Below are 226299 nucleotides of genomic sequence, written 5' to 3' on the forward strand. Positions count from 1 at the left end.
GGAATTCTACAAAATCTATACGATCGATTATTCAAAGTGAAAACGAACAAATATCGGCTATCAGGATGAATAGGAATCGAGAAGAAAGCGTTCTTCAGGTCAATCACAGTAAATGTAGTTGCTGTTGGAAGAACTAAGGTAAGAAGTGTTGTTATGTCAGAAACCACAGGGTATTGTGATACTACAATCTTGTTAACTTCTCACAAATCAATGATTTTCAAAATGGGAAGAATAGGACTGTTGCAAATGTTATAAGGAACTTCTTCCACAACCCCCACTTCAATTAAATCATGGGCAATGCGTACCAGTGCTTCCTCGCCTTCTTGAGAAATTTTGTATTGAGGCAAGCATGGCAATGAAGCGCCCTCCTTGACACTAATATGTACTGGTGGAATAACCATTTGCCCTACACCGGTGTCTAAAGTAGCCCACAAAGTACTTGGGAGTGAAGCTGATGCAATGTCCTCTTTAACAAGACAGGATCTCTCAAACACAGGGTAGTTGTCATTCAAAATAACACGTACACTTTCTGGAGAGCATCATAGCCCTGAAATATTTGAGCATGTCAAGACCCACAATATTGTCTGGAGTGTTGGGAGAAAGCAAAAATGGACATGGAGCAGTAAATTTATCAACATGAAGCGCAAGTGGTTGTGACAGTGGGCTAAGGGAAGGTGTTCCATCGAAACCCATCGATATAATGGTTAAGCGAGACAGGGAAGCCCTTGGAACCAATTGTTTAGATAAGGCGCTACGAGTAGCTCCTGTATCAACCAGAAACCAATCAGTAGAACCCAAAACATGTGCTGTAACATAGGGAACCTTCTGATCTACGAGAACGTCAACTGTTTCCTTACCCCATCCTAGGCAGTCCTATTCATAAGCAGAATCTTTCGCATCAGAGGGCAAATAATCAGACATTTGATTCCGTCTATCGAAAGTATTGAAACCATCCTGTCCACGCATATTAGTATCAAACCTAGCACGATCACCGTGCTCCCTCTCAATCCTGAATATCCCGAACGATTTCTCATTTGTCCCAGTCCACGTGGATACTGCTGACCATGCAGTGCCGCACAATTGGCAGCCCACTGTCCAAATTTCTTGCAGTACGCACACTGGTCAGAAGACAAAGTCGGAGTATAAGGAGAAAAAGACGGACCATAAGCAATGTTTCCTCTAATATTTTTCCTCTGTGTGCGGCAGTGTAAGGTCTATGTGCGCTGCAACCAAGGCTATGTGCGCCAGTAACCAGACCACACCGGGTGCAGCGCCAAATATCACTCCAAACTTGCTTAAAAAAGTGAAAAGACAGTGCATTTTCTCACAAACAGATCCAAGTGAATGTTGTTAAGGCAGGTTTGAAACCGTCCCATATGTCAATTTGAAACCTTGGCAGCTATGTTGCTGCATTTCTTTTCTTAATAGAGCTGGGCTGTGGGTTGATTGTGTGCATTTGTTCAAGTTTTCATGGTAATTTCAGCTCATGATGGGCGCTGCGATTAACATGAAAACTTTAACAAATGCAGTTTCAGGGCTGGGTTAGGGTAGTGCCGCATCAGGCTTTCGACTAATGGATTTTAATGCTAGTGTCTACATCACAGCATTAAAATGCATTAGTCCCGTATTCTAGCGCCCCTCTGACAATACTGCAATTGAGGCACACTGCCAATGAGGCAGCACCAGTACGCTAAAATTGTCTAACATATATGAGCATGCAACTGCGTCTTCAAATTCAAAATTCTATGCGTCAGATAGAATATTCATGAACAGTGCTGAGCAGGCCTGTCCGGTAACAATTTTAGGCAACAATAAAAATGTCATTAACTCCGGTGATTAATGTTCTTCCTAGAGATAGATGGAGTTTTGTCAAGTGGAAGTTTTGACTCATGGAAAGGGGGCGCAGTGGGCTAATTTGCCTGCTGCAAATAACATGCCCAATCCAGATCACAAAGTGCACATAATGTAAATGGGTCAGTGGGTTACTGCTTTTGTCAGTGAGATCCTTTTGATACTTGCAGTTTATAAGTCAAAAATCCTAAAATAGAACAGTGAGCTATTAACTTTAATGTTTTCCCCAGTCTGATTACCCTATTGTTGCAAAAAGGGTTCATTTGAATAGAAATCATTTCTGGTTATTAAAGAGAACCCCCAATCATGATATTACATTCTAATTTCAGTGTGTTTCTCCAAACCAATCACTATTAAACTAAACTGCGTACTAGTATGGATGTCATGTCACTCCTACACCTTGTAGTCCTTTGTCTTATGTAACATTTCTTATACAAAGATTTACACACATATGAGTAATTGTCTTCATGTAAGAAGTGTGATGTAAATGCTCTGCCACCCTACACTGGTATGAGCAGCGCGGTAAATTCATCCGAGCAAGAGTATGGTTATAGAGACTTGAGCGGCACTGTTAAAGGGTGGTAGTGAGGGAATCAGTGGCGGAGGGAGTCATTGAGAGGGCACCAACAAACATTGTTGCACAGGGCTCCACCAGCGGTCATGTCGCCATTGCCCCTGAGGCCAGTCCGCCTCACCCATTGGTCCCTCCGTTGGTCTTGTTTGAGCAGTAGTAGCTGTAACTCACCAGGGGTCGACAATGCATGATTTGCAAGCACACCAAACTAAGTTCACAATCTTCACAGTCTCTCTGCTTCATGCACAAGCACTTTTAACATGTGCTGCCTGCTTTGCCTGCTTTGGGAACTGGAATTATGCACCAATGGAGGACAGAATTATGCCACAGTGTTGACTAAATTATGCAGCAAAAAAAAGAGGCAGGAATTTAATGCAGTATATTTTCTGATACTTTATTATTTTTACATTTTTACCAACACTAACAGTCTCTGGAAAAATGTTGCCTTATTAGTAGTAGTGCAAGTGTAACATACAAATCCAGCAGTGACAAAGGTGATCAGTCAACCTATGCAAAGGGCTGTCCACTGCTCTTGTGGAAAAAGGGAGAAGTGCTGATGACAGAAACTGCATGGCTCGGAGACAAATGGCTTTAGTCCTGCCAAGTACCACGCATCAGGCGTGAGAGTAACACATTTCAGTGTGGTGCTCCGCATTACCGCACTGAAATGAATTGTCAGGCATATGCAGCGTGTCCGCATCTGTCACTGAACTGAAGGCTGCCTAAAATTGTGGCAGCTCGCAGCGCGCCTACCGTGGTGGGCGCAGGCAGGCTTGGAGCTCGCCTGAAGGCTAACACTCACGGCAACAATGTAGCAGAAATAATTCATTATACTGTGTCTTGGCGCCGCAGGGAGGATGTTACATCCTGCTGCCAGCAGGAGTTGAGTTTGTTGAAAACATTGCGCTGCCTACTGCAGCTCACACCAGCCCGAGCCACAGACTGTGTACTGTCACCTCCCCGTCAAATTTAATTATTCATCGCCGCAGCCAAGGAAGACCGAGAGGAGTGATAGACACTTGTGCAGTGGCAGCCTCAACAGTCCCACCGCTAAGCAGCCCTTTAGCCCTGCTACGTGCCACGTCGTCGGCAATGCTCATCTACCGTCGCCTATACAGTCCTGCATTACATTCAGGAGCTGCACTGGAGACCGAATACTGCAGCGCCGTGGGAGAAGGAGCCACGGAGCCTGCTGTCTGAGGTACATCACACACGTTTGTCTAATGTCCCCCTTCGTCCCCCTGATATTCCCCCTTTGTGTGCCCCCCCTTCTTACCTCAGGCGCTTGCCAGTCTGCCGGCTTGTATTATGGTGCTCATTGGGTGCTGGCAGGAGGTGTACATTCAAGCTTGTGTGCAAATATGGCAAAACAGGCATGAGGCTACTGCAGGGTGTCCCGCTAATTGCACAGTGTGATATGGCTAATGATTTGGAGATCGCGGCATGGTTATGACTGCCTGTGAGTTGTGGGACTCACTGTCCATCCTCAAAGAAACTGGTGGAGGGCTGGGGACCGGCGATAAACCTGAATTGCTGTGGCTGCAGTGGCTGCAGTGGCTGCAGTGGCTCAGGCCTGAGCCTGGTAGAACCTCCAGCCTCCTGGCCAGCCTTGGCAGAGTCTGCATCACTGCCTCAAATGGAGCGGCACCACCACCGCAGCCTGAATTGACTCCCATCTGCGGCCTAATTAAACTAAAGTGTCTAGCCTGTAAGTGGCCGAGCGCGATCAGGCAGCTGCAGCCTGGGATGCCTCCTGGTGTTAATGCTCAGAAGGTGACAAAGGTGGCTCAACTGGCACCCTGTAGGCACCCTGTAATGTGTGTAACTAACTGAGTGTCTTTATGTTGTTGGCGCCTCAGACATTGGTTCCCTGTTGGCAGGTAACTCACATAACGTCAGAGAGGCCCAGATCCTAAGCTCTACTGATTTTGCTGGGAAGGAGGGACCCACCACAAAGGCTGAAAGGTGACTCAAGAGGAGGGTGATTTAGGACAATGGTAAATCCGGCGGTACAAGGTGCTGACAAGCGGGGTGAAATCAGTCTGGGAGGTTTTCAGCAACCGCAAAATGGAGGATCCAGGACATGGACCCCAAATACCTCGCCACAAAATGGCGGGACTGCAGGCAAACATAAAATCCAGTCAAAAAGGCCAACAAGAGAAACATACCCCAGGAGCAAGTCTGAGTGGGTCTGATCAGCATTGGTCAAAGATAGTGGGGTATGGGACAGTGGCCTGGTGTGTCGCAAACTGGAGTAGGGTGGAGTGTTCTGGAGTGGCGTGCATTAGTGTTGAGTGGAGGAGGGTGAAGTGGAGTGTCATCATATAGCATACAGTGTTGTTGAGGGAATAGAGTGTCGTAGAGTGGAAGGACGTAGAGTTGAGTGGCGTCAAGAGGAGTAGAGTGTCAGAGTTGAGTGGAGTGGCATAGTATGTTGTGGAGTGGTGTACAGCAGAGTGGAGTGGCATAGAGGGTTTTGGGTAGAGTGGAGTAGAGTGTTGTTGAGTAAAGTGGAGTAGAGTGTTGTAGAGTAAAGTGGGGTAGAGTGGATTGTCAGAGTAAAGTGGAGTAGAGTTGAGTAACATCAATTGGAGTGGCACAGTGTCACAGAGCAGAGTGGCATTGAGCGTCTGAGTGGAGTGGCATTGAGTAATGAAATAGTGTATTATAGAATAGAGTGAAGTAAAGTGGAATAGAGTGGCATATAGCCATCCACAAATTGTCTGTGGGCACATACACACAAAATATTGTGAAACAACCTGCTCACACATATAACAGTAAGACATGCATAAGCCAACTGCCCACAAACACTGGTGACTGCCGCTCATACTCAACTGCACATTTTGCAATTATACACCACTAGCTGTAGAAAGATTTAAGGCACACAACAATAGTACAAATCTTCCATGAACAAAATTGCACACTGCCACACTCAATGTGCTCTCTTATACAGATTTCTGTTACACTCAGCCATGCACTGATTTGTTACAAATGTGCCCTACACATTGACACATACACACACTTTACTAGAGACATACAAAGGGAACCGCTCCCCCCTACTTGGGTGATGTGGACTGGAGCTACTGCTGTGTCTTAAGAAGGGCACTACTGACATCTTAATGAGCACATTTACTTCATACATATTTTTGAGTGCGTGATTTTGCAGCCATGTTTCAGAGCAGGTGCATCAGGATTTTTCAGAGTATCCTCACCTCAAGCATATGTTTTAGGTAGATGAGTTGTTACCATGTTTTTGAGCATGCACACTGCAAGTATGTCTTGGAGGTCATGCAATGAGGGCATAATATTTATCACTTCTGCTATGACTGTGTTTTAAAATAGTAACTAATCAGGATGGTTCATTAAACTAGGAATAACTGACAAAATGTTATTGTGCTAATACATGGTCTACATTTTTATAAAGTTGCATTAATGGCAGGTGTCAGTAAGTCTCTAAAATAAGTAAAGATGCACAACCATATCACTTAAGTTGTTTTCTTAGTGACAAAACTCACAAAAAGGTGAAAGCTGAAGTTCCCCGCTTCGCAAGGCACTATCACAGTGATGCATAATGAAAATTAATTGAGTCTGTAATGGCTCCAATAAAAGTCCTAACTTGCTATTGACTTCTTTAAAGATGAAAGTGCTTGCAGCCATGATATGGTAGCAGGTACAGCTTTTGTAGGTAGAAGTTGCCCCAATTAAATATGGTATTGGCGCTAGGCACAGTATGAGCCATGGACTTTGCGCACAAATGAGTGTTCTCATAACAGATTGTACTGTGCCAGTTAGATGCCGCCTTTGTAGGCTTCCTGCATTTCTGATCTTAAAAGAGCGCAGCTGTGGGGTGATTGTGCGCTTTGGTTAAAGTTTTCATGTTAATGGCAGCGTCCATGAGCTGCAATGAACATGAAAACTTTTTTTTAAAAAGTCACAGAATCACCCCACAGCCCAGCTCTATTAAGACAAGAAATGTAGCAAGTCTACAAACACAGTGTTTGCTTTTAGATGATTCTAAAAGCACACGCTCTGTTTGGTGCTGCATTTCTTTTGTTCTCCAGAATGTGGCTGCAAAGCATATCGTGTGCTTTTGTTTAAAGCATTCATGTTAATCACAGCTCGTGATGGGCTCTGTAATTAACACAAATGCTTTAAACAAAAAACACACTGAGCCACACTCTGAAAACAAAAAGAGGCAGCACTTGCTAAATGCCTCTTCCTCGGCATGTTAGAAATGCCGGTTTTTCGCGCTGCTTCGGTGGCGCCAATGCTCTTGGAGATGTGTGTGCGCACAACACACACAGCAGTGAGTGGGCGCCCAGCCGTTCAGCTTCCTGGGAACACTGACCATAAGACACACGTCCACCCCTATCGCTACCTCTAGAAGGCGGACCATAAGCCTGAGCTAACATAACCTTTGTTTTAACTCCTTAGTCTTCTTATCCTCATTACCCTTCACTTCTAATTCCTGCCACTCATAATACTGAGCCATAGTTAAAAAGAGAAACAGGAGAAGAGGTAGTCCATGAACTCTCACTGGCCTTTAGGCAAATAGCTATTACTTGCAACAGGTTGGCGACATATTTATCGACAAACAAATGCTTGCCCGTGTCATCTGTCAATGACTGGCCACTAAAATGGTGGAATGCCTCCTCAAAGCATGTAAAGAAGTCAGAAACCGATGTATCCGTTTTTTGCTTACAAGATGCTAATATAGTCTAGTCTATCTTTTTAGGAGGAATAATCGTCTTTAATTTAACTAATGTAGCTGCAGGAAGATCTAAAATTAGCTGACATAGTTTCTGTGCGGGTTCCTTTTCTACATCCATTTGTTCTAAATCTTTCCATGTCGCCCCAAAAGTTGCACGATCATCAACTTTAGGAACAGTTCTCCACATATCAGGGGGTAATATCAATCCGAAAAATATATCAATGTCGGGCAAAGTCATGGTACAAGAACTAATTTATTTATTTATTTATTTATTTTTGTGATTTTTAAAGCGCAGCAATTACCCGTGGGTGTCTCGGCGCTGGGAGCTAGGTCTATTACCAGTGTTTCAGAGAACAGATGCAGAGCTCTATATCTGAAGTTGCTAGTTAGTTTATTGAGAAAACAGCCATGTTTTAAGTAGCTTTCTAAAAATAAGCAGTGTGGGGCTAGATTTAATGTTAAGAGGGAGAGAGTTCCACAATCTTGCTGCTGCAATGCCAAAACGTCTGTCACCCCAATTGACTTTCCTTGCTCTAGAGATTTGAAGCAGGTGGGCGGTGTTGGAACGAAGCGTTCTGGGGGTTGGTAGAGACTTAAGGGAATTTCTAAGAAATTTGGGTCCCATGTTGTTTATTGCCTTGTAAACAATACACAAGGACTTAAACTTAATGCGGCTCCTCACCGGGAGCCAATGCAATTGAGCTAATTGTGTTGAAACAGAGGTAAATTTTGGGATACCAAGTAGAACTCTGGCGGAGGCGTTCTGAATCATTTGCAGTTTTGCGATTACTTTTTCCTGAGCGTTGAGGAAAAGGGCATTGCAATGGCACCCTCAACTTCCTCATAAAAAGCAGCCGGATTTTTCCGTGGATCAGGCAATGCATTTTTAAGAGCCATAACATCTGCTCTATTCCAAGGAGTGTAGACCCAATTATAAATAAAATAACCCTTTGGATCAGTGGAATCCCTATTATCATCTGTGCCCGTACCTCTAGGAGAAACATACAAAAGTGCGGGTTCCCGCATAGGTTTTGCATGAACTATCATAGTCTTATCTGTTTCGGAAGCAGAAGCCTGTGCCATGCTGATCTGGGATGTTTGTGCAGCTGGCTCTGCTGCCTTTTTTTCGTCTCGCAAATGGACTGCTTCAGCACACAGTTTAACCAAACCTCTGATTGAATTAGCCACCTGAGAGAAGACAAAAAGACCATCACGCATTAGCTTACAATCATTTGGTATATCGTCAGGTTCTAATTCATCTGAATGTTTCCTAAACCACTCAATGACCTCTGTGGCATATTCCTTGGTAAAATATATTTGCTCCCTTTCCTGCCAACCTTTCATATTTTCTATAAGTTCAGGAGCAATACTACGAACGGCTTTGCGAGCTGCGGATCTAAGATCAGACGCACGTTCAGCAGTCAACATAGAACGAGTTTCCCGTGCTTTCTCTTGCTCTGAAGCAGAGTCCTCATCTGAATAATGAGGAGCAGAGAGAAAAGTATACGGAGGCAGAGAACATTCTAACAGAAGAGAATCATCTTGTGGCTTATTAAGGATAGGGTAGAGGGGTCGTCGAACAGCATATTGGCCAGTTACCCGCAAATGACGCTGCCCGTCTTCCCTCTCTTTTATTTCTTTCATTTCTTTATTTTTCATTTCTATTGCCTTCGCATGAATACTTTTTTGCTGTTCTTTTTCGATCAAGGCTTGCTCACGCTTCAGTCGTACACGGACTTCTTTCTCCCACATTCGTACACAGTCAAACATATCTTGCCTAGCCTTTCGCTTAAACATACATTGTTCCATATACTGATTCTTTCGCAAATAAAATGACCCATGCATAGGCCAACGCAACTCAGGATCCTTACTAGTATATTTATTCCATAATGTGCTGTACATTATAGAAGAAATACCATACTTAATATACATATCCCTATTAGGCGTCCCCTCCGGGGGCGGTTATCTTTCATCGATTCGTAAACTGGTACCGCTACAAAAGCAACACATTCTACGAAGTTTGCTAGAAACAGGCTTGCCGAAAATAGTGCAGAATATGCAGTATTATAAGCAAAGTAGCACTTTAAGTACGTTGTACGTTGTGCCGTTCAAATCTTATTCAAAGCAGAGAAAATTCTCATTATCTGCCTATATAAATTGCAATTTATATATTCCCAAATCAAAATCCCAAATTGGCCAATACAAATTCCAAACCAACAGCAAGTGTCGCATCAACGACCTTACCAATCCCAGGTGTCCAGATTCCAACTGCCAAGTTCTTGAATTGACCAAATGGTCAATGCACGGCGAATCAACAGAAGAGATCTCAGTCGAGGACCGGCACCACCAGGAGGGTCAGATCAGAAAGAGAGGAAAAACGCCATGGTTGCCAAGACGCGGGTCTCCTCGGGCAGTGATCGTCCGTAGCGAGATTCCAATCCTTCGTGTCGACCACTCCTTCGGGCATCTGAGTTACCGATGAGCCCCTCTGGTTGGGCGCCAATTTGCCGTGGTGAGCCTCAGCTAGGCCTACCAGTGCTAGGGGTTCGCCCTTCTCTGCACAAGTCCTCAGACTAATAGGAAAGAAGTTGGCATGGAAACTGAATTACAAAACAGGGAGCTTCTTTAACCTACATTCACTCAACACCCTTCGGTAGTGTATGAAGTAGCACACTGAACAGAAGTAACATGCTTCTTTTATACCCACACAGGGGCTCAGAAGAAGGCAGTACAAGTACAGAATAGAAGGTCTACATACAGAAAAGGTCATACAGAAATGCACAGTCAACAGTAGGGTGGAGCTTAGCAGTTTACTAATTAGGGTAAAAATACCCAGACAGTTACAAACTAGGACATGTGTGAACAGTTAGTTTCCTCCGCGCAGAGTAGCAGAGCCTAAATATAGTCTGTCTATAAGCAGAGTATAAGAGCAAACGACAGAAATGAAGGACGGAGCACATGGCGGACAAGATGGTTGCCGAATACAAGATGGCTTCAGCTAAATGCTAACCCCAATCGCTGCCAAATTACAACAAGAGAGTCTTTTTAACTGTGCCGGTTTTCAGTACAAAAAAAATTAATTGAGCAACCTCATCATTTGTATCTGCATAGACATGCTGCAGCGGTGTTGGAAGCACTCAAGTAAAGGCTGGATCAGGTGGAACTTCACCCTGAGGCGGAAGCCGGGGATCTTAGCGCTCTCTTGCGCATTCAGTTGACAGCTAAATGTTATTGATTACGAATAATATTACAGACAGATCACTCTGAGATCTTGTATATCTTCGCTGTGAGTGCCCGTTATTTTAGGAGCAAGAACTATTTTAGAAAGTGTAAATATTTTAGATTGCAGTTTTTTAATACGCTTGTTCCTTACCTGGTGCGAGACTGCTTCACCCCAGGTAGCGTCACGACCGGCCCTGACAGCGCGGTTCGTGCTAGACGCTGTTCACTCACCCCACCTACCGGAGCTGCCATCTTAGGTAGGGAAGGTCGACGGTCCAGTTGATCGTCCCTCCCGCCCTCACAGGATATTTAAGGGTTGTTCCCTACCTTCGTAGCAGTATTGTTGAACTTCACCCTGAGCCGGAAGCCGGGGATCTTAGCGCTCTCTTGCGCATTCTGTTGACAGCTAAATGTTATTGATTACGAATAATATTACGGACAGATCACTCTGAGATCTTGTATATCTTCGCTGTGAGTACCCGTTATTTTAGGAGCAAGAACTATTTTAGAAAGTGTAAATATTTTAGATTGCAGTTTTTAAATACGCTTGTTCCTTACCTGGTGTGAGACTGCTTCGCCCCATGTAGCGTCACGACCGGCCCTGACAGCGCGGTTCGTGCTAGACGCTGTTCACTCACCCCACCTACCGGAGCCGCCATCTTAGGTAGGGAAGGTCGACGGTCCAGTTGATCGTCCCTCCCGCCCTCCCAGGATATTTAAGGGTTGTTCCCTACCTTCGTAGCAGTATTGTTGAACTTCACCCTGAGGCGGAAGCCGGGGATCTTAGCGCTCTCTTGCGCATTCTGTTGACAGCTAAATGTTATTGATTACGAATATTATTACGGACAGATCACTCTGAGATCTTGTATATCTTCGCTGTGAGTACCCGTTATTCTAGGAGCAAGAACTATTTTAGAAAGTGTAAATATTTTAGATTGCAGTTTTTAAATACGCTTGTTCCTTACCTGGTGCGAGACTGCTTCGCCCCAGGTAGCGTCACGACCGGCCCTGACAGCGCGGTTCGTGCTAGACGCTGTTCACTCACCCCACCTACCGGAGCCGCCATCTTAGGTAGGGAAGGTCGACGGTCCAGTTGATTGTCCCTCCCGCCCTCCCAGGATATTTAAGGGTTGTTCCCTACCTTCGTAGCAGTATTGTTGAACTTCACCCTGAGGCGGAAGCCGGGGATCTTAGCGCTCTCTTGCGCATTCTGTTGACAGCTAAATGTTATTGATTATGAATAATGTTACGCACAGATCACTCTGAGATCTTGTATATCTTCGCTGTGAGTACCCGTTATTTTAGGAGCAAGAACTATTTTAGAAAGTGTAAATATTTTAGATTGCAGTTTTTAAATACGCTTGTTCCTTACCTGGTGCGAGACTGCTTCGCCCCAGGTAGCGTCACGACCGGCCCTGACAGCGCGGTTCGTGCTAGACGCTGTTCACTCACCCCACCTACCGGAGCCGCCATCTTAGGTAGGGATGGTCGACTGTCCAGTTGATCGTCCCTCCCACCCTCCTCCCGCCCACTACAACTATGGATATAAACAACAGACATGCCCGTCCGCGCAGCGGGCGGGCGCGCCGAAGGCAAGCCCGTCTGCGCCCGTCCGCGACCTGACGGGACCAGGGGCCACCCACCCTGCTCAAAATAGAGTAGATGGCGTTATACCGATATGCTATGATCTCCACACCCTAAAAAATCTAATGCCGCCCATGAAGGATCTCTGTCGGCACTCTGTTAATTGTAGTACAACCAGTGGCACTTGCTCTCACTGCAACTTTTTACTTTCCAGCTATAGGGGCAATTCACACACTGCTAAACCTTATACAATGTTTCTTTTAAACTGTCGTTCCCTTACTAAAGACGCTGTTCAAATGTCACTCCTCTTAGAAGAATTCAGTCCTGATGCCATATTTTTGACAGAGACGAGGCTTAAAGACACATCTTATCCGGATATCACATCCCTTATGCATTTGGGATACAGATTTCAGAGGGTGGATAGACCGGAGGGCAGGGCAGGAGGCCTGGGCATCCTTTTTAAAAACCATTATCACTGTAGGACCAGCCCGGCCACAATATCTAATTGTGAGAGCATGCATTTTGCTCTGGATTTTGCACCCACCCTTACCTTTTCCGGTATCCTTATTTATCGTCCCCCTAATCAAATGGGAGAATTTCTCGATTCACTTCAATCCAAAGTTGCAGAGGCAGTGGTCATCAGACCTAATTTTTCCCTATTAGGAGACATCAACATCCATTTGGATGATCTAAATAACCCAGTGACCAAGTCTCTGCTGGACAATCTGGCGGCCCTACAAATCACACAGAAGGGTTTTAAACCTACTCACAAAAAAGGCCACCTCCTAGACGGGGTATTCAGTAACAATCAAAGACTTGAGGTAGGGACTCCTCTGCCTCTTACATGGACAGATCACCATCTGATTCCCATACAGTGGCTGCCAGTCACCTCGGCCCTGGTACTCCCTCGTACTATTCTACAAGGGAGAGAATGGACAAAACTGTCCACTGATCGGTGGATCAAGTCTCTGTCCCCTGCCCCTTCCCAAGTTGAGGCTGATCCTACATCTCTTTACGACAACTATACCAACTGGCTGTGTACGGCCTTGGACGCTATCATACCCCAGAAAGCCCTTAAAGAGAAGACCAAATCAAGGGACTCACCCTGGTACACCTCCCAACTCAAGGAATTGGAGAGTTTGTAGGAAAGTTGAAAGAATGTGGAGGGAATCCCGCAGCAATCTAGATAAAGCTAACCATCACGAAGCAATAAAAAAATACAAAGCTGAAATCCGATGCACGAAAGCCTCCTACTTTGAAGAAAAAAATCACGCTTCCAACTCCCCGAGAGAAATTTTTAAAATTGCAAAATTCCTTATTGACACTCCTCCTATTCCCCTCGACCCCAGTAAAGCTCAGATGCGCTGTGATAAACAGGCTGAATACTTCTAAAAGAAAATACAGAATATCTCCTCTACTTTTGACCTACCCAATCTGGCCTATGATGAAGGAACGATCCCACCGCACACTAGGTCCCACCAACTGGAGGAGTTCCCTCTGCTTAATGAGGATTCTCTCGACATCCTTATGCGGAAAGTCAAATCTGGGTCTCCCACTGATCCCGTTCCCCCGTGCCACCTAGTAAAGATCTTAGATACTATTAGACCTGTTATCCTCAATACAATAAACACCTCCATTACCACTGGCCTAGTCCTTTCTACGTGGAAATGTGCCCAAGTCAGAGCACTGTTGAAGAAATCCACCTTGGTTCCTGAAAATATGGCCAATTACCGACCTATCTCATTACTTCCCTGGATTAGTAAATTACTAGAAAAACATATTAATGCCTCCATTACACAATTTTTGGAAAATAATCATCTGCTTCACGACTCCCAGGCAGGTTTTCGTCCTAAGTTAGGAACTGAGGCCGCCCTTCTGAAGGTGACTGAATTGGCTAGGAAACAGATGGACGAAGGCGGCACCACAGCAATTATGTTGCTTGATCTCAGTGCCGCCTTTGACACTGTTAACACCAGCATCCTCCTTCACCGCCTACATCAAATAGGAATTTCAGGGAAGGCCATTCACTGGCTTCAGTCCTTTCTGGAGAACCGTTCCTTTGTGGTAGTAGAGGGCACCACCCACTCAAAAATGTGGCCTCTCGACCAAGGTGTGCCCCAGGGCTCTGCCTTGAGCCCTACCCTTTTTAATATTTATATGCAACCTCTTGCTGACATAGTGCATTCGTTCGGTCTAGACATAGTGACCTATGCTGACGATACGCAACTGGTTGTATCTATGAACCAGCCCAATGCCTCCCCTCACAATCTTAGTAATTGCTTGATAGCGGTTACCCAGTGGATGACCACCTCGCATCTGAAGCTCAACGGCGAGAAAACGGAGCTAATGATTCTGGGCAATCCTACTATCTCTAGCCCTCTGCCGGATTGGCCCACATGCATGGGCACCCCATCCCAATCGAAAACCCATATAAAGAGCTTGGGCATTTGGCTGGACGCTAATCTAAACTTCACACAACAAGCAACTATTCTGTCCGCCACTTGCTTTGGTCTTATGCGCATGCTCAGGAAAGTGTTGCCACTCCTTCCCTCCCAAGCCCGTAGAATAATGGTGCAAGCCATCATCTTGTCCCGCCTGGACTACGGGAATTCCTTATACCTTGGGGCCCCTGCATCTACAACAAGGAAGCTCCAGGTTACTCAAAATGCGGCAGCCCGCCTTTTGCTGGGCCTTAATCGGCGAGAATCAGGCACAGCGGCTCTCAAAAAACTTCACTGGCTCCCTATCAAGGCCAGAGTACTGTTCAAATCTATGTGCATTATGCACAAGGCCATGTGGAAGACCGCACCAGCAATGATCTGTTCTCTAGCAACTCCTTACCTCCCCCATAGAACATTGCGATCTAGCACTGCTTTTCTGGCCACTATCAATAAAATCAAACGAACCAGATGGGGCGGAATGCCGCTAAGGCTTGGAACACCCTGCCCACTACCCTTCGCAGCGAACCTAACCTTCTGGAATTTCGGAAGAAACTGAAAACTCTTCTCTTCATCTAATTTCGGCCTTCCAGTTTTTTTTCTTTTTCTAATCTGACAATACTTAGCGCTACGAGGCCCCCGGGTTGTCTGCGCTTAACAAAACACAATTAATAATAATAATAATAATAACTGTTTATTCAAGCACCACAGAACCATTCCTATTTTATATATAATAATGTATGCTTCAAAGTTAAAAAACCTATTCAACCTTATGCAGCTGTACAATTGCAGCTGTGTGTTTCTAAACAGCAAATGCATGCTATTATCAAGCAGGTTCACAATTTTGTATCTTAGGTCAAGTACACATTTTTTTTTTATTCTTTTAAATTGACATTTTCAAAGATAGAACACATCAATAGTAAACAAGGTTACGGACTATTGCACTACAGCATCCTTCATCCAGGTATAATAAGTCTACACCAACAGAGAGCACACAGATTACCACATTTTGCGAAACCAGGTTGATGGACATATACAGTGGATACAGTTAAGTAATTGAGTTCGTAATAGATATGCAGTCAAATACTTCCAGTAGTCCCTTGGTTGTGATCCAGTGGGGAGTTCTTCTTAATAGAGGTTAAGTACACATTTGACATGGATCGTTTCCTGGGGCCAAAAGATGGTAGGTTTCTCAAATGAAAGGCTGAAGCAGAAGGCAATAGAAAAGCCGGAAAAGTAAGGAACTATAATGCTTCCTACTTAGACTTCAGTTTCCCCTGCACCGTTGTTTCTAGAGAAATTAGGTAACAGTGTGTGATTTGTGGTGTCACCTTAGCTTACAACAGTTTGAAACCAACCAAACCAGGAGTCAGTTGGACACAAAGCATGAGTCTCTAGCAGGGAAAAGTAGAGATTTCTTTGCCACGAAGTTGCGCTAGATGACCCAACAGAAAGAGACGGTGAAAAATGTGGCATCCACCCCATCTAATGCCTTGAAAGCTTCATACCAAGTGGCATACCACATAGGCAACAACAAGAAACCATTTACAAATGGAGAAAATGTGATTTTGCCAGCAACTGTTGATGTGGCTAAGACAATGCTTAGCAAAAAAGCAGTAGAGCAGTTAAGAACAATACCCATCTCAGACAAGTCAGAAGGCATCCAAAAACAACTCATAGCCATGTTGAAACTGCTTTGCAGTTGAATGAAGCCACTGACTGGACAAAGGACGCACATTTAATTGCTTATATGCGATATTGTTATGAAACTGCAATCCTGGAAGATTTTCTAATCTGCAAGATAATCAAGGGGCAAGCAACAGCATCCGACCTGTTTGACAGGGTCAATGATTTCCTTGGTCTCCATGGCTGAAAGTAGGAAAACTGTGTTGGGGTCTGCATGGTTGGTGCTCCTTCCATGTGTGATGATAGGGCTGGCCTAAAAGCTAAAGTATTGAAAGTGACTCCACATATTCTGTGGACCCACTGTATGATACACTGGGAAGCCCTTGCTGGACCAAACCGGAGGATGTGCTGCATTCTGGTGTAGAAATAGTTAAATTAATTAAGATCCACCCCACAGGAGCACGCCTGTTTGCAATTTTATGTGCGGAAATGGGAGCTGAACACAATGAACAACAATGACAAACAGGTGGGTGGAGGTTCCTAGGGAATATTTAACGACCACACAGTTACTACCCCCTACACGTAATATGAAATACAAAAAGAGTACCTGTGGGTCTACAAAAAATCTGTGTGTCAAAGATGACTTGGTGTCTACTAGAGATGTATTAGTAGAGCACACAATAGGATATCGCACTGTATGGGAAGATATCCATCAGTTACTCTTCCTATGCCGCCCTATCATCATTTGAACCACTTCCCAAAGTGGAGAATCTTTGTTGTTGCCACCTCAGTTGTTGTGAATGGGAGTGGTTGAAACTATAAAGTGTGGGGCAAAAAGGAATGATGTTAGTAACTGAAAGCAGTGCATGAAAAAGATGTGAAAAAGAAAAAGTGCTCTATTAAAATTAGAGAGTGAACGCAAACAACTTTATTCTGGTGCCGTCCACTTCCAATGTTAAAAACAATTCAGTGCAAAAAAAGTCAGTAGGTTTAGCAAATAGCTACTGACCAGATGTATTGGTCGACATGTTTCTGCAGATGTTTATAGATCCATAAGGTATATACCGATTCATCAGGACCTATATATCTTGCTACTGCTTAGAAAGAAAATACAATAAAGTTGATACAGATATCACCTGTTCACTCCCGGTAGTCCTCCTATATGTGCAGGGGATGTCCAGGTCCGCAAGTCATCAGACAACATAGACAAAAACATATACACAGAGAAAAATAGAATAACAGTACTATAATTAGTATAAGTCATCTATTCTCATGAGCTTCATTCAAGTTAATGGCTCATAGTACGGGGTTGATTCACCCTTTTACCATGTCCTCTAGCTCACCTTAGGTTCAAGAGGAACGTGCTTCTCCTCACCTGGCAACAGCTCAGGAAGATAGTGCACCGCTCTAAAATGTAGAACAGATAAGTATATAGAGTCATAATTTCAACCCTCGCGAGAGCCAGACAGGAAAGCACTCCACTTTATACACAAGTATGTTGGTCTATGGGTCTTCCATTAATGGCTTTTTGCAAGCTAGCCCTCCTGCAATCCATCATCATATCGTATTAGTATATAGTTTCATTAGTTTCATCACTTTAGTGATCTCATCATTTATCATGAGGTGTTCATTTTTGCCTGTTTAATCTATTTGAACTATCGACAATGTTTGTGCCTCGTCGATAGTTATACAATCAAACGTGGGCCTTCCTGTTTGAAGTTGACATTGTTAGCTCTTGTAGTATTTCCCAAATATTTATTTTGTTGATTAATCCTCATTGTTTAACTCGCGGTCCACATTGATACTAATATATGCCTTGCTCAGTATTACGAAACCAGACAGGTTATGAAGTCCCTGGTCTGTTTTTTGCAGCGAACACGATCGCGAAATATCAATCTATTTAGTCACCCGTTTCCATTCTCCTGAAATATGAGAGGCCAAACACCACATGAGCTGAACACAATGGCCTGCTGCTTCCCACAGAAGTCTACTGGTTGTCCCGGGGGAAAGTACTGATCACATTTTTGAATTATGTTATGGAGTTGAGCAATTTCTTCTGGATTTGGACCCCTGCAAAGCAGAACTACTATGTAATCCCTGGTGGCTTGTGCTTTTAGCATACCTTGCTGACATCTTTGAGAAGTTAAATTCTCAGAATCTTTCTTTGTAAGGACCTGAAATCACTTCTGTTATGATGAATACAAAAATATCTGCATTCAAGAAGAAGCTAGAGTTATGGAAAAATTATAATTGAAGCTGGCCTCTTTGAGTCATTCCCATGTTTAGCAGCTGTTCTTGAGGAAACCGAATGGCATTTCAAGTATTCCTGAGTTAATAAAAAATTCAGACATCTCTTAGGGACAATTTACAAAAGTCTTTTCCTAAGGACAATGACCACATGAATGATTGGGTCTTTCAGCCATTTTTGGCTGCGGTGGGGATCCATTTCCTGATACATATGCAGGAAGAATTAATTGAGCTCCAGAGTAACTGTACACTGCAGATGCAATTCACCAGACTCACTGGGGGTGTTTTGGCTGAAAATGCCTGCAGAACACTCAGCTTTGACAGAAATTGCTGTCAAAACTCTCCTGCCTTTAGGTTCGTCATATTTATGCGAAACAGGGCTCTCAGTTCTTGCGGTATTGAAAACTAAGTACCGCTCAAGATTGAAAGTAGAGCACAACCTGAAACTAGCAGTATCAAGAATACAGGTACACCCATCACATTAGTTTAGAAAGGGTTTGTTTTTATCTATATCCTGTGAAATTATGTTTTACGTTGAAAACAAAGAAAAAGTGTACATTTTTGGACCAGGGTTTCTTGAAAACTTCAACTGTGTAATAACCCTCTGTCATCTAACAACAGGCACTAAGAAATTTTCAGTTTGGTAAACAGTCATGTTTCATTCTATTTGCCAAGTATAACCAGATGTGACCTGGGATATGAAGGTGGGGATGGCTGTTGATGCAGAGTACCAGCGTCCACAAATTTTCCTCAGGTGGTAGTGAGGGAAGGAGGCCCAACACCCCCCCCCCCCCCCCTCCCCAAAATAAAATTGCCAGAAGAGGCTCGGCCCAAAAAAGGTTTGAAGACCACTGTCCTAGAGTAATCCACACTCATCCTGAAGTTGTCATTGGATCATTCCGGAGTAATCAACAGTCATTGTGAAGCGGTAATAAGATCAACATGGAATAAGACAGTCATCCTGAAATGGTTGTAGAATCATCCTAGAGGAATCCACAGTCATCCGTAAATTGTCTAGAGCCCATCCTGGAGCAATTCACACTCATCTTGAAGTAATCCACAGTCATACGTAATTTGTCTAGAGCCCATCCTGGAGTAATTCACACTCATCTTGAAGTTGACAATTAGTATTCGTGGAGTTGTAAAAGGTCATCACTCCCTGCCAGTAGAGGTCATCAGAATACCATTCTAGAGTAGTTTTAGTGATCCCTCTTGAGTCATCATTTAAATATTTCGCCCTATACACAATTTAAGATGGTTTGGGGAGACTTCCCCAGATAATTACAGGAATAGCTCAGCTAAAGTCATCAGATGACTTCAGAATGACTAAAGGAGGATTTTCCCTTTTGACTTTGGGAATCACCCAGACAGTATTGCCCAGAGTAAACCAAAAGACAAATGTTCAATATACACTCCAAAGTCTATACTATTCTTGCCAAGAATACTAATGCTGAATTATAAAGCCAAAACTGACTTCTCACAAGAAAAGTACTCTTTAATTCAATTCAACTGGATAATTAAAGCCACTAATCTTTATTTTAAATTCTCCCTTGTAAGCTGCCAAAACTTGTGCATACGTGATAGCGCCAATTTATACATGAGTTTACATTATAGTTCTTAAAATGTTTATGAGTCACTATTTTGTAGGACACGTGTTCTGAAGTTCATAGAGCGGTACATAATATTAACTTAAGATTACGCATTCTAGTCTAGTGGAAAACTGTGGTTTCATCCGGTGTTTCCTGGCCACAAATTCAGCCGATTCAACCAACCCTGCCAAGTAGCACATATCAGGTGTTAAACTAACGCATTTTAATGCTGGTGTCTGCATCATCACATTAGGGGATAGCAGACATCTTGGGAGGACGGTAGGGTGCGGATTAGCTGTTTTGCACTCCCCGCCCCTAGCACTACATAAAACGCGCTGCTTCTCGGCGCAGGCTGACTACCAAGGTAATCTCGTGTCCCTGAGGCAGAAAGACAGGGAATTAGCACAGGCCGCTTCAACTTTTAACTTTTTAAACTGCTCTTTTATAGCACGATTTGCATTTTACTTTTGCCACATCCACACTTACCATCTCCTCCTCTCCACCCTTGAACCCTGGTCCCCGCAGACGACTAGGTGCTGCGGCGGGACGCTCCGGGGGATAGCGGACCTCTTGGGAGGACGGTAGGGTGCGGACTAGCTGTTTTGCATTCCCCCGCCCCTCAGGGTGTAAATGTCATCAGTCAATCGACCGCGCAGTGGGCGCGCCAGCGGTGCACCAAAGGCAAGCCCGTCTGTGCCCGTCTGCTACCAGGCAATATACCAGGGTCCCCATTAGTGAGGCCTCTAACTTCACGGCTAATGTGAAAATCACCTACTCGAGGCAAGAGCTTCTAAATCTAGCCAGCCATGGTGACAGCCAGGAGGGCTCTAACATCTTGCCCATCCATTGTAAACATCAGTTCCCCTCTAATCTTGAAGGACCTATTTCCTGTCGCTACTGTAAATTCTATAGTCTTCACGAAGGCACCAGTGCTCCCCCCTCTGTTACCCCAGCCACGGAGGAATCCCAAGCCGATCATGGATGGACAGCATTTTTGGCTAACGTGCGCTCCCTTCCTAAGCATGCGACTCACATCTGGGACCTTTTGACTTCCTTGAAACCAGATCTTGGATTTCTTACAGAAACATGGATTAAAACTACCTCCGCCCCGGCCATAGCTATAGCCCTGTCGGATGGATATAGAATCCTGAAACTAGATAGACCCAAGAAAAGGGGGGGTGGGATAGCCATCGTATATAAGGACCCCATCAAGGCAACCATACCAGACCAACTTATGAACACAGATCTAGAAGTTATCGTATTTAGGCTAGATTTACATCTTCAACTCAGCTGGAAAGGCGCACTTGTATATCATCCCCCCAGTCCTACTGCCACATCGCTTAATACCCTCTCTGAGCTTATTGCACCCCATGTCATGTCCTCTAATAAATTCATCCAATTGGGAGATTCCAACATCCACAGTGTAAATAGCCTGGATTCAGAGACCATGCACTTCGTCGAAGAAATATGCCCCCTTGGCCTCATCAAGAAAAATAATGGGCCTTCACATAATGCAGGGCATACCCTTGACCAAATACTATTAAACTCCTCCGACCTAATACATAAACAAACTCTACCACTAACTTGGTCGGACCATCATTGGATTACTTTCGACCTAGTAGGGCCCAGAGCGAACGTACCAAATAAAAAACCTGGAGTACGCAGCTATAGGCAATGGCATAAACTTTCTCCAGTGTCCTTTGCAGAAGCATTCCATGCCTTCTCACAACCCGCTGATAGAACAGTTGAGGAGCACCTTAAACTCCTTCATGAGGCCACCACCGCTACCCTAGTCGCCACCATACCTACAAAAAAGGCTGCCACCTTGACACACCAGCCCCAAGCTTCCTGGTTTACACAAGAATTGAAGGCAGAAAAAAGCACTTGTAAAGCATTGGAACGGACTTGGCGCCGATCTAAAGCAATTTCAGACAGTGACGGCTTCAAAGAAAGACAGAGGATATATCACAAGAATCTTAGAAACACTCGGAAGAAATATATCGCTTCTCAATTGGAGCAAGCTGACAACACTTCTAAAACACTTTTCCAGATCCTCAATTCCTTAGTTAACCCTAAAGCCTGCAATCCTGAAGACAAGCTGTTGCAACTACTTTGTGAGAACATCGCCAGCTTCCTAACGCAAAAGATTGAAGATGTCTATGCCAAATTTTCCCCTTGTAGTCCCTGAGAGCCAGATATAGTTACCCCTCTACCGAGTTCCCTGGCGCATGCCCAGTTCTCCCTAAAATAGTTTCCCCTCTTTACTTCAGGAGAAACCGAAACGCTGCTTAAATCTGCCAAGTCAGAGTACTCAAAAGACCTTATTCTGGCAAAAATTGCTAAAACTCTTGCGTCTGAACTGGCCGGACCCCTGGGGGTAGTTTTTAAACAGCTCAATTAGTTAGGGCAAACTTCGAAAGCAATGGAAAGATGCATAAGTCATGCCTATTAGGAAGAACCCAAAATTACCACCGGACGTGATCACAAACTACCGTCCTATCTCCCTGCTCCCGCTCTATAGTAAACTGTTGGAGAAACATATTAACAAGCATCTCTCCTCCTTCGTGGAGATCTCAAACTGCCTGGACCATTCCCAGTCAGGATTTCGACCTAGGTACATTACGGAAACTGCCCTGATCAAGGTCTTAGATGACATTAGATTGCAAGCGGACGGGGGTCGAGCAGTTATTTTGTTACTGCTCGACCTATCCGCCGCCTTTGATACCATCTCGCATCAGATTCTTTTTGACATACTGTGCAATATAGGCATCCAGGACACAGCCTTGGAATGGCTGACTGACTTTCTCAGGGATCGGACACAAACAGTCAACCTGGGCCCCTTTAAAGCAAAAACCACCCTGGTCACGAAGGGAGTCTCTAAGGGAACTTGTCTTAGCCCCACCCTTTTTAATATTTATATTGCCCCTTTGGCTGTCCTACTTAGGAAGATCTGGTTTATCCCGGTCTCCTACGTAGATGACACACAGATGCTTCTTGCCTACGATACTAACGCCCCCAACATTCATAAAATATTCTCTGAAGGAATGCTCAAAATGAAGGCATGGATGAACCTAAATTTCCTCCAGCTTAATACAAGCAAAACTGAAATCATGCTGTTTACGGAGGCAGTCACCAGCTGGTCCCCGAGCTGGTGGCCAGAAGAACTAGGTGCGGCTCCAACCCCTAAACCAGTTGTAAAAAACCTAGGGGTTCTTGTTGACAATAAGTTAAACATGGAGGAACATATAGCATCCACGAAATGGTCCTGCTTCCATGCCCTCAGCCTCTTACGGAAAGTCTTTCACTTCCTCCCCCTCAATACCCGTATGACACTGGTACTAAGTCGGCTGGACTTCAGTAATGTGCTTCTCATCTCAGCGAAAGACTCCGCCTTACAGGCCTTGCAGGTAATCCAGAATACAAGAGCCCGATTGATCACCAATTCCCCCTGCCGCACTCCGTCCCTTCCCCTTCTCCACAAACTGCACTGGATCCCGGTTCGCAAAAGAATTCACTTTAAAATCTGATGCTTAGTCTTCAAAGGTCTCCACCAGCTTGGTCCATCATACTTATCAAATAAATCGACAGTATCCTCGTGCAAGCTTTGTTCGGAAGGCAAAGGCCTACTAGTTATCCCCTGCTTCGACAAAACCAAATGGGGAGGTAAAGCCTTCTCCCACCTTGAGCCCAAATTGTGGAACCAACTCCCGAGACGCTGCGATTAACCCACAATTACCTCAGTTTCAGGAAGAAGTTGAAGACATTCCTGTTCTGAGCTAGTCGACTTTACCTATATAGTCTTTAGCGCAGAGATACCCCATGTGGGGAAAATTCATGCGCTTTATAAATGAGCCAAATAAATAAAAATTAGAATGCTTTGGCAACGCATATATAGCACCTTGACATGCTTTGGGGGTCATGAGGCACACTAAAATTACCTTGTGTGCAGTACCATATCTCTGTACTACCCGCTCTGCCTGGGAAGGCATTAGGCCTGCCTGTGCCGGGCCAATAGTCGCTGCCATGGTGAGGCAGAACACAGGGATACATTGTATTTTTCTAATTAACAAAAAATTGACTGCCAGCCCAACCGGCATCTCGTAGACCCATGTGGGGCTTCTGGATTTTCCCGAGTGGGCAGGGCTGCTGATTGGGGTGTTAGGCTACAACCTTCACACCTTGTCCTCATGCGGACTTCAGTGGCACTTTGAACAGGGCCCTCAATATCTGTAAGTGCTTTTCGTTTGCTGACAAAAGCAACGTCTTTGCCTAAAGCACAGATTAATTCCCACCTCTGTGTGTGTGTGTATATATATATATATATATATATATATATATATATATATATATATATATACATACATACATACATACATACATACATACATACATATATGTGTGTTTAACACACCAGCATCTTAAAAGCAGTTCCCTGGCATTCATCTGCTACATAATTGTTCTCTTTGCAAGGTCTAACAGCATCTGTATACATTTATAAAAACTACTAACAAGGAGTGCAATAACAGGTACCCAGCCACTATATAATTTTCAGCCCCAAACCGAGACAGTCATGTTAGCTCTTTCGTGTGCATTCTTGCCCACTCTGTCTTATCCAAAAACGCGGTCTCATCCTTGGCAGCTGCCGCTGAACAACTCGGCAAGGAGCAACCCGAGGTGAGAGCCTCATGAGACCAAGGAATCTGGGAGAATGTGAGAAATACCTTTCTTGGACCTTGCTGCTGGCCTAATTGGATTTTAGCGCTACAACTTGCGGGTCCCGCTGCGATGTGACAGCCGTCTATGTGCTTGGGACTGCATCTGTGAGGGTTCGGGTGAGTGCAGGGCTGCGAGCGTCGGGACAGGACTACATCTCCCAGGAGTCCTGGTAACCCGAGCCACCTGTGACCTGGCCGCTCTCCCTGCTCGCCCCGCCCCACCTACAGCCTGAAAAGCCCCTGCCTGCTACGCTGCTTTGGGATACTTTCTTGGACCTTGCTGCTGGCCTAATTGGATTTTAGTGCTACAACTAACTATGCCACTAAGAAATTATGGCCCACCGCCTACCAAAAAAAGGAGAAAAAGGGGGGAACCGCAACAACAGAAGCTGAGTCATACTGATTTCGGTAAAAAGACCAAGTCCACAATTGGGAGTGATAAGGCCCCAATAGCTACACCTGAAGTAATTAACCCTATTCCATCACTTCTACCCCCTATTCAGATAGATAGTGAGGTTAATACTGACATCCCCCAGCTGATACTGTGCCTCAGGTAACCCATAATTCAGTTACACTGGAAAGCATCGAGTGTTTGATTAGGAATTACTCCCTAGCAATTATTGAAAAGTTGACTAAGGTGGAAGAAAGACTAGCGAAATTAGAGCGGGAACTGGGAAAAAAGGAAACCCCTACAAAGTCAGTTGTAAGTAATGCCATGCCAAATATTACACCGCCTACCCAATCTATTACACCTGCCCCAATCCCCTGTCTTGAATTTGACTTTGAAACCCCCACATAATAATAATAATAATAAGCAACACAACCCACCCCATATATTACCAACTAATAAACCCGACCCGATCCCGGCTATATCAGCTAATAGACCACCTAAGGGTCCGGGTAACACATCTATGGGGATACCAACTAGGGAGGGAGAAAATTCCAGGTATACTCGGGGGAGATTAAATAGGGCCCCCCTCCCAGAACTTCCACCGGAAGCAGTGCCTTTCGTGGTAGTCCTTACAGGGGTACCCGAGCTGGAAAAGAATAAGCGGGAAGGATTTGCCCAATTAAAGAATAAGATAATGCATTGGCTGAGTTTATACAGGCCAATCGCAAGTAATATCAGCGGCGAAATTGTACATGTCCACCGCCTCCAGAGGTTGGGGGGGAAGACCCAAGGATACTGAAGGTGATATAGTGGTGGTGAATTTTAGAGACCAACAAGCTGTCCAGTTTATATTAAACTGGCCACCTGGAAATGCCAATAATCGTATTATTCCCCGACCACTGACATATTTCTACCAGAGATCAGTGGTATTTCCACCCCAGCATCAATTCCCTCAATATCCGCAAATACAGGCTCATTCTAATACCTACCCTTCGACCCTACAAAATGTCAGGAACCATCCATATGTGCCTTACTCTGTACCGGCACCTGATCCCTATGGATGGAATTTTGTACCTACTAGGATCAATACAACCACCAATGGGAGAATGAACCATTTAAAACCATTCACGCCATTGGAGACTACAAATAGGTTTGATATATTTAATGGGTTAGATGACTGTGACTGATGTTTTTTGAGTCCAGGGGATGAGGGAAGCGGAATACATTCTCCCAGTATGGAGGGCATTGACAATGGAGCTGATGTAACGAGGAACGTAATATGTATGTCTCCAGTTGAACAACTGAATGGGCAAACGCCCCTTCCTGTCAGGAGTATACATACTGTTGGGAAAGTAAGTACCCCAGGAAAAGGGTATAAGCTAATAAGTTGGAACATTGCAGGGTGGTGTAACAAGACGGACAGCCTGGGCTGGTCTGAATTTGTCACCAAATTTGATATTCTTTGTCTCCAAGAGACGTGGTGCACTGCAGATATCCTAGAAGGCTATGCCGCCTATAACTGTCCGGCCCTGAGTTCCAGTATGGGTAGAGCTAGAGGTGGGCTGGTGATACTGTTGTCTGTGAGTGTGCCGGCACGAGTCAAAATACACATGACAGTTGGCTCACACTCACAGATACTATGGCTGCAGCACAATGGCGGTCGGAATGTCTTAATAATTAACCACTATAATAATGTATTTAACCATTCCAGTTCTGAAGTATTTGATGAACTTGAGGAGGCAGTAGAAAATCTGTGTGGGCAAACTGGTATTTCTTTTGAAATTCTGTGGGCTGGTGACTTTAATATTCATATGTGCCCCTTCTCTTTCTCAAGGGTATGTGGTATTGGAGGGGAGGATGGGGAGGATCAGGCCCATTTTATACACACGACCTATGGGAACTCACTCAACACACTCTTACTTAAACTGGATCTGATGATATTGTCACCAAGGAAAGATAACGAGATCAATCCGTTACCAACCTTTGTGGGAAGGAATTCTGCCACTATCATAGACTATCTTATAGCCTCCGTAAGTATAAACTCCTTGTGTACTGTACCAGAAGAATTAGACTTGGCTCTTAGTGACCATAATTGTCTTACAATACATTTGCTTATGTGGGGGGAGAAGGCTGTGGTATCCCATGGAATAATGGCGGATGTAATCCCGCATAGACCAAATGGTCCTAGGATTAAATGGGGGAGACACAATGAGGAACAGCTATTGGCCAAAATTGTGTCTGCATGCCTACCAGAGGTGGAAAACTGTCTTGAGCTCAATACATGCCCGACAAGTATATTATCTGGGTTCGAACTGATTAATGCGATTACAAAACAGATATTGACTAAGAATAAGGCAAAGGGACAAGGGGCTCCCAGAGGGTGGTTTAATAGGGCTTGTACAAAATCCCTACAAAAATTAAAAAACGCCCTTGCTAGTAAGCCCAGGGATAGGGCAGTGGTCAGATCCCTAAGAAGCACTTATAAAATGCACTTGAACTTTGAGGAAGCAGGAGTTAAGAGAGGAAGCATGGGACAATATGTCCAAGGCCGTAGATCTCCGAGATACTAAGCTATTTTGGAATACTGTTAATAGCCCCTTCCTTCACGATGAGGTATACCCAGTGCTCTCGGCCCAAGTAAGTGAGGAAAACTGGGTATCCCACCTCTCTAGCATATTTAACCCAGGAGGGATATTTACAGAGAGTGACGCGGTTGCGTTCCCTAGACCACCTACATCGCTTAACATTACAATTGCTGAGGTGGACAGTGCCATCCGGTGTAGCAAGGGAGGGAAGGCCCCCGGCCCTGATGGGGTCCCTGTGGACCTATACAAAGCTGATGTAACATTATGGAGCCCCCTGCTGACTAAAGTATTTAACGCGGTAGCTTTGGCCTCTGCACCACAGTCCTGGGGAGAGTCGATTATTATTCCCATTTACAAAAAGGGAGATAGGGCGATAGTTCTTGGCCTCGCTCCTATCTTCCTCCTCGACTCCTCCATGAAAATAATGAGTAGGGTGTTTATTGATCTGATTGGAGGAATGGGTTGAAGAGAACGAGGTCCTTGCGGACTCCCAGTTTGGTTTCCGCAAGGGGTTAGGCACTATAGAACAGTGCATCAACCTAGACCTTATTATAGGCAAATATACGCGTGCAAAACAGGGTTCGCTGTTCCTCTGCTTTGCGGACCTATCAAGCGCATTCGATTTGGTTGACCATGGTCTCCTATGGAAAACCTTATTGAATATGGGGGCCCCACCTCAAATCATTTATTTTTTGGCTCATTTGTATGGCAACCTGTCCGCTAATATCCGATTTGGGCCAATGGGCGAATGTACCTCAAGCATTCGAGTAAGGTCCGGAATAAGGAAAGGATGTGTTCTTGCCCCTCTTCTTTTCTCCCTTTTTATCAACGCTATTGAGTTAAAATTGCGTTCAGTTAATGCCAATGTTCCGTCCGCTGAGGGTATATCAATTCCAGTTCTGCTCTACGCGGACAACACGGTCCTTTTATCCAGAACCCCTGTTGGGCTGCAGAAATTAATGGATAAGTTTCAGGATTTTATTAATGGGAGAAAACTCAAGATTAACAATTCAAAAACTTTCATTTAGACTTGTGGAAAGAAAGTTAATAAACTAAGACCCTTTTCATTCAAGGACCAAATGATCCAAGTGGTTGAAAGCTTTTGTTATCTAGGCATTACTTTTAATAGCGGGGGTATTTGGTCTCATGAGATGACCAATGTTAGGGCAAAAATGGGTAAAAGTGCATTTGGTATTTTTAAATTTGCTTCTAAACTGGGCTCAAGGCGCATTTCTGATATGTTACACATATACCGTCACAGATGTGTCGCGCTGGCCCTTTATGGGTCAGGGTTATGGGGACATTGTAATCATCATCTACTCCAGGTCGAAGAAAACAAATTCATTAAGAAACTCCTCTGTTTACCATCTTCCGCCTCTACCAGACTGATACACCAGGAGGTTGGTTTGGAACATCTTACAGATCTTATTGGTCTTAGACCCCTACTGGTATGGAGGTCTATCTGGCTAAAAGAAAAGACCAGTTTCACGAGAAAAATTATTAATGACCGTCTCCGCCTTGATAAGTACAACCTGATTCCCAGGCTCAATTATATATGTTCCACATTTGTGGATGTTTTTAAGCTAAATGTTCGTGAACACCCCCTTTGTGCCTTGGATATCCCTAAAAATGAGTTAAAACACGTGTATCTGAGGGCTAAGGCACAAAAGCGTTGTTCTGCCACCAGTCAGTACTCTACTCATTGTTTTTATAATACATATAATTTGGCTGAACCTGGTTTCGCAGAATATTTAAAAATGGTAACCATACGATCACATCAATATGTCCTTACCAGACTACGTATGGGGTCTGTTCATCTGCTTGTTGCCTGTCCGCACATCCAACTTCACACTGTAGCTCCTTGCCCGTGTGACGGATCATCTAAACAGAGCACTGTGCACTTTTTACTGATTTGCCCTTACTACTTACAACTCCGGATTATTTATCTGAAACCACTTTTAAAAAAGTATAAGGTATCCTCTGTGAAAACAGACGAGTCTTTTATTCGCACTTGCCAAACCTGATGTGTGCTTTTTTACAGCTGTATATATTTTAAAATCTGTATCTCTTAGGAAAAGTATGTCTTTTGTAACTGAAAGCTTATAAAATGCAATTGTAAATTGTAAGCGTTGTGATGTACTGTTGCACTTTTACGATTATTTTACAATGATCGAATAAAGTTTTTGAAAGAAAAGAAAGAACTCGCATGAGTTCAGTGGCAGATTACAGAGGGTAAAACAGTGCGTTGGGGTCAGTATGAAGGACAGACTAGGTAGGGGCTCAGGCCAGTGTCTGACAGGTGAGGTAATCGTTTCACAGGTTTTATTTTTATGATAATTACTTCGTATCGTTTTCAGTGTGTAAAAGCTAAGGAGCACTACATATAGCAATGGAAGAGAAAAACACAGGCAATCTACCTACACGCAGTAGGATAACTTAAGAGCTTCACCTTTAACGGAGGCATCTTTACAGTGGCCACTTGTATTCTATGAAGGACACCTGGATGCGGCTAAGAAGGAAGAGTTAATAAATAGGTCCCAACTCCTCGTGTTGGAGAACACACACTAGGTGCTTTTCAGTGTAGGCATGGATGAGCCTAAAGTGCGGATTTGTTACTGTCATAAATGGCTAAATATGTCTTTATGTTTGCATTTTACCTCCAGTGTCCCTAAATTGTAGTAGTCTGATCTTGTACATTCATATGTAAAGCGGTGTGTGCATATGCAAACAAGTTTGCATTTTAGAAACAAACATTATAGATGGATACAGATGAGCTTATATTGTGTGGACCAGAGGACGTGTTTCAGACATGTGCATGTAAATTAAGAGTATCACACAGCATGTGCAGATGTGCTTCTCTGCCTTTTTGAAAAGCGGTTTTCTGCATGTCAATGGGGCAGACACTGAAGAGTGCATCCGTTGTCCCCTACTGCAGAATTTGATTGCTACTGCTCTCTATTGAGTATCCTTTAGGGCATGCCTCTTCGCAGACACAGGGCATCGGGGGTAGAAAAAGCCTGTACTGTATAGCGAGCATATACAAGTGGGGTGCAGGTCTTCATTGGTTAGAGTGGGACACTAGAGGTTTCGTTAGGGGTACAAAAAGTATAGTACAAAAAGCATGGTGTGCATCAGTCTCTGCAGATCACACATGTGCAGAACAATCTAATCTGCCCCACCAACAGAATAAATATGAGGTATTGTGAGAGTGAAACATACTGGCATAATAGGATTAGGTCTACAAATAACAGGGAGCGCATTTATCCAAAAAGGGCTGCCAAGGATCACATCTACAGTTCACCCCGAAGGCAAGCACGTTCATAATTAATTCAATTGGTTAATACAATCACTATAGAGATTTTTTGGGTAACCTGAGTGAAACAGAATGGAGTCATGCTTGGTGTACAGTAAAATTGGGACTTCTGTATTATAGTGCTGCAAGGTCACACTGCGACTGAAAACAGTGAATTCTCACGTTGTTAAAAATTGTATTACACACAATATAAAACAGGCTGCTGCAAACCGTGCTGACATTTAGCGCTCAATAAAAAGCAAGTCTTAACCTTCCATTTCAGAGGTTTTGCAGCAGTTTCAATATATTTTTAGAACTCATCATTGCTCATATGGGTATTATTTCTGATATTTGGCACGTTCCATTCACTCTATTGCTTCGTTTTACTCGCAAGAAAGTGGCACTTTAATTGTTACACATTTGGTCACTGAGTGTCACTCAATCCAAGGAAATATCACACAAGCAATCTGAAAATTTGGCAGCTATGTTCAACAGATCTCGCCATTGCCTTCTTCCTAAACGAAGGTTACTCTGTGGTTATTAACCAGGAGTTAAATTAACGCAGTTAAATAAAGCAGAATGTTAAACCATTTTAAGGATACTCTGAAATTTTTAATTACGTTCAGAAACAAGTACACATGAAGGCTGAACTGATCCATGGGTTTTATAGGAAAAAGAGGCCTAGACTTCGAAATGGTAACTAAGAATAATAATCACTAGTGTTACTTTAACACGACGACGGAAGTAAGTGGAGAAAGTTTTAAATTTACAACATGCAGATTCACCTGAAATAGATTTTCTTATTTCTTTTTTATTCACTCAAGGTACACTTTTTTTTTAACTGAAAAAAATTACACATTAACACGCCAAATTAAAAAAAAGCGTTTCGAGCGTAAAAACAGTAACCTTGCAAAAAAAAATCGCACGCCCCTTTCAGAACAGTTAGCGTTACATACGTTTTCAAATCAGCATAAATTCGCACTAAAACAAAAAAAGGAGCCCCTCATACAAAACGGAACAAAATATCTCCGAGAGAGAGATAAAAAAAATGTCATACGCTGCAGCACCACGCTACTTATCAATGATTACACCAATGGCACGCCCACTCACTTCCGTTCAGTGTCTAGTTGGACACTGGAAGAATAAAATGGGAAGACATGTTATAGTCAGGCTATATGCCAGTAGGTTCTTACCTTCTTCCAACATTGGCTCCTCCTCCACTGTGAGACAGGCGTGTCTGTGACGTAAGGAGGAGGTAGACGTAAGGAGTTTGTAGGCACCACCCTGATCTCCATAGTTACCGATACTAAACAGAATCAGTCGGCGGCATGGAGGAGGGCCTAGGTGAGCTATTTATTTATTTATTTATTGCAGTTTTATATAGCGCGAACTTTACCCTAAGGTGTCAGAGCGTTTTACAATAGAATAAAGTAATTTACACGAGGTACACGTGATGGAATTCACACACTAACAAGTTACATATACAATCAGCATTATTAAAAGATTAAAGGTGGCAAAAGTAGGTTAAATCAGGTATAGAATGCATATTTACAAAGTTGAGCTCATGTGAATGGAAAGCGGCCGTGAGGGTGATGAAATGAGTTGAATTATTCCTTAAAGCGTCTTTGGAAGAGAAGTTTTTTAAAATCTGTTATGAAAAATCGGATAGAGGCGGATTGTTGTGGAGTCAAACTGAGATTTTTAGTGGGTTTTAGGTATCCGTCTGTCTTCTATTTTATTAATCAGACAGTCATCCTGTCTTCTACATCATTAACATGGAAAATTAAACGGTAGTCTCAAGTGTTAAGCGGCTTATGGTTTTCGTTCTTTTCAGTTTTTAACAGATATTTAGAAGATTGAACGCTTGTAGTACTGCCACTAAAGACAAGTTGATTGAGTAGATGCCAAAGTGTCCTGCTGCTGGTGGGGGAGTAAGCCGTGCCGTGTTTCACCACACCGCTGGGGACTATGTATCCCGTGCTGCTCCTGGATCCTGAACGCGCTAAATAGCACAATGCAGTCCCTCTGCCAGTGTAGCTGCCAACGTTTGCTGCTGCTGGTGGGGGAGTTTTTATTTTTTTAAATTTTTATTTAATGCAAATTTATTTAGCGCAAACTTTACCCGAAGGGGTCAGAGTGCTTTACATAAGAAGCAGTTGCAAAACATAAGGATTTAGGATTACATGTGTTACATAAAAGATACAAACAGAAAAAAATTGCAAATATACAAGATGTAAAGTCACACAAGGAAGAGATACAAACAAAAAAGAAAAATTGCAAATGTACAAGTTATAAAGTCACTCAAGAAAGAGATACAAATGGATTTACTCTAAGAGTCACATAGAAATGGTATAGAGTGCAAAGGTCTACTGCATATACTAGTGATTAGAGTTATCTCTATATACATATATATACACATATTAGGTTTTCTCAGGTCAAGACCCAAAAAAAACAAAATAAAACAGGAGAGCAGAGTGGGGTCGGAGAGGGGATGCAGTCCCAACACCCAGGGAGGGTGGGAGGTGTCGCGCTTCCCCCACATTAAGACACAGGAGCCAAGAGGTGGTGTGAAGCACGTCTTTACTTCTCTATGCTCACATCCTAACTAACCCATAATCCCTTAACTTCCTTTCCTCCTCATGCCCCTTCCTCCACTGCCTGTCCTGTTGCAGACAGGGGTCAGGCAGTCACGTCATGACATCTCCCCCTTTTGTACAAAGTCTTACTGTGTCTTAAATCACTTCAATGAGGCGCTCCGGCCGTCTGGTTTGCCGTCTGGGTCGATCAGCTTGTTCCGGTGTCCTGATTTGGTGGTGTGTGGGGTGATCCCGTCTTGTCGGACTGGAATGACTGTGGTCACTACCCCTGCTTCTACCATCTGAGTCCGTGGAGGACTCCCAGTATTGACTTCCATGCTGTCCCTGAGGGCTGCATCTCTTAAAATGTGAAATGTTACGGGTAATCCGCTTGTGATCGCCTTCCGCCGTAATCATGGTTCCTTTTCGGCGACTGACTCTTAAGGGATGTGTGAGGTAGCGGCTGTCTGCTTTTGTCCTTCGATCACGCCGGACACAGACATCCAAGAGGGAGACTGCTCCCTCTTGGATGTCTGCGGTTCTTGCATGTCTACGTTGATCCGCGTATGTCTTCATCTTCAGTTTCTTTCCATAGTCTATGTTGACCAGTGTTTCGTGATCAATGTTTGGAGCTTGGGGTTGGAGCATGTTGTCCAGAGTGGGCAGTCTAGTGCGAGGAACTCTTCCCAACATTAGAGTGGCTGGACATTGATTGGTAGTGTTGTGGGGCGTGGTGCGATATGCCCTCAACACTTCATTCAGTGCTGAATGTCTCGGTGAGTCAGTTCCGCTTGCTGTACTGCTTTCTTCAGAGTTCCCATAAATCGTTCCACCATGCCATTTGCTTGGGGCCATAATGGTGTGATCTTTTGATGTTTAAAGTCAAGGTGTTTTGCAAATTCTGCAAATTCGTGGCCATTAAATGGGGTCCGTTGTCTGACTTGACTCGCAGTGGGATGCCCCATGCTGCAAAGGTTTTGTCGAGTACTGGAATTACTGCGGTTGCTTTGGTAGATGGTATCAGGTGTGCAAAAGGAAATCGTGAGTATTCATCCATGATGACAATGATGTATTGACTTGATTTGAGGGGCCCGAAGAAATCAATGGCGACTTGTTGCCACACTCCTTCAGGTAATTCCGACATTTGTAAGGGGGCTGGTGGTTCGTCACGGCTGACCAGCTGACATGATATACAGTCTTTGAGCGTGTTTTCTACCATCAGGTCTAGTGTCGGAAACCAGACACGCTCCCGTAGAGCTTTCTTGGTGGCACTTATCCCTCGGTGACCTTCATGAGCAAGGTTGATCACTCCTTGTCTCAATCTTTGAGGAATGACGATCCTCCCCCCTCTCAGGATTAGGCCGTCTTCGCTGATGGATAGTTCATCATGGATGTGTTTGAACGCCATGAGTTCCTGAGACTTCTGACTTGGGTCTGTTTTCACATGTTGCCATGAGTTGGTGCGAATGTGTTCTGTGACGTCTTGGATAATTGGGTCTTGAATGGATGCTTCTTGAATAGCTTCAAGAGGAACTGTTGGAGGACACGCCGTGTCAATGACAAAGTGTAGATATTCTTCAGCCACAGAACGTACCTCCTTGGTGGTGAGATTGGGGTGTCGGGACATGAAGTCTGCTGGGTTTTCCGACTTCCCGGGCTTGTGGACGATGGTGAAAATGTAGTCCTGGAGGCGTAGGCCCCAACGCTCAATGCGCGGAGGCATCTTGGCCTTAGGATTGCCAAAGATAGTAACAAGTGCTTGGTGGTCAGTGATGATGGTAAATTGCTTAGGTATCAAGAAGTAAGGAGTAGAGGGCGATTACTATTCTATAGAGAACAGAAGGTCCAGTCACTACGTGCCCTAGAAGTACGCCTATGCAAAGAATTGTCATGCTGTTCCTAACAAAAGGACGGATTGGTACAGTCAGTGATGTGAATGGATTATGGGAGGGTGGTTAGAAGTTCACCCTGGGGATCCATATTGTTGGATTTAATGCCCTCACACACCCTTTCAGGTGTCATGCTTCATCATTTGGGCTTGCTCCTCGTTGGGTCGGCGGTGCAATACCCAACGGGCGACACCTCAAAGAGGGGCTCTTTGGCGGAGATCTTTTTCCAACTGCCGTATAGATGAAGTGTGGGTATGGGGCCAGATGTAGGTGGTAGACGTGGGTATTGTGGGTTAAAATAAAGCTAGTGGTACCAAGAGTACTTTTATTCGGAGGGCCACTGCTTTGGTTTAAAAATGATTACCTTGGAGGAGAGTAAAGGAAAATAATGTTTCCAACTCTGATCCAGAGGTTGTTGTAGTCAGGTCAACATGTTTCACGCTATAGAGAGAATATCAAGCGATTCTTCAGGACCACGTTTGACTATGTTAGCAGGTATCTAAGTGTGAGGAAAACTGTCTACTCTAATTTATATATGGTGTGGTGTATCTATGCTCCTATGGCTACCACAGAATATGTATTTCAGGGAGGATAACACTATTATATTACCCTTCTTGCGTTGCGATTGTCAATACCTGTTGAGAGAAGGGCACCGACATATCACAACAAGCTGTTGATCAAGAGATACATCAATTATGGCCATAATCCTTGCGGTAACTGCGCAGCATGCCCATTCACCAAAAAGTACAAATGCATTACTTTATCTGAATCATTCAAATGGGAAATGAGAAACCACACAAATTGCAATAGTACTAATTGCATCTATCTGATCATATGCCCATGCAATTTATACTATATTGGCATGACGACACGCAATGTTAAAATCAGAATTTCTGAACACCGCAGCAATTTTAGATGCAAAAAGGACAACACAAAAATGTGTAAACACTTCCTGGAAAGGAACCACTGCCCAGACTCAATTCAATGGCTACTCCTGGAAAACTGCCCATATACCTCCAAAGATGGGCTTTTCCACAAGGAACAGCGGTGGATCCATAGGTTGTCTTGTGACCGTAATGGTCTGAACGAAGACATACCTTGGACCACCCTATGATTGTCTAATTGTTTTTCTGGACGCGACCGTACTCCGGTATTCAAAGCCAATAAGAGACCTTAACCATAAATGAGAGAATACACAAAAATTTTTACTGGAGTGGTCATCTGCATCTGCAATTCACAATGTGCGAACCCTCTCTATACTAACTACACCATTCCAATATGGCCGACACGTTTACATCATTTACACTAGCCGTGGGATTAAAAACATAAATGTTTTACATTTTTTGTATCACCCAAGAGCTTTGAACAAATAAACATAATTGCGCTATTGTGGTTATACACATATACAAAATAAGATCCGTCGCAATTACGATGACGGTATAAAACGGTTAATTAAATGTTTCTTGTCCTCCTTCTATTTACTTAAACCACCTTATATACGGTGATTCAAGATAGCCTCCTAAACACATTTATCACGAACTCTATGCCGGTTTACACATGCAAAGAGACCCAATGAGAGGCTTCCTGATTTGAACATATAAACAGGAAGTCAGTACACACCACCCATCCACCCGGTTCTAGCGGCGATGGGTAGGTGTGATACGTGCAGCTCAGGATACTACCAAGTAAGTGATAAGAAATACGAGAACTCCCCAAGCATAGCCCAACATGTAATATAAACATGCAGAAATAGGATAGCGCTTTCAACCAGCCTAACCCTAAACGCACAGGCACGCTGGCAGTACTGGGTTTAATGGGGCGAGGTAAAAACAATCACGCACGGGAAACATCCCTGATATTATGCCTCCCTCCAATATATCCATTGATACCACGGGCACCCCAGTAAACAAGCCGAGATGGCCACATAAACACAACTCATTTCTCTGATATACCGCTCGAGCAACATGCGGTACACAGACTCGAAAATTAAACGGCTTCGGCAGCGCGATATATACGCATGGCTAACCGCTGCGGTATCACGCTTATGCGTTACAACGAGGAGCCTTCGTGTCATACAGACTAGCTTTAGCTTACTCCCGCTTTACAGACAAGCGTTCCGATATACGGGGAATGCACATTTACATCAAGGCATTCTTTCTAACACACTTTCCCATTACAGTAATAGAGGTATGGACCAATGCACTGCACCGAGGAGCCTCTCTCTCTCGTTTTACACAGACCAGCCCTAGCCCACTCCCGCTCTTCTGACAAGCGTTCTGATATATGGGGAATGCACATGAACACCAATGCATCCCTCCTGACACACTTTGCCATTAGGTGTACAGAGATATTTACTAATCTACTGACAAGAGATCCTTTATGCCAATTTTGACTAATTTTGTTGTAACAAATACAGTTGATCAAAATCAAGGATTAATTAAACACAGAAACCTTTCCTTTTACCAGTAAACCCCGCTAGTATTAGGCCTAGCGAAATTCAACCAGAAAACCTAGATACTTAAAGTTACCATGTTGCCTTATGAATATGTGTTTACAAAATTGTGATTCTCACCAACGAATCTGTATAAAACCAGCAGCTTTTTAAGACTTTCCTCCTACACATACAGCCTTATGGTGGAAGATCTCCCTGAAGCTTTACCCGCTGGACACTGTCGTTGTTTGTTTGTTTATAATACTAGGTGAGTTTTGAATAGTTGTAGGATACCACACCGGTATTCTTTAACCTTCGAGTATGATTGTATTTTCACAAGTCACTCCCACAGAACTATCACCTTTTTGAGAGTGCCTGCTACACTTAGACAATGGTGTTTCGACATACACCGACTATCACTGGCATGTAAATGCACAAGTATGACAGTCATTGATGTATCTCTTGATCAACAGCTTGTTGTGATATGTCTGTGCCCTTCTCTCAACAGGTATTGACAATCGCAACGCAAGAAGGGTAATATAATAGTGTTATCCTCCCTGAAAAACATATTCTGTGGTAGCCATAGGAGCATAGATACACCACACCATATATAAATTAGAGTAGACAGTTTTCCTCACACTTAGATACCTGCTAACATAGTCAAACGTGGTCCTGAAGAATCGCTTGATATTCTCTCTATAGCGTGAAACATGTTGACCTGACTACAACAACCTCTGGATCAGAGTTGGAAACATTATTTTCCTTTACTCTCCTCCAAGGTAATCATTTTTAAACCAAAGCAGTGGCCCTCGGAATAAAAGTACTCTTGGTACCACTAGCTTTATTTTAACCCACAATACCCACGTCTACCACCTACATCTGGCCCCATACCCACACTTCATCTATACGGCAGTTGGAAAAAGATCTCCGCCAAAGAGCCCCTCTTTGAGGTGTCGCCCGTTGGGTATTGCACCGCCGACCCAACGAGGAGCAAGCCCAAATGATGAAGCATGACACCTGAAAGGGTGTGTGAGGGCATTAAATCCAACAATATGGATTCCCAGGGTGAACTTCTAACCACCCTCCCATAATCCATTCACATCACTGACTGTACCAATCCGTCCTTTTGTTAGGAACAGCACGACAATTCTTTGCATAGATGGTAAATTGCTTGCCATAAACAAATAGATGGAAATGTTCGCAGGCCCAGATCACTGCCAGGCCCTCCTTCTCAGGTTGAGAGTATCGTTTTTCAGTATCGGTGAGGCTGCGACTGGCATAGGCGATGATGTGGCGCTGATCCGAGTCGTCTTGATATTGTGCCAGGATGGCCCCAAGGCCCACCGGGCTGGCGTCAACAGTAATTTCAGTCCGTTTTTTTTGCGTCAAATTAGGCAAGGTTAATGGCAGTGCTGACAGCATGTTTGATTTTGTGAAACGAGCGGTCGCAGGCATCTGTCCATGTGAAGGACTGAGCTTGGTGAGTGAGCTCTCTCAAGGGGTGGCTGATGGTGGCGAAGTCCTGAATGTATAGAGCACAGTAGCTCGCCATGCCAAGAAATGAGCGAAGGTCACTTACATCTTGCGGCGTTGGTGTGTCTGCAAGGGCTGAGACTTTGTCAGGGTCTGGTGTCATGCCATCCTTTGAAAATATGTGGCCTTAGAATTTCAAAGTCGATTTGTGAAACTCGCATTTGGCTGCATTCAGAGTCAGATTTGCATTTAGCAGGGCATGGCACACTCTGTCCAAGGCCGTATCATGTTCGGTTTGATCTTGTCCGAATACTAGAAGGTCATCGCTATAATTGAATGCGTTTGGAATTCCTTGGATGACGCGCCTGATGGCTTCTTGGAAAATTTCGGCTGCTGATGATATGCCGAAATTCAGGCGCTTGTAACGGAAGAGTCCTTGATGGGTTGTGAATGTGGTAATATAGCGTGACTTGTCATGAAGTTCAAGTTGGTGATAACCCTTATTAAGGTCAAGTTTTGAGAATACTGTGGCTCCGTTGAGACGAGCAATCATGTCACTGATATGTGGCCCAGGGTGACGTTCTCGTTCAATTGCTACGTTGGGTGCGCGCATGTCTACGCATAGATGCACTTTGTTGTCCTGTCCCTTTTTTGGTACGACCACCACAGGCGATACCCATGGAGTTGGGCCGGACGTGCGCTCAATGATGTCTGTCTTGAGCAGCTCTTGAAGTTCGTCGTCCACAGCCTGTTGTAGATGAAACAGTACCTTCCTGTGGTGTTGTGCCACTGGTGTAACGCGCTCGTCAATATGAAGTTTGACCTTGAAGTGGTTAAACTTTCCCAGTCCTTTGAAAAGATTGGGGAATTTCGCAACGATGTCCGGGGCATCTTCTGTCATATAAAGAAGTTCCACGAGCCTCAGTCTTTCTGCCGTCGTCAAACTGAACAGGCAGTCAGCCACGTCCGGGCCCTCAACAACGTGGATATATGTTGGGATTTGTCGGTCTTTGTATGTCAAAGTAGTGCTGAAACAGCCTAGACATGGTAGTGGCTTTCTGGACATCCACGTGAATATTCGAACAGCTGCCGGTTCTAATTTGGGACGTGGTTTAATGCTCTGGTATTCTAGCGCGCAGATGTAATTTAGTGAGGCTCCCGAGTCCAAAACAAATTTCGCTGGATGTTCCCCTATTCGGATGTCTATTTTTGGGTATTTCTTCAGACGGTCTGGATCTGAGACCATACAAATATATTCATCACTGTCTTGTGATACTGGTGTGCGTGACGGTGACTCACTGGATGTTGACTTTCGTGATCGATATGAGCTTATGGACCGGACACTTGACCGGGAAGAGCTGGAGGAGTGTCCTTCTCGCCCCTTTACTGCACAGGCGTGATGTCGTGTAGACGGGCGAGTTTTTGATGATCTTCGTCCTGAGCGTTGGGTTTGACAGACAGACTCAAAATGGTTTTCCCTGCCACAGCGGTGGCACTTTTGTCCGATGGCTGGGCATTGTCCTGAGTGAGGGTATTCTTGACCACATCTGTAACATGCGGGCGCCGTTCTGCTGGATTTGTTGTGTCGCAATTCACGCGATTCATAGCGTGCAATCGGCCTCCGGGATGATGTGGAACGCGTTTTCCGGGATGATATGGAATGCGTTGACCTGCTTGATTTGTGTCGATCTGTCTGATGTTTCTTATCTTTGTGTACTTGCATCCTGAAGGCTTGCTCCTTCCTATCTGTCTTGTTAACCTCCATTTTCTTTGCGTGGTCTTCCGCCTGGTCGCTTATGCGTGTCATTTCCTCGATTTCTTCAAGGGTGTAGTGTTTCTTCAATAGCCGCCGGCGTAGCGACTCAGAGTGACACCCTTCAATTATGCGAAGCCGTAATGCATCCTCTGTGTTGAAATCATCAAAGTCACAGTGGCGGGCTAGTCGCCTGATACGCACAATGAAGTCGCACATGCGTTCATCTTTCTCCTGATTGGCTAGGTTAAAAGTGAAGCGTTCATAGTCCAAGTTGTACTTGTGTAGGAATCGTCGGTCAAGAGCTCCCTTGACATCTTCGTATGGGGCGGTGGCTGCATTTGGCAGTTCATTAATGATCTGTGCGATGTCTTTTCCCACCATATTCCGTAGAGCTATCAGCTTCTGTTTGGGGTCTTGTACTTGTGACCCGGTCATGTAGTCTTCAAAATCTTCGGACCAGCTTTTCCACTTGGGTCCCATGCTGCTGCCGGAGGTCAGTTCCAGGGGTTCTGGTGGTCTTAAGTATGGCACTCCCATGACTGTGGGGTGTGTTGGGGCCACCACTAGTGGGTTACCCGGTGCTGCCTGTGCTGCTGGTGCTCCTCCTGACCCACTGGATGAGCTGGTGACTGACATTTCTGTTTATATGGCTTTCACAGTGTTTTTTGATTGATATTTGTATCTTTTATGCAAGGGTGCCTGACCTCAAAATGGCCGACACAAATTTTCAATGAGAGGCTATGAGGGGTGCCTGGCCTCAAGATGGCCGCCGCTCGGGACACATGGTTTTTCAAAAAGTCTATGCTTGCAGCCCTTAATGCTTTCTCCCAGGTGTCTGACAATATTTACTATTGCTGTTGAGTCATATGAGCCAATATCTTGTTTCCCCGGACTCACCCTCTCCTTCTCGATCGTGGCAGTCGATCGGTGGCGTTTCTGGGTGTTCGCGCTGTTTTCGCGCTGATTTCTTTACTTTCGGCCGTTTCTCTGGCCGCTTGTGGCGTCGCACGCCAGGTGTTTCTTTCTGTCAGGCGGCAGCTTACACAATCCGCCAGCTATTTCTTGCGGCAGCAATCAGGGGCAGCGTGCGAGCGTTTCGCTTCACTCGCTTCACACGCGCTGCCCCGACACAGGCTGCAGGCTCCGTTCTCGGCCGCTCACAGGCGGCAGGGGTTTCAAGCGATGTGGGATTCGAGTGACATCCCACCCTCGTTGCCAGTGTCATGCTTCCCCCACATTAAGACACAGGAGCCAGGAGGTGGTGTGAAGCACGTCTTTACTTCTCTATGCGCACATCCTAACTAACCCATAATCCCTTAACTTCCTTTCCTCCCCACGCCCCTTCCTCCACTGCCTGTCCTGTCGCAGACAGGGGTCAGGCAGTCACGTCATGACAGGAGGGATACAAGGGTATGGAGAAAAGGCAAAACAGAAAAGGGAAGAAACATTTGAGGATCGTCAAGGAGGAAACGAGGGAAAAGGCTAAAGGACGAGGGAATGGACAAGATGGCGGGGCAGGGTCCAGAGAAAAGCGGCAGGGAACAGCAGCAAAATGGCGGCCAGAACAAAAGAAAAAGTAAAGAAGTCCATGAGAGTCCATGGCGGGATAGACCCCTCCGATGAAGAGTGTTCTCTGGGGGCCTGGGGTGGGTATGTTCCAGAAGGGGCTGCGGGGTGCCATGCAATATAGGTCTGGACTGGAGGGTAGACATGTCCAGGGTTAAATCGCAGGACCGCCATCACTTACTGTAGGCTCTGGTTTCCACAGGCTCTGGTTTCCAGCCATGGATTACACTGGAGTGGTTCCTCGCAGGCTACTCGCCGCAATCACCACTCCTCCCGGTCGGAGGGGGGAGAACCGCCAGCTCATACTCCACAGCAGCGAGGCATCTCTGCCGAACCAGCGGCCATATTGGTAAAGGCTCCGTGGGCGCTCCTTCCAGAAACTCAGAGGGTGTAAGCAGGCCATCCGGATCGTTCCTGCGGTCCGCAATGCATGGATGAATGGGCAAAATCCTTGAGTAGGATCGCAGTCGGATGGGGAGAGCCACCATCAGGCGCCCTTGAGGTGTATCTCTCAACGATCCCCTTGGGGGGCCAGCACCTCTCCCAGGTACATGGCAACACCGTCCCCTATCTGCCCAGCAAAGCTCATAAACTGGTGTCCACAGTAGCAGTGAGCGGGGGCTCGGCACCGGGCGGCAGGCGGCATCCGCTAAGGTACAGGGCAGGGTGTTCTGCTTATGGTCACCTTTGTGACCCAGTAACAGGAAGGTTGCAGGATTATTAAACGGTGTGGATGGTACGGCATGTTTCAGTCTAATTTCAGACGCACTGGCCTGCACAGGGTCAATGGGAGGAAGTTGGGGTCGTGAGAGAGGGCTCATTTCACGCCTCTCCCACGAGACAGAGAAACAGAAGAACAGCTAACTGCTTCTAGGATAACAAGAAAAGGAAGCATTAACGACTGAAAAGGCTGAAGGTGGTCTCACTGCAACACTGGAGACTACATATCCCGTGCTCCTCCTGGCTCCTGAATGCGATAAATAGTGCAACACTTTCCCGGAGCCGGTGTAGCCGCCAACGTTTCTTGCTGCTGGTTAGTGGAGTGAGCCGTGCCGCGTTTCACCGCTCCGCTGGGGACTACGTTTCCATGCTCCTCCTGGCACCTGAGCGCCGTAAATAACCCGACACAGTCCTGCGGCCCGTGTAGCTGCTAATGTTTGCTGCTGCTTATGTGGGAGTGAGCCATGCCGGGTTTCACCGCAACGCTAGTGGCTACGTATCCCGTGCTCCTCTTGGCTCCTGAACGTGCTAAATAGCGCAACACAGACCCGCAGTGTGGGATGACCCCTCTAGGAAAAAGACGACAAAGGATGGGCAAAAAGAAGATAATCGACCCGCCTTCAGAGGAGATAACACTAACTTATTTAAATTAATTTCTTGCAAAAGCCACCACAGCTATAGCCAATGAGATTGCTCACACTGAAAGAAGAATCTTGATGGGTACAGTGGACACTGATAGGGAGCTATCATTAGTTGTTGGTACTGAGGTGCAGACTGACAACCCAAGATGTAATTCCTAATCCCCCCTGTCCAATTTGCCCGTTTATCCCAACTCAACGTCCTTGCCTTAAAAGGTCGCAGTTTATTCAACATCACATGTTTATATATTTTGCAATGTTCATGGTCATATCGACTGTTCATTCAATGTCCATGCTACACATTTACAATTACTGGTATTTCCCCTTGCTTGCAGTATAGACCCAGCCTCCTCAATTTTCCGGGAGGGTAGGGACCCCTTGTCTGGGCCTCTGATTCACAGGTCTAGGCTTCAACTTGCTACCAACTTGGAGGGTGTCCGTCTGGACCTGGCCTATGGGTGGTTGCGTTTGCTTGCGGCCTGCTGGCCCTCTTTATCCCCCCTCATCCTAGCTTGCTTGCCCCCTGTTTGGGGGGGCTGCGCTCACCCTTGGGGGACCAATCCTGGCTGCCCCTTCCCTAGCCCTGATGTAAATGGGGCAAGGGAAGGGCTTTCCGCCTCTGGTGGGCGTTTGACCCGGTCCCCCATCGGGTCCGGCTTCACCTTCCTGGCCCAGGTTACGTTTTACAACACCTTCTGCCTCAGTATCGGATTATGCTTGTAAAAGTAAAAGAAAAAGAAGCGCTGTTAAAGCCTTTCTCCCTAGTGATGCTAAGAGACCAAGAAAGTCCAAGATAACCCCACCAACCATGACAACCGCCCCTACATCAGTCACCCAAGCCCAGGCCCAGATTAATGACATGCCACCAAAGAACTCGAATTGGAACGACCTTTATGACAAACTTTCAGTGTTATTACTTCCAATTCTTCAACGCTTAGAGTCCATTGAGAATGCAATCAAGGTGCTAGTAGCCAAAAGACCCTCGCCAACCTCGATATTTCCCAAGGCCCAACTCCAGCCTTGCATACAGCCGTTGCTGAGTGGGCAGACAATATGTCAACCTCAACGGCCCTAACCCTTCTGCCTCCGTGAACCAGGATCCCCAAACTGCCTCAACTGCTTTTACATTAAACCCTCCGACTACTTGCACTTGTTCACATTCTGCAATGGCCTCAATTCCATCAGCAGATCTGGTGGCAAAACCAACAAGACAGAGTCCATCTTGGGACCTGAGCTGGCCCAATCTAACCCTAGGGTCAGAGGGAACTTGCTTCAACATGCAAAGAGTTTGTGAAGGAACAAGAATAGACCTTCCGCCAGCTGCGTGCCCGTATCTAGTTATTCTGGTCAACACCCCTTAATTAAAAAGTACACAAAAAGAAACAACTACCCAACTAATTCACAAAGCATGCCACTGGATCTATAAGCATATAGATGAACGAGCAGATGGGCAGATTAACATCCTAATGGCAAGAAGAGTGGCTTGAATGGGGAGTTCTGATAAATCAATCGGGGGGCTGTGTAGTTTTAACCCTTAGGATTTTTCTCATGGCCCAGAACCTCCTATATTTATTGCCCAAAACCCTGTCAACAGAATAACAGATGTTTGTTCTTTCACTCTGCTTCTTTTATAAACCTGCACCCCAACTGCCTAGATCAAGTGGACCTTTGGACTATTTTACTGTCCCTCACACATCGGCCATTCAAAACCACATGAGACAAAGAGTCACCACACTGCTAACCTCCAATTGATTAACCGTATTGTCAGATTTGGAAGCCTGTGACTGACAAAGAAGTAAGGAGGTGTCCCCCAAAGTAATGACCGCCATTGCACGTGAGGAGCTCAACCTTCTATCCCAATCTCCCAAGAGTAAAAAAAGGATCTCAGCCATTACATGGATATCACAGGTTCAAAACATAAACTGACTGACCAAGAGTGGGTTCAATTATATTACTTCTTTTGATCTAATTTGCCTACAGGAGACTTGGGAAACAGGTCCTACATATATAGACTGCTACAGAACATTCCATACTCCGGCCATTGCTTTAAACTCAGGCCGTGCGAGGGGCAGCATATTGACACTATTAAAAAATACCTTAAGATTTTAAGCCGTATCCTCCTATAATGATTTCCAATACTACAATATATTATATCTTAAAGGTCCAGATGATAATATCGCACTAATAATACATTATAATAATTATCATTTTGGGGCTTAGATGTATAAGGTCGCTGACCTACATGAATAAAAAATGAATGACTTATTTAACAATCGTAAGAATATATGGATGGGTGTTTTTAATGATGAGTTTTAACTGGGTGGACCCCCAAAAAACACTATCCGCCCTGGGTCAGTAATACAGTACATGGAAGAAAATGGTTGTGGTAATTCTTTATCCTAACTCGTGTATAATGAAACATATAAAATACAGAAAACAAGAAAACAATTTACCACTCAAGATTTGAATTAAATTAAAAAATCTTAAATGTAATTTTCATAAGTAACACCGGCATTAAATGCGATTATACATCAAAGCATTAATGGGTTGCAATGCAGTAGCTCAAAACATTGGCAGTGCATATAGTATTACAGTGCTCTCAGTGTGAGAAGGAAAAAAGGAGAATGGGGTAATGGTAGTGAATTGGTGAGTGAGGGACAGGGTAAAGGTGTAGTGACAAGAACACAATTACAGTTATGTACAAGAAGACCGTTCCAGCCTATTACAGGTCAGTTTGTTCCCATATATACATTGCTCATAGATACATTTTAATTAAATTATTTCATTCTATGAGCTTGTAGATGTTTGGTAAACGGTCATCGTTTCGACCCCAGGAAGATGGAGGGTGAGTGGTTTCCTCACGTTGGGGTCTTCGTCAGGACAGGTTTTAAAGTTGAGCACCTAAGAATAAATAATAATAGTTCAGTACAGTGGCAAAGTTGTATCAGTGGTGAAAGATCAGGGAGGTGATTCAAATTTCACCTACTTGTTGAGGGAAGGACGGACAGTGTACAATCCCTAATGGGCTCTCAAAAGGCTCCTAAAAATCTAAAAAAAGACATGTTGTTTAAGTAAATTACAAAGGCGGTATTCTTCCAGCACAAATTAGAAACAGAAGGGTGGCACACTCACAGCTGCAGCTATGCTTGCATACGTGGTTGTGAATCTCCCAATGCGAAAGAAGAGTAGATCGAGACCAGGGTCTGTGAGAAAAAGAAAGGGGGGGGCGTAGTCATGGGCATGTCATCTCTCAATATTCTGGTATCAATTATGCGCATGCTTGTAGAAGGAAGATGAAGAGAGGTGGAACTTCATTAATCTGCCAAGTTCTCTCCAGCAAGCACATTAAAAGAAAGATCGGTGTGATGTTAAAAAGTCTCATAATGGACGTGACATTAAACGCGGGCAGACTAACAAACCTGCGTTTGCAAACGCGGCTGAGAACAGTCACGTACAAGAGTTACCATTAGTGAAAACATCCATGTTTAAACTAGATGCTGACATAGTTGGAGTTAAGCATGAGGATAAGTTTGCCAAGTTCTCTCCAAAAGACACATTAGCAGAAAGATTGGTGTGATGTTAAAAGACTCATAAGTAATGTTGATGTGACATTAATCGTGGGCAAATAAACCCGCATTTTGCAAAAGTGGCTGGCAACAGTCACTTATAGGAGTTCACATTAGCGGCTTCTTCCACATTTAAAATAGTTGCGGACAGAGTCTGAAATACGCACAGGGATTAGGGGTTGGGAGCAAATCTTATCTAAGCCATTACTTCCTCACAGCGGCTGGTCAGCTCAGACAGTGAGCCGACTCGATGTGCTCACCCTTAATGTAGGCAAATCCACGGCATACGTGCACTGTGAGGTGCAGCCGCTCGATGGTTCCCGAGGGCTCGCCCTGCGTACAGCCAATGATGGATGGGGAGTGACGAAGCTTGTTGCCATGGTGATCATTCTGAAGAAACCAAAACCTTCATTCTCAGGGAATACTTACTAATAGAAAGAAAAACTTGGCACAGAAGCTGAAATATAAAAAGACATCTTTATTAAATTTAACAAGTGAGGCCACATCACACAGAAGCTGTAGCAACTGAATGAGGTAGTCTGAGGAATACAGAGAACAGAGGCCTTTTATATGCTTAGGGTTACAAAACTCAGCACAAAAGTAAGGGTCAGTCCTAGCTTTTGCAAGCTTGCGAAAAAGCCCAACATTCCTTCTTACACAAGCCGGACAAAACCATAATAAAAGGCCACAACCCATATCGTAAACAAGCCATAAAAGAAGGAACAGAAACAGATGAGAAGTAGGATAAGGGGTGTGTATGTGCATACTAAACTTTACAATCTCCTGTGCTCTGATCGTTAATCTTGATCAGCTACTGGGCAAGGAACTGGTCTAACAAGGTCAGCTTCAGGCAATAGGGTCAGTTCACTCAGGTCATCCAGGAGTCAGCTAAAGTCATCGGCCTATGTGAGGGCAACCACAAAATGGCTGCCATGCACAAAATGGAACCCAAGGGTTCAGAATTCACGGAACCTCAGACCCTCCTTTTGCCCTTACATAGGCAATAACCTAACCTCACGTCAATCTGAATCCAAGTCTATATTCATCAGATCATCAAGATGTTGCTGGAGCATAATCCTATTACTTAGTAACCCTCTCGGGACAGGTCTCCTTACACACATAGTAGCACAAAGGCCACATATGGCAGGACCAAATAGGGAATACCTCTATCTGTAGTATGTGGCATAAGACCACACACCCAACAATTAGTGATGTTCACTACTAACTGGTGTTGGTGCAGAAGCTGTACAAAGGAATTATTAGTGAACTCTGACCTGCTAACCAGTTCATGTTCATGTAAAGTACGGAAACAATGCAAAGAAGTAGTAGTAGGAAGAGACATACATTGGGATGTGGGTATAGATGTCAATTGGGTAGCAAAAAACAATCCCACCCATAAAAGACGTCATGTTTTTTAAAAAAAACTAGAAAAAACGTTATTAAGAACATATAGACAACAGGAGAAAGTAATGACCTCTATTAGAAACAAAATTATAATTGTTCACAACACTAAGCAGAAAGCAAATCCTAAAATTATCTAGTAACATTTTTATGGCTCCTATGCATTTCAGTAACCCATCACATGTTCAGGTGAAACAGTGGTGATCCTCATCAATGCTCTGAGGTGAAAAAGGGGATATTCTTCCACAGAAAATGGACTTTATTCTGCTTTTACTAAACAGAATACTACTTTAAAATAATGCCAGCAAAACAATAAGAATCAGTCTCCTAACACCTAGTCTATATAATCACACGGAAACCTCTTGTGAAACCAACTATGCCCAGAGTCCATTCAAAAGCCTCTCTGGCAGGCTTCTATTGTCCATCAAACCTGCTCCCTTTGTTGCATCGGTCTCTTGATTCAGGCCTCCCATGAAAAAATAAATTGCTTCTCAGTATCCGTTGGAGTGCCCTCCTGGCAAACACTCAATGCTCACTTAAAAGTCTCAATGTCTCAATGCAGTGCACCAGTATCTCTCCTCTGCTGCAGACACTACAGATATTGTGCTCTTCATTGGTCATGGGCACAGATAATCTCGTGCAGACCCGGGACCATTCTCAGGCTCCAACACTCATCATTCAGTGTCAGAGGACGCTCAGGCTGCTCTTTCATGGGCACCAGAATGTAGTGCCTTTTTCCCAATCTTGGATCCTCCGGTGCACTGCACTTCCGTTGGAGCAAAGGAAAAAAGGGGGGTGCGTGTGGCCAAAACTCAGGCCAAAGGACTGCACACTGTCAGAGGTTACCAGCACATGACAGGCTCTCTTTTGCACTGAAATTCTGGTTCTGTGATGTCCAATGCCGTCTGATGAAGCAAGTGCGATGCTTTAAACAGTTCATTGTATAACAAGGGGACTGCAAACAGGTGGCCTGCGATCTTCAAAGGAGTGGCCACACGCCATGGGACAATTCTGGTCTAGAATACACTGTCATTTTCAAAAAGCAATACAAATAAAAAGGCAGTAGACAAAACAGTGCCTCTAGGCTTTTCAATTGGGTTTCCGTATGAGACCATATCCTCCATCATCTAAGGGTAGATAGCGACATGATTAAGTCTAAAGAAAATTCTTAAAAACCAGTCTGGTAATACAAAAGGGAATTATACATAATATGGGGGTTTCTGGTACATTACTGCAGTCTGGAAGTGTGAACCTGAACAATACACTAATAATAATAAAAGCTGACTGGTGAAAGGAATACGGAAAAGAGAAATGGGACTAGGACACAGCTAAAATCCCCAATAACTAGGTACAATGCCACATCGGTCAGGGGAGAAGCGACAAAAGAAAAATCTATAGGAAGAACAAGAAATTACTTGGGTGATAGTCAAGCATGTGACACAATACCAAGAGTATGAGTGATACACAAAAATTCACAATAGTTCCCAAAGGTTAGCTCTACCGCTGGCCGCTAAACCATATACGGTAACCTCAGCTAATGTTCCAGTTCCTTCTTCAGGGAAAAAAATGAAACCTGGTGTCCTTTATGGTACTAAGCCATACACTACTTAGGAAGCAGAACAAAACTGAGTAATGTAATATAGAAATTAGGTCACCATGTACAAGAGTCACAGATCTATAATTTTATCCTTACGTCCAATCAGGATACATAAATGTAGGGCTGCCTGTTCCTTTAAGGGAAGGGGCAGTAAATGACTGTGACACACTTTGATCCTGTATATCTTTTTATTTTTCTTGAATACTATTCATAGCCAAATTGATATACACTGGTGAAGTGTTGTCTGTGTCGTGCACAGTATGAAAATATAATTATCTGTGAAATGTAGCAAATCAACCCAACTGTTGTGCAGCGATACACATCGTCATGTACATCCCTTCACAACACAGGTAAACGTGTAATAGTATCAAAAGCAGCAACATAAAACAAAAACATGCATAAAATAAAAAAAACACAAAAACGTACATGCCAAGCCATCAGATATACTTGCTGTATTTCAAGCACAAAAAGCATAGACAAAACAATAACATATGTGAATGAGCGGTGACACACAACACCATGTCATGTACTTTATGTTACTGTGAAATTCGGGCCTGCTTAATTTCTCAGGTTTAAAATACTTACCCTTCTTTTGACACTAGATCACCAGTTAGTGGATATCTGCTGTCAAATACAACTTTCTAACATACAGGACCAGGAAGAACAATTCATGATAGGACCAAATACACACAAAAAAACACATGAACATTTCTTTCGAAAGGAGTTACGCAAAAAAACACATCTCCTTTCAACCAACCAAACTCACGTGTCTTAAACCACCCAGAACAATCCATGAATGATCTGTAGGCAGAAGCAAAAAAAACATACACAACACACAAAAGAGAGACATTTGTCATAACAAACAAATATCAATTATAACTTTTAATCAGAAGACAAAACATGATACATATTAACAAACACAAAAATAAATTTCCATTACTTAACTGTTACCATCTTGTCAGTCAGCTTGCAACATCAAGCCACCTTAGTTTTGCCTTTCTAAAAGTAAAATTGTTACACTGACACTCCATATTAATTTGGCACCTAAATGTAAAAATATAAATGTATTGCGACTTATATAGCGCACGTATCACCCGAAGGCATCAAGGCGCTTGCCTTGGGTACCCGTCCTGGCTTTTCCCTGTGAGATAACCCCTACTGGGCAGCCCCAATGTGAAAGCCAGGCATCCCGCAGCGGGTGGGCCGCCGTAGTGGAGATTAAGCAAGCTATTGCCCAGAGTTGCAGCGTGGGACCCCATGATTAGAGTAGGCACGAGGCGAGAATTATTGAGTCCGTGGACATTTTTGGGCTCAGGACCCTGCCGCGTCGGGAATTGAACCCTGGTCCCGAGCCAGACCTCTGCATCAGGGTCTGCCGCTCTAATCAGTGAGCCACACACCTATCATTCTCACTTAGGCATGTAGCCTTCAAAATTTTAGAAAAGGGGCTGCATCTTATTTTCTGTCTACGACTTAATGCAACACTTCGTTTTCTGTCAAATAAAAGCAACTAGCAGCCATTTATTTTTTCAGAGCTGAGACACAAATGTATCAGTTCTGCAGAGCATTTAACATGATGTTGGGACTTTCAAAGAAACCCTTTTTATATTTTCCCTTTGGAATTAAGTTCTTTAATTGTATTGATGTTCTTGTGGAGAAACCAGAAATCCCACCTTTCAGAGGCCTGTTTAGCAAGGTCATTCTGCATTCCACAGAGACAAGGCCCTAATTTAAAAGGTCACAAATATCAACATGACAGCCTCTTCCATTGTTTACAGGGAAACTAAAGTTAGCATCTCAGCGCAACTTGAGCCTCTGCAGCTTTCCTAGCCCCCAGCTTCTGCTCACTGTGAGGCTGACAAAAGACAGAAGGCTTTCGTGATTCCTCCTAACCTGCAATAATTCACTCTATTTTGAAAAATAATGTCTCCTTTTAAGGCGCTAAAAAAATTATCTCTATTCCCAGATTATTAAACTACATTTACTGTGAATAATTCACAAAACCTAATAACACACATACCAGTTTTTAGAACAAATGCTTGTTGCAATGGTACTCATTTCAGCAACCTTAATTGGATCTCACTGGGCCATTTAAAAGTAAACCCAAATGGGGACAACCTGCAAATTTGTATTGTACCTAAATGTATGCATTTACTGAAGCCTAAAGCTCTTTAAAGCTATTAAAAATGGCAAGAATGCTGTTTTAAATGGTCTATTTTACCCAAATTCGACTTTGATATTAGGGGCACTTAAAAATAAATATCCTATAATTGTGTTACATATTAATAATCCTCAGAATGTTCTTTACAAATTGCAGAGATTGGACATTAGACATATCCCATGTAAATCTTTTAGATTAAAGCCATGTCCTTCCCAGAACGGAATCAAGCATCCGAGGACCGGACCATAAGTGCGCTGGGGATGCTCAGACGTGGGTCCCAGGCACTCCACACCACTGGAGTCAAGCTAGCCGGGCTGATGAAAGGTGTTACCTCGAAACCGGTCCGGTCCTCGGATGCTTGATTCCGTTCTGGGAAGGACATGGCTTTTGTAGTTCGGACTGGACTGTTCCCATGGGGCACAGGGTCAGAGCTGATTTGCATATCGCCATTGTCTAACCCAGGGTGGTGTGGAGTGCAAAAAAACTATGGATTTGGGCCCAGATCTTTGGACTGGGGTGAATGTGTGACATTGATCCACATTCTGTCCATCACCTGTTTTGTTTGCAATTGCCGCCATAAGTGCGCTGGGGATGCTCAGACGTGGGTCCCAGGCACTCCACACCACTGGAGTCAAGCTAGCCGGGCTGATGAGAGGTGTTACCTCGAAATCGGTCCGGTCCTCGGATGCTTGATTCCGTTCTGGGAAGGACATGGCTTTTGTAGTTCGGACTGGACTGTTCCCATGGGGCACAGGGTCAGAGCTGATTTGCATATCACCATTGTCTAACCCAGGGTGGTGTGGAGTGCAAAAAAACGATGGATTTGGGCCCAGATCTTTGGACTGGGGTGAATGTGTGACATTGATCCACATTCTGTCCATCACCTGTTTTGTTCTCAGTCAGGAGTGACATCATGTGGAGGATCAAAATCAGGAAGATCCGAAATATACTGGGCTGCAGAAACAAAGAATCTCCAAAATCCCTGTGCACAGAGTACCTTCTTAGTAGAATCCTGTTCTGTCCTCCTCAGTAGATTTCAGTCTCCTGACAAGATCACTCCCACAGAAAGTCACTTCTCTGATGAAGCCCGCGTTGCCCACGCCATTTGAAGAAACCAAAATCTTCATTCTCAGGGAATACTTACTAATAGAAAGAAGAACTTGGCACAGAAGCTGAAATATAAACAGACATCTTTATTAAATTTAATAAGTGAGGCCACGTCACACAGAAGCCATAGCAACTGAATGAGGTAATCTGAGGAATACAGAGAACAGAGGCCTTTTATATGCTTAGGGTTACAAAACTCAGCACAAAAGTAAGAAGCAGTCCTAGCTTTTGCAAGCATGCAAAAAGCCCAACATTCCTTCTTACACAAGCCGGACATAATAAAAGACCACAACCCATATCGTAAACAAGCCATAAATGAAGGAACAGAAACAGATGAGAAGTAGGATAAGGGGTGTGTATGTGCATACCAAACTTTACAATCTCCTGTGCTTTGATCCTTAATCTTGATCAGCTACTGGGCAAGGAACTGGTCTAACAAGGTCAGCTTCAGGCAACAGGGTCAGTTCACTCAGGTCATCCAGGAGTCAGCTAAAGTCATCGGCCTATGTGAGGGCAACCACAAAATGGCTGCCATGCACAAAATGGAACCCAAGGGTTCAGAATTCACGGAACCTCAATTCCGATACAGAGAGCGGGGTCTATTGTAGATTTGTGCGGCATTGAGAAGCATTTCCTTGACCCGACGGGGGCCCCGTCAAAATGCGGTCTTCACTCAGGTAATTGATATCGTGGCGGTTGAAAAAATCAATCAATCAAGGAAACCTCTGAGTGAAAGCCCAAAGCCGGCAAAGTTACTGATACAAAACGTTTTGAGGTCTCAGAGTGTGTAAAATTATTGTTCCTACCCAACAGTGAAATAAACATGGTGACCATGTTGTATTAACCCTTATACAAGGCGGATTAGTTGAAGATATATTCAATATGCACACATGCAGAGCAACATCCCCAAACGCATTGTGTGTTAAAAAAATGCTTAACATTGCTAATTGCAGTTTTGGCAAAGGTAAACAATGAAAAATAGATATTCATTAGTTGAAGACGTATTATGTATACAGTTAGCACACATGGCGAGCACTCTCCAAAACCGCATTATGTATTCAAACAATACGTTACATACTCAACATCGTAAATTGCAGTGTTGGCAAACATGAAAAATACATATTCATATCAAGGGGCTCTGAATGCATAAGAAGGCAATAAGGTGCAATTAGTACATTGTTTCACACTATATATACTATGAATTGGGATGATATTTTTTCTAATTCGCAAAGGAAGAAACTGAAGGTACATCGTGTTACAAAGGACCCCATCTACTGGCACGGACCTACATGCACAAATTGACATATATCTGATATTCTGGAGTAATATCTAAGAAGTAGTAGTGGAATAAATGCCCTGTGTTTGAGGTCCTATATGTACTTGTCTCTTATGGTAGTATAGAGGTCAGTGTGGTCAGCTTTATTCTGCATGTAGACCAGCCATTTGGGCATAGGTGGCATCTTGTTCGTTGAGACCATTCATCACTGTGTCCAATAGGTGCATCCACTTGCATTCTCTAATGTTAAGTATAGGGCATAGGTCACCTCCTCGTTGGCCAAGAGACACCTTCTCCAGCACTAGCCATTTTATAGATTCTGGAGTGTACATATGGTTAGAAAAATGTTCCACAAGGGGGGCTTCCACTGTCTTGCATCTAATCCTGCTGCAATGCTGTAGGATTCATGTCTTTACCTTCTGCCGGGTTTGACCCACATACAGTAGTTTGTAGGGGCACAGAATGGCATAGATTACGTTTGAGGTATTACAATTTGTATGTGCTTTCAGGTTGATGGTATGATTTTTTAAATTAAAAGTTTTGGTTTCTATACACATTGAGCATGCCTTACATTTTGTACACTTGTAGTGGCCCACCACTTCTGCTAAATTTCCCATTGTTTGAATGGTAGGATTAGGTGGCATGTCTAGCAGTGAACGGAAGACCTGGTCCTTGATATTTTTGGCTTTTTATTTAAGCATTCATGGGTGGCTCTTGTCTTTCTATGGTGTCTGCGATCAATCCCCAATGGCCGTTAGTTATCCTTTTGATGTCATTGCTCCTGGTACAATAGGTAGTTACACATATCATTATGTTGAGGCCTGTGGTGCGTTGCTTGGGCGTTAGAAGGGTATCTCTGTCATTGCACCACCCTCTCTCCCTAGCTCTCTTAACCAGTCTCCTATGATATCCTCTTTACAAGAGGCGGGTGATTCCTTGAAAAAGTCTTCTTTGAGGGAACAGTTTCTCCAGATCCTGAGAAACTGGCCAAATGGGAGGTTATCTCGATGTCCTCTAGTGTGGTGGCTTGTGTATCTCAATAGCGTATTCCGTTCCGCCGGTTTCCTGTAGAGGGTAGTGTAGAGGTGGTTGTCTTTAGCTTTTATGCTAATATCCAGGAAGTCAATAGTTTTTATTCTTATTTATTTATTTAGGAAGTTTTGTATAGCGCTAGCCAGACCGCAAGGTATCGGAGCGCTTCACATAATTACAAGGGGGTTCAAAAGAAAGCAAACAGAGCATAGCAAAGTACAATACAGTGCAAAGAGACATTCAAGGTTTGAGTCACAGTAGGAGGAAGAGGGAGAAAACCATTACATGGTTTTTGGCCATCCCCGTCCGGGCGGGGATCAGAATCTCTTAGGACACTCCCGGGAGATCCTATCTGGTAGTTATAGAGGGTTCAAGGAACAGGATTTTGAGCGGACTTTTGAATTTAGGGAAAGAAGGAATAGTTCTGATGTCGAGAAGGGATAGAGTTCCAAATTTTGGGTGCATTCCCGGCAAAGGACCGGTCCTTGGTTTTTTGTTTTCGAGTTTTTAGTGGGATCAGGAGTAAGGTGTTAGAGCTTCTGAGGTTCCTGTTCTGACCCGCTTTTTTAAGTTTGGCCGCCAGATATTCAGGTTTGCCAATGTGAAGGGCTTTGTGGGTGAGGCAGGCTGTTCTAAAGTTCGCCAGCAAATACTATTGGTAACCATTTGAGTTCTTTTAGTGCCGGAGAGATGTGGTCAAATTTCTTTATTCCAGTGACCATTCTGGCAGCCGCGTTGAGGGTTGTTTTCATAGGAGCAAGATGTATTTTGGGTATTCCGGAGAGGATTGCATTCCCATAGTCAAGTCTTGATAACACCAATGCTTGGGGGGCTTGTTTGAGATCATTGGGTGGAATGAAAGGTTTTATTTTGCTTAGTAGCTTCAGAGTAAGGAAGGCGCTCTTAGCCGAGATCTTGATGTGTTTGGTCAGATCTAGTTTGGAGTCAAGTGTGATGCCTAGTGATTTGACGGAGTCCGCTAGGGAGAGATTCTTATTGAGCGCGTCTATATCTTTTAGCCATTCGAACAATAGTATGTCTGTCATACTGCATGGTGAACTTGATGTTGTCAGACCGGGAGTTCAGCCAGATGAAGAAACTTGTGAGTTCATTCACCTCTCCCGTCCAAATGAGGAGAACGTCCTCTATATATCTTCTCCATTCAATGATGTTGTTCCTGAATGGGTTATCTGATGATAGTATATGATTTTCCTCAAAATTGTCCATGAAGAGGATCGTTAGATCTGGGGAGAAGGCTGGCCCCATTACCACACCTTTGCCCTGTATAAAAAATTCATTTTGAAAGACAAAAAAGTTTTTGGTCATTGCCACTTCCAGTAGTTCCACTATGAATTCAGTGGGGATGTTAGCGGATTGTGATCTTTCTTCAAGAGCTCTTGTCATAGACTCCAAAGCTTTGTGTTTGGGGGATGCTGGTGTAGAGTGAGACGATGTCCATGGTTACCAATAGTTGTTTATTCTCGTCAAATACCTTGTCATCCACCAGATTGATGACTTGCATAGTGTCTCGCAAATATGTTTTAGTTGTTTCAGCGAGTGGTTTGAGGAAGAAGTCCACGTATTTACAGACTCGCTCAAGGAGCGATACACAGCCGGAAATGAATGGTCGTCCCGGTGGCTTGAGTGGATCCTTGTGTACTTTCGGTAAGGTATAGATGGTGGGAATACGGGGCTGGTTCACGTTTAGAAACCCATACTCATTTTGCGAGAGGAATCCCGCTTCTTTACCTTTTTCAGTAATGTTTTTAATAGTCATCCCGATTTTTTTGGTTGAATAGCCGCTAATTGATGTGTAGCTGATCCCATCTCTCAATTGCCAATAGATCTCCCCTTTATAGTCCTCGACATTTTGCATGACAATTGCTTCCCCCTTGTCAGCAGGCTTAATAGCAATAGTTCTATTGTTCTTCATGGTATTAAGGGCTTCTCGTTCTCCTTTGGTGATTGTGCTTCACATATGGTCTCTTAGTGCAGATCTTCATAATATCACGTAGTATCGCGCTTTCATACGTCAGAATCTTGTGGGATACGGAGTGTGCTGGAGGCATGAACGTTGAAGGTGGACGCATCCCAGTGTATGATGACGATGATATGGGTAATGAATATTTGAAAAAATGTCTTAGTCGAATCTTACGGAAGAACCGGTGCAATTCCGCCTTTATATTGAAGCGGTTCACATGAAAGGTGGGCACAAAAGACATACCCTTATTGAGAACGCTGGTTTCTTCAGTAGAGAGCTCATGGGTGGATAGGTTTAATGATCGGGTTCTTTTGATTCACCATCTGTAGGTTCTTCTTCTGGTGTTGATATCCCCTTGGTTCTCGGACTGAAATCTCACTTGTTTGGGGTTCTGTCCCTGTTGGCGTCCCGTGTCCCAGTTCTGTTGGTTCTGTCCACGGCGTGGTTGTCTGTTTCAGGATCCACCTCGGCCTCTTGGCGGGTGCCAGTCGGTTTCCTCTAAAAAAGGTGGTGGCCAGTATGCCGATCTTGAGGTGGTTGGAACCATGGATCCTGATATTGGTAGCCGCTACTGGGACCCGCTTGTTCATGTCACTTCCGGTGCTGTAAGACGAATCTGAAAAATTGGTGAACTTCCTCTTCCTCTGTTGAAAAAACGTCCCTGGTTATCCTGCTTAAAGCAGTCTTCCTCCAGATACGGGTATGTTTTCTTTTTATCATAATAGTGTACGTCCTTTGCCAATTTGTCTAATTTCTTGGCCTGTGTATCCACATCAAAATCCTTCAGTGTCTTCTCCAGTCTTTCTAACGTCTCCTTCGCATTAGCAATTGCGGAGTCTCCACTTATCTCTTGCTTGAGATCACTAAATTTCTTGATTAGCTTCTCAACTTGTTCCAGTGCTGTTTCAACCCCTAACACCATCCAGTGGCGTGAACAGTTTTTAGCTACAAAGCTAAATCCTTCTTTAAATTTATGTTTATCTACAAATATCGTAAGTTCGTTGCGGACTTCTAGACCAGTTGGTATGATATTTGCTTGGAGATACTTTGTTAATAACGGGGTGGACCCTCAAAAAAACACTATCTGGCCTGGGTCAGTAATACAGTACGTGGAAGAAAATGGTTGTGGTAGTTCTTTATCCTGACTTGTCTATAATGAACAGATATAAAATACAGAAAACAAAACAATTCACCACTCAAGATTTGAATTAAATTAAAAAAACGGAAATTTAATTTCCATAAGTAACACCGGCTTTAAAGGCGATTATAAATACAAGCATTAATGTGTTGCAATGCTCCAAATATTGGTAGTGCATATAGTATTTACAGTGCTCTCAGTGTGTGAAGGAAAAAAGGAGAATGGGGTAATGGTAGTGAATTGGTGAGTGAGGGACAGGGTAAAGGTGTAGTGACAAGAACACAATTACAGTTATGTACAAGATGACCTTTCCAGACAGTTACAGGTGTTTGTTCCCATATATACATTGCTCATAGATACATTTTAAATAAAATTTATTTCATTCTATGAGCTTGTAGATGTTTGGTAAATTGTCTACGTTTCAACCCCAGGAGGATGGAGGGTGAGTGGTTTCCTCACGTCGGGGTGTTCGTCAAGACAGGTTTTAAAGTTGAGCACCTAAGACTAATTAATAATGATTCAGTACAGTGGCAAAGTTGGTATCAGTGGTGAAAGATCAGGGAGGTGATTCAAATTTCACCTACTTGTTGAGGGAAGGACGGACAGCGTATGATCCCTAATGGGCTCTCAAAAGGCTCCTAAAAATCTAAAAAGAGACATGTTGTTTAAGTAAATTACATGTTGAAGGCGGAATTCTTCTAGCACAAATTAGAAACAGAAGGGTGGCACACTCACTTCTGCAGCTTTGCTTGCATTTGAGGTAGTGAATCTGCTGATGCGAAAGAAGAGTAGATCGAGACCAGGGTCTGTGAGAAAAAGAAAGGGGCGTAGTCTGGGGCATGTCGTCTCTCAATATTCTGATATCAATTATGCGCATGCTTGTAGAAGGAAGATGAAGAGAGTTGGCACTTCATTAATCTGCCAAGTTCTCTCCAGCAAGCACAATAAAAGAAAGATCGGTGTGATGTTAAAAAGTCTCATAATGGTTTAAACTAGATGCGGACAGAGTTGGATTTAAGCATGAGGATACGTTTGCCAAGTTCTCTTCAAAAGACACATTAGCAGAAAGATCAGTGTGATGTTAGAAGACACATAAGTAATGTTGATGTGACATTAATCGCGGGCAGATAGACCCGCATTTTGCAAAAGTGGCTGGCAACAGTCACGTAAAGGAGTTCACATTAGCTCCATCTTCCACATTTAAAATAGTTGTGGACAGAGTCTGAAATACGCACAGGGATTAGGGATTGGTAGCAATTCTTATCTAAGCGCTTACCTGCTCACAGCGGCCGGTCACCTCTGACAGTGAGCCGACTCGATGTGCTCACACATAATGTAGGCAAATCCACGGCGTGCGTGTAACACGAGGTGCAGCCGCTCGATGGTTCCCAGTGGCTCACCCTGCTTACGGCCAATGGGGGATGGAGGGCGGGCTTCGGTACTGGTGTGACGAAGCTCGTTTCCATGGTTATCATTCTGATACAGAGAGCGGGGTCTATTGTAGATTCGTGCGGCATCAAGAGGCATTTCCTTGACCCGACGGGGGCCCCATCAAAATTAGGTCTTCACTTCGGTAATTGATATTGTGGCGGTTAAAAAAATCAATCAATCAAGGAAACCTCAGAGTGAAAGCCCAAAGCCGGCAAAGTTACTGATACAAAACGTTATGAGGATCCGGAGAAACTGTTTGCTCAAAGAAGACTTTTTCAAAGAATCAGGTGACTTGATCAACCGCCTTTTGGAAAGAGGATATCCCAGTAGATTGGTTAAAAGAGCTAAGAAGAGAGCGTGGTACAATGACAGAGATGCCCTTCTAACGCCCAAGCAACGCACCACAGGCCTCAACTGAATGATATGTGTAACTACTTATTGTACCAGGAGCAATTACATCAAAAGGATAATTAACTGCCATTGGGGATTGATCGCAGATACCATAGAAATGCAAGAGCCACTCATGTGTGATTTTAAAAAAGCCAATAATATCAAGGACCAAGTCGTCCGTTCACTACTAGACATGCCATCTAATCCGACCATTCAGACAATGTGGAATTTAGCAGAAGTGGTGGGCCTCTACAAGTGTACACAATGAAAGGCATGCTCAATGTGTATAGAAACCAAAACTTTTAATTTAAAAAATCATACCATCAACCTGAAAGCACATACAAATTGTAATACCTCAAATGTAATCTACGCGATTCTATGCTGCTGTGACCTACTGTATGTTGGTCAAACCCGACAGAAGGTAAATACACGAATCCTACAGCATTGCGGCAGGATTAGGTGCAAGACAGTGGGAGCCTTGTGGAACATTTTTCTAACCATATGCACACCCCAGAATCTATTAAATGGCTAATGCTGCAGATGGTGTCTCTTGGCCAAGGAGGAGGTGACCTATGCCCTATCTTTAACATTAGAGAATGCAAGTGGATTCACCCACTGGACACAGTGATGAATGGTCTCAACGAGCAAGATGCCACCTATGCCCAAATGGCTGGTCTACATGCAGAATAAAGCTGACCACACTGACCTCTGTACTACCATAAGAGACAAGTACATATAGGACCTCAAACACAGGGCATTATTCCACTACTACTTCTTAGATATTACTCCAGCATATCAGATATATGCCAATTTGTGCATGTGGGTCCCTGCCAGTAGATGGGGTCCGTTGTAACACGATGTACCTTCAGTTTCTTCCTTTGCGAATTAGAAGAAACATCATCCCAATTCAGAGTATATATAGTGTGAAACAATGTACTAATTGCACCTTTTTGCCTTCTTATGCATTCAGAGCCCCCTGATATGAATATGTGTTTTTCATGTTTGCCAACACTTCAATTTACGATGTTGAGTACGTAACATAGTGTTTAAATACATGATGTGGTTTGGGAGAGTGCTCGCCATGTGTGCTAACTGTACACTTAATATGTCTTCAACTAATGAATATCTATTTTTCATTGTTTACCTTTGCCAAAACTGCAATCAGCAATGTTAAGCATTTTTTGAACACACAATTCGTTTGGGGATATTTCTCGGCATGTGTGCCTATTGAATATATCTTCAACTAATCCGCCTTGTATAAGGGTCAATACAACATGTTCACTATGTTTATTTCACTGTTGGGTAGGAACAATGATTTTACACCGCCTGAGACCTCAAAACGTTTTGTATCAGTAACTTTGCCGGCTTTGGGTTTTCACTCAGAGGTTTCCTTGATTGATTGATTTTTTTTAACCGCCGCGATATCAATTACCAGAGTCAAGACCCCATTTTGACGGGGCCCCCGTCGGGTCAAGGAAATACCTCTCGATGCCGCACGAATCTACAATAGACCCCGCTCTCTCTATTGGAATGATCACCATGGCAACGAGCTTCGTCACTCCAGAAGTGAGTGTGCCACCCTTCTGTTTCAAATTTGTGCTGGAAGAATTCCGCCTTTGTAATTTACAACATGTCTCTTTTTAGAATTTTAGGAGCCTTTTCAGAGCCCATTAGGGATCGTACGCTGTCCGTCCTTCCCTCAACAAGTAGGTGAAATTTGAAGCACCTCCCTGATCTTTCACCACTGATACCAACTTTGCCACTGTACTGAACCATTATTTATTATTATTTGGTGCTCATCTTTAAAACCTGTCTTAACGAAGACTCCGGCATGAGGAAACCACTCACCCTCCATCCCCCTGGGGTCGAAACGTAGACCGTTTACCGAACATCTACAAGCTCATAGAATTAAATAATTTAATTAAAATGTATCTATGAGCAATGTATATATAGGAACAAACTGACCTGTAATAGGCTGAAAAGATCTTCTTGTACATAACTGTAATTGTGTTCTTGTCACTACACCTTTACCCTGTCCCTCACTCACCAATTCACTACCATTACCCCATTCTCCTTTTTTCCTTCTCACACCAAGAGCACTGTAAATACTATATGCACTACCAATGTTTGGAGCTACTGCATTGCAACCCATTAATGCTTTGATTTATAATCGCATTTATTGCCGGTGTTACTTATGGAAATTAAATTTCAGTTTTTTTAATTGAATTCAAATCTTGAGTGGTGAATTGTTTTCTGTATTTTATATGTGTTCATTATACACGAGTTAGGCTAAAGAACTACCACAACTATTTTCTTCCACGTAGGGTGTTTTTAATGTGCGTAGTTTTTTTTTTTTTTCTAATTCGATTTGTGGCCTCTTGGATGAGGATGGAACAGGTATCCCGCACTTTATGCACGACCAGTATGGCAAAATAATAAATAGACTAATCATTACCAAAGATTTAGAGATAATGAACCCCTTCTGCGAAATCACAGGCCAGCTAGAAATACCTTTCGTTCTACTCCTAAGGGCTCCGCCATTGATTTTTTTAATCGTATCAGCATCCATCAAAGGTGCTCTGACCAACATTAAAATACATTTTTCTAGTTTTAGCGATCATGCAGACATATCTTATCATTTGTACATGGAGGGGATCGTCGGCCTCAGATTACACATATAAGACCTTATATGTTGAGGAAAAATAGGATCACCCTAAAGTGGGAAAAAATTAATTGGGAAGAATTTATCCCTCAGGTTGTAGCAAGTAGGCACAAATAAGTTACGATCTGGCTTGAGATGAATTGTGAACCAACCAGAAATATGACTTCCTTTGAATTAATTTTGCAGGAGGTAAAAAACAATTTATCAAAAAGTGGTACAGCCCCAAACCATAAGGGTGGGAAATGGTTTCATCAAGACTATACAAAAGCACTTTTAAACCTTTACCAAACCCTTAAGATGGATTCAAGAAACGATGCCCAGTTCAGCCTTGCCCGCAACAGTATAAAATTGCTAGGAAGACTAGATTAAATTCATTGAAGTAGGAAGCCTGGGAAAAACTCTACCTCTTCTCCGCTTCAAATAATTCCAGAGATTTATGGGCAGTAATTAATGCCCCCTTTTGGAAACCATTCACAGATCCTAATTTAGACTACTATGTGGATGAGGAATTTTGCTTGGGTGGTTCACTTCACAAAAACATTTGAAGGTAATCGAGAAGGGACCCTGTTATTTTCGAAAGATACCACGCTGTCCCCAACCCTGCCCTTATTTTTAATCATCTGGAGATTAGTGAAGTTCTTGGGCCAGTAATAAGGCCCTGGGTCCGGATGGAACCCCAGGAGCTATCTTTTCGGAGCTGCCTGAACTTTGGGACCCAGTTCTTACCAACTTTTTTAATGTGATAGCCAATGTGGGCCCACCGGAGTCATGGCAAAAATCTATGTTAGTTCCCATCTTCAAAAAGGGCAACAAATCAGACCCCAAAAATTATAGGTCCATTTAGCTTATGGACAGCACTGCGAAACTTATTGACAGAATCCTATTGAATAGACCAGAGGATTGGGATATGACCAACAAAGTCATGATCCCATCCCAATACGGCTTTTAGAAAGAGTAAAGGCACCCAGGACCAATGTCTCAATCTGAGTTAGCTCACTGTCGAGTACACCCAAGTTAAACAAGGAAAGCTTTACTTGGCTTTTATGGACCTATCTGCAGCCTCTGATTGTGTTACCCATTCTCACTTATGGGGGATTATGAAGGAGATGGGCGTTGACCAGGTAGTAATTTTATTCATCAGACAACTGTATACGAGGGCTGAAGCCTGTGTTCGATACTGGCAACAGGGGGGGTGTACTAGATGCTTTTCCATTAATAGGGGGGTTTGTCAGGGGTGTGTCCATTCCCCTTTTCTGTTCTCTTTATATACCAATGGAGTAGAGGCCCCCCTGTTAGAATCAACCCTGGACGTCCTTATAATGAATTTTATTTATATAATTATTTTTTATACGTTTTATATAGTGCTTGCCAGACCGAGGTGTCAAAGCGCTTCACATGATCGTGATAGAATACAGTAAAACAATCACGCAATCAACATATGAGGCGAGAGTTCAATAGATAATGGTACACATCAAAGGTGATAGTAGAGTAACCAACAACTAGAGACACAATTTGAGAGGATCTAATCAGCATAAGCAAATAAATAGCCGCTAAAGACAGCGGGTCTAGATCTGATCAGGCGATAATTAACCAAGTTCCGTAAACTAGGAGTTAAAGTATTTGTTTAGGAGGAGGAGGAGGAGAAGTTTCAGGTTTCTCTTGAAGTAAGGAAAGGAAGGGTTTTATATAGTGCTTGCTGGATCCGGAGGTGTCAAAGCGCTTCACATGATCGTGATAGAATACAGTAAAACAATCACGCAATCAACATATGAGGCGAGAGTTCAATAGATAATGGTACACATCAAAGGTGATAGTAGAGTAACCAACAACTAGAGACACAATTTGAGAGGATCTAATCGACAGCATAAGCAAATAAATAGCCGCTTAAGACAGCGGGTCTAGAACTGATCAGGCGATAATTAACCAAGTTCCATAAACTAGGAGTTAAAGTATTTGTTGAGGAGGAGGAGGAGAAGTTTCAGGTTTCTCTTGAAGTAAGGGAAGGAAGGGTTGCAACAAAGGTCACCCGGTAGTGAGTTCCATATACATGGATTATTTCTGGAAAAAGAGCGCAACTTGGTTGCTGACTGTTTTTGATTGGGAGGTAGGAGCAGAAGTGCATTGGAGCTTTTCAATGAACTAGTCGACCTTGCATTTGCCAGCTTGTTTTCTAAGTAGTTGAGTGTATGAGTGTGAAGGGCTTTCTGGATGATACATGCAGTCTTGCAGGTACACCTTCCTTCAATAGGAAGCCAGCTGAGGCTCTTGAGTACAGGAGTGATGTGTTCAAACCATTTAACGTCCGAGATGAGCCGGGCTGCCATGTTAAGTACTGTTCTCAGGGGGGTGAGGTGAGTTTTCGGCATCCCATTGAGAATGGCATCACCATAGTCTAGTTTGGAGAGGACCAAAGATTACACCACAATCTTTAAATCATCGGCTGGAATAAATGGTTTCAGTTTCTTGATGTTTTTCAGTGAGTACAGCGCTCCTTTTCCAGTATTCATGATTTGCTCTTTTATTGACATGTTTTTGATTTTGCGGAGTTGGATAGTGTAAGAAAGCAATTTAAAGCATTGAGGTCATTGAGTCATTTGTGGATAAGAAGGTGGTTACTTTTGGGGGAGAAAATAATTACTTCTGTTTTGATGGGGTGTAGCTTTAAGTGATTAGTGTAAAACCAGGATTGTAACTTGTCCAGTGTGTCATTAAGATGTAGAATGTCATTGGGTGATTTGATTTTGTAGTAAAGTTGAGTTTCATTAGCATAGATGATACTTGATCCCTTCCTGTTTCAAGATGACCATCAGGGGTTTCATGAAGAGATTGAAAAGGGAGGGGGAAAGAATTGAGCTCTGAGGCACGCCAAGATTTATCCGAGTGGGTTTTTACAAGCATGAATTGATTTTGATTTGTTGTAAGCGGTGCTGAAGGAAGGATGTGAACCATTTTAGTATGGTGCCATTCATACCGAAACGCAACTTCAAAGATTTAAGAAGGGCTGGGTGATTAACAATATTGAACGCCTTCGATAGGTCAACTAGGAGAAGTAGGCAAGCGTCAACCTCTTTTAAGGATCTGTGAATGTCATCAGATATATTCAGCATGGCCTTTCAGTACTGCAGCCTCCTAAACCCAGATTGGAAGGTGTCAAAGAGGGAGAATTTTCATATATGATGATTAAGTTGTTGTAAGACACATTTTTTCAAGGTCTTGGCAAGGAACGGGAGGTTGGAGATAGGTCTGAGGCTGTTGAGATCCTTAGGGTCAGCCCTGGGATTTTTGGGAATGGAAGTGATTTGTCCTAATTGGAGAGAGATCGGTACACAACGAGTGGTGAGAGATGTGTTGATGATTTGAGTCCAGAACGGGGCGATGTGGTTGAGATTGTTCGCCATCGTGGATGGACGGGGAGCCTTGGTGTGGGCCAATGGCTTTAGATTCATGATTATATCGAAGACTTCCTTTTCAGATAGGGGTTTGAGATTCGAATAATTGGCGTTGCTTTTCAGTTTGGAAAGACTCAAGGAGCTGTTAGTACCTTTCATGGTTGTTGGTCAGCAATATGGTCTGGAGGTGAATCTGCCGCAAGGGGAGGTGGGATGGTGAGGGTGGTAAGGACGGAGGGAAGAGAGGAGACTTGGAAGAAGGATTGCTCAACTTTGTTAGTGAAAAAGCTAGCGATTTCTTAACTTAATTTGTTTGTGGTGATTATAACAAGAGGGGGTCATGACGTAGTTCATTGTTTAACAATGTTAAAAAGCTCCCTTGGTCTGTTTTTTGCAGGGTCCAGTTAGTTACGGAAGAAGGAGGCTTTTTCTCTAAAGATGTATTTTTTTGTATGACAGCATTGTAGTTCTAAAGAGTACTAGGTGAAGTTGAGGGGTTTTGTCTCCATGTCCTTTCTGCTGGTCTGAGTTTTCTTCTTTCGCTGTTGAGATCGGAATTAAACCATGCTTTTGATTTTGAAGATCTTAGTTGTTTTTTAGGCAGGGTCATTTGATCGAGAACATCCAAGATCAATGAGTTGTAGTGTGAAGTGAGCTCTTCAGCTGTAGACAAGAGGGGCAGGCACTGTAGTGGATCACGGATCTTGGATTCAAGTTCAAGAATTGGGACTTGTTTGATGTTTCTGGATAACTGTTTAGGTTTCTTAATAACATATGGGAGGGGCTCTGGCAGAAGAATTGATATTGAAAACAATTAGATGGTGGTCAGACCCATCAATAGGTGAGATGGAGATGAGGTCATTTTTAGATATAATCACATAAAGGGTGGAGCCTTTGATGCGAGTTGGTTCATTGCAGAGTTGATTTAGGTCATTAATTTCCAGGAGGTTCTTCAGTAGTCGGACTGAGGGGTCTTCTGTGTTGGTCCAAAGGGTGTTTAAATTGCCCAAGAACACATCCTTCATGTCAGTTAATGTGAACTGAGTAATAAGGTCTGAGAACTCTTCAGCAAAGAGGGCTCGCTCACCTGGAGGATGGTAGATGGTGTGAAATTTGCTAGGATGGGAATTCGAAGTTTGAGTATTCTGCCTTACTTAAGTCGAAAGTTATATTCCCATTTTGTGACTTATGGCTAGACCACCACCCGATCTTTTAGGTCTTTCCTGTCTAATGATAGTGTACTGGGGAGGGATTAGCAGATCACTATAGGGGTAGTGTGGTCATTTAGCCAGGATTTTGTGAGGAAAGCAACATCTATTTCTTCCCTGAGAATAGATTCAGCAAAATCATTAGCTGCTTTGCTGCTGATCTACAGTTGAGGAGCATGCAAGAGAGAGGTCAAGGCTTATCGTTAGCACAAACCCCATTGTTTCAATTTACTCCGCCTACAGCAGATCAAATCCTGCAAGAGGTGATTTCCACTAGTTCAGGTAGCCCAATGGACCCCTGTCCGACTAAAGTGATGCAGCTCTTCCCAGAGCAGTTGAGCTCGTTATTGGAAAAACTATTTTCACAAATCCTAAAAACCGGTACTTTCCCAGATGCCTGGAAAATTATATAGGTGATGCCACTCTTAAAAAAATTGAATCTAGATTGCGAGGAACAAGGCAACTATAGACCCATAGCCAGGATTCCTTTTGCAGCTAAAATTCTCGAGAAACTTCTAAATAAACAGCTGTCTAGCTATCTGGCTGGATCATTCTCAATTTGGTTTTCGTGAGGGACACAGAACGGAAACGGCACTGCTCACGGCGGTGGAAGAACTCAGGAGTGTGCTGGATGATGGAGGGAAGGCCGCCTTGGTTCTATTAGACCTGTTGGCGGCCTTCGATACGGTCAGCCATGAGACTCTCCTGAACTGTCTGAGAGAAGCAAGGGTCCATGACTCAGCCTGTGCCCTGACATCCTACTTAGGGAACAGAACTTTCTCGCTAGAACTAGGAGAGGCAAAATCCAAATTATTTAGTTCACTATGTGGGGTTCCTCAGGGGTCCTCTTTGAGCCCCACCCTTTTTAATTTATATGTTGCACCACTGGCAGAAATTATAAGGGGTTGTGGCTTTACTCCAGTATCCTACGCCGACGACACCCAGATAGCGGTGTCTAGCAGCAAGGATGTGAATGAGACGGCAGAAAAATGTTAATTGTGTATGTCACAGGTTAGCCAGTGGATGCTGAATAATTGCCTAAACCTTAATGGGGACAAGAGCGAGGTGATGCTACTGGGGGGTGACGCATCTGGTCCCCGGCCTGGTGGCCTGATAACCTGGGCATCTGTCCAGATCCGTCAGAAAAAGTGACAAATCTGGGCGTTACTCTTGACACCAAACTTTCATTTGATGCCCAAGCCAGCAAACTGGCCTAAACAGTCTGGTTCATCTTAAAGATGATAAAAAAAATACTGCCATACTTACCAGAGGATTCACAAAAGACAGTGGTGACAGCTCTACCCTTGTCGAGGTTGGATTATGGGAATGGTCTGTACGCCGGGGCTAGAGTACAGATCCTAGCCAAACTACAACGTCTGCAGAATGCAGCCGCAAGGCTGGTGCTTGGCATCCCTAAATATGAGCCAATTGCCCACAAACTAAAAATCATATACTGGCTCCCAATAGTAAAAAGGTTGCAGTTCAAATCGTTGTGCCTGGCCTAAAAGGCGCTTCAGGGATCAGGCTCACAATTCCTGAAGACCCACTTGAAACTGTACAAACCGGCCAGACTTCCTAGATCCAGCCAACTGAAACTAATCAGAGTCCCAAAATTTAGACGGGTCACTTGGGGCGGAAGAAGTTTCTTGGTGCACACAGCACGGGCCTGGAACCGGCTGCCGCCTATCTATAAAAAATAGCCCATCTCTGGGGTCCTTCAGAAAAGCAGTCAAAACTTGGCAATTCACTGCGGTTATCTAGGTTGCCCGTCTCAGAAGTTTGCAGTCTGTCATAGCGCCAAGACGCCTCCTGGCATTCGCACGCTTTACAAATGGATAAATCAAATCAAATCAAATCAAGAATTTGAATGGTGGTGAGTTGAACTGGCGGTCTGAGCTCATTGATAGTTAAGGGCATTCTATTTGTGCTCACAATAACTTGGATAATGGAGGGGAGTTGGGGAGGTCCAGTTTGGGGCTTCGTAAGGTAGGATTCACTGACCGATGCAGCTGCTTGATCAGAAAGGGTGCGTTGAGAATGATGGGGTCTGTGGGCCAGATGACAAAGAGGAAAGAAGGGCCAGGAGATATGTTTAGATGCTGAGGAGGGTGAGCCAGTGAGTGGGGGTACTTTAGACCTTTCGGGGTGCGATAGCTGGAAATCTTTGTCTGGTGTCAAGTTTCTGTTCCAAATGGGACAAGATCTCAGTGAAAGTGATCTATACACATTCAGAAATGCACGAGCGGGGATGTGAGTCAAGTGCTTGGTAACGTGGAGCAGGCCGTGGTTTGATATGTGTGAGTTCCTTATCATTAGGACTAGGCTAGTGGCTAGCCCCTGAGGGCTGAATAGGGTAATCAATAATAGGGAGGGGTGTGTTGGCTAAGGGTTAAGGTGCAGCAGGCCTTGTGATAAGGTTCGAGCTGGTAGCTTTGAGGTGCCCAACAATGTGATTAGAAACCAAAAGATTGCTGGTTAGGGTAGGCAAAGGTGTCGACCCTCGGGAAGACGTATGCGTGCTATGTGTGTTGGAAGGGGTGGTAAGGATGCTAGTCAGGTCCCTGGGACGGAAGGTGAATTAAAGGGTAGAGGTAGTCGGGGTGGTTCAGGGGAGCGTGTCAGAGGTCATGGGAATGATGGCAAATGATACAGATTTCCCTGAGGAGGGAGAGGTTTGAAAAATGACAGAAAGTGATGCTTGAGTAAGAAAAGGTGAGGGTCGGTCGCTTGGATAAGAATATTACCTGTCTTGAAAATGGATATATCAGTGTCACCTCTAAAAGAAAAAGAGGGGAATGTCGTCGGTTTTATTCCGTAGGGTATCTTGATGGTCATGGCAGGAGGAGTAGGAAGATGTTTTTCCATTTTGCCAGGCGTTTGGAATAGAAGTCGAAGTTAATGTTGTTGATGCCATTGGACAAATTATGGTAGGTATCATTCTTTGAGATATTTGTAGGATAACCAATAGTCCATGAGTTTGGACCTTTTCTAACCAGTGTTGTGTCTAGAGGTTTATGGGGGAGCATAGTAATCGGCATATTTGCGGTGGTTTCCAGTTGACGGCGCAACATACAGGAGTGCGACCGAGGTTAGAGTCCGATGAGGAGAAGGAGTAGCGAAGAGTGTAGAGACATAGGGAGGTGAGTAGTACAATTGAGCCCAGACAGTAAGGTACCATCACAGGGAGCAAGTAAAATGCTGTAGAATGTGCATAAAAACCATAGACAAACAGGCAATGTAGTTCCAAGGTCATGCAGCCAAAGCCAGGAGTTAGCAAGTAAAATGCAGTAGAATGTATATACAAACTATAGACTAGTGGTTCCCAAACTATGCACCGTTGCTCCCTGGGGAGGCGACAAACCTAGCCAGGGAAGCCACGCACCAAGCACTTCATTGCATTTAATGTTGAAGGGTCTATTGGCTTCAAATAACTAATTAGACTTAAACGCATGATGTTGATGATTTGTAAGTGTAGAAAAAAGAGAGAGGGGGCTCAACTGTCCTAGGGGACCGAGCACTATATATCAGTAAAAGTAGAGTTGACCCCTAGGATCTGTTTGACCACTTACCAATAACATACATTAACACACCTACAATCTTTCAAAACCTCATGTGCACAACCACTGGGGTGATCTCCCACTCTATGAATCCCCCACAACTTGTTTACCCAAATCAACTCGCTGGAGTTGAGTTATAGCGCATGAAACAATTACAAAATTATTAGAATTTATTTTTTTAAAACAATATTTAATCTTAAAAACATGGGATCAGTCTTCCAACTGCTGAGAAACTGGAAGATACAATTTCATCAACCATTAAAACAACAAATAATGCAAATACATGTCATAATATTACCATCTTAACACAAAAACAACATCATTGAAGTAGCTAAAAAAGGAGGAAACCCTAACAACACAAGGAAAATTCCATTGTTAAACGAAGGTCCATGTTTGGCATAGTGGGGAAAAGCCAGGTGAGAGCCTTGCTCTTATCCATAAGCTATTCCCTGATGGAATCCTTCTGTATACAACTGGCGTTGACGCGTTTCGGTGGTGACTACGGATTGTTATTGACCACCTTCTTCAGGAAAAAGGAAATTTCCGGGTGATTATTCCTCCATCAAACTCTTTGATTTCAAAAGATTCAATGCTCTTTGTGTCTGTTACTCTTTCTTAAATGGCTTTTCCTCAAGTCTGGCCAAATAGCATTTGTTTGTGGTTGAGGGCGGGCCCCTGTATGGTAATGTTGGGGCTAGGCTCTTTTCTTATCTTGTCCTTAAACCCCCATCTCGTGTGTGTGCACCTCCTGATGGTTAAGCTCTCTTGTTTGCTCTATTTTTGAGGTGTGACGATTCTCCAATGTTATATTAAAATCATACGGGAGAAGACGTGGAAATAATCACGTTGTGGTTATGCAGCAAGGAATCCTGAATTGATCCTAATATGCCGCTCTTCCGCCTCTTAAAGGTCAGACTTCAGTCCGCCACTTCTTTCTCACCGTGTTACCGTCTCTGCATTGCACCTCACGGATGATTTGTAAGTAACATGCCTAAACCTGTAAATGTAGTGCTTAATTGATGGCATGTCGAGTGAGATAACCTTAATATTTCACTGGATCCCCACATTCCAACACTCCCTAAGTACGCGGAAAATGTCTGATTTATTTTGTTAGACTGGTTAATAGTTTTGTTTATTTCCAAATGCATTTTACACCAATGCGAGTTATCAAGAAAGTACAGTTGTCCTGTCTATTAAACACAATCAGTATTATTAAGTATTGACATTTGTACTTGAACCATAGGTACTTCTAGTACACATTTCTTTTAGTACACACATTTCCAGACAGGCCTGTTCTCTCCTTGAGCACAGGGAACTAAACCACCATATATGGCATAATGCTAACATTTGGAAGTAAGAAAGAGGGACGTTTAAAAAAAAATCACAGCAAAAATAAAGCTGCGTGTGGATTAAAATATCATGAGTCACCCTGCTGAGACAGGTGTGTTGGCACGTATGACATGGGTAGAAATTGAAGTGCATGTAAACATTCTTCAAGCGCAGAAACACTTTGGCAATGAGACCTACATAGGGATGCTATCTAGCACTGTAAATGGGATAAAAAGTTTTCGAGGGTACTCTAAAAAAGTCGTAGGCAAAGAAGTGTAACTAGGAATATTTTATTAGAGGCTCCGCCTTATTAATACGAAACGGCCTGCATATTTGATTATAATACCTTCATCAGCTTCATCCCAGTTATTTTCAGGGAGAGAATTGCGAGAGCTCCAGAGGCCGGGCTTACATCCCTCCCACTCTCCAAAAAAATAGCAGTGGTGAGCCACTGGCAATGGCCATTGGGTTAAGGGCGCTGCGGGCAGGCCCGGACTGGTCATTCCGGGCACCGGGCAATCCCCTGGTCGGCTGGATGGGGTGGGGGCCGGTTTTGTGACAGGGGGCCGGTTCTGTTGTTGGGGCCGATTTGGACCGAGCGTGAGTCACGGTCGGTCCAAATCGGCCCCAACAATAGAACACAGTGCTTACATTAAGCACACCTGTCTGACTGAGCCCTGTGAGCACGATTCATCATTCTCATGCTGGCAGTGGTGCTCCGACGCGCCGATTTCAAATCAATGATTTCATTATTTAAGGCAGGCTAGGCTAATACTATGATCAGGCGGCAGGCCGGCGCCGCCCTATTCATCATAATTCATGAAACTCACACCCCTACACCACCTGACCTGTCTGTCACCGGCCCATGACGCTGATGATGTCGTTGGAGACATGCGGCGCACAGAGGTCCCCGCCTCCGCGACTGCACACCGCTCTCTTTTTTTAGGGTGGGGTGGTCTGCTGGCTGCCTGGTAGTGATCAGGGCTCATGCGCATGATTGGGAAAAAGTGCGCGTGATTCTGAGGGGAGGCCGAGGCAGGCATTCAGAGGCCGAGCCAGAGAGGCTGACCGGGACCGCCAGGAAAGAGAGCTGTACCCCACAATTTAATTTCCCCTGTCCGCCGCCCGCAGGAGGGTACACCAAATGCAAAGGAATGTGGGCCAGATAATCTCTGCAGTGTTGCGCCAGATATCGGGGTGCGAGGATGGTTGTGCTGCCACTCACTCACGCCTGAGCTTGTGGCGTTGTGGACTATCTGCGCCTGCCAGGACTCTCCTTGCTCGTAAGTACAGGTTGTTTGTTCAGTGTCACGCTGTTCGTTCACTTCCGCTAGTGACTGTTGCATGCACAAAACCGGAAGAGCAGCATGGACTTTGTCCGGCACTTCTCGGGTGAGGTTTGTAATTCGCGGCCGATTTTAGCAGAGTGAATGGAGACTCACGCGGCAACACAGATTGTCAGCAGAGGAGCCGGGAATAGGGTTCCGGAATCCGTTAATCTTGAGACCTTTTGAGCTCTCAGTTACACATCTCTCTCATCATTTTTCTCACAGGGGGCAATTTAAGCACAGCACGACTCCTGTCCCAGGCTTTCCCTATCAGGTGCATTTGTTCACATGAAGCAAACACTACATCACCCAGAGGCCCTTTGGTGTGTTACATGGACTCCTTGGTCGTGATGTCAAGGTGTGATCTGTCAGCTCGGCGGAGCTCAAGCTGATATCAAGGTTTACATTTTAAAATGGAATAGTCTGTGGTCAGGTGTGAGACAAGGGACTGGTACGTTAGCAGCATGGTGGTCTAATGAACCCACTGCGTATGTCTCTTTTCTCCTGAATGCCGAGGCTGGAATTTACTACCGGGCAACTCAGTCTGCACTACACATCTATGGCCCAAAATAAAAACTTTAACATATACGGCTTCTGAAGCACCTGCGCAAAATCAAATAGATGTGTCCTTAGAGTGCAGATGGTGACAGGCACTGTTACAATACGAACACATATTAATCATCAGAGAGGCCAAAGATGGAATGGGCATAGATTGTGCAGTGGCAGTTCTGCCACAACACGGTTAAGGGGATGTTGTAGGCAGTGCGAAGGAGCTGACATGTGCACACCATGGCGAGAAATTGGGGGTTCAACCTTGGCTTGCTCAACTGTTCTTTCTTGTGGCCTCGGGTGTCATGAAAGCAGTGACCAGACAGGCAGTAGTTTCCATTTCTTGTCATCTGCTTGACCTCACAGCAGAGGGCAAAGGTTGGCACAAGGGGACAACCCTGTGTAGTCACTAGGGGTCAAAGGGCGAGTGTTGCCACTTCAGCACCCTCTGGCATTTTGGCTGGGTAGAGGGGCTTGCTTTTCCAGTTTCTCACACAGTTTCCCTAGAGGAGTGAGCCCCAAATAACATAACAAGCACTGGCGTTGCCAATAGGTCTCGCAGTAGGAAAGTTGGAGCTATTACAATTGCAAATAACAGTGCCTTTTTTTTTATTTTGCATGTTAAAAACATAAAGGGCTTTGTGATTTACAAAACCAATATCTCCAACTTTCCTACTGCGAGACCTATTGTGCACTGCACAGTGTGTGTGAAAGTGGCACTGCGTGGGTGTGAGTGGCTTTGAGTGAGTGTCGTTGCGTGGGTGAGTGGTGTTGCATGTGTGAGTGTTGTTGCATGGGTGAGCGGCATTGCGTGTGTGAGTGGCGTTGCGTGTGTGAGTGGCGTTGCGTGTGTGAGTTGCGTTGCGTGTGTGATTGGCTTTGCATGGGTGAGTGTGGCGTTGCGTGTGTGAGAGTGGGCTTGCGTGGGTGTGAGTGGCGTTGTGTGTCTGAAAGTGGTGCTGTGTGGGTAAAAGTGGCACTGCGTGGGTGTGAGTGGCGTTGCATGTGCGAGTGGCGTTGCGTGTGCGAGTGGTGTTGCGTGTGTGAGTGGTGTTGCGTGCGTGACTGGCGTTGCCTGCGTGACTGGCATTGCGTGTGTGAAAGGCGTTGCATGTGTGAGTGGTGTTGCATATGTGAGTGGCGTTGAATGTGTGAGTGGCGTTGCATGTGTGAGTGGCGTTGCATGTGTGAGTGGCGTTGCATGTGTGAGCGGCGTTGCATGTGTGAGTGGCGTTGCGTGGTTGAGTGGCGTTGCGTTGTTGAGTGACGTTGTGTGGTTGGCGTTGCATGTGTGAGTGGCGTTGCATGTGTGAGTGGCGTTGCATGTGTGAGTGGCGTTGCGTGGTTGAGTGGCGTTGCATGTGTGAGTGGCGTTGCATATGTGAGTGGCGTTGCGTGGTTGAGTGGCGTTGCGTGGTTGAGTGGCGTTGCATGTGTGAGTGGCGTTGCATGTGTGAGTGTTTTTGTGTGGTTGAGTGGCGTTGCATTGAGTGGCGTTGCGTGTGTGAGTGGCATTGCGTGTGTGAGTGGCATTGCGTGTGTGAGTGGCGTTGCGTGTATGATTTGCGTTGCGTGTATGATTTGCGTTGCATGTGTGATTTGCGTTGCATGTGTGATTGGTGTTGCATGTGTGAGTGCCGTTGCATGTGTGAGTGGCGTTGCATGTGTGAGTGCCGTTGCGTTGTTAAGTGGCGTTGTGTGGTTGAGTGGCATTGCATGTGTGAGTGGCGTTGCATGTGTGAGTGGCGTTGCATGTGTGAGTGGCGTTGCGTGGTTGAGTGGCGTTGCATGTGTGATTGGCGTTGCATGTGTGAGTGGCGTTGCATGTGTGACTGGTGTTGCATGTGTGAGTGGTGTTGTGTGGTTGAGTGTCGTTGCATTGTTGAGTGGCGTTGCGTGTTAGAGTGGCGTTGCGTGTGTGAGTGGCATTGCATGTGTATTTTGCGTTGCATGTGTAAGTGGCGTTGCACGTGTGAGTGGCGTTGCGTAGTTGAGTGGAGTTGCATGTGTGAGTTGCGTTGCGTTGTTGAGTGGCGTTGCGTCGTTGAGTGGCATTGGGTTGTTGAGTGGCGTTGCATTGTTGAGTGGCGTTGCATCGTTCAGTGGCGTTGCATGTGTGATTGGCGTTGCATGTGTGAGTGGCGTTGCATAGTTGAGTGGCGTTGCGTAGCTGAGTGGCGTTGCGTAGTTAAGTGGCATTGCGTGGTGGAGTGTCGTTGCATGTGTGAGTGGCGTTGCATGTGTGAGTGACATTGCATGTGTGAGTGGCGTTGCATGTGTGAGTGGCGTTGCATGTGTGAGTGGCGTTGCATGTGTGAGTGGCGTTGCGTGGTTGAGTGGCGTTGCGTGGTTGAGTGGCGTTGCGTGGTTGAGTGGCATTGCGTGGTTGAGTGGCGTTGCTTTGTTGAGTGGCCTTGCATGTGTGATTGGCGTTGCATGTGTGGGTGGCGTTGCATGTGTGATTGGTGTTGCATGTGTGAGTGGCATTGCGTTGTTGAGTGGTGTTGCGTTGTTGAGTGGCGTTGCATGTGTGAGTGGCGTTGCGTGTGTAATTTGCGTTGCATGTGTAAGTGGCGTTGCATGTGTGAGTGGCGTTGCGTAGTTGAGTGGAGTTGCATGTGTGAGTGGCGTTGCATGTGTGAGTGGCATTGCATGTGTGAGTGGCGTTGCATGTGTGAGTGGCGTTGCATGTGTGAGTGGCGTTGCGTGGTTGAGTGGCGTTGCATGGTTGAGTGGCGTTGCGTGGTTGAGTTGCGTTGCGTGGTTGAGTGGCGTTGCTTTGTTGAGTGGCGTTGCATGTGTGATTGGCGTTGCATGTGTGAGTGGCGTTGCATGTGTGATTCGTGTTGCATGTGTGAGTGGCGTTGCGTTGTTGAGTGGTGTTGCGTTGTTGAGTGGCGTTGCATGTGTGAGTGGCGTTGTGTAGTTGAGTGGAGTTGCATGTGTGAGTTGCGTTGCGTTGTTGAGTGGCGTTGCGTCGTTGAGTGGCGTTGGGTTGTTGAGTGGCGTTGCATTGTTGAGTGGCGTTCCATCGTTCAGTGGCGTTGCATGTGTGATTGGCGGTGCATGTGTGAGTGGCGTTGCGTAGTTGAGTGGCGTTGCGTAGTTGAGTGGCGTTGCGTAGTTGAGTGGTGTTGCGTGGTGGAGTGTCGTTGCATGTGTGAGTGGCGTTGCATGTGTGAGTGACAATGCATGTGTGAGTGGCGTTGCATGTGTGAGTGGCATTGCATGTGTGAGTGGCGTTGCATGTGTGAGTGGCGTTGCATGTGTGAGTGGCGTTGCATGTGTGAGTGGCGTTGCGTGGTTGAGTGGCGTTGCATGTGTGAGTGGCGTTGCATGTGTGAGTGGCGTTGCATGTGTGAGTGGCGTTGCGTTGTTGAGTGGCGTTGCGTGGTTGAGTGGCGTTGCGTGGTTGAGTGGCGTTGCATGTGTGAGTGGCGTTGCATGTGTGAGTGGCGTTGCATGTGTGAGTGGCGTTGCGTGGTTGAGTGGCGTTGCGTGGTTGAGTGGCGTTGCGTGGTTGAGTGGCATTGCGTGGTTGAGTGGCGTTGCATGTGTGAGTGGCGTTGCATGTGTGAGTGGCGTTGCATGTGTGATTGGTGTTGCATGTGTGAGTGGCATTGCGTTGTTGAGTGGTGTTGCGTTGTTGAGTGGCGTTGCATGTGTGAGTGGCGTTGCGCTGTTGATTGGCATTGCGTAGTTGAGTGGCGTTGCGTGGTTGAGTGGCGTTGCGTGTTTGAGTGTCGTTGCATGCGTGAGTGGCGTTGCATGCGTGTGTGGCGTTGCATGTGTGTGTGGCGTTGCATGTGTGTGTGGCGTTGCATGTGTGAGTGGCATTGCATGTGTGTGTGGCGTTGCATGTGTGTGTGGCATTGCATGTGTGAGTGGCGTTGCATGTGTGAGTGGCGTTGCATGTGTGATTTGCATATGTGAGTGTCTTGCATGTGTTAATTTATATTTTTAATGTAATGTGTGTGTGTATTTGTGTATTTCTATTGGGATTATAAGTGTTTAGTGAATGTTTTTAAACTGTGTTTTTTTTTGTTATGTAAAAATGTCGTACGCTATGTATTTCCTTTACGTTTGTTACGTAAGGGAGATTAGCGTTCTAGTTTTTTTTTTATTGTGATGTGATGTAATGTTTAGTGTGACGTAATTTCTAGCCAATCGCAGCTCTACGTTTTGTGACGTAGCGTTGCGTTTGACGTGCGTCACGGGGAATTTTCCAGATTGGTGTGAATGTTCGTGCAGGAAAGGCGTGTTCTTCTTCCGTTCTTGTTGCTGCGTCGTTTGACAGGTAAGATGTAATTTTTATAACATTTAGTACATGAAGCTGAATGTATTATTACTTGTGTTTATATACTTATTAAAGAAATTATTTATTAGGATGTATTATTGATGTTTTTGTATTGCGACTTGTGTATTTTATACCGTCTGTACTTAGACTATATTTTTGTACTGTTCTAAACGATAGATCTTCTAATAATTGTAATGTTATATATAGCAATGTATATTTTCTTATGTGTCATGTTTTTTAAATTTTGAACGTTGTTATATTTTTGTATGTACTTGCTGATTATCTTTGGAAATAGTAGAAGTTCTTGAATGGCAAACTTTTGATTATGTATTTATGTAGTATATGGTTATGTTTATTCCTTTTATTATGTATTTTGGTTATGTATTGGTATTCCTCCCTTAGCGTATGTGCGAGTTGGGGCAACATAGTGTTATTTTCAAATATCCATTTTTATAAAGATGTTGAATGTGTTGTGTTTTGCTTGGTATTTTCCTTTATATCTTTTATTTTAATTATTATACTTTTTTTATGAATTTATTAAATGTTCTCTTTGTGTGTTGTTTCTATGATCTCTACATTTCACTGAGTGAGCTGCTACGATTGACATGTAATTGTAATATTTTCGGTCGTCTCTTCGCCCTGCATTGACTTCTGTTTGCGCGTGTCCTTCTGGTATGCGGGTCCTGAAGTCTAGTTTGTCCTGAGCTCGCACCGTGTTTTTTTGTAATTCTCAACAGCCTTGTATTTGGCTCGTGTCTGTCTCGTATCAGGCTATTTTTGGCGCTAAGTATTGTGCTAATTTTTGTGCTGTTTTTATTTTTTGGTTCAACGTATTATGTATGCACTGTGTCTGTTTGTGTGTAGTTTGTCTGATCTGTATACTTCAGTGACTGAGCTGCTACGATCGACAGGTAATTGCCTTTTTAAAAAAAAATATTTAAAGAGTGCCTTTGTTATTTGTTACTCAAAATTGTGTAAGTTTTCATTGCTGTGAATGTAATGTAATTCTGGAGTTAGCAATTTTTTAGGTCGCACTTGCCTTGTGTGTCTCTTTTCTTCTTATTTATGCTATCACTGCCTCGTATCTAAGTTGTCTGTTCGCCATGCATTGACTCATGTTTGCTAGTGTCGTCCTGGTATGCAGTTCCTGTATTTTAGTTTCGCCTGAGCTCACACTCTGTTTTTTATTTTATGTCGCGCTTGGCTTGTCTTTGGGTGGTGTTTGACCCGTATGTGGCTTGTCTCGCCGCTATGCTTTGGCGTTTTTTTGTTGCTGTTTTTTATTGGTTTAGTTAAACGTATTATGTATGCACTGTTTATGTTCTCTTAGTGTGTTAGTTTTGTAATCTCTACATTTCACTGACTGAGCTGCTACGATCGACAGGTAATTACTTTTTTTTTAAATATTATTAAAGAGTGCCTTTGTTAATTTGTACACTTTTTCCTCTGAATTTCCTTTTTGTGATGTGCATGTAATTATGTTCTTGGGTCTTTCTTTGCTCGCACTTGGCTTGTGTCCGGCTCCTTTCTTTTGAGTGTGCTTTTTCATGCTATCAATGGCTGCTATTTAGTTCGTCTCTTCGCCATGCATTGAGTTATGTTTGCGCGTGTCGTTCTGGTATGCGGGTCCTGTAGTCTACTTCCGTCTGAGCTCACATCCTGTAAAAAAAAAATTTTATGTCGCTGTTGCTTCGTTTTCTTTAGTGTTTCGCCGTACGTGTTTTGTCTCGCCGCTCTGCATTGTCCTTTGTTGTCTCACATTAAATTTTTTGATAGGTAGTATGTATGCACTGTTTATGTTCTGTTTCTGTGACGTTTGTCTGGTGGGTAATGTTGTAGTGGTGATGAGTGGTGGTGATGAGTGCTGCAGTGTCGTTGTAGAGTGGTGTTCAATGATTACCACCACAGCATAACTCTGCACCACAACAGTAGCACTTCTCCCAACAACGGCATCAGTGAGCTCCAGCAATGCAACACACAGCAATAGCACCTTATTATTCTGCACCCCCACTGTACCATTGAGCAACAACACGGCATCACTCTGCACCACCACAGGTGTATTTAGCACACCCACAGTCTCATTCATACATCCTACAGCATTACTGAACTGCAAATTAGCATGTTTTTATACCTGTAATTGTGTCTGCTATGTTAAAATCTCTGTTGAAAGCGTGCACTTATGGCCGGCGGTGTGTATGCCTGTTGAAAGCATGGACTGCTGTCTGTGTGTGTGTGTGTGTGTGTATGCCTGGTGAAAGCATGAACTGATGACTGTTGGTGTGTGTGTACGGCTGGTGAAAGCGTCCATTGATAGCTGTTGGTGTGTGTGCCTGGTGAAAGCGTACATGTTCTGTTTGTGTGACGTTTGTCTGCTGAGTAATGCTGTTGTGGTGATGAGTGGTGCTGTGGTGGTGATAAGTGCTGGTGTGTCTTTGTTTTGTGATAGTGTGTTGTTGCTGAATGATGCTGTTGTGGTGTTGTAGAGTGATGGTGGTGTGTTGCTGAGTGTTGTTAGTGTGGTGCTTAGTAATGCTGTTGTTGTGATGAGTGTTGCTGTGCTGGTGATGAGTGGTGCTGTGTTGGTGTTCAATGATTACCACCACAGCATAACTCATGACCACAATAGTAGCACTTCTCCCAACAACGGCATCACTGGGCTCCTCCAATGCAACACGCAGCAAGACCACATTATCATTCTGCACCCCCACTGTACCATTGAGCAACAACACGGCATCACTCTGCACCACCACAGCCGTATTTAGCACACCAACAGTCTCATTCATACATACTACAGCATTACTGAACTGCAAATTAGCATGTTTTTATACCTGTAATTGTGTCTGCTATGTTAAAATCTGTGTTGAAAGCGTGCACTTACAGCACATTGTTTCTAAAGTTGTTTCTAAAGTTACTTCCCTTGCTTTCTTGTTTGCCGGAAAAAGGCGCCTTTCGGTCTCTTTAGTTAACATTTGCATTTCCCAGCGGATGGCCGACAACAGATTAGAATCTTTACGACTGTGATGAAAGCAATTCAGTCTCCTGGGGTGGTTAGGCCCCAGACGTTTGGCTCTGGCCCCCTCCCCACCTTACAGAGGGGAAATGAAAGCAGAAAAAAAAGAATTTGTCGTGCATGAATGTGAAAGAGTCTAGAGTGTTTGTTCTTTTAGTACGTATTTGCGTGAGTGAAAGGCAGAAACGTGCAGATGAATGAATGAGACTGAAGTTTAATAAACAGGGGGGGATAAGGTAAGGCAGGGTGGGTATGCTTCCAAGATGCACGTCTAAATGTTGTGAACGTGTTCGTGTTTCCCTGGGTGAATGGAAGAAAAATGTCCGAGGGCTGTTTGTGACTGTCGTGCGTGTGGACGGGCCTGATTGGGATAGGATAAGCAAGAACTACGACCAGAGAGATGTTTTTGGTGGACTGTTTGAGCATGTTGCCTTGCATGGTGAATGGAACAGAGAGATGATTTGGTGTAATTGTTTCAGCAATTGAAAGACAGGGTTTTATGCTTTAAATGAAAAAAAAGTGCATGTCTGAATATGAAAGGCAGAAACGTGGAGATGAATGAATGAGACACAAGGCAGGGGGTGTTTGCTTGCAAGATGCACGTCTAAATGTGGTCAACGTGTGCGTGTTTCCGTGCGTGAATGGAAAAGAGTTAAAGTCTGTTGGCTGTTTGTGCGTGTTGGCGGGCGTGATTGGGATAGGATAACCAAGAGACACGACTAGAGATCTTTGTTTGTGTATGTGTTCCAGCAAGTGAAAGACAGGGAAATTATTTGTTGTCATCGATTCCTGAGGCCGGTGCCACTGCACCTGCTGCACGAACGGAAAGCGTGTCTCTGAAAGAGTGGGTGCAAGGGAGAGGGGAGAGGCATGGTGAGCTGTGCTTGGTGTTTACTCAGAAGGACCCTGCAGGACGTTGTAAGTGACAGCGCAAGTCACCTCCAAATATATATTTAAAGAAGATGCGAGGGCGCCATTACTTAATGTTAAAAGAAAGACAAAAATGTGTCGGAAACACGGTGCCACTGCACCTGCTGCATGAACGGAAAGCGTGTCTCTGAAAGAGTGGGTGCAAGGGAGAGGGGAGAGGCATGGTGAGCTGTGCTTGGTGTTTACTCAGAAGGACCTTGTAGGACGTTGCATGTCACCACCAAATATATATTTAAAGAAGATGCGAGGCCGCCATTACTTAATATTAAAAGAAACACAAAGATGTGTCGGAAACACGGTGCAACTGCACCTGCTGCACGAACGGAAAGCGTGTCTCTGAAAGAGTGGGTGCAAGGGAGAGGGGAGAGGCATGGTGAGCTGTGCTTGGTGTTTATTTCGTGTTTGCGTGGAGAGAGAGGGGAGGTGCTGGTGTGGGAGGGGGGAGTTGCTGTTGTGGGAGGAGTGCTGAGTGCTGCTACGGCAAGGCTGTGTTTGCGGGGAGAGAGAGTAGAAGTGCTGGTGTGGGAGGGGGGAGTTGCTGGTGTGGGAGGAGTGCTGCTACAGCAAGGCTGTGTTTGCGGGGAGAGAGAGGGGAGGTGCTGGTGTGGGAGGGGGGAGTTGTGGGAGGGGGGAGTTGCTGGTGTGGGAGGAGTGCTGCTACGGCAAGGCTGTGTTTGCGGGGAGAGAGAGGGGAGGTGCTCGTGTGAGAGGGGGGAGTTGCTGGTGTAGGAGGAGTTGCTGGTGTGGGAGGAGTGCTGCTACGGCAAGGCTGTGTTTGCGGGGAGAGAGAGGGGAGGTGCTGTCGGGGAGAGAGAGGGGAGGTGCTGGTGTGGGAGGGGGGAGTTGCTGGTGTAGGAGGAGTGCTGCTGGGGGAAGAGAAGCCCTGGCCGTGAATGCTCGTGCATGTTTGCTCATGTGATTCACGTGAACTGCAAGAAAACCGCGGGGCTGAAAGCCCTTGGTTTGAAGATGATTTTGCCGACTTGAATTCTCCCCATTTCCCATTCCTGCGGAATGGTAAAGGCGAGACCTAAAAATAAAACGTTGGCCCTAAACCCAGCAGGTCCTGTTGCAGCAGGGAGCACACTGGAACGTACTCCCACAACCAACTGAGATGTAGGCTCATAAAGAGCTGCCGTTCTTCCAAGTCTGAAATGAGATAAACTGATTTAATGCCTATCGTGATTACAGAAGATTGGAGCTGAAATAACAAGACTAGACCATGTTGTTAAATCGCCGATGCGGCCTCGTCTGCCCATCCACCGCCTTTCTGGCTGACAGCAGAAAAGGGGCGCACCGGCACGTAATACACGAGGCACCTGGCTGATTTTAGACAAAGCGCTATTCTGATTGCATTTACACAGCGCTTATTGCTCTCAACAACACAAGGCGTTAAAGTGCTTTACGGCGGGTACCATTTTAGCTCAGAACCAGGGCCGACTTTTGGCATGGGCGAGCGGGGCCCAGGCCGCCAATTTTTAGAGGGGCGTAGGGAGCTGCCTGTATTAAGGTCCTGAAGACAGTAGAGTCCCTGTCTCCTGGCTCCAGTACTGCTGCAGGTACAGTTTCAGCAGGCTTTCTTCCACTGCCTTCTCCTCTCACACCCCCTCCTGACACACGCTACTAACCCAACCCTCTCCAATAAATAACCTGGCCCCAACGAAAAATGCGAATCTGTGCATAATCTGTAGAGTGGGGGAGAGGCAGGGGTGGTAAAGATGTGTTCAGAGGCCAGTCACCTCTATTTATGCAATCAGCAGCGGGCTGTCCTGTGTGCACAAAAGCCCCCCCCCCCCCCCCTAACCTTATTTATTCACCAGCAACAAGGGCTCCTGTCTACTTTTTTACTACCCTGAGAAAGGCCGACTCTGCTCAGAGCTCAAGGTTAAGGATTATTCCAGTGTTTATTGGTTTCTTTTGGTTACTGGAATAATCATGTGCTCTTAAGGAAACCATTCCATGTATTTACTCCTGTGATTTTGGGTATATTAAATTAAGGTTTTGTTGGGTTTATCTCTCAGACACCACTTTCGAAAAAAGGCACTATTACTTCAAATAACATTAATAAAAGGCACATCTGATGACTCTTTGGTTCAGTTTGCTAAAATTACGTTAATTCTGCCTGGGTTAAAGTTTCACCCACTGGTAACAGACCTGAACACAGCAACTGAAAAGTGACCAGTTCATCTTTGCAAATGGTCTGTCATTTCACCTAACCTGACCTGAGAAAAATCCTAATTTTAAGACTTTCGGTATTCACAGAAGGCATTTAGGAGTCCTAAAGCTAGGAGTCCTAACTTTACTACTACTAAACTGAGAAAAATCCTAATTTTAAGACTTTCGGTATTCACAGCAGGCATTTAGGAGTCCTAAAGTTAGGACTCCTAACTTCTGTGAATACCAAAATTAGTAAGTGCCTTCTGTGAATACCAAAATGAGTAAGTGGCTTCTATGAATATCAAAATGGTAGTAAATTTAGGATTTTGTCCTAAGTTAGTTCTGTGAATCAAGCCCCTGTATTGTTTCTTTCCTGGTCAGGAGGTCTAGCAAATGTTTCCGGGTGACCCCAACTTTGGTGAAGATATCCCACCCATTCATGGCAGGCAAGTGCCACATTCTGAAAGTTTTACTTACAGTGTCCCTATTGCAGCAGGGCCAATATACCTGTGAACTAGGATCATCTGTAAAGAAGGTGTTACTGTCTTCTACCACAGGCATGGCCTCCCGCCCTCCCTGCGGGAGTATTTCTAGTGGTGTCCCACACCTAGACTGCAGCTGTGTAAGACTAGTGCACATCAATGGATGACGTGACGATGGATGCAGGAGACTGCTGACATCAGCAAGCCCCAATTGCCATGCCCATGAACTCATGGGACTCTGAAGGACTGACCAGTGGTCCAGTGCTTAATGTGTAAAAAAAGAAAATGAGTGTCAAATGTCTCGTCAGGAGGCCACTGAACTAGCTATTGTCCCTGCCAGGGCCGCGATGAAAGTACCAATACAGCTTTTAATGATCACACTCCTAGAAGAATGACAATTTGACTATTCAAGGCTCCTAAAGCTACAAGAATAGCTTGGTTGCCAGGCATTAGCCATTTTTAAATGCATATTGAATAAAATAACTACTGTTGTTTTCATCTTAAAAGTAGACAAACAGTGCCACCATGTGCCAGATTATCAGAAGGGCCGGTGTTGACAATTAAGTGCTGAGCCCCGGAAACCACAGGCTCAAATTAAGCTATTCAGTGGTCACTCGCAGCTTGGGCATGGCTAGGCTGGAAAAGCGAAATCAGAATCCACACACAGTCCACATCCCTGATCATGAATTGGGACTGTGGGCCTTGTGGTTACTTCTTTGCAAGGAGCAAAAATGTGCTCCCAAATATATAGACCCAGCTCTGTACATCTAAACCTAGAGCCCTAATTCATTGATGACGTCCTGATTGTAGTTATTAATTATATGCATTTCTCAAAGGTTTTCAGGCTGTGTTCAAAGGACAAACCCCCCCCAAACCTCCCTAGTAGCGGTCGGGCTTGGTTGCTTGCTGTGCGCGGGACGGGGGCTGGTCTTGCAAAATTTGCCAGGGCTGCTTTCAGTTCCCAGTCCGGCCCTGGCTGCGGGTTGAAAAGGATTGGGAACCACTGCCATAGAAAAACAGGCGATGTAGTTCCACAGTCCTGCAGTAAAAGTCAGCATAACAAGGAAGCCTTAATTTCTTTTTGTGGCCACAAGATGTAGCTCTAAGCTTAACCAAACAAACAGGCAACGTAGTTCTAAGGTCCTGTAGCAAAAGCCAGCATAACGATGTAGCCTACAGTTCTTATATGGCCGCAAGATGAAGCTCTAAGCTTACCCAAGAGTTCGGAGTCTCCTGGCTAGGCTGAGGGAAACAACGAAAATGAGTGATGGGAAGGTTTCTGTTGGGGAGGGGGACGGACCCTGAGGAGTGGTCTTAACAAAATGGCTGAGAATGTTGAACTTAAAGCCATATCAAGAGTGCACTCTACAAGCAGGGAGAGGGGGGGGTCTCACCTTTGGCAGGATAGATTCCATGGAGGCCCTCATGCCCCCTCTCTGCTAATCTCTAATTTGTCTTGAAACTTTTCCCTTTCTTTTCAAAATTGCTCGAGGATTCACACTGGGCAGAATTCTCCAACTAATGACCCACCCTCAATCAATCAATCACGACATTTATAAAGCGCACTATTCACCCGGGAGGGTCTCAAGGCGCTGGGGGAAAGGGGTGTGTTACTGCTCGAACAGCCAGGTCTTGAGTTGCTTCCTGAAGGAGAGATGGTTTTGGGTATGTCGAAGGTGAGTGGGGAGGGAGTTCCAGGTCTTGGCTGACAGGTAGGAGAAGGATCTTCCTCTGGCGGTGGTTCTGCGGATGCGAGGTACGGTGGCAAGTGCGTGGCTGGTAGATCGTAGCTGGCGCGTGGGCGTGTAGAAGGTCATTCGGTCGTTGAGGTACTTGGGTCTCAGGTCGTGTAGGGCCTTGTGTGCGTGGGTGAGGAGTCTGAACGTGATTCTCTTGCTGACGGGGAGCCAGTGCAGTTCTCTCAGGTGTCCGGTGATGTGGCTGTGTCGGGGGATGTCCAGGATGAGTCGTGCGGAGGCGTTCTGGATTCGTTGGAGTCTTCTCTGGAGTTTGGCTGTAGTTCCGGCGTAGAGGGCGTTCCCGTAGTCCAGTCGGCTGGTGACGAGTGCCTGGGTGACGGTCTTCCTGGTTTCAGTGGGGATCCATCTGAAGATCTTACGGATCATGCGCAGGGTGTTGAAGCACGAGGAAGAAACAGCGTTGACTTGTCTGGTCATTGACAGGGAGGAGTCCAGGATGAAGCCCAGGTTGCGTGCATGGTCTGTAGGTTTGGGGGCGGTGCCCAGGGCCAGGGGCCACCAGGAGTCGTCCCAGGCGGAGGGTGATGATCCCAGGATGAGGACTTCCGTCTTGTCTGAGTTCAGTTTAAGACAGCTGTTTCTCATCCAGTCGGCGACATCTTTCATCCCTTCGTGTAGGTTGGCTCTGGCGGTGGTGGGATCGTTGGTGAGGGAGAGGATCAGCTGGGTGTCGTCGGCGTAGGAGATGATGTTGAGGTTGTGTTGGCGTGCGATGGCTGCGAGGGGGCTCATGTAGACGTTGAAGAGTGTCGGGCTGAGAGAAGATCCTTGTGGTACGCCGCAGATGACTTCGGTGGCCTCGGATCTGAACGAGGGAGGCGGACTCTCTGAGTTCTTCCGGTGAGAAACGAGATGATCCATTCCAACGCTTTCTCTCGGATTCCGATGTTGCTGAGGCGCTTCACTAGGGTTCGGTGGCAGACTGTGTCGAACGCTGCGGAGAGGTCCAGGAGGATGAGGGCCGCTGTTTCCCCGTTGTCGATCAGGGTTCTGATGTCGTCAGTGGCTGCGATCAGGGCGGTCTCGGTGCTGTGGTTGGCCCGAAATCCAGACTGCGAGTGGTCGAGGGATCCGTTCGTCTCGAGGAAGGCGGCAAGCTGTATGTTGACGGTCTTCTCGATGACTTTGGCCGGGAAAGGAAGGAGCGAGATGGGACGGTAGTTCTTGAGGTCGGTGGGGTCCGCTGTTGGTTTCTTCAGGAGGGTGGTCAGCTCGGCGTGCTTCCAGCTCTCCGGGAAGGTGGCGCTGTGGAAGGAGGAGTTGATGGTGTCTCGGAGATGGGATGCGATGGTGGCGGCGGCTTTGTTGAAGACGTGGTGTGGGCAGGGGTTGGTTGGTGATCTGGAGTGGATGGAGTTCATCGTGCGGGTGGTGTCTTCGGTGCTGATCGGGGTCCAGTTGCAGAGGGTGGTGGTGGCGGGCGTTGGTTCGGTGGTAGGGTGCGTGGTCTGTGAGTCGAAGCTGTTGTGTATGTTGGCGATCTTGCGGTGGAAGAACGAGGCGAGGGAGTCGCTGAGGTCTTGCGTGGGAGTGATGTCTTTGGTTCCGGCGCTGGGGTTGGAGAACTCTTTGACGATGCTGAAGAGTTCTTTGCTGTCTTGGGCGTTGTTGTCCAGTCGTTCTTTGAGTGCCGTCTTCTTGGTGGCGCGGATCAGTTGATGGTGTTTGCGGGTGGCGTGCTTGAGGGCAGTCCAGTTGTCTGTGGTGCGGTTGAGCCGCCAGGCTTTCTCGAGGGTGCGGCAGTTCTTCTTGGATTCCTTGAGTTCGTCGGTGAACCAGGGGGTTTTCCTGCTGCCGGGTCTGCTGGCAGGGTTCTTGAGTGGTGCGAGGTCATCGGCGCAGGCGGTCAGCCACTTGGTGAGGTTGCTGGCTGCTACGTTGGGGTCCGTTGTGCTGGTGGGAGTGTTCTGGCTGAGGGAGGCGGTGAGTTGCTCGGCGGTGATCTTGTTCCAGCTGCGGCGGGGGACCCGTTGCGGATGGAGGTGGGTCGTAGTTCTACTGAAGCTGAAGTGGGCGCAGGTGTGGTCTGTCCAGTGGAGTCCGGTGGCGTGGCTGAAGGAGACGTGCTTGCTGGATGTGAAGACAGGGTCAAGCGTGTGTCCGGCGTAGTGGGTGGGGGTGTCCACCAGTTGCTTGAGTCCGAGGTTGGCGAGGTTGTCCAGCAGGGCGGTGGTGTTTCTGTCGTTGTTGTTCTCCAGGTGGAAGTTGAGGTCCCCTAGGAGGATGTAGTCGGCGGAGGGAAGGGCGTGCGGGCTGATGAAGTCTGCGATGTCTTCGCTGAACTGCGTGCGTGGTCCCGGTGGTCTGTAGATGAGGGTGCCTCGGAGGGTGGTTTTGGGGTCGGTGTGTATCTGGAAGTGCAGGTGCTCGGCGGCGGAGAAGGTTATGTCGGAGTTAGTCGAGTTGCGGATGGTGTTCTTGTGTACGATGGCGATGCCTCCTCCGGTCTGGTTGACGCGGTCCTTCCGGGTGATCTTGTATCCGTCCGGGAGGGCTGTGGCGATGTCGGGCGCTGAGGAGGCGTTCATCCAGGTTTCGGTGAGGAAGGCGACGTCCGGTGTAGTTGCGTCGAGCAGGTCCCAGAGTTCCACGGCGTGCCTGTGGACGGATCGGGTGTTCAGCAGGATGCACTTCAAGTGGTTGCTGTTAGTGTTGGAGTCGGCGGGGGTGGTGCAGGTCCGGTGGCAGGTGAAGCGGCAGGCTTTGCAGGCGAAGGGTCCGTTGGTGCGTCTCGGGGTGGCTCGGTAGCAGGCAGGGTTCCGGCCGGTATTGAGTGCGTTGAGAGTGGTGGCGTCGTAGGTCTGTTGTGGAGTCTTGCATCGGCGGTGGGGACCAGGGGTTCTGGCGCTGGGCGCGGGCCAGGCGCGGACGGGCGCAGACGGGCTTACCTTTGGTGCACATTCGGCGCTCATTCGGTGCTCCCGCTGCGCGCGTCCGCTGCGCGGTCGCTCTGGGGGCATCATAAGAAGGGAGCCGGGAGGGAGGGTCCGCTGGGAGGCGGGAGCGTGGGAGCTTATCGGCTGGCGGGGGGTGGGGCCGCAGGCAGGCAGCGGCAGGAAAAACGAGTGCGGGCTGGCGGGCGGCCCTGCGGCGGCTGGGGCGCTTGTGGAAGAAGCAGTCGGTGTAGGCGAGCAGGAAGGCACAGGAGTAGGCGTAGTCAGCAGGAAGGCACAGGCAGCAGGAGGCAGGTAAGGCACAGGAAGCAGGAGACACGAGGAGCGTGGGGGCGACCAGGCCGATGAAGGCGCAGTATGCCTTGCCTCAGCACGGCAGAGCTCTGCTCTCAGTACCGAGCAGAGGCCAGCTGTTTTTTTACCCTTTTGGCGGCCTCTGTGATACACGTCAGAGGCACGGGGTCATGACTCAAGCACTACCCATCTGATTAGCTCGCAGCGGCCCCAGAAGCGTGATTGTCGTGAATAAGGTCCACACTCCAATATTACTTTACACAGATGATGCAGTTTTAATTGCCCATACAGGAAGGGCCCTCCAGAGGTTGTTAGATACATACGTGAATTTTATGAAACACCCGGATCTACATACAAATGAGGCAAAGCCTTTTATTTTAGCCATAGGTTATAAGGCCAAGAAAGTTACAACTTTTTTTTTTATCACAGTTGGAAAGTGTTTGAGATGGAGATATTCTCTTACCTAGGGGTGGCATCTGACAACATGCAGCAAAATCCTGTTCAGTAGCCTCCAATGAACCGGAGTATGGGGACATATTAATCCAGCAGATATACGATCAATAGCAGATATTTTCTGGAAAAAATTCATGGGGCTTCCTAACAGTTGCTCTAACTTTAATTGCCATTGTGAGTTAAATGTCCCCTACATAACTGACCACATAAACTTGGCTCCTATTCTTCTTTGGCATTCCATATGCAGAAGGAAAACAGTCAACCTCACCCAACAGTTTATAATGGATTGCCTTGCACTAGAACATGTACAAGGGTTCCCATGGATCATGTATGTTAAAAATACTTTATGAGCCTTAGGTTTGGGAATCATTTTTAAAACACCAAACAGACTCTTGACAATATCTAAAAAAGCAGTAAAAGCCCGCTTTCTAAATCACATGGCTGAAATTAAATATAAAAACCATAGCAGCAAATATATGGTCCGAATATATGGTCCGAGCGTATCTTGAGGGCCCAATGTTTGGTGAGGGGGAACCGACATACCTGCCATTGGTGTTAAATCCATGCCACAGATTTTTAAAAATTCGGCTTCGCCAGAATCTTATCCCACGTATGTTGGGCATCCCTCAGGCATCTTTTCCATTCAAACTTTGCCATGTAGCCCATGTGACGGTGTTTCGCCTCAATCTGATTTGCACATATTCTTCTTTTGTACATTTTATTTAGATCACCACAAAAGATTCTTATTCCCAATCATAATTTTATGCAATGCCGCCAGTGATAGTTCTTTTTACGATTGTTGCCTGACCCTCTAGTTTGCTATTGTGTTGCCTCTTTTTTCTGTCTTTGCTTAAAAACTAGGAAACGCACACTTGATGCAATGAATTTTAAAACCTTTCAATGCTATTTAATGATACTTTTTATGTATGTGATGTATACATGAACCTTTATGATTGATGTGAAAATTAATCGAATAAAGTAATTTTTGCATTTTTTGATTGGGACAACCTAGACCAGAGTTAGCAACCTAGATTTGTCAACTGTTGGTATATGTTCTTTTGTCACAAGATATGTGATATCTTATAGATGAACGTGTTGTTTGGTGTGGTTTGACAGCGTAGCTTTCGGCCGACATTACGTGATCAACAGAACAAGAGCTTTAGCACGCACTATTGAGAGAGGGGCTTTGGATTCGCCAAATGTTTGGTACTGTGGTTTGGTTGGCGAGAAGGGATGTGCTTCATTTGAAAGCGAGTGCTTGTATTGCCCTTTTTACCATTTGGGAAAACTTATACTCAATACAGCAGCAATGAGTTGGTTATGGGGACTAGTCATTGATCAAGGCTATGGCTTATTTGTTGTGGAAAGAATATGTTAAAGCCAGCAATAAGGTTTTAACAGTAAATTGCATTTACGCTGAGTTAAAGTCTTTAAACAGGGTTTCATATATGCCAACATTCACGGCTTTAAGTGGACCGGTTCTTGTCAGAACAACAAAGCCGTAGTTGGTGCTTAGTTATACAACTAACAACCATTGACAAAGCCAATAGTCCTGGCTTGTTGTAGTTGTAATGTTACTTGTATTATATATCTGGATGTAATGACAGAAGCAACAAAATACCAGTCAGGCGGCACACTATACTAAGCACAGATTTTTAGCTTATGTATTTTTAAGCCACGCCTCTTTGAGAGCGACCCAAGTTTTTTCATCCCACTTAAAGCCCTGCTTTGAACATTTCAGAACAGGAAAGTGGGAGATTTTGAGAAAAAAAATCAGTGGAATGTATTTCCTCTATTGACTTCCTTTAAAGCATAGGCAATTTTAGGCGAGAGACCGCTAAAATAAAGCCATTTTTTGCTTAAAAAATCTGGTGTCTCTCGCCTGAATCGGGTCGATTGGAATGTCTGGGGTTTAAGTGTTGGTTAACTGTAATTTTATACGTATGTGTAATTTTGCTGATTTTTCACCCGGTGGCTGTATTATGAGAAAGTTTATGCTTGGTGAATTAGGTCTGAGATGATGATGGAGATAAACCCACAATAAATGATATAGGCCTGATTGGTTCATATTGGAAAAGTATTTCAAATGTTATAGGAGTGATCTGTTAACTATGAACAGTTACTGCAAAGACAGGAGGCCTGTATTATAGTGTAAAGCATGCGTTAAAGCCAATCGCCCATCAAAGGCGGATTGTCGTTATACTATGCTAATGCCTGTAGGAAGTCATTTGCTTCGCAATAGGACGCAAAGGTTTTGGCTGTAGTTACTTCCTTTGACAAACCGAGGGTAGAAGATTTACAGTGTGGTAATCCTAGCTAGGCCTTCTTAGGAGGACCTCACAGTTGCTGTTGTCTGTCAGGCCCTTGTAATATGGAAAAAAACACACACAAACCGTACATACATATATTCATATATATGTATATTCAGAAGGTGAAAAGGCCATCCCTCTGTCCATTCCAGTGTCATTAACGTTTTACTTCTCCCCATGGCAGCATACTGAGGGGGGAACTGGTTACCCTATTTCTGGCATTGGCGGTCTTGTCCTGTGGGTAATGGCATTTACCTAATTACATGTGTACATCTGTCTAAAAATGAGTGTGCTTCAGTGTCTGGGCAGGTGATTAGTCCTTTGTATTTCCCCTTTCATAAGGTACTCTTTCACTTCTTTCCTTCTCCTTTTTTCTTTTCTTGTGTCCTGCAAGGTCGTTCGCTTGCCACTGATTTAATCTGTACTGTGCTGCATCTTGTACCACTACTATTTCTAAAATGAGCAACCTTCTTCGAATGGTATTGTCCACACTGTATTATTGTTCTATAATTTAGTAGCGATCTGAGCAACTGCAAATTATTGTCATCAGCTGTTTTTGCAGAATACTTTGAGAATTGACAATTGAGGGCCTAGTAAAGTATGTCTCTAAGTTTGCTAACATTTTTAGTACCCAAGTAAAAATGCTTATGTATTGAAATATCCCGATCTTTGTATGCCCATATAGGTCTTACCCAAAGGTCACTCTGACTTACTTTTATATTACAGCAGATTGTTTTCACAAAATATTATTGGTCAATTCTTATGAATAGTCGGGGCTTAATGGCCTGCATGGTTGGAATCTGCCAGGTAACAAAACAGAAGCAAATGGCTAAGATACATTCACTGGATCATAGAGAGTTTAACATCCTTTGAAAGTGACATTCATGGCTTCTTCAACTTTTATTTCACATTTGGTTTCTCCAGGTTACAAAGTTGATCCCTGTTAGCTTTACTTACTTGTCCACAGTTGTGGCTTTTTTGGTTAAAACTCTGAAGTCTTTTCCAAAGGTATCATTTGCCGTTATTTTACCATATCTATTTTCCTATTGAAGATTGTTCCGCAGTAAAACTTACAACTCCACTTATGGATAGCATAAGCCTTTTCGACGCATGGCTGTTTGCTGCATAGCTTTATTATGTTGAAAAATGTGACTTTGGGTGGTGATTATTTCAGTTAGAAGTATCAGTGAGCTATTGTCTCTTCTGAAGAGCTGTACAAGACTTTCTACTAGGACAAAATTGTAATTTGGACAGGCCCTTCTTTTACCATGAAGGTATTATGGGACTTTCACCTCATTAAATAAATTGTCGGCCTACTCTTTCAACTTCTTTAGCTGAAGATACTGTGCTAAATGAAGCTGTTTCAAGAGCTATAACGTTAACTAGAAAGGACAAAACCCTTCCCATTTTCTGAGTATATATTTGTACCTTCATTGGTCTTACTCCAGGCAGTGAAACCACTAAAGCTGTTGACGTTAAGTGGATAGTCAATTGTATTTTAAAGTCTTAAGACATCAGAGCAGTTCAAGGTTTTCATCATACATTTGTGGGGCAGCAGTGCTGCTACTTTCCATATGTTTTGCAGACATTTGTCACTTGACGCATCTTGGATAGATGTGTCAGTAACTAGTAGCAGGAAAATGCCCCATGAAGGCAAATCTTTGAAACTCTAGGACCAAGGGAATATTGGACTCACAATGAGAAAATCCGATGTAGGTGGTTAGAATGCATGTTCTCCCTCCCCATACAAGATAAACTCCTTGAAGAGAAAGGAGATGGCTCATCACATACCCCAAAGTGTTATGTAAGTACCTGTGCCAACTATGTGCACATTATCTATGCTACCTGTCAAAGAAAGACCTGGACAGCAGATTGTTCATGCACACCAGTCGTGCTTGATATTGCAACAAAAGAGAAAAGCTTTGGTGAATGGTCATCAGATTCCTTCAACCGGAGGATTGCTTTGCTTCAACTGATCACTTAAATTAGCCAGCACACCAACAATCTGGCATCTGATGTGAGAGCTGGGGGAGGGCAATGATAATCCAATGGGAGGAGAGGGCAATGATAATTTGAAGAGCATATGATACTACTAGCCAAAAAACAGAGGTTCTGGTGTAAGGCTATCGAGGAGTCACTCATTCTAGAGAGGGAGGACACCAACAAGACAGGATAAAAGCGAATAGGCAATTGAGGAAATCTGACAGCATAACCAAAGGAATTGTAACTATGTGTCCTTACCAGCAAAACCTTCAGATTCTTCAAAAAAGTCTACATTGGCAATCTAATGCTTGAACTCATGTCTCACACTATCAATCTCAGGTCTGATGTCAGCACCCTTCTAAACAATGTCAACCCTGTTTTTTAAAACTATGTGAACATCCACAACCCACTGAAACACACAAGGCAAAGGATTCAGTTTCCTGATATTCTAAAGACCTTGCTGACACTAAATATTCTATCCGAAGACAGGAAAGAAAATAGAAAAAAAATACAACTCCTGATGACCTCCTGATAATGAGCCCCCCCCGCAAAGCACACAGACAGCTCATCACATAAGCCAAAGCAAAATACATACTTAGACCATCAGTGAGGCCACCAACAGAAGCAGAACACTTTTAAGGTACTCAAGCACTGTATCAAACACCTGTCAGACCCACCTATTCCTCATTGTTAGAAAAGGGAAATGCTGTGAACCTCTTCAGTGAAAATATGCAGATCACACAGCATAGCGACAAGCCTTCTTCATTTCTTTTGCCCTTCCCTTCCTGTAAAAACCTGCAATGGTTAGCCTTAAAAGCTCAATCTCTCTCAGATGTCAGTGAGATACTCAAGTCACTCAAAGCCCCTTTTTTGCAATCTTTATTTATTCCTTTTCAAAAGCAAGTAGATTAAATCCACAACAAGATACATACGAAATACCCTGAATAGAAAAGGAACACATATGTGACTGTAAGTTACTATCACAGGAATCCAGAGATTAAGGATGGACCGCCATACACATCAATCCGGTTTTCCACTTCCCAGAATAAATGAAGGCTAATGCCTGTTATGGTTTCCTTATCCTGAGATTTTACTAGTGACACTCCAACCCACCCTCCCCTCTTATCAGAACAGATCTACTCAATTCCTCGACAGTTATCCAGAGCTGCACATGAAAGCGAACCATCTTCACAAACTAAGTGTTATATCACCGGTCTTCAGGAATAGCAGTTTAAGGGTAATAATGTAAACCTATGGCCACCTCTCCCAAGTAAAAAATGGCCAAAGAATCATGCAATGACATTAATGAGACAATTCCCTGGGGGATAATCATGTCCCATATCCACTTGCCAATAGTTTCTGAAGGAGTCTAGGGTCAAGTGAGACTAGCTAGAATCTACGATGAGCGTAGAAATAACTCCCTTAAAGTTTCCCCAAATCTAGCCCAAGTATGAGCATCTCTGTTAGGTTTAGATGGATACGGGGTCTCTGCCTAGTCTGTACCTATGACAACAGGCAAGTTGTAGGTATTTCCACAACTCTGACTGGTCAAGACCATATTCTAAGCTGAGGCTTCTAAAGGTTTTAAATGTATCACCAGCTATCAAATGATCCATTGTGTGTATTTCCTGTGCCTTCCATGCAGTCCAACTAACCACTTACCCTCCCACTGTCAGGCCAGCATTTGGTACCCAGGATAAGAGTTGTAAGGATGTTGTGCCAATAATAAGTTCCCATATAAGGAAGGCAGCGCCCCCATGAGTAAGGCAGGGCCCGCCGGTGTAGACATTTAGCTTTTTTTTTACAGAGTTTTATATAGCGCCAATGTCTTTGGATGGTCCTATGGTATGGCCACCCATTGCCTGGAAAGTAAAGCCCTCCCCTGGTCTGTATGAAATGAGTTCTGATCCAGACAAGATTGAGGAAGAAGATCAGTTAGACATCTTGTTGATGACAAATGTGTGTTGAAGATGGACCTTGCACACCAATAGGCATCTTTTGCTTTGGCAAAGAGGAAGCCATTGTTCAGATGGAGGACTCTTAGGGCCAGATGTACGGCCATTTTATTTTGCACCTCGCAATTTTTCACTTAGTGCGAGTCACAAATTACCAGGTGCAAAATAAAATGTACAACAGTGTGTTTAACACCGTTTGCGATTCCCAATGGGGTCGCAAATTGCAAGGCTCATTAATAATAATGAGCCTTTCGCAATTTGTGAGCCCATTTGGGAATGATAGACCCTCCCCGGAATGGTGGCCTGCTGGGCTCAGCAGACCACCATGTCTGGGACTGCTTTGAAATAAAGCAGTTTTTTAAAAATGCCACCCATTTTCCCTAAAAGGAAAACGGGATGTATTTAAAAAAAAATAATGAAACGCTTTTGTCAAATTTTTTAAGGGCTGGTAGTGATCCCTGAGACCACCGCCTGCCCTTAAAAAATATTTTCATATGTATTTGCAACGGGGAAAGGGGTCCCCTGCGGACCCCTTCCCATTTGCGAATGCATTACCACCTACTTGAAGTAGGTGGTAATTACAAGTGTTTTGCGACCGCAATTGCAGTTGCAAAACAATAGTACATGGTTTTGAGACTCGCTATTTGGAAGGGAACACCACTTCCAAATAGCGAGTCGCAAAACCTATTTAGCGAATCACAAATAAATTGCGACTCGCTAAATAGGCTTTGTACATGGCCCATGGTGTTGTTGCATGCGTAAACGGGCTCGCGAACCCATTTGCGCAGGCAAAAATTGGTCGTACATCTGTCCCTTAACTTCTGACATGGCAATAGCGTTACCAATGGTAATAGAAAAGGGGTGTCTAATGTAGGTCTAACAGTGGACGTTCATTCCAAATTTTCAGTATATCCTCCTTTAATTATGTAAATGGGAATAATTTGCATTGTTAGGTATCTAAAAGATCTGTCATGTATCTGACCTTCCTGGTCCTATATTCGACACACCTATGCTAGTACTCTCTACTGGTGTTTTACTCTGAGACCCCCTCCTGTCATGCTGCTGATAAAATGGTCTATCCATGTGGGCATGGTTAATATAAGCTCATCCAATGATCCTGTTACTATCCTGCATGTTAGAAAATGTGCTATGAAAAGAGTCCACCTCAATTTGACCTAAACATTCATGATTGTTGCCTCTTGTACCAACTTGTCAGCCCCTATCTGAATAATAATATCACACAGCTGCCCTCTTCCTCAGCCCTTTCTCTGAGAGCTAGCACCATGGCATCTTCCTCTGTGGTTTTAGAAGACCTTTCAGCAGGTCACATGTCAGAACCCTGTTAAAAGGGTCACAAGACAAACAGGAGGTACTGGGCCCAACCGTGGCAGCTGAGGCGTTTTAATCCTGATGTCCAGGGTCCTGACCTACTATGAGTCCTGAGCAACTGGACCAAGTACCCCTTCAGAATTTCACTCTCAGTGGTAGGGAGGGTTCAGCAGTTCAAGGCTTCTCGAGGGCAGGGGTAGGTAGATAAAAAGGAAGTTACAAGGGGTGAACACAGGCTTACACCTCAAAGTATGGTGAACAGTAGCAATACATGATTGTCCAGTCAAATACTTTCTTTGATGACAAAAGTAGTATTTATTTACAAACAAAAGGTGAAATATGGCATACGCAAACTATACACATGTACCCCTGAAGTATGGGATCTGATAAAAGTCAAAAGTGTTCCAGCAGCCGAAGCATTATGTAGCAGAACAAGTTCCCTCAGGCCCTTCTGACCCTGTGATCAGTATTACCCGCTCGTGGGAGGATGGTGCAACCGGAGTCTTCATGGGGCTGCTGTTGGTGAGTGGCACTCGTGGCTTGGCGTCCACTGCGATTCCTCCTTTGAGACAGCACCAGTTACCACAGCGGCCTCTCCTCACGATGATGGCTTGAACTCAGCAGCGGTCCTTATCCTTTCCATTGTCCCCTACCTGGCATACGGAGTCACTGACTCTGCACACGGGCTACAGCCCCATTGGCACCGCAGTAGTCTTCACTACCACACCTCCACTTGGTCATTAACTTCACTCCGCACACAGGCTAAGGCTGATTGGCTCAGCGATGATGCTGACCATGTCTAACTTCATGGTAGCCCCCTCTGGCATACTGCACACCAGCGACAACCCGATCGGTGAAGCAGCCATCTCCTCACAGCTCGCTACAAGGATCCAGTTGCCAGGATCCCCACTGGACCTCATTTTCGTCCTGTGCTTTTCTTTTCCTCACAGGACATACTGGTCTTGGAAAGTAGGCAGGCACCTGTGCTCCAGGTTTCAGGGTCAGGTGGTCTTGGACGTCCCTGAGTGATTACCCCTTACCCAACTAGGAGACTGGCAGGCCTTAGCCTCCAGCCAAAGTCACAGGCAGAAGTCTTGCAGAACTTGCCTAACTGGCTGCTTGACAGTTGACAATTTTGAAAGCCTTGAGCTCCCTTCTTATAATCTATTTCCAAACATCAAATCTGATTTAGGGTCTGAGTCTTTGAAGTTTGCATTAGGCATCTGCTTCCTTTTAAAATACCCTCTCCTCTGCCCTTCTTTCAGAAAGCAGTCTGTCACTGCAGAAGCGACTCCAAATCTGATAGCTCACAACATAGGCCGTGGGAGTGACTAGAGGTATCCCAAGGCCTGACCCTACTCTTTATAATTTTCTTATAAATCCCATATCCGTCCTGAAATGTGCCCAGGACTTTTTCAGGTGACCTGTCCCTGAATCAAAGTGCACCTTTGAAGTGTACTGAAGATCCTGTTTCTTCTGACTCCATTGTGTGTCCCACCCAGCTCACAAGAATGCAGCAATCCACAAATCTGTCTTGAGGGATTCCTCTGCCTCCTCATGCTCCTCCAGTCAGCCTTTTGATACCCAAAATGGAACCCAGAATCTCCCATGTATTGTACCATTCACAGGTACACATACACCCAGCATGTTCATGCAACACATACACACTGCACAACGCTATATACTAACTTGATATAGACCAAGAGTGAGTTAAGCACACAGCAGTGGCACTTCACATTAGTGTCCCTATAGGCCTCACTCGAGTGACACAGGTAAAAAGGCCTATACACTTCTACTGATCGCTACATTGTATGCTGCAGCTATGGTGCTTGTGCTACTTAACTGCTGGCAAAGATAGTAGCCTTTCACCCCTATTAAGTTAGCTCCTCTAAGTCCAACAATGCAAGAGTTTGTGAGACAAAGGCAAAAAGAACAACTGATGGACAGAATGCAGAGCAATGTCATACATTCACCCCAGTACAGAGATCAGGGCCTGAATCCATCGTTATTTTGCTCGCCATGCCAGTTTGGACCCAGCCATTTGCAAATCAGTCCTGACCCTGCGCCCAATGGGAACAGTCCAGCCCGAACTGCCAGGCCAGGTCCTCCATGGACTGGAAACAAGCATTCTAGGACCGGTTTCGGGCTTTCAACCCTCATCAGCCAGGACAGCTTGACTCCAGTGGCATAGAGAGCACTGGACCCACGTATGCATACCCTTCCCACTCGGGGTGACAAATGCAAAACGAACAATTGATGGACAGAATGCAGAACAATGTCATACATTCACCCCAGTACAGAGATCTGGGCCTAGACCCATCTTTTTTTTGCTCAACGTGCCATTCCAGTTTGCACCCTGCCATTTGCAAATCAGTCTTGACCCTGCGCCCAATGGGAACAGTCCAGTCCGAACTGCCAGGCCAGGTCCTCCCTGGACTGGAAACAAGCTCCTAGGACCGGTTTCGGGCTTTCAGCCCACATCAGCCAGGATAGCTTGACTCCAGGGGCTTGGAGAGCACGGGACCCATTTCTGGGCATACCCGTCCCACTCCGGGTGACAAATGCAAAAAGAACAATTGATAAACAGAATGAAGAACAATGTCATACATTCACCCCAGTACAGAGATTTGGGCCTAAATCCATCATTTTTTTGCTCACATGCCATTCCAGTTTGGACCCAGCCAGGGCCAAACTGAGAACAATGACTGCGACCGTCCTCGGACTTCTCACCTCCCACACGCAAGTACTGTTTAAGGGGTTTGTGACTAAGCACTCTGCAAAGTTGGGGTGGTGGGTAGTTTTGACTCCGTCTGGCAGGGAGGGAGGGTGGGGGGTGGACGGGATGGGAATGTTCTTATGGTTTTGTATGTTCTTTGTTTTTGTTTTCAGCGAGCCATTCATGTTTGAAGTATTCCTACACATTGGCCGACAGATACAATGCCCAGATGACTCCGTAACTATTCTCATAAATTTTACGAGACATGGCAATACAAACCCCAACTGATCCCGATCGGGGACATACCCATGACTCAAGTGGCGCCCCTGTCCTTGCTTACGTGGAATGTACACGGCCTGGGAGACACAATAAAGAGGGGCCTCGTTCTGCAGAGTTTGAAGCGGTGCGCTCCGGCGGTGGCCCTGCTGCAGGAAACGCACCTCACTGGTACCACATATAAGGCGATGGTCAGATGGGGTTTAAAATGATAGTACATTCAGAATACTGTTCTGGTTCCAGGGGGGTTGGTATCTTAGTGAAAAAACAATCTCCATTAATAGTTCATAAAACAAAAAGAGACGATCAAGGCCGATTTGCGGCCATAGTGGGTCAGTGGGAGGGGCGGTCTGTCTATATAGTATCTGTTTACATTTCTCCTGCACTACACACGATAGCACTCCCAGCTTTAGCGAGTTCTTACTTGACCTTCCGGAAGGGGAACTACTGATTGGCGGAGGCTTTAATGCGACTATAGATGGTACTTTAGACCGGTACCCTGTGAAGACGCGCGTGCCTGGCGTGTCTCGACTTCAGAGATTTATGGAGGCTTACTGACGTATGGAGATGACACCACCCCATGGCACGGCAATTTACTTTCCACTCTGGGGTACACAATAGCCTATCCAGAATAGACTACTTCCTAGCCTCGGCAGATAGTCTCAGGAACATTGATAGTGTAGAAATCAGGCCTAGAGGTATCTCCGACCATTCTCCGGTGCTATTAACATACACATATCACCACAAGACACGGAGGCATGTTTACCCCATTTACTCTGGCTATTTACAGGTCCCAAAGATCAAAAGAGCTGTCATTACGGCGACGAAACACTACTTCCAAGAGAATGTCAGGTCGGTCAGCTCTCCGACTACCCTGTTTGAGGCCTAAAAGCTGACCTTAGAGGGCAAGCCATTGTTTCTATTGCAAGGCACAAGCTGGAGAAGCAGCAGGAATTGCATGATTTAGAGCTAGAGTTGGATGACGCTGAGGCACAACACTCCAACAACCCTACGCCTTCTACATCCCAGACCTTGCGTATTAGGCAGCAACAGCACAGAGAGTACCTTAGAGAAGCGACCAAGTTGCGGCTCACGGCCACACAACATAAGATATACAAAACCGGTGACAAAGCAGGAAAGCTTCTGGCATGGCTAGATAAAAGGGAACGGGGTAATTGTCATTGTCATTAATAATGCATGAATAGCACGGATTCGGACGGAGGAGGGCCAAACGACAACGGACCCGCAGACAATAGTCTACACACTTACACAGCATTTTCGACAGGTGTATACATCGTCCTCCACAATGACAATGGAAGATATAGCTATGCCTAAGCTCACCCCGGAGGCGGCCTTCGCGCTTGTGACAGACCTCACGGTGGAGGAACTTCAAGTGGCGATCCAGTCATTGCAATCTGGTAAAGCGGTAGGACCTAACGTTATGCCTATTGAACTATATAAAAAGACGGCGGAGTCTATTGCCCCATACCTCCTGCACATGTACTCCGATAGCCTGCGGGTAGGTGAACTACCGCTAGATCAACGACTGGCCACCATAGTAGCGATACCTAAACCGGGAAAGCCTGCTGCAGAATGTACCTCGTATCTCCCAATATCGCTGATCAATGTAGAGGCTAAAATCCTCGCGAAGTTACTGGCGATTAGATCAACACCGCATCTTACGACCTTGATACATCCGGATCAGTCCGGTTTTATGCCAGGCAGAAATACGGCACTGAACCTGAGACGCCTGCATGGAATGATGGCCCGTATTCCATATCTTCAGGAACCAGCCGTCATACTCTCCCTGGACGCACGAATGGCGTTTGATATGGTAGAATGGCCCTTCCTGTTCGCAGTGCTTCATCACTTGAGCTTTGGCCCTAAATTTTGTGCATGGGTCCGTCTCCTGTACACTAAGCCAGTGGCACACGTTACGGCCAATGGACAAATTTCTGACGACTTTCTACTGGCACGGGGAACACGCCAGGGCTGTCCCTTGTCACCACTGCTTTTTGCACTGGTGCTGGAGCCGCTGGCAGCGTGCATTAGGTGGGAGCCAATGATAGGGGACTCAAATGAGCGGAAGGGTGGGAAGAACGCATCTCCCTATATGCGTATGATGTATTGTTATATACGGCCTCCCCCAGGTGCTCCATACTGATTCTCCTAAATATCTGGGAGCTCTTTGGGCGGACATCTGGATACACCATAAACTTGTCCAAATCTGTCTTATACGTACTACACGGCCCCCCCACTGCAACTCCCTAAAGACTGCCCGCTCCAGGTCACGGGCGCCAGATTTAAATATTTAGGTATATACATAACAGCCAATCCGGATGATTTCTTTAAAAGAAATCTGATGCCCCCGTTAGAGCGCCTAAAGAGAGATGCAGCACACTGGGGAACATTGCCGCTGACACTGTTGGAAAAGGCAGCGCTTTTTAAAACGACGGCCCTTCCTCGATTTCTGTACGCGCTGGAAAACACACCGCTCCCAGTACCTCCAAGCTACTTCAAAACGATAGCAGCCCAGGTTTCCAACCTGTTGTGGGGTAACTAACCGGCGCGCATAGCGCAAACTAAGTTGACTCGTAGATGGTACGACGGTGGGATAGCACTCCCAAACATACAATTATACTACTGGGCGGCGCAACTAAAGGTAAGCAACCAGTGGATACATGCCCCGCAAGTAGACCCCGCATTTAAGGCGGACAGATTTATGTTGGGATCAGGCAATATGCTCTCTGCTCTTAATAACAAGAGAAAACACACAGTCATCATATGGCACGCTGCACAGGCTGAAAATGGGCTGGCAAGGGGTTATAACCCAACTCACTCCTCTTTGGGACACGAAGCGGCTGGGAAGGCTCGGGAATAGTAAGGGCTTCGAGCAGTGGGACGCAATAGGCATATCCACGGTGGGTGACATGTGGAATAAGGGGGAAGTAATTACATCTGAGTGCCTCCAGCAACAATATGAACTGGCACCCTCCGAAATCTTTCAATACATGCAGATAAAACACGCACAGGACAGCGGCCATACCACCTGGTACCGAGGTCCCGGAGGCCTCTCCCTTGGAGGACAGGTTACTGACAGATTGTATGCCTAAGCATACAATCTGCATTCACCTACCGGAAGATAGTTAACAAACATCTGGACCCCACGGAGCCACTCAGGGACAAATGATCCCAGGATGTAGGTGACCTTGACGACACAGATTGGTAGGAGGCATTGGCCTCACCACGGGAGGTGGTTATACCTTCACAACTCAGACTAGTGCAGCTTAAAATCCTGCATCAAACCTACTACACAAGTCCCACCCTGTGTAAGATAGGAAAAACATCACATCCATATTGCCTAAGGCGCTCTGGGGAGGAGGGTACTTTTTACCACACCATATGGCACTGCCCGAAGATCGCTGACTACTGGAAAAAAGTGATGAGAACAATATCGCAGACGGAGGGGGTGTTGTTGGTACCGGAGCCCAAGAGGTGTTTGTTAAATATATGGGAGCCAAATGACTTTACTCGTCCGGCACAAGACTGGGCCACGCTGGGGGATAATGGTTGCAAAAGGCAATATTGCGCAAAAATGGGGGGCGGCGCTGGTGCCGTCTCTGGCCGCATGGTGCAAATAAATTGAATATGTAGGTGAGCAACCCAATATACCCTTGCGGGCTCAGGCAAGGTTGATTAAAAAAGAATTGGCCGGCAAGGGGTTTTGTTGATTGACTATTTTACAGCACCATTAGGACCTGTATTGAATCATTAGGGTACCTAAGTCTGAGATCGATCAGTGGCTGTCTTGGATTTATTTATTTCTTGGAAAAGAAGTCCAGTAAGATCAGAACAAACAGTGTTACCACACTAACACGCTATATACAATGAATGAAAAAACTAAAAAACGAGAGAAACCAGGATTTTGTATTATCTGAAAGTTATTATTCAAATCAATTAGGGTACATATATGGATATTGTTTAGATATTCAAGGTACTAGTAGTATCTTCCTTTGACATATCTAAACATTAAGTCCAGACTGCTCAAACATATGAACCAATGATTTCAACTCAATAATCAGAAGAAAATCAAAGTATGGCAAGAACTCAAAATATGCAGAGATGGACTGAAGTAGTCGACGTTTCGGTCTTTTTGAAGATTTTCACAAGACCATCATCAGGACAGAAAAGTTCAATATACAATTGATGACCCTCTGTAAAGAAAACAACATTTTGTTACAATAGACATATATATTTTAAAAATACCTGATTCCTAACTCTTTATTTGTATAAGTCTAAATATATTTACATTTATATACTCTTAGTGATTGATTTGCTTAAAAAGTGGGTGTGGCGACTGAAGGAAATAAGCAAAAAAAATTTATTTAAGGCAAATTAATGGTCAAACAAGATCCCAAGAGAGTGTAATTAGTGTTGTTTTACTCACTTATATTTCTTGAATGTACGTCTATTTAGATTTGAGACGACCGCAACACTTTAAATCGTGGCGTTGATTGGGAGCAAAGAATGATTCTTTTATGCCAAAATATCAATGTATTAAATGAAGGAGAGTGAGAGTCTATCTTACTATTATTATTTACATACTTTGTCATTTGGATAGAAGTCCAACCAAAGAAAAGAAGTATTATCAATTTACCTCTTGTTCTACATAGGGATGCTGTCTATGATTTCCGACAGGGAATCCAGATTAGGTCGATTTCCAATACACTTGTATATTTCTAATTGAGATAAAGGAAATATACGTTTTGTAGATTCATAATAAAGTGTTATTATTTGCCAGCCTTACAGTTTTGAAAAAGGTGGTGCACTATATAGTTTAGCATCTTGTTATTAGTAAATAGTGCTGGTTGATACATGATGGCATGGCTTGTCGTAACATCACATTGGAACATTTGTTAAAAAGCAGCATATTAGTGCTGCTTTAAGAAAACAATTTAGGCAACATACTTTACTTATGGCGAGCGATATACGATGTTACTACAAAAGGACTGGCACCTTATCTTTTGAAAAAATCAGAATGACCGAAAATCAAAACGTTTCTAACGGTATCTCCGAGCTATATATTTGAGCATAGCTAGGCTATAGACCGAGGTTTAACTAGAGGGACCCCTGTCGGATGACAAAGGTATATCCTATAGGTAACGGAGGTCTACCGGCTTTCGAGACAATACAGCTAAATCAGAGATTTCGGTGGCATAACTTACTTAGAGTTTTCGATGTGACCGCATCGGAGAAGGCTTCCAACGAGTCCGGTAAAGGCTTACATCTATGTTCGCCTGTCCGAGTTTATTTATAGCACGTCACGATCAGCTGCGAGTAGCGTATTCTCGCGAGACTACGCGATCAGCGCGGGTAAACCACTTATTGGTAAGAAACAAGGCGGCCATCTTAGCCTATGTTTATGGCTGTGTTCAACATGAGAGTAAATCTTAATTGGAGTTGTAAGATAGACTAAATGAATTGAATATTAATTTTAAGTAAACATTAGTTTTGTTTACTATGTGGCTGCTAAAGACAGAATTTAAAATTAAAAAATGATGAGTTAGCATTATAATGAATGTTCCTGTCAGCAATAATGCGCTCACAATCTTAAAGCTTCACATCATAGAATATTAAAAACTGGACAAAACGAACCAATTAATTTAAACAAAACATGACAGTTTGACATTATAGCTACTGGTCCTGTCAACTGTAGTGTGCTCACAGTCTTCAGGTTTTTTGTTCTGAACAGTTCACAATGCTTTTTGTCATATAATCTTGGCGATTATTATATCAGAAGACAGTTCAGCCTTTATCATCATAAAGCAATTTCGTACAATATAAGCAGTTGTTAGCCTTAATGGATAGGGATATGGTTAGCAGCATATAACATATATCTTGTGTGCTTATATTATATGGGCATGCATAGGTATTGGTTTGACCACAGTCATATAATCTTGGCGATTATTATATCAGAAGACAGTTCAACCTTTATCATCATAAAGCAATTTCGTACAATATAAGCAGTTGTTAGCCTTAATGGATAGGGATATGGTTAACAGCATATAACATATATCTTGTGTGCTTATATTATATGGGCATGCATAGGTATTGGTTTGACCACAGTTAGACAGTTCAAGTGATTAAGTCAAGCATGCTAGGGTATGCCATTCAGTACAAGAGTTCAATCCATTTTTCACACTGTTGGCAATTTCGATCCAGCGATTCTCTTTAATGATCAGGCTTTTATCGCAGTTTTTTTGTCTGATGGATGGTTTTACAACATCAATTACCCACCATGTCATCTCTTTTTCAGAGTGTTTGGCGGAAGAAAAGTGTTCAACTAAGGGGGCATTTTCCACTCGGCAACGAATCCGCGACTGGTGTTGCAGGATTCGCTGCTTGATCATCTGTGTGGTCTTCCCTATATATGGTTGACCACATGGGCACTGTATGCAGTAAATTACATTGCTGGTTCGACAGTTCTAAAAATGTTTTATGGTAAAATTGCGTTCGTTAATCACAAAACTTTTGATGTTTTTGGTGGTGTTACACGCCTTACAGTTGTTACATTTGTAATGGCCTTGTATTGGGGACAGTTGTCTCATGCTATCAACAGTGTTACCATCCTGTCTTTCGTATGCATGCACTAAGTGATCTCTCAAGTTGGGACCACGTTTGAATGAAAACATAGGTTTCTCTCTTAGTTCAGGAAGTTCATTCAAAAGAGACCAGTTTTTTGTTACGATCTTTTTGAGCTGTTGGCTGTATGTGCCAAAAGTGGTCACACATACTAATGGTGCCTGGTTGTTTTTGGGTTTAGTCTGCAGTAAAGCTTCTCTGTTGTTGTACCATGCACGCTTCATTGAAATTTTGAGGAGCTTGTTAGGGTACCCTCTCTCATGTAGCTTGTTCTTGAGAATTCTAGCCTCATGGAAATAGTCACTCCGTTTGTAACAGTTTCTACGTAGACGTAGAAACTGGCCAAAGGGTAACCCGTCACGTAAGGATTTCGGATGGTGACTGTTGTATTTGAGTAAGGTATTGTGTGTGGTGGGTTTTGTATATAAAGTTGTGTAGATGGTATTCTCCTCACTCACTTTAATGGTTAGGTCAAGAAAATGCATTTCATGTGCGTGGTAATCTAGAGTAAACTGTAGATGTGTTTTTTTTTTATTTAACCACTCGTGGAATTGTTTCAAGAGTTTGTGGTTGCCTTTCCGTATAAGAAAGACATCATCTATATATCTTAGCCAACATGATATGTTGGCTAAAAATGGATTGAGATTATTATAGATGAATTCTTTCTCAAAGTTGTTGACATAAATATTGGCTATATTAGAGGCGTAAACTGCCCCCATTGCCACACCTTTCAGTTGTTGATAAAACTTTTTCTCAAAAAGAAAAAAGTTTTGACACATAGAGATCCTGATACATTCAACTATAAATTCACTAGGGACATTGTGTGGTCTCTCTCGGCTGTCTAAAAGATTTTTAATGAGAGTCAGAACTTCATCTTGCGGAATATTTGTGTATAGACTATTAATGTCCCTAGTCACTAGATATTCAAATTCCGGGTTGTATTCATGATTTTCAAGTTTAGTTATTACAGCGGTGGTGTCCCTGATTTATGTGTCTGCCTCAGTTACAAAGGGTCTAATGAAAAAGTCTGCATACTGGGCGAGTGGCTTTAGAATTGAGTTACAGCCAGCAACAATTGGTCTCCCTGGTGGTTTAGTGGCATGCTTGTGGATTTTAGGGAGGATGTATATGGCTGGCACAGTTGGTGATTTGTTAATAAGAAAGGCAACCTCTTTAGTGCTTAGCCATCCTCCCTCAAGTCCTTGTTCACTTAGTAATTTGATTTATTTTTCTATAACAGAGGTGGGATCTGATCTTAGCAGTTTGTAATTTTCAGTTACAGATAGTTGTTCTAACATTTCGTGTCTGTAAGCTTCACGTCCCATAGTACCAGCCCCCCTCCCTTATCGGCCGGTTTAATTACCGTGTCTTTCAGGGTTTCAAGATTTTTTAATGCCAGATGTTCCTCTTTACTGAGGTTGTTCCTACAGAAGATTTGTTGTGTAAACAGTGTTTCTGTTTCAATAAGAACAGCATTTTCAAAGGTCAAGATATTTTTTGAAACCATATTGTTTTGAGGGAAAAAAGTTGAGGGCGGATGAAGACCTGTTACATTCCTTTCTTGTGGGTCATTCCTAGAAGCAAAGAAGATTTTAAGTCTAATTGATCTAAAGAATCTATAAAGTTCGCATTTGGTTTGGAATTGATTGTTCCTATAGGTTGGAACAAAGGATAGACCTGAAGTTAGAACAGATGTTTCAGTTTCAGTCAAGATATGTTTAGATAAGTTAAATATCGGAATAGTGGACATATTGTTTACCATTGGTAAAACTGATTGCGAGTCTGTCGTTGGCCTGGGGTGTATTGGTTTCTGTACCACCCTCGTTTCGCTCCCCTGGGTTTCTGTGGTTGCCCTCTCCCTCTCCTGTTGTCCTGGCCTAAAAAAATCTGGCGTGAAGTTGACGGTTGTTGGTCAAATGGAGGTCTGAAGTGGCCTGTAGGTATTTGGTCACCGTCTGATTCAGATCCTGTTTCAGAAAATGTTGTCCTTTTCTGTTGTTGGTGATTGGGATTAGGGCCTCTAGGGTTATTTTGTGCCTGATAGAAATCTTTGTTTAGGTAAGGATATGTTATTTCTTTGTTATATTTACGAATATCCTTTTGAAGTTTATCTGTTTTTTTCATAGAGTTAAATTCCTCAAATTCTTTTATCGTTTGAGTTATTTTGTCTAAAAGGGCTTTGGCGTTGGTAATGCTAGAGTCACTATTGATTTTGTTCTCTAGTGTCTCAATCTCTTTTAGGAGTAATTTAATCTGTTTGGCCGCAGTCTCAATGCTCAGCACCATCCAGGTGCGTGAGCATTGGTTGGCTGCGTGGCTAAATCCAATTTTAAATTCACCGTCTTCGGTGAAAATGATAGGGATGTTCCGGATCTGTAGGTCAGTTGGGATGATATTCACGCTAAGACAGTCTGTCAAGAACTTAGCATGAAGTTCAGTTCTGACTAATTTTTTCCTCAGACGTTCTAGTTGGTTCAGGTATGATTCCACTGGTAAATTGACTGGTGTACTTTTATTGCCTAAAAGCGATGGTCCAGAGGCAATTTTGAGGATGTAGTCCTCGGTGTATGACAGAGTCTCTGCCTCAGACATATAAGCAGAGTTGTTGGTCAAAAAAGAAACTGTTAAATAACAGTTTTACCACTTGAGAAAATGGCTCACAGCAGAGGTTGTCTGCGCAAATAAATTGAATATGTAGGTGAGCAACCCAATATACCCTTGCGGGCTCGGGCAAGGTTGATTAAAAAGGGGGCGTGGCTTGGATGCCGAGGAGGTAGGCAGCGTGAGCTCGGAGCTCCGTGCCCGATCCCGGAAAATATCCTGAAAATTCGTTCGAACCCCGAGATAACCGATACTATCCGGTACTGGACGGTACTGCGGAGGGTCCGGGGCCCACGGAGGACGACACCGAGCCTTCCCACAGCAGTATTTCGACTTTGAAAGCTGAACCCAGGCGAGAAGTCGCGGACCCCAAAATGGCGGCGAGGGCATGAGATCGCTTGCGACGGAGACATCTGCCCGGAGACCCACTGAGGACTGCTCCCGGACACACTAGAGGTGTTGGTGGCCGCATCGCGCCTCTCCCCAGGAGCCGAATGGACTTTGGGCGCGCCCTTGGGCGGTGGTTGAGGGCCGCCTCCTGATTGGGGCGACAACGGTGCGACAGTGACCCGGAGACGAGAACCCCGGACCTCTGGCGCATCTGGCGCTGGCCGGACTGCGACTGCTCGGTGCTTCCTGCTTCTTGGTGACATAGCTGGGCCTGAGAACCCAGCCGGAGGACGGTGCCCGGCGACGCTCGGAGGGCGGCCAGGGACACACTCGAGGACCACCGCCCATCCCGGCCCAGATGGGGAAGCCGAAGGGGAAGGGAGATGGCGCGACCGACACTGAGGCGACGGAAGGAGCGGAGAGAGACCAAGCGGCATTACAGCGGATGCAGGATCGTATCCTGGAAGCCATCGCCACCACAAAGGACGCCCTGCAGCAGGATATAGCTCAGGTGGCGACGGGCTTGGGTCTCCTGAAGGCCGACCACGACAAACTTAAAGACAGGGTGAAATCCGTGGAGATCACGGTTAAGGACTTAGCCCCGGGCCAGGCAACGATGAAAGCCCAGATGGCCGACGTGATGGACCGCCTGAAGGTGCTGGAAAGGAGGGCCGAGGATGCAGAAAACAGGAACAGGCGCAACAACGTACGCCTAGTGGGCCTGCCGGAGAAAATTGAGGGCGACGACATGGTGGGCTACTTGGATAACTGGCTGCGGACGGAGGTGGCACCAGAAGGCCTGTCCCCCTTCTTCTCCCTGGAAAGGGCACATAGAGTTCCGGCGCGCCCGCCAGCCCTGGGCCTCCCTCCTCGCCCGGTGGTGTTCAAGTTGCTCCATTACCGGGACAGAGACTGGCTTTTACAGAGGGCGAGAGAGGCAGGGCCCTTCCAAGTGGACAACAACAGAGTCACCATGTTCCCGGACTACACATTTGAGACGCAGCGACTCCGGGCAAACTTCCTGTCCCTCAAGCGGGAGCTCCGCCAGGAAGGCATCAAGTACTCCCTGTTGTTTCCTGCCAAGCTGAGAGTGGTAGTGGATGAGAAGTCCTTATTCTTCACGACCTCCGCGGACGCATGGGACTGGTGGGACACTTATAAAGCGGGAACGGACGGTGCTAAGGCCAGGGAGGAAGAGGCTAAGGTGGCGAAGCCGATCAGGCAGTCCCAACGGATCAGGAGGAACCGCAAGAGAACAGGGAAACCTTCGATGTCGCAGACGGAGGCGGAGAGGCAGGCGGCCCTACAGGCGGTGGTGGACTTATCTAGAACCGCCAGGACTCAATCTGGGAAGGGTACAGAATCGGAGGACCCGGGCACGGGCTCAGAGACAGGACAATCGGAATTTGGTGGAGCCCGGGGCCCTATAGTGACGCCGCAGACTTCGGGAGAGATACTGGAGGCGTGTTGAACTGATATGGCGGAATGGACTCGCTGGTTGGACACTGGGGCACTGGGCCCGCTGCAGTGGAACGATGTTGATTGAGGTTTTGGGGAGCTGTAATGTGGGGATTGTGGGGTGGAGCGCGCGGGGCTGATTTGTCTGAGGGCTTATAGCATTGAGCCGCGCCTTACTGGCCCCTAAGGTCATCGCAGTGGGGACTGCGACTATTACCACCTTTCCTTGAGGGGTGGTCGGGAGTGTTGGTTTGGATGGGGGTACTTCCAGTTGCGGGGGGGCCTGTCCTGGGGGGGTGGGAGTTGCGAGCAGTTGGGGTTGCTCAGGGGGTTGTAGTTGTTGGGGGGGTTCGGCTTCCTATTTGGAGAGGGTGGGTAGGGGGGACCGTGGTCGCGGGACTTATGCGAACATTGCTCTTTGCTGTATGGGCCGGTTGTGTAGGGGGGAATGGCTAGTACTGGGGCTTTGAAATGTGTGACCTGGAATGTGCGGGGTATGCAGTCCATGACGCGCAGACATAAGGTTCAGGCGTACCTCAAGCGTAGGGGGGTTCATATAGCGTTCCTGCAGGAGACGCATCTAAATAGGCAGGAAGGGGCGGCTCTGCAAAGGCGCTGGAGGGGGCAGTTATTCTACACGACATTTTCAGCATTCGCAAGGGGGGCATTGATTTGGATACGGGCGGGGGTCCCCTTCCAAGTCTCGAAGTCATCGATAGACCCTGAGGGCAGGTATGTGGCGGTGGAAGGAAGGCTGAGAGGCAGGATGATTTCTCTCTGTAATGTGTATGCTCCTAATGTAGACCTGCCCGCTTTCTTGTCTAACATCTCGGGCAAATTGGCGGGATATTTGGCAGGGCCGGTCCTCTTGGGGGGGGACTTCAACTCAGTTGAGGATGTGCTACTAGATAGGTCCCATCCCCCGCTGCGCGCGTCCCCAGTACATAGGATCGCCAAGCGTAGGTTAGAATGGCAGGAGAGCTGGGCCCTCACGGATGCATGGAGGGCGTTGCACCCCACCACTAGGGACTACTCCTTTCACTCACACCTGCACGATTTGCATGTGAGGCTGGATGCGTTTCTTTGTTCGGAATGTGTGCTCCCCGCGGTGGGAGGGGCGGAATACTTGGCCAGGACGATATCGGACCACAACCCCTTGTTGATGTCTCTGGATTGGATGGTGACTGTTAACTGCGTGCCAACATGGCGCCTGCAACCTGACACCCTGGACGACTTGTTGTTCAGGGAGGCCCTGAGTGAACGTATTGAGAGGTACTTTGAGGAGAACAGTGGCTCGGCCTCCACGAGGGCGGTTGAATGGGATGCTTTCAAGGTGGTGGTGCGGGGACACTGTATTGGACATACGGCAGGGGCACGGAAGACTCTGTTGGATGACTTAGATAAGGCTGAGACACGGCTGAGGGATCTCGAGAAGAGGCGCCCGAATCACCCTGAACTGCAGGAGGGGCTTAGCGGGGCACGGGAGGGGCTGGCGGTAGAGCTAGAGCGGCTGCGTAGCTTCGACCATAAGGCGTACGTGACGAGGGCGCATGCGGAAGGTGATAAGGCGGGGGCGATGTTGGCTTGGCTCGCTAATCCTATCCGGGGGGAGGGCCGATCATGAGAATCCAGGAGCCAGGGGAGGAGCCCTGCCACTCCCAACCCGGGATCCTGAATAAGTTTCGTGCGTACTATGAGGGGCTCTATCTGAGTGGTGATACGGGAGGGACGGAGGAGCTTGAGGAGTTCTTAGACGGGCTACAGTTGCCGCGAGTGGAGGACTCGGAGGCGGAAGAGTTAGGGCGGCCCATCTCCCTCAGAGAAATAGGCTGTGCTGTAAAACAGATGGCTAGAAACAAGACCCCGGGCCTTGACGGTCTACCGATCGAATTTTATGGCAAATATCTAGAGCACCTTGCTCCGCGGCTGCGCGAGGTATACAATGAGGCGCAGGAGAAGGGCCGACTCCCGGGCTCTATGTGCGAGGCCCTTATGATCCCGCTCTTGAAGCCGGGCAGAGAGGGTGCGGCGCTGTCCTCGTATCGTCCGTTGTCTATGTTGATGACGGACTACAAGATCCTCAGTAAAATTCTGGCCAACAGATTGCTAGTGCACATGACGGGTCTGGTTCACGGTGATCAGTGCGGTTTCATACCGACACGCAACACCACTCATAACATCCGTAGACTCACGAGACTGATGGGTGCGAACTGGCCAGACTCCGTCTCCCCATTCGTCCTGTCCATTGACATTGAGAAGGCATTTGACAGCCTCGAATGGGGATACCTGTATGAGGTGATGCGTCGCTTCGGGTTGGGAGATGGATATATACAATGGACCAAGGTCCTCTACACTGAGGCGGTGGCGAGGGTCCGGGTGGGCGCACTGATCTCGAGACAATACCCGATTAGACGTGGCACTAGACAGGGTTGTTCCCTATCCCCGTTACTGTTTGCATTGGCAATGGAACCCTTCGCTGCGGTAGCCAGACTGGGCCGCCACTATGCAGGCTTGTCTTTTAGGGGGAGGCCACACGTCATCTCCCTGTACGCAGATGACTTGTTGATGTTTTTGGCCGATGCGGGCTCCGAACTTCAGGGGGCGCGGAGGCTACTGGAGCAGTTCGGTAGGTTGTCGGGCCTGAGGGTCAACTGGCCTAAATCCTGTTTGTTTCCCCTGAGGCCGGGGGAACCGTGCCCACTCACTGCTCAGGACCTCCGGTGGGAGCCGCGCTGCCTACATTATCTAGGGGTCTATGTTTACCACGCCCCGTCCGACCTGCTGGATGGCAACATCACTCGCTGTATTAACGCCCTGCGTGGATCCATGGACTTCTGGGCGACTCTGCCGCTCTCCCTGGCTGGTAGAATCTCCCTGCTTAAAATGATAGCCCTGCCCAGGCTTTTGTATTATTTTAGGACACTGCCGGTATGGGTCCCGAGCTCTGTTTTCAAACGCCTGAGGTCACTGATCATAGCGTTCCTATGGGGCACGGGTAGGAGGCGCATAGCGCTCGACACGCTGTTGCGCCCCAAAGATGAGGGTGGTATGGCAGTGCCGGACTTCGAAGGATATTACCTAGCCGCACAGCTGCAGACTTTTACTCAGGAGGTGGCAAGAGTATATAGAGGCCCCGAGGACGCGAGAGATGAAGGCACCCCGCGACATGCTCTGGCCTATATTACGCTGCACCAGAGACTCCGAGTGGGAGACCTGACGGTCGAGGAGCAGACATTCCGGCTATGTTGGGACCGGGCCCGTAAGCGGGCGGGTGTCCGCCTTATGTATGCCCCCGAAATACCGCTGGGAATGGTCACTGCCCTCCCACATGGAGGTGATTGGTCACGCTTGCTAGGGTGGGAGGAGGCGGGAATACACATGCTGGGTGACCTCTACGAAGATGGGGTGTTACTGCCGTTTCGGGACCTGCAGGAGAGATTTGACCTACCGAGGGGTGACTACCTGCTGCACGCGGCAATCACGGGCGCCATGCGAGCCCACTGGGGGGAAGGGCTGCAAGAACCGGGCACCTCGATGGCTTGCCAGTACGCCATGATGGCGGCGGGAACCTTTAAGGCCGTCACGTGCCTGTACTCGAGGATGCAGCGGGAGGCCTTGCAACCTTTGGCAGCCTTGAAGGCCAAGTGGGAGCTGGACCTCCAGGTGGAGATACCAGACACGACCTGGGGCCAACTGCTGGGGCGGGCACGGAAGAGCTCGAGGAATGCCAGGTTCCAATTAATCCATTTTTATGTTATTCACAGGGCATACCTCACGCCCGGGAAAATCCAACAGTATTTTGGGGCGACCGACGCTGCTTGCCCCAGATGTAATACAGCGGGGGCGGATCTGTGTCATATGTTGTGGGATTGCCCCTCTTTGGGCGACTATTGGCAGGAAGTTGGGCGGGCCCTTAACGGCGCGACGGACAGGGATATCCAGTTTACTAAAGCAGTTGGCATCCTTCATTGGTTCCCACACACACCTAGAAATAAGATGTCTAGTAAGTTTATAGATTTAGGGCTTATCTTGGCCAAGCGGGAGATCACACGAAATTGGAAGTCCAGAGTGGGGCCCACGTACAAAAGATGGTATGGGGAGTGTCTGAGATGGGCCGCGTGTGAAAGTACCCTACGATACCAGATGGCCTGGAGGTCGAATGACGAGAAAGCACTGGAAAGGGCGACTGCATGGGAGGTGATGGTGCAGGCGCTCCGGGATGTGGACGATGAGGGGCGGGATGATGAGAGCGAACTAGATGGAGCAGACCCTAACACTACACAGGAGAACACACCTTAGCGAATGATTACTTCCTCCTGCATCACACCGGGCACTATTACATGGTTACTCAAGCGCAGCGCGACCACGGGGGAGGGCGGGTAGGAAGCTAGTTTGAAGGGATGTTGGGGTACCGAAATTTGGGGAGGGGGAGGGGCGTAAATCACAAAAGCATTCCAGGGTTATGTGCATGATGAAGCGGTCGGACATTGTAAGAAGTATGAGACCAAGACAGAGATGAAGCTACCCGCATCAAAAGCGAGGTGATCCCTCCGGACTGAGACCGAATGCCTCAAATTAAGTCTGTACATGTTATATTATTTCTGCTGAATATGCTGTCTGTACATTTATATTGGTGATGCAATAAAAATGACGTTAAAAAAAAAAAAAAAAAGGTTGATTAAAAAAGAATTGGCCAGCAAGGGGTTTTGTTGATTGACTATTTTACAGCACCATTAGGACCTGTATTGAATCATTAGGGTACCTAAGTCTGAGATCGATCAGTGGCTGTCTTGGATTTATTTATTTCTTGGAAAAGAAGTCCAGTAAGATCAGAACAAACAGTGTTACCACACTAACACGCTATATACAATGAATGAAAAAACTAAAAAACGAGAGAAACCAGGATTTTGTATTATCTGAAAGTTATTATTCAAATCAATTAGGGTACATATATGGATATTGTTTAGATATTCAAGGTACTAGTAGTATCTTCCTTTGACATATCTAAACATTAAGTCCAGACTGCTCGAACATATGAACCAATGATTTCAACTCAATAATCAGAAGAAAATCAAAGTATGGCAAGAACTCAAAATATGCAGAGATGGACTGAAGTAGTCGACGTTTCGGTCTTTTTGAAGATTTTCACAAGACCATCATCAGGACAGAAAAGTTCAATATACAATTGATGACCCTCTGTAAAGAAAACAACATTTTGTTACAATAGACATATATATTTTAAAAATACCTGATTCCTAACTCTTTATTTGTATAAGTCTAAATATATTTACATTTATATACTCTTAGTGATTGATTTGCTTAAAAAGTCGGTGTGGCGACTGAAGGAAATAAGCAAAAAAAATTTATTTAAGGCAAATTAATGGTCAAACAAGATCCCAAGAGAGTGTAATTAGTGTTGTTTTACTCACTTATATTTCTTGAATGTACGTCTATTTAGATTTGAGACGACCGCAACACTTTAAATCGTGGCGTTGATTGGGAGCAAAGAATGATTCTTTTATGCCAAAATATCACTGTATTAAATGAAGGAGAGTGAGAGTCTATCTTACTATTATTATATACATACTTTGTCATTTGGATAGAAGTCCAACCAAAGAAAAGAAGTATTATCAATTTACCTCTTGTTCTACATAGGGATGCTGTCTATGATTTCCGACAGGGAATCCAGATTAGGTCGATTTCCAATACACTTGTATATTTCTAATTGAGATAAAGGAAATATACGTTTTGTAATTTCATAATAAAGTGTTATTATTTGCCAGCCTTACAGTTTTGAAAAAGGTGGTGCACTATATAGTTTAGCATCTTGTTATTAGTAAATAGTGCTGGTTGATACATGATGGCATGGCTTGTCGTAACATCACATTGGAACATTTGTTCAAAAGCAGCATATTAGTGCTGCTTTAAGAAAACAATTTAGGCAACATACTTTACTTATGGCGAGCGATATACGATGTTACTACAAAAGGACTGGCACCTTATCTTTTGAAAAAATCAGAATGACCGAAAATCAAAACGTTTCTAACGGTATCTCCGAGCTATATATTTGAGCATAGCTAGGCTATAGACCGAGGTTTAACTAGAGGGACCCCTGTCCGATGACAAAGGCATATCCTATAGGTAACGGAGGTCTACCGGCTTTCGAGACAATACAGCTAAATCAGAGATTTCGGTGGCATGCTGTTCTTATTGAAACAGAAACACTGTTTACACAACAAATCTTCTGTAGGAACAACCTCAGTAAAGAGGAACATATGGCATTAAAAAATCTTGAAACCCTCAAAGACACGGTAATTAAACCGGCCGATAAGGGAGGGGGGCTGGTACTATGGGACCGTGAAGCTTACAGACACGAAATGTTAGAACAACTATCTGTAACTGAAAATTACAAACTACTAAGATCAGATCCCACCTCTGTTATAGAAAAAGAAATCAAATTACTAAGTGAACAAGGACTTGAGGGAGGATGGCTAAGCACTAAAGAGGCTGCCTTTCTTATTAACAAATCACCAACTGTGCCAGCCATATACATCCTCCCTAAAATCCACAAGCATGCCACTAAACCACCAGGGAGACCAATTGTTGCTGGCTGTAACTCAATTCTAAAGCCACTCGCCCAGTATGCAGACTTTTTCATTAGACCCTTTGTAACTGAGGCAGACACATACATCAGGGACACCACCGCTGTAATGACTAAACTTGAAAATCATGAATACAACCCGGAATTTGAATATCTAGTGACTATGGACATTAATAGTCTATACACAAATATTCCGCAAGATGAAGTTCTGACTCTCATTAAAAATCTTTTAGACAGCCGAGAGAGACCACACAATGTCCCTAGTGAATTTATAGTTGAATGTATCAGGATCTCTATGTGTCAAAACTTTTTTCTTTTTGAGAAAAAGTTTTATCAACAACTGAAAGGTGTGGCAATGGGGGCAGTTTACGCCTCTAATATAGCCAATATTTATGTCAACAACTTTGAGAAAGAATTCATCTATAATAATCTCAATCCATTTTTAGCCAACATATCATGTTGGCTAAGATATATAGATGATGTCTTTCTTATATGGAAAGGCAACCACAAACTCTTGAAACAATTCCACGAGTGGTTAAATAAAAAAAACCCACATCTACAGTTTACTCTAGATTACCACGCACATGAAATGCCTTTTGTTGACCTAACCATTAAAGTGAGTGAGGAGAATACCATCTACACAACTTTATATACAAAACCCACCACACGCAATACCTTACTCAAATACAACAGTCACCATCCGAAATCCTTACGTGACGGGTTACCCTTTGGCCAGTTTCTACGTCTACGTAGAAACTGTTACAAACGGAGTGACTATTTCCATGAGGCTAGAATTCTCAAGAACAAGCTACATGAGAGAGGGTACCCTAACAAGCTCCTCAAAATTTCAATGAAGCGTGCATGGTACAACAACAGAGAAGCTTTACTGCAGACTAAACCCAAAAACAACCAGGCACCATTAGTATGTGTGACCACTTTTGGCACATACAGCCAACAGCTCAAAAAGATCGTAACAAAAAACTGGTCTCTTTTGAAGAACTTCCTGAGCTAAGAGAGAAACCTATGTTTTCATTCAAACGTGGTCCCAACTTGAGAGATCACTTAGTGCATGCATACGAAAGACAGGATGGTAACACTGTTGATAGCATGAGACAACTGTCCCCAATACAAGGCCATTACAAATGTAACAACTGTAAGGCGTGTAACACCACCAAAAACATCAAAAGTTTTGTGATTAACGAACGCAATTTTACCATAAAACATTTTTCGAACTGTCGAACCAGAAATGTAATTTACTGCATACAGTGCCCATGTAGTCAACCATATATAGGGAAAACCACACAGATGATCAAGCAGCGAATCCTGCAACACCAGTCGCGGATTCGTTGCCGAGTGGAAAATGCCCCCTTAGTTGAACACTTTTCTTCCGCCAAACACTCTGAAAAAGAGATGACATGGTGGGTAATTGATGTTGTAAAACCATCCATCAGACAAAAAAACTGCGATAAAAGCCTGATCATTAAAGAGAATCGCTGGATAGAAATTGCCAACAGTGTGAAAAATGGATTGAACTCTTGTACTGAATGGCATACCCTAGCATGCTTGACTTAATCACTTGAACTGTCTAACTTTGGTCAAACCAATACCTATGCATGCCCATATAATATAAGCACACAAGATATATGTTATATGCTGTTAACCATATCCCTATCCATTAAGGCTAACAACTGCTTATATTGTACGAAATTGCTTTATGATGATAAAGGTTGAACTGTCTTCTGATATAATAATCGCCAAGATTATATGACTGTGGTCAAACCAATACCTATGCATGCCCATATAATATAAGCACACAAGATATATGTTATATGCTGCTAACCATATCCCTAACCATTAAGGCTATCAACTGCTTATATTGTACGAAATTGCTTTATGATGATAAAGGTTGAACTGTCTTCTGATATAATAATCGCCAAGATTATATGACAAAAAGCATTGTGAACTGTTCAGAACAAAAAACCTGAAGACTGTGAGCACACTACAGTTGACAGGACCAGTAGCTATAATGTCAAACTGTCATGTTTTGTTTAAATTAATTGGTTCGTTTTGTCCAGTTTTTAATATTCTATGATGTGAAGCTTTAAGATTGTGAGCGCATTATTGCTGACAGGAACATTCATTATAATGCTAACTCATCATTCTTTGATTTTAAATTCTGTCTTTAGCAGCCACATAGTAAACAAAACTAACGTTTACTTAAAATTAATATTCAATTCATTTAGTCTATCTTACAACTCCAATTAAGATTTACTCTCATGTTGAACACAGCCATAAACATAGGCTAAGATGGCCGCCTTGTTTCTTACCAATAAGTGGTTTACCCGCGCTGATCGCGTAGTCTCGCGAGAATACGCTACTCGCAGCTGATCGTGACGTGCTATAAATAAACTCGGACAGGCGAACATAGATGTAAGCCTTTACCGGACTCATTGGAAGCCTTCTCTGATGCGGTCACATCGAAAACTCTAAGTAAGTTATGCCACCGAAATCTCTGATTTAGCTGTATTGTCTCGAAAGCCGGTAGACCTCCGTTACCTATAGGATATACCTTTGTCATCCGACAGGGGTCCCTCTAGTTAAACCTCGGTCTATAGCCTAGCTATGCTCAAATATATAGCTCGGAGATACCGTTAGAAACGTTTTGATTTTCGGTCATTCTGATTTTTTCAAAAGATAAGGTGCCAGTCCTTTTGTAGTAACATCGTATATCGCTCGCCATAAGTAAAGTATGTTGCCTAAATTGTTTTCTTAAAGCAGCACTAATATGCTGCTTTTTAACAAATGTTCCAATGTGATGTTACGACAAGCCATGCCATCATGTATCAACCAGCACTATTTACTAATAACAAGATGCTAAACTATATAGTGCACCACCTTTTTCAAAACTGTACGGCTGGCAAATAATAACACTTTATTATGAATCTACAAAACGTATATTTCCTTTATCTCAATTAGAAATATACAAGTGTATTGGAAATCGACCTAATCTGGATTCCCTGTCGGAAATCATAGACAGCATCCCTATGTAGAACAAGAGGTAAATTGATAATACTTCTTTTCTTTGGTTGGACTTCTATCCAAATGACAAAGTATGTAAATAATAATAGTAAGATAGACTCTCACTCTCCTTCATTTAATACAGTGATATTTTGGCATAAAAGAATCATTCTTTGCTCCCAATCAACGCCACGATTTAAAGTGTTGCGGTCGTCTCAAATCTAAATAGACGTACATTCAAGAAATATAAGTGAGTAAAACAACACTAATTACACTCTCTTGGGATCTTGTTTGACCATTAATTTGCCTTAAATAAATTTTTTTTGCTTATTTCCTTCAGTCGCCACACCGACTTTTTAAGCAAATCAATCACTAAGAGTATATAAATGTAAATATATTTAGACTTATACAAATAAAGAGTTAGGAATCAGGTATTTTTAAAATATATATGTCTATTGTAACAAAATGTTGTTTTCTTTACAGAGGGTCATCAATTGTATATAGAACTTTTCTGTCCTGATGATGGTCTTGTGAAAATCTTCAAAAAGACCGAAACGTCGACTACTTCAGTCCATCTCTGCATATTTTGAGTTCTTGCCATACTTTGATTTTCTTCTGATTATTGAGTTGAAATCATTGGTTCATATGTTCGAGCAGTCTGGACTTAATGTTTAGATATGTCAAAGGAAGATACTGCTAGTACCTTGAATATCTAAATAATATCCATATATGTACCCTACTTGATTTGAATAATAACTTTCAGATAATACAAAATCCTGGTTTCTCTCGTTTTTTCGTTTTTTCATTCATTGTATATAGCGTGTTAGTGTGGTAACACTGTTTGTTCTGATCTTACTGGACTTCTTTTCCAAGAAATAAATAAATCCAAGACAGCCACTGATCGATCTCAGACTTAGGTACCCTAATGATTCAATACAGGTCCTAATGGTGCTGTAAAATAGTCAATCAACAAAACCCCTTGCTGGCCAATTCGCATGGTGCAAAGACATGGACATGGCTATGGTGGCCGAGAGAACAGTGTTCATTAATCGTGGATGTCCCCGGAAATGGAACCACCACGGGAACAGGAGGAAAGTACCGATGAGGAACACTAAGGAGGCTAGCATGAACAACATGAGGGGTATTGTTATTGATTGTGACAAAATGTATGCCAATGTACTAATGATGTGGGAATGTGTAATGTTGATTTGCATTGTGTTTGTACATCAACCGGAGGTCTTTGGCCTTGCTAACTTTGAATATAATAAAAAAGAATAATAATTTTTAAAAAAACGATTAAAGGGGCCAGCAGTGTCCTTATTATAGCACTTTTTTTGTCATGGGAGTGGGGAAGCAGCCAAAGGACGGGGTCAGGGCATAACGGTTAATAGAAGGAGGGTGGTCGAATGGGGCGGGGCAAGCAAATACAGACAACTTACGGAGAGAGCGAGAAAGAGAGGCTGGGGTTAAGCCAACCCAGAGAGAGTGGAGTGATGCAAGCAAACATGGCTAATGAACTGAGAGAGGAAGGAAATGTGGGAACAAGCCACCACAGACAACGAACAGAGGGAGAGTGGGGGCAAGCCAACACAGTCAGTGAACAGAGGGAAGGAGGGTTGGAGCAAGACAGCACGGACAACATAAGTAATTAGGACGGTGTGTCAAGCAGATCTACAGGGGAGGTACACAGAACGGATATAAGAACAGGAGGGACCCACTGAAAAAGATGCACTCTAGTAGAGTGCCTAAATCCAGAGAAAAAACTAGCTCTTAAAAAAGCGAGGAGTGGAAGGACACAAGATCTAAAACAAGAGAGATAACCAGGTTCATTTTTTAGCTGCAATACAGTACTAATTGTGAATTATTCTACTAAACAAAACCTATAAGTACATACTCATGAGAATGTTCTGAGGACATAGGCACTTGCCAGGCTTGTGCTTGAGTGGGGGATTGTGGTTGGTTGTTTTGACCTTCATGATTCTGGTACAGCCATTGGCCATCTAAACAGTAATGTAATGTAAAATAGAGAACTGATAAAACTCTTTTGAAGCTGCCGCTCAGCCTAAAATTGCAGGTGATAACCCCCTAGTCAACAATTAGAAGGACTCAACGTACTTGGATTAAGCACACATATGGTTTACATCTTGGTAAGGTAGTGTCAAATAAAATATGCCTGTTGAACATGTTGTCTTGTACTTGCTGCATCCTGATTAAATACCATGAATCATCTCTTCAACTTTGCCCCTCAGTGACATTAGGCATGACAAGTAATAATATAGCGTAATATTGATTGCAACAGTATCAATCAAGAATACTTATGTATTATTAAACTGTCTAGTATGTGTTGGACAAACAGTTGATTGTATGGGTAGCTTTGAATGCAGATGGCATTTAGTTTAGATGTACTTAATTTAAATAATTTGAATGTCTTGCAAGATTTATATACAGTATCTCTTCAATGAGGCATGAATTGATTGGTTTAAAGTATTACTGAGATTAATTGAGATTTGTAAACATTAAATGAATTAATTCCTGTAAGTAATTTTCCCCCCAGTGATTTAAAAACAAATTAAACTTAATGTGGATTGCTGAAGAAAAATGTTAGATTCAGTAGATTCAGAATATCTAACCTGGAAATAAAAGTAAACTGGTGTGATAGAAGTGATCAGAACATATTTGAACTTTGTGCACTAAAGTGAATTTGTAGGGTATACTATCCAGCCCACAACACAATTATTGTCTTCAAAGGTGCACTGCTGCTTTTTGTTGTCCTCGTTATAATCCATGTGCTTAAACTCATCATCGCGCATATAGTGTGTCTCCCTAATTCCTAGGATACCCAGTCAAAACGTTGACAACCACACCAAATGGACAGCCTTCTGCCCTCTTAAAGCAGCCTCTTTAGAACTTATCACCCATTTTCATTTCCTGTACCTACAGTTACTCCCTTCTGCACATTTAATACACCTGAACACCTCACCATCACAAGTGTTCCTTGTGTGGAGCACCTTATTGTCAATCATTTATTTATCCATACATTTACTTTCTTGACGTTTCTTCTCTAGATCTTTGTTTTTGTACTTTTTTGTTCTTTCATTTGACTTATGCGCTTAAGTGTTTCATAAATGACTAAAGGTAACCATTGTTCTGTTCAGTGCTGACAAAGAGGGACTGCAAGGTATTACTTTGGGAGTCTTTATGGCATGACATCATAATTCCTCTCCCTAATCAATAGGTATAGTTGAACAGCAACTTCAGGAGTGTAATGAGAGCAGCCTAATCCTAAGTGATGATGGGTTTGGAAGTGGATCAAAACATGATAATTAACATCAGAAGCAAAACAATACCTGCTGAGAGATCTCGCCTCATGGGAAGGGGAGATGGGGGTAGAGCCATGAGGTCACCTCTTCACTGGCTACCCTGGATTGCTTGTGCATTCTCTCAAATCAATATTTATTACGTTTTTATTGCAGATTTACTACTTCCAAACAAAAATTGAGTTTTTCCTATGTTTTTGATTAATGCTATTAATCTCAGTAGGCCTGTCAAATACTTCGATAATGATAGACCAGCACTGTGTGCTTTTAGTTAATATGGTGATAGTTCTACAGGAGGTTTTGTACAGGCAGTGATATTGGAGAATAGGAGATTTCTAGGTCATCAAGGACGTCTGTGTCTGAGAGGACATAATGTAAAACACCCTCTCTGCCATCTATGCATACAAGGGAACTGGGGATTTAATTGTCTCTGAAATTTGCTGGAGAGGTAGCATTATCTCGTTTTCAGTGAGGAGAGTGCGGACTGGTGTTGATTCCCCTCCCATAAAAATGTATATATATTTTTATAGTAGAATGAAGCACTTTCTAGCATTTTTACAACAGAGGAAAGACAGACCTTTTTCAGATCTTATGTGAAGAAATGCGTGTGGACTTGATTCTCATGGTTAAATCTGGAGTGTTCCCAGGTACGTCTCGCCATAATCAGTGGTGTTTTTTGTCATTACAGTCTCCATGAAGCATATTTCATTTGGGAGTTCCCAGGATCGGAAGCTTTTCCCATATAACTGTGCCCCAGACCGACTAGGCAATGAGCTAGCTCCCATCAGAGGGGATCCCCAGTGTGGACCCGGTAGCTACAGAAACGAGGAGGTAAGTCTATGAAAGAGCATCATATATGATGTATTCTGGCAGGAACCGAGGGTCGGGGATCAGACAAGAGAGCCACTTGGGTGAATAAATCAGTGAGGAATTTAATCATAGTCCTTCATTGCTTGTGAACTGTGAAATGCTGTCCGATTCTAAAGACCTATGTTTAGCAACACAAAGGGAATAATAGTCCCCATGATCGAAAAAATGGAAGGTATAAAGAACTAAATACAGAGGGGTAGGGTGTATTTATGTAATTATTTTGTTACACACATAATGCAAAACAAATTACATGTGGATGTGTTCAAAGTATGGTCGCCAAAGTAGTAGCACAACTTCCTTGAAACAGTATGTTTTAACAGAACTCCAGAAAGTTAAAAGGGTATAGTTTGGGAGACTCTAGGAGAAATGGTGCTCATAAAAAAAAAAGTAGTTTGCAGTTTTGTGTTTTCTTAGGGGTCTTTTCATAGGCTGATTATCCATTAACCTTGGTGGGTGGATGAAAAAGTTCTATGACTGCTCCCCTGCTAATTTTAGGCTCCAACTGATCACCTTCCCTCTTAAACTACCCCACACAAGATGAGAGCTCTTCTAGCAGAGACAGCAAGGCAACTTTATTTGCATGAAGAAAGTTAAAGTATTGTCAAAATAGAGTTCAGTTTTACACCTACTTTGCTGCAGCCCCAGATTTGGCTATCAGCTGCTGAAGCACATCCACCATATCTACCAAGTATTCCCATGTGTGACATGTTGAACCATTCCTGGCTCAATTGGGTTAATCATGTATTCAACGTCTTGGACAAACAAAGAAAGCTATTGTGTTGCACTGTATTTTCTTGTCCTCAACTCAAGTCAAATTCCAAGTTAGGGGCTTAACCAACAACTTGTATGAGTTCTGTTAATGTTGCCTTTTACCCATGTAATTTGCATAAGCCCCACATGTTAACTTTCAAATGTCTGTGCTTGTTATTTTCTCAAGTAATGATACCAGTGACATGCAATAAGGCAGGTAGAGGTAAATAGATGATGAAGTGTGTGGCACTCATGTGTCTTGTTTGAAATCCTCAGCAACTTGGTTCCAACAGTGATAGAAGCATGTTATACAAAAGAGGACATTTCCATTCTATTATTGAAACCCTTGGCATACTAGCTGCTTTTTGTTTAGAACACAATGGTTACATTTGCAGCAAACATGTGTTTTTTGTTCTTGTTCAGTGTGATGATTTGGTGTTAATATAACCTGTTTTTAATCTTATGTTTGGTTTTGCTTACATAAATGTGTCCACATTGACACTTCAAGATGTAGATTCAGTTGGTGGTGTCACAGGTAAATATACCATGTAATTTGTATTTTTTACCCATTTGCGGAGGAGTTAATTAATTCCCTACAACAGTTGCATTACTGCATGACTACAGTTGTGGCAAGGGACTGCATCAAATTTTTAGTTTGTGCTGTCAGTTTTTCTGATTTTGTTTTGCAAACATTTTTTTAAGGTTTATGTTCCTTTGGTAGGTACATCTTGAAATTAAGGATAACATATCTTTCAATTAAGGTTTATGTTATAGTATGGGCTAGTGTTTGAATATGCTGTTTTTGATCTATGTGATATTGGTGGATTGTTTAGATCCAAGCACATAGGGAATGGAGGAGCTCTTATTTCTCACAAGTAACAGTTTATCTTGCTTTTGACATGATTTTATTTGTGGCTTCTTCATGAGCTTGTGTTGTTTACCCTCTTTCAAGAAATATGTTGCAAGTGTCTCTGTTTTGTTAGTTATTCTTCAGGTTTGGGAATTATTATTTTGAGGCTCATAAGTGGAGACAGTGTTACATTTTTCTTAAGATAACCCTGGAGAAAGTTAAAAATATAGCGATCTTTAAGGGATATCTGTACATCAATGAAAAGTCAACTTTGATTTTGACTATTAGCTGTAATGTCGATACTAGGGTGTTTAATCTGTAGCTTGCCAATTTGGTTGTACAAATACTGATCAGTGTCTCTACACAAAATTATGAAGTCATCGATAGTGTGTTTTTTAAATAATGAAATCTAGAATCAATAAAGGATCCAGACAGATATGATTTCTTTCCAATCATTTCATGAAGAGGTTGGCATCATTAGGAGCATTTACTGAACCCACTGTGGTGCTCTTAAGTTGTAGAAAGAAAGTTTCTTGGCATTCAAAGCAGATGTGAACTAGTATGAAATATAATAGTTGTAGTAAGAAAGTTTGTTTAACATCCGGTGTCAGATTGTCCAGAAGGAACCATTAATTAGCTTTCCCATCTTGAAAAGAAATAGAGTTTTACAGAGCTTGAAATTCTAGTGAGCACAAAATGAATTAATTTTCATTGGGCAGATCTCGGCCAGCACCTTCCAAAGATCTGTGGTGTCTTCAAATTCTGCATACGAGTGAGCTTTCCAGTTTTATTACTTTTGAGTATATGTTCTTTGAGTGCCACCTATGTAAGATATTTCCAATTCTAAGGTATTGGGCGTTAGTACACTGTTCATCAAAACATGCTCTAGATTGGCTAAAAAATCTTTCTAGTTCAATTGGATCATACAGTTCTCTTGCTTTGCCTTGCACAGTCACCAGTATAGTTACTGGAACCAGCAGGCCATTCCTGATTTATTACATCTTGAGAACGGAACATAATTAAAGGAATTATTTTAAGGAGATTTGTTTCTTATGAAAAATCCACTGCAAATGAGATCCTGTGTCTGTTGTTTGTATGTATAGGGGCCTTCTTGAACGCTCAGATCCTTAAGTGTACACGATGATGGCATAAAAGGCAGACAGTCATTGGTCTAGGTATTTGTTTATTTGATTCCTTTTTAGCATAGTCTATGGGTTCTCTGGAATTCAGTGGGTAGTTTGAATTCGAAATTGAGAATTTTCAGTGTTAAGGTAGGCATAAATGTCATCATGTAGTCATCTTTTAATTCCGTGACACCGAAAATACATATATTGTCTCTTCTGCTTCTGTCTTAAAGTTCACAAACTTCTTTTTTTTAATGATTCTAGACTTCATTGCTCTAGCACTTTTGTTTTAGTGGCATCCAGCTACTTTTCCTACCTGTCATGTTGAGCTTTAAAAGTCACGAACTTATTGTGACCAGATTTTAATTCTTTGTTCATCTCTCTGGGCTGTTGTTCTTATTTATTTATCAAGACTTTTATATATTTGAGTTCCAAAATGAGTGATTTAATGTGAATGTGTCCCAATTTGTTCAGGGGCTTGTTGGGCCTTTTAAGTCTTCTTCTTCCCTCCAGTCAGGACCTTTAAAAATAGCAGCCGTACGGAGGCTTTATGTCCTTCTATCTGTATTGTAAAGAGAAGCATATAGACAATGGGTAGGCTGGCTAAGCATACACCTTTATAGATTGTTGTCAGTTATGGGGCATGTACCTACCTTTGGAATTCGGTTTTGCAGGTGTCTTTAGGCAGGTATTATAGTGAAATAATCTCCTACAAGCAGTGAGATACAGATTTTTCAAGAATGATTGAAAATTACTTTGTGCCTTCCCCTTAAATATTGTATTGTTCTCTGAATGCTAAGTGTGTCAGGCATTTAAGTTGTTACTATAGTGTGCTGGGCTTGCAGACTTTTCCTGCATGGTTCTGTGAAAAAAGGTGTCTGCCTTAAGGAGGACATAAGACATAATCAACTTGTTTCTGTCCCAGTCTACTATGGATACACTGCAGTAGTCTGAACTGGTGTTATGTGGTCAGCTGTATTTTGGTAAATCTGCCACAGTGCTCCCTCATGTTGGCAGCTACTGCAGTACTTTCTCATCTTGGCGTCTGTTTCTACCTTCCCCCAATTCATCTCAGTAGCAGCAGTAATATGTATCACAGAAGAGTTGTCGGGAGGCTTCTTACCTCTTATCCTCTTCGGCAGCACCAGTACCATCCCTGTACCATCTACCTCTCCTATGTGGCTTGCCATGCAAACCTTCTGCCACAGGATTTTACCAGTCACCTGTTTCCCAGATCTGTGGAGCCCCATTTCTTGAAACCATATGCTAGAGAGGCCAGGCGACAGATGCCATTTTGATTTTTATCTCAGAATTTGATTGTAGTGCCCTTCGAGGCAAATGACCTTCATAGTACAGTGCCTGGATGTAAACAGTCATTCACAATACATTTGTGCCAATATATTGGCCGTTAGTAGTGCTAGTTTATCGTTTGTCAGAGTACTTTAGAAGTTGGTCATTTTCCTCACATCCTGACTATGTCTCCTTTGGTGTTGACTTTTCTCCTTCCACGTAATGAAACAAAATAATCTCTTTAATATAATAGTCAATTTAGATGTCTTCGTACCTCCAACAAACGTCACAAAAAATTGGATGATTTTCCGAATTAATTACATCAGTAGGAATAAATTGATCATGCTTTTTTAACATCAAACAGGAAAGAAATCAGGACGAATGAGTTCCTTAGGGAAATGAAAAGAGGAGTTGTCTTTAAAAGGAAAGAATTATGCCATCCTTAGAAAAGGAGGTTGCTAAAATAAAGCAGAAAAGAGCCAGATCTGGTAATCAAGGCCCACTCGGGGAAATTCAGTTAATAAACTAAAGAAATAAAAAGCCACTCCATAGGAAAAAACGCAAAATCTGCAGAAATTAAAGGTTCAATGGAAAGAAATGTAGAGACTTCAGAACTGAAGGGTGTTCCCTAGGTGGAGCACTAGGGCAAGAGATAGGTTGACAAATAGAGAAACCTCGAAACAGACATGACAATAAGTCATCACCCTTCAGAATGCTTTAATTGCAAACCGTTGAGTTTTAGAGTAGATTATGAAAGATTAATGTGGAAATAATTTACAAAACTGTAAGATAGACATCAAAGAGCAAGAATCAGGGCACCAAATTTGTAGAGCACCATTTTCATGTAAAAAAGCCGAATGTCTACAATAAGATTTCAAAATTGATGATCTTCTAACATCCTAAATTACTTCAGCTAACTGAGGTTGAAGACTTGTTCTGCTACTTTAACCTCTCAACTTCCATACCGAGGGGTACATCTTGAGAAAAAGAGGAAGATGGGATGGATTGAAAGCAGATGGAAATAGAGGAAGGCTCCATTGAAGTAAGAACTGCCAGAGAACTGAGAAGTGGGAACCAAGACCTCTTTGACCAAAATGGGCAACCACTGTTACTTATGCACTCTCCTCCTGAATATTCACAAGTGTTCTTGAAATCAATGGAAATGGAATAAAAAGCATTCAACAACCTCTATAGCCACTTGATACATAGTGCATCCATCCCCCATGATCCTTGTTCTGGGAACTAAGAGCAGAATCTTGGTAACTAGGAGTTGTTCTTGGAATCTACCTGATCCACGTAAGGGGTGCCAAAACTCCTGCACACCTTGTGAAAGGTCATCTTTGATAAAGACATATTCTGAAATAATGCAGATACTCTTGTCAACTGAACCATTCTTGAATTGTCATGCAACTTGATGAGGCTTTCTGAGATAGAACTTTCTCTGTTGACAATCCCAGCATAGAAGCCACTTAATTCAGGGATCTTGACTGGATGCTTTCCTGATGATTGATACATGCCACAGTAACTGTGTTGTCTGACCTTATTAGCCAATTTCAATAAACTACCCACATTTGGAAGTGGAGTAAGTACCAATGAACTGCAGTGAACTCCCTCCAGTTGGTGTATCAAAGTGTCTGCTAGTGACCACTGTGGGTGGATAAGATCCAAAGTTGTTTCCCAACCTGTTGAATTGGCATCCATGGTCAGAACTTTCTGTGGCTCCGGGTACATCACCTTTCTCTTACCATACCACTGGACTTGAGATTTCTGAAGATGCCAGAGAAGAGGGCCAAGATAATGTTTTAGAAGAGGACAAAGATAAAGTTTTTAGAAGAGGGCAAAGATAAGGTTTTGTCCACTGGACTATAAAACAAAGGCTTCCATATGTCCCTGCACCATCATAATTTCCATGCTGGAGCTTCTTGAAGAGATAACAGAGCAGACAGCAATTGTCAAAAATGAACCACTCTTTCCTGTGGTTGACGCACCTTGCCCAAGTCTGTCCTGAATTTTACACTTATGAATGCCAACTCCTTTGATGGAGTTAACTGACATTTTTGAAGATTTTGCAAACATCTGTGATGATTCACATTCTCCTTTGTAATCTCCATCTACAGTTTCCTTTCTGATGGAGTATGGATAGACCAATCTTCCAGGTACAGAAAGATCAGTATCCTCTAGAAATGCAGAAAAGCTTCTCTTGAGGATACCACCTTCGTGAACACTCTTAGTGCTGACTTAACCAGAAGGGACGAGCTTTTAATTGCCAATGCTGGTCATGAATGCAGATTCTCAGAAACCTCTAATGCTGTTTCACTACAGGGATCTGTAAATAAGCATCCATTAATTGTATTGTTGACATGAAGTTATTTTCAAGAATCAGCAGAAATATTCTCTAGAAGGTTTCAAAGGAATGTTCTCCACATCCTTGGTTTCCCTCTTGATATCTATTACAATTTGATAACCTCCATTTACTTGGGGGACTATAAACACAATAGAATACATTTCTGACCATTGTTCTCCTCTGTAATGGGGATAGTGGCTGTTTTGGGCACTTGAGCCTGGGGCCTTTCTTCATGATTGGGATCCCCCGAATATTGTGGAGTAAACCCAGAGTCTATCCTTTATTCTCTCCGCACAATGTGTTGAACCTGTACATCTGAAGACGATTTTTCCCAACTCCAACTTATGGCAAGCAACTTCCTAGAGCTCAGCATAGTCCAGAATGAAGTTCTGTTGCCCCTGGATCCTGCTTCTGTCTTTTCATATATTTTTTCAGATAAAGAGCTTTGCTTTAATCATCACTATATTCTGATCCAGACATACCAGAATATACATCATTCTGGTTCCATAGATTATTTGCCACTTGACTCCACTTTCTTCTTTTTAAGTGTTGCCAGAGTCTCAATAAAAAAATCTCTTCTCCTATTCATCCCCTCTTAAATTTCGTGACCTCTTTGGCAAAGAGGACTTTGATGAAGCTCAAGGAGAAAAGGAATGATGTCTCCTCTTCACAGAATAGTAAGGGTAAGGAAATCACCATAATATGAAGCTGTTACTGCTTATCAATGTAAAACAGAGCTGGGAGTCCATTCCAAAATATTTCCTCCTGTTGATACTCCCTCTGAGATTTCACATTTCCACCTAAGCCTTTCAGGGGAGGAACACGATAAAAGAACGATGCAGGTTGAAGCTTTTGCAAAACCTCAGCACTCCTGAGTCCAAGCCCTGGGAGACTGGAAACAAAAAGGGAGAGGGCGAGAATGTTAATCCTATTATAGATAAGTAACAGCTCTGGGTTTGGGTTTGTTTTCCAGCATTTCTGTTTGCTTCCTGTCTCAGGAGGAGGGATTTATGTCATATAGTAATGACTGGGACGAAGGCGAGAGGTGTAGTACTTGGCTCTGTCTGATGCTGTCCCCTTCACAACCAAGAATCCATCCTCACCCAACCCTCCCAAAAATGGGGCTTTAGCTTTTGCCGAGTGGTAGGGAAAAAGCAAAGACATCAATAGAGTTCAAGCTAGTTTCACACAGAGGATTACATTGAAACATGATTATATTTATTAAGAATTGTAAACTCGAGCAGGAAAACATATCTCTGAGAGATAGTTTATTTTTATTGTAAACAAAAAATGTAAGATGTTATCAGACCGTGCTAATAGGATTATTATGAGTAATGTTGTGCTATTTCATGTGTTTTTGGGAGAGGGTGTAGGACAGAACGATTTTAAGTAATTTCTTCTGTTTACTTTGTCATTTTAAATTGTGGTGTCGTGATGTTGTTTACTACAACAATGATTGTTGCTCATTACGAATAGTAAAGCGAAATACGCCTTCTAATTTCTTATGGAAATTTACATTCTGTGATGTAAATGTGTGTTGCGAGGTAAATTTATGCACAGTCTTACCATTGCGTTGATTAATGTTGTCAAAAAACTGGAATGATATTTGTGAAACCTTTTTCAACAAAAACAGGTGAGCAATATGGTATACCTCTTGTCAAAGAAACCAGAGAGCAAGAAAGGCTACACCCTAGGAGCAAGAACTGCTGTGCAGTTTCCGCTGGAGAAGACGGTAAGCCTCCATGTCTCCCTGATATGCTCCCTCCTCATAATAAATGATTGCAGAAAAGAGCCAAATCAGGTAATAAAGGCTTAATCGGGGAGAGTGATGTAATCTTAGAAATTCAGTTACGTCATAAACTGAAGAAAACCAAAAGTGATGGGTGGATTACTTGAATTAACCTCAGGCTCTGGTAAATTACGCTAGGCCTCAATCCAGTCTATCTCTTTTAGCCCACCATGCCACTTAAGATAAGAACACTCCATATGCAAATCATCATTTTCCTTGTCCCATAGGAACAGTCTAGCCCTAGGTGCCAAGTCAGGTCCCATATCAACTAGTACACAAGAAAACAAGACCACTTTCAGCCTATTTGGGCCTCTTTAGTAGGGTGCAGCCTGAGCACTTGGGATATAGCATTGAAAAATACAAAAAAGTGATGGGTAGGTTGCTTGAATGAATCTCAGCAACTGATAATTCCTCTAGGCCTTATCCCAGTCCATCATCGTTTTGACAAACCATGTCACAGGAAACAGGAAACAGCCATATAAAAATCACCCTCAGTCCTGCCAACACGGAATAATTGGAATGTCCACTCAATAGTATTACTTTTGTGAAAAAAAAATGGACTTTCCTTTTGCGTAAAGGTTCAGTAATCAGTAGAAGTGCAAGACCTTGCAACCCAAACATAAGAAACAATTTCACTCTCCTTTGCAGCTATAGCTTCATTTTGAATGGGCACGTCTTATTATACATTCGCTATGTTTGTCTGCTGCATGTAGTTCACAGATACTTATGTGAGCATATTGTATTCAATGTTATTTGTTTTGGCAGGTATTGTTGATGGGTTGATTGCAGTGTCCAAAATAATTGTATGCAACCCAGTGGTCACAATGACTCCTGTAGGCAGGGCTGTAAGTGGGATGAAAAAACTGGGGGGTCTTTCAAAGGGGCTTTGCCAATATAATTAAGGGTGTGGCTTAAATACACCTCAGCTAAAAATCTGTGCTTAGCATAGTGTGCCACCCGACATGTATTTTTCTGTTTCTATCATTGCATCCAGATATATGATACAACAAGTAACATTATACCTACAACAAGTCAGGATTATTGGCTTTGCCAATGGTTGTTAGTTGCATAAGATAAATAAGCAGCAACTATGGCTTGTATGTAATATTGAAAAAGCTTCCACTTAAAGCCCTGGTGACACCACCACAATGTTGCTGCTCCTTTGCTTCAAAAAGAGAAGGGAAATCCAGAGAGACAATGACTCTCTTTAAAGGATTTCCCTTCCCCTACAACTCTCACCTGGCATGACGTCATGCCGCCACTTCTCCACTAGTGAGAAGTGAGCATTGTGAGCACTCAGACATCCACATGCCTGCTGTCACTGCAGTCCAGAAAAAAACAGACCGCTGGTATCGCTTTGTTCGTCCTAAGTTGGCAGGGTATGCCAGACATAGGTCCCTTGCTCACATTGCCACTGGATTTAAGCTAGCCTGGCTGATGACAGCTGATTAGCCAGACACCGGTCCCAGGATGCTTGTTTGCGGTCCAGGAAAGACATGTCTTGGCAGTTCAGGCTGGACTGTTCCCTTGAGGCACATGGTCAGACTGATTTGCATATGGCCATGTCTGAACTGAGTTGGCGGAGTGAGCTAAAGAAGGATGATGGATTAAACCCAGATCAGTTAACTGAGGGTGAGTGTTTGATTTGCTCAAGCGCTCCATCCATCATCTCCCTTTGGTATCGCTTTGTTCGCCCTAAATTGGCAGATTATGCCCAAACGTGGATCCCTTGCTCACTTTGCCACTGGATTCAAGCTAGCCTGGCTGATGATGGCTGATTAGCCTGAAACCGGTCCCAGGATGTTTGTTTCCATCCAGGGAAGACATGGATTGGCAGTTCAGGGCTGGACTGTTCCCATGAGGCATAGGGTCAGACTGATTTGCATATGGCCATGTCTGAACTAGGGTGGCGAAGTGAGCTAAAGAATGATGATGGATTAAACCCAGATCAGTTGACTGGGGGTGAGTGTTTGATTTGCTCAAGCGCTCCGTCCATCATCCCCCTTTGGTATCGCAGGGCACAAAAAAGAGCCCGATAGACACCCGTTTCGAGGCCCCCTTTAAAAAATTGCTGTGCTCAAGCCAGGTGAGACCCGGCCCACTTAAAGCCCTGTCTGTAGGATGCTTGTTGTTATAATATACGATGAGGCAACACTATCCTAACACCTGTGTCTTTACTCTGGACTTCAAGAGGGGTTCCTGCCCACTTCAGAATGATGCAAACTTTCAAGTTGTGCCAAGAAACAGGTTGGCTAGCAGTAACACATCAGATCCACACAGTGTCTGAGACAGGGAAACAAACCATAGGAACGTATTATAACTGAGGTCAATCCACCAGCAGGTATCCCTGGATGTGCGCCAGGTTTTCCCTTGGTCAGTGACATGAGCTGCATCACCATAGAATAACCTTTTTCTCGCAGTGCAAATATGGAGAAACAGTTTCTCTCTCTGTATAATGTATCTTTGAGTGGCCATGTGCTCAATACACAGGCTGGGTTCGGGCAAGGCTCTGGTTTGTAAGCAGTACGCCCTTACAGCAGGGCTCTAAGGAAATGGGCCTTTATACAGTTCTCCAGATCGCTTTGGGCAGGTTCTAAGAACACTTGGCAGTATATACCCTACACCTCAGGTAACAGCAAGAGGGATGTAGCCTTTGCAGCCGTGCAGAGCAGCAAGCGGTCATTATGGTAGAGTGGGAGAGTCCACAGCAAATCCACACAGTTGCTGAGACATGCCACAGAGGAGTAACACTACCTTGTGCAACCCACCCGAAGTCAGCAGTTAGTTGTAGATGTTCTTAAGCGTTACCCTTGGTCTGTGGTATTTATGTATCTGTGATATATTCTGAAGCATCAACACCAGCACTCTACCCTCAGACATGGCTCCTGTGTATAGTAAGCAAATTCTCACAGTAGGGTTCGAAGTGTCTGGGTCTCAACGATTCCTCAAAAGATCTAAACACACTTGGCAATCTGTGTCCTACTTCTTGATTTCAGGAACTGCAGATTATCCTCCTCAGTCCTATAGAATAGCCCTGGCTCTTAAAGGAGGGTGGCAATATGGATTCCTGTCCCTGACACATTCTTTGCGCTGTGCTGGGGTTCTTAGTGTTCCCAAAGACAAGGAACAAGGCAAGACCACCTATGAAAAAGTTGTCGCAGCTGGTTCCATTCCAACCACCTACTTAGACTTTGTGCTGAAAATGTGAACATTCCGGGGGACACAAATGCAAGTGGATATTTTTGTTGCACTTTCAAGTCCTAAGTCATTAGGTACTCCATAGTAGTCGTCCCATAACCTCGTAGGAGAGGTGGGTACACTGCAAGCAGGCCTAAGGCAAACATATGCCATTACAAAGAATGCAGGTTAACCTACTGAGCAGAACATGATATACTGTATGCCTACACATTCTCACATATTGTTCCTTGCTCAAGTTTGTTCCCAAAAGACACACCACACCTTGAACCACACAGCCTGTCCAGGGAAGGGAAGGAGGAATGAGCAGCGCAAGGATCTGCAGGGTGCAGGATAGAGAATGGTATCAAAAAGGCCTACCTACAATTGTCTGCTTTGGCAACCCACCATCTCTTAGATTTTTTCTTTCTCCCGCTCTCTCTTTCTCCCTCTCCCTCTCTCTGCCTCGTTTTCTCTCTCTTTATCCCTCTCAATCTCAATCTCCCTCTCCCTTACTCTCTCTCTCTCTCTCCCTCTCTCCCTCCCTCCCTCCTTAAGCGTTCCTCAGCCCCCAAATCTCACACTCGTGGAGGTGTCAGGCATGACAGAAAATAAGTGCAAATAGGTAGCCTTTTCAATAGAGTTGCATCAGAAAAGTGCTATGCCCCTAAACTACAATGCACAGCCATCAACGATATCTCAGTCAGGACATGACAACAATAGTCACCCATGTTAAAAGGAGGTAAACATGGTGTGAACTCCTTTCTCCCGCCTTTGACCATAAGTAGATGTGTACTCTTCTGGGAAGCAAAAGTATCATACCGCTGTAGAGTACCCTGTTCTTTCACTGGTGAGAGACTCAGTAATGCTTTCCAGCCCAATGAATTCTTTGATAAAGCACAACATCCACCTAATGGAATCTTGGCGCTAGAAGGGTAGGTGAAAATGAAGGAAATACATGAACAACAATCAACAAAACATAATGTTTTTTTAAAGATTTTCTAAATTGCATACAAAAGAAGGTAATTTCAAGCTTTGTGTCAACACAAGATAAAGTCGACCTGCTATCTGTGCAGTGCAAAAGAGCCAAATATGTAGTAATAGATTGAAATTATAACGCAAATTGCACAAGGCATGGTGGTGAGTAAAATGGCATTAAGGGAAGAGCAATTAGTTCCCTTCAAACCTCTAAATTTGACTCTTTGGACCATAGGTAGTCAATGGAGTTGCCCGTGGGCCTTTGAAACCTGCTCATATTTCCTAGGATGCGAAATCTTCCAGACTGCAAGATTTTGAATACTCTATAATATATTCAGAGTATCATCCGGAAGCCCTTGGTACAAGCTGTTACAATAAGCCAATTCTGAGAACAAACACACCTCCACCACCACCTTCTTTCTAAGAATGTTGATTGAGGCAAAGCAAACCGAATTAATAGAGTTTCTTTACTTCCTAAAGTAGAAACCTCATCTAAATAAACCACTAGGTCTTAAATTAGGCAGACTAGAGTCAAACTATCGTGGAGAAGTGTGGCTCAATGGTTAGAGCAGGCAGACCTTGATGCAGAGCTCTGGCCAGGGACCAGGGTTCGATTCCCGCCTCGGCGGGTCTTGGGCTCATAAATTCCTCTGACCGGATATTCTCGCCTCAGTGCCTATTCTAATCATGTGTCCCACGCTGCAACTCTGGGCAATAGCTTGCTTAGTCTCCACACCGGCCGCCGGGGATGCCTGGTTTCACCATGGGGGTGCCCAGGAGTGGACACTTCACACGGAAAACCAGGAAGGGTTCCCTTGCGGTATTCTTACAAGCGCCGGGAGACCCACTGCAGGTGGCTGTGCGCTATACAAGTATAAAGACAAAACATCCAACTCAGTGAGCCAGAAGGAGTTGCAACTTCCCTGGTGCTTCTTACCACACCCTTCCCTCTCCGGCACCAAGATTGAGGAGTATACTCTCAGGGCAGCTCTCTGTGTCTAATCCTAGATCTAAGGCCTCTAAACAAAAATATTCTTTCAGAGCATTTTCACATGGTCACTCTGCAAGATGCAATTCCACTGCTTCAACTGGGCAACTTTATGACTACTCTAGATCGCAAAGACACATATTTTCACATATCAATACACCCAGCCCGTTACAAATATCTCAGGTTTCTGGTGGATGGAAACACTACCAATTCAAAGTCCTTTCATTGGAAGTCACAAATGCACCATGGGTTATTGCCAAATGTCTGGCAATAGTAGCGGCTCATCTCTACAGACAACAAATACACTTTTCCCTACATGGACGATTGGCTTACAAAAGCCACAACCTAGCAACAAAAGTCATTAGTATACTCAAGTAACGAGAGACCTACTTCACAGCTTGGGATTCACAATCAATGTTCCCAAATCCCATCGACAACCTCTCCAAATTCAACTATATCTAGGTGCATTTATGAATACACAAATCGAGCTAGCCTATCCCAGTTACGCTAGAATTCAGAATCTTCAAGCCCTATTACGTCTTTTTTCAGTCAAACCAGCAAATAACAGTGAAGACAGTGATGCGTCTCCTAGGGATGATGGCCTATCCTATCACTATAGTACCCCAGACCCATCTGTACATGCTTCAGTTGCAGCAAAGTGGTCTTAGTCGCAGGGTCACTTACTGCATCCAGTGTTGGTAGACTGCCAAACTTCTCTCTCTCCGCAATGGTGGAATCATACCAACATGTCGAAGGGGTGACCTCTTCTGGAACCTGTTTCCCACATAACTCTCACAACAGATGCTTCACTCATGGGTTGGAGTGCACACCTCAAACACCTCACAATACAGGGTATACAGCACACCGAGATCCAGGTTCACCATATCAACTTCCTCAAGCTTCAAGCTGTTTACCTACCCTTAAAAGCTTACCTTCCTCACCTCATTCACAAGTTTTCCCTAGTCTGGACGGTCAGTATGACAGCTATCTATTATCTACAAAAGGTGGGGGGGGGGGGGTGGAGCACGGTCTCTGCAACTTTCAAAACCTTTACAGACCATAGACAAATAGGCTCTGCATCACAACATTCACCTGCAGAGTATCTCCCGGGCACGGACAGTGACTTTGCAGACCTGCTAAGCAGTATGCAGCAGCAAGCTTAAAAGTGGGAACTCCATCCACAAGTCTTACTCCCATACTTTCACAGATGGGGATTCCCTCAAATAGATCTTTTTGCAACCAGCAGAAAACTCAAAAAGCCCAAGCTTTGTATCTATGTTCCCACACCCCCTATCCAAGGGCAACGCACTATGGATGAGTTGATCAGGGTTATGTGCCTACACTTTTCTGCCTTGCCATCTCCTTCCATTTCTGGTTCGGAAGCTTAGGCAAACATCTCTCACAATGATCCTAGTAGTTTCCACATGGGCTCGTCAACCATGCTTCACAACACTGTTGCGTCTTTCCATAGTCCACCGCAAGAATGTCTTCAACAGGCCAAACCTTCTCACTCAGAACCATGGAGAAATCAGGCACCCAGATCCCAAAGCTCTGAACCTAGCAATTTGGCTCCTGAGGTCATAGAGTTTGGTTACCTTAATTTGCCATCCGAATACATGGACATTCTTAAAGAAGCTCGTAGACCTACCATTAGAGCTTGCTATGCAGCACAATAGAAACGCTTTGTCCGCTACTGTCACTCCAAAAAAAAATCAATCCTCTCAAAGCCACTGTACAGGCCAATGTCTGTTACCTTCTTCACTTACAAAAAGCTGGATTAGCATTCTCATGTATAAGGTTACATCTTGCTGCAATGGCAGCCTATCTCAAAAATAGGTAACACATTTCTTTGTTCACGGTCCCAGCAGGTAAAGCCTTCATGGAAGGGCTCAAAAGAGTAATTACGCCTCAGATTCCACTAACAGCTTCTTATAACCTCAATTTCCTTCTCACAAGAGTCCTGGGGACCCTCGTTTGCAGTCACAAAACATTAATCTGATATATAGTCCCTTAAAGAAAACTTTATCGTATTCACAAAGTAAAAGCTGTTCCTGTGGTCAGTTTTCCGTCTTGTGAATGTGTACATTTGGCGTCACTTAATGTCAATCTAATGTTTGCATGTACCTACTGTCCCTTTAAGGGTCTGCTTTAAAAAATATTGCTATTCAGTGAGTACAAATAAAAGTCTGCTGTCTCCTCTCGGAACTGAAACCCCACATTCACAGCCATTTGCGGTGTGTTTCAAATGGACCCCATTCTATATGAATGTTAATGATACAGGAGTTTATATGATTCCAGGCAAATAGGCATTATGTGTTGCAACTAATTAGTACATTAGTTTTAGCATAAAATGTTTGTTGAGAAGAATCCGCTAATGTGAGTAAGTGGATTATTACTTGGAGTGGATTGGGGTCCACCATAGGTAATAATGTCACTAGCTTGTTGGGTACAGTAAAGGTTTCAGTAAATTATACCTGATCTCAATCCACAGTAGCTATGGCACAGAGCAGCCAGACTTACCTTAAGAAAATGTGTAAAGTATTTAGAAGTACCAAAACAGTTAGTCAAAAACACAACACAAGAAAAATCATTTTCCAATTTATAAAAATAGACAATAATTTAATGAATAAAATGACAAAAATCCAAATAGAGGAACGGGCGATATGAATATTTAAATGCAAATGTGGGTCAATTGGTTGCAGTATACAGGACTAAGGTGCAATTTTTGGCTGACGGCGATGGGTCGGATGTACCAACTATGTTCAACCCAGTCAGAGATTTTACCTTCGGGCTTTACTTGAAAATGAAAGTCAAAGTCCTCCATCGTGGCTTGGCAGCAGGCTGTATCCGATAAGGACTCCACAACATCTGATATGCATTGGACGAGGTCCTGGTGAAGTCGTTGGCTTAGGTGGCAAAAGCTCAGAGAGGGAGAATTTTAAATTCACACCAATGGAAGTGTTCTCGCTTACCGGATATTTTCACCCAGTGAAGTTTTCTACATTCAGACGTAGTCACTATTTTGGAGCTTGGATTACTACAGTTGGGCCAGGCTGCAGGCTACATGGTTGTATACCTTTGCCACGAGGTCCCACTAAAACAGATTTAGGGCTGTATGAGGGAAACCTGAACCTTCTCCCAATAGGAATGCTTCTTGGTCGCATCAGCTTGGCAGATTTTTCCTGGTGCTTCGAAGGTCTTTGAAGCCAAAAGGTTTCTAAGTCCCATTCCAGGGTTCTCAAGGATGTCAGAAGTACACATTCACACAGCCAAGGGTCGCAGGACCTCCGGAACAGCACTTGAGGGCCAAGCCTTACTTCGGCATAGGCCATCAGTAGGGTCCTGTAGCTTAACAGGAAGTCAACCAACTAACCTTTTGTCCTGTGTATAGTGGGACCAGATCCAACCCTTCAGCTCCTCACACATCTTAAATTACAGGTGAAGTCCTTCTTTTCTTCCACAGGTCCAGGTTTTAAAGAAAGTGCCAGGTGGGGTCAAGTTTATAACTGGCACTACTGTGGGTTTCTTCTGCCCCCTCCCTAATCAATAGAAAAAAATTCCCAGGGATAACCCAACCTACTTTTGCAGCAGTTCCTGTGTTCCTATCCACAACCAATCCCACAGTGCCCATCTCTGCCTAAACTGACTATGGTGAAACCCTTCCACTATGGTGTAGAGCTTGTGTGCCCAGCCCAGAAGAGTAGCAAGGGAAGTGAGCAACCCCTCCGCTGTGTTTACTTTAAACCAGTTCTGGGGGCAGCTACCTCCCCACTAGTTTTAGAGCTTGCCTAACTACGGGAACAAAAGGAAGAACCTGTGCAGCAGTCATCTGACATCTACCTGTGACAGGGGAGGTCTCTTTGAAGGTAATCAAGTTTCTGGGTACTAAACAAATTGTCATCCTGCCAGAGGAACAGCCTTCGCATCTGCTCTGGGAGCAGTTTTCACACCTCATTCAGGGCGTGAGTACCCAGATGACTTCTGCAGCTGGTGACTAATGCAAATTATCCTCCAGAGACTTTAGGGAGGAAAAAGGTAACTTAAAAAAAATCATTATGTATTACAAATCCAACTTCATCAGCAAATTGGGCTTTTTTTTTTTTTATTTAAATTTGTTTTTATTGTTGCAGTAAAGTATTTCAGTACAGCTTAAACAGTCCGCCGACGTGGCCTCAACATTCAGCCACGAACAGCTATGTGTGCAACATTTTCTGGCTATATAGAACTGGTACACATAAACATGATTTCGGTGAATCAGTGCAGTATAATCATGGAAAGGCTCCTGCAGTCTGAGGGGTGGTGGGACGGTATCGCCATAGGGGCGACGGATAAGATCAGATGGGCACTCTCGTGCCGTAACAGCGCCGGATCTAGATCTGCACAGTGCACATAACAGTGTTACCAGTGAACAGGGGGGTAACAGAACTGTGGGAGGGAAGCATGTAGGCGCTAGCAGGGTCTAAGCAGGGGGATGATGGCGGCGGGTGTCGAGGGGGGGAGGGGGGGGGGGGGAAAGAAGCCCACGGATGGCCGGGCATGCGAGAGGTCGCCCTGGACGTAGGGAGTTATCGGGGCCCGACTCTGGGGTGACTCACTTCAGGGGAAGGCTACCGGTCTTCTTGGGTGGGGGGGGGGGGAAGGGTCAGGCGGGTCTCCAGCCTGCGTGGACTGGCGGAAGCTGTGAAGGAGCATGGCCCATTCCATGGAGATGGGAAGTTTGCGCGCGCCCTTGGCTTCTTCTTCCCTTAAAGCGTCTTCCTCCGCTGCCGCCCATTTGCTAACCGCTCCCTTCCAGTGTGCTATGGGAGGACCCTCTGGGGATCGCCAGCGCATGGTTATACATCTATTGGCTAGTAGGAGCGCTAAGGACACGAAGCGCCTATGCACCGGTTCACGTTTAGATATGTGGAGGATGCCTAATGCACTAGACTCCCAGGTGGCTAGTGTAGTGAGACCCGTGAGTTCCCGCAGTGTGTTATGTACGTCCTGCCAGAAAGGTTGAAGATTGGGACAGTCCCAAAACATGTGACGGAAGTTCGCAGCCGGGGAACAGCATCTGGGGCATAGGAATGGCGTGGAGGGGTAGAACTTCTGCAATCGCGCTGGGGTGAGATATGCCCTGTGTAATATATAATATTGAATATTTTTGAAGCGGGCGTTCCTAGAGACACGTTTAGGGGCCTCGAGAGCTTTAGTCCACTCCGAGTCGTGCAGAACACGGCCTATGTCCTCTTCCCAAGTGGCTCGAAGGGTCGCTAGGGGGGTGTATGAGAGTTCCCGGATGGATTTGTATAGCCACGTGACCAGGTGGCGACCCACCCCCATATGTAGAATAGTATGTATTACTGGATGCGTGTCTGGCTCGCCATTTTGGAGATTGAAATGGGGTCGGTATCCGTCGAGTAGTTGCCTATACCTGAGGAATTGGCCTGGGGAGAGCCCGTATTCTGCGATCAGGCGGTCCAGCGGTTTCAGTTGACCCTCCTCGAAGAGTGATTCTAGATCTGTGATACCACAGCGGGACCAGTCGGCGAGTAGTGGGGCCGCAAAGTAGGAATCCTGCTTGGGGCCGCCTATTAACGGCAGCAGCGGGGAGTATGGGGGTCTAGCGGGGGACAGCCGGTGTATCCGCAGCATACAGCGGCGCGCTATCGTCACCTGGAGAGGGTAAGTGCGTCGCGGCTTGGTGCCCGGGAGAAGCAGACGGGTGAGTTCCGGAGTTGTGATTCTACCAGTAGGAGTAACCGTCTCCTGAGGGTAACGGTCCGCTGTCCAGTAGGACAGCCACTGGAGCTGTGCTGCGAGGAAATATGCCTCGAAGGATGGAGCTCCGAGTCCCCCCTGTGTTGTGGGGAGTTGAAGAGTTTTCAGGGCGACTCTGTGGCGGCCCGCTCCCCAAATGAGAGTACCTAAGAGGGAATCAACGTCGCGAAAGAAGGACCTGGGTGGTATCACCGGCCGGTTTGTGAAATGGTAGAGGAGCCGGGGGAGCATCACCATTTTAGCGAGGGCTATCCGTCCAATCGGGGCCAGTGGTAGTTTATTCCAGAAGGCGACCGTCGGGCGCAGACTCTCGAGTACCGTGCGGTGATTACCGTCAAGGATGTCCGCTGGAGAATGATATAAGCGGACGCCAAGGTATCGGGGAGCTTCCGCGGACCATGAAAGACTATGTGGTCCGAGGTCGATGTCCCGGGGGGGCATGTCCGGGTGTAGGGGGTAAACCGCGGACTTGTCCCAGTTGACCTGGAGACCCGAGGCAGTCGCAAAGTCCGCCAATGTGGCCCCTATGGGGGTTAGGTCCATTTCAATGTCTCGGACATATATGAGGAGATCATCCGCGTACATGGATACACAATGGGTCCCGTCTGCAAGCGGTATTCCCCAGGCCACACCCTCCCGACGCAGTCGAACCGCCAGCGGCTCGACCGCTAGCGCGAATAAGAGGGGCGACAAGGGGCAGCCTTGTCGTGTGCCTCGTCGGACTGCAAACGCCGGTGAGATGCGTTTCCCAATACGAACTCGCGTAGTGAGGTCGGTGTATAGGAGGCGGGTATATGCCATGAGCGTCGGGCCGAGATTAAGGCGTCGCAGGACCGAAAACAGGTAGGGCCAGGTAAGGGTGTCGAACGCCTTCTCTAGGTCCATAATAAGGCAGGCAGCGCGGGGAAATCTGTCGCGTACCTGATCTTGAATATGGAAGACTCGGCGGAGGTTCTGGGAGGTATTCCTCCCGGGGACGAAGCCGCATTGGTCGGGGTGGACCAGCGGGCGTATGATCTGCGCATAACGATCAGCTAGGATCTTCCCCAGTATCTTACAATCAGCCGACAGGAGAGTGATAGGCCGGTATGACCCCATGTGAAGCGGATCTCTGTGGGGTTTAAGAAAGGTGATAATCACGGATTCCCGCAGCGACTGGGGTAGTTTCCCCAGGTGTAGTGACGCCCCAAACATCCGTGACAGACGGGGAACCACCAGGGGAGAGAATGTTGCGTAGTATTCTAGTGGGAAGCCGTCCAGGCCCGGTGCTTTATTTCGGGACATGGCGCGTATCGCTCGGGTGATATCAGAGGGAATTATTCTGGCGTCTAGTGTGCGCTTGTCGGAATCCGGTATCGTGGGCAGCGTCAGAGGGTCTAAAAACTGATCCGCGGTAAACAGGGTACAGCATGCCGGGGCTTCGTACACTCGTGCATAGTGGCGGTGGAATGCTAGGAGAATCTCAGTTTGTGAGTGCACCAGTACACCCTCCGGGTTGAGAATGTCCGTGATCGGCTTAATTTCGGTGTCCTGCTTCGCCATCCAGGCCAGAAGCGCCCCGGTTTTGTCTCTGTCTTTGTGTACCCGAGAGGCGTATGCCCTGAAATTATACTTACGGAGGTCAGCACAGGCAGACTGATATTCCGTTTTGGCCTCCGCCGTGAGTACGGCGTGTTCCTCCGAGTCGTCAGGCCGTTTGGTGAGAGCAGCTAAAGCCTGTTCCGTCGTTAAGAGCGACCGTTCTAAGGTGCGGCGGACCCCCACTATCTGTTTGATGCATTCTCCTCTCGCCACCACTTTATACGCGTCCCACTCCACTAGTACCGATGACGCTGTGTTCTCGTTGTGTATAAAGTAGTCGCGTATGCTGGTTTTGTGCGCGTCCGTGAAGACCGGGTCCGTTAGGCAGTCTCTGGGGAGGCGCCAGGTGGGGACCGGTGGATGCGGGGGGCGCCAGGTAAGCCGTATTATGTGGGCATCATGATCCGAGAGGATCCGTCCCAGGTAATCTGTAGATGTAACCTTAGGAAGGATCGGAGCAGAGCAGAGGAAACGGTCTAGGCGGACCCGAAGGTTGTGTGGTATCGAGTGGAAGGAGTAGATGCGTGCCAGTGGATGTAGGTGTCGCCATGCATCGGTGAGCGCCCAGTGTGTGGTCCATGCCCTGAAGAGGGCCGCCTGCCGGGGGGCTGGGGAGTGCGCGGGGGGGGGATGTGAGCGGTCTAGCGAGGGGTCTAGTGTGCAATTAAAGTCGCCTCCCAGCACCCATGGGACTGTGGTGAACTGGGCCAGGACGCCCGTAAGGTGATCCCAAAACCGGTCCTGATCCGTATTAGGGGCGTATATGCTGCCAAGAAGTACCCCCTGCCCATCAAGAATTCCCTCCAGTAGCGCGTATCTGCCCTCTCTATCAACTACTCGCCGGAGCGCCCGGAAGGGAGTGCCAGGTCTCACCCAGATTAATGCGCCGCGTGCAAACGCTGAATATTGTGTGGCGCAGATGGTCCCTCGCCATTTGGCCTGTAGGCGAATGAGTTCAGTGGCGTTAATGTGCGTCTCTTGCAAGAACGTTATGTTGGCCGCCATGCGCCGTACGTAGGAGTATACAGAATAGCGCTTGCTGGGCGTGTGGAGGCCCCGTACATTTAGTGTAAGGACACTAACGTCAGAGTGGGGGACAGCCATTTCTAGGGTGACGTGGTTGGGGGAGGGGCACCCCTGCAGTTCCCGTGTGCCGCCCGTGAGTGCGTGTCATGTATGTTCCTGCGCGCCAAGCTTCCTTAAACGTGGGGGGGGGACTGGGGGAGTTAACAACAACTAGAACTTTGGGTGGGCAACTGTCCCAATTCTGGGGATACGTCACTGGGGGTGGCATATCCAAACTAGTGTCCCACTAGGGGAGAAAACCAACAGAAAGTCGCGGGGGTGGCAGCGTGTGTCGCTGCTGGGCCTGTGCGCGGGTCGGGCTCTAGCAGGAGAAGTGTGTATCGCTCGCTGGAGCTCGCAGTTATCTGGTAGAGCAGTCTAGGCGTCTAGACGTCGCGCATTACAGCAGGCAATTATGAAAAGGATATGTCAGCTGACAGTCCAGGTGTTCACGAAGAAGTGGTAGGCTGGCTGGCCAGGGCAGCGTCCAGTGTGTGCGTCACCACAAGGGGGGAAGCGATTGGGCCAAATCCTGACATAGTCCCATCACTGTCCCGGTCTTTCTCTGGGGTGAACAGGTGCGGGTGACCTTCCAGGTCCGAAGCTGGGGGTGACTGATGTAGTCCGGTGGCCGCCCGTATAGCGTCTCGTCGTTCCTGCATGATTTGTGCAAGATCGGGCGAGCCCGCCTGGGAGGACACTCGATTCTTGGAGTGGCTAGCTCGCGAGCGGCTTGCGCCCCGTCTCCTTGATCGTCCGGAGTCATTGTTGCGTTTCTTCTGGGGTCCTGGTTTAGGGATAATCGGGCAGTGAAATTCGGTCCAGTCCTGTGCGTCCGCTGCCGTGTCGAAGAAGAGAGCTTTCCCCTTGTGGATCACTTTAAGGCGGGCAGGGAACAGCAGGGAATATTGAAGATCATTCGCGCGGAGGCGCCTTTTGACTTCCAGAAACGTGGAACGTCGCTGTTGGACCTCTCGGGCATAGTCTGGGAACACCATAACATGTTGGTCTTCAACCTGCAGGGGACCCGCCGTCCGGGCCGCGCGGAGGACCGCATCCCGGTCTCGGAAGTGCAGGAACTTGGCTAGCATGGGTCGTGGTGGGAGACCAGGCTTGGGAGCCCGGGCTGGGACTCTATGAGCCCTTTCGATGGAGAAGTACGGCGACCGGTCGCAGTCTGGGGTAAACGATTTAGTCCAGGATTCCATATAGGCCAGGGGGTCAGAGTTTTCGATCCCCTCCGGCAGGCCCAGTACGCGAATGTTACATCGTCTCGAGCGTCCCTCCAAATCCACTGTGCGTTCTTCCAGGGTCGTCACGCGTCGCAGGATCTCCTGTATATCTGCTTCCTGTGATTTCACCGCTGGTAGCATTTCAGTCATGTTCCGTTCACCTTCCTTCACTCTGTCTGCCAGTTTTCGGTGTTCATCTCGAACCAGGCTGATGTCCGTTGTCAAGGTGCCCAATCTCTCTTCCATCGAGAGGCGGGACATTTCTATTGCCGCCAGCACTTGATCTAGCTTTGCTGACAGCGTAGGGTCGGTTTGCGATGCATTAGTCTGCGTCCATGCCCTCGTCTGCGGCATCTTCTCGACAGCTGTTTCCGGGACTGTTTGGGTGGCCCTCGGTTTCCCCATGGGTGCTGCTCGACGGGGGAGGGGGTTCCCCCTGTGGTCGTCGTGTGTCTCGAGGGCGGTAGGCCAAACAGTAACCTCGGATGAGCGGTAGTTGAGTGCCAGTCAGGTCCTCCGGCCCCTGTCGGGTGTGATGCGAGGCCTGTTCTACCTCGAGGGGCCTCTGCCAGGGGTGCCAGGGGCGGTGCGCAGTTGCCGGGGCCGGCGATTCCGGTCGCGTGGGGGGGCCCGCGTTGACTGGTAGGGCAGGGCCAGGAGGCATGGGCTGGTGCCGGCTGGAGTGTAGGTAGGGCGCTCCTGTCCCCAGAGCGGTCGTTCTTGGCGTCAGGTTCCTATGGGCGCCATGTTAGGGTCAGGCACCGTTGGTGGGAGTGATCGCGTTCCAGGCACCCTGGTCCGGTGGCGGTGTGTCCAATGGCTCCCTACAGTGGTGGGCGTGAGATGGAGAACTTCGGGGCACCGGCAGGAGGTCCTCGGGGGGGGGAAGTATTCCGCGATGACCAGCTGTCCGATCTCGCGGAGCTCGATCAGGCTCCTGGCAGTGAGCCGGCGTCAGGGCGCCGGGGTCCCGGGGTGGTCGCCGCCCTCTTGCGAGCCGGAGCTCCGGGGTGGAGGAGGGCGCCGTATGGCAGCGCAGTCTCTGTGGGGTGGCGGCCTGCGGGGCCGAGGCCGGGGCGTCACAGTCAAGACCCCCGGGAGAGGGGGAGGGGGGGAATGGGGAGATCTCCACTCACCGCTCCCATCAATGGTGCCGGGCGTCTGGGGCTGTCAGCTCCGTGAAAGTGTAGTGTCCGCTGGCTCCCTGTGATGCGTGGTGGCAGGGAAATCGAGTCCGGGAGCCGATCAGGCTTCTGGCATAAATGCAGCCTCGGTGGATCGGAGCCCCGGGGCGGCGGCCGCCATCTTGCGCGTCGGGGCTCCGGAGCTCAGAGAGACGCTGTGCACCGCGTATCTCGGTGGGTCGTCGCTGGCCTTCCCGCCGGCTCACTGCCGGCGTCTCTGGTAATGGCTACTGGGGTCGTCTTCTAGCAAGCCGGATTTCGGCGAGTCACGGGTCCGCGGGGCTCAGTAGCGTCCGCCATTTCCTAGGGTAGGCGTCCCTCGGCCGTGGTGGAAAGCAGTTTGGTTCATGCCGTTCTTCCACAGAAGCTGCCGGTCGCTCAAGGGGTGCCCCGGTGTGCAGGGGGATCCCGAGTGTGGAATCGGGTAAGCTGAGGCTCCTTGCGATCCAGGAACTGGGCAAGATGCTAGCCCGATCGCGGAGCCTCAGCAGAACACAGCCGCCATCGTGGCTTGCTAAGCCACGCCCCCAGCAAATTGGGCTTTTAATAAATATTACAAAGAGTTAAAAAATTACATTTCTATTTTTTTCCAAAACTGCTGTTAGCATTATTAAGTATAAAAGTTAATCCCAGTGTTTCTCTAGGGATCAGTCATCCTTGCTATTATGAAAATGGCTTTTTGGTACTAGTCACTAGGAAACATTTACATTTCTATGTGTCCCACTTTTAAATACCATGCACCCTGCCTTATGGGCTACAAAGCCTAAAGAGTAGTAACTTATTAATATTTAAAAGGAATTTTTTGTCTGTCTGATGGGGTTATTTTGACAAGCTGAATGTAGTTTTTAACCTGCAACAGTCAGACTACAATAGTAGTTTTTACAATGTAACTATAGCGAACAGCAAAATAGGTGCCACAGGCCACTAGAGACATTTAAGTTACAGGGCCTGGGTACGCTTTGTACCACGGGCTGGTTGCTGGACAACCTTGCTTTTTTATTTAGTAGCTGCTCCAAACTAGAGTTTGGTGTTCAATGTGGGAGGACACTAGGATTACCATAGTTAAGTACACAACACACACACACACACACCTCTGATCTCGCATTTAATGTGGCTAAAACCTTTGGCTATCTTGAAAATGCCCAGAGTAGATAGGGTTGAACCCAGTACCTTTTTACCCTATTACTTAGGACATGCCCAGGAGACATTCCACCCTCCAGCTCATGCAGGCATAAGTTGTGCATCTCCAAGCACATTTTTTCCAGCACACTCCCTGGACTTAAGAAAATCAGACGAGGACTGAATCTGCTGTCTGCAACCAAAGAAGAGCCTTGAAGGAGTAGACCGAGTCTCTCTTTTATTCCTAGGACAAAGAACTGGACCCCATGGGTCATAAAGCTGACTTCCTGGTGAAGCTACAGGGACACAGCAAGCTATAGGAAGTCTTTTCCTGAAACTGCCTAGCTGACCAGTGGCAACTGAAACTCAGTTGGACTCTGCTGTTGGCTTTTGCCTGATACCCTGTGAGTTTCTAAGTGTCTCCCCTGAGCTTCTGGAGGCTTAAAAGCATACATCTGTGGTGGATTGGGACATAAAGGGCTAAAGTCAGAAGGTGAACACTTTGTCCAGATCAAACATGACTTGTAAATCCGACGCGTGCTCCATTGCACTTAGCGTCACATTGTGCAAAGGTCTCGGACTACCATGACCATTGACTGTCATTGGCACTTGATTTTACTATGCGTTATTCCTAATTAAAACCTTTTAAAAATATATCCTTTTTGCTAATTGGATTTTTGGCACTTAGGCAGCATTTTTTTAATTAAATGGTACTCTTTTTTTCTAATTCAGTTTGGGATTTTTATTGTTTTGCATTTTGCCTTGGTTATAGTTGTGGTACAGTATAAATACTTTACATATTGCCCTAAGGAAACTTCTCTGCCCTGTTACATAGCTAATAGGGGGTTGAACTCAGGTTATTTTAGTGACTGTAAGTGTTCGCCCTGACAAAGATTGTGATCATTCCTGCAAGTGGTCAGCCACCCAACCCAAGTAATAATCCAATTTCTTACATTTACAATCTAATTCTTTAATGATGTTTGTAGTGTTGCTCATTAAGTGTCTTGCCTATTCACTGGTGCCAGCCTTGACTGTATTGCTGAATACCCCCTTTCGTACCATGATAGTCCTGGAGAACTGAAAGATGGGGTTTGTCAAGCCCCTGTTAAAGCAGGCCAACTTGGACATCAGTGTAGTCAATTATCGACTGATTTTTTTGTTTGTTACTAGCTACATCTAAAATCAGAGATCAATATCTGGCTCATTGGCTTCCTAGATACCTCAAACCTCTAGGACTCTTCCCAGAGGGGCATCTGACCAGGAGCGGGGATTTAAACCACCATAGCTAAAGTTCTCGGTGCTCTGGAAGTGTGCATTGCCAGGCACCACTCTTCCAGGCTCATTTACAAGCTCTCTTCTCTGCTTTTGTTACATTATGTATTGCCACTCTAATCCACCATTTGGCAGAGTTAGGTCTGCCTGAGGAGGCTCTGTCTTTGTTCTCCTCCTTCCTTTCTGGTAGGAGCCAGGTATTGGTGCTCCCACCATTCGACAGGAAGAAATCTCAGTCTTTTGAAGAGTGCCACAGAGCTCTTCACGCTTCACTATTTTGTGTGACATGTGTGTAACCGCTAGAGGCATCATCATTAGATATTGTGGTATAAGTGCAATAATACACATCTGTTCCTGTCCCTCGAAAGACCATGGCTGAGCTTCAGCACACTCTGTGGTTCTGCCTACATTGCATTCTAGACAGGTTGAGCGGAAATTAGCTGAAGTTCAGTGCCAACAGGCCAGAACAACTTGTGGATGCACACCCTCTCGCCCCGTGAGGTGAGTTCCCAAATCCTCAGTGTCCAGGGTCAAAAGCCTTTGCTTCCATTTTGACTCAGTGCTTTCTTTAGGGGGTTGAGGTTAGTGTAGCTCTAATATCCCCATGTTACCATCAGACCAGGCGAGAAATATATTGCCCTTTATTCCTGATCATCTACATATTTCAGTGGTGGTAGTTTTCATCCTGTCCAATATAGACAAGGCAAATGCCTATTAAATGGGACTCCCAACTAGAACTATCTAGTGGTTGCAGTTAGTGCAGCAAATATGGCAGTTAGGCTTATCTGCAGTCTTAGAACATTGACCAAGGCTCAAGCTCTCCACTCCATTGGCTTCCTTTGGCAAAACACATTCATTTCAAATCATTCTGTTTAGCCCATCAGGCTTTTTACATGGTTCTGTAAAAAAAAAAATCCCACGTTATTTTCTCGGTGTGCACATGTGACCAAGTCATGAACTTTTTTTCTTCAGCCTAGTTGTACGGCATTGGAGATGTTCTAGAGCATTGCTAAAAACCACTGGCAAAGCCAATAGGTCTCAAAGGCAAGATTCTCTGCCCCATCTTCGAAACCATCATTTTAGCTTCTCATTTCCTACTAAAGCACACGTTTTGTTTATGATAATAACGTAGAGCTCTGACAGGGCAGTAACATTTATTGTGTGTGATTAGTGTGTCATGCTGTGTTTGAGTTCCAACCGTAATGCCTATTATCGGAAGCCTTGACTCCTTGTCCGCACTGCATTTGCACTACAAACGAAGTCACTGGTCTTTCCAGTTGCAGACCAATGGCTCCCAAGGCCATGAGACAACAGTGGTAAACCACAGTCCGCAACACAGATAGCACGACCTGCAGCAAAGTTAGTCTCACAGGCACGGCCAGCGCTGTTACATAGACACGTGGTGTCTGTTCAGTATCTGTAAAAAATATATATTTGAGAACTGCACATCAAAAAGTAAACACTATTTAGACTTGGAAAGGAATATTAAGAGGTTTCCTACTATGTGTGCTACACAGTGTTTGAGGGCTGCCAGTCTCACATCTGAACATAGATATGTGATAATAATCAAGCAGGATAGCCTGATGAAACTGTGTGCACAACAACTGAAGTTTATTCTAAGTTCACATGTTTTCAACGAACACTTCTGACAATTCTATGGGTGAATAAAAACGACAGTCTTCTAAGAAAGTATCTCAATCAATTTTCATTTAGATATTCAAACATTAGGATTGACAACCAATCGATAGAACAGTGCTAATGTTATTTTATCTTAATATCTGATACACTTGTCAGAATTTGCTTGCAGAACAAAACAATCAGTACAATAAACATGATTGCCGTTCCGCTTCATACCACTGTGCCCAATGCATTTCGGAACCTTAAGTCCCTTCTTCAGGGGCCATTGTAGCCTACATCGATGCAATTTACAGTAAAGTGCACAAACTAATACGTAATCTGAATAACAATCCAACGTGTTAAGGGACAACAACCTGCATAAGAGCGAAAAGTGCTGCGACTTTAACCCGACTGATATCAGCACAACTTCAATCAAGATTATTGTACTGATTGTTTTGTTCTGCAAAACATGTGAAGTTAGAATAACATTCAGTTGTTGTGCACACAGTTTCTACAGGCGATCCTGCTTGATTATTATCACATATCTATGTTCAGTGTCTGTGCCAGCTCCACATGCTTACAATGTGTCTTAAGAAGCAAGTGATAGGAACATCTGCAACAGAGGTACATATTGTGAAGTGATGTTTGAAGTTCACAGGCACTTCAATCGTCAACATCTGGATGTAAGAGGCACACAGTGAGGCCATAGTGAGGCTTTATCCAAAGCCTCACTATGCCCACACTAAAGGTTCCATAGACTTTTCCAATTATCAAACTAGGGAATCACCATTTTATATAATTACCGATCTCCCTCCAGTGGCCTCTTGAACATGAGATGTCTGGATTTACAGGCAGGTTTAACATTAATTGTACATTGAGAGATCTCTTTGTGACTAAGGTTCTGATATTTAATTTATAATGTTTTCAATGTCTACAGATCCAGACCCCTGGGCCTGCCGCATACCAATCCTTCTGGACTCAAGAGAGGGTTTTCACCCCAGCCTATGCTCCCTTCTCCATCCAAGCTGAACGATTTCCAGCAAAGGTCTCCGATGTACAACTTCACCCCGGGTACATGCAACTGGCAGTCAAAGACAAGCGTACACATACACTCACAAAAATACATGATTTCTCTCTCTTATACCCTTACTCCGTTTTTCACACTGTCTCACACTTACTCTCTTACTGTTCTTTCTCGGTCACATCCTCACCCTCGACACAAAGCTGCCCACCAGTTGCCCACCTGCTCTAATGGAATATGTGCATTTATCTCCTGCACAGGAATCTGTCTCTCACACACACAGACATACACGTAGACATAGACATGATACAGTAATTCTAAACTGTGGATGTTTCCTCTACTCTCCTACATATACCTGCTTATTTCCTGCACATGAAATTGTACTTTCTACATGATCTTTCTCCTTGATTAAAAAAAATATATATATTTTTTATCATCAGCCCTGGGGCCTACGAACTTGAGGGACCTACGAACAGGAGGGTTACTTGGCCCATGAAGTTTGGGTCTCCAGACTGGTCGCTGGTACCATCGCTGGAGAAGAGAACTCTCCGATCAGAGGTGGGTGCAAGTTCTTTGCTTCTCTACCCAAAGATTCTTTGGGATCAGAGTTTGAGTGGTTCATTATTCAAACCAACTTGCCTCTAGTCTTGTGCAGTCATTCCACAACACAGAGTAAGCCTGGGTGCATGCACAAATCTTCTAATGCCCAGATTCCCACTGGAATTTCCAGCTGTCTTGCATAAGTGCCTCGTTAATTTTGTGGTGAGGAGTTTTCTCCAGACCGTTGTCTTCCTTGCATGAATCTGCCTCTTATGCCTCAGGAATGCAGGCTCAGTTGCCCTATGTTCTTAGAAGCTGAGCCTCATTGACTGGACAAACACTTGCAACAGTCTCCTGATGAGATTTATGTATTGTTTTGGAGGTAGAATTCTTAAAGTATAGGTTTGTGTTCTCCATCATATTTTTTTTAATGTCCAGAGGCAAAGAAGAGACTACACTCCTCTTGGCTTCTGTTGGACGTCTGGTACCACAAGTGATTGAATGATTGATTGACTGGTTAATTGATGGTGTCAATGGACTTCAACAGTGCATGCTACACAAGAAACACTGTCTTAAACCATGAAGCCGGACACCGCATGCTTTTACTACGCAGACTTAACCACGTAGGCGACACTACCACGCAAATCTGTACTACGCAGGATTTTACAACAAATTTGTTGTAAAGGCATGAACGGTGAAGGCATATTTGTTATAAAAGTTTTTTACGGGTATGTATATGTGTTAATTGTTTTAAGTATTCTAGGTGTTTTTAGATACATATATAGATTATCTACTGGCAGTCGCCAGTAGATAATTATAGTTAGGACCTAGTTTCCATAGGAAACGCTTTTTTTCTTTTCCCAATAACTTTGGCGCCGGATGACGAATCTTCGTGAAATTTTCAAAACTCATAGGGTGCTCCAGTCAGCTCCTGTCTTGAAAGTTTTTCGGGGTGATTCGGCAAGCAGGAGCCGAGAATAAAGGGCGGTCCCAAGAATCCTTTTCTCCATGTTATTTTCCATAGGAAACTTAAGACACGGCTACAGCTCAAACTGCTGAACGGAATTACACCAAATGTGGCAAAAAGGTAGCCCTTGGTTCACAATGAGACCTTTTCGTTAAATGTTGTAAATCTGTTCAGTAGTTCCTGAGAAATAAAAAAAAAGAGGTCGGAAAATCAATTTCCCATAGGAAACTTTAGGCACGGCTACCGCTCAACTGCTGAACGGAATTACTTCAAATTTGGCAAAGAGGTAGCCCTTGGTTCAGAATGAAACCTTTTTTTTAAATCGTGTAAACCCATTCAGAAGTTGCTGAGAAAATAAAAAAATAAAAGTTTCGACATCTAGAGGCGCAGTGGATCCGCGAACCCTCCCGACCACAAGCTTTATTCGAATTGGCTGTCAACACTTCAAACCAGGAAGTGTTGGCAGCCATCTTGTGACTCGGTAGAACCGAGTAACAAGGAAAAAGAAAAACAAATGCGAAAAACAAGAAAAGGGGGCAGGGTAGAAACACCCTGACCCCTTTAGGCCTGCTTAGGGGGACCCACAAGGACCCCAGGGCCAAGAAAAGTTCTTCTTTTTTTTTAAACGGCAAAAGTCGCGGAGGATCCGCGGATCCTGCTGTGAAAATAAGAAAAATTAAGCACGGGCTCCCGCGCTCCGTTATCTTTAGCCCCGGGTGGGCCAAGTCCCAGGGACATGACACATTGTAACTGTGGGGCCCAGAGGGCCCTAGCAATCCCGGGGACCACCACCCCCAGGGCTTTCCTTAAATGTTTGTGGGGGGCACATGGCCTCCGCAACTCCAGAGACAGCCACCCAGGGCTTGTTTTAGGTAATGTGTGGGGGGGCTCCAAGGCCCCCCCACGCCCTGGGGACCGCCACCTCTCGGGGCTTTTCTTAAATATTTGCGGGGGGCCACCCCCCGGGGCTTGTTTTTTATTTAAAATAAGAACCTGTGTGAGGGGGCTCGAGCCCCCCCACACACCTCGGGGACCGCCACCTTCCCGGGGCACTAAGTATTTAAATGCAGGGATCCGTTACGGACCCACGAACCCCGGGGACCACCACATCCCCGGGGCTGTGCATTATGTGGGAGGTAGGCTGCGCGGCCCCTTCCTAAAACCCTTGATGGCCCTGGGGACCACCAGCCCCCAGGGCCGGCTTCTGCAGTGTCCCGGGGTATATAACTGTATATTTCACTCTCCAGCACACATCAAATCGCAAACTGGTTTCCCTATTATGATAAAGATCACTTCATTATATCATCATCATGCAACATAAATTTCGAAACGATTCCGTCTGGTTCTTTTTTCGTTTTATTTCCGTGTTCTTGTATATCAGTTGTCAAAACCACCGCCAACACATGTTTCGCCGCTTTTGGGGGTGTAGTCCTGCCTCAAGGCTGTATAAATGTAAACATACAAGATGCCTATCTACTTCATGTTACATGACCTCTTACAGGTACAATACAAATTACATGTTTAATGTAATAAAGTGTATTTATTCCACACAAGGTTACGCCAACCTGATTATACAAATTCAAATTTCAAAGCTTTATTTGACAGCATGTCATCAAAGCAATTATTCATCCTAAGACTACACTATAAATACTACAAAGTTAAATTCATCATTTTTAAAAACTCATTAAACCATTGTGCTGTCGCTTACAAGAATTAAAAACTATTTATACAAAATGAATTAAAACAATTTGATTAAACATTGGTTAAAAGATTGATCGTACATTACTCGATGTGAAAAAATTAATTGGCTAGCCTCTAGGGACTGCAAGGAGCGGGTGCGTATTGTCCAGGCCCACCCTAGGAATTTTGCAATGGCTATCGCCATGGAGGATGTGCAATCTGATGCGAGTATTCTTAGAGCCTCTACAAAACTGCGTGTCCCCAGGTTTGTGCACACAGGTTTTATCCACTTACGCCGGGGGCTTATATAAAGGGGACATACAAACAACAGGTGGGGTGCATTCTCAATCATATGTTTACAATAATGACATTTGTCATACTGGTTTACCGACCATTTATAAGTAAAAGCTTTTACTGGAAGGGTCCAAATTCTGAATTGAAAATACAATTTTCTTTCATAGGGCCTTCCTATAATAATTGTGTGTGTCCCAGTAAGACTCACACAATGGTAGGGATTTAATATCAAGAAAACGACCAGTTAACTCTGTGTTGGATCCAGTACTAAGGGCAAACAACCAAACCATGTTCCAGTACATTTTTTTCAGGGTTATCTTTGACGGGAAACTTGAGGCATTTGGGTCGACCCATAGGTGATCTAGTTCCAACTTTGTTAATAAGCCCCTTATTTCTTTGAGCCACGGGATAGAATGAAATCGATCTGCCCTAGTGATGTCCTTCAGGGCAGTGGCATAGTGAACTAGTTCAGGAGTTGTCATTATCCGTCTCCAATATAATAAGGGACGTGCCAAATCCTATATTTTTTCCTGCCAAGATCATATACAAGCGGTACAGTGGGGGTACTTTGGGGGATAACCAACTAGACGACGTAGAAACCTATTCTCCGCTAAATTTAATTGATTCAAATTGGAAAATCCCCACATTTCCGAACCGTACAAAGAGGCACTTATCACCTTCATGTTATATATTTCTAGGGCCGGGGTGATTGGCTTGGTCAGAGAAGCTTTATGTTTAAGGGCTATTACACCCGCCAACTGGTGAAATTTTAAAACAGCCATATCAATGTGGTTTTTCCAGCTCATATTACTCTGAAGGGATATTCCTAAATATGGTGGTACTCCTACGTTGCTGGGGAAATATATTTGCCAGAACATTAGGGAGTACATCTGAGCTGGAGAAGTTCAAGACTATACAATCTTCCTTGAACTTTTTCGGACGGTTCCCTATCCAGGCTACCCTTTTTGCCATGTTAATTTCCCCAGCTAGCTGCTGTTTACCCCATGGGGACATCAACATATTGTTCGACAACCAAATATATTTTTCTTCTATCCAAGATTGCAATTTGTTTTGCACTAAACAACCTATTATTTTTTTGGCCGAGTCAATAAGACTGATAGGTCTATAATTACTAGGTAGTGATTTGTCACCCTTTTTAAAAACCAGAATTATTTCCGCACCTTTCCATGAAGTGGGGATTGGCGCAACCCTTGCCACAGAATTGGCTAACCACTCAAAATACTGACACCAAGATGAACGATCACTTAAAAACACATCGACAGGGATGCCATCCATTCCAGGGGCTCTGCCCCCTGTCACACAGTCTAGCGCTAAACTGACATCTTTAGTTGTGAATAGCTGACACTGATAAAAGACTGTAGGGGGTAGTGAGCACTCTCCTTCGGCAAGTTTACAGGCGTATTGCGGTCTGAAGAATTCTACCCATTAGTGTTTGGCAACATTATTTTGCGGGGTCTGTGCTGTCCCTCCTCTATCCCATTTAAATATAGCCCAGAATTGCTTTTGATCCTTTGCTGTACAAGCAGTTTTCAGATCGTGCCACTGATCCTCATCCCACTGTTTTTTAGCTGCTTTCTGGGCTTTCCTATATATCTCCCTAGCCTTTCTCACGCCTAAGATATTCCTGGATCTGAGTTCAACACTTAGTTTCTGGCGGGCTAATTTACAAGATTGGTTGTACCACCCCACCTCAGGTAGATTTTTACTGACCTTATCTGATTTTGTGGTCTTCCTAAAGAACCCCTGGAGCTTAGTAAAGAAATGGGTATGAGCCTCTAGCATAATTTGGGGAAAATTTTGCTTGCTACTATGGATATTTATGTTTCCCACTTCTTCGATCACCACTTTTTTAAGGTCCTCCAGGTTCTCTGGACTCTCAATTAATCTGCCCCATTTAATATGGCGCAGGTTATTCGAGGCAACAATATCTAGGGTGACTTTGCCGCCCCCCATGTTGGGTTCTCTAGACCCCTTTTGTGCTTGGAATTCCATACAGAGTGGGTTATGGTCGCTTTCCAACCTGTTTTTTACTGTCATATCGATCAATCGATCCCATCCTCTGATGTCCACCAGGAAGTAATCTATTCGACTGGAAGACCTGCCGTTGTCAAATGCTTTTTCCCCCCTGGCGATCTGATGGGTACTCCCACTGGCTGCTCTGACTCCTCTCGCTAGACATAAAGCCTTAAGTTGGATAGCTACAGCTGACCACCTTCTAATTACAGGTAGATCAAGCTGAGGGACACCCCATTTACTGTCCTCCTCAGAAGCAAGAATGTGATCCTCCTGTCCGAGTGGTTCAACGGTTGTGTTGACATCACCTCCCACAATAATGGACAGCTGGGTTGGGAGCGCCTCAAGTTGGAGGTCAAGAGCAGAGATTACTTCTGATGTTTGACCTCCCACTACCCCCTTAGCATAAATGTTAAAGATTGCCACCCCCTGGCCATTAGCCCATGTAATATTAACTGGCAGTATGTCATTTGATGGGGAATTGATTTGCTGGATTTTACAACATAGTGATTGGCGAATCCAAATTATCAGGCCCCCAGATGGGCGACCTTTGTTTTTTTTTTATAGCAAGTGCGTGAAAATTAAGGAACCCCAGACGGTGTACTGGGATCAATGACCATGATTCCTGGAAAAGAATGATGTCAAACTGGTCAATAAAAAAGCACCATTCTGGAGATGTTAGCTTATTACTAATTCCTGCAAGGTTCCAGGAGAGAAAGGTCACCCCTGCCTCGACTGCCGAAAAGCAGAGAGGATCCTGTGATGTTAAGATGCTTTGGGTATCACCCTCCCTCCCAGACTCAGGTTCTATATTGAGGGCTGGATAGTCTGGTGTCTCTGGTGGTGATACCTCACGTCCCGGGCTGTCACATATCTCTAATGGATTAGGGCAGATCAGTTGTTCAGGGTCAATGTTCTCTATCAACCTCCCTGGGAAATTGGAGCCTCCCACCCTTTTTATTCGGGGCGTTGGAATGACATTAGTGAGAGGAATCCCCTGAACTGTGGAAGCACACTACCAGGCTCGGCTAGTTCCTTATACACAATGCTATCGGCCCACTCAAGTCAATCACATTCATTCAGGTCTGACAAAACCCCAAACCTATTTTCCAAGCTAATTCCCCAATCACTGGTTTGGGCACTAGTTTGGACATCCCTAGCCCATTTATTTAACACTGGGTTCCACTTTGGCCTTAGTATGCTAGAATTCGCTGCACTTCCTTTTGTACAATAGAAAAATTTGAGCGTAAGTGGAACTATGGTGGTACTCCTACGTTGCAGGGGGAATATATTTGCCAGAACATTAGGGAGTACATCTTAGCTAGAGAAGTTCAAGACTACACAATCTCCCTTGAACTTTTTCGGCCGGTTCCCTATCCAGGCTACCCTTCTTGCCATGTTAATTTCCCCAGCTAGCTGCTGTTTACCCCATGGGGACATCAACATATTGTTCGACAACCAATGCAGAGCTTTGCTGATCAAAGAGGTTGGAGATTCCACCTGGCCAGGCGCCAAAGGAGGTACGTTGGCCAGGACCAAGACCAGGGGAGAAGCTTCTACAATAAACTGGAGTGAGCCTTTCTCTAGGCAAGATGCAGTGGGTCTTGGTGGGGGATAGTCTTTGGCCACTACCTGGCCATCTTCACCTACTGGGGGCTGAGTCCGGGGAAGATTCAATGCCACTTTCGCCCCACCCCCCCACCACACTCCCAGGATGCTCCTCAATTGTTTCTGCTCTACTTGAAACTAGGGTTGATATATTGCCCACCTCCTCCACTGTCTTGTTTAGAAGTCCACCCAGTCTTTTTACCTCTGCCGTAAGCTGGTCGATTTTAGCCACCAGCGGTTTAATAATACCCTTGATCTTAGAGTCAATCATGCTAACTATTTTATTAATTTGCTCCTCCTCCATGACCACATTACCATCTTCCACCCCAACAACCTCATCATTGACCACGATTTTGGGTGGAGAGGCTATCCTCTTTCTACTGGAGCGTGACCCACCACGTTTGGTCTGTGCTTTTCTGCACGTTCTAACTGCTCTGGTTACAGGCACAGGTGACAGGGATTTGTCTGCTATAGTAAATGTAATGTAATGATGATACTTGTAAAGCGCACTGTTACCCCACCTCGGGGTGTCCTGGCGCTGAAGACCGCTGGGGAACCCGTCCTGGCTTTCCCTGTGAGATGGTCCCTTCTGGGTATCTCCAAGGTGAAACCAGGCATCCCCGGCATCTGTGGGGGCCGTTGTAGAGATGAGGTAAGCTTAATGCCCAGAGTTGCTGAGTGTGGTCCCTGGTTAGAGTAGGCACCGAGGCGAGAATTATCGAGTCCGTTGACCCTGGTCCACAACCCTGGCACATTTTAAACTGGGGAATTAATACCCCTTCAATACTGGGGGTCCCTGGGGGCCAACTAGCCCACCAGGTCCCTCCAGTCCCGGCCCGCCCCTTTTTACACCTCTCTGCAACGCAGCTCTGTGGCGCTTACTGGAGGTACCTGGTGGGCTAGTTGGACCTCAGGGACCCTCTGGATTCAAGGGGACTTATTCCCCCAACTTAAAACGCGCAACGGGGCGCATTTGCCCAGTGGTGAAGGAAGGGGGCGGGCCTGAGGTGACATGTGTGCAAACACAACGTGTGGCGCGTTTTAAGTTGGGGAATTAATTCCCTTTTCAATCCTGAGATTCCCTGGGGGCCAACTAACCCACCAGGTACCTCCAGTAAGCGCCACTGGTTGCGTTGCAGAGAGGTGGCCCAGGCCATGCCCCTTTTTACACCTCCCTGCAATGCAGCTCTGTGGCGCTTACTGGAGGTACCTGGTGGGCTAGTTGGACCCCAGGGACCCTCAGGATTCAAGGGGACTTAACCCCCCAACTTAAAGCGCACTACAGGGTGCGTTTACACAGTGGTAATGGGAGGGGGCAGGGCCTGAGGTGACATGTGTGCAAACACGCCCAGTGGCGCGTTTTAAGTTGGGGAATTAATTCCCCTAGAAGCCTGAGGGCCCCTGGGGGCCAACTAGCCCGCCGGGTACCTCCAGTAAGCGCCACAGACCTGCATTGGAGAGAGGTGGTCCAGGCCACGCCCCTTTTGACACCTCTCTGCAACGCAGCTCTGTGGCACGTACTGGAGGTACCTGGAGGGCTAGTTGGACTCTCGGGACCCTCAGGATTCAAGTGGACTTAATCTCCCAACTTAAAACGTGCCATGGGGCGGGTTTGCACGGTGGTGAAGGGAGGTCTGAGGTGCCATGGGGGCCAACTAGCCCACCGGGTACCTCCACTAAGCCCCACTGCGCTGCGTTGCAGAGAGGTGGCCCAGGCCACGCCCCTTTTTACACCTCTCTGCAATGCAGCTCTGTGGCGCTTACTGGAGGTACCTGGTGGGCTAGTTGGACCCCAGGGACCCTCAGGATTCAAGGGGACATAATCCCCCAACTAAAAGCGCGCCACGGGGTGAGTTTGCACAGTTTTAAAGGGAGGGGGCAGGGCCTGAGGTGACATCTGTGCAAACACGCCCTGTGGTGTGTTTTAAGTTGCAGAATTAATTCCCCTTCAAGCCTGGGGGCCCCTGGGGGCCAACTAACCCACCAGGTACCTCCAGTAAGTGCCACAGACCTGAGTTGCAGAGAGGTGATCCAGGCCATGCCCCTTTATACACCTCTCTGCAACACAGCTCTGTGGCACTTACTGGATGTACCTGGTAGGCTAGTTGGACCCCTGGGACCCTCAGGATTCAAGGGGACTTAATCCCCCAACTTAAAATGTGACAAGGGGCGTGTTTGCACAGTGTTGAAGGGAGGGGGCGGGCCTGAGGTGACATGTGTGCAAACACGCCCCCAGCGCTTTTTTAAGTTGGGAAATTAATTCCCTTTCAATCCTGAGGGCCCCTGGGGTCCAACTAGCCCACCAGGTACCTTCAGTAAGCGCCACATGTCTGCCTTGCAGAGAGGTGATCCAGGCCACGTCCCTTTTTACGCCTCTCTGCAACGCAGCTCTGTGGCGCTTACTGGCACTCATATTTGCAACAAGACCCGGTTTCTAAGGCAGTTCAATAATTCTATAATCCTAAAACATGTGCAAAGAAGCTTTAGTTTTCTACATAACAAACGCTCCTCTATTTTTATTCTTTAAGAGGTAGTATGCAACACGTTTTCTTGCCTTGCATAAAAAATCCCTTTTCCCAAAATACGGTCTACAAGAACCAAAGATTGACTGCAGTTACGTTCAGTAAATTCAATCCCAACCACACTCGTGAAAAAAATGTGAAAGGACAAAATGACCCCTCACGGGCGCACCACCAACTGGGTAACTGGTAGGTACTCGCCAGATAAGCCCATTATTCTCATCATCGGCGGTCATTTTATCCGAAAAGAAGAAGTGTCCAAAGCAAAGATAAAGCGAAACAAATGTAGGTGCAGTAAAGTGACAGTAAATCACACTCCACGTTGTGATCAGAAGTGGTTAAAATTGACAGGCACACTTATATCACAAACACTTTATTCTTCACTAAGTGAAAACCTATCAAATTAAAAATGAGGCAGGATGCTATATATGCATACCATTACCGAATGCCAACATGTTTCTTTGCCAGAGGATTTTAGGCAAATTCTTCAGGGCCAGACACTTCGCAACAGCACCAAAGATGGACACACCGTTCTACTAGACCTCAAACAGCCACTGTGTCTCCTACCGGCTATTGAGGTGAAAATCAAACGGACAAGCTCCTTATGTGAGTCCTCCTATTTGATTGAGCCGTCTGTCGTTGTGTCAATCAACTGAAGCCTCACTGAGCGTGTCGTCTCCGCCTTACTGGCAGTACCTGGTGGGCTAGTTGGACCCCAGGGACCCTCAGGATTCAAGGGGACTTAATCCCCCCAATTTACAATGCGCTGGGGGCGCGTTTGCAGAGTGGTGTCTACCTCTCACCAATTCCACTGCTTCGGGCTTACTGGAGGTAAAAGGTAGGCTAGTTGGCACCTAAAGGACCCCCAGCAGTGAAGGGGACTTCAATCCCCATCCAAGAGCGTGCCAGGGAGCATGTTTGTAGAGTGGTGGGCAAAGTGGGATTGGCCTGGTACGAGTACTTACCAATGCTGCCGTGTGGTACTGACTGGAGGTAATAGTTTGGGAAGTTGGGCCCCAAGAATGTCCTTGGGGGCCAACTGCCCCTCTTGTTACCTCCAGTAAGTCCCACACAGTGGAATTGCTAAGACGTCTTCGGAGGCCATGGCCCCCCTTCTCTACCACTCTGCAAACTTGCTTCGTGGCAGACTACGGGGTGGGGGATGAAGTCCAATTTAGTCCTGAGGGAGTTTGGGGGCCAAGAATCCTTCCTGGTACCTTCTGTAAGTCCTACGCAGTGGAATTCCTGAGCGTTGATTGGACGCCCAGCACCCTTTCTCCACTACCCTGCAAACGCAACTACTAGTTAAAGTATTATATTTCTGCACTTCTGACTTAGAGGTAGTTTTAATCCCCCTGCCCTATTATGTACTATGGCCTTACAGAGGAGGTCATGCTAATCACAGGGGTACCCCAACGCATAGTGTACCCTAGTGTATGTAGTTGTTTTCACTGTATTGTAAGTGTCTTTTAGCATAGCACTGGCTCTAGGCCTGGTTAGTCAGAGTCAGTTACCACCAGTACCCATCTGAAAAAGTTGTGGGCACAGGAATGATTTTGCAACAAGGCCTCTTTCTGCTCCTCTGTTGGTTCTTTCTGCACATGTCTTGCTTCTTCCTCCACTTTTCTTCGTCTTTGTGGACTTCTGTTGCTTCTTTCTGCATATCTTTTGCTTCTTTCTGTGTGTTTTTCTTCTTTCTTCACATGTCCTACCTCTGTAGGCATAGTTAGAAACTAGCATCTAAAAAACCTTAGAAATTCACTTAAAAACCATAGGTTTCAGGCAAGTTATAGTTAGATATTAGCATTTAAAAAACCTTTGAAATTCACTGAAAAAACCATAAGTTTCAAGCACATTATAGTTAGAAATTAGCATTTAAAAAACCTTAGAAATGCACTGAAAAAAACTATAGGTTTCAGGGGCGTAATAGTTATTTGGACATTTCACTCGTACAAAACCAGTGAAATTCCCCGGGTATAGTTAGTTCAGCTAACTATAACTTGCGCCCCCGCAATGCACTGCTGATGACGTCACATATTACATCACTCATGACATGGTCAGTGACATCACTGATGACATCACTCATGACATCTCAAATAACATCTCTGATGACATCATCCATGTGATAATTTCATGTATCTTCTCACACCCTAATATAACTTTTGATACACCCACTCTCAATTACAGACTGTTATTCTCAAAACCATAGACACTCCAACACCAACAACTACATACCCACTCACTGATTCTTAGGTCTACACACACATCCACTCACTCACCCGTACAGTCACTCATACTTACGTTCACTCAGTACAGGACTATCATATGTACTCATGCACCTATATAGACATTCACACACCGCCACTCATCCAAAGAGGTACTCACACACCTTCTCAGACATGCTGGTGTCTCAGCTGCTGGTCCCTCGAGAGCCACCAGAAATGGTAAACCTGTCTGCCAAATAAGCAAATGTGTTGGTCCAGATGGTTTTGTATTTATTTCTGCTGGTTAAGAGGATTTTGTGGACCAGCAAGGGTAGCCAGTGGAGTTCCCTCAGAATGATAGTGATGTGATTGGTTGTATGTATGTATGTATGTATGTATGTATGTATGTATGCATGTATTTGCCGCCTCAGAAGACTAAAAGACTAATTTAGTGATTAGCCGTTGGCTGCAATGTTTCTGGGGTGACAGAGGCCCAACTTCTTCTTTACAATCATATCTTGTGAACCAAATCATATGTTTGTAGATTGTCAGAGTGATTTGTCTCCCAAAGTTGTGCTTTAGCTGACTCTTGTGCATCCGTTCGAAAACCGCATGAAGACAATCCCTGGAGTCCAAAAAGGGCTTAAATCAGCCAAGTGCCTAACACCCAACACCCAAGTTAGCAAGACGTCCAAGAAGGTTGGAATAAGAGATAGTAGTGAATGTTGCTGAAGGATGAAGTAAGATCAAAGTTAGCTAAAAATGATCCGATATTTTTAACAGGGTCGTCGCTGTACAATGCCAGGGGTGGAACCGAAATGGACTATTTAGAATGTTTTACATTTACATTTCGGATGTAGGTGTTTCTGAAAAGCCATCAGCTGGCTGTTGACTATCTTTTCATGTATTTTGAGAGTGCTGGCAGGAGGGAGATGGGCCGAAAATTGGACAAAAGATTAGGGTCCAAGGAACATGTTTTTTAATAACTGAACAACCATTGCCTTCTTCCAGGTTACCGGCATTGTAGCCGTTGAGAGTGAGGTGCTAAAAACCTAATTTATGACTGAGTTGATCACCTTAACCGCAGACACCAGAATAGCAGGAACACATGGATCCCCCAGAGAACCTAATTTTTATTGTTGTATAGACTATTCAGAATTGTCAAGTGATAGAAGGATAAACTGAGAAAGCTTGCAGTGTTTACGGTTGATCTCCTCCGCCAGCAAGTTGCCATCTGTAGAGAATTATGCTAATTCCTCTGAACTTTAAGGATGATGAGTAAAAGTACAGTCAATGCCATATTTTTGCAATGTAAATTGCCTTATATAATTAAAGGGGATGGTTTAGGTTGTGGTGGGATTAATTTAGGTAGTTTAAGCTAGATAGATGTAGCAAAGGGAAAGTTGGCATACATTGTGTACCATGTCTACCTCAAAAACAAGCATTTGCAATGCAATAGGTCTCGCATTAGGAAAGTTTGAGCTATTGGTATTGTAAATGATAATTTTTAAATTTTTGTGTTGGTTTTGAAAATAGCTAAATTAATAGCTTTGTCATTGACAATGCCAATTGTTTTAACTTTCGCAAATGTGACACCTATAGCATTTGTACTGCAATATGTGTTGTAGTTACATGACTTAGATGTATTGATATTACAAATAACAATGGCTTTACATTTTTTTAAATAATTAATACTTATATGAAAGTTATTGTAATTTATAATGCCAATAGCTTAAACTTTTGTAAATGACTTTTGTGAAGATTATGTTCAGTGTATTTTATTGTGACAAAAATCCAAGAACAGAAGTGAAATATTAACATCTTTTTGTGACATTTGTAATAAAGCTTGAAACATTGAGAGAAAATATTTGAACCAGTTGTTGTTGAATGGTTGCACAGATTGATGCTGTGGTGGTGCTGAGTGATGCGATAGATAGATAGAGTGAGTGTAATAAATAAATAGAGGGAGGGTGATAGATAGAGGGAGGCTGATAGTGGTGTCCCCGAGTGATGCTGTGGAGGCCCTGAGTGATGCTGTGGAGGCCCTGAGTGATGCTGTGGAGGCCCCGAGTGATGCTGTGGAGGCCCTGAGTGATGCTGTGGTGGTGCTGAGTGATGCTGTGGTGGTGCAGAGTGGTGCTGTGGTGGTGCTGAGTGATGTTGTGGTGGTGCTGAGTGATGTTGTAGTGGTGCTGTGGTGGTGCTGAGTGGTGCTGTGGTGGTGCTGAGTGGTGCTGTGGTGATGCTGACTGGTGCTGAGTGATGTTGTGGTGGTGCTGAGTGATGTTGTGGTGGTGCTGAGTGATGTTGTGGTGGTGCTGAGTGATGTTGTGGTGGTGCTGAGTGGTGCTGTGGTGGTGCTGAGTGATGCTGTTGTGGTGCTGAGTGGTGCTGTGGTGGTGCTGAGTGATGCTGTGGTGGTGCTGAGTGGTGCTGTGGTGGTGCTGAGTGGTGCTGTGTTGGTGCTGAGTGATGTGGTGGTGGTGAGTGGTGCTGTGGTGGTGCTGAGTGGTGGTGCTGAGTGATGCTGTGGTGGTGCTGAGTGATGCTGTGGTGGTGCTGAGTGATAATGTGGTGGTGCTGAGTGGTGCTGTGGTGGTGCTGAGTGATGCAGTGGTGCTGAGTGATGCTGTAGTGGTGCTGAATGATGCTGTGGTGGTGCTGAGTGATGCTGTGGTGGTGCTAAGTGGTGCTGTGGTGGTGCTGAGTGGTGCTGTGGTGGTGCTAAGTGGCGCTGTGGTGGTGCTGAGTGATGCTGTGGTGGTGCTGAGTGGTGCTGAGTGATAATGTGGTGCTGAGGGGTGCTGTGGTGGTGCTGAGTGGTGCTGTGGTGGTGCTGTGGTGGTGCTGTGGTGGTGCTGTGGTGGTGCTGTAGTGGTGCTGAGTGGTGCTGTGGTGCTGCTGAGTGGTGCTGTGGTGGTGCTGAGTGGTGCTGTGGTGGTGCTGAGTGGTGCTGTTGTGGTGCTGCTGAGTGGTGCTGTGGTGCTGCTGAGTGGTGCTGTGGTGGTGCTGAGTGATGCTGTGGTGGTGCTGAGTGGTGCTGTGGTGGTGATGTGGTGGTGCTGAGGGAAGCTGTGGTGGTGCTGAGTGATGCTGTGGTGCTGAGTGATGCTGTTGTGGTGCTGAGTGATGCTGTTGTGGTGCTGAGTGATGCTGTTGTGCTGCTGAGTGGTACTGTGGTGCTACTGAGTGGTGCTGTGGTGCTGTGGTGGTGCTGAGTGGTGCTGTGTTGGTGCTGAGTGATAATGTGGTGGTGCTGAGTGGTGCTGTGGTGGTGCTGAGTGGTGCTGAGTGATGCTGTGGTGCTGCTGAGTGGTGCTGTGGTGCTACTGAGTGGTGCTGTGGTACTGCTGAGTGGTGCTGTGGTGGTGCTGAGTCTTGCTGTGGTGGTGCTGAGTGGTGCTGTGTTGGTGCTGAGTGATAATGTGGTGGTGCTGAGTGGTGCTGTGGTGGTGCTGAGTGATGCTGTGGTGGTGCTGTGGTGGTGCTGAGACATGCTGTGGTGGTGCTGAGTGGTGCTGAGTGATAATGTGGTGGTGCTGAGTGATAATGTGGTGGTGCTGAGTGATAATGTGGTGGTGCTGAGTGGTGCTGTGGTGGTGCTGTGGTGCTGAGTGATGCTGTGGTAATGCTGAGTGATGCTGTGGTGGTGCTGAGTGATGCTGTGGTAGTGCTGAGTGGTGCTGTGGTGGTGCTGAGTGGTGCTGTGGTGTTGCTGTGTTGGTGCTGAGTGATAATGTGGTGTTGCTGAGTAGTGCTGTGGTGGTGCTGTGTGGTGCTGTGGTGGTGCTGAGTGATGCTGTGGTGGTGTTGTGGTGGTGCTGAGTGATGCTGTGGTGGTGCTGAGTGGTGCTGAGTGATAATGTGGTGGTGCTGAGTGATAATGTGGTGGTGCTGAGCGGTGCTGTGGTGGTGCTGAGTGTTGCTGTGATGGTACTGAGTGATAATGTGGTGGTGCTGAGTGATAATGTGGTGCTGAGTGATGCGGTGGTGCTGAGTGGTGCTGTGGTGGTGCTGAGTTGTGCTGTGGTGGTGCTGAGTGATGCTGTGGTGGTGCTGAGTGATGCTCTGGTGGTGTTGAGTGGTGCTGTGGTGGTGCTGAGTGGTGCTGTGGTTGTGCTGTGGTGGTGCTGTGGTGGTGCTGTAGTGGTGCTGAGTGGTGCTGTGGTGGTGCTGAGTGGTGCTGTGGTGGTGCTGAGTGGTGCTGTTGTGGTGTTGTGGTGGTGCTGAGTGGTGCTGTTGTGCTGCTGAGTGGTGCTGTGGTGGTGCTGAGTGATGCTGTGGTGGTGCTGAGTGGTGCTGTGGTGGTGCTGAGTGAAGCTGTGGTGGTGCTGAGTGATCCTGTGGTGGTACTGAGTGATGCTGTGGTGGTGCTGAGTGGTGCTGTGGTGGTGCTGAGTGATAATGTGGTGGTGCTGAGTGATGCTGTGGTGGTGCTAAGTGGTGCTGTGGTGGTGCTGAGTGATAATGTGGTGGTGCTGAGTGATAATGTGGTGGTGCTGAGTGATGCTGTGGTGGTGCTGAGTGATGCTGTGGTGATGCTGTTGTGGACCCAAAAATATGATTCACTAGTGAGAAAAAGTAAAAGTAAAGGAAGAAAAACGACGTGTTGCGCAATCTGCATGCTCAAATCAATATGTGTAAAGAATAAAACACTTGATCACCACCACCAAGTGCACAATGCACTGTAACATGTGTTAAAAACAAAGGCATATTAGCCCATATGAATAAATATACCTTATGTGGCGCAATAAATCTCAGCTATCATAATAGACAGTTGTGGCAATATCCTAAGCGACCAATATCTGCTGTAATAGCAGGGAAGTATATTAGTTTGTATCCTGGCCTTAGTTATTAAAAACCAACAGCTTTCTGTATGTTACAGCCACATTTCGTATGGGCAATTAAACCAAAATAACAATCTCACCTAATGAGCAGGAACGTGCTGCCTCTATTTACGAAAATAAAAACCAGCCGCTTCCCCAATTTAAATAAAAATGACCTCAACAAAGGGTTCTAGCAGCCTTAAAATTGCACCCCATTTAGAGAGTCGGAAAGGTCACCAAAGCAAAAGCAGGAAAAAAAGATCGCTCAGCATGAAAACAAAGTCGATCTCACACTTGTCAAAGTTAGATGGAAGCTGCGTTGTCGTGAACATGCTGACGCACCTTACCATTTGTGATTGGCAGGATCACGGTTCAAAATGATCACATTTTAGAGAAATAACGTTGATTAATTACTTTGTAATCTAGAGCCTGTTGCGAGTGCGGGGGACCTTACAAAAATGCACATGGAATAACATTCTAGAAACAAGTAATTAAAAAATAGCTTGGAACAGGCGGTTGACAAGGCCAGATCTGTGACTCAAGGGCGCCTTCCCTTCATCCCTCCCCCTTGTACTTTTGATGTTGAAGGAACAAAAGACCTCACTCACACCCTTCTGAGGTGCTCAGGAGAGGAGGGACTTTGCAAAAGGGATTTAGGTGGAGCTAAGATTACTTCTCCCCCACTGCCAGCGCCGACAAGTTCCATGAAAGTGAAAAGAAAAAAAAAAGTAAGTGTAACATTGTACCTTGGTCTAAAAAGAGTAAAAACGAAACCAGCTACAATGTTGATGGGGTCACGGTGATTATAGCAATCCTCTTCTTGCAGCTTGATATGCGAGCTTCCTGCTGAGCAGTAGTAATGTCCCTCAAGGCAGCCATTTACAGGCGGTGCGCTCACTGCAAATGTTGAGTAAACACCAGCTGTTATTATCGCATCTGGCCATTATCTGATAGTTACTGCATGGAAAAAACGTTGTGCCCTTTGAACTTAGCACTACAAAACAGAGCCCGCAAAGCTGAACAGTGTATGCAGAGACTAAAGTCGTGGTTTGCTAAGGAAAGTTGTTACTCTGCCCCTGCTTGGCTTTGTCTCGCCTGCCTGTGATGCCTCCCCACCCTCTTTGTGAATTTGAAGCGCCAGCCCAACACGGTCTTGCTGAAAGACCATGGAGGTAGAGACCAGGGAAAGGGAGAGTGTTGTGTGTGGGGGAGGGGTGGGGCCGAGGTACTGCCATTTATAAATCATCAACGAGCATCGGGCCCACACATCTCTCTGCACATACATCGCATAGCCACACAACTTGCCCAGCAGACAGTCCCAGAAACGTAGATCTCACCAAGAACACTTGCATTGTGTACATACCTCGAACTGCCATTGCTCATACAATACTGAGGAGGGGACACGCACCTATTGCACAGGCGTTACCGACATGCGCTCGGGGAGCTCTTATACTGCACACCCACACCGTGCAGGTACATGCATAGGTACAGTCTTTTTGTTTGTAATCGTAAACATTGCGCACGTACCTCAACTTGTTGCATAGACAAATGCCTACAGGAATTTTGCAAGCAAGCGCGCGCACACTTGATGCGCCTGTACACACGTACGCGGAGACAGGCACATAATATGTCCGTGGTTTTCGAGATTAAAGACCGAGCTTGAAATTATTTTGATTCTGTGGTGTGTTAGCCGACTAGAAAATGGAAGGGTCCATGGGCATGACGATCCGCCTCCATTGATAAGGTCTTGGGCAATGTTTTGTGTATACAGCTGCTTGCTTTCAGGAACATGCTAGTGAAAAGTTGCATAGTGTACGGTTGTGTAAACTAGATATCTTTGAGGTGCTTTGCATTTCAAGAGTGGGATATCAAAAATTAAAAGGTGTGTTTAATTCTCGTAGGGACATTTTCGCCGGAGATAGTCAGGGAGCGCAGCATGCTCATTACCTTGGTGTTGGGCTGCGTTTACTGCCACGTTGTTGTTAAAGTGATAAGTGACCATTATAAGTAAAGGGAGCTGAAGGAAAGAAAAAGGAAGAAACAGAAAACAAGAAGTGGGGGGTGAATAGGAACAACAAGCATTATCGGAAAAGCTGGTGCCGAAGGAGTAAGGCGGACTACTGCTGCAGGGGCGGTTTGTGCTCTGAGGAAGGCGAGGCGCTTCAACAACAAAACCATATGGGGTGCAGCAGGGGACAGAGCGGATCGCTTTGAAGTAGCTCACGGCCTGGCGGCCTTGAAAGTGAGAGCAATTAGGGGGGAGGAGAAGTGAGGCCATCGCGCACTGCGCACGATGGTGAAGCCTGTGGGAGGGAGGCTGATTGCTTTGATGTGGAGAGCATCAGGAAAGCTAAACCAGCAGGCGGATGGTAGCGCGTTCACGAGACCACATGCACTTGTGGAAATCCGCTGGGTGGTTTAGCTCTCCTGATGCAACCCTAAAATTCTCCCCTGTCCATTCCTGCAGAATGGGATAGGCTCAACCTAATAATGAATCCCCTATCTAAGATGGCCGGTCTCCATTTATAGGGCTGAGATATTATCTTAACATGCTTATCTGATTTCTTCCACGTCACATCCACTGTGCACAGGGTGTTAATATGGGGAAGAGGAAGCATCTATTTTTATTATAAGGTTTCTATGTTTACTTCCGAGTTTTTAAAAGCCAGTTATTACTGCCTTTGTATGCTGCACTAGTGCATTCAGTTCTCTGACATAAAATCTTCTATAACTGGGAAAAATCAATAACTATGTCAGCAGCGTGATCAATAGTTAGCAAAAGCCAGACTATAAAACGTGCCCACTCTGGTAGTGTTTATGGACTGAGTGTGTGAGATCTGTGAAACCAGAGGCACCGTTTTCTCTTTGTCGCCTAACGGTGTGATTCTTGGATTGTACAATTTATATAACCTGGAGAGAAGCTTTCTTGCCAAACACCTGAGGATGTAAGTTCAATGATTTAGGGATATCTACTTGTGACTGAGGTATCAGTCTATTTAATCCTGGATCATGAGTGGTGTCTGCTGTCTGAGACCTAAGCCTGTCAGATTTGTGTAGCCTGATGTGGGACGATTTTGTAGAATTCTTGCATATGCAAGGTTCATGAAACACGAGGCATAGAAGCATCCATAATATTTGTGTAGACTGAGGTCAAGCTGCTTTCTGAGGCAACTCATACGATTGCAGTAACCTCGGTGATCAGCTATCTAAGCCTCTAAGTGCTGCGTACCCTGAAGCATTACACTGGCCAAGTTGCAACACTCTAAAGAGCATTGATATCAGTTACTAAAAGTCTTGACTACTTATCCTGTCCAGTAAATGCAGAAACACTAGCAACTAGCCTCAGTGTTTGTCTTTCGAGAGAGACCAAATATCTGGCCTTATAAAACAGCCTAAGCTGAAAAAAGCCTGCGCCTTTAAGAACTTTGTAACCTGAGGTGTAGTTTTTCTCTCTAGTGTACAAGCCAGTAGGATATCCATCATGTGGCCATGTCTGCTGTCTAAACCATGTGCAACTTGGGAGATGGTACTTCTTTCTAACACCTGATCCTGTACCATATCTGTAACATGAAGGAACATTCTGCTGCTCAGTGCTTTAATGTGGACTATCAGCATACCCCAAGGGATAAAAGTTCTGCTGCCCAATGCCTTAGTTGATAATATCTCTGTACATTTAAGACTGGTTCCATCTCGGAGAGGAACAATTAATATTATCTGCGTGGAGAAGTGTGGCTCAGGGGTTAGAGGCGGCAGACCCGGAATCTGAGATCGGCCCTGGACCAGGGTTCAATTCCCCGCCTCGGCGGGTCTTGGGCTCAAAATTCCACGGACTCGATAATTCTCGCTCCGGTGCCTTCTCGACTCACGGGTTCACACTCTGCGACTCTGGGCAATAGCTTGCTTAATCTCCACAACGGCCCCTCGCGGCGGGATGCCTGGCTTTCACCTTGTGGATACCCTGCCGGGGTTATCTCACAGGGGAATACCCTAAGCAAGCGCCGGGAAACCCACTGCGGGTAGCTGTGCGCTATATAAGCTCAACTACATTTACATTTACATTTATATAAGTTACCCCTTGTTTTAAGTTGAGTGTTTTGCCTTACAAATTAAGCATTAAATTGTCTGTATTTATTACAGCTTATCACAGATAAAGAATTTCGGAAGCATCGTAATCGAGTGTCATACCTGAGCCTTTACTACAGCTGAACACACCTGGAAACCTGCTGGGTCCTGGAAGCGGCATCGCCTGGTCCTGTTTGGTGCATGCTAGCTGCATGCCTATATTCACTTCTCCATTTGTTCTTGGTTAATGCCAAAGTTAAACTATCCCTATGCCTAAGCCGATCACTTTGTCTTCTTATTGCTCCATGAAGTGCACCTCATCTGGGGACTCCCTGGTCTCACAAGGACTGCAGAAGCTTTCAATTCTGCAGCCACTGATCTCAGGGCCGAGCCTCAGGGCTCAGTGGGCTCACCACATGCCCTAGGCCATTGAATGTTTCAGTACCACGGGGCAATTTTCAACTGTTTCGTTACAAGGGGCTTCTTTCAATTGTTTTCCATGTATTCCCGAATATCAACCAACCAGAACCACACTTGAACAAGAAAACATGTGAGCATAATAAAAACCAACATCTGTAAAAAGTTTAGGAAACACATGAAATATACTTACTCGAGTTATGTTTTTATTGAAATATATTTAAAGCTCAGAGTTTCATTCTAAATCTATATATTGGATTCCGTGCTGTTTTACTGAGCAAGAATATTTTTAAAAAATAGTATTATTATACTATTATTATAACTGACCAAAACCATAGTACTATTCTGTTGAGAGAACTGGTAGATGCTTCAGTGGCACCCATCTTCCTGAAATCACTGTAGCAACGAATTTAATACTGACATGTGCTGAATAATAGTCTTTTCTCCGCCACAGTTAGAAACGTGTTCTCTGAGGTACCATTAAGATGCAGCATTGCTTTAGTTATGTAAGAATGTTATGAATTGCCTTATTGAGTATACACAGGTATTGACCAACCCACCTATGATATATTCAAGCCATATTGATGGAATAAATACATTTACCTAAAATTAACTTTTCAAGCAACTTCTTTCCAAAGACTGCTGCCTTATTAAGCAGCACCCCTCATCCAGCACCCCTCAACCGCACTCAGCCCAAAGCTCTTGTTTATCTGTTATACAACTAACATAAGCGATACAAGGACTCATTATCACATTTTGCAGAGGGCGCCCATCCTTTTTATATTTTGCTACGATGACTTTCTGCAATTTATGTACAAAGTGCATAAAATACAGGGACTATTTTACTCTGGCGCGTCCCGGAAAAAGCAATGATCTTACTCAAGGCTAGTACACAGACATCTGCAGCCGCTGAGACGAGCACAATTATTTGTCCATAAATATGAAAAGACACACACTGGCTCACATACACAAATATCCAAACTTAGAAATGGAGACCAACAGATACACCCCTATGTAGATAGACATGGGTACACAGATAGTCCCTCCTCACATGCTTGATGATAGATGTAAGCATTAAGAGGGCCTTACAAGATGGGTCATTACGTTTTATCTATTCTGGGTGTTTAAGATTCAAAGCAAAGAACGTTAAGTTTGCTGTTGTTGAGTCAATGGATAGTGTTTCTTGCTCGATTCTTTTAAGTGGGTGAAAGTTATAAAGTTAAACCATGGAGTTAAACCATGAAGAAGACAGTGAAGGACGACGTGGGACACTTGTTTCCAAGTCGGCGACAAATCTTTTCTTTCTTTTCACTGGATCCTTTGAATCTTTAAACGAGTATCAAAGGTTTCAATGAGTCTCCCAAGAAGAGTCGAATTGTGCAGTAGAATGTTCTCTATTGTTGGTTGTGTCTTGGTTGAATTGGTTCTTATACCTCTTGGGGAAGTTGTCTCCCGCCAGGCACTAATCTGCACTAATCTGCACTAATATGCTGCCCCTCAACCCTTACTTCCTATTCAGTTCGGACATGACGTAGTGTCCATCCAGGGTCCTTGCTGTGACCCTGGGCCCTGGCTGCAGAGTGCTCCACATTACAAGACATCTTCTTCGCTCACACTCAACATCGCAACTCCTTCTTGGATGCTTTTAGCTCTCCTGTGGCCTCCTGTTTTGATGCCGAGCACTCGTGCTTCCCCTCTCCCCTTTCGTACACCGCACAGCGGTTCCTTTATGGACATACGCTACAGTTCACATTGCCAGGCAGCGTTTTCCACCCTGTGTCACATTCGGGCCTTCCCACTGTTGGACCAGCGCCACCCTCCTCCCAGGAACAGGTTCACTGCTGCAAGTGCTGTGCAGGTTGATAGTGCCACCACTGCACAAGACGAGAGGCACAACGAAAGGATTTGCTGCACATGTGGGTCTTTTGCTCTTGTCTCCAGGACTGACCATGATGGAACATATCTGGGATGGTGAAAATATAAGCGCTTGACAGGTGGCAGCCATTTTACCCCCCAAACGCCTCTGCATTACTAAATGCTCCCAATGTTATTTTCTTGTGATTCTAAGAGCACCAGTGAGACTATATGGGGGTCATGTTGGTGTGGTTTCGTCTACCGTATCCATGAAGGCGAAGGAAATTACTGATCATTCTTGCTGATCAGCTTTAACAATAGCTTAACGTTTATTTTATGCTGCAACCATGTAGTCTAATGGCTCAGGAACTGGACCGTATGTGGTTCTGATATGGCGCATGTTTTTTCCCGCTTTGATAAGCAAAGTGCTGGGATGTTTGTGATTGTATCTGGTATTGGAGTTTGTGAAAGGCCAGACCTATGTGTGTTCTATCTTGAGTAGCCTCATTCCATGCGTATGAGAAGCTTGAAGTCCGATCTGAAAAATAACATTTGAAGGTTTAGTTAGTGTTCAACTGAAGAAAATATAATATATATTGTACATGTTGATGTGGAACTTTGCAAGCAGTGCAGGTGGGTTTCACAAATTGGGATTTGTGAAAAACAGTTAATTTAACACCAAATCTTAAATGCAGAATATTTGTAAGCGGTTTATGATGTCATTCTTCAGAAGGATAACTTGAGAGCAAACCCTACCAACATATGCATTAGTTATTGATAGGGTCAATATATAAATGGAAACCATTGACTCATTTTCAAAACAGCTGGATCACTGTAGTTACACAGCTCATTACGGAAGGAACTCCAGGATTAATGCTTCTGTCATGTATAAGGCATTTCAAAAATAAATGTTGCAAGTCACTCTTAACATGTTTAGAATCTGACAGTGTCTTTGAGGCTCAGAAAATCGCGTTTTCCACATACCAAGTGAATCTGGAAGCCACATCTGATATTCAGTTATCAGAACCTTTATAAAATTTCTAAATATTTTGACAATACAGTATTAAGAGGTTACTCGCCTCCATCCTTTGATGGAATGCAGATCCAAACTCTGCAGTGTCAGCTTTAAGATGACTATAAAAACTTTACAAATCTAAGGCCTTTACTTGGTGTTCAGTACTGTTTCTCAAGCAAAAGGTTTAACATTTCAAACAAGCATTGATAAAACCAATTGGTCTGGCATTGGCCGCCTCCCTTTTGCTAATTCTTTTTTTTGTCATGTTTTTGTAAAGGTTTATTGTTCGGGAAGCTGCAGGGCTTTCATCAATATAACACCAAACATAGGCTGAGGGCAAAAATGTTTTTGGTCAGAAAAAGAACACATACCTTAGTACTCCCATGCACTAAAAGGAACGACTTTGTTTTAGGACGCGCTATTTGTGAGAAGCAGGCATTACATAACTCATATTGAAATCAGAAATGCATGACATAAGCTGACACATTGAAATGAAATTAATGTCAATGAAATGAAAATACATTTTGTAAAGCGCTTGAATGCCCAAGGGTGTCTTGCCGCTGGTAGCACAGCAGAGGGATGATTATGGCAACTAAAGCAGAAACTATAGATTAATATGCTAGGTCTTAAGATTCCTCCTAAAAGGTAAGGGAGAAGAGCTGGTCTTTTAGTTGAGGGGTAAGGCATTCCAACGTTTGGTTGTGCCATAAACAAAACTTCTACCCCCTCCACCCCCCCTCCCCACCGATTTCTTCTAAACTTGGGTACTGTAAGGTGGCTGCTGAGGATGATCGAAGTTTCCCAGTCAGTTTATTTTTTAAATGATCAGGGCCTTTCTTCATGTAGGGCCTTATTGGCAATTCACAGTGCCTTACAGTCTATCCTCTTATCAGCTGCCAGCCAGTGAAGCTCCACTAGAGCCTTGGACACTGAGCTTTGTCTAGGTATTCCCAGCAATAAACAAGCAGCCAAGTTCTGCAAGATTTGTAGTTTGCTAAGGAGTCATTTCTGTATATTGATATACAGACCATTACAGTAATCTATTTTAGATGGTGTGAGGGCATTTACCACAAGTTTCTTCAGCTCCAAAGGAATAAAAGGTAAAAACTTTCTCAGAATTTGTTATGTAAAAAAGGTGCTGGAAGTAATGGCATTCACCTGTTTGTCAAATGACAGATGGTTATCAAAAATCACCCCCAGATTTTTCACCTTAGTCACCGGGGTTGGGATAGAGCCAAGCTCCTCTGGCTTCCAATCTGGTGACTAAAACAAGGAATTATTTCCCAGCAATAACACCTCAGTTTTATCAGAATTCAACTTCAAACAGTTGCATGTCATCCAGTTATTAACTTGTTGCATGCAATTTCTGAAGGTGGCCGCTGACTCTTTGTGGTTGCCAGCAACTGAGACAATAATTTGTGTTTCATCAGAATAGCAGACCACTGAAACCCAAATTTCTAATCATTGTGGCTAACGGAGCTACGTAAAGATTAAACAGGGTCAGGCTCAGCGATGATCCCTGCGAAACCCCACATGGGAGAGAAAAAGAAACTGAACAGTAGTCATCCAAAGATACTGCCTGCATTCTGTCTGTGAGAAAAAGGCTAATAATGACAGAACGGAGCCATGAATACCCAGAGATTCAACACAGTCAATCAGAATCTCATGATTAGGGCTCCCTGTTTTCCGTTTTTACTGATTTTTTTTACAGATAAATACAACAGAAAACCATTTATTTTCCTGTCTATATTTATTTTTAAATGTGGATAAAAACAGAAATTGGGTTGGTTTTTGATTTAATCTAAATGCTGTCAATCATGACTACCAGGCCAATAGCTCTGTCGATTGAAAGGTAAGGGGTTAAAAAAATAAAGGAATTTTAGTAAAGAGCCTTAAAGAGCAATAGATATGTACAGCCTTGATATTAAAATGTGCTTGTTTTCCTATAAGCTTTGGGAAACTGGGGGGTGTGGCCCTGTGGACTGAAGTGGGGTTGGGCCCAATATATCTTAACAAAACAGAAGAACCCACACTTCGCGTTATTTCAACGAGTATTAATCAAGAAAGAAATGAACTACCTTTGTTATTTTCATTTCGGCAATTATTTGTGCCTTTTAATCGTTTTTTTGGAATGAACAATACTGTTTATAGAAAGAGAAGAAGACGTTCTTCACAAACATAACCACATACTTTTGCTGTCTAAGTTGCACAACAACATATGTATAAAGAGAGTGAAACATACAATTAATACGATTCATTTCATGGTACAACGTGTTATAGTGGAAACAGGTGGAAAAAGAAATTTTAAAGTGAGAAAGAATGTCAAAATTATTTCAAATAGACATCAACACATAAGCACAATTTTTCAAAATACTGAAATGTCATCAATCACTGTAGATACTCAGTATAAAATCAATGTCAACAATGTTTAGAATAGATGAGGTTCAGTCCCCTTTGTCAACAGTGTTTTCAAAAATATAGGATTTAATCCTTTTTGCCGACGCGTTTCGAGTGTGGGTTTCCTGTACCCAAACTCTCATCAGGGCCAAATCAATCGTTTTTCCAGTCCTTATCCTAATAATAAAAAAACAAATTGTGCATGCTTATTAGAACAGCTTTCCTTAACCTTCTCAGTTTCTTAAATATCTACATAGTTTGCATCAAGGTGCCTTACCTCGAAGGTGTGGAGGTGAAGGTCACACTTGAAGCTTGTGAGTGAAGCTGTGTGCACGCTTCTAAAATGAAGATTGTTGTATATTTGTTAGTTACGAAGATCCAACAATCATTTCCTACTTTTTTTTAGAAAAATATACAAAGACGGGGCAGGTCATTCCTACCTTTCACGGAGTGTCTCAAAAATTCAGTTGTGTGAAATATTTTCTCTCATCGTTTTTTAGAAAAGAACGGGACCACTTGTAATTAAATTTCCTTCTGTGAAAAGAGTAACCGACAGTGGCGTTATTTCGTCTATCTCTGCATTTAAGTTCGTATCCATTATGCTACTAGGGGAACCGCTGAACCACTCACCGCGAGTTTCCTCACGTAGACCGTGGTGTCTCTCACCAGCCTTGTCTAGCGGTAACCGTTCCCTGACTGTGGATCTGTAACATGAAAGGACCCATTAGGGACGCTGTGCTGAAAGCAAGGGCCGCGTGCGTGTTACCAGTAAACTAAAGATCCACGCTTACCTATTTCTTCCGCTTGCTTTCCTCTCACTGCTCTCCTTGTTCTAAATCACCAGTGTTGGTCAAACAGGCAGCCGCCTGTACGTTTCTTAAAACTTTCCTGACCAATCAAGTGTGGATAATGCGGTGAAGCCCCGGAGGTGCATTCTGGGAATTGTAGTGAATGGAACGATTCAATTGAATTTTAAAGTCTGTTCAATTTACTCATTGAGTTGAGTCCTTTGTTGATGCTGTCAAAACTCATAATTAGGTACGCTTCCTTGCGTAACAGCGCTTGTTCTACGTTTGGTGATCAATGTTTTGGATCAATGCTTGATAACACCGTCCAAGTAAAATCGGTCTCCTTGTGATTAAAAGCCACGAAGTGGTCTACCATTGGGGCATTCGGGACTCTTTTCTTTAGTCGTGATCGGTGTTGTGAGATTCGAATGTTCACTTGTTGGCATGTTTTGCCGATGTATATTTTATTGCAGGCACACAATACTGCATAGATTACATTCTTACTTCTGCAATTTGTATGCATCTCATGTCTCCATTTGATGCCATTGTGACTAAATTCATTTCCTTCCATAGTACTACTGCAGGCGACACACATACCGCATTTGTGGTGTCCAGTGATGGGTTTTAGTTTCCATTGTGATATAAGATCACTCTTGGTTTTTGGGACATAGCTGTCTGCCCGGATAATTTGTTGGCCGATGCTGGGATTTTTTCTCATGGCGAAAATTGGTCTTTCCAAAGGGTTTTCAAGTCCCTCTAGTAAGTGCCAGTTTCGCAAGATTATTTGCCTAAATGTATTAGTGTGTGCCCCATACGTGGTAACATAGACCAATTTATTTGATTCCTTTTTTGGTTTTATTTTTAGGAGCTCTTCTCTAGGAGTATACCTCGCTCTTTTTATTGAATGCTTTAGCAATTTTTTTGGGTAACCCCTCTTGTTCAATTCATTACAGAATGTGGCTGCATGTGTATCAAAATTAGTTATTTCAGAGCAGTTTCTTTTTATCCTCAGCAACTGGCCAAAAGGTAGATTCTGTTTCAGACACTGGGGATGCGCACTATTATAATGCAAAATCGTATTTTTGTCCTTCTGCTTTTTAAATAGAGAGGTTGAAAACCTATCTCCTTCGATGCCAACTTCCACATACAAAAAGGTCATTTTCTTATTGCTCGAATCGATTGAAAATTTTATGTCTGGATGACGTGCATTCAACCAGCCATAGAAATTGTCGAGTTCTATCTGGCTCCCCTGCCACAGGAGCCAGATGTCATCAATATACCGTGCCCACTGTTTTATGTTGTCACTGTAAGGGTTGTTCCTATAAATTAATTTTTCCTCGTACTGGGCCATGTACAGCACCGCCATTTCTGGCGCATAAGGACTGCCCATGAGTTTTTTATTCAGATCAAAGGCACGGCCATGGGCTGTCCTTATGCGCCAGAAATGGCAGTGCTGTACATGGCCCAGTACGAGGAAAAATTCATTTATAGGAACAACCCTTACAGTGACAACATAAAACAGTGGGCACGGTATATTGATGACATCTGGCTCCTGTGGCAGGGGAGCCAGATAGAACTCGACAATTTCTATGGCTGGTTGAATGCACGTCATCCAGACATAACATTTTCAATCGATTCGAGCAATAAGAAAATGACCTTTTTGGATGTGGAAGTTGGCATCGAAGGAGATAGGTTTTCAACCTCTCTATTTAAAAAGCACACGGACAAAAATACGATTTTGCATTATAATAGTGCGCATCCCCAGTGTCTGAAACAGAATCTACCTTTTGGCCAGTTGCTGAGGATAAAAAGAAACTGCTCTGAAATAACTAATTTTGATACACATGCAGCCACATTCTGTGTTGAATTGAACAAGAGGGGTTACCCAAAAAAATTGCTAAAGCATTCAATAAAAAGAGCGAGGTATACTCCTAGAGAAGAGCTCCTAAAAATAAAACCAAAAAAGGAATCAAATAAATTGGTCTGTGTTACCACGTATGGGGCACACACTAATAAATTTAGGCAAATAATCTTGCGAAACTGGCACTTACTAGAGGGACTTGAAAACCCTTTGGAAAGACCAATTTTCGCCCTGAGAAAAAATCCCAGCATCGGCCAACAAATTATCCGGGCAGACAGCTATGTCCCAAAAACCAAGAGTGATCTTATATCACAATGGAAACTAAAACCCATCACTGGACACCACAAATGCAGTATGTTTGTCGCCTGCAGTAGTACTATGGAAGGAAATGAATTTAGTCACAATGGCATCAAATGGAGACATGAGATGCATACAAATTGCAGAAGTAAGAATGTAATCTATGCAGTATTGTGTGCCTGCAATAAAATATACATCGGCAAAACATGCCAACAAGTGAACATTCGAATCTCACAACACCGATCACGACTAAAGAAAAGAGTCCCGAATGCCCCAATGGTAGACCACTTTGTGGCTTTTAATCACAAGGAGACCGATTTTATTTGGACGGTGTTATCAAGCATTGATCCAAAACATCGATCACCAAACGTAGAACAAGCGCTGTTACGCAAGGAAGCGTACCTAATTATGAGGTTTGGCAGCATCAACAAAGGACTCAACTCAATGAGTGAATTGAACAGACTTTAAAATTCAATTGAATTGTTCCATTCACTACAATTCCCAGAATGCACCTCCGGGGCTTCACCGCATTATCCACACTTGATTGGTCAGGAAAGTTTTAAGAAACGTACAGGCGGCTGCCTGTTTGACCAACACTGGTGATTTAGAACAAGGAGAGCAGTGAGAGGAAAGCAAGCGGAAGAAATAGGTAAGCGTGGATCTTTAGTTTACTGGTAACACGCATGCGGCCCTTGCTTTCAGCACAGCGTCCCTAATGGGTCCTTTCATGTTACAGATCCACAGTCAGGGAACGGTTACCGCTAGACAAGGCTGGTGAGAGACACCACGGTCTACGTGAGGAAACTTGCTGTGAGTGGTTCAGCGGTTCCCCTAGTAGCATAATGGATACGAACTTAAATGCAGAGATAGACGAAATAACGCCACTGTCGGTTACTCTTTTCACAGAAGGAAATTTAATTACAAGTGGTCCCGTTCTTTTCTAAAAAACGATGAGAGAAAATATTTCACACAACTGAATTTTTGAGACACTCCGTGAAAGGTAGGAATGACCTGCCCCGTCTTTGTATATTTTTCTAAAAAAAAGTAGGAAATGATTGTTGGATCTTCGTAACTAACAAATATACAACAATCTTCATTTTAGAAGCGTGCACACAGCTTCACTCACAAGCTTCAAGTGTGACCTTCACCTCCACACCTTCGAGGTAAGGCACCTTGATGCAAACTATGTAGATATTTAAGAAACTGAGAAGGTTAAGGAAAGCTGTTCTGATAAGCATGCACAATTTGTTTTTTTATTATTAGGATAAGGACTGGAAAAACGATTGATTTGGCCCTGATGAGAGTTTGGGTACAGGAAACCCACACTCGAAACGCGTCGGCAAAAAGGATTAAATACTATATTTTTGAAAACACTGTTGACAAAGGGGACTGAACCTCATCTATTCTAAACATTGTTGACATTGATTTTATACTGAGTATCTACAGTGATTGATGACATTTCAGTATTTTGAAAAATTGTGCTTATGTGTTGATGTCTATTTGAAATAATTTTGACATTCTTTCTCACTTTAAAATTTCTTTTTCCACCTCTTTTCACTATAACACGTTGTACCATGAAATGAATCGTATTAATTGTATGTTTCACTCTCTTTATACATATGTTGTTGTGCAACTTAGACAGCAAAAGTATGTGGTTATGTTTGTGAAGAACGTCTTCTTCTCTTTCTATAAACAGTATTGTTCATTCCAAAAAAACGATTAAAAGGCACAAATAATTGCCGAAATGAACATGACAAAGGTAGTTCATTTCTTTCTTGATTAATACTCGTTGAAATAACGCGAAGTGTGGGTTCTTCTGTTTTGTTAAGATGTTTTCCTATAAGAGCATATTTTATCATCTGAGTGTGTTTATATCCCTGAAACCTGTCAGTCATTCAGGGCAAGAGTGCATATTTATCAGTCAAATAAATGAAGAAATATACTAATTTCAGGGTAATTTTTTCACAAAACCCAAAATAAATATGAATAATTTCAAATAAAATTAGCAAAAAATAAATGGATAAATACAGACGGAAATGTCAAAAAAATAAAACCAGTTCGGTACTGTGTTGGTGGCAAACCTGTACTGTGAATGATTCAGTAGATCATTTGATTCCAGGAACGAGATAAGCTCTTTATTAATTGCCTGGTTGTAAAGGGAAGCCTGGAAATAGAGCGATAATTATTAGCATCTAAGGGGTCCAACTGTGGTTTCTTTAACATTGGAAGTACTGAGGCAGCTTTCAAATTTAATGGAAAGGAACCCTGCCTAAACATTTTATTAATAACTGGGTTTAAGACACCCCCTAAAGTTCCAGAAACCATGTGTAAGATATCTGGAGGGCAGGGATCTGATGGCGACCTGAACGGGTATTGAGAATGAATTTGTACACTTGTTCCGTCAGTAGTGATGAAAAAGCTGAAAAAGATGGAAAAGTAAGATTGACAGCACTGAAAGCTGGAGAAAGCGGGTGTATCTCATTTGATCGTTTGCGCGGCTTTGTGGACTCTGTTCGATGAGCTGGTGAAGGATTTAAAAATATTAAGAACTTTTTTTGGGAGAGCTAGCGCAATCTCGTCACAGAGTGACTGACTGCTTTGCACTATATTTTTATCACAATAGTTAGCTATATTTTTAATTGTAGTGTACAGTTCTTAACTGGAGTTTTTTGCTGCCTCAATTTTCTGAGAGAAATAGGCCGATTTTCCTTCATGATCTGAGCCTTGTATTCCATAATTATTTGTTGTATTTATCTTTTTCTAAAGGGTCATTCTTTATTCTCCAAAGATGCTCCTGGCGTCTACAGGACTGCTTTAATTCCCTTAAGTTTAAGGAGTACCAAGGTTGTGAAGGTGATAACCTATTAATATTACAGGACCTTTTAAGTGGTGCTAACAGATCTAAGGCTGAAGTAAGCCGTGCACTAAAATCGCTATATCCTGCTCTAGGTTGCCATTGATTTTAGGGGAAGAAATTTGTATACTTATTTTCTAGCTTAACTGGGTTAATTTCAGGCAAAGGACAATAGTATTGAGATAACCTGAGATTCCACTGGTTGGCATCCTAAGCAACAGTAGCCAGATGAAAAAACACTGCAACATGATCAGACCAGGACAATGGTACAGATTCTAGAAAGGTTAATGTAGGGCTATCCGTAAAAATCCCATCCAGAATATGACTAGCGGAATTAGAAGCAACTGTTAACTTCTGACCCAGGTCCAAGCCAGTTTGCAGGTATCCCCATCTTCGGAGTTTTCCAAATTAAAATTAAAATCACCAAGTACTGTAAAGTCCTCGAAGTTAACCTTAGTTTACAACATGTCCTATAATTTCCATAAAATGTATTCTCAGACCAGGTGGGGTGGGGGTGGGGGGGGGGCAATATATTAGCAGTACATTAAACGAACAGTCGTCATTATAGCGATACTTGAACAGCATGGCCTCTAGATTATTAGAAGAACACACATTTAGGGAGGGGCACTTAAGATTATTCTTTTTTTTAAACTAGGGCCAGTCCCCCGCCCCTCTTTTCCAGTTCTGTCTAACCTCAAAAGAGCGTAGTCATCTGGAATGGCGTGCACTACATCTGGTCCAGAACTATCATCCCCCCACGTCTCAGTAATAAAGATTAATTCTAATTCATATGACTATAAATTCAAAATAATTCCAATGTATTTTTAATTAGTGATTTAGCATTATTAAGAGCACAGCCTAGACTATAATTAGAGGTTCTCGTCGTATCACCTAACTTTAAAGCTTTCTTAGTTGCTTTAGCCCGTCGCGGTTTAACTAAGAAGCCACAATAGTTGCTAGTCCATTCATGCTCCAGGTCCAAAAGGACTTTTACCGCATTACATTGAGCCTTACCCGACTGACTCCAGGCCTTGAGTGCTTCTCATGAATAATTGCGGAGAATCTCTAACTCCGGTTGCTGCCTGGCAGCATGGCTGGTGCTGAGTGCTGTCCGAGCGCGGACGGGTGGGGACTGGCTTGCCTTTGGCACGCCTACAGCACACCAGTGGCGTGCCCGCGGCTGCATCTGTTTTTCAAACCACAGGTGAGATGACTTAGGAGGAGCAGTAGACTAGCCATCTCCATCCTTACTCCTTAGTGTGAGAGCGGAAGTGAGGACGCTACGTCTGTCAACCTCCGCTCAAATGGGAACACCCACGGCAGACCAGGAAGACAGACCAGTGCCCAAGAAAATCCCCTTTCCCCTTGTTCAGCTAACCCTAACCAGTAAAAAAGTTACAATTAAATAAAAAGATAAGCATGACAATAGATTCTGATAAAACAATAATTATACAGTTAAGACATAAAATCTTACACGTTTAAAATACACGCTCACGGCTTCAAGCAAGGCTTGTGCTACCTGCTGCGTGCCCGCTGACTCATTTGTTTTTCAAGCCTGGGGTGAGATGACATAGGAGGAGCAGTAGACTAGCCCTTTCCCTCCTTATTCCTTGGTGTGTGAGCGAAAGTGAGGACGCTTTGTCAACCTCTACTCAAACGGGAACAACTACGGCGGACCAGGAAGACAGACCAGTACCCAAGTAAGTCCCCTTTCCCCTCTTGTTAAGCTAACCCTAACCTCCTTGATACATACTGGAGTGGGTGGAAGAAAAATGTGATTGACACAATCACAGGCTAATGGATTACATCTGGCTGAAAACTACCATAGGTAATTATTTTATACACATAATTTTAGTAAATGCAAAAGGTCTAAACAAGCCAATTAGTCTGGCATTGGCTGCCTGCCTCTTGCCTTTAAGAAAAAAGATAATAAAGAAAGAAGAAAGGCATGAAAGAAAGAAGAAAAGAAAGAAGAGAAGAAAGAAGGAACAAGGAAACAAAGAAAGCAAGAGGGAAAGAAGGAAAGAAGAAAATGAGAAGGAAAGAAGAAAGGAAAGAGAAAGAAAAAGACCAGGAAGGAAGGCAAGACTGAAGAAAGAAAGGCAAGAAATAAAAAGGAAGGCGAGAAAGAAGGCAGAAAAGACAAAAAGATGGAATGTAAAAAAAAAAAGCAGGGAAATAATGGACACAAAGAAAGCAAGAAGGGTTGAAAGTGAGAAAGAAAGCAAAATGGATAGGAAGAAAAAATAATGAAAGCAAAAGGAAAAAAAGCAATAAAGAAAGAAAGCAATGAGGAAAGAAAGCAATAAGTAAAGAAAGGCAGACTGGGTTGCAAAGATAGGGTACACTCATGAGCTTAGGTCACAGTTCATGTGACCTGCTGTTTGTATTGTTGTCATTAGCCACAACATTTTCAGACTAGTGCAGTAGCAGCATTCAGATATACAAAGGTTACTCCAAAAAGAATTTACAACACCATTGTCCGGAGGCAAAAACTGATAAAAGCAGGAGTGTGCCCTCTACATCAAAAGCATCTTGCTATCACATCAGGCTGTAAACACAAAGTCAAAACTAAAGTTAACTCTAAAGTAAGAACAAAAACTATGGCAGTAAAGGGAGCATTTTGTGCATGAAAGTACTCATTTTGAGAGAGTAAAATGCATTCACTCAAAGTGAAGTTAACCAATCGCTTAAGTAGGCTGACCAACTGCCCCATGTGGGATGCTGTAGTGGGCAGAAGCAGCAGGTGAATGACACATCAACAGACCAATTGATGACGAGAGGTGACTGAAAGCCTTTTTAAGTAAGTATACTATACATATAATTTTAGTGAAATTAAAAGGTCTTGGCTAACACCAGACATAAAAATAGTTGTTCAAAGGTATAGCTAAACTGTCTATTTATTGATTGGCAAATCCACCTATATTTCAGGGGGAAAATACTGTTTGGTGAAAATAAATGCTGTGTGAACCAAAGCAGGCTCATTCTTGCCTCAACATATATTTAACTTGTCACACTTTCCATGTATTCCAGTTACTATAGCTTCTTGTTTTATCTAATGTTGAGTTGTTAACTCAATGAAAATTTCAACAATGGTTCTTTCGGGTAGACAGAAAAATTGCTTTAAATCATTTCAAAAACTTCATTACTTGTTATGCTACTTTAATTAACATTATCGTGCAAAAACCAAACCAGGAAGAGGGTCAGGAATATTTTAATTATTCAATTATTTTTCATTTTTTCATTACGTTTCCAACTGACACCTCAGATATATGCATTAAAAAACGTATTCCAAATTACAAGATACGGCGCAATAATGCAAATCACTGTGAAGGTGACATAATGTGACAATATCGTGACAATGTGATAAACAAGTGATATTCTATATACATGTGAATGAGACAAGTACTAAAGAAAAAGGGAATTTTCAAAAGGCTGATTCCTATTTGGTTGATACTCAGAACGCAATATGCTATATTAGCTAATTATTGTTGGGCATGGTAGGCTGGTCCTTCCAATAGGTTTGTCGACGTTTCGACCCTGTGGACACCTTATTTGTGGGTCACTAGCGGGTCTTCTTCAGGACGGGGGCTATGAAGGGGATTACGGCGCCTGTAGGTTTAAAAGATTTTTTTAAAAACCATCAGGTTTGTATTTTTGCACCTTTGTATCAAAAGAACTGTTTTGGAAATATTTCAGCAACTTTACCAGTTCTTCATGGAACAACCCAATATTCTATTTGCTGGGGGTGTCCTCTGTAATCTTGGATCTGTATAATTAAACACAATTTATAAATCCGTGGGAGGATTAACATAGAATAAACAGCACACCTTTATAAATTGTGTTTATGTCACCTTCACAGTGATTTGCACTATTGTGCCGTATCTTGTAATTTGGAATAAGTTTTTTAATGCATATATCTGAGGTGTCAGTTGGAAACGTAATGAAAAAATGAAAAATAATTGAATAATTAAAATATTCCTGACCCTCTTCCTGGTTTGGTTTTTGCACGATAATGTTAATTAAAGTAGCATAACAAGTAATGAAGTTTTTGAAATGATTTAAAGCAATTTTTCTGTCTACCCGAAAGAACCATTGTTGAAATTTTCATTGTACTGCCCAGGTTCTTAGGGATACTGGGTCACCCCATAAGAATTACTTGAGTTGTTAACTCAGGCACTACTAAAAGCTGTCCCTTTCTCAAATAAGTAGATCCCATCAGTGCAACTACTGATGTATACGTTTATTGTGTCCATCTGTGCCTTGTGAACAATACTATGTCCATTTAAGGTTATTAACAATGCCTCACAGAAGCAACCAAAGGGTGCATAAATACATTTGTTACTATGGCCCAGGTTTCTCCTTACGGACCTGGCCTGCCATGGTTCTGTGGCCCAACTGGACGACAAGCCACACACAATTGTCTGCCTGTAAACTGAGAGCAAGCTTCTTGCCCCCTTCCATGACTATATGTCTTGTTAATGTCTTTCATTGCTCTTATTTTAAATAGACCGCTTCTGTTCCGTATATTGAACAATTTGAAATGAAGAGCAACACAGATACGCATTTTAAACCAAGTATTTTGATGGATACTTCTAACTACAGATTCCTCAAATTGTGAATATTCCACAGGCGTCAGTCTGTATCACGAAACTTTAAGCATCATTCCAGCGCACCGGTCGGTGGCGTTATGTGGCTCCGTGCGACATTGTTCTGCAACAGAAATGACAAGTAGAGCTTTATGTATATGCTATCCATACGCTCTTGTGTCCTGTCCTTTCTTTCCACACCATTACATGTGGATGCTGAGCTTTTCCTTGGTCTTCAGGCTTAGTTTTCATTAAAAAAAAAGTTGCTAGAGTGCAATGGAAAATGTCACCCCCTAAGGCAATTGGGTTCAAACAGTGTAGGGACTGTCGCAAACTGATGTCTGTGATGGACCCTCATGAAGTGCCTCTTCGGTGCCTGTGGTCTGAAGATGACTCCACAGGCTTGTGATGTCTGTGCCCCAATGAATCTGTAGGAAATATGGGACCGTAAGCCCAAACATTTATGGCCAAACATTAGAAGACACTACGCTTGACTAGTTGGAAGGAAGGTCCCATTCCTGCTTCCAAACTCGATCATTGTTGCAGTCTACAGGTAAGTCCAAGAAAATGCATAAGAAGTTGAAGTGGTAATCGGCCCTTTCCCTCCACTATCTGACTCCGAAGAGAGTGCAAGGGTGTCAACGTGGCTCTTGGTCTTGATCCCAATCTTCATCAGAGCCGATTCTGACTCTAGTCCTGGTGCACCCTAAGTTACTGGGCCTTTGTGCAGCAAGTAGAGGTCTTCAAAGAGAGGCCCATGTTGCTCATTTTGGCCACCAATTCCCTCGGGCACAGAGTATCCGCAGGGCCTTCAGTAGGACTTCCGTCAGGAGGTTCACTATCTGTGCCCCTTGAACATGCACACACACCCCACCCCCCCATAAAAAAACAGTTGATGGACAGAATGCTGAGCAATGTCATGCATTCACCCCAGTACAGAGATCTGGGCCTAAATCCATCGTTTTGTTTGCTCACCATGCCATTCCAGTTTGAACACAGCCATATGCACATCAGTCTTGACCCTGTGCCTCATGGGAACAGTCCAGCCCGAATTGCCAAGCCAGGTCCTCCATGGACTGGAAACAAGCATCCTAAGACCGGTTTCAGGGTTTCACCCCTCTTCAGGCAGGATAGCTTGATTCCAGTGGCATGGAGAGCACGGGACCCACGTCTGGGCATACCTGTCTCACTCGGGGTGACAAATGCAAAAAAAACAGATGATGGACAGAATACCAAACAATGTCATACATTCACCCCAGTACAGCGATCTGGGCCTAACTCCATCGTTTTTTTTGCTCACCATGCCATTCCAGTTTAAACACAGCAATATACAAATCAGTCTTGACCCTGTGCCTCATGGGAATAGTCCAGCCCGAACTGCCAAGCCAGGTCCTCCCTGGACTGGAAACAAGCACCCTAGGACCGGTTTTGGAGTTTCACCCCTCTTCAGCCAGGAAAGCTTGATTCCTGTGGCATGGAGAGCACGGGTCCCACGTCTGGGCATACCTGTCCCAGTCGAGGTGACAAATGCAAAAAAAAGCAAGCAGATGATGGACAGAATGCCGAACAATGTCATACATTTACCTCAGTACAGAGATCTGGGCCTAAATCCATCGTTTCTTTTGCTCACTATGCCATTTCAGTTTGAACACAGCCATTTGCAAATCAGTCTTGACCCTGTGCCTAACAGTCCAACCCGAATTGCCAAGCCAGGTCCTCCCTGGACTGGAAACAAGTATCCTAGGACCGGTTTCAGGGTTTCACCCCTCTTCAGCCAGGATTGCTTGATTCCAGTGGCATGAAGAGCACTGGACCCACGTCTGGGCATACCCATCCCACTCGGGGTGACAAATGCAAGAAAAAGCAAGCATTGGCATAGCCAATAGGTCTCGCTTTTGGGACCTTATAGATATTTAGTTATGCAGCACAATATCCTTGGTGCAACAACATCAACTGTTGCATGGCTGAGCACTTATAAGGTCCCAAAGACGAGACCTATTGGCTATGTCAATTCTTGTTTTCTATGAAGCGGATGTGAAACCACACCTAGTAACTAAAGTCTACTTTTTTCGCTTCAGTGATTGGCTGCAGTTTGCGAGAGGTTAATGAGGAAATGACTCATCCAACCCAGCCCATGCAGGAGGAATTGCACCACTACAATTGCAAAGAATAAAAGAATACACACCGAAAATGGCCTCAGAAAGGGACTAGTCTCTTCCAGGGTCTTTATGGCAAATGAAATCCCCTATGACCAAACCCAGAGCTCAACAACTTTTCACTACCCCTAAATCCAGTTTTAATGTAATTTTGCATTTTTCTTTAAAGATGCGGCCTCGAGAACTCACTCATTCCACATCTCTAAGCTCCGGGTACAAGCTCCGGGTTTGCAGCAGCCTCCTGTGGTCTCTGCTCTCTCGTGAACGTACTCACTCCATAAGTCCGAGCTCTGGGTCTGCATTAGTCTCCTCTGGTGCCTGCTGCCTCTGGAACTCATTCACTCCACAAGTTCGATCTCTAGGTCTGCAGCAGCCTCCCCTCGTGCCTGCTGCTTCGGGGACTCACTCACTCCACAAGTCAGAGCTCTTGGTCTGCAGCACAGCAGCCTCCCCTGGTGCCTGCTCCCTCGAGAACTCACTCACTCCACAAGTCTGAGCTCTGGGTCTGTAGCAGCCTCCTCTGGTGCCTGCTGCCTCGGGAACTCACTCACTTCACAAGTCCGAGCTCCGGGCCTGGAGCAGTCTCTCCGGGGTGCCTACTCCCTCGGGAACTCACTCATTCCACAATTGTGAGCTTCAAATATGGAAAAAGCTCCAGGGATTCTGCTTCCTCGGAAAATCACTCACTTGAAAAGTCCAAGCTCTGAGCGGCCTCCTGGGGTACGTGCTTCTTCGGAAACTCGCTCACTCCATCACACTATCAGTCCGAGCTCCGGGTGCCTGCTCCCTCGAGATATCTTTTAGTCCGAACTCCCGTCTGGGGCAGCCTCCTGGTGCACTTGTTTCCTCAGGAGCTCACTCACTCCAAAAGTCCGAGCTCCGGGCGGGAGCAGCCTCCCGGGGTGCTTGCTACCTCAGGTACTCACCCACTCCGAAAGTGCAAGCTACGAGTCTGAGGAGCCTCCCGGGGTGCCTGCTCTCCCATCTCTGCCACCAATGAGCGAGAGAGCACCAGCAGCCGTGAATAAGCCAGTCCAGCGAGGAGTGAGTCCCAGTGGCCAGTCTCAGAGTTCACCTGCGGTGGCGAGTGACAGCTCCATCAACCAGTTGGTAAGTACCCTTGACTGAGGGAGCACCCCCACTGGAGCGTGAAACAGGTCCATCGATAAACCAGTGAGCATTGACGGTGCCTCTCCAGTGGCGGGTGAGTAGCAAGTCCAGAGAAGACTGAGTTTAGTTAGCTATATCTGAGGGAGTTAGCTATAACTGAGGGAGCTCCCCCAGTGGTGAGTGATGAAGAAGTCCAAAGATGAGTGCGTGACCTTAGCTATAACTTAGGGAGCTCCCCCGGTGGCGAGCAACTGGTCCAGTGAGCATCCACTGAGCACCTCTAGCTATGACTGAGGGAGCTCCTCCTGTGGTGAGTAAATGGCAGGTCCAGCAAGCGTCGAGTGAGTACCTCTAGATATGACTGAGGTAACTCCTCATGTGGAGAGTGAAAAACCGATCCAGCCATGAGTGTGTGGCGACGCCAGCAATGAGTGCGGGGAAGATACGCGCAGGACTCTATGAAGACCGGAGGATATTTGAAGCCAAGAAAAAGGTGCACTTTAAGGGGTTAATTAACTACTTCCATTTTAAAGCAGTTTTACGGCGAATCTCATGGGGCCAGAAATCAAAAGTGTTTTAGCTGTTAAAGGTAGATGGGACGGGATCTAATTTGCATAGATATTATTCATTAAACAATTCAACCAGATGCTCAGAAGACAATAAATCATGCTTTCAAGTTTCAACCTACAAATATTCAGTGACCTCGGAACGGTTTGTGGTATAAGCAGCACGGGTAAGATCAGAGGGTTAGTGCACTTGCGGCAGAGACGTGCGCAGACCCCAGAAAGGGTACCCCTGGCAGCCAATTCTATCAAACGTGTGATGCAGAGTTTTCATGCCCACCCATGGTCTTGGCATGAAACTTGAACTCAGCGTGTACTGGAAATGACGAGGAACACAATGAACCTGCCTGCATCATCGAGTAATCGAGTGAGGTGTGAACAGCGACACTCCCTAAGTGCGGCTCAGAGTGAAGTCAGATGCACGTGCGCTGCAGGGTCTGTTCCGGAATTGTGGTGGGTTTTGTGGAAGTTTGTGGTTCGAGACTGAACTGAGGGACTGGACACAGGGAAGGGGGTTTGGGAGGGGGGGCAGCCGACCGTAGGGAGGTCCCCCCCGGGCGTTTTGGGAGGGCTGTGGGGGTGGGGGGTTTTAGTGGAACTTCTAGAAGTTTCTTGTTGGGCTCCTTCCTAGTAGGTTTTTGAAGCCCAATAAATAAAGCCCATTGTTCCCTCCTCACAGCCACCATTTTAAGTTTGGTGACCTGGGCTGGGAGGTTAGCTAGCTAATTTTTGTGTGGTGTTTTTTAGGGGATTATTTGAGGCAATTATTCATTTAGCGTTTAGGCGTTTTATGTCTTCGTTTTGCAATGGAAGATTATCGAGTTTTGGAGGCTATGCGTTTGCTGTCGGAGGCCGGAAGAATGGATTTGCTTGTCGGCGGGGGGGCGGCGCGTCCTCAGCACCAGGCCTCTGCCGGTGTTGCGGCAGCTGTGGTGGCTTGCTCGTCGCCCCGGAAACGCAGGGCGGCTCAAGTAAGTGAACGGGGCCAGTCCCGTAATCGGAAGCCGGCCCCTCTTGAGGCAGCGCGTGTTGTTGCGGAGGGCGGGGAGGGTCTGGGTGTGTCTTGCGACCCTCCAATGGGCCTCGTGGAGGCGGAGGTGGGAGGCGTTTTAGTATTGGCGGCAGCGGGGCGGGCGGCATTTGCGTCTTGCCCGGAGGTTTTTGTGCCTGTTATGGAGGCTTCTGTGAAGGCTGGCGGTAGGCGGGGGGGTCGGAAAATGAGCAAGAAGCTCTCCGCTTCCGACCCTGCTGGTGATCGTTGATGTGAGCAGGGAGAGGTTGTCTCCGTGCGCGGTGCGCGTAGGGGCTCGGTGCACGTTGGAGATGGGCAGGGCACATGGAATGCGAGTGAGGAGCATGTTGGGGTTTTATTAACCCCTGTGGTGCAGGTAGCGGAGACACAGGCTGTGGGTAAGGCAGGTTGTAGCAGAATGGAGACAGGTGGTGTGGGGGGGTTTGGGGTGTCGGAGTTTCAAGGTGTCCAAGGCTTTGCATTTGCTGATGAGGGGGCTGACCAGTATACCGAAGAAGGGAATTTGGGCAGTCCTTTATTGTTTTCTACTCCTGCCTCTGCACAGGGGGTCGCTTTATCTGTGGTTGGGAGCTCGAGAGGTGATGGGGAATGGGCTCAGGTTGCGGAAGGGATCTCTTTTCTGAGAGGTTTTTCTTTGTTTGGTGTAGGACGGCCTGGAGTGTGTGAGGCTCTTAGGGTGGGGACACCTAGGGCATTGTCAGCGTCAATAGGTGAGAATGTCATTGATTTTGTGCCTAGCTGTTGCGCTCAGAGGGGTAGAGATTTGGAGCCAGCTAGCGGTACACAGGATTGGGAAGCTTTACATTTGTTTCCTTCTTGGTCTGAAGGTTTGCGGATGAGTAAATTGTATGGCCAGTCTGGTGGACAAGGCATAGATAATGCGAAAGTAGATAAGGGTAGGGGTGTGTCCCGTGTGGCAAAGACAGGGGCAGTAGAAGGAGCAAGAAGTTGGGGTCCAGCTTCAGCTGTGGTGTCAGCCATGCTAGATTGGAGCGAGGATGAAGAAGTAGGCGATTCTTCCCAGTGGAAGGGTGCAGGTCAGCTGGTTCAGTTTTTCCTAGGCAGCAAGGTTTGGAGGCGTTGTTGTTGTCAAGGGATCCCAGTACACCAGTCCAAACTTTTTCTTGTCAGCCTTTGGAGCGGCGCGGCGGCTCGGACTCGGTAGGGCGTTGCACGGCCCAATTTCGCCGAGATGAAGGGAGGATAGAGCCTAGCGCGGCACTTTCCGTAACACTGAGGGAGCCCGTTGCGGTTAGTGCACGAAGGTCCGGCGCGACCTCACCAGCCCCCACGAATAGCAGGTCGGGGTGGTCAGCCTTGCCGACGGCTATGGAGCCTCAGAGTCAGCGCATACGCGTACAGTTGGCTCCCCCACAGAGAGAATTTTTTAAACATGTGAGAGACAATGTTGCTAATGTTGGGTTGGGTAAGACCCGTGGTGTAGATTTTGAGAATGCTGGTCTACAGGCTGTGGAGCCAGTTTAGTTGGACTATGATGATGACAGCTTGGAGGAAGGTGAATTACAAGAAATGGAGGGGGGTGGGCCCTCTGATATGTCGCATAGTGTTTTGCAGGTTCCAGCGGCAGTCCAACAGGTTCAGGACAGACGAGAGTGTGGCCCATCATTGAGGGCTCCTCGGAAGAGAAATGTACAGGAAGTGGCAACACGGCGGCTGGAGTCCGCGAGAGCAGTTTCTTTAGAGCCAGGTGAGAAGATAGTACCACGGGCCAAACCTACCATGGTGTCTGTGGGGACGGCGGTGGAAGGGTTTGGGGGGTAGGGGAGGGGAGGTTGCTTAAGGACACAGGTGTGCGCACTGATGACAGAGTCGGGGCTACAGGGGACACAGGGGAGAGTGGGGCGAATACAGATGCTGTGGGGGGTGTTAAAGAGCTGCTGGACAGTAAAGAGTTGAAAATTAAAAAGCTGCCCTATATGGGAGTTACTAAACCTTTGGGTGCTCATTTAATGTTGGCGACAAAGGAGCGCATTTGGAAGGGTGAGTATGTAGAGATATTGAAGCTCTTGCACCGTGAGGTACGGTCTAAGGAAGGTTCTAAAGAGGAGGAGTATGAATTAGCAAAGCGCCCTAAAGTTCCATTGACGATTGAGAATTAGACAGCAGCTTTTCTGATTTATGCAAGCGTTTATTGTGAGAAATTTCCAGAGCGCAGCGTTTCTATATTTAAATATATGGATGTGATCCGAAAAGCGCAGCTTACTGGTGGTGGGTATGCTTGGGCCCAATATGATGAAGAATTTAGGGCTCGGATGGTGTGGGATCCAGAGGCGAAGTGGGGGGAGTTAGATACGGATTTATCGCAGCATACGTTAGGGGCGGCGTCAGGGGGCAAAACCATATTTACAGCTAGTTGTTTGCCTTTAATTTATCGGCCCTTTCAGGCCAAGCACACCCGGGTGGGGTGGGGAGCAGTTCAGTTACACAGGCAGGAAATGGGGCTTGCTGGGACTTCAATAAGGGGCTGTGCACTAGAGAATACTGCAAATACAGACTTGAATGCTCTGGCTGCGGTAGGCGACACCCCCTTGTTAAATGTTGGGGGCCCAAATAGCCAGGTAGTCAACAAGCGAACCAGGCGGGTGCAGGTGCTTCAGAACCTTTGCAGCAGATTCAGGGAGGTCAGGGAGGTAGAGGGGCGCAGGGTCTTGGGCCAAAGGGCTCATACGCAAATTAAGTTGCTGCAATTACAATGGGCTCTCCAAGATTATGAGGATGCAGGGGTTAAACAGAAGCTATTGGAAGGTTTTCAATTTGGTTTTCATCTAGGTTACCTGGGGCCAAGGCAGAGACATTGGGCGGACAATCTGAGTTCAGCATATGAGCATAGTGCAGTGGTGCGGGAGAAGCTGAGCAAAGAAGTGCGTGAAGGACGGATGGCAGGCCCTTTTGATGACTGGCCGATCCACGATTTGATCATTTCGCCTATTGGCGTGGTGCCTAAGAAAGAGCAAGGGCAGTTCAGGCTTATTCAGCATTTGCCATGGCCAGAGGGGTCCTCTGTAAATGATTTCATTGATGAGGAGGCCGCTTCGGTTTCATATTCCTCGGTTGACGTGGCCATGCCACTTGTAGTGACCGCGGGCGCACCTGCAGAGATGGCTAAGTGTGATATTAAGTCTGCATTTCGGTTGCTTCCAGTTCATTCAGATGATTGGTGTCTTCTGGGTATTAATTTTGAGAAAAATGGTACGTGGACAAAGCATTACCGATGGGTTGCTCCATGTCATGTGCTCTCTTAGAATGTTTCAGCACTTTTTTGCAGTGGCATTTCACGCACCATTCAGGTCATACGCTGGTGACACACTATTTAGATGATTTCTTTTTTGTTGGTCCCCCAGGCTACGCGGAGTGCCAGACAGCTCTGGACACTTTCCATGGGCTCATGGAGGAGCTGGGTGTGCCTTTACCTCCAGAGAAAAAGATGGGTCCTGCTACAGTCCTTTCATTTTTGGGCATTGAAATTGATTTAGTGGCAATGCAGGATAAAAAAGTGAAGATGCTGGAATTTTTGGGAGTTATGTTATCGAAACAGAAAGTGAAGGTGAAGGAGATTCAAGTGTTGTTGGGACACTTTAATTTTGCATGCAGAGTGGTAGGAGCAGGGAGGACATTTTCTCGAAGATTGGGCAGGGCTCTGGCTGGTCAGCATTTGCCTCACCATCGTGTACGCTTGTCAGCAGGTGTCAAAGAGGATTTGCGGATGTGGTTATTTTTCCTCACTTCATTCAATGGTGTGCCACTGGTCAGAGATGTGGATTTCCGGTGGGATGTGCAAATGTTCTCGGATGCTGCGGGCTTTGGCTTGTACTGGAATGGCAGATGGTGTGCGGAGAAATGGCCAGAAGAATGGTTGAATGGTGGATGGAGCATAACATTTCTTGAGTTTTTTCCGTTACTAGTGGCACTGACACTTTGGGGGGAGGAGCTGGCACACAAAAGAGTTCTGTTTCGTGTGGAAAACATGGCTGTGGTGGAGATTGTTAATCGGCAGTCAGCCAGGGATGAGCAGATATTGAAAGTACTGAGAGTTTTTGTGCTTGGCTGCTTGAAACATGACATTACTTTTCGAGCTTTGCACATACCCGGTGTGGACAATGACATAGCGGATGCTTTGTCTCATTCACAGTGGGGGAGATTCCGTGGACTGGCCAGGAAGGCGGACAGATCACCGACCCCAATGCCAATACATCTGTGGCACGTAGGCAACATCGGGTCTTACAGCTGGTGATAGGTTCTCTGTCTGTGTCCACGCGTGCTGCATATTCCCTTGCATGGAAAGAGTTCTTGGAATCAGGCGCATGCAGGCGAGAGGAGATTTGGCGTCGTTCCAAGGATGTGATTCAGTTCATCTTGGATCTTATGGATAGGGGACTGTCTAGGGTGACTATTGCAGGGAAGCTGGCAGAGATATCCTTCATGGGTAAACTCTTTTGGGGTTATTCTCCTTCGGCTGGTGAGATTGGCAAGAGAATGCTTGAGAGTTGGGCCAGGGAGCGGGGAGGTACACAAATGTCTAGGGCTCCTTTATCCTGGCAGACACTGGCACGGCTATTGGAGATTCTGCCTTCTGCTTGCAAAGATGATTTTGATGCTTGTTTGTTTGCCATGTTGATGGATTTCATGTTTTTTGGGGCTTTTCGAGTGTCAGAGTTGTTGGTTTCTAAATCTAAGGGCGGGAAATTTTTTGCTCGGAGGAGGGTGTGCATGTGTGGCTTGCTAGTTCTAAGACTGATCAGAAGAAGGTGGGAAAAGGTGTGTGGTTGGAGGCTCGATCACCGAAAGTTACTTGTCCATTGCGGTTGGCGCACGCTATCTGGGGGTCGTGATTGCGATCTTGTTTTTCAGCATATTAATAAGGCGCCTGTTATTGCGTATCAGTTGCGCATGGTTTTGCAAAAAGCTTTGCAGAAGATTGGCCTGAATGGGGAGCAATACGGAACGCACTCTTTTAGGATTGGTGCTGCAACTTGGTGCTGCAACTGAAGCGTATAATAGAGGGTGGTCTCAAAGGGACATCATGCGGTTAGGGCGCTGGTCTTCTAAGTGCTTTCAGCGATATGTGCGAGGCAACGGGGGGAGGCACACTCGTCATCCTCCTTGCCTTGAGTATTCATTGTTTTTTCTTTTACAGGTTCAGTTGCTGGGCCCCGGTCTCAAGAGGTGACGGTGTGGATAGTGGGGCATTCGTTCATCAAATGGGCCCGGGTTCAGGCGGCTCAAAGTTATTTTGGAGAAATGTTAGGATTTAATGCTAAATGTTTAATATTGTTTGGAAAGGAAAAGGGGGAATGCTTTGGAAGGAACTTGTTCCATGTCTCAATAAAGGAGTGGTTGGAGGTTGCTGCCCAGATATCTTAGTCATTCACTTGGGTGAGAATGATCTTTGTGGGACCAAAGGAGTTGTTTTGTTGCGGGCGATTAAGAAGGATTTAGCGTTCATTAAGGAGCGTTGGTCTGGTTGCCATGTTTTATGGACAGAGCTGGTTCCGCGTAGGATATGGAGAGGAGCGGTGAATCCTAGAGCGATTGACAGGGCTAGGAAGAAGGTGAATGCTGAAGTTTCCAGATTTTGCCCTCAATTGGGTTTTGGAAGAGTGTCTCATAGGGAGATACGTTTTGAGTCTATTGAATTTTTCAGGGATGACGGAGTCCATTTATCTAGAGTAGGAATGAATCTGCATTTGTTGGAACTGAGAAAAGTCTTGGCTAGATCATTGAACGTGCAACGGTGAGTGTTATTAGGAGTTTTCCTTTTCCTACTTGGGGGGCAGAAAGGGGGGGTTACTCCACCACCTTTCTGGGTGGTGGGGTCTAGTTGTTTGGGGGCAGTTTGTGGCAGAATTTTGTTGATTAATGTTTAGGTTGTGTTATCGACAGGGAAAGGATAAGTTGGTCATTTGCTGGCTGATTACAAGTTTTGGGGGTTTGACAGAGGTGAAGGGGTAGGCATGGGAGTTGGTTAACGGAGGGCCTGGTATTCATAAGTTATTGGTTTGATATGATGATGTAATGTTTTATAATGCTGTTCTAATGTTTTGAAATGTTGTATTGTATGGGTGGGGGAGGGGTCATGACATTTTAGGGGAGGGGTGGGGGCGGGGTTTAGGGTTATTTATTCATTTAGTGAGGTTTAGTTTTGGAAGGCTTTTGCTGAGGTTCATTTAATTTGTGATGCGCACCTGTGCCAATAAAGCGGCCTTTTCCTCATTCAGGTTTCGTGGTCTGCTTTAACCTCCCCCCCTCAACCCTCCCTCCCAAGGGGGGTTTGGGGGGTCAGCCGACCGTAGTGAGGTCCCCCCCCCCTGGCTTTTTTGGGAGGGCTGTGGGGGGGGGTTTAGTGGACCTTCTAGAAGTTTCTTGTTGGGCTCCTTCCTAGTAGGTTTTTTGGAGCCCAATACATAAAGCCCATTGTTCCCTCCTCCCAGCCACCATTTTAGGTTTGGTGACCTGGTGGCTGGGAGGTTAGCTAGCTAATTTTTGTCCCTCCCTTCCTCCCTTTAGTTTTTCTAGCAGTTCAGTTTTTGGGTTTTTTCATCTTCTTATTTTATTAGTTTTGCGTTTTTCCCCTTCCTTTTTTCTCGAATTTTTCTATTTTCGGTTTTTATTCTGGCGGTTTTGGTTGGAACAAGGGTGTAGTGGGGTTTTAGTTGTAATTTGTCGCTTGGAGCAGGTGCAGTGCGGGGTCAAGTTGTTTCGGGGCAGTTTGTGGCAGAATTTTGTTGATTAATGGTTAGGTTGTGTTATCGACAGGAAAAGGATAAGTTGGTCATTTGCTGGCTGATTACACGTTTTGGAGGTTGAGCCGACATCGATCAACTGGCCGACAGACTTAGTCGGCGGAACCCCAATTTGAGGACACTGGCGTCCGGGAAAAAGGCGATGTAGCAGTCAGCTCCATATGAAAGTGGCCCGGAACTACGAGACCTGTTCACTTCTATTAAATAGCAGGGAAACAGAATAATAGTGAAACCGCTATCCAGATACGATCATCCCGCCTCAAAGAGACATATAGGTGCCTACTGGAATATTGCATCCCTATGCCCCCGGAACCCAGTTAGAGACAGAACACATATACTTGAATACGAGTGGCATTCCAGAGTTCTAACACCGCTTTGAATCCTGAAAGGCCCTGTGTCTGCCTACTGCTATCTTGAACTGCCATCTAGAAACCAGATGAACGCTAAAATCGGAAGGTGCTTTAAAATATAACGCCGAGAAACCAAACTATTCTGGAATCGAACTGTAAATAGCCTGTCTCGTGAAATAATTACAGCGTAGACGCTCATGCACCCTATGATGTCATCTAAAGTCTGCTACCTTTGAACAGCAAAACCTAAAAAGGAAGCAGAGTTTTTACCTTTGTGCCCGCCCCAGTATATTGCCCCTTGCCCTGACAAAGGTGCGGCCTCATTGGCCGGTCACCGAAACGCGCGTCGGCGTATGTCTCCTGGAACACAGTTACTGTCCTCATTACACCAGGACCCGTAGCTAAAAACCAACTACCCGGATGAACATCCCGACTTGACCATCTATGTGCCATAACTGCAAGGAAAAGTAGAATGAATGATAGAGCGATTGGTGTATGAAATTAGGAGAGAGAGTGTGAGTAGGGATGAAGTGAATGATTATGTGCGTGTGAATTTAGGCTGTTACTGGGTAGGACGAAATTTTGTGACATTATTGTTTCCATATCTGTCTGTTTTATTTATGACTTATATGCACTTATGATATATCCCAAAAAAAAATATATTGCTCCCTAAAAAAAGTTTTTTAACTCTTAGTATCAGAAAATAAAAATAAAAATAAAAAATATATTTTCTTAAAATTGAACTGTTTAGTCCTCTTGATTCGACCATGTGATTATTCTATGTCCTGTCAACCCCTTGGTTAATCACCCCTCCATACATATCAGTCAGGACCCCATAGTTAGGGCCTACATATCTTGAGGCAGGGTACTCTCTTTTTCTATTTTTACGTTTTGGGGGTTTGACAGAGGTGAAGGGGCAGGAATGAGAGTTGGTTAACAGAGGGCCTGGTATTTATAAGTTATTGGTTTGATATGATGATGTAATGTTTTATAATGCTGTTGTAATGTTTTGAAATGTTGTATTGTATGGGTGGGGGAGGGGTCATGAAATTGTAGGGAAGGGGGTGGGGGCGGGGTTTAGGGTTATTTATTTATTTAGTGAGGTTTGGTTTTGGAAGGCTTTTGCCGAGGTTTATTTAATTTGTGATGCGCACCTGTTCCAATAAAGCGGCCTTTTCCACATTCAAGTTTCGTGGTCTGCTTTAACCCCCACCCCCTCAACCCTCCCTCCCAACGGACAGAGGTCTAGACAGATTGGCGAATAAAAAGACTTCAGAGAGGGGCTGACAGGACAGAGGGACAGACAGACAAAGATGGGTATCTGACTGGAGAGGCGGACAGCCAGGGACAGGACAGAGGGACTTACAGAGAAACATGGCAGACGGATCGAAGAGACGAGTTGACAGGGACAGGAGGAAATAACAGGGAAACATGGCAGGCGGACCGAAGAGACGAATTGACAGGGACAGGAGGAAATGACAGGGAAACATGGCAGGCGCACTGGAGAGACTGACTGGGCAGGACAGAGGGACAGACAGAAAATCATGACAGAAGGACCGGAGAGGCAGACTCTTGCAGGGACAGGACAGTGGGACTGACAGAGAAACAAAACAGGCGGATTGAAGACAGGCACTGACGGGTACTAGCCAGAGGGACAGACAGAGAAACATGACAGGCGGACTGGAGTGAATGACGGGGGCACGTCAAAGGGACCGAAAGATAAGCAAATCAGGTGGACAGGAGAGATGGACTGACAGGCACAGGACAGAGGCACAGTAAAGAGGGACTGACAGGGAAACAGGCGGACCTGGAAGAGGGACTGGCAGGGGCAGGAGAGAGCAACGGATAGAGCAACATAACATTCGGACTGGAGAGATGGACTGACTGAGACAAGACAGAGGGACAGACAGGGAAACATGAAAGGCAGACCAGCGAGACGGACTGACAGGGAATGGGCAGAGCAACTGACAGAGAAACATGGTAGGCGGACTGTAAAGACGGAATGAGAGGGACAAGACAGAAGGACTGAGGCCTATTGCATTGCAAATGCTTGTTCTGTGCTGTTGTGCGGAATTGCGGTACCCCATTACAGGAAATAAGTGGAAGTCTAATTATTAAATGTGTCATAATTATGATTGGGTTTGCCGGAAATGACCCTGAAGCTTGGGGTCAAAACTTCCCTGCTTTTGATACGTTTACAAATAAATACTACAGGCTGTGCACTATCAATCATTTAGTCCTGAGGAAGACCCTAAGGTGATGGCGTTCAACCTCACTTACATGTCTTTCGGGTGTCGAAATGTCAACGGAATCTGAATAAGTGTTCCAGTTCCCAGCAGACATATCTATGTTACGAAAAAAAACATATAGCTGTCTAGGGAATAACGGCTATCTGGACACTTGAACCTTTTATGTATTCATGTTTGTTTATGTGATTAATGTCAAAAATATATATGTTCTATTGCATCTAACGTTTGTGTAATGTATCAAGCATATTTGTTTGTGGAGTCTAGCTGTTATGCATTTGTCCTATTTTTGGAATACTAAGATGTTTGCCACGATATACGATATATGACTCCTAAATATATCGCTTCCATATACAGTTTTTCAGTTTTGCGTGTCGCTGTGATTATTTTTATTTTATTATTTGTGATGCAGTTCAATGTAACATCGGTTGTTTAATCCTAAGTGATGGTGGATTTACCGAATAATATAAAAGTTATTACTCATTGCATGGCAGAACCACTGTCTCTATACTGTTTTCCCCAGGTTCTGCATGATACCCCATTGTTATTAATGATCCACGCTGTTGAAGAAGCAGCTGCCAGAAGGCTTACAGGATCATTCCACTAGACGAAAAGCTACTACAACTGTGCTAGTGCCTAGAATACCGGTCCTGGATATTTGTCAGGTGCCCACTTGTTCATTAGTTCATACGGTCACAAAGCACTACTGTCTTGACTGTCAGTTCCGTCGAGAGGAGCATTTTGCCTACTTGGTCCCCCAGTACTTTTTGATTTGAGCCTGTTTACAGATCCACCAGCTTGAGAAGTACTGCTTTGCTATTTATTCACAAGATGAGGAATTTGTGGTTAGAAATATTCATCATAAGAACAAGTTACTTGCCTTTGGTAATGGTCTTTATAGTGAGTACTCAAACAAAAGATTCCTCACCGAATCTCTTGCCTCCCTGTTCTGTGAACTAAACTCATTTCCAGTCTGCACACTGATCAGACTAATCTGTCTGTAGGCTGGGTGACTGAGGGTGCTGACAGCCTGAAAAACAACTGACGTCGGCGCCCATTGATGGCGCTTATATTTCTCCTTCCAGTCAGATGCCTGGGAATATTCACAAGGTGAGGAACATGCAATTAGATAGAGTATTTACCAGAAATATAGTTGCTGAAAGTAAGTAACTTTTTATCAGTTTTATTGAAAATATTGAATGAATGAAGTAACTTATACAGCACAACGAATACACGGAGGTGTCTTGGCACTAAAATTGACAAGATCAGAAAAGCCCAAAATTTAGATTGTCGAAATAGCCACGTTTTGAGGACTTCCTAAATGTTGAAAGGTAAGTAGCCCCATTTAGGTCCAGAGGGAGCCGATTCCAGTTCAAGGCCCTGCAGGTGATGAAGCTCCTGCCACCCCAAGAAGAGCTTTTAAAGGAGGAACAACCATATTACTTTGCTGAGCTAGAGTGAAAAGTCCTACCAAGCACATACCAACTAAAACTCTCCTTCAGATAGGCCGCACCTTGTCAATGAAGAGTCTTAAATGCAAAACATAGGGGTTTGAATACTATATGCCGCTTCACAGTCAGCCAGTGAGCCTTCTTATGGCTATAGATGCAGAGTGGAATCTAGGGACATTCAAGAGCATGCAAGTTGCAGCATTATGTAGAATTTAAAGTCTATTCAATGAACCTTTCTGTAGATTTTGATAAAGACCATTGCAGTAGTCTAATATTGATAAGACTAATGAGATACTGTCTGTAAGAGATCAAAGGGGACAAATTTGGCTATTTTCTTACTGGTTCGAAGGGCATGAAAAGAGGATAATATGACCTTGCTAACTTGGTCTTTGGAATTACGTTTTTCATCAATCATGACACCAAGGTCTCTAACCTTCTTCACAGGTGCAGGAAGAGTGCCCAAGTCATCGGGCCAATATAAAGGGACCAAAATGAGGTGTGGTTCCCAAAACTAATAACTTCCATCTCATACAAACTCAATTTGAGACAATTACTGTCCATACATTTACCTACTGCACTCATGCAGTTCCGAAAGGAATCGCCCTTATTCGCACAGTTCTTTGAAAGTGACATCACGATCTGTGTATCTTTGGTGTAGGACACTAATGGTAAAGCAAATGAGATGATCAGAGTGGCCAGAGGTGTAATGTAGAGGTTGAACAGAGTCGAGCTCAACAAAGAGCCCTGAGTAACCCCGCACAACAGGGATAAGGGCTCAGATGTAAATTCTTTAAGAGACACAGATTGAACCCGATCTGCAAGAAACGAACGCAGTAGAGCCAATGCTACGCCTTCGATCCCTAAACTTTGTAAATGGTCCGTCAAGAGGTCATGGTTGACCGAATCAAATGCTGGAGACGAATCAAGTAAGATAAGGGCTGCATTGCTGCCCTTATCTAAAGAAGACCTTTTTTTTCCTCCGTAGCCACTATTAGCACCGATTCAGTGCTATGACCTTCTTTAAAGCCAAACTGGGTATCATCCAACAGATGGTTATTCTCTATGAAGGTGGCTAGCTGCATATTCTCAGCCTCCGCCAGTTTGGTCGGAAAAGAAGATAGGCCAATAATTGTTAGGATCCAGCATGTTTAAGTTCGATTTCTTTAACAATGACTACTACTACTATTTGGGAAAATATCCCAAGCTGAACCTGGCATTGAAAACTTTGGTCAGATGAATGGCCACCACTTCGGGCACAAGGTGGAATATCTTGGGTTGACAGGAGATCCTGATTTTGCATTGATGATAACTGACTTCAATAGTTTGACTGTGAGAGATTCAAATTTGCTTAAGATGGACTTGACACCGTTTATGCCAAAAGATGCTTTATTCTCTTTGGAGCTAGATCACCTCGACTTTCTCCTGAATAAATTTCTCTAGAGAATCACAGAAAGCCTGAAGGGCTGCTGAATTACTTGTAGATGTCGACGTAGGCTTGTTCACTGTTTGAAAAGTGCTTTATTAGAGTTACTGGCCGATTTAATTTGATCCATGTAGTAAGCTGATTTGGCGGCCAGAGAAAGCCTTTTGTACTCAGTAATGCACTGTTTGCATTTTTCTTTTTCTCTCAAGTCATAGGCTCTCCTCCACTTGCATTCCTGAACCTAGTGAAATGACATAGCTCTAGAAAAACTACTATGCACAAATTATTGTTCTTTACTGTTTATCAAGAAAGGGAAGGGTAATTCGGGGCATTGCATAGGGGAGCACAAAGGCCCTTTTCTCATTTTCATAGATAAAAGGGAAAAATAACGTCAATCTGTGTGAAGCAAAAAGCCCTCTCTGGTATCACTGTCCTGCCCTGGTTTGCCTGTTCGTCTTCCTTCAGGCATTCAATGTCCCTGTGGGACTGAGATGGATGCATGTGTTTTCCTTGTGTTTTCCTGGGCACATATTCATGACAGGTTTTTAGGTCTCGCGTGGCATACTGCGCACATGCGCAGTCGAGCTTGCGAGATTTTATGTTTTAGGGTGAGTTTCTCTAGCGAGGGTTAAGCCCCGCCCCTCTTCTTCATTGGCTGGCCTCCTAAACGGTGGCCAGCCATTGGAGAAGAGGTCGCCATGACGTATTCCTTTCTCTTTAAGCCCTGCCCTTTTCAGACTGGGTTCCTTGCCATATGTTGGTGGTAAAATCTTTCTTATCTTCTTGATGGGTCCAGATGGCCCCATAAAGAAGATAAGGAACCTTTTAAGTCAGCAGGAAGTCGGGGAGCCCAGTCTGAAAAGGACGAGGCTTAGAGACAAAAGGCTCATGGCGAGCGCTTGTCTCCAGTCTGTAGCCTCTCTTTTCGCTCCTCACCCACCCCCTGCCCTTTCTGTAATTTCCCTTGTTCTCAGGACGGCCTCCCCTCTCCCTCGCTCTGTACAGTCCCAGTTTCCATCTCTCCCCGTGTACACAGAGAATATTAATCGTTGTCACTGGTTGAGATAGAATAGCTGATGCACAGGTTGCTATGGAGACACAGAGAGCTGCTGAATTTACAGTAATTGCTTTTGCTTCGGCTCTTTCTCCTATCCTCCGCCCTGTCCGCTTCTTCCACCCGACACCTCCTGTTTCTTCCCGCGTCATATGCAGGGGTTATCCCCATCCATCGCCTGAAGAACGACCCCCCCCGAACTGTAAGCCGGGGCAGGGGCCATATGCTTTGAGGACATCCTATTAATACTCAGCCTTCATTCCAGTACTGTGCACCGAGGGGCTTCGGAGGCCGCCCGAGTCTGCCGGGCAGCTTGAGTGACAGTACGGGGAAATTCGTGCCCAGGGATCGGAGCCCACTGCGTGGCAGTGGTGGTGCCATGCCCGGCCTGTGCAATGAATGAGCGAGATTTAAACAGTGGGGGTGCCATGCCTAGCCTGGGCAGTGAATGAGTGAGGGTTAAGCAGTGGGGGTGCCATGCCCAGACTCCTTAGGTTTCAGGTTTCACGCTCAGCACACTGAAGCCTTAATTTATTGATGGTTTTGCAGCGCATTTTGTGTTGAACCAAAAATCCTGTCTAATGGTAAGTAAATTGTTTCAATGTATTGCTTCACTTTGCTCCTCGTGAGCGCTCGTGTGACACGTTAGTAAATAATCCTCTGAGATTTTAGACATAAGCTCTCTAGACAAAGGCACAAAGAGGGAGACAGCAGGACTCGGAGGCTCTATCTGACTGCCTTTACCAGAGTCCCTGTCTCTGCTAGACGTTGTGCTTGTGCAAGCATATTCATTTGTACAGGTCTGTGGGTGTTTATGCATGTTGATCTGCCAGGAGGAAGTTGAAAGTGTTTTTGTGGCTTTGACAGTGCAGTTGGTTTTCTCGGGTCTTGTGTGGATGAGTACCTTGAGTCAACCATGTTTTTTACTTTGTTTTGAAAGTCCTGGTTTTATAAAGGGCTAAACAGGACTTCTGGTCACAAAATGCAAAGCAAAGACCCTGGTCTGTATGAGTTACTTACCCCCTCCAGCACCCGGGAAACTTGAGAGTTCTGCTGTTTGTATGTTTCTGTGTGTATGTGGCTTCTCATTCCCGTATTATATATGACTCTTGCTTGCTTTGTGTTTGCACTGGTATCAGTGTTCTTTGGCCCACTCCCAGATCACGCTGTGTTTGTGTATATGAACGGGCCTATTTTTAGGTCTCGCCTGTCAATGCGCATGCGCATTGAGCTTGCGAGACTATAGGGGCTTAAACAGACTTTAACTAGAATGGCGATTTGATGCCGTGCCCATGCGCTTTTAGGTCAATGCGCAAGCGCATTGAGCTAAAATGCGCGTGCACAGCATCAAATCGCCAGCCATCTGTTCTCCAGCTTGGCGCCTCCGCTCCTGCTCTCTCCTGGCTGTTCCTCCCCTAATTATTCACGGCCGGCCGACTGTACTTTCACTTTCACGGCCGGCAGGCCGTGTCTCGTTTTATTTTCTCAATATTCTTGTCTCTCTGGCTGTTCACTGTGGGGCATATTACCAACAACTAGCGATAATTATCGCTATGTTGGTTTAGCGGCGATATTTTTATCGCCGAGCTGCGGCGATTTTTATCGCTTAGGAACCTTGCTATTATCAAGGTTTATCTCCTAAGCGATACAAATCAGCGATATTCATGCATTACCAAGCTAATGCTCTTAGCCATGTTATCCACCTACCATTGGATAACATGGCTAAGAACTGATCAGGGGCAGGTGTTAGCTTTTGGAGATATTCGTGCTTAGCGCGAATATTTCCAAAAGTTGATAATAGGAGATAGCGATGTTAGCGACTGTTTCCAGTCGCTAACATCTTAGCACACCCACTTTGCATGTCATTAGTGATAAATATCACTGACATGCAAAGCGGGGCCCAAGATGGTCGCTATCTCCTACTAGCTGTCGCTAACTGGTGTTAGCGACAGCTAGGTAATAGGGAGATAATTTTATCTGCGCTTTCTTGGCTTTTGAAGCCAAAAAAGCGGAGATAAACCCCCTTGATAATATGCCCCCGTGTTTTTTTGTTTTGAACTGCCACAGACACCGCGCTCCCCAGCCGCCAGCACCTCCCCTCTCTCTCCCTGCAGAAAAAAATAATGGTACTTCATCTGATTTGTTCACTCTTACACATCTTTTCTCCCTTCTACTCCTTAACCATGTACTCTGCTACATTCCTTTCTCTGTTGAAAATGTTTGTGTGCAGTTTAACATTTTCTTTTCTGCCTCTATCCGTTGTTCCATTACTTGTCCCCTTTCCTCCATTTCATAGCCCGGATCTGTGAACTAACCTCACCTCACACCATTCCTCCATATTGATTGTATTCTTAGTCTACCTCCATCCACTCCCATGTACCTCATCGTTCTCCCGAGCGTCTCACCCTACCTCCACACCTTCCATCCTAATAACGTGCACTCGCATGTCCTCTCTCTCCCTCCCCCAACCCCAATCCTGGGACCACTTCAAATCCCTGGCCGCAATGGCTTCCGGTCAGTGTTCTTGCGAACCCTGCTTTTAAATCTTCCTCATCCCTGATGAAAACCAGCTCAGTAAGGCAGACGGCTGCTTGTATGGTTGAAAGATGTACTCTGTGAGGGCAAAACGCGGACATAGAAAAGCGGGATCCCCGTAGGACACTAAATGCCCATTCTAGGGCTGGGAACATCGAGCCCTTTAGGGGAGTGCCCTTCTTTGAAGTGAATCCCAACTCCATTGGAAAGTCGACCCCTTACACGCAAAAGTCCCACCCCTATGTAATTAGCATTTGTTCAAGGACCCTTTACCATTTTAAAAAGAGGTTTGCCCATCCCAATTTAGAGAGCCCCCACCCTTTTGATGATTGCCCTGTCCTCAGAGACGTTTGCTTTGTTAAAATTCTTAAGAGAGAAGCCTTCCTCGTTTGGGTTAGTTCTGACTAATTGGCATGAGTTGTGTCTACTTCAATGTAGCCTGGCGCTTTACAAGCTTAATAATTCCATACAGTCGCAGAGGTTTCCTTTGAATCCGTATTTTCTTTCAGAATGCCTTCCCTCCAGTGATTTGGAATCAGTCAGAAACGTTGTATACCCTAGACCAAATCAAGTCATTTCTGCCGTCTTGAGGACTGCCTGCAACAGGAACATCGAATTGAAACCACAGTTACGAATTTGTCCAGTCTCTGAAACAATGTAAAAGGAATTTGTTTGGGGAAACCTCTGCCTCCTCCCCCTCCCCAGCCAGCTTGGTGCCGCCAGCACCTCCCCTCTCTCTCCCCGCACACAGCCTTGCTCCCATTTCTCCTCCCCCTCCCCAGCCGCCAGCACCTCACCTCTCTCTCCCTGCAGTTTCACGGCCGCCAGGCCGTGTCTCCCTTTATTTTTTCAGCCTCCCCTTTTTTGAGCCCCTGTTGTGCCGCCCGACTTGTTTCTGTTTGTTTTCTTCCTGTTGTGCAGGATGTGGCCCTTCTCTCAGCCGTTTAGCTTCTGCCTTTGCCAGTGCTTGTTGAATTGTGTCGTAAGCACAGTCCATTGCAACCGCGGAGCCGAGCCATTTGAGGTGTTATTTTTTTTCATACAGGCATACAGCCAAAGGGACCTAGATGTTGCTTCACACAGTACCAAGTAAGAATGGGCGAATTTTGCGAATTGGCAATTTGCGGATTTGCGAATTGGTAACCCGCAAAATTCGTGAATTCTCGCGAATTTGCCGATTTTTTTGTTTTTGCATGTTCGCGGGTGTTCGCGAGGCACTTTGCGTGTTCGCGGGTGTTCGCGAGGCGCTTTGCAATTTCGCTGTTTTTTTTTTTGCCTGCCTAATCACTGCCACCCTCTTGTTTATTATGCCCATCCGCCCTCTGTACCACTTGTTTCTGTGCCCTTCTGCCCTCTGCCCCACTAATTTTTTTCCCCTTCTGCCCTCTGTCCCACTTTTGTGCCCTTCTGCCCTCAGCCCCACTTAGAATGGCGCCGGCAAGCTGCCAGCGCCATTCTAAAATAGCTAGAAATAGCTTCAACAGGAAGCACTAATAGATAAAGTAAAGCACGTGCTCCAGTTGAAGGTCAAATTAAGTTACACAATCATTAATCATAAGCATGGGCGAATTTTGCGAATTCGCAATCCGTGAATTTGTGGATTTGCGAATTCACGATCCGCAAAATTCGCGAATTTGTGCGAATTTGCGTTTTTTTGTTTTTTTTGCGTGTTCGCTGGGTTTTTTTGCGTGTTCGCGGGGTTTTTTGCGTGTTCGCGGGGCTTTTTGCGTCTTCGCGAGCCGCTTGCATAGCGAAGTTACCCATGCAGTCGTTTATGGGAGAGGGAGAGAGAGAGAGAGATAGATAGATAGATAGATAGATAGATAGATAGATAGATAGATAGATAGATAGATAGATAGATAGATAGATAGATAGATAGATAGATAGATAGAAAGAGAGGGAAAGAGAGAGGGAGAGTGAGAACGAGAGAAAGAAAGAGAAGCCAGATCTCTGAAGGGCCAGATTCCTGAGTTGCCCCTACAGAACATACAGCTTTTTATTTTTAGCAAAATGCATATGAAAATTGTGCTGTAAAGGTCTCTTTTAGTTTAACCCCTCCTGACAACTCAAAATGGGTGTATTTGCCATCCTCTCCCTTCTTCCTGTTTTTTATATCTGTAAGTGCTTCCTGATGAGGTTTAATTCCTTGGACAGGTGCCTCGTTGCCTACTTGTAACTATTCTCTGACCCTGCTTCAAGGGTCAGAGCAGGGTCAGAGAATAGTTGCAAGTAGGCAACGAGGCGCCAGGAAGCAATTAGCAGCAGGTGTCCAAGTTGAAGATAATTTGTTTGTAACCCTTTTTTAAAAGGTTACAAAGAAATTAGGTTCAACTTTTGCACCTGCTGCTGTAACCCTTGCTTGGCTGAAAATTCGTCCCCGCTGATTCGCGGATTTTACCGCGATTTCGCGAGATTTGCGGATCGCGAAATCGCGGAAAATCCGCAAATTCGCCCGCAAAACGGATTTTACGCCCACCCTTAATTAATTACCCCAAGTTTGGGGGTGATTAATGATTGTGTAACTGAATTTGAGCAGCACCTGCTTTACTTTATCTATTAGAGCTTCCTGTTGAAGCTGACTTTTGTAACTATTTTAGAATGGCTCTGGCAGCTTGCTGGCGCCATTCTAAAAGAGTTACAAAAGTCAGCTTGAACTTTTGACCCAATCCCCGTTCGCGGATTTCCGTTCGAGAATTTTGCGTGAAATTTGCGAATCTCGCGGATTGCGAATTTACTGAAAATCTGCGAAATCCAGGAGCGGAACGGATTTTCCGCCCATGCTTAGTACCAAGGCCATTTCACCCCCTCACCCACTCATCCTCACACACCCTCACTCACCCCCACACCCTCAACCCCCCTCACAACCCTCTCACCCTCACTCACCCTCACACCCCCTCACCCTCACCCCCTCACCCTTACACACCCTTACCCTCACCCCCTCACCCCGACACACCCTGTCACCCTCACACCCTCACCCTCACACCCCCTCACCCTCACACCCCTCACCTCCTCACCCTCACACCCCTCACTCATCCTCACACCCCCTGACTCACCCTCACACCCCTCACCCACCCTCACACACCTTCACACCCCCTCACACACCCACTCACCCTCACACACCCTTACCCTCACCCCTCACACACCCTCAGTCACCCTCACACTCACACTTCCTCACCATCACACACCCTCACATCCTCTCACCCTCACAAACCCTCACTCTCACCCACCCTCACACCCTCACCCACCCTCACACCCTCACCCACCCTCACACCCCCTCACCCTCACACCCTCACTCATCCTCACCCCCTCATCCTCACACACCCTCACTCACCCTCACACCCTCACCCCCTCACAACACTCTCACCCTCACTCAGCCTCACACTCTCACCCTCACACACCCTCACCCTCACACACCCTCACTCACCCTCACCCTCACACACCCACTCACCCTCACCCTCACACCCCCTCACCCTCACACCACTCAGTGCTACAACACATATTGTGTTACAATAGGTGTCACATTTGTGAAAGATAAAACTATTGGCATTGTAAATAACAAAGCTATTAATTTCGCTATTTTCAAAACAAGCACATAAATAAAAAATGTGTCCTTTACAATACCAATAGCTCAAACTTTTCTTAATGCGATACCTATTGCATTGCTGTGCTTCTCTCCCCTGCTGCACTCTCCTGCTCTCTAGATATGTGGCCTAACGACCAGAGCTGCCATCTAAGTCACATAAATACAAAACATGTTGCATTCCAAATGCTATAGTTGTCACATTCGTGAAAGTTATAACTATTGGCATTGTAAATGACAAAGCTATCAATTTAGCTATTTTAAAAACCAACAAATAAATAAAATATTTGTCATTTACAAGACCAATAGCTCCAACTTTTCTAATGCGAGACCTATTGCATTTCCAATAATTGTTCTTTTGTATGTTTATGCCTTTCTCTCACTCTCCAGCCCTGCTTCTGTGTCTGACCAGTGTTTGTATATCTGCATTTTGCGTGTGTGCGTGTGGAGTTGAATTTCTATCTGATAAACCAGCCTAGTGTGAAATTCAATTTGTTTGAAGCCTGCCACATCCCTACCCCCCACTCCCCCCACCAACCACCAGTTCCCGTGAAGTACCGAACATAGACGGCCTTGCTATGTAAAGGGTAGACATGCACAAACAGACTTCCTCTGTCGGCCATGCAAAGCAGCGCCTCGGTAGCACCTTGACCGCAGCCACCGGTGCTCAGAGTTCACTCACAGCATCGCCTGAGGGTTTGTTTACAGGCCTCGGAGGACGCGCATGCGCGATAGTTGTCGCAAATGGGTATAACCTGCCACCTGCTATTCCTGAGGTCTGTGCATCAAGCAGGTAAGCAGGGCTTGTGAGGTGTGGGCCGAGGAGGGGCTGCAGAAAGGAGCAGAGCTGTGTGCCAATCCACTCTCTCTCTTCCTCCCTCTGAGCAGGGAGAGTGAAAAGAAAGATGGGGCTGCGGGAGGAGGAAGTGTTGCATGGCAGCCACAGAAAGAGCCCCCGCTCTCCCAAAACAGCCCCACATACCCCCCTGTCCCTCCCAAAAATCACCCCTCTGCAACTCCAAATGCGACCCAAAGGACATTCTCACCAAAAACCCCGGTCATAGCGTGGAAAAATACAACCCCCCCATACTGATTCCATCAAGCTCAGAGAGGGGAAAAAACATGTTTTGGAGATTTTCTTGCTCAACTAGTTTTCTACACAACCTTGCTGCAAAGTAAACAACACCCAGGGGAAGAATACAGAGACCGGGGTGATAATTGCCAATGCAGATAGGACACACCAAGAACCGCGTCGTCTGTGGCTCTGTGTATGTGTGTGTGTGGCTCTGTGTGTGTATGTGTGGCTCTGTCTGTGTGTGGCTCTGTGTGTGTGTGGCTCTGTGTGTGGCTCTGTGTGTGTGGCTCTGTGTGTGTGGCTGTGAGTGTGTGTGTGTGTGTGTTTCTCTGTGTATGTGGCTGTGTGTGTAGTTGTGTGTGTGTGGTTGTGTGTGTGGTTGTGAATTTGTGTGGTTGTATGTGTGTGTATTTGTGTGTGTGCGTGGTTGTTTGTGTGTGTGGTTGTGTGTGTGGTTTTGGTTGTGTGTGTGGTTGTGTGTGTGGTTGTGTGTGTGTGGTTGTGTGTATGGTTGTGGTTGTGGTTGTGTGGTTTTGTGTGTGGTTTTGTGTGTGTGGTTGTGTGTGTGTGTGTTTGTGTGCATGTGTGTTTGTGTGCATGTGTGGTTGTGTGTTTGTGGTTGTGTATGTGTGGTTGTATGTGTGTGGTTGTGCGTGTGCGGTTGTGTAAGTGTGTGTGTGTGTGTGGTTGTGTGTATGGTTTTGTGTGTGGTTGTGGGTGTGGCTTTGGTTGTGTGTGTGGTTGTGTGTGTATGGTTGTGTGTGGTTCTGTGTGGTTGTGTGGCCGTGGTGGTGTTGTGATTGTCTGTGTGGGGTTGTGTGTGTGGTTGTCTATGTGGTAGTGTGGTTGTGCATGTGGTTGTGTGTGTGGTTATGTGGTTGTGTGTGTAGTTGTGGTTGTGTGTGGTTGTGTGTGTGGTGTGGTTGGGTGTTTGTCATTGTGGTTGTGTGTGTGGTTGTGCGTGTGTGGGTGTGGTCATGGGTGTGAGTGTGGGTGTGGTTGTATGGTTGGGTTTGGTTGTATATGTGTCTTTGTGCGTGTGTGTGTGGTTGTGCATGTGTGGTTGTGCGTGTGTGTGTGGTTGTGTGTGTGGGTGGTTGTGTGTGTGGTTGTGTGTGCGGTTGTTTGTGTGTGTGGTTGTGTGTTTGTGGTTGTGTGTGTTTGTGGTTGTGTGTGTGTGTGTGTCTGTGTGTGGTTGTGTGTGTGTGTGGTTGTGTGTGGTTTTGTGGTTGTGTGTGTGGTTGTGGCTGTGTGCGGTTATGTGTGTGGATGTGTGTGTGTGTGTGTGGTTGTGTCTGTGGTTGTGTGTGTGGTTGTGGTTGTGTGTGTGTGGCTGTGTGTGTGTGTGTGTGGTGTGGTTGTGAGGTTGTTGTTGTGTGGTGTGGTTGTTGTTGTGTGTATGGTTGTGGTTGTGTGTGTGGGTGTAGTTGTGGGTGAGGGTTTGGTTGTATGGTTGTGTGTGTGTGGTTGTATGTGCATGTGTGTGGTTGTGCGTGTGTGTGTGGTTGTAAGTTTCTGGTTGTTTGGTTGTGTGTGGTTGTGGTTGTGTGTGTGTCTGGTTGTGGTTGTGTGTGTGGTTGTCTGTGCATGTGGTCCTGTGTGGTTGTGTGTGTGTCTGGTTGTGGTTGTGTGTGTGTGGCTGTGTGTGTGGTTGTGTGTGTGTGGTTGTTTGTGTGTGGTTGTGTGTGTGTGTGTGGTTGTGTGTGTGGTTGTGTGTGTGGTTTTGTGTGTGTGTGGTTGTTTGATTGTGTGTGTGGTTTTGTGTGTGTGTGGTTGTGTGTGTGTGGTTGTGTGCATGTGTGTTTGTGTGCATGTGTGGTTGTTTGTGGTAGTATGTGTGTGGTTGTATGTGTGTGGTTGTGTGTGTGGTTGTGTGTGGTTGTGTGTGTGCGTGTGTGTGGTTGTATGTGGTTGTGGTTGTGTATATGGTTTTGTGGGTGGTTGTGGGTGTGGTTTTGGTTGTGTGTGTGGTTGTGTGTGTATGGGTATGGTTGTGTGTGGTTGTGTGTGGTTGTGGTTGTGTGGTTGTGGTGGTGTGATTATGTGTGGTTGTGTGTGTGGTTGTCTTTGTGGTTGTGTGTGTGGTGTGCATGTGGTTGTGTGTGGTTGTGGTTGTGTGTGTGGTTGTGGTGGTGTGTGTGTCATTGTGGTTGTGTGTGTGGTTGTGTGTGTGTTTGTGTGTGGGTGTGGTTGTGGGTGTGAGTGTGGGTGTGGTTATATGGTTGGCTGTGGTTGTATATGTGTGGTTGTGCGTGTGTGTGTGGTTGTGCATGTGTGGTTGTGCGTGTGTGTGTGGTTGTGTGTGTGGTTATATGTGTGTGTGGTTGTGTGTGTGTGTGTGTGGTTGTGTGTGTGGTTGTGTGTTTGTGTGTGTGGTTGTGTGTTTGTGGTTGTGTATGTTTGTGGTTGTGTGTGTGTGTGTGTGTGGTTGTGTGTGTGGCTGTGTGTGTGAGGTTGTGGTTGTGTGTGGTTGTGGTTGTGTGTGTGGTTGTGGCTGTGTGTGGTTATGTGTGTGGATGTGTGTGTGTGGTTGTGGTTGTGTCTGTGGTTGAGTGTGGTTTTATGTCTGGTTGTGGTTGTGTGTGTGCGGCTGTGTGTGTGTGGCTGTGTGTGTGTGTGGTGGTGTGGTTGTGAGGTTGTTGTTGTTGTGTGGTGTGGTTGTTGTGTGTATGGTTGTGGTTGTGTGTGTGGGTGTAGTTGTGGGTGAGGGTTTGGTTGTATGGTTGTGTGTGGTTGTGTGTGTGTGGTTGTGTGTGGTTGTGCGTGTGTGTGTGTGGTTGTGAGTTTCTGGTTGTGTGTTTGGTTGTGTGTGGTTGTGGTGATGTGTGTGTCTGGTTGTGGTTGTGTGTGTGGTTGTGTGTGGTTCTGTGTGGTTGTGTGTGTGTGTCTGGTTGTGGTTGTGTGTCTGGTTATGTGTGTGTGTGGTTGTTTGTGTGTGGTTGTGGTTGTGTGTGTGGTTGTGGTTGTGTGTGTGGTTGTGTGTGTGGTTGGGTGTATGGTTGTGATTCTGGGTGTGGTTGTGTGGTTGTGTGTGTGGTTTTGTGTGTGTGTGTGTGTGATTGTTTGTGTGTGTTTGTGTGCATGTGTGTTTGTGTGCATGTGTGGTTGTTTGTTTGTGGTGGTATGTGTGTGGTTGTATGTGTGTGGTTGTGTGTGTGTGTGTAGTTGTGTGTGTGGTTGTGGTTGTGGTTGTGTATATGGTTTTGTGTGTGGTTGTGGGTGTGGTTTTGGTTGTGTGTGCGGTTGTGTGTGTATGGTTATGGTTGTGTGTGGTTGTGTGGTCGTGGTGGTGTTGTGATTGTCTGTGTGTGGTTGTGTGTGTGTGTGTGTGTGTGTGGTTGTCTATGTGGTTGTGTGTGGTTGTGCATGTGGTTGTGTGTGTGGTTGTGTGTTTGTGGTTGTGTGTGTAGTTATGGTTGTGTGTGGTTGTGTGTGGTTGTGTGTGTGTGGTTGTATGGTTCGGTGTGGTTGTATATGTGTGGTTGTGCATGTGTGGTTGTGCGTGTGTGTGTGGTTGTGTGTGTGGTTGTGTGTGTGTGTGGTTGTGTGTGTGTGGTTGTAGTTTTGTGTGTGGTTGTGTGTCTGGTTGTGTGTGTGGTTGTGGTTGTGTGTGGTTGTGTGTGATTGTGTGTGTGGTTGTGTGTGTGTGTATGTGTGTGGTTGTGTGTGGTTGTGTGTGTCCATGGTTGTTTGTGTGTGGTTGTTTTTGTGTGTGGTTGTATGTGTGGTTTTGGTTGTGTGTGTTTGTGGCCGTGTGTGTGGTTGTGTGTGTTTGTGTATGTGTGGTTGTGTGTATGGTTGTGGTTGTGGTTGTGGGTGTTGTTATGGGTGTTGATTTGCTTGTGTGTGTGGTTATGTGTGGTTGTGTGTGTGTGTGTATGGTTGGGTGTGTGTGTGTGTGTGTGTGTGTGGTTATGGCTGTGTGTGTGGTTGTGTGTGTGTGTGTGGCTGTGCATGTGTGTGTGTGTTTGTGTGTGCAAATGCAATAGGTCTCGCATTTGATAGAGATGAATCTATTGGCAGTGTAAATGACAATGCCATTTATTTCTCTGTTTTCAAACCAACACATAAATAAAAAGTTTGTCATGTACAATGCCAATAGCTCTAACTTTTGCAAAGGCGAGACCTTTGCATTGTAAATGCTTGTTTGATATGGCATGCAAAAAGGGACTGAATGTTTGGTATATTGTGACTGGTTGAGCAAGAGAGGGAGATGCATCATGGCTCAGGCAAAGAGTTTTCATTCCACCTGCTAATTTAATATAACTTCATTGCTGTCCCACTAGTACTGGCAACATCAAAGTATGTTTGTACAGAGAGCACTTTCAGGCAGGTGTTTGTTGTGATAGCTCATCCATATCAATGTGTGGTTGGATGATGGTAACATGTTTTGATTTTCTGAGCAGGGCATTACCAAATGGAAGACATTGTTGTAAGTGCAGGCACATGATCCTGCTCCTACCTCGACCTGATCGGTACTGCTGCAGTATTGCTGCTACCCTAGCTGACTGAAAGCTGGGAACACTCATCTTGCCTGCCAAAAAGGGAAACGCGCTCCACACCGAGTTACCGCCGCGCCAGGAGACACCAGCGGCAGCGGAGCGGCTCGGTACCCCAGGGGGACCTGCACTAGCGCACGCTGTGCGCGTCATCATCTAGCGCCAGGAGGCGCCTCAAAAGACGGGTCCTCCCGCAACGCGGGACGCGAGCGGGACGCCGGGTGAAGCCCGGGCCAAGGGCGGGCCCGTTTTAGCCCGTTCTAGACTGTGATAGACTGGACTGGGCCACCCCTCTTTGCCCTAACTCTCAAGTCTACATGCGGTAAGGTGATATATTCCTATATCCTCTGCGGACATCGCATAACCGGTCTATTATTGCTGTACACCTATCTAGGGCTTTGTTGCGCAGAATATTGACCGATTGCTATGTCGAGACAAAAAACACCTGTCACCTCGGCCAACACAATGGACAATTATTTGGTCCAGGTGGTGGCCAAAATTAATAATGATCGGAGGTCCTCTTTGGGTCTTATAGACTCTCCACCTTGTGCCCAAATCGACCCATTAGGGGTATTCCATTCTGCCGGTGATGATACAAACATCACCGACCTTATCGAGGACTCTAATGATTGCTCTACAACAAATGTGTCTACGGCATCCATTGTCCAGCAACCCGATCCTATTGCCGATCTATTAACTGCAGAAGAGTTAAATAATTCTGATACAATTGTAGAGTTAGACTCTGAGAGCATTTCCCCTCCTACCCCTGTCCCCGCACCAAGAGCTAAAAGAGGGACCACTAAGGCTCCGCCTAAAAGAGGTGGACTGCGTTCTAGTAAGAATAAACCTGCAACCCCACCTAGAAGAACAAACAGAAGGGCGGAAGAAGGGATAAGGGAGGAAGAGAACGAAAGTATAGCTTGGGAGGACATGTTTTCAAACAAGCTTATGGGTATATTGGAGTCCAAACTATCAGGGTTAATGAAACCCCTTATATCCAAAATAGACCAGCTAGCCAATAAAGTCAACAAACTAGAGTCCCTCCTGAGGAAAACTAACGAGGGGGTGGGGGTAATACCAAACCTAATAATAAACAAACTTGATGATATACAGGCCGTAGGGAAAACGCTTGGGGGGAACTCGAATGATGGCCCAGAAGTCACACTTGCCCAAACACTGCAAGCTAGCTCCAGATCCGGTGATATCCCTAACAACGCCCCAATCTTAGATTCAGTGCAAATAGCAGGCAACACCACTCCTGATAATTTCAATGCAGAAACCAGCCCAGTAGAATTAATTGTTGAAGCTTCTCCTTTGATTCTAGTGCTTGCTAATACACCACCACTGAAAACAGGGCAGATTGAGTCTCCAGATTCTTTACGAAATAAGGCTCTGCAGTGGATGAGTAACAATATGCATATATCTCCTTGGGGCAAAGAAAAGTTATCAGACGATCTGCTTACAGCAAGAAGGGTTAAGTGGATAGGGACTAAAACAAAGAAATTCCAAGGGGATTGTGTGGTTTTAAATTTCAAAGGCCCCGAAGTATTACCTGATGTCTTGCGGAACATCTTTCCACCACAGCATAGAACAGCAGAAATTATACCACTGACACTGGACTTCTTCTACAGTAGAAGAGGTCTAGTAGCAAAACCAAGCATATTGAGAACAAAGTGGACAGTTGTGGGAAACAGAAGGGCCAGGAATGGCCCATTATGCGAGTGGGGGTTAAACCTGGAAAACCACTATTCTGCACTATCCGACCTAAACGAGTGCGACTGACTCGTGGACTCTCCCCCTGCCCCCGCTAAAAGCCAGCTGCTCCTTGGGTATGATAGGGCAGTTACCCCACACGAGCTTTTATCAGGAAATCTGACCTTGGCCCCTAAGGAATCCTATACCCCTGTTCCAGAAGAACTAAACATAGTTTTAGAGGGACAGATTAGAGCACCAGAGGTGATTGAGAAGTTCCCAACACTGAGGGAAGGTCTAATACCAAGCTTAGAATCTGAAGAAGTAGCAAACGCACCCGAAAATGACCAGTTACATCAACTGGATATGCTACCATTATCACTTGTCTCTTGGAACATAGCCGCCATTATAAATAAGCTAAACATTCCAGAATGGGTCGTTTTTATTGACCATTATGACATTATTATGCTGCAAGAAACTTGGTCGCTCACCCCAACCTTCCGGCAAGGGTATCTGAATTTCTATGTCCCAGCTGTAAGAAATCGAGTAGGTCGCCCCTCTGGGGGCCTGCTAATTTGGATACGCCAGACATTGAATTGCACAATCAAGCAAAGGTTTATACCTTCTAATGACATCCTAGCTCTTGATATTAGTTGGCATAATGGCCAACAACTTGCCCTGTTTAATGTTTACTCCAGGGGAGTTGGTGGGGGTAAACCATCAGAGACCATAACAACTCTGGAGCATCACATTGAAATGCTACCATTGCAACCCCATGTAATAGTAGGCGGGGATTTTAACACCACCTTTGAACCCTTGGGTGAAGAGGATAGGATCCTGGCTGAAGAGGAGGATGCCAAGTGGAGAATTCCTCACTTAGAGTTACCAGCCATTAGAAAATGGAGCAATGTAGCAATCCAATTAAAGAGTTTTTGTCTCTCAAGAGGGCTTAGAGCAGTCAATGGACGGGCACCCTCTGATTTAATGGGGAAAAATACATTTGATAATGGCCGAGCAGTCAGCAGAATAGATTACATACTACTGGATGTAAGGGCTTGGAATAAATTGGTAGATATGGAAGTGAAAGACAAATTAGAAAGTGACCATAATCCCTTATGCCTGACACTCCATCCCTACCAAGAAGCCTCTGAAGACCCAAGCAATAATGAAATGGTGACGCAAGATCTTGTGAGCTCAAATAACCTTCGCCACCTGAAGTGGAGCATGCTCCTAGAAGATGTTTCTAAATTAGAGATTCTTAAAGAATTAGTGGTGGATGAAGTCTCTAAGATTAAGTCCCATTGTGGGATGTCTGACTTTATATACTACATGATGGAGGCCCATGAGAAACTATTCTCCAAAATCCAAAGTTTCTTTGTCAAAACGGTAGTTTCTAATAAAAAGAAAAAGGTTCAAGAGAGCCAAGGATGGTACGACAAGAGTTGCAGGATAGCGCGACAAAATCTTAGCATGGCGATGAGAACTGGAAATGCTTTAACAGTTAGGTTGGTGAGAAATCAGTACAGACAGACCCGAAAACTGGCAAAGAAGCGTTGGGATGAGGATTGCTGGCGCGAACTCAAGGAGGCATGTGCTTCCAAGGACTCCAAACGTTTCTGGGCCACAGTAAAATGGGAAAAGGGGGGCATAGCTGCCCAGCCGTTGAACCATGTTCCGAAAAACAATTGGGTAGAATTTTTCCAACCACAATATGCCCGAAATCCAGCCTTTACCCACGATCATCCCCCTCCACATGTTTATTACAAATCTCCAATATTTGTTGAAAAGGACGTAAGCATTGTATTGGATTGTGTAGCAGGGGGCAAAGCACCAGGTATGGATGGAATTCCGGCTGATATATTTCTATCGGATCGGAATTCCTGGTGTAGTTATTTCACAATGCTGGCCAATGCGGTGGCAATGGGAGGGAAAGTACCAGCCTCATGGAAGGGAGCTGAAATTATTCCCATATTCAAAAAAGGTGATAGAACTCTGGCTAAAAACTACAGACCCATTAGTTTGATTGATACAGCCCAAAAACTAATGGGCCGACTATTCCAGAATAAACTGCAACAATGGATCGATGAAAAGAATATTCTGTCATCT

At 45.1% G+C, this 226299-nt stretch overlaps 1 protein-coding gene across 2 annotated transcripts; it reads left to right on the forward strand.

The window, feature by feature from the left end:
* Positions 1 to 32051: 32051 nt before the first annotated feature.
* Positions 32052 to 177615, forward strand: CIMAP3 (ciliary microtubule associated protein 3). Of its 2 annotated transcripts, none has more exons than XM_086920387.1 (6): positions 32052 to 32169; positions 126537 to 126679; positions 134710 to 134808; positions 155776 to 155909; positions 156300 to 156417; positions 176669 to 177615. In XM_086920387.1, exons 1-6 carry the CDS (start codon positions 32154 to 32156, stop codon positions 176735 to 176737), a joined length of 579 nt encoding a protein of 192 aa, XP_086776513.1. In that variant the 5' UTR covers positions 32052 to 32153; the 3' UTR covers positions 176738 to 177615. The 2 variants fall into 2 exon arrangements, with proteins under 2 accessions (XP_086776513.1, XP_086776511.1); XM_086920385.1 differs by lacking the exon at positions 32052 to 32169 and adding an exon at positions 73970 to 74382.
* Positions 177616 to 226299: the final 48684 nt, after the last annotated feature.

Source organism: Lissotriton vulgaris, chromosome 5, assembly GCF_964263255.1.
Source record: "Lissotriton vulgaris chromosome 5, aLisVul1.2, whole genome shotgun sequence".
NCBI lineage: Eukaryota > Metazoa > Chordata > Amphibia > Caudata > Salamandridae > Lissotriton > Lissotriton vulgaris.

What these genes read in the sequence shown, in the direction of transcription:
- CIMAP3 (XM_086920385.1), top strand. Translation starts at nt 74,244, where the DNA reads ATGCAAAGGAATGTGGGCCAGATAATCTCTGCAGTGTTGCGCCAGATA. An exon ending in AGTTTCCGCTGGAGAAGACG is followed by an intron (nt 134,809 to 155,775) that starts GTAAGCCTCCAT and finishes CAATGTCTACAG; the next exon opens with ATCCAGACCCCTGGGCCTGC. An exon ending in AGAGAACTCTCCGATCAGAG is followed by an intron (nt 156,418 to 176,668) that starts GTGGGTGCAAGT and finishes TATTTATTACAG; the next exon opens with CTTATCACAGATAAAGAATT.